Source organism: Scaptodrosophila lebanonensis, unplaced genomic scaffold (assembly GCF_003285725.1).
Source record: "Scaptodrosophila lebanonensis strain 11010-0011.00,11010-0021.00 unplaced genomic scaffold, SlebRS2 tig00000001-arrow-pilon, whole genome shotgun sequence".
NCBI lineage: Eukaryota > Metazoa > Arthropoda > Insecta > Diptera > Drosophilidae > Scaptodrosophila > Scaptodrosophila lebanonensis.
Genome location: NW_022060529.1, coordinates 9,034,089 through 9,286,429, shown reverse-complemented (window position 1 = coordinate 9,286,429; position 252,341 = coordinate 9,034,089). Strand labels below are relative to the sequence as shown.

Here is a 252,341-nt window from a genome sequence, read left to right as displayed (position 1 = left end):
TGTAGAACCACGTCCAGAGCAACTGTATACAGTTGTTTCAACAAGGCACGTATAGTCGCCTAGCCGACGTGTTCTAGTTTGTTGAGCTATAGTACATCGAAGCGACGGGCAATTACGTGCACTGCATACTAACCAGCTCAGTTCTGAATGTTCTTGTTCCTACAAAGCCACACAAGACAGCAAAAAATGTGTGTTCCAACAAGCAATTGGGGCTATTAAATACACAGTAATGCTCTAAATTCAATATCCGCCACTGAGCAAAAAAGACTTGTCGACCGTCAAGCAATAAGAAATAAAATTCAGAAAATTAAACTTTATCGGATACATCTTCAATACATTTAAAAGAAAAATAATAATAGAACACAGAATATTAATAAATGCAAGTTCAGTAAGAATTGTTTAAATAAAAAGACTAAAAACAAATAATCTTTCTATAGAGATTAAAAGGTATTATTATTATACATATACGTACTATATTTGCTTTATACCGTTAAGTGTAAATTGTTTGCTCACTCACAATAAGAAGGTTGATGAAATTAATGCTGTGTTCAAAGGTGGAAATAATTATGGTTATATATTCAAAACTATTTCTTGTAAAAAAAATACAGAAAAAGCAAAATACATTTGACATATGGTATAGTATAGGCATAAAGTAAAAGGCATTGATAATTTTTCGGGCAATGTCACAACCAATACTGAAGCCGTTTTGTTAATTAAGTTTATGACCATTTTGGAGTTTGGTCGGATCTGCCATACCGCAAAAATTGCTATCTGTTAAGTGAAATTAAAACTCTTAAACGACATTTTATTTTGTTCCTGGTAATGCGTGGCATGTTTATGTAGCGGATTTCTTGAAAAGAACGCTGACAACTCAAAAATTATATGACTGACCATTAACGTCCCACATCACAAAAGTAAAGTTCTTTGGGATTCGCACAAACCGCAACAGAAATAACAAAACAAAAAATTACGGATGCTGGCTAAAATTTTGCATTCCAGTGATGCAAATGGCCGATAAATGTGCCGCTTCGCGCTCTCAAGTTCCCTTGGCAACGGCGGCAAGTGGTGCTCAAATATCCTGCACACTCATAGCATACAAGTATGCGTTGGTTACTGTATATTTCTGGCATATTTCAGGCAGGCCGGCAGACGTATTGCAGCTCTTTGTTGGCTCACTGGCCCGTGTGTGTTTGCTTCTGTAAACAGCGCGGTCGTCACTACCAGGCCGAGCTGAATTCGAGTGCACTTGGGGCCGCAAAATGAAGCCATCAACTGTGGCCTGTTTGTTGTTTTTGCTGATTTGTCTTGTTTAATTTTGCATAATTTTTGCTCTTTTACAGTTATATTTCACTGCATGACCAATACTCGTACCACACATAAATCGCCCGAGGGAAATACACAACTACACACACATACTATAGTAGGTACAATATACCTACACTTGTGACTACGACGCTCGCAGTTGTGGGGCATTCACTTTCAAATTTTGAAATTTGAAAATTGAAATTTTTGAGCAAGTTCAGGCAACTGGTACACGCACAAATCTTTGGCGACTTTCACAAAGCGTAATGAGCAATTTTCATATCGTTTGATTGCCTTCGAAAGTGATCAAGTGCAGTGCGGAAATTGTCCATGACAGTTTACGAATTACAGTCATTGAAGTAATCCCAAAAAAATGCGTATTTAAATTAGCCTTTGCACGATTACAAAATTTGCACACATCGAGCAGGCGAATTAAAAAACAAACATAATAGTTATGATATCAAAAATATTTAATTCAAATGCAAATTGCTGGCACGGAACTTTCACAATTTCCTCTTATAAACTGTTAAAAACAGAAACAAAATACAAAAATTATAAACATAGAAATAGGCAAGTGAAATTATACTAAAAAAATTCATTTCAAATTCGATGAGCTTGCCACATTTTCCGCAACGCTATTGTTATTGGGGTTCAATAACTTGCTGCTTCGTATTGACATTTTGTCAACAGTTTTATACACGAAACCAAAAACAAAAAAACAACAACAAAATAACGAAAACCACTAAGAGCTGCTTTATTACTACAACAAGCGAGGATGCTTTGCCAAATGGCGTTTCCCATTCGAATGTTGAACAGAAATTGATGAGTTGCGACAGCGATTGTGATTGCGATTGCAAGTGGCACTGCAACCAGACGAAATAGAAAGTAAACTACTTCGTGTTTTTCTTGTTGTTTTTACTGAAATGTGAAAAATCTTTATCGCCGCGAATTAGTGGATGCTTAAATTGATGAGAATTTGTGTGCAGATTTGTGAAAGAAATCGTGTTTAACGAGGCTACTTATATAATTTAGTTATATTACTACGCTGAAGCCCCCCATAATAAGGTATGGCTTTTCTTTTGAATTCTTATTGAGCAAAATCGTTTTCTAGCTTCTGGCATTTACCTGCCCGCCTAAGTATGTGTTGAAGACATAATACAAACTTTTATTGTTTTTAAGGACAATATTGTACATTTGACAATATGATTGAGAACCGTTTAGGATTTAGGTTCAATTCAACATCTAGATTAAGCCGCTCGGCGGAATAAAAAGATCTGTATTATCTATAAAGTTTGAATGATGTTGAAGTTGGAAACCAGATCTTTGACCTTTAAATTGCATTTTTAATTATATACAAAAACCTTCAAATAATCATGCTAAAGTGTGTGTAAATTCCAAGCATATGTCTTAATCATGCAAATCTACGATTTGGTTGTATTTCTAATTTCCATTTAGTATATACTATTAATTCTCATTTTTTATTGTTGGGCAGAAGTATGGAAAGAAATATTTAGTTCGTAATTGTGAAAGAGAGGTTTTCACTTACTGCAGTCTTTCCTTTGTGCATGCCCGGAAACTTCGCTGCCCACTTTCTAAAGAACTTTCTTTGCTGCCTATGCACATCCAGAATACATTTACGAATACCTACATACAACATATGTATGTATAGAATACCTATACAAATGATTACGATAGCTGCATATTAATCATAAAAAAGAGCACACATTTTATGAATGAAAGTCAACGCCATTAAGTATTTGTTATGATGCCTCAAAAGGCCGCAAATGCCGCTACGACAATTACAACCTCAAAACAGATAGACCGGTAACCAGATAGGCAGGTAGGCAGGCAGTCAGGCAGGCAGTCCGTCAGGCAGATCGGTGATAGATGGGGAAGGGGCCGCTTGAAATCAATAAAGAATTTTGATGATGACAAACAAGCAGATACAATCACATTCAGCACAGCTGTTGCATATTAATTACCCCACCAAGCCAATGCAAATGGGTGTGAAGTGAACACCACCCCTCCCACCCCTTCGGGCTGCGTGGAAATTCTAGTACGTTGTACTGCAGCCACCACGGGTATAGCGCAGTTCATGGCGGTCATTGGCTGCCGACATTGTTGTGCACAGTTTTTCACTTGAAAATTGCTGTCTGGCAGATTGCTGTTGTTGTTATTATTATTGCTGCTGTTGCTGTTGCTGGCGCGGCTCGCACAAATAATTTCCAGTTCAATCACCCGTTGCATTGTTTGAAGAGTTCAAATGCGATGCGTCACGAGATTTGCTGTTTTAGTTGTAAGCGAGACTGTCGGCTCGACAAACACGGCAGACAGCACGTGCTTTAGGCTTTAATGTATGCAGATGTGTGTAAATATTGCTAATATTTAGTTAGTGTAGATAAGTACTATGTATCTATAAGCGAACTAGCCGGCCAGCTACTTAATGATCCCGGCTAAGTGCAAATAAGCCGCTGACAGCTGCTTGTAAGTTGGTGTGAATATTTTGTAGCTGATTTGTTTACAGTCAGCAAATGTGGGTTGGTTGTGTGGGTACACGCTTCTACAGATGAATAAACACACAAACTACACACATACACACCTACATTCAAACACAACTTATACAGTCAGACCTCGAAATATTTATAACGAAAGATTTGAGAAAAAAGTAACATTAAATATTGAAACTATATATATAATTAAATTATTAAGGATGGTATAAAATAAACGTTAAAGAATCACAACTATTAATTAACAAATGTTTCATTTATTTAAATTACACAAAGCATAAAATCATCGTCTTGTTAAAACAAAATCATACGGTAGAACTTAGCAAAAATTATTATTTACGTACTTTTTAAAAATTTGTTAAATGTTTTGGAATATTATCATGTGTGTGGGTATATTGCCCATGGATCTATAAGCAATTTGAATTGTATTTTTGGTTTTGAAAATCCGAAAGTATCATGTCTCCTGATTGCTCCACTCCAGAATTATACCATATTGAGAAAAAATCTGTACATATCGGTAGAACTTAACATAGGTCCGCAATAATGCAACAATAAACCGCAACATTGAAAATATACAAATTGAAATTAAAATATTTCCTATTTATTTTTGTAATTATTTCTAAAACTTCTGAAAAAGTATTGACCACACTATTCGAGGATTGACTGTAGGTCGTGTGTGAGTGTGGATGTGCGTGTAGGCGCGCGTTGCATTGAACGCGTCAAACCTGATGACTGACAACTACCACGCAAGTAAACAATGCAACAACAACACTGTGAAGGTATGTACATATGTACATATGTAGGTATGTACATGCCCAAAGACAAAATCAAACATTAGATGAAGCAGCTTTACTCAAACGGCAATTAAGTCACTTTGTTTTGTCGGCCAAGTCTTTCGTTTTGCTTGGCAGCCTTTTGGGCCAAACTTTGTCTGTGGCAAAAACAATACCCAACGAAAAAAATGCCAAATCATTTGCCAAAACATACACGCAACACGTATCGTAAATGTTAAGGTCAACAGCAAAGTTATTGTCATAATCATAAACGGCACCCTGGCATTTTGGCAGCTCTCGAAAAAACAAATCAAAAATGAGCCAAAACGAAAAAGATAGAAAGTCTTTTTTCTGGGCTCATGTCATTATGTAACCAGAACCGGCATGAAAGTTGCGTTAATGAAAGAGCTTTTGCTATAATCTGATATTTTTTCAGTTGAGACTTAGGCACAATATGGACCGAGACGGCTTGTGCGACAAGTTGAAAAACAAAGCGTCAAATATTTGGGAACATTGCTAAGCTCTAACACTGGGGACGTGATTGATTGGCTCGCTAAAAAGAACCCAAAACATATAATAAACGTTTGGGAAGATACAAAGAAAATACATAAACGAAAATGTTTTCACATCAAAGCGTATCAGCGCAGACTTGGTCAAAAAAATTTCTAAAAAAAAGCGCGCTACGCCAAATGGCGTGGCCGAGGTCAAGCAAGAGGTTGTGCCTGTTTGCTTTAACCAACCATTCGATCCTAGCGAGCAGTCAACAGACTGTTCACTGTTGGCTGTGTGGTCGCTTGCTTGATTTGTTGCCAAATTGAATTAAGCAGTCATTGACTTGTGGCATCTTGGCAAGCTCTCGGGCTCACGGTGTAGTTGTAATGAGAGACCTGTGGAATTGCTGGCATGCTTAAGAAATGAACGCAAATTATGTACGAGTATAATGGAAATTCATAATATTTAGCTCTTGTGTATTGTTTCGTGCATTACTACTACTACTTATTAATGTTGTTGTTGGTGGTGGGATAAATCAAATGCTTTAATTTGCATAACAACAGCGTGAAAGTGCGCAAACGTCAACGCCGAAGCAACGGCAATCGCAGCTGTGACGACGACGAAGCGACGCGTGCGCCGAGCCTGAGGTATGCACGGTTCAGTTCCTCGTTGGGGGTTAAGGTTTCTATTATGCCTCGAATACACAATGAATTATGCAAATTGTTTCTTTTAGTTTTATATACAATTTATATACAAACAATACTACTACTACAACAACAACTGCTGTATCTATCGCTCATGATGTGCAAATAGGAAGCTAATAATAATGCTAAAAAGCAGACTGCAAAATCAAAACGGTCAAAAATGTTCGCCTTTTGTATGCGCCTCAAAACTTTTGGAGCAGTTTATTAAATTGCGGAAATTGGTCGTTGTTCGTGTGTATAAGTGTTGTCTGTATATTTTGCACTTGGCTAGTTTCGTGCCGTTTAACAGTTCAGCGCACAGGCAAAGAAAGCAATGCCCCTCAGTTGGTTGACCGCAACCGCTGACTTAATTTGTGCAATTTTTTTCGTACTCATATTGTTTTAATAATTATTAATAATAGCATCGCATAAAATCAATCATGAAGAAACTAGCTTGAACATTTCACAAGTATTGCCCAAAACAACAAAAAACAAAAAACTAAAAGAAACAACAAACACAAAACTCACGCGCACAGCTCATTCATTTACATCAAATGCCGCAATTATTAACATAAATATGTTTGATCATATGGGCTTACGATATTTTGTAGTCATGTAACTGTCAGAGTTTTGCGTAATCGCCACACATACACTCACTCATACATACAGACGCCAACATTGATGAGTCTATGAAAACAAACAAAACGACCTAAACTGAGAGTTAACATTTCAATTTGAAGACAAATGTTGATGCTGGCCGAGGCTGTGATTGATTTTTGTTTGGACATACATGCATATATGTATGTGTATTTAGCTGCGAAGTCTGCGTTTAGTTCACTTTGAAGTGCTCATTAAGCACTCTAAAATGTAGGCCTACGAATTGTTTGACACCTCTTAAATGCCTTTAATGCATGAACAACGTTAAATACATTTTCAGCTGGGGCTAAAATCGGCTCTGCAAGTGTGTATAATTATGAAAAGCTGCACTTGTCATGTGAAAATATTTGACATGAGATGTTGATGAACTATTGAATTCAAATGACTTAAGCGACGAACTGGCTGCAAGCAGTGCGGGCGGTCGTTCAGCGCTCAGCACTATGCTGTGCTTGCCTGGTTGCGTCAGCATTATGACGAATTGTAATGCTCACAGTCTTATTGGCTATTTCATGAGAAATCAAACAACAACAACAACAACAACGAAAACCAAACAGGTTGACACTTCAAAAACTACTATCCTCTTGAAATGTTCCGCATTATTTGGCTAGCTGCGCGTATTTCTAGTTTCGTTACGTTTATCGTGGCAAGATAGAAAGAAAGAAATATAAAAAAAACAACAAGCTCGAACATGACCAAATACAAAAAACCACTGCAACTTTTTGCTGTCCAACACAACAACAACAAAAACGAACTTTGGTGGTGAAAACTGCAAACAAAAGCACAAAACACTGAAATTACTTGCAAAACGGCGCAACCAAAGTAAAATGTGTGCGCCACTCTTGCTTTCGTTTTCATTTCCATTTTCATTTCAAGCAGGCCTTTCCAGCTACACACAGAAAAATGAAGACATCAAATTCATATATTCAGGTAAATTATACATTTTTAAAAAAGCTAAGTTTTTTTTACAGTTACTTTCGTTTAAAGAATTTTTGTCTATTCAGCAATACAGGCAGACTTTAAAATTAAAGATGTAATTCCTAAAAATGAAGAATTTAACAGCTTTAATGATAATACAAGTGTAACAAAATTTTTAGTGCCAATGACATAGTAAATTGTTTTAATGTTCATCTTAAAATACCCAAATACAATTTTTTTCCAAGCAAAATACAACATTTTTGGAATTCAAATATTTAACAAGTTGTATGTTAGAGTTCTTAACATTAAATCAGAAATAAATAATAAATCAGAATCAAACAAGTGAAAGGACAACTTACAATTATCAATGAAATCTTCAGATGTAATAGGCAGGACACAGATTAGATTGGGCGGTATATACAATTTTCCGGCTAAATCTTTCTTTCCGTGTAGCTGAACGCTTCGACTGCTGCGTCTGCGTGGCATCTGTGGCTGCCACAAGACTGGCTGTGGCTGGCGTGCCGTAAACGGAGCAATTTGAACGGACCTACGACAGCGTGCTGCACTAAATTTTCCACGAGCGAGTGAGTTTGAAAACGAAACTGATTTCTTTTCAGCGCGTCACTCAAGGGGGGGAAGCAGAGCGAGTGGGGGCAACATTTTGTTTCATTGTTGGAAGAAAAAGTACACAGCATTAAGAGTGGAAGAGGAGAAAGAGGGAGAAAGAAATAAGCAGTGGTAAGAAAGAAGTACTTAAAGTTACGTTTTGCCACTGACCATCATTAGTTGGTTTTGTTGTTGTCGTCGCTGTCGTTTAATATGTGAATGAGGCATAAACTGAATGGACGACAGCAGCAGAGGCTGTCGCGTACAAATATGTTTGAACGAGTCAACGTTTTTGGCCATTTCAGCCACTACTGCTTATCAGTCGAGTGCAATCAGCAGTGGCAGTTTTCACTTTTGACAAAAGTTGATTTCATTTATTACCAACAATTTGAGCAACTGACGGATGATGGAGCTGATGAGGCTGCTGCTACCAGAGTTCAGCTGCTTAGCTGTCAGCGGAAATGTAAAAGTAAGTACGTAGCGTCGATCATAATATTTTGTTTTCATTTACAAAACAAATTCGTTGGCCGAGTCTTTTGTGAAGAGTCAAGCCAAAATTAGGCAACACTTTCATTGCCCACGCACACATCAGCATATGTTGCTTGTAGGTGTGTGTGTGTGTGTGTGTGTGTATGCGTGCGTGTGTACTTAAAGTGCAATTTGTTATTAGACAACAATGGCTAATGAAATAATGTTTTAATAAAGACGCTGCTGTGTTCGTGTGTTTCATTGTAGCCAACGATAAGCCCTTAAAGCCCATCATCTGCTGACTTTATCTGGCTAATAATAAACAGGCACTCGTGCCGTCTTTGTGGCGCCATAAACTATTTAATTAGTTGCCGAGACAATTGGCTGTCTTAGTCGCGTGCGGGCGTTAAGAAAATAAAAAAGAAACACCTTCAAATAAATTTTTTTTACGCTTGTGCTGCTTAGGTTTTCCAACTAAATACAGATTTAGCTTTAGCTATAGCCTAGGCATAAATACGACGCTGGTCAATAGCATTTCACAGCTATGTGTCGACGCACATACGTGTTCTAACTGATTTAAATGGCTTGGCATGTGATTAACCCATTTCTGCTAATGAAAAATGCCATAAATTAGACTTTGGCAACAGAACGTATATAGCTGAAGAATAAATAGTTGTGCCCTGCTCATGAAATATGCACGGCACATTGTCGTTGTCAGCGAATAGAAATCATAGACCTAGACCGCAAAGAATCTATAAAAGAAAGAGTGGGCCAATGGCTATCAGCTTGTGCTTTGTCAAAGCCAAATAATGTAGATCTGCCAATATATTTATCTATGTATAATGGAGTGAATGGAATTTGTTGAAGTTCTGTTGTGGCTGTCATATAAGTGAGCCTGTCTACAAAATATTTTTAAGAAAATAAACACAACAAATGTCGGTGGCAGCTTTCATGATTTCCACGTTGCGCATACGCCATGTTGTGCACTTTTTCATGCTGCGTTTGTAACTTTGCCACGACCTTTTTTTGTGTCTGCGCATGAAAATCATTTGTTCGTGTACAAGTTGCTTTTGTTAATGTTGTTGCTATTGTTATTGTTAGAGCAGTGAGCGGTTGCTGTAGATTTTGCTTCTTTTTTTCCTGCCGTTGTTGAGAAAATGAAGTCAACTGTTTGCTGACTGACATTTCCCATTAAATTGCCACGTTATTGCCTAAAATTTTTGCTCATTTTCTGCCAGCAGCTACCGCTCCATGTCGATTTTGTTGTGCATGTGCGCCCAGGCAGAGGTTCTTGCAAAACAACACAGCAACGCAGAGCGAGAGCATATACATACTTGTAAGTATATGCGAGTACAGTTAAAGATAGACAGCGAGAGGTGGTGAGAGGTGCAGTTGGAGGGTGGAGCGAACTTTGCATATTTGGTTACTGCATTTTCAACACTTCTTCTTCATCTTCTTCTTCAACTGTTACAGTCATCATTGTTGGTTGTAGCTTCTTGAACACTTTTAAGGTCTTTTACGCGATTGTTTACATTTATGGCTGCATAATTGGGTGCCTGCAATATATAGTATACGTGTATGTATGTGTGTGTGTATGTGTATGCGTACACCCCCATACTGTTGCCAGTTGTATTTAAATTTTGCACACTAATTGACTCCCACCATGAGCTTGAAGCTAGGCAGCCAGTCAGTAAGCTGGAGGTATGGATGGACAGACAAACAGACAGAGAGATGAAGAGGCGAAGAAGATGCTCAACTGGCACTGGTACTGGTACTGGCAAAGTCAGAGATCTCGTCATCGGTTTTTGTGACGCTAAACTGCAACTCATGTCGACTTCCTTCCTTGGGCAAAGTTTTGAACGTTGCTGGCGGCAATTGTGGCAACACCTACTGCATTTTTTGGCTCGTCGCTGCTTATTAACTGCATTTGTTTTACTCATCATGGTGTTGGCTTTTTAAGTAACGACTTGACTTCATGGCAAACCAGTGTAATACTTTGTACTATCTTTGTTGCAGTGTTGATTTTTTTTGTGAAATCTTTAGATGTTTAAAACTAAAGCAAAATGTTCCGCAAATTAGTTTGACATTGTCTTACTAATTTTACGCTAATACTTTTAATTAGGCTGAAGGCACGTTTCCACAATGCTGTAGAGCTGTTGCTTTGGCGCTAAACAAAACTCATGTTTGTCTCTAAGCTCTAAGCTCGTAAGGAGGTTTCTGTCTGTGTGTGTGTGTGTGTATGTGTGCTTCATAATATTTAAATGATTGTCTTCTGCATATCATACGAAAGACTTAGGCAACGAACTTGCCAGAGACTACAAAAACGATGTCAACCTTGAGACAACCTGAAATTGCCTGCTACTGCCTGCTTATGTATCACTTCGTATTTAAATGAAAAATGAAACTTGGCCGCTGCCAAAGATACGCGCCGAGTGCGCCGCTAAATGTAGCAGTAGCGGAAAAAATTCAAAAAGCAGAAAAAAGCGTAGCAGGAAGTAAATAGCTGTTTCAGAGCAACAACAAAACAGCATTGAGGCGTGTGAAGGCGCATTCTCAGCGCTCGCATGTGCAATTGCTAAATGTTACGCATACGCCATGTAAGCTGGAGGGCTCTGAGTAGATTGAAGTTTTGCATTTAATGTCTGTAGTTGCAGTTGCAGCTGAAAATGCATGCGTGTCTGCATGTGCCACTTTTATCTTTGTGTACGGTACTCACCTTTTGCTCAATTACTTTTTAGCTGCCGCTTTAGCTGTTGTTGTTAATGTTGTAGCTGCTTGTATGTCGAAATTGTTGCAAAATTGCTGATATTTTCCCAATGATTACGTAGCAGACGCCTGACGTTTCTCTTGCCAAATGATTTAAAGAAAAGTTTCTTATTGTAGTTGCTGTTTTTTGTTATTCTCTCTATATAGTTTAATGTCGTAACATGTACTGCAATATTTTTATTATCAGTTATTGTCAAAATTTCTATTTGAATTTGTCAATATAAGTTTGTTTATATATGTTTATTGTATTTTTATGCAGCAACGCACAACGCTTTTCACTTTGTCATTTGCTTTGCCTTGGCAATTTATTGCCAATTTTTTTTTGCTTTAATTTCACTTCTTGTTTTTAATGCAGATTGCTGGGTTTTTTTGTTGTTGTTTTTTGGCAAGCCAAACAGGTTCGCTTTATTTCTTTAGTACATAATAATTTTAATAATTTATTTCGCACTTTTTTATGAAGTAATTCAAATTTTCAACAAATTTGCTTTCAACTAATATACTTTTTATGGTAATTACAAATTTCTACAGCACGATAGAAATTTGTTTAATTATAGCGACGACTTTCGATAGCTGAACATCGTTTTATTGACGCACTTTCGTTGCATAACTGGCGCTGACGCTCTGCTTAAATTCAAATTTTGTTGTCTGCACGCACACGAATTTGTTGTTGTTTTTTTTTAATTTCAATTTTTTATATTTGTTTTGCTCGTGGCCACCGTTTTCACTGCGCTGCCTGCGCTCCGTGTCAGCGTTATTGCCTGGTTCACAGACCGTTAGCAACAGATAGACGCTGGCTTTGACGGCAAGCGTTAGCAACGTTGTTGGCAAGCGCACTCAACGACTTTCGCGACACGACTGAGGCGACGGCGCTGCTGAAAAAGCGGCCTTACCGTAAGTTCGGTTACGTTGACTGCCTTCTGTCGATTTTTGTGCTCGTGTTTCTTGTTTGTTGTTGCTTTCGGGTGTGCGCTGCTTTGGCCAATACCAGTACCAGACGAGCCATGGCTGACTTGGCTTAATGCCATTTCGAGACATTGTAAGCTTGCAGAGCGCGCTGCAGAGCTTTTTCGTGTAAGAGAACAATTTGTACTCTTAAGCAAGCCAGCTGACGCGATCCGCTGGCGCAGAGTTTATTTTTCGGTAAATATTTCACCTATTCGGCTGCAGTCAGCGCGCCAAAGCTATGACAGGCCAAAAAGACGTTAATTAAAGCCAATAATTCTCACCGAAAAATGTTACTAATTTACATTTTTCGATTATAAATCTCTGGACCAAGGCTAGAGCGCCTCAGCTTTCTACACGCTAATTACATCATCAGTGGCTGCGCGGCTCGTCTTCGCCGACAGCTGCGTTTACGGCGACGCAACAAGTCAGGCCAATGAGCGCGGCATTTCTTTCGTTTTTTCTTTTCTTTACAAATTAAGTTGATTTTTAAGTATGGACAGGCCATGTACGTTTATTGATCATTTTTAGTATTTTCATATACACTCTTCTGCCGAGCGGCGAAAAAGGCATAATGAAATCATACAGGTGTATGTAACATCCAAAAGAGGGATGGACCAGACCACACATAGTCTGAATAGACGCGTCTATTTGTTTGTCTAAACTATGTTAAACGGTATTTGGAAGTGAAGTCATAATTTTAATGGGGCCGTTTAGTATATGTGAATATTGTATATTAATGTTGTGGGTTTGTTTATTTTTATTATCATCCATCTACAAAAAAATTTCTGTTCGGATTACACATGTCTAGGAACTGATCGGAAATATTGAGTTTACGATTCACAAAAAAAAATTTATTGAAACTTCATTATTAAATGAAATTGTCAGGAAGATTACCTAGAAGTAGATTAAGTAGAAGTCAATAATTTAGAAACAAATATTATTTGGCTACTGAACTTGGATGAACCATAAGAAATTAAACATAAGGCGATTGGTCAAAATGAATTGAACAATTTTAAAATCAATAGCATCTGTGTAAAAATGCAGATTTCTTACAATATTTGTATATATATAAATTAAATTTAAATGTTTTTATAATTTCATTTTTAGGACGAAAATTTTGTGTAAAGGGAATTTCATAGTCGAGCTCAGGTGTCTGTTATTTTTATGGTTTTTACAATTCCAGTGGATATATATATATATTTTTTTTTACCATGCCTTGTACATTTATTGAATGTTTTTAGTATTTTTTTTACCTAAAACTCTGTCGTAGACGGCAAACAACAAGAGGAACAGCAAAATAAGAAAAAAAGGAATTTTTTGATACAAATGGCGAATAACGGTTGTTCGCTTTTTATTAGCTTCTCGTTATTTATTCTAATTGGCATTTCGAAGGTCAACGTGCTGGCCTGTTGCTGAAAAGAAATTGTTTGAAGCTGGAATGCAACTGCACTTGTTGCGTTAAGCTGAAGCACACCCACAAAACAAAAGACTAAGGCGACAAACTTAACACTTACCGTTGCACGCAATATCTACCCATACACATGGTGTTAATCAGAGCACTTAGGGTAGTTAAATTTATGTGACAGCAATTACATCTTATGAAAAATTGCACGTTTGTTGCAAATGCCATAAAATAAATGAATTAATAAATAAATAAGAGCAAGAGACTGCATAGCATTTGCATACGAATGTCTGTGCAATTCCAGCCAAGAACTGTAACGTGTAGCTCAATTAAAAGCTGCAACCTGTTCGACTCACACACATAATTACAAAATCAAAACAAACACAAGCTGGCGGCGCGTCAATTAAAAATGCCAAGAAAATGCAGTGCAAGGTGCTGCAAATGGCAACAAAGTCACAGCTAGTTGCCCTACTCGCGTTGTTGCTATAGCTGTGGCATGGTGGCTGTGCACCATTTCATGAGATTAATGAATTTTTTAACATTTAATTGCTTGGCGTTGGCATGACTGTTTTGTTTGCGGTGCACACAGCGGGGCATTCGATGAAGCGCTTCAACTATGGCTGGACAAACACCCCCCGGGCTGGGCTGCACCTTCAAACGAGTCTATACACGTACCAAAGGTGCGAGCTCTTGATAAATGGAGCTTAGGTCTTAGAGCCAGGGCATTGTAGTTGTTGCCAACATCTAGTCGCTGTGTTAGTAAGCCAATGCGATGAAAATGAAATTGGCTGCTGCACTCACTCACTCACCAACCAACTAGTGACTGTCTGTCTGACTAGTCTTAGAGCAAGTTCTAGACAGGCACGAATAATATGGTCTTGGAGGGAGCTTAGATAAACCTATATACTTGTATGTATGTATATAAGCAACAATGCTGGGAATGTCTAGAAATCACATCGCGTAAAATTAATAATTTGTCCGAGCAGGCAAGTTCGTTGCCTAAGTCTTTTGTTTGTGGCACAGTTGTCTTTGTTTATGGCAAGCGTAAAATGTAGCTGTGAACAATACACTCGTACCATACCATATCATATCATACCATATACCTAACTATGTATGCATATGCATGCCCAAATTTTTCACACACATTTAATTTGTTTAAATAAATATAAAACTTAAACGTAAATGACTTCATTTTGCTGGCATTGCATAATAACGGCCGCAGTAGCTAATGACACTATTTGTACAGCGGCCAAATAAAAATTTCAACTGTATTTCGAAGTCTTGACTACCTATAATGTACACTACGTATGCTACTTAGCTAGACAACACGCTGCTTATACGAGTACTTGTCTAGCGCTTCATAATCTTTTAGTCGGGTGCTAATTATGCCGTCACAGCAAACACAATGACAATAACATCAAAAGGCCAAGATGACACTATACGGTACTGTGGTTACTCTGGTTAAAAGTTGCAATTAACACGAAAAACTTAACCAAAAATTTGGCAATAAAATCCTCTTCAATCGTAAGATGGCAAGCAACATAAAGAAAATGCAAATTTTAAAAAATAAATGAATGTAGGGCTTACATACTCGTAAACTTTACATTATTTCAGTTTGCATGAGAAACCTATGAAAATAAAAGATTTTATCTTTTAATAAAAATATTAGTAGTAGGCAGTATTTCTTTGGGTCACTAACACCACTTAAAATTATTTAAATCACAACAAATATAAGATAAACTTAATGAAGCATTTAGGTAAGCATTTTGTAAAGCATCCAAATGTACAGCAGTATTATTAACTTTTATTTATTAATACAGGTAAAAATTATAAAAGCAGAAAACTAAAGGCAATACTGAACATAGTTTTTAGTTTTGAATGCAATTTGTATTTTAAAGAAAGACATGTTTTAAAATTGTGCTTAATAAATAAAAACTGCATATATTGAATAGATAATACTATTGTTTCATAGCACTGTGCGGCAGCATGTTAGTGCGCACTTGTCTGCGGTTTGTGTTTGCTTGTGAAGTTTAATTGGTGCTATTATCAAGTTATGATGGCATCGTAAAAGCCTCAACTCAAACATTGTTGCTTCGCATGTCGAGTGGGTGTAACTTTTGCAAAAAATTTACAGTTGACCATCATGGGCGAGCGTCGCATACAAATTTTTTGGAAGCCTGACAACTTTATTTGGAACTGTCAGTTGGTGAAATGTAATAATTTAAATTGAAATACATACATTATGTCGCTTAAATCATGGGCAATCTAAAACAACAACAGCAGATATGTTTATGAAGATTTTCAGCATGCGAGGCGTGTTGTCGGCGTCCGCACTTGTTATAGTTTTGAAATGTTTTCGACTCGCCAAAGGTGCGTCCGCATGCTTGGCATTTAAAATATTTGGATATGGCGAGTCATTACATAAGCATACATAGGTTCCCAAATCGATTCAAGATGTTAAACAAAACCAAAAGTGAAAGATTGACAACGAAGTGAAAGACAACGCGCCATAAACTAGACCTTAATTAAAGATAAATGTTAAACAAAGAGAAACAACAGCGGGCCACACATAATTGTTTTATTGAAAGCCAATTAAAGTCAAGTTCAAATGCCCCGCCAAATGCCTCGCCCCGTCGAACTTTGTTGATTAAGTTCGGTTGGGGCCCAGCAAGCGGCCAATTGCACGCATGGTGCGGTCAACGAGCGTTGAAAATTTGCAAAATGTTGTAAAGGTGTCAGATATGTAGGCACCAAGAAGCAGGGTAGAGCAGAGAAAAGGAGTGACAACGCCCTCAGTCGGACGGGGCTTAAAGTTGCGCTCAGTGGCATTATTTTAGTGTGCGTGTGTGTACGCGTCTGTGTGTTTGCTTATTATGTAAACAATAGCGTATTTTGCTTAATTCGACTTAAGCCGCAAGCGTTTATTTAAGCGTATAATAAAAAGCAATCTTGAAAAGCGCCTTAAACGCTCTTGGCCCGAAACAAAAGAAATCCATTGGCGACAAACTTGAAGTTACAGTTTAAATCTTGTTATATTACAAGAGACGACAATTGTAATTAACATTGGGCTTTAGGTTGATTAGTAACCATTAGAGCGCGCTAAGAGCCTTGGCTTAACACATTTTACAAGACTTCCCCGAACTATACAAATCTTTGGTACTCGTACTTTATGTTTACACCATGCCTGCAGGCTGTTGAAAACCAAAACAAAAACATAAACAGCAAGCTAAACATTAAAATACAAGCCACAAAAATAAAGTTCAAGTCCACAGGCAATGAAGATGGTTGGTAACATTGACCCGGTACGCTTATCGCCTAACCAGTTGTTCACTGCAGTCGGCGGTACCGTGTTGGCTCATTCATAAAGAAACTAATTTTATGCAGCAACATGCACAGACCGACTCGTACATCAATGTCAAAAATAAAAATAAACGAAAAATATTGTGCTGCTCTCATTTAAAAATAGCTAAATATTTGCTTCGATAATTTCAGCAAATTAGTTTTGAGTAAACAAACAAAAGACTTAAGACACAAATACGCGCACTTCCCCCTAACCAATCATTCTGTCAATCGAAACGAAGGCACTTTACCTGCCCCCCTCTCTCTGTCAATCTGGCTATCAATACAATTGCCACAATTACAAAACGGAACCACTCGAAGAGAAACGAACCACAGTTCAACGTCTTGACAAGTTCTATGAAATATACAGAGTATACTACATCGTATATATCGCATAGAAAATCAAATTATGATGCCGACAATAAAATCAAATCAAATGATATATGAGCAGAAAAATTAATACCTTAAGCCCCTAATACTCAGCCCCATGCCGTTCTATTTGGCCAACGTAATCAATGTCGCGCGATCAGCGCCACTTTGTCGCCTTTGTCTGCAGGCCCGTGTTGAACTTGACGCCGATGTGTCACACACTCGAAAAGTACTCGAAGCTATTAGCAGTGGTAAAGGCAACAATTTTTATATTTTTATTTTTGGTAACAATCGGACTAGCTGGAGGGCCCTGATACAGGTGTGTATGTGACTCTGTTTAGTTTAATTAAATCATTTAATGAAATGATTGTGCGCTATTTGAAATTCCAAGCAACATTTTCTACGAATACGAGTACGAATACTCGTACGAGTGTATTTTGGCATTTCATGTCATTTATTTTTTAATACGAAGGTTAACAGTTTCGGCCAAAAACCAAAGAGCTTTAATGAAAGCAAGGCGGCGGCTACCTTGCTGTGCATGCTCAATAAATTAAATTATGTTCATGTGGCTGTGGACAATGCGCTGTTAACCACAGCCAAGTATGACTGTGAATATGTTTGTACGAGTATGTATTTGCGTTCCCCATGCTTGCAGGCGATTGCGCAATAGACACTCCGTAAAACCCTTTGCGCTGTGCTGACCACGGTTCGCATATGTAAGTGGGTCAGCGTGGACGCGCAGCCGGCTAATACGGCTGAGTAGTGCACGCCCCTTACCAGTGCCACTGATTTATGCATGTTTTTGCGGCATGCCACAGGCCCATAAAAACAAATGCGCACACACTAGGAGAGCAGGAAACAAGAAACGGGTTTAGTCTCTGACAGATGCCGATGAAGACAAAAACAACAAGACAAATAAAGTCGGCAACAAACCTCAAAAGTGGCAACAAAAGCCTGACGCACTTTCGCTAGGGACGGTACAAATTTAGTATACCATGACCTCTGACAAGGGGCGCCTGTTTTACAAAAAGGAAAACAACAAATGGAACTGAAACTTTCCGAGTAAATGGAAAAAAAAACTGTTCCTTTTAAAACTTTTTTTAGTCAGCATGGTCATTTCATAAAATACAAGTATTTACAAATCGATGAAACTCTTAATGCAATCTGTTGCGAAATATTCACATGTGCGAATATTCGATGAACAATATCCCTTTAATACATAGTAAGTGCATAGAATTTAGTAGCTATGTAAAAATTTATATATCATGGTCCATCGATCAACTAGCTTATTCCTATTTTCTCAAAAAACTCCCACAAATCAGTCCATATTAGATTTTTGTTTGTATTTTTATTTGCTTTGGCAATATCAATTAATTCGATCAATTTTTTTTGTTATCTATGTCTTTTGAAATGTGTTTTTGGTTGGCCTTCTCGTAAACCAGCTTGTGAGCTTGGAATTTTGTTGCGTACAGACAAATATTTCGCAATCTTCTACATCCATTTTTGTACAATACACAATTGTTTGTTCAAACTGTGCAGAAATAAATAATAATTACACCATAAAACATTACATTTTTAAGGTAAATTTTACGTACCGCCGAACACAAAGAAACTCCAACAAGTTAATCGAACTGGCCAGTCTTACCAAATTTTAATTTGTTTTTGCTAAGCACGCAACGTCACACTTTCTAATGTACTCGTTGATATGTGGTAAACAACAATTGAAATTGCACTCTAAATAAAACGAATTTTCATTTTAACTATTGTTGTATTCTCCTCTCTTCTCATCTGTCTCCAAAGAATGATGATATACAGAAACGGATTTTTCTTTTCATTTTACTTTTCTAGCACTTAAAATTATGTAATGTGTTAATTAAAAGATTCTACACGAATTTATTATCAGTTAGAATTACGCAAATAAATAAAACTACAAATTAAAAAAAAGAATAAATACAACATGTAACATGCATTGATAAGTGTTTAGGTTGTTCCTTATTGTACACTTTTTTTAATATTTGTAATTTTCCTGGCTCCTAAGGACCAAACAATGCGGGAACTGGAACTTAAAACAAAAATTGTTAGCATACGTTCTATCAAATTTTATGTTCGGTTGAAATACTTATACTTGTAAGTAATTTGCTTCTGAAGCTGCACAGAGCATTTGGCTTTAATGAGACTTATTGGTCAGTGCTATTTAGCCATTTTTTTTTTTTGATTTGACGCAACGCGGCTTCTGTCGCAGAAATTTAATGTCTAATGTATTGCTACAGCAGCATAAGAAACATTTTTTGCCAGTCTTAAGTAGCATTCCATGTATGACTGTAACCACAAAATTCTTTACATGACGACGCCATGGCATGTTACCCATTTTTTCAATTTGTTGTTGTTTTTTGTGTTTTTTTGCAAAGTTTGTCGCCTAAGTCTTTTGTAGAAGTGGCCGCACCATTATAGTGAGCAGTAAGCGCGCAGTTCCTGTTTGTGTTGCTCGCACCAGCTACTGTTTTGGACTATTTGAGTCCAAAAATGTCGCTATCTGGCTAACTCGATCACGCTTTGTCACGTGCATGTTGTTAGTTTTTGGGAGCCATACTTTTATGTACGTATGTACCTATGTGTGTTTGTATGTCTGGCTAAGGCAAACGCATAGCGATCGTTGGTAATCATTCGTCGAAATGATATCATGTAATTCGAAACAATGCGCTCGAACAATTCATTATAAACCGCCAACTGGTTGCTGACAGCTGCGCTTGTTAAGTGATATTCGATAGATGTAGGTATGTACACACGCGTATGCATACATATATGTATGTACTCGTATAGAGTATACAATTGTTATTAATGTGTTGTTGCTGCTGTGTCATATTGGCCGCGCGTGCGACGCTTTAGCAGGCGCTTAATTATATATATCTAACGCATTGTCTGTCGGCTTATTATAGACAGGATTTAGAGTTTATTGATTTGTATGTGTCGGATACACAAATTCGGCGGCTGCCAAGTGCCTTGAAATGGATTTGAAGTGGTCGAGTTGCCTTTCACCTGCAGTGCCAAACAAAAGGCGAACATGTGGACCATTGCTGCACATTTGAGCTGTGCCCGACTTTGCCTGGACCGCCACTAATTGCACAACTTGAGCTCTTGTCAAGTGCTGGCAAATGCTGCTTGCCACTAAAAGCAATGCACAGCCAGACGGATATGCAGACAGACAGGCATCAGACAGAGAGACACATTTGTGGGCGTTTATTACTCTGTTTTTCTGAACTAATTTCAACGCCAAACACAATAAATTACACATAAATGAGTTGGGCTTTTTGTTTGCCATATAAAAATGTGCAGTCGAGTCAAAAGGCAAACAAGTGAAAGGCTCGCCATTACACAATCCACAAATGCAGGCTGTTAAAGGCAAAAAACGAAACTAAAGTAACAAAAAGCCGACCACATTTACTGACCCCACAAGTGCCCCAAAAGCAATTAAAAGTGGCGGCGCCAACTACAAATTGTTCCAATATGCGTGTATCGTAGTGAGTACAGACTGTAGACTGCGCAAAGAAATTATAACAATGTACGCCATTTTGTGGTGGCTACAGCAGCAGCAGCAACAGCAGCCAACAAACAATGAAAACAAGGCGCGGGCGGCTGGCTAGTCTGCATATTGGACGGATTGGTTGGAAGGCAAATGAATTGTGGCAAGTTGATAAAACCACAAAAATAGCTCGATGGCAGACCAAACGAGCGAATGAATTACCGCGCACAGCTGGGAATTGGTGCAGAGCAACGTGCAGCCATTTGGCAAACAAAGCGCAAATCTGCCGCAGACAGACAACAACTGTAACAGCATTGGCCGACGCACAGTGGCGTGTTAAAACCCATTTCTGTGCCAAATATAATAAAAGCGATTGGTACATTGGGAAAATTTACCAAATTCTGCAATAAAGTCCATTAACACAATGACTCTAAGCTTAGCACAATCGCGGCAGACAGCGAAAATGTAAATTGTTGTTTCTTTAAGTTGGAAACACTTAACAATTATTGATTATAATTAGTATGTGTTGAATATTTTTATTTTGTTTAACAAAAGAAATGTCTTTAATATTTTTCTTTTTTGAGAAAAAAAATGAATGCATTCTGTGAATTAATTACTAAATTACTAAGAAATTTAAATTCAACTTTTTGGAATTACAATGTTTCTGAAGTGTAAAATTCGAGTAACCTTAGGGTTGCTGAAGAAAGCGATAGCATTGTTAAAAATCAAATCAAAAGCACATTTAAAACCTAATAAATTATAGTGGATATTTTATTATAAAATACCCATACATCTATACATGTATGTATGTATATGTTTTGCAATGCAATAAGACAGGCTAAGTTAAAAATTAGCTAAACAAAAACACAATTATCCAACATTCATATATCTATGACAGATACTCGACTTAAATACCGTTTTCTGAACATCTATCTTTTTAGTGTAGTGCATCGATCTTCAAAATTATTAGTTTGAACACACTGTATAACGGTGGCAACAACAAACGCCCGTCAAATACAATGCGCCAACAGACATCGTTTGCTCAATCGATGTTGTAGCCGGAGCAACAAATGCAAGCCAATTAATTTGTTTTTGCCAATTTGGCAGCCATAATTGACCAAATATGGTTTTTAATTATTAGGCGAGTGTGCGGCATAATTGAGCAGCAATCGATGGCTATTGCGTCCATATTCGAGCCGTTTGCCCCGCTCCTTATACAACTGCAATTGTTGAGTGGGGCCGTGCAAGTCATTAGAAGATGACAGACAGCGGCAGTACAGGTGAACAAGCAATTTGTTGCCTTCTGAGCCACCCTTCACCAAAACGGCGGTAACGGCCCTGTTGACGTACCGTAGCTGCCACCGTTTCTGCTGCCATATGACGCGTTCACTTTCGACTACCAACTAATTACAAAGGCACAGAAAAAAGCAATTATTGAGATTTGTTGCATATGCAGCGCATTTTCAACGCCTTTCAAGGCGCCACATGCTCACACTACACATCGCACACCCAAACTAAATGCAACAACAAGAAACAAAAAACAAGAAAGGTTTGAGCGACAGGGCAGGCTTGGGCGATTTAAGTGCGTCGCCGTTTGAAATTCAAATCAATTTCGATTGTGCTGCATTTTGTGGCGCATTTATTTGAAATTTTGCCCAAGGTTACGTGTGGAAAATTATAAGCATCAATTGTGCGACTGTCTGACAGCTTCAATTGTGTTGTTGTTACCCATGTGCTTGTGTTGGCTAACAAGAATATGGGTAGGGCTAGGGTGGTCCTATCTACCAACTTGTTACTAGATAACAAGCAAAGACACACTCACTACTCCCCACTCACTCAATGTAACAGTTGGCTGGCTATCCTTCTTGCTTTCTTTCTAAAAATTAATTATAAAATATTTTAATGTTAATAATTTGCCAACGTAATGGCGAATTTGAAAATCGTCAACAGATCTACACAGAAACCAAACAACATTTTACTATGTACTTCCACTACTAATATTTCCAAACCATGTCATGTAGGCATACGAAGGAAAATGTTTCCTAGAACTTAATGAATCTAACTGAGAAATAACTAGATCGGCGCTACAACTAAGTAGCTGATGGAGGTCGGGCCGCTAATACCAATTCATTTCATATCATTTAATTCGATTTAATTTTTCTTTTTAGTTACTTTTTTATGTTTATATTTTTATAATTTTTTGTGAATTGTTGTCTTATTAAACTAATTCAAATTTGTAATTTCCAAGATATGCTTTTGAAGTGCTAAGATAGTGTTTCAACGTTCTACATTTCGAGCTCAATTATACGATACAAGTAGAAGTTTTCATCAAGATTTCTTGTGTTTGTCGTAAAGCAGGCATCTGATGGGGGTCCATGATATTCTTTTTATACGATTTCAAACTGAAGAATTATTAAAATTGGTTTCACAATTACGTGTAAAATGTGTTCCGTTGTTAAGCCGATTTGCTGTCTGGGCCACACTTATAGGTGCGCAAGAACGCCTGATTATTGCAAGGCGAGACCGCAGCAAAAGCAGCAGCAATAAAAACAATAAAACAGACGTACGACTTACAGTTTGGCGGCTGCTGTTGCTGCTGGCACACCGATTGTCCATTGGATGGACGCTAGACGGTGCCGCAGCCGTTGTTGTTGGCGACTACCTGAAATGTTGCCTGCAGGCCGCTAATATGGTGCAAGCGCACCGCTGGAAGCAGTTGCGGTTAATTTGCTTGTCATTGCCCAGTTGAGTGGATTTGAGCGACGCTTTGCTGGCTGCTGCCGCTGTCTACTGCCGCTGTTTACTGCAGCGGTCTACGCTAGCACTATTTGAATAAAAATGTAATTTGAAATTGAAACTACTGCTGCACATTTGCACAAGCCTAAACCTAAGCAGGCAGTAGGGCAGCTGCCACTTCGCTGCTTAGCTTGACGTGCTTCAAATTAGCTCGAGTGAAGAACGATGTCTGTCTCAGCTAGTAACAAACCAATTGAGGTGTTAAATACTAGGTTAGTCCAAGCAGAAACAAAAAAAAAGCAATTGAAAATTGAAAGTACATATGACCTTAGGCGCCATATTTTTTCTGTTTAGGCCCACATTACTTAACATTTTTGCTTGCCTTCATATTTTCCGGCTTAGGCATTTGCGAGCACACACAAGTCGGTTGGGCCTTTTTGGCTTTTGTTTGGACGCTTTTTGCAAATGTGCCTCAATCAATTTATATCAAATTTAACCTGCGTCGCCTTTGAACTGCGGTTCAGTGCGGCCCCAAAGTCAAACAATTTTGTTTAATCAACTTTAATTTTTGCCTTGTTTTCGCTGTAGTGGCTTTGTTTTCTGTTTTTGTTGTTTTACTTTTTTTGTGTGTGTGTTATGCCTGCCCATTCCTATTGCTGGTTTCATTCGAGGAAATGTTGGCAATGGCGTCGATTTTTGGCCATTGTTGTGCATGAGCATGGCACGATCGTAGTTGGCCATAAGTGAGCGGCAGTGGCATGAATATACAGTTCGACTATTTTGCGCTTATCGCGCTCATAACACATTGCACGGACTGGCACACTGCCGTGCTGCCGGCCTGATATGACGCAAAAATTAAGGCATTGCCAATTGTACTAACTTGTATATAGGTATACAAAGATTTTATATATAATAAAATATATAATATGTATAACACTCGCTCTCGCCATTAAACAAGTATTGTAACTACAAGTATTTGCGCAATGGTCGTTGTCCAGTTGCATGGTATCGGTATTGGTATTATTGCCAGCCGGTCTGCCAAGTCTTGCTTTCGCTTCTAGTGCAAATGTTTGAATTGTTGAGTTTTCGTAGCACTTTTGCTTTTTTTTTTCTGCTCAACCCGTTGGTTAGCGCACTTGTTTCTGCTCCAATTTGCTACGCTTGATTTAAACTGTGATTAGGTCTGCGTGTGCAGACTGGTATGGGAGACGACTGGGTTGGTTGTGGGTTCGAGGGAGGGGTGTGGAACGATCGTGGTGGCAACTAGGCAAGCGTCTAATTTATGTAAGCTTGCGTAATCATTTGCTGATTTTTTGTTGTTGTTGCTGATGTTGTTTTTTTCACCATCATGTGAAAATGCTCTGGGTATAAAAAGCATTTTAATGCTATGCGTGAACATTAACGGCGGCTGCTGTGGCTAATTTATGCGCCAAGGTTTAATTTAGGCGTGTAGCTTTCAAATATATACTCTCAGGCCAAGTGGGCTCAAATGGCCATTGATGTGTTCATTCAAGGCACCCAGTGAACTTGATGGATGTGGTTTTGTATGTATGTAACTGTTGAACTGGTCTGTGCAGATAGATTGACTAGATTTTGCATACAAATGGCGGACTTAAGTCACTTTTTTGTTATTGTGTATTTTGCATGCTTAAGTTCAAAGCGCAAGTTCGTTGCCTAAGTCTTTTGTTTATGCAAAGCGCAAGCATTGCGTGCCGAACTCACAAATTAACTAATTAAAGCGACTCGCCGCACACTTTTCCATCCATCTGGCATCTGTCATTCGTCAGCTGCGAGAAACATCCATCCACCTCCACCCGCACTAGCCATGGATGCTATTAATGAAGACAAATCGTTAGTCTGGGAAGCGTATTTGTTTAAACTACTTGTCCACTTTTGATTTTTGATACATTTTTGCTTGTATATTCGTTTGCCTCATGTAAAATTAATCAAGTTCAAATATTGATAATTAATTCAGATAAGCGTTTAGTAGGTCCATAAAACACAAAAAAGTAGCTAACCAACAAACTAGACATTATATGCGCTGAGTGCTGTTTTAATACAACTTTAATGAAGAACTTCCCGCCAACGTTGTGACTGAAGCTGAAACCAGTTTTATGGCGAAGTGAACGCGGGTGTCACTTAAGTCATAAATCTTTGTGGTTTCGACAGAACGACCTTGAAGGCAAACAAGCTCATACATGTAGTATAGTATGTATGTGCTTGCAACCAGCCTGCCAACGGCTTTTGAAATAAATGAGCTACTATATCCTGACAAAAGCCCAGCCCAGCGCTTCCCTGGAATTCCACAACAGTTCGCTTCACTCCAGATGTGGCCACGTATTGTGGCCGGCCTTTGATTGATTGCTGGGAAATGTCAAATTTTTGTGAATTACTCCGAACATATGCAGTTGCGGTCAATCTCCAAAAATAATCCATCAGAGCTGCGGCAGAACAGAGACATACATTTGACTGATGCAGGACTGCAGCAGGAAGCGTGAAGCGCAGTAGCTTACGCAACTGACTGCAGCAATCAGTGCGCCGATTTGCTCTCAACTTATGGCACAATCAGTGACTGTTCGCCATGTTATCATCGTCTGTCAATTAAAATCGCCACCATGTCACACACATGTCACAACAGCTATCAACAGTATGCGAGTACGCGCTCGCAGCCCCCACTAGAGCTGACCAATTCATGTCGCACTGTCAGCCCGTACCGACGTAACTGTCAATTGCTGGTCAACCAACAAGTTGAAAGTTTCAGCTCTCGCTTATCAGTGTGCTATTTAAATAATTATAACAAGTAATACCAGCCAGTTGGAAGTTCAAGGCATACAATATGCATACATATGCATGTCTATAGAGTCTCAAATACATACATAAATGCACAGGCATATAATTAATAAACGAGTACAATTAAAAGATCACTGTTATGGTATGGAGAGTGAAGCCGAAGCAGAACAAATAAAAAAGAAAATCATTTGTCTTTTGGCATTTTAATTAGTATGCGCAGCTCTACAAATTATATAGCAAGTATTCTAATTTAGCGCTCGATATTGCGCATGCGCCAAAAGCATGACAACACATAGCGTGGCAGGCATTGCAAAATTGCGAGAAAAATTAATACAAAATCGATATAATCTTTTAATGTTCATGAGCTCGGAAACAGGTAAAACAAGCTGCTAAAGCCGCTGCAGTATGGAGTGAACGTGCATGCTGCCTTAGGCCAACGGGAATTTAAGCTTTACCACACACGCACACCCAAATCAATCGAGCTTTACCAGCCTCGAGGGCATTTGCATGCCCGTCGTCGTCGTCGTCAGCTGTAATGTTGCAGCTTAAGAGCGCATGTTTTACGAAAGTGAGAGTGAGCTTGAGCTTTTAAAACTTGTTATGCTCTTATGCTGTGCTCTTAGACTAGCTCGAAGACACGCGTCTGTATGCTATTTGTACAATTTTTAAATGTTTGCTTTAAAAATTAACAGTTGCTGCGCCTGCGCACTAAATCGAAACCAGCACACATTGCATAATTTTAGGCGGGGGCTTATTTGATGCATCATACTATAACTCATTGGCTTTTAACAAGCAAAATACAAAAGGCAACGAACTTTGTAATTCGTTAATGTGTGGGCAGTGGATGGGCAACATTTATTTTTTATAGTATAAACTACATTTAAATAGTAAATTTACGGATAACAAAAGAACCACAAAATAGAAAAAGAAATAGAAAACGTTTTTGTGTTTTGTTGCTTCTGCGAATGGATTTATACATTTTGAAGGCCCTGATGAGTCAAAACGATATAACTATGTCTTCAAAGAAGGAACAATCATCAAAAACTTTTTTTTTATATCAAACTGATATTTTTCGATGTTTTTCATTTACACAACAACTTTAGTGGGTTCTACGAGCCCGTAGATATGAAGAAAATGCTATCCATTTGCACCTCAACCAGCATTATCGCATTCATAAAATGTTTCCGTTCAATTAAAAAAAAATGCAGCTTTGCTGATAAATCTTTTGATGATTTCTTTCAGTGCAATGCAATTACTAATCTATGTTTTACATGAGATATACATACCTGTATATTTGTTTTTGGCTCCTAACAAAATGGACTAATGGTTATTTCTGGGAGAGGCCGACTAACTGATTGAAATTGTTTAAGTGTGTGGTTTTAAGAAAAGCCATTATTAAACAAATTACTCGTACACTGTTCCTCAATATATTCTAATTTAAGTGTTTGGCTAAAAGCTTTGAAATTTGCATCTCATCATTCACCATTCGAAATTATCTTTTAAAAAATATATTATTATAGGTACCTGCTTTCAGATGCACAGAGCCAGAATCTTTGGCAAATGAAAACCGGATCTTCAAAAGCCAATTCGAAGTTCATATTTGCATTATCAACCAATCATTTCGCTTTCCTTAAGTCGTTGCCAACGGCACATGTTTCGTTGAGTGTTGGTCCTGTCGCTTTCTAATACCCGTTAAGAATGCGTTCCAGCAGCAAACCTGCAAACCCAAAACTGTGTCAGAGTATTTTTAAAACCACAACATCAACAATTCAATTAACACATGACCGCCATTGCAGGCCAAGAATGGTTTTTCGCATCCAAGTGGAACTCGGCTACACTGACTTCAGTGACTGTGTAAACACATGTTCTTGCAACTGATTACAAATTTACGACTACTGTCGATTTTTGTTTCGTTTTGCCCACTTTTAATGTGAGTTTTTATTGCGACACGCAGGAGCGCGGAGCGTAAAAAGCGAACAAAAATCCAACATCAAGCCCTCAAAATGAAAAAAAAAATAACAAAAACAAAAAACCGAAAAAGAATCTGAAATTACATTTGGTTAGTCATGCGCAAATAAAAGCGCACAACTAGAGTGTGCTGCGATACTTTATAATAAACATACTTCTATAATAATTATTTCAAAGTGCTAACGACTGGCCGCCAAAGGCACCAACTACAGCAACAATAAACAATTGCGTTGCCTTTGTTACACTTGCCATGGAACTGAGTGGCAAGTCGTTGCAACAAAGCTGCTGTTGCTGTCGTTGCTGCAATGCTAAATACATTTTCGGCATCACCATCGGCATCGGCATCTCCTTTGTTATTATTATTAATAATGATTCAATTTTCCATTGTTTGTGCGGGTTCTGAATGGCAAGCTGGCAAGCCTCAAGGACGCTCTTCGCATGCGTCACGTTGTCTGGCCACAGATTTGTGCAGAATTGCCATTTATTGTTGTTTCTGTTGCTGTTGCATAGCAAAGTGCTGACGACGCTATTGACCTCCATTCAAAATATGAGAATCTGCGGTACAGATTGTGGAAATTGTGGGAGCACTTGTGCGTCGATTACAGCCTGCTAAGGTATTTAGGTCAGGGGCCAGGCTTATCAAACTTCTCGCCGCCTGTTTGTGGCAGTTATTATCACTAAATATATAAACTGTACACTCATAAAAATATATACACTAACATTTCGAAAAGCACACTTTGGAAAGCCATTTTTGTTTTACTGTTCCTAAAAACATATATGTCTATTTCTTGTAAGTTTTTCTGAAATTTGATAAAATGACTTGCTAGTTACTATCTTTAATATACTTGTTTTCTTTAAAAAATGCACCTATAGCTAAATCATAGTGTCAATTTGTTCCGATATTTTTTCTGAGTGAGGGTAAACAGAGTTCAATGTATTTTAGAACTTTCTCCAATCGATGAGGGTGATGAGTCAGTTGTTACTGCAAAACGCCAAAATTGTTTACATATTCAAGAAAAACATTAAAAATATTTTTTCTTTTCGAATGAATAACAAAGTTGGACAGCGCTTGTGGTTAGAACGCCATGGGTTTCCCAGCGAGTAGCCATCTAGACAGAGAGACAGACAGGAAGGCTGCCAGAGTACAAAAAAACAAAAGGAGGTCATGCTAAATAACCGTTCAATGTCTTACAAAAAAAATGTACACTACATTAAATATATGCCGGCCGTAGCCAGAAATAACAAACCTCAAATAAACAATTTGTTCTAATTCCGTGCTCGACTTTTGCATGGCCTGGCCAATATAATGATGATGCTGTCCAAGACACCCCGCTATGTGGCTGAGAGCAGCAGTAGTGGAAAGAGTGGAAGAGGGAATTGGCAAATAGATTTCATAATTTGCGCGCATGATGCAGCGCATTCCATGGCTTTTCCCTTAAAGGAAAAATTATGCCAGCATTTTCCGCAGCAACATGTTGCCTGTCTGACCTTGTTGCCATAACTTGCGAGCCATTTTGCATAACGGCAAATGTGACTTAATTGCTACGGCACATGACACAATTGTAAAAGCTTCGGCTGATTGCTGGATTAACGAACATAAGCAAACGATGATGTAGACTTTGTTGCTGTTGTTGTTGCTGTTGCCATGCGGGTGCATGTCTTTGGGACAAGTTCAAGGATGTCATGGGCGGCATGTTTTCATTTTAGGCAACACCTCAACAACAACAGCAGAATCGACAACACACCAATAATTGAGCCTGAGCCTGAGCTTCGGCATTGGCATGGGCATGCGGCCCATAAATAACGGTCCAGCAGCATCATTGTCAAGTAGGACGACAACAACAACAACAACGATGAATATAGTTATTAACAATGCAGCAACATGCACATGAACTCTGAAAATGGACGAACGTGACAAATACCAAAGTTGCCAACAGGCAGCAGGCAACTGGCAGCTCTCCTGACTGCCAATGTTTGTCCAGGCACATGGCAGCCACATGGCTTATAGACCAAGCCAAGTTGTTGCTGCTGCTGCTGCTGTGGCAACATTGTCCATCAGCTAGCTTTGAGCATCGTTCAAGTTGAAAAAGGGCAAGCCATGCCGCCAACGTAGTCGAAGAGACACACCGTTAACATTTTTATTTGACTAAATTTGCCTATAATTTATTACTGACGTGCTAACGTGCTGGCGAACTCGCTCCTCTCGTACTATATTTGCATATGGATCAAGGCAATGTTTTCATTGTTGATTTTACACTGCATTTTTAGCGGCACCTCTAGTGCCACTTACTCTAAATTTTTCTATTTCAGAACCAATCAGTGCATGGTGCACTTATTCCTGCCAATTCAGCTTCAGTCAAGTGGCAAAGGGAAATCGCTACACTCCAAAAAATACTTGTAATGCCCAAATTTGATTCAAAATTTATAAAATTGTGTTCTTCTGACTTCGACTTAAAATCGAATGTTATTTAGTGCAAATGTATATTGATATCATGCCCCAAGATATTCGATTTTTATTTAAAGTCTTTTAACCTCATGCCATTTTATTTCAAACAAGTTTAATACGAATAATTTCTTCTTCTTGATCACGCCATATGACAATTTCTTCAATTATAAGATGAATTAAATTTAAAATAAATGCAAATACTCACAGTTACTATTATGATTTGATTCAATGGAAGATTTAGGAAACGGATAAACCCATATTAAGCAAACCTAGTATGTAGACTCTTCTAGCCCCACGTACTTACATTAATGCTGAAATCCCTTAAATTGTAGAAAGTTCATTTGTCCAAGTGTAGTTACATAGCTAGATACAAATAGTTATATGTATATAAAGCATGGGCTCAGTTTCACACCATAAATAATGCCAACGACTGGATTTTAATAAATCAATTAAGCAGCGCATATTGACTGGCTGGCTGGCTACTCAAGTTGCCAATCGATTCTCGCGAATCTACATTTCTCTGTCTCTATGGCAGCTTGTGCAGCTGCAGCTTGCAGGAAGTACGAGTATCTTCAAAGGCCTCAGGCACAGGTACAATGTTCTTAACTAAGCCAAAGGACGGCCTGGCAGCGACAAGTGTACTTAACGTGTCGCCGATGTCTGTGGCCCGCAGTACAAGCTCAACACGTGTAAGCCAGCCAGACAGCCAGCCTTCCAGCCAACGAGCCTGCAAGTCTTTGGCACGTACAAGAAAATATTACAAGAGATAAGCGCTGCCGCTTTGCACTCATGTATGTGTGTGTGTGTGTGTATGTTTGTATCTATGTGTGTGGGGGTTAGGCCTGTATGATATCCGCATTTTAATGCCCCATGCAATGCCAATTAGAATGCCCAGTAAATGCTTCATAATTAATGCTGAGCCACTGACTGGCAGGCCAGTAGAGTAAGCGGCAAGTTGTCACTGTTGTTCAAAATCAAAGTGACAACTGGTGGACCGACATCCACGCCCACACCCATTCCGAGTCATAGTCTGAATCTGAGTCTGAGGCAATGCATAGTCAAGCAATTAACATATTATGTGTATAGTATGTATGTAGAAGTCAAAGGCGGGTCGACCAATTGCGCCGTTCTGCTCTGTTTTGTTCAGTTCAGTTCAATATCAAAGCCGCTGTCCGGTTGACTGCTCTAAATCCTTTTTAAGAAACTTGGTCAAAATACTTAAGCTCAAGTTGCGTTGCATTGTTGTCGATCGAGCGATCGAACGTCCAGCAGACCAACCGACCAAGCGACCAACCGACTAGCCAGAAACTGGGTCAGCATTGTCAAAAACGTCAAATCGTAAAAAATGCAAAGTGCGCGCCATCGCCATAGGATAGGAAGCTGAGCAGGAGAGGAGTGGCGGGGTGCTTCTTGAGTGTTTGACATGCTTTGACAGCTTGCAGGCGGCAATTTGATGGCACCAATGCCCCAGGAACTTAAGGCCGCGCATATTTATTGCCAGCTCAAAAGCTTAAAGCGTTAATACGCACATATAGAACTTCTTAGCTGTGTGGGCATTTGGGATACAAGTGATGATTTCACCGCTTTTTTAGTGAATTGAAATAGGGAATTATTGGAATTATATATTAATAATGTCAAAAGAGTTTGTCGCAGGTGTCGACAAGGGGAATATTAATTTACACATTCAGTTATATTCTAAACATTAACTGTTAGTTATGTGGCTTTAATATGAATGTTCAAGTTTAATTCTATTGAATAATTAAATTATATATGTATAATTGCTATGGCTGAAAAGGTTGCATTTTATTTATTTATTTTATTTACTTTAATAATTATAAATATATATATTTAAGCAATTTATTTGAGGCATTTCGAAGACGAAATAAAAGATTTCATATAAATAGATAAAATATCAAATATTTAATTAAAAATTTTCCAACATGCATACATACATACAAGTATATGGTCAATTGTCGTCACTGGAGAAATATATTAAAGCTTAACAGGCTCTAACTACTATGGCTTGGCCGTTGGTCGGCATATATCCTTTACATTGCGATAATTTCCCCTCTTAGTAGCTTTTATTAACGTAAACCCATTTAGCCACGTTAGTCCACATTCAAATTAATGCAACCACCACTGGCGGAAACCAAAACGTAAGCCTGACCCATACACTGCGTGCACCGAGGCTTTAAATTACCGCATTATCAAGTACAAGCAGCCAATGCCAAAGCACGACTGGCATGTACATGGCTGCCGCCATGACCTCACAACAAGCCAAGCCGACAACCAGGCAGTCTCAGTCCCAAGTCTCGGCCAGATCGCCAACTAGCCATGCAACTGGCAGACAGAACGCCTCTTTGAGTCCTTTTGACGCCCGCGGATTTCTCTACATTTTCGACACTTTCAAGATTTTACTATAAAAATTTGCCATAAATTTGTTTTTCCTCCTTACATGCATATGCATATGTGTGTGTCTATATATGTGTGTGTGTGTGTGTGTGTCGTCCATTTGTGAGTCTATGCATTTCTCTAAATGTATTTGATTTTTATTGGCTGTCTATGTAAGTCTTGTAGCCAACTAGCTAGCCAGCAACTTGGTCATGTTGGTCAAATTTTAGCGGCCCTTGCCAGCAATCGGGCTGCCAACTACAAGACGCACAAAGCACATACATACGAGTACATATGTGGAAACCTACACGCATGTCCAGCTTGATGATATGTATTTTCGCAAACATAACTGACATGTTTGCCTAAGAGGCAATGAAATAAATTCCAACCTGAGCACAAAGTCAACTGGACATGGCCCAGGCCAGCCGCAGTTCGAGCGGAAAAGAGTGGAGCTGGCGGGGCTGAGTTTCGCGTCTGGAGCAAGACGCTGACGCAGTCACAGCAGCACGTGTCGCTCGAGCAAATGAAGTTAACTCAATCATGGCGTGGCAACAGCCTGCAATAGTAAAACTGTTAGAATAACTTGTATGAAATTTATCAAGGGACAGCCTAAGGGCCTTAGGGCAGGGCAGGGCAGGGCAGGAGCCACAGGCTGCCCAGCGCCTGCCACACACTCGCAAAGGAAGCAAAGTGATATTTATGCCAATTGCTGGCTTATAAGCGCGGCCAAGAACATGTAGGGACACTGAGTGTGCATGTGCGAGTGTTTGTGTGTGTGTGGGTCTAAGCCATGTTGAGGCTTAGAAGTGCTAGTAGATGCTGTCATGGATAGCACTGGACCAGTTGTTGTTATGGCCGCGTGCACTTTAGCGCAAAACACAAACAGACAAAAGGTGAATTCAATTTATTACAAGTCCATTTCAAACTCCGAGGTTGAAGTTGAAGACGCCGAGCTGCTTGAGCTGCCTGAGCTGCTGTTTCTGCTTATCAGGCGAACTAATCCTTGGCTACTACAACGCCAACTGGCAGGGCTTTTTACTAGCGCAACAAATGCAATTATGTGTATTTTATGCACTCGTTGCCTTCATACTTTTGTCTGATTGACAAATAAATTCTCGATGCATGCGTGACGATAGCCTGGCCAAGGAGCTGCTCAGACTGCATGGCAGATCGGTAAGTCGGAAGCGCCCAGAAGACGCAATTGAGTTTACCTTTTGAGTCTAACGAGCTGCTGCACTGAAAGTGTTCTGCTTTGCGGAGTCTTAGCTCCATCAACCCATTGATAGCCGGTTTCTATTTCATTTGTTGTTGGCGTTCAAATTCATTGTCATCCCAGTGAGGTTAATTAAGCGGCCTGCGATTATGTGCGGCAATGCCTTGACAGCTGTTTTCACTTAAGTGCAAGTAAATTTCTTAGCAGGCCACTATGGAGCGCACTATCGAATTTTATGGACAAAATAATAATACTTGTAGTCCTATCCTGCGAGTGATTTAGATTGGTTATAGATTGTCATGCAAACAGCTTTACCCAGAAATTCAATATAAATTTTGGACACAGCATTTGCAAGATCTGGTCAGACAATTTGAATATTCTACTTGGGAATTGTTTTATTTTTCAATTTTTTATATAGATAAGACAGATCTTGAATAAAGATTAACTAGAGAAAAACAACTGTTTATTTAGATTTGATGCATTAAACACAAACAAAATAACAAAATAATTCAATTACGAGTATATTAAAAATGAGTTGAACGTTAATGTCGTGAGATATGCTATGGGATCTCAAGCTGTTTTGGTTCAAAAGTTCGCGATGTTCATACAAACGAAAAGAAAGATTGATGGTCGGACATGCGTATATCGATTCCTCTCGTCAGGCTATATACAAGCATTGTAATAAAACAATTCCCCCTATTCAGTTTTTTGTATCCCTTGATATTATAAGTCATAGGAATTATACATTTTTTAGCAAAGCAGCAGATCAAGTCAATCTGAGCAGTAATTATTTGTTAAAGAACGAAGATACGAATATTGAGAAAATAATACTCGACATGATAGAGAGATAAAATAAAAACTGTAGTATGTACATTTTAATGGATCGTTCAGCCACACCTGGCTAAAAAGAAAATCAAAACGGTCTCGTCGAATATTTTTGGATATTGTGCTTTATCTTGTATCTTAAATATTTCGAAATGTCCTCATTGGAAATTTATTTGGAAAAATAGTCTCTAATAATAAAATTTTCTCTTACACTAATTTCAATCTTATAATAATACCAATACATAGTTTTGGGTATTGTAGATGTTACTTATTAGTTTGCCTTCTTAAGCAAATAGTTTAAATTTCATCATTTTGGAATGTTTTTATGATTTTCCTTAAAATGTTGCTATTAGACCCATCTCAGGAATTGCTGAGCAGCAAGCACAGTCACCTGCCCATCATGAAATGTCTATCAAAGCGAATTGGCTAAAACAAGTAAGGGAGGAAGAAAGAATAAAGTTGCCCAGCTGTGCAGGAAACTTTGTTACATTTTCCTTTGGCTTAGAATGACAGCACACTGTTTGAAGCGAGCGATGCCATTAGTTTGCGAACAGTTGTCACCAACTGCCGTGATTTGTGCGGCTTTTCCTGTGGTCGTGGTCTGAGGCAATGTCCAAATGCCAAATGCGGTCAAGTGACAGCAAAAGTTTTCTCCTGTACTCTTTAATTAATTTACATATTTTTGTCGAATGATGTGTAATGTTATAAGGAGTTGCAGGCGTACGCCAAAGCCGTCAAAGCGTTTGCCGCCTGCAGCTAAGCAACCCACGTACATTGCCAAGAATTTATAGACAATCCAACTTCTTCAATTACGAAGATAAGGCGAGCCTATGTACAAACATACATACATACATATGCTACATATGTGTGTATGCATGTATGTTTAGGCGTAAAGACTGGGCCCGCTGCCATAGCTCGAGCCCCCAATATCGAGGTCTTTGCATAAAAATGTCGTGCGGCGTTTGTTACTTATTACATGCAGTTGACTGCGACTGCGACGGCGACGGCGACCGATATCGACATTGTTGATGCTGCTGTCAGTGCGATTACTTACGTACTCGTACACACACATACATGCATACATACATACATACATACTATATGTATGTAGATATGTACATATATACACACGTGCTGTGTCGCTGGGGGCGACCTTCAACTTTGTTTGTAACCTTGTTAGTTACTCGCAGTGTTTTGTGTTTTTCTTGCACGCTGTTTTTCTTTTGAGTTCTGCGCAATCGCGATTACTTTTGGTGATTGTATGGCGGCAACGCCTCCAGCGCTCGACGCCGTCGCCGTCACCGTCACCGACGACGTCATCGTCAACAAAGCAACACGCAACTGACGGCAACAAGCAATGGCGACAAAACAGAACGAGGAGCCACTAAAACACCCCCAATAAGACAGCCGTACCGCAGCCGGACACGACAACCAACCTCGCATGTCACCGAGTGACGAGCGAAGCCGGGGCTGAGAACGGGAATGGGAATGGGAATGGGAACGGGAATGGGCCATGGGCCATGGCTCTAGGTCTGGGTCTGTTTTCATTTTCGTTTGTAACAAATTTGTGAGCGACCATCCATAGCCCGTCCATTGGGACTCGCAAATTAAGCCAATCAGGGAGCTCAGCCGTGTACTTGTGGCCATCATTAAATTCTAAATAAAATAATACGCCCGATTCTAGACCAGGCACCGGAGGCCGTAGCGCTCCTCGATCTGTCCATCTGTCTGACTGTCCCACTGTCTGTCTCTCTGTCCGTCACGTTTCGTCTCCATGCCTGTTTAATAACTTTGTTTTGTGCTGCCTGAAGTCAGTTGCTCTCTTCTTGTTGTTGTTGTAGTTGTTCTTGTTGTGTGTTATCGTTGTCACCATATTGTTGGCAACACACTGGCTTGTCGCCTGTCCGCTTACTGACGCCCTTTGTTGTTGTTGCTGTTGTTGGTTCCTGAAGCCTTGTCTCTGATGCCTTAGCAACTTATTGCTCTATTTTCCGCAACAGTTTCGATTTCAGTTTCACTTTCTGTGGGCATTGTCTTCAAGTCCTTGCCAGCCATTTGCTTCAATCATGTTAACAACAACAATAACAGCAACAACAAATACAAGAACTTGGTCCGTCTGGCAATCAGTGAAGGCGCGCGCACTCATCCCATGTGCAATGTAAACGACCTGGACAGGCGTTTCAATTTTGCGTGGTCTTCCTATAAACAACTTACACGACAACGACAACCTTGTGGCCAGCAATTGGTGTGTGTGTGTGTCTGTGTGTGTGAGTCTATGTGCGTGGGTATCTAGGAGGAAATCAAATGGGATTTGTACTTACTGCTTTCAGCATAACAAAAGCTTAATTTTACAAAATTTAACATTTCTAGCGGACTTTATAGGCGAAAAAGTCTTGTACAACAACAGACTTATAAACATTCGGAACAAACCTAATGTTTGCCCAAAATACTCCCAGGAAGCTATATACTTGTACTATAGAAGATTTGAATACAATACACGTATAGCTGCTGAGTATTATGCCAGTAAATATATATAACATCTGTGTATGGAAATCTGCATTCTGTTTTTAAAAGGAAGAAAGTACTACAATGTGAAGGCAAAACAGCAGTGTTACGACTCCAAATTTTGCAATGCATTTGCCTTGCTATAATGTGACTCGCAACCATAATAAAATCCTTCAGAAAATACACGGAAATTCTAAAATTTGCGTCACTGTGATTTACTTTCGAAAATGTCGAAATTGATGCTGTGAATGATTCATCAGAGCTGCCCGCATTATGAAAAACTGGTAATACCTAAATACCTACATACTTGTATATGCATGCTGTTCTGCCCACATACATACATACATGTAAGTATATATGCACACACATACATACATATAATGTTCGAATGTATTTATGAAAGACAATATCAATATCATAGCTACATACATGCTACAGTTCATCGGCAAGATTGCTGGATCGCTGGCATTTTGACTGTGGCGTCAGAAGCTGAGCAAGGTCGTTGGATGACATTGAGGCTGCTCCTCTATCTCAACAACGCATCACTGGAAATTCCTGTGCGAAATGAAGAAGAAGAACGGCAAAACTCTGTTATAAAATAATAAAAATATATATGTACATAAACTTTGTGTATGTATCGTAAAGTCTGTTAAACAATTTATTACATTTGCGGTATCTCGGCTGGTAGCCTGTGCCAACACTTAACAAGTTCGGGCACATTTTGGACTAGGTAGAACATCTTTCTTTGTTAATTATCTCGATCTGGTTTAACGTGTTTTATTTTGGAGTCGACAGTAAATAAAAATGTCGAACGCCTAAATGTGTATTTGTTTAAAAATGTATAACGGTATATCTTAAATACTTTTTGCATATTAATTGAACCAGTTTACGATCAAATTTAAAATTCATTTGCGGTCATAAAATAATTTTGTGTACTGCCTTTGACTTTATGGCTGCTGCCAATGTCAAAGTGTTCAAATTTGCTCGCTACTGTCTATACTTAAGTTAAAGGCAGCTACATACAAGTACAACAACTACAACCATTCATATTCATATTTGATTTGTCGTTGATCGGTAACAGCCGCCAGTACCCTATCAGTGGCACTAAAGCCAAGCAAAACACTTCACAGCATGCTCGAAATACATCGAGATGAGCTTTAATCGAGCGTACGTTGAACTCTCGACGTGTTAATATTTGAGGGACTTTTGTAGTGAAGGGGTTTTAAAGTTTCCACACGAATATACTCATATTGCCATTTGATCAGGATTCTGTGCTACTAAGTTATTCTCCCTTAAAGTCAGCTTCGGCACCGCTTCACAATATTTATAATACTTGTATATATTTAGATAAATGCCTAAGATTTGTCTTTTGTCTCAGATATTAATATCATCATAAGTATTTGTGAACAAGTTTAGCCACCATCTAAAAAGATGATACATTAGCATGTAGCATAATATTTTTAATTGTTTGTCTTTGTATCTCTGTGTGAATGATTATAATTTATGTTCCAAATGTTTATTTATGAACAAAAAAACACCAAACCAAACCAAAAGCTGGTTGGCACGAACCGGATATAAGGCTAGGGGTTCGTTCATAAGCGCACACCAGCTGGATAAATGTACATATTTTATTGTGCTCCTATGTGAATGTGTTATGTCATAGTTCTCTCAAAACAAAACGTGTTCTTAAAAAGTGAAACCACTTCATTTTCATGTTCATGTACGTAAGGCGGCTTCTTATGAAAAGTGAAATTTGCCAGGCCACTTAATGGTAATAATGATTAATTTAATATTTATGTAAATTTCCTAAATGCAGCATAATTTGTAAATTAAATTAATAAGGAAAACACTCGACGGCGCCCAGCCTCAGGTTACGAAACAATCAAACAATTTCCAGTCTAACTTGCAAATGACAAGCAGTTTGTCTACTCTGGCCAGCACTCTTGGCATGCGACAACGCTAAATGAATATGCAGTAGTTTCATTTGAAAAAAAAAACTATCTATAGTAAGATCGGCTACGCCGGTACTAAAAACCCTTCTCACACACAAATTGACAACTGGCTGACGTTAGAACTTTATACATCAGATGATAACTTCTCTACTTTTATAGGACAATTTAAATTGTTTTTAAAAAACGAACTACCCTTTATTTAATGTATACAAATAAAATAAAATATTTTTGTTCTAAATTCCAGTATGAACATCAATAGTTGCGTTAGCTCGAAAATTATAAATACAGTTTTATAAATATGGAAATCTCTTTCCCAAAAACACGATTTACAGGTATTCTTTATCGCGATTTTATTGTAGTTTTATTAATTTTTAAATTTTAATAAGAAATCAACTCAAGCTCGAAAACTATTTTAAAATTATGTATAAAATTGCATTAATGCAAGCCTAATCGGTAGAGAATTGCTCGTTATATTTTTCCTTGAGCATTAAAAATCTCATCGAAAGAATTTGCAGAATCAGTTGTGACTGACATACGTAAAGTGATGTTGTATTGACACGTTAAGTGGATCAATATACTCTTTTGCTTTAGGTGAAGGGTATCACAGAATGCCAAAATATTTTGCTTAAATGTTACTCAGAGCCAACACTAGAAAATTCAAGCGCAACTCGAATGTGACACTCGATAAAGATCAGTGTGATGCAAAGGAGGGAGAGGGGTAGCTCCAAAAATAGCACAATCGAATGACTTAGACAAAGCACATTCAGACAAGAGCCTACCAGACATAACAATGTTGCAAAAAACGCAGTGACAACTAATACTACTTGAGCAGGCCCAGGAGCAATTAATGTCACCCCAAGAGACCAACAAAATGTGTACGAGAAGTATTTGGCAACTGTTTGGCGCAGAGCTTAAAGAGCAAAATCAATTAAACAATTCAAATTTGAAAAATATAAATAATTTTTTGCGGAAGTAAAAGCGGCACGCAGACAAACCATTTACGACGCCCGGGTGGGTTAAAGCCATTAACATTGGTTCAAGTCAGATGCACAGCTACAGATATGTACTCGAGTTTCATTAATCTTCCGTTTTGTTTCTTGCTCCGTCTGCTATTATTGTTTTGCTAAATTTGGTGCGAGCTCACACACAGGCAAATAACTTTTGTTGTTTATTAGTAAGCCAAAATGCCGAAGCACACCCGTTTTAATTTTCTTCAAATTAACCAAATAGGAACTTGTGCTAATTGCTTTGCGACTGTGGTTTTTTTTATATTCTTTTCAATTCAATAATGAATTGCAGCTCGGGCGCAGCGTTTTAAAATTTTTATAAACATATAGTATAGTATGTATTCAATATTCATCCATTCAATGGTATTCAATATACGCCCGCTCCTCTTGAAGCTGTTGCTCAAACGTGTCTAGCCATAGATTGATATCTCGAATGATACTTGAGCGACTGTGAATGTGTTAATAGATGATGATGGTTAGCAAATATTACGCATACGCATCGGTCACTTTGTCCTCTGACAGTGACGTATTCGTTTTGTCTGCAATTTCAAATTGTAAGCCATTTTGAAACGTTATGTGGGCATTCTGTCAAATGAAAATGAATTACGATTTTTCACAACAGAACTAATTAATAGCAATTAAAGAGACACGGCGTGGCATCTATTAAAAACGGAAAACTGGTTGGACGCTACACGAGTATTAGCGATAGAAACTGAGAACAAATCACTCTTATTTTCAGTTGTCCAAGCATACGCATTTGTTTTATTTTTTTTTTTTTTCATTTTTATCTGAAAGAATTAATAATACCCTCAGTTCTATCTTCTATTTTTAAGTGCTGTGCTCATGTGAAACCAAAAGTGAAGACACCCGCCGCCTGCGTGGCCTTTCGGTTTCGTTGACTCTAACAGCAAACTTAATAGATGATATAACTACATGGTTCCAAAGATTGATATCATGCGCCGATCTGAGATAAGTAGCTAACTATATACTCTGAAAAAGAAGCCCATTAGAAGACTGTCGCAGTATCCGCGCCTTAACGTCAACAAACTTAGTTAGACAAAGCCAAAAATTATAAAAACTGGTTACAAAAAGGCCGACCCTGTTTAGTTGAAACTTAGTGTTTTGGCCGGTTGTAGAATATGTCGTAAAATTAACATTTTTGTCGCTGATTTTCATAAAATTAGTGTTGTTCAGCCAACAATAAGTAGAAATAAGATTTCTGTTTGAAGTAAAAACAAATTTTATTCAAGGACAGCCTGTTTTGGGGCGCTGACCATTTGCATACTCGACACAGTCAGTCGAGGCGATGGCAACGACGCGACTTTTGATTGGGCAGCCAGCCACACATGCCTGCATACATAAGAGTGTATTAATACGTTTATGCAAAGAAACACACGCAAATTCGATATCAAGACATTACAAATTTCCCTAATTATGCAGTCCAGCTCAATAGTTTCAAATTAAATACGAAATTTGTGAAAGGATGGCAGTGCATATGGACAATGACAGCTGATTCAATGGTTTGTAAACATAAACAATGAAAGTTCTAAGCTCCGATTTCATTTATTTATTTTTTTCGTTTTTATTTTTACACTTAATTCTGTTTTTACACGTTACGTTTACTCCATTTTATTCCATTTAGCACGATTAAAAATAACACAACACAAATAAATGAAAACACACACAGCTCACAAACATCTAGAAACCATTCTTGTATGGGTAGATGCCGAACGAGTAAGAGAGAGTTCAATTCAACATTAAATTTATGCTTTGTATTTATGATTATCATTTTATTTTTATTTTTTCACCTTATTAATTGAATGACCTATTCTTTTTGCTAACAACTTTAATAATTGTTTTTAGTTCCTGAACTTATCATACACTTAATTTACATTACATACTTTTAAGCTTAGAGTGAATTTTTATTTCTTTAATAACTTTAGGTAAATTAAATTAAATAAAAATATTCTGACCACCCTTTCTGATAAATTAAATTAAATAAGTAAAAATAAAATGTGAAATTTCTGATAAATTAAATTAAATAAAAAAATATTGTGGCCGCCCTCCTCTGCGATTCTCATACTAAGTACCTAAGTGACGGCAAATCAAGATTTAAGTTGTGAAATTTCTGGTAAATTAAATTAAAAAATTCTGATAAATTAAATAAGTAAAAATAAAATGTGAAATTTCTGATAAATTAAACTAAATACAAAAATATTGTGGCCGCCCTCTTCAGCGATACTCATACTAAGTACCTAAGTGACGGCAAATCAAGATTTAAGTTGTGAAATTTCTGGTAAATTAAATTAAATAAAAAGAAATTGTGAAATTTCAAATTAAATACAAATATTTTGGAATTAAGTTGTGAAATTTCTGATAAATTATATATTTGATATTTTAGTCATCTTGATAATTTGAAATGTTCATTAAATGGAGGCAAATTAAACTAAATGCCTGGCAGCGCGTGGAGATCAGGGTTTCACTAAAGACAAAATGCTTAATACAAAATATATCTTGAAATGATTTCCTGCTTTTGTGTTAGCATAAACTAAGTATATGTTAAACGTGTAGCTTACATATAAGTATATTAAATATATATTTAATATCTGTTTAATACAAGTATGCAGATCAAGTTAGCTTAGCTTAGAACGTGTTCCCAGCTCTCGCGGTACGAAAGAAATTTCGCGCTCGAGCTCTGTCATGCGCTCGAAGCGTGCTACGAACTGTGAAGAGAGGGAGACCTATTGACCGGCCCAACTGACGCCCAAATGCATCTGTACTATAAATCAACTGTCTATAAATAAGTCAAACTTAATGGCCTAACCCACTGTAAAGCTTGTGTCGATATCGCGCCATAATCACTCATACTCGTACTCGAGTAGGGTGCTATTTATAGAGCTCCAGAGTCCGTGTCATTTGCCAGTAAAATATTGTGGCAAGTTCAAAAAGTCCTTGAATTGTCAATGGGGCACCAACTGCGGCCACTACCTAACGCCATGCAGAGTACTGTGCTTATTTATCGCCTGCTACACGTAATTGTCACAAATTGTATGACATTTTTATGCCTATTTGGTCGGCCATGCATGAATAATTGATTTCATGTGTATTTGCTTATGTTGCAATAAATTTTAATTTATTATATGTACTCGTATGTGCAGTAGCCAGCGCTTTATCGTTTTCTCTTTCATCCCAGCCACGTTGGCCCATTAATCAGCGGCCAAAGTGTTCGCCCACATGCTCGCAGGATGCGCCTGCACCTTAATGGGCGCAATGGCTAGTGTGGCACATAAATTGTTGCTTCCCATTGCCTTCCTCACTATGGCTGGATGTTTGTTTTCTTTTCTCAAATTGCTATCCTGAATAAATACAAAATATAACTAATCGCGAATTGCTCATCGTTATTTTTCGTTGATGGCAATCGGTTGGCGTTGAAACCGCAATTAGCGCAATCTGTCGTTTAATCTTTAAGCAGTAACAGAGTCAGTGCTTAGAACAATAATTAATTTATTAAAAGTGTCTCGAAGTAATCTACTTTTCAAATGGCGTACAAGTTAATTGCTTTAACCATGTAGGGGGTTACATAAAACGACGACATCAAGTCGTGGTCGTGCGTTGGAATGCTATGCATGTGTTGGCTAAGTGCCCACCTTTCTACATAACATACAGTTGGTGTTCGATAAGGAAAACCAACTGTTTCCTAAAACTGCTCTAATTTCGATATCAATAAATTTTTGAACATAATTGTAATCTTCATTTTATGCAATATTTAGAATTAATATTTTCATTAAATATTTTATTATTAGGACCACTTATTTTTTATGATCCTTTCGAAATCAAATGTCGTCAGTAGTCTTACGTTTCTCACTATATGTGTTACCTAAGATTATAAATAATAAATATATATTTTAATAATAATAATTTATACTTTTTAAAATTATCGTTAAAGCAGAGGCGGGACGCTAGTACTGTATAAAATACATACTTAATAGCTCACTTGGACCAAAGATTGTGGTGCCTTTTTATATCTATAAGCGATTCGTCAAGATCGAAAGCTTATTACAACAATAGGAAGATAAATTATGCTACTTATCAGGCGGAGAACAGTCACCTCATACTTTTCTATATCTCAAGTGAAAACAACCAAATCTTGACCACCAGACGAGCTCACGTTCTGGTGGTAATTGAAGCCTGATGATAAAGTTATTAATTGTCTTACTTGTAGTAATTTCTGAGAGTTTGATAATGTGAGCGTCCACTGTACTGCATAGTTGGCATATCCATGCATTTGTTTTTACATGCCTTAATTGCATATTTTAAGTTGACATTTATTATAATCAACAACAACAGCAACTGAAAGAACACTGCTGCTGCAAAAATTGGCAGCTTTGTGTTTCTTTAGCTGTGCTAATTTCCTGCCCTCTTGCTGATTAATAAACCGCCATAAGTTGCTATCATAAGTAACAACAGCAGCAACATCAACAACTCGAGACCATTCATCTTCTAGACAAAGAACCGCAGAACTTCAAGCACTTCTTTGCGCTTCCTTTTGCACAGCCTCCAACTGAAGGTCCCTGTCTGCGCGTCTAAGGTGTTGAAAACGAAATTCATTTGCTACAACTTGGCCTTGAGCATGAATTATGTGTGCAATTACTCTTCATGTTGTCGTGCTCGTTGTCTGCTGTATTATGGTTGTACACATCGGTTGTACATCGCATCCCATCCCCCTGTCTTCAGCCAAGACTAAGTAAACCAAAGCAGCTGCCATGCCAAGATTCGCGCGTGTCTGGCCCTGTTCTCTTTATGTTCTAATGTCTAGTAAAAGTGCAAGTTTGCCACCATAATTGTGCCACTATTTCGTGTCCTCTTTCTAATGATCTTGTTGCTGTCGTTAGTAACTGTTGCTGGTGTTGCTGGTATTGCCGGTGTTACTGGTGTTGCTGGTGTCGGTGTTGTGGCAACAACATCGGCATTTAATTACGACTTCTTGCTCGGGCCACGTTGCAAGTTGAGATCTTGGTGCATGCCCTGTTGCATGATGATGCATGTGTTGGAGTCGCGTACGAGCAGCGTGTGAAATTAATGTTACCTGTCAGTGCTTGGCGCATGTGATATCGTCGAACATGGCTATGGAGCGGCAACATTGGTAGGTAGCTAGCATCTGCTGATAGCCATCGCATTGTGTTTTGTGATAAAATGTCGCTGAGCGTATGGCGCAAACAAATTGCTAGCCATAAACGAATATATGTTTTGTTGGCCAAGTCATCGAGCCAATATGTATCCCCTCTCTCTTTAAAAAGTGGCCAGCACTTGTCTGCTAATTATTACTAATTATACTCGTACTCATGCCGTTCTACAATTAACATACAAAGGCGGCAATTGGCTCACATCCAAAAGTTCTAAGCACTAAGTAGACTTTATTAAAACGCCTTCAGCATTTGCTACGTCATTCCAATAATTCATACGAGTACCATTTGATTCGATAGTCTGACGAGACACAGTGGCCCAACTTATTAACTCTTTTAATTGATTAACAACAAATAAATTGCCTACTAAATTATAGAGAGATGTACTTAGCCGGCACTGCAAGTTCTATTTACAACATTGGCAACCAGACACACAACTAATTTCAAGTTTCCCAAACATCAAGGCCAACTTGCGCTCTTTTCCTGCCCAACCTAACCAGAAATTTGAGTTAATAACTCGATTTTGTTTCTCATGATAGTACACACGGAAATTGCAAGCCACTTGGATTGGTGTTCAATTAACACAAACGCCCAAAAATATTTTTCCCACTGTGGCCAAAAACCAAAAGCAAAACTGACGACTCATGTGTTTTGTGCGCCGAAACTCAGCAAGTAAAGCGCATGAAAATAAAACGTTTAATAAAAGCCAAATAAACAAAGTGCTACTTAATGGGGTGTTGAGACGAGCGCGCAATTCATTTCATTCTGGTGGGGACCTCTCAAAGAGCAAAGAGGTCATTCCACTGCCTAAATGGGACCCGAAAAACCACAGAGCAGCCAAGAAAATAATTTCGTAGAATGCAATGCATTTTGCATACCAAGACATACATACGAGTAAAACAAAAGTTGTTGTGAAATTGTTGTTGAAGGCCTCGGGATTTGCGACAAGCAGCGAATCGACGGAAGCAGCTGTTGTTGCTATTTTTGTTGGGCGACCTTTAGTTTTGGGTCTTGTCATGTCGTTGACATTTCTGCTGTTCGGCTTGTATCAACTTTATTATTAAATATGTAGCTATGTATAAATTCTGTTACGTCATTGCGCATGCGTCGCCTTATTGCCAATTGTGTGAATCAGATTTTATTGTAAGACTGTAAAATAGTGTATTTCAAATTTTAAGCAGCTACTTTTTCAATTAGAAACTTCCGTTTTGTGAAGGACTTGACTTGAGCGCGAGTTGTTGACGACGTTATTAAAATTTTTGATATTCTGGCATGATGTTCACGAAGTGATTGATTGAACAATGTCTTAATTGTCCAAAAAGGGCAAATATGCCACAATTTAAAAATAAATCAATTCTTATATGATGACGCAATATACACTTACAAATAGAGCATGTTAACTTTTTCAAAAAGTTATTCCAAGTTATTATTAGGAGCTAAGTCAATCCGAATTGTTATGTACCAACCCTCGCTTATTATTCTTAATTTTATATTTATTAGCCTCCATTTTTAACAGCAAATTCCCCTCAATAGAATTTTTTTATTAATTCAAGCTATCAAAAATCTACGAACAGGTATTCGATTCTCTTTTGCCGGCAGTTCGTTAAATTATGAAAAATCAAGAGTATCTATGTGTATGGTAGCAATACATAATTGTTCACCTTAATTGTTCATTGTATACTGTTATGGAACTGAGGCAACACGCCTCAAACGCCCATACAGCGTAGATATAATTTGCGCTTGATTGCTTATCAATCATACGCACTGTTGGACCGCTCGCATAATTATTATTACTTGGAGCCAGCCCACATGCAAATTGACGTGGTTATGGCCACAACGCCACTTCAGACGCGCCAGTTGCAAACAAAGCGTAAAGTATTTTGTTTAAATATCGCACAGTGCTTACATCAGTTTTAAATTTCTATCACGTCTTTTGGCAAGCCGGATAGAGATTCAAAAGTGTATGCGTATTTTAATTTCTTTGCAGAATTCAAATATTGCTTACGGAACCAGCAATGAGAATATAAGAAAATATTATATATATGAAGAGAGATGCAGTTTAGTTTATTTTTATTTTATTTATAATATACTAACTACTTTTAAAGGTCGAACTTGTTTTGCAACTCTGTCTCTGATTAACTATTTAAACATTGAATTCAATAAATGTTTAAAATTATTATAATATATTTAGAGGCACTGTGCAATGTTCGGTGTTTCTTTTGTGTGTCAGCGCGTTGAAACAAAAACAGCAAACGCACGAATTAACGATTTAAATCAATTGTAGCGCAAGCAGGCAAACAAACAACAAACAACAACGACAACAAAAAACTACATATATGAGCAACTATAAGAACTTCAAAGAGTTGTACTATGCGGAAATAGTTGATACATACCTTTGAGATGCGAAAACAAAGCGTTTAACGCGCTCGACTGTTTATATAAAATTAGCTCCAAAATAAAGAAAAAATACACCAACCACCAGGCAAGAAATATAAACGTATAAATGTATATTCACATGATCGGACATATGAGCAAACAATTAAACATAAATCGTCTGTTAAATGCAGCCAGCGGGCAATATACAAATTTATTGATAGTCTATGCTCAGCAAAAGCCACTGAAGCGACAAAAGTATCTGCGAATACAGATGCACAAACATAAAAACAAACACGAAACAAAACAACAGCCAGATTTACAAATGTTTCTGAGTGGTATCTGCAAAATGCTTTGTTAACAATTTGCATAGCCCAGGAGCTGAGTAAACTACATGGGTTGGTTATGGACAAAATGTTTGTCACGCCGCCGCCGTCAGGCGTTTTTCATTTTAGTTGGGGGGCCCAGCCAGCAGCTGTCACACTCCGCGCGACTCGCACGCGTCTTTAGTCGCCTTGCTGTCGTTGTGTCTGTCGTTGTCATTGTTGTTGTTGCTGTTGGTGCTGTTTCGGTTTTTATTTTGTTTTGATCCAACGCTCTGCCTATATCACAAACATTGTGCCATTACAGATATTGCAGACGTGCCCTGCTGCACAAACCCCCCAGCGAACTTTTGTAATTTAATGAAACTTTGGTTTTTTCAAGTGTTTATCATGACACATGCGTTGTCACTGCTTCTTGGTTTTTTATTTTATTTTCTTCGTTTTTTTTTGGCACCTATTCGGTATTTGTTTTGACAGTCGCAAATTATTTCTGCTGTTGTTTTTTTTGTCTTTCTTTATTTAATTTTTATGTAGCAAGGTCGTTCATTTTGCTTATGTACTACGTACATGCCTAGCTGTTCATTTGTTTAGGGCGACGCGAAAGTAATTTGTAATGATTAATAAAACAAAGGCCTGAGCGGACCATAAACAATAACTACAACAACAATAATCATAATAACTTTAGTCGTAACAGCAACGTTTTGGTCTGCAGATTGCCGCGGTTGTCGCATAATTCAGTGTTAACCATTCACCCATTTTTAATTGAAAAAATAACAATAGCCATGGGCCACAACAACCCAAAACGATTGCAGCATTGGTTGCTATGTTTTCTTGATCAACCTTTTTTTTAAATTGCTGGGGTTTTAGCGTGTTTCGATAGCCTCTGATTGACTACTGAGTAATTCTGCGCCAGCAACACTTGTGAATAATTGTAAAAACTTTCAATTTCCCATGCCTGCGAACAGTTTTGAAGTGTAGCTATCCGCGAGGGCGCTCGCAAGAGTTCGCTAGTTTGGGTTCAAAAAACACATAAATAATTTGTTATAACCGGCGCTTCTTTTGCATATTTTTCTTCATATTTTGAATTCATTTAAACTTTGGAAGCGAAAAATATACTTTTACAAAATTTTTTCTTTAACAATAAAAGAACATAAATGTTTCCATTTTGTAAGACTAAATTTAATTACCCAGACCGGGCTGTATAAACTGATCTTCCTACAAGAGATGGAGTCTAAAACAAATTTAGTGATAAAACTTGTCAAAAGCCAAAAGAATTTTCCATATTTCGTTTATATGCGAAAAGTCTTATTTACTAATTTTTAAAATTGTATTTTATTACAATATTTTATTTTTAAGTTGGTACTTGCTTTTATTTTAAAAGTGAGCATAACTCACAATCAACAAATGTTTAATTTATAAAAAATTATATATAAATAAATTTAACTTTTACTTTTGTGTACCTTAACGGCCACAACACCATAGGGGTGTGACGCTCCTTCCCAACATGAATCATGCCGTCAGCACAACTAACATATTACTAAAGCTGTTGTAAGATATGTTGTGCTGATATAACATTTAGAAAAAAAAATTGCATTTATTTGCCGCCATATAAGCCAAATGCCATAAATGTACAAAACTGCTGAATTATGTCGCTCAGTTAGTTAATCAAAACAACTGCCGCCAAATAAAGTAGCTTGAAATTTGTGGCTTGTGTCTTGTAGCGTGTTGAGAACGTCTAGCGACATACATACGAGTATGTATAGTGAACCATTTGAGCAATAAGTCTAGCCGGGAAATACCCGCACATCCGCAAACGGTGCCAAAAAGTCAAGAGCAGGGGAGCATAAAATCAAAACTAATTCACACGCCTAAAAATAAACGATATCGTTTAAATTGCGCACCAATTGGCAGAACCGCTACAAAGTGCTACAAATTATTGAAACAAAGTCGAGGAGAAGAGAAGCGTGTGATGTAAGTGCCAATACCAAGGCAGGTTACAATTTTAACGAGTCATTTTTATTTTTATTTGTATTTTTTTAGATTTTGAGCAGCATTAATGAAACAAGTGCGTCATCGAGCAACAAGCCTCGGCTACGCACATTTCTTTATGCGAATATATCTTTAGCTGAATCTTTTTTTATTCTTGGCGAAAAGATGTAAATCAGTCTAGAAGTAAATTAAAAACGGGTCTACGAGCGTGCCCACATCCACATCGGAGCGTTGTGCCCAAGCATCTGAAAGCTCTGCCGAAACCACGTACGAAAGCTAAACCAAATACCAAGCTACACGAGCAACGTCTTCGTTAACTTGACTTCGGCACTTCTGGCCGGTTGCCAGTCTTTTGGCCAAAACGCTGCTGCTGCAGCTACTGCTGTCTTGTGGCTTGCCTCACCGTTACTTGGTCAGTTGAACTACGCAGCTTGAGGCGAGCGGTACTTGCGCGCGCTATATCTTAGCAGACAAAGCAGCATTCGTCGTCTATATCTTCGTCGTCATTGTCGTCGTTGTTGTTGTCGTCGTCGTTGTTGCCATCCATGTCGCGTCAAAAGTTCTAGCGCCCCAGCGTGTTGTGAAAACCATAGAGATAGACCATCAACCATTGTGCTAAGCAGCGAATCAAAACTCACACAAAACCCACAATAAATTTAAATCTTAATATTAAAGCAATATTTTCATTGAGACACAACTTTGTTGATTGATTGTGGGCGTCTTTGCCATTTTACATTTAAAAAAAAAAAATACAAGAAAGAAACAAAAGAAACAGTCAGCCGTAATCAAAAAACACAAATTCTTCAGTGCGTCAGCCACGTTAAGTGAATTTTTTGTCCAGCATCAGCAACAAAAGCCCCTTGGATAATTTGAGATATAGCTTGGGTAAGTAAATAAATAATTGACCACATTGAAGCGTCACTAGTTTGTTATTCGAAATGAGAAATTATTGTATTGTCTTGTTGCCAATAACGACGACCTTGACATTTAGAAAAAATTCTAATTTGTCAGTCTTTGCTAATTACACGACATGCTCGCCGTTACGTTATAAGTTGAGTTTCTAAAGACGGCAAAAAATATACAAGCTGTCAGCATTAACTTTTAATTAGCATTGATCTAAAGCATATAAATTTTATGGGCTACCTGCAGGCAAGCTTGCGAGTGTGTCTGTAAATGAATATGTGATGTGCTAAAGGCCACTCGCCCAGCGGCAGTTGCTGTCCATGAGTGTGAAATAAAAGCTTAAGAATACTGAAACAAACGCTAAGCAGCTAGTGGGCATTTACATGTAAATTATAGAAAAAACTAATATAAAAAAATCAAGTTCGTTGCTAAAGTCTTTTGTTTGCACATGCAAGGCACAAAAGGTTCTTAGGCTTGAAATATAAACTAATGCATTGCATGCACACAATAGTTGTTATAGTAGTTACAAATAATAATGCCTGCCACACATAAAGCATAATGTAAAGAAAACTGTGGAGTTGGCCGTTACTGTTGTTCTGCAACCTTCAGTCGCATATGCGTGTACGTAGATGTGTGTGTGTGTGTGTGTGTTTCTGTGAATTTAAACCCGTTCAGCAGATTAACATTAATTTATAAATTCATAGTTTTTTGTTAATACAATGTCAAAAGCTGTAAAAATTTTTTTTTAGCCTTGATACATACAATATATAGTATTGTGGAATACAAAGAAACACAGAAGGACTCACAGATTCGACGATGCGATCTGCGCCATGTACTGCAGCACGTTAGACTCATATAAATTACCCAACCCAAGAAAGAAACCCACAATAAACGCCCCGTCAAGAATGGAAGCATCAAAGCATCGACCCTTACGTCATGTGATTTCCGAGTGCCCAAACGACAGATGGCTATCACCACTTTTTCTGGAGGTCTTTGGCCTACGAGTGTGTGCCGTTGTTTTGTTATGAAATCGCAAAGCTCTCACAAAAGTCGAATGGGCCAGAGAGATGTAGGGTCATGCAAATAGCCACCGTATTGACACACAAATTTTAAAATCAAAACAAATATTTTCTTCTCTTGTCTTCCCTTTGCTGCACAGTCGCTCATTTGCATGTTCTGCTTAAAAAGCAGTGCGAAATTTTTAGCTAGAACAGAACGGAGCGCAGAGCCGAGAGCCCATGAACTGTGGTGTGGCTATTGGCCTAGTTTCCACTGATTTGATGGCTTAAACGTTGCTTGGATGACGGCTGTAAGGCGTCGCATGTGCGGGTCAGCTTCAGATTCAACTTCAGTTCAGTTTTAAATTCAAATTGTGCTTTAAATTTTATTCGTTTTATATCGGCTTATGTCCACAAATAATGATTACGTGCAGAAACCAGTTCGTTCCTTAAATCTTTTGTAATTGTCACACACACACATACATATGTACATATATAGACCCCCAAAATATGCGCACTCATTTCTATATATACATATAATTGTTTACTTATTGTTATTTGATAGAATTTTACACTTCATTATGATTACAATTGTAGGTGACTTAAGTGCTGATTTATGTGAACGAATAGCCAACAATTTCATATTTAATTAACAATTTATTGTGGTCGCTCGCACATATTTATGGCGATCAGGTTCCGGGCCACAATCAAACAGCTCAATTTCAAATAAAATTAAATTAATGAACTCCAATTAAGCGTAGACAAGAAATACATACATATCTTGTAAAAAAAAAAACACATACATACATATTTTGTCCGAAGTTGATGATAAAACTTGGCTACTGTTGCAGTGTGTTAAGAGTGTGGCCTTTGTTGTTGTTGTTGTTATGCGTCTCTTCCTGCTCTGTTACTGCTGTTGTTATTGCTGTTTATTTTATAATAATTTTTTGTATAATTGTGTTTTGTGTACTTTTTGGGCATTGCTTCCTCTTCTCAATATTTTGCGCCTAACAATATAAATAATTCAGTTTCCACACTTGGAAGTACCGCCTTTTCTTCACTCATCATTAAATCGGTTACATTAATATTTGTATTTAATTGTCAAATACTGACATTGATTGACGCATCCACAGATACTATACATACACTTTCTCATTGATTTTGGTGTGCAATTCAATGACGTAATTGCATTTTGAACTCTTTGAGAATGCAATTGTGATTCATAGAAACCGAATCCAAATTTGCATACAAATTCAAATGACATTATGTTCTTAGATATTCATGAGAGTTGTGCTCGTTTATGAAATCGAATTTTTAGCCAATTAATTAAAACCAATTCTGTTGTAACTAGACCAGCTAACAATTCATATAGAAGAAGCTAATTTACAAGAAGTTGTATACAATTAATTCAAATAAATCTTCAAATCTGATTATCTTCAATTATTCGTTCATATTTTGTAGGATTTCCCATAAATTCTATGAATCGTCGCACTTTCTCATCTCAACCTCCTCCACACTTCCACATATTTTTAATTTTTTTTTGTTGTTTCGCGAGATCACGCACATCTCTATTGTCTACTCAACTGATGAGTAATTGCAGTTTCCATCGACGCCATACTTCTATTTTGAGCATAACGAGCAACATTTAATTAGCAAGCGGCCAACTATCCACTTAACTATGCGCAAGCCCAAGACAAACACAATTCCGAATTGTAGAAATACAACAAAATAAACATGGCAAAAATCGTCAGCGATTATAATCACGCGCTAGGCGACAAGTCGCAGCAGCCATCGCAGCATGTTGTTCTTAAACATAATAATACTGTTTTTATAGAATATTTTTCGGCACTTGTCAAAGTCTAAGAATAGACAACAACAACAAATATGAACAAAAAACAGCTAAACAAAACAATGCCAATACGTGCGCAAAACATTGGACAAAGGCCCACAACAAGCAATCGCAAGAGTTGTAAAAGACATGGCAAAATTTTGCAAGTAATATTTATGTATGTCTATATACACGTAAAAACAATGGCTGACTATATAGTATATTGTACAATATAAAAATAATAACTCAATTCGAAAAAAACAAAAACAATAACAATCACAGAAAATGCCAACAACAAAAGCGGAAGTTTAAGCAACACGAAAGCGCTGTGTAATTGTCTTTTCTCTTTCACGCCTTCCTGGCACGAATATTTTTGTGAGAATTCTCAAACAGTTGCAACAGCAGCGGCATCAAAGGCCACCAAAAGCAAAAGCAATGAGCAAAATATATATATATATACCATATATACTCACACACATACATACGTACTGGCAGATTATGAAAGCCATGCTGTAGAAAATGCAAGTGAAAATTGGAATTTATAATTTTTTTGTGTTGTGCTGAGCCCGACCGATTTTCAACCGCAGAAAGGCGCACCGTCGTCATAGATTTGGTGCGATGTCTGTCACTGCAGAGCTGCTGTGGCATTTGTTGTTGTTTTTGCTGTCGTTGATGATGTAATTGATGGGTGGGTGACATGCACGTGAAGTGACAGCATGGACATTGCGCATACGACACGTGGTCCAAGAAGTACAATCTGTACGGGAGAAATGAAATGGATTTTCAGAACTAGTTCAAAAATTGAGCTCATTTTTTGTAATCCTCTTCGAATCGTTTTTGTTCGTAATATAGGATTAATATACATACATTAGATTTCATTTAAATATATTCAGTATCTCTCCCTTGCAAAAACGACAATATCTCTGCGTAACAAAATTTCCAGAGTGGGCTATTAAAGTATTATTAGTATGTTGATCAAATAATATGTTATTTTATTTTACTCATGACAAATATGTTTCTAATTATGTTAAATTTCTAGCCCATTTTTGTTGGCAATTCAGCTTTAAAATCAACTTCTCTTAAAGTTTTCCAACATTTCTAAAAAAAAGAAAGACATTGTCACCAAATATTGTAGTTATAAATTTCTTAAAGTGCCTCACTTTGTTATGGGTTCATTAAAAACAATAGTTTTATCATATACGATATTTGCCATAGAATTGGTTGGTGCGAAAACACTCTGAGTTGAAAAACTTTGTTGCTTTTCTACCTTATTTCTCAAAACACTATATTTTAGTAAGCAATTTGGATTGTTTTTAATTGTAATTGAATTGTATCATGACATCATGTTAAGTTCGCAGTTTGCAGATTTTTTACTTGTCTGATCATACACTTAGTTGTTTTATATGAATTGTCTTAGAAAGTTTCAGTTTCCGTTCACGAACTTTATTTCCTTTATCTGGCTGGTAGCGCTCCCTATAACCAACCAACCAAGTCAATCTAACAAGCTACAAAATAATCAATTTGAATTTAATTTAAGCCGCACAATATTTGTTAGACTATTCGTAGGTATTATGACATCTGTTCGTGTTCATGTGTGTTGCCGCCCAAGGCGACACCCAAAAAAAAAAATGTAATAACAATGCAAACTCACACATTACAGCGAATATTGTTTATGTGTGCTTCTGTGTGTGTGTATGTCACACACTTGGCTTCTTTTTTTATGCTGCGTACCCCTTTTTTTCACCGTGTGCTTGTAATTTTCATTTTCATTTATATGTATTACGCTTTGCTCACATGAAAGAAAAAATAATAAAGTGCCGAGTCACAACAATATATGGATATATGTATGCATCTATATCTATGTATGCATGTACATACTTGTATGTAGGTCTGTAAACATGCCACACATCTATGCTGTTTGCTGTTGTTGTTGTTGTTGTCATTGTTGTTTGCAAATGAGTGCCAAAGATATTTTCATCAGCGCGCTACAGACACCAAGACGTCATTGTGCAAACAATTCACTTTTTGTTTTGTTTTCTTGTTTTTGTTTTTTATTTACACCATTAAAATACAATCTGTTTATCATCATTCACATGCCGCTTGCCCTAAGTGGGTTAGCCGTAACTGTTACTGATATAAAATTAATCGGTTTGTCATTTACAAAAGCCTTTCGGGTCCAACGCTTTGCAAAAAGGAACGTTTAAATTGTTGAATTGTTTCAATTGTTGGCGCGTAAATTTAATTGAAAGGCGTCAGAAACAAGTTTTATTTTTATTAAACTGACATTTACAAGTGAACGGCAGCTTTTTGAATAGGTATAGTATATACAAGTATGTACATATTTTAGCCTAATTTATGTGAGCACATTTTGCAAGTCAATAAGCACAGAATGCAAAAGTGTTGCATAGAATTTTTGTTTTGAATAAGCTGTTCTTAAATTCAAAAATTCAAACCCGTATACAAATGTTCTCATTAAGGTAATAAATCCGAAACGTTATAGCCGAGTGCGCTTAAACTCAAAAACTACAAATGTTTGCGGAAATATTTTAAACTGACCAAAATTATATGTAATTGCAAATGCTGTATATAGTTATATACACATACTGATTATACGTCTGTAGAAATAGTCATAATAACCTTTAGTCGACAACTGTATATATTTCAGAAAATATTTATCTTAGTATGTTTAAATCTGATGGCTCTTAAATTAAATCCATGACAGGATTATTGGTAGCTCCACCTGAACTATTTCATTATAACCTTTCACCCTTCGCAAGTAAAAGGTAAAATAGTGTAAGCTTTTTAGCCAATCCAAACTACATACTCTGCCATAGATAAAAAAATACTTACATATGTAAGAGATCCAATGCATATTACACACACACACACGCACGCACACAGCTCACTCAGTTTCGGTTTTCAGAGTACTTTCAAGGTTGCCGCTCGCCAAGAACTTGCGCAAAAATGAACAACAAACAGAAAGGCGGCAGCAAGTCGGGCGGGCACTTGGCCAGCTACATTTATTTTCATTAATTTCATATACAAGTACATGTATTAATACGTATGTGTGTATAGTAAGTACATACATATGTGTGTGAACTACATTTATCCGCAGCATGGCATGGGTGTGGGTCTTTTCGTGTGCCACTTGAGGTTGACAAGTCACTTCGAAGGCAAGCAAACAATGTACAAGTATGATATATGTGTGTATGTATATGTATCTTAAACGGCACGGATCTAGTTGGGCGCACTTTTTGAAAGGCGGTCAGAACGCAAAATTGAAACTAGTTTGTGGCACATGCCAAAGAGCTTAGCAGTTGCGCAATTGACGCCATGATTCATAAACCAATTTACAATTGCACAAATATAATAGGCAGCCGCAGGCTCGGGAAGGGGCCAGAAGCAACTACAACGAGTTTTCATTTAAGCAGCTTACCCAGTTCGAACAAAGAACAGAACAGACACCAGCACTTCCTTTTTCAAAATGACCGCGACCATGCAAGAACCAAAACCCAACGACCTTGCCAACGCAGGCACGCACAGAACAGTTGCTTGCGTATTTTTTTTTTTGTTTTTTTTATTATTTTCTCGTTTCTTTTGCAGCTTGCAGTTAAATGTATTTTATTGACTTCACAGAATTTACAATGGCATGTCCGCTACGCTAAAAATAAACTGCCGTTTTAGCTGCGTTTGCCGACTGCGTAAGAGGCCTTGAAATCGCAAGTTACATAATTAATTGCAATGAAATTGAGTTTTATATACCATGCTCGTATGTGTACGAGCCCATGTTAGTTTTATAGACAATATATGTAGTAAGACATGCCTCATTGCAGGCATGGTATGCGGAAAATCTGCCCATGAAAACGACAGACTTAAGACACGAACTTGCTTAATTGTTGTGACGCATTTCAATCAACAGCGCGCCATTCTTTGTCTCTCAATTAACACTTAATGCACTTTTAACAGCTTAAAAACGTAACGCGAAAACCCTTTAAGTGGTTGCCGCATTTGCACAGCTTATTATTAAACAATAGTTAACTGAATAGTGATGTTTAAATATTTATTTTGTTCGCTCGTAGTAGTAGCAGTTCTTGGTGTTGTTGTCGGCCACAGCCAGCATTGAGGTAAATAATGTTCATGCAATAAATGTTAAATTTTAATGCAGTTAGTTTTAATAATTTTATAATAAACATGCTGAGCAGCCAACGCCAAGATGCCGAAATAAAAAAACGAAAATAATAACAACAACAAGCAACAAAAACTCAATAACAGTCAATTTGCAGCGCTCTACTCGACTACGGCGGCTGTGTCGGCTGCTGTGGCTGAAAGGCCAGCCAGCTAATTAAATTTCATGAGAGCCTGTGTGTATGTGTGTGTGTGTGAGTGTGCGTGTGCATGCGATCATCGCCAAAAAATCAACAGCACGTTCGCCACACAAAATCTTTTTATATTAGCAACAAATATCAACAGAAGAAGTAAAAAGCACAAAAAAAAAAACGGAGAAAAGAATGAAATGTTATGCGCATATTATACAATACAAATCCAGAATAAAAAACGAAAAGTCTGACGTACTCGTAGCAGCCAAAGGCGAACTTAATCATATCGCTTTAAAATAGAAGATGAAACATTCAGTCAAAGGCATAGCTCATGTTGCCTTTTGGCATTCGTATACGAAAAGGTCACATTGTCTTTCAATGGCAATAATTAAGTATGTGGCTTCATTTTCCATTGAGTCACGACTGAAATCTGCACTCTACATATTCAAGAATACTAGCCGGGGAAGAACAAATAAAAGTGTGCAAGCATAGATCCAATAACTCATAGACATACAGGTCAAACAAACAAATATCAATTAAACCCAGAGTTTGTAGGCGTGCCTATATTAGGTAAGACCATGGAAAGCGTTAATTTAAATAAATTAGCAGATTTTTTAGATATTTGTTTTGCTTTTTGCAAGTCCAACACTTCTTACTTGAACCCAGCCGCCGCTTTTGGCAAGAGAACTAATCAAATCTTTGGACATATTGACTTTATGGCCAGCAAACTTAAGCACACAGTTCTGCTCAGCCCATGCTCAACATACGTGACATATATATATTAGTTTTATGTTAATTTGATTTTTTGTCGGGGGGATTGCTAATTAAACCACTCGTTCATTAGACATTTTGCTCGCATAACGCCAACGCTAAGAGCAAATAGAAAGCATGAAAGCGGTACATTAGATGTGGAAGACCCCCAACTGATTTTGAGAAATAATTCTAAGCCATTGAAGTGCATTTAAAATGGAACATTCACGACATAATTAAATGCAGTGCGTGTCTTAATTAGACTGCAGAGCATGTTTTGCCCTTATTTGTCAACTTTATGTGTGCCATTAGCAAACGGTCTAAGGTGTTAAGAAACACATAAAATAGATCAAATGTAAACGCTTAGCTATGCAATAGTTGGGTGAGCACGAAAATTGTGACAACTGTAGGAAGCAGCAGCTATATAGCATATAAATTGTTCTGGGCTTATCGATTAGGCCAATAGTTTCAGCTCTCATGTCAGACTCACTTTCGTTCCAATAACAAATATACATGTTTGGATGGCTCACTATTGATAAACCGCATTTGGTTTGGCGACATTAAGTCAAGTCACGTGTGTGACCGCGAATACACCTGATAACTGGCGAATCGTCTTTGCATGCATGCCAAGTGCCATGTAGCTGGATTTTGTCACCATACATTGGTCAGCAAATAGTTTGACTTTGAACATTTTTCAATACAACGAAATGGAATAAAATAAATTCAAGAAAACCCAACCGAGTAATTGAAATGCGGTGCAAGTGGAGCTGACGAAAAAAAATGCAAAGTAAAAAACTAAATAAAATAAATGTGGTCGCAGCTCACAATTAGAGGCAGTGACATTGATAATTTGTGCTACTATTTGATATTTCAATATGTAAACAGCGTATTTTTTGTATTTAAAAAAGTTATTTGTTAACAGGAATACCTACAAACACACAAATTTCGAAACTTAAGCCACGAACTTGTCAAATCAGTCGATACGATTATTTTTGGCCAAACACACAGACATACAAAGGAGCATAGTTATCGTACAATAAGTATATACATACTAAAAACGAATGCTGTTTTTTTTTTTTTGAATTATTTTTCTCTTACTTGTTTGTCGGCTGCAAAACCAAGTTCATTGGCTTACAGATCTCAGTCGATTGCTTATTAATCTCTAGTGGATAAAAGTCAATTTTTTTTATGCAATTAATTCATTTTTCGCTTTCCACACACGCAAGTAATTTTGTTGTAGACGAAATGCTAGATCTAATCATTTTAAGGCGCTCTCAAAAGTCATTCGCACCGGCGAGAACTTCATTATATTATAAAACGTGCCGCTACTTAGAGACAGGGCCGTGCCCAGTGGCGCTGACTAGAAGTTGTAGGTGCCATAATTATTTATTTGGCCAAGTCGAAAATGAAATAACAGTTTGGAAAACGCTCATTTCAGAGACCGAATCAACTCAGACACGCACACAAACAAAAATGATTTCACGCCGGAAGATCATATCTCGTTCCCTGGATAATTTGGATGCCGTCGGGCAAGACGAGCAAGAGGAGGATGTGTGGCTTGATCGCGAAAAGTTATTTAGAGTAAGTTTGCTAGTCTATCAAATGATTCATTTTCCTATACTCAATCTTTTTTGCTATGTCAGGATCATATCAACGAAGTGCTAGCCAAATGGACGCAAATCGATGACGAAATATGGGCAAAGATAATTGTCTTTGAGAAAAATCGCCGCGTTGCCAAGGCCTATGCGCGCTCCTCTGTGATAACTATAAATGGTTCCAAGAACGGTTTCGATGGTGTACGGTAAGTGACGCGGAAAAATGGGAAAAGTCCTAACAGTTTCTCACTCTTTGACTGATCTCTTACAGCATTGGCTTGAATGGCTTTGAGAATCCTATGCGAGATGCCGAAACAAAAGTGATCAAAAAATCCATTGGAGAAGGTTTCAAAATAAAAATGGACGATATTGGAAATATTTTTATTAAACGCTATGGTAAGAGCAACGTCTATGTCCATAACACATCGTTGGCAAACGAGGAGACCGTCATCGGCGGTGACATCATGCAAATGCCACAAATGGCCTTAACCCCTGGCACATCGGCTAAGCTCTTCGACATGCGCAAATATACGACCAACATAAATCGCGAGTTCTCGCGCAGTTATCCAGAAAGCAGCCGCCTGGAGCGACAATGTCTTTCGGCCGTCTCGCTGGTCAAGTCAAATAATAATCTAATCAATACGCCACTCTGGATACTGGTCATTAATGTTGTAGCCATCGATATGCTGAAGAATCGCTTGCAGACGCTACCCAAGTCACTGGATGCCCTGGGCATGCGCATGCCTCTGACCAACAGCAGTGAGGATCCGTATTCCACCATTGAGAGTCAAGTTGGTCTCATATATCCGACACCTGCCGCTTCCGATGATTCAAATAACTCCAACAACTCGAGTAAAGGGCGTCGCAGCATTTTCAGTGCCGGGTTTCTCGATGAGAGTCCATACGTGCCAAAGGTATCTGTTAATGCAACTTCCTATTTCTACCGCCCAATGCTAAATACACATCCTTATCCATAGCCGGACTACGAGATATATAATAGCAACCAGGTGGCCACACCAACGCCCATTTGCACAGACAAGAAGCGGCAAAAGAGCACGCAACAGCGCAAGAAACAGGATGATCCCTACTACTGCGGTCTTCTGGCACGCATTCCAAATTTCATCAAGTCTTCGAAGCAGCAGTGCCCAAATAAATCAAAGAAGGAGCCCAAGATCTCGCGTAAAATTTCAGTCCAACAACAGCAGCAAATTCTTTTGGCGGCTGGAGAGCCCCAACCCACGCCTCCCATACCGATAGCAACTTTTCATCATTCCTACTTCCCCTATAAGCTGTACACCCCACAACACCGACTTTCGCAATCGCAGCTCTCTCTGTGGGATGCGCGCAGCCTTATCAGCGCACATGGTATGATTTAAATAAGTGATTTTATAAATAAATTCTCCGGACTCTATAGGTATATGTATATCTTTTTAATTGCAGAATGAACAGCGCAATTGGAATTAATTTATTCTTCGCATAGAAATATTTTAAAATTATTTAGTCAAAGCAAACACTATAATTATGGATTTACTGATGGATTTGTTAGTGGAGTACATTTCGACCGGTTAATGCGAAATGCAGCCGTTACCACGCAACAAATGCTCGTCATTTATTATAATAATGCGGTTTTTTATATTTTATTGCACCATACTTTTAGGCATGAAAGATTTAAAGATTATGCAATTTATAATAATACATAATATAAAATTTTGCCATAGTTTTTTAAATCGTTTAAGACTGAAGATGTCCTGGAGAAAAGGTGTGCAAATTAAAGTTCGGTGGAAAAGCAGCGCACAGTGAACGCATAAATGTCATAAGCAAATTAATTGCTACTTTAATTGCTACTTTGCTGTAAATATACATTTCATATGTAAATAAGTTCGAATTTTAAATGTGAAAACATATCAACATGATTACATTAAAAGAAAGTTATTGGAAACAGAAAGTTTTCCGTTTGTTTCAATTGATAGGCATAGGTCTATAGTGTGTGGCCCCTTTCTCAGCAGTATTGAATTGCCAAAATTATTAACATAAAGAGCTTCATCTTCTGTGAGAACTTCTATAGAAATTTGCGAGGTACTACTATATTAGTATATAATTGTTATTTAAAATATAGCAAAATTATATTTAAATCTCATGAATAAAAGAATGACAAACCGATGACATACGTAAAAATATACATACATATATACATTTTGTATGTATGTAAGTACATACATTCATACATACATATGCTTACACGAGTGTTTTTATTCACCTGTTATAGAAACCGTCCATCAAATGAGCAGTTTTCATGTTATTAAAAAAACTGTAATAGACGAAGCTAGCCAATAGCCATATTTATAAATAAACGTTTTATTAATGTAATGAACATAAAATTTGTGTTTTCCCCCAACGTGTCGGAGGCATTAATAGACGTTATTGTACAGCTTTGTGTTAGGCTTTCTTATCTTTTAAGTTTAGTTTAAATTGTTATATTAAGTTATATTATATAATCGACAGAATTATTGTTGATATTCTAAATAAAATAAAATAAAAATAAATATCACATCTGTTATCAATTTTACAGTAAAATTTTTACTGTTAGACTAACAGTGTTAGCCAACAACAACTTTTACGATTGCAAACAATACCTTTGACGATAGTTCGCAATATTTTAAAATACACGAAAAAGCTTCGTTACTTTTTCGACACGTTTGATTTCTTCAGCATTCTCTACCACTTCTGACTCAGAAGTTCTGAGAGCAATATTTTGTTATGTTAGCAGCATTTTGGTATTTTAATGTGGAGGTATCGATACTTTACCAACGAGTTCCATACCAAATTGACATCGACAATCGCCTTTTTTTAATATATCGATATATTCGATAGGATGGTGGATAAACACTCCACCGCGCTTTTGTAATATTCTTTGGCTAAGTTCGCAGCAATAACTACTGTGCAATTGAGGTTTATTAGGTGCTGCAATATATGCAAGCGATGGAAAGATTCAATCACTGCGTGCCCTCGTGGAAAACAAAGCATTACGGAGCAGTGGTTGGAAACGCTGCACAAAAACAAAAACGCGGTGGCAAACGCGACGCCACCTTTAAACGCCAGCCGTTGAAGGAGAATTCCGACTCAAATACAGACAATAGCGAAGCGCAGAGTACTCCACACAAACGGCAAGAAAAGCACTTGGAACTGCTAAATAAGTTTCGTCAACAGGCCAATTCAACAACAGGTAAGCATTGTATTAATTGTTGTTATAATTTTAGAATCGAAAGGATTTTAATTTTAGGTAGAGAGTTCAAAATTAGTAGCAAATAACATTAAAAAAAAAATACCACAATAATAATTGCAGGCGTAGCGCAATGAACAAAGCCAATGATAATGATTGGTTGAACAGTGGGTCATACGAATTTCGCTATCGATAAATATTTAATATAGTTTATTACTTGTTTTCTTAGTGCACTCGGATACAAATGACGAGTTCAAGGACTTCGATGTCTCACATATTCCGATGGAGCCAAGAACTACCAAAGGCGCGATTACTGTACAGCTCGTTGCCCCAGTGGCAAAGATTCAACAAGAGACAACTATGGAAAATGAGGCACCTGGACGCAACTTGGAAAATTCCCGCGCAGAGCTGGACATGCGTGCTATTAAGTAAGTCCAATGTAACTCTTGACAGTAAGGTCGACTTATAATAACTACCTCCTTTTATTAAACAGAAGCACTACCACATGTTCAATCCCAGCCATTACAACACAGTCCAAGCAAGATCCGTGTTTCGAGCGCATGCAACGTGATCTCAACAGCCCGTCTGCATTTTTGCGCGCTCGTGCCATACGTGCCTTAAAGTCAGTTAAAACCACTTAGATAATTGTGATGTATTAATAATCTAAATCGCATTTACAGAAGTCCCAGCAAGGCTGCTTATACACAATTCGATGTGCCCCACGAGGAACAAAGCATTATTACAACTGAGGAACGGAATCCGCCGGCGGAACCGACATTAGCAGACATACTAAAGGATGTAATTGTCTACGTTGAGGTTCGCTCTGGAGTTGACAATCGGTCGGAAGGTGTGAAAACTGTAATTGCCAAAATGGGTGCTCAAGTCAATGATCGACTGCTGCGGTATGTTATTTTTAATAATGCAGTTATTGACTAAGATTTGACGCCCGATGAATTTTTCCATTTAGCACCACTACACATGTCGTTTTCAAAGACGGCCTGCTATCAACGTACAAGAAAGCTTGTAGCTGGAACGTTCCTGTAGTTTCAATATTGTGGATTGAGGCTTGTAAAATGCATCGGAAGCTGTGCCCTCCTGAAATGTTTCCCATTAGCAACAAACATCTCTATGAATATCCAGAATTATTTCCTAAATTGTCGGTAAGTCGAAAATAAATTTATATACATACATAGAGTTAGACTTACTTATGGCTGCAGTAATAAATCAGACGACATCATAAATAAAAATCGCTGCATTAGCTTTAGGCCACTTGAAACTACAAGGTAATAAAACATTTAAAACAATCAAAAATTGATTAAGTACTTCGTATGTAGGTGCCAACATTTTGATAAAATTTAAGAGAATAACATTATCAGCAATTTCCGATGACTCAGATAAGAATTTCCCACAATATGGTCTACAGTGATAAAATAATTCACCAAGTTCACATATAATTTGTAGCCATGCGCTTTTGAATTTTTTTGTGGTGCCGTTTGAATTTGCACGTAGCAATATAAAAGAACATAGGCAAATATTTCAAAGCTACACATAACTACTATCTATAAGTATGGCTTTCTCGACAGAAGTACATCATACGTGAAGATTCTTATCACTTCCAGCAAATATTAAGTGACATGTTATTGTTGTGCGTTGTTCCTGCTCTTATCTAACTTAATTTACCTGTAACTTTCTGGCCTTGTTGTCCGCTTATCAACGTGGGCGAGGATGGTAGGAGCAAAAAATATAAAATAATTCTCGCCCATGACCAGAGATGCAAATGTGAACGTTGCAGCTTATATACGTAATGTTTTATTGCTTAAATATTACACAGTTTGAAATACACTAGGCGATGACAACTTAAAGCCTAGTTCACATGCACGTATGTTTGCGCAGTTCGTAAGAATATTATATATCAATTGCCGGTGAAGTCATTTACATAATTCGCCAGAAACCCACAAATGCAGATACAGACTCGTCGTTTTCGTTGTCATCTTTGTCGACGTTGTTGTTTTTATAAAATAAGTTAAGGTTACACATAAGTTAACACACAGAGCAATTTTCCTAGCAATCGCACTGTTGAGATTGTTCAACTCATACAAGAAAACATACATGCATATGTATAACAAGAAAGTAATGTAAAAAATATGTGTAAATACATAATGCCAACTATTTACATTTAGAAGTGCTCATTAAGTACTTAGAGTACAATATATACGCTACAAATTTAAAAATTACGCTAATTTGTTGGGAGTGCAGGGACTGGAGGAAAAGAGGTATCATCACTCGAACAGGAACACCTATATACAAATTTGTTGTTTTCCCATCACGAAAGCGCCACTTCTAGACACATCATAATCAGAAATCCAGCCACTGTGCCCCACGTTGCGATCGTTCCATTTCCACTAGCATGCGCCTCCGGTAATATGTCATCGGCTACAATGTAGATCATTGCGCCTGCAGCAAATGACAGCGCGTAGGGCAGTATGAGGTTGGCAAAGGTTACAGCCACAGCACCAAGTACGCCAAATATCGGCTCCACCATGCCCGACAGCTGTCCATACCACAAAGAACGCATCACACTGAAGCCAGCAGCATGCAGGGGTAAGCTCACAGCCAAACCCTCAGGGAAATTCTGTATTCCAATGCCAATTGCCAAGTTTCTGGCGCTCTCAAATGTCGAAGAATTGGTGGAGCCCACAGCCCCGAAGCTTACTCCAACTGCCAAACCCTCGGGTATGTTGTGCACCGTTATAGCGACCACTAACAGCATGACTCGTTTCCATTGCGACAGCGCCTCTTGAGCCCGTTGCTCCTCCTGGGTAGCTATATATGTGCACTGTTCCACCTCATGAATGCCACCCTTCTTCCGGCGTCGTGGCTCACCACTGTGTTGTACGCTCAGGCAGTCAGAGAAACTGTCAAGACTCTTGGACACGTGGCGATCGGTGGCACCATTTCGCTTCTGATCATCAATGGCAATATCTGCTTTATCTTTATTCGATTGTGTCATTTGTATCATCATATTGGTGCTGTTCAGACCCAGGTAGGACATTAACTTGTCGCAACCGTAGACGAAAATGGCGCCCAGCAGAAAACCGCCGGCCACTGGCATAAATGCATAAACTCCATAAAGATTTGATGTCTCAGCCATTTCAATGGCCGGATTGAGCAGTGACCAGAATGATGCAGCAATCATGACGCCTGCTGCAAAGCCTAGGGCAGCATCGAGTGATCGGCGCTGTGTTCCTCGCACAAAGATAACAAGCGCTGCACCTGCGGCAGTTAGGCCCCAGGTGAGCAGAGTGCCAAGCAGCGCTTGCGTGACGGGTCCGTAGCCGGGAATCATCTTTTCGCTCTTTCCTTTGTAGCTGCGCAGATGTTTTGTCGTCTTTCTACTCGTCTCAGAAAAAAAACAGTTCCTTAATTGTACACCTAGCTTTCCTCAATGGCAAAGGGCTTTACAATGAGTTCACACAGCATAAGTTTTACAACAGATGCGCAGCCCGAAGAGCTGACAGAAAAGTGCCACGTTCTTTGCTTCCACAGAGCGCAGTGATTTGTAGAAGTGTATTTGCGTAGACATTAATTTTTTTAAGAATACAATCAGAAGATTGTTCTTTTATTATTATTTATTTAGTTGGGTGTAGATGTGTGACTGCTGTTCAGAATGTGTTTCGCGTTTTATTTTGATTCTTTTAACTTGAACTTTATCAGCATTGCCACTTGTTGCTTATCGCTTCCTTTCTCATATGGTTTTTAAAATGTGATGGAATGTTAACGAAATGTTGAATGTTACTAAAAATTAACAATTGGAACGCGTAATACTGTTTGTTACAATTAACAACTAATTTAGCACGGCGGCAAGCGATGAATGAGTCGCAAACCCACTTGTCAGCCGTACATACAGCATTTTTTTTATAAGGCAGAGCCGCTATGTTCTCATCTGAACTGCGCATGTGCTGAGAGCGACGCAGGGCTACTAGTGAGTTGTGTCGCTCACGTTAAGGCAACCAGGGCTACAAAGAAAGTGCTATGCGCGCTGCGTTCAAAATAAATATTACGCATTAACGAATTTTATTAATCTTTTTTTAAATTGTCTAATGTTATGTATGATTATGCAATACCACTATTACCCGCTTTTAACTAGAGTGCAGAAGACGCAAGCGCCCGACTCGTATATACCCTGTAATCGAATCAGTAAAATTAATTTAATATTAATTTTTTAAATGTTACTTTTTAAGTTAGTCATATAATAATATATAATTCTGGGTAAATAATCTTTAAAAGTAATGTATATAAATACAAAACATGACACCCAAATGCCAAGAATTGGAGGAATTGTAATAAATCGCCTTTTTGGGTACATCACCAAATAACACAAGCTACGGACTTGGGGAACCTGCATTCCTTCCGTAAAGTGATTACAAAAATTTAACAATATCATAATACTCTTTTACCCTTAAGTACAGGGTATAATAAACAAAAGTGCAGATGTACAGGTGTTTGGCGTGCTGCCATACAGCAGTACGCCAGTAACGGCACTGATAGCACGTAGTTAAAAAACAAATAAAACAGTGTTTTTAGACAAAGCCATCGTGGGTTGGTTGACTGACAGATTTAGTTACGACAACAATAAGATCAAAACTTATCAGTACAGAAGAAGGTTAAATTTGGCTTAACTCCTTCAGGAGCATAAGTTATCCATTAAACTGTTTACATGACTAGGAATGCAATTAAACCAAACCAAATGTTGATAATCGTGTATGTTTTTGTGAAAACCTAAATTTTCCGTTTGCTTAATCCTATTTTTCCCTGTATAAAAGTATATAATGTTTTTCTCATTACGGCCTTCATATATTTTTTTTTGAACAATATTTAATGCTTATAATTTTGTATTTATGCTTGCTTTAATGAAGGTTTTTAAAATTTTTTGGTTAAGAAAACACGCTCACGTAAATTAATATAAATATTTACTATTTTCGAAACCGTTTTAGCGCGTTCGTTGCATACAACCCGGTGCAGAGCTTAATAGACGTCCACGCAAGCGAGTAGGTGGCACGCCTACAGGCTCCAAGGATGTTGAAAGAGAAAAGACTGCTATTAAGAAAGCCAATACTACTTCAGAAACCACAACACCTACATCAACTCCAACGTCGCGGCAGAAGGTATGTAGCTATGAAAAACGTGGCCACATCCGAGCTAGTTATGATTATATATATATTTACAGAAGGACATTACTCATTTCTTTAAACCGCTCAGTCTCACCAAACAAATTCACGCAATCTGCGACGAAGCGTCAGCTGAATCACCAGCTACTAAATTACTTAACAGGTTTGTCGCCCTACGAATAACTCAGAACTTCCACTAGCTATAAGCTGTGATCGTTTCAGAATTAGCAGCGGTCAGTTCACGCCGGTACAGACAGCTTCAAAGCAAAAGCAAGAGCATGTTGATGACAATGGCAGTGGAGATTCGCCAAACGTACAACCACCCAATAAGCCGAGAACCAAGAGAAGTTTGAGCTTTGCAGAAACAAGGTCTGAAGGACCCATGACACGTCGTCGCAGCTCCGTGGGGCTGGCGCCTGTGACCACACCAGCGCCAATGACAAGACGCAGCAGTTCCTTGCACGTTTTTAACAACACACTGGATAATAAAACTGTTGATGGTGAAACGATTCCTGAGCCTCGTTTGACCCGGCGTCGTAGCTTAATGAGTCTCGGAACAAATTCTGTCGTAGAGCCGAGCACGCCGAAGGTTTGCAAGAAACCATCTGTGCAGTCCATTGCCGAGGAAACACTTGCTGAACCGGTGGTCAAAAATGTAACCAATTGCATGGAAATGTCCTTAGAAGTAAGCGTCGAGCAATCCGCAGCAATCGTGCCAAAACAACGTGCCACTGTATACACTTTAGAATCTATGGAAATATCAAACGTTCACTGTCGTAGTGTCTTCACATCCAGCACTGATTTGGCCAATTTAGATACCCCAGCAAAAGGTTCTGATAGAAATCTACTGACGAATGTGATGACTCAAACGTCCATTCATAGCACCGATGGTGAGCACACACCAGTGCCAGTTTTTAGTTCCACGCGGTTACCCGGCAGCGCTCCAAGCAGACGCTCGATCTATAGCGTGGATATAGAACTCATAAATGAACGTATCAATAGCATCAACAAATCGTCTCAACGTCGTTCCTTAGCGATGATGCAGCAAGACAACCTGCCTCCCACATTGAATAAGAGTAGTAGGGATACACCGCTGGCGGTGGCTCAGCCGTCAACAGTCGACGCAAACCATACGAATAATAATACGGCTGAGGTAACCCCTTCGCAGCCAAAGATGCGGAAACTATTTACACCAAATGAGGAAATAATATTTTCACCACCGAAATCATGCAAAAAATCACGTCCTAGCTTGTGCGCCACCATGCCCAACAGCTCCACCAATAAACGCAGACGTACCCTGGCGGCTGCTCCAGCCACCCCATCAACTGATTATAAAAAAAAGGAAGTTGCTAACACCATGAATGGCTCCGGTGACGAGGCAATGCTCAAAGCCATCCAACTTAAGACTTTAGGTCGTCGTAGTACGTTAGATTTTGAGCAAGCTAATAGTGGTAAGGCCCCTCCCCCGACTGAGAATATTGTGCAATCTAACAATGAGGACGCAAAGGCTACCGATGAAGATAATGATACCACGGAGCGCTTCATGACGCCAGTCGGCTCAGAGGAAAAAATAACAGCAAATACGGAAGAGAAGCCTCCGCCGAAAAAACGACGTCGCATTTCTCGCACCCTGGTACACACCAATATGCACCAGGAGCAGATACAAGTGATTCATCAGGTTGGTAATGTGCCACAAAACTTTACAACCAATTTATAGCCGGCCTACAACTGCAAACTATATTCTCTTGACTATAGCCTTTAGTTTATTCAATTTGGATTTCAATTGTTACTTTTTTATATATATATATGTTTCAATTTTATATTCTTGTATTGATAAAACATAAACGTAGTTGTAAAACTTTGATCGTAATTAATATCATCATACTTGTGAATTATTGCTATTAGAACTTATAAACAATTCATTGTGACGTATCCTTTTTTGAATAAACTTTCGAGTTAAAAAAAGATGTTGGAATAAATTAATGCGTTCCGGCGTGCCAAGCTACGTATTCCCCCATTAGTGAAGACATCTTTTAAAAATAGCATCATAATATTAATTTATTCATATTCTACACGCAAACTAAAACTGTTCGTGCTCGATGACAGGCAATAAGAAAAATTCGTGGTGTACGTCTCGACCCAACTGTGGGACCACGGACGACTCACCTGATTAGTTTGGAGCCACGGCGCACACTCAATCTCCTGCGGGGACTAATGCGCGGCGTCTGGATTGTTACATACAACTGGATATTGGATTCGGTAAGAGCTGGAAAATGGGTGAATGAAGAAGCCTACGAATTAACTTCATTTTCACGCGCCGTTGAGGTAAGTCCCCACGGTATTTAAAACAAAATATAATTTTTAATATTTTTGAACAATCTAAACAGATATGTCGTACTGAGCGCCAAGCGTTTGGGGTTCATTATCGTTGTGAGCTCTTCAGGTATATGGAAAGTTTTTATGTGTCCTCGCTCTGTCGTCCCGTACATTTCAATAACATGAAGGAACTTTTACTTCTGGGCGGCGCCACGCTCACAGAGAATCGCTACAAGGCGAAATATGTAATTGGCGATAAGCGTCGAGCTGAAGATGATCGGATATATCTGTCACCTTATTGGGTTCTAGACAGTATTTCAGCTATGCAAATACAAAAGTTTGGTAAATACATAATGAAGAGTGCTATTGTAACGCCAGTGGGTATCATTTATGAGAATCCCCAGGAGATGCGAATCACATATCAAGACCCAGAATTCATTATTGATAAATAGAAAGACTAAGTATATAAACATTTCGACCAATTTCATCAAATCTTTTTTTCTGCTGAAAATAAAGTAAAAACGTTGAATTGCTGATTCTGAACTTTAGAGTTACAATAAAAAATCGTTAAGTAAAAGTAGTTCTACAGATCTTTATATACTCATAGTATGTACATATGTTTTGCAATTCTTAATTTCTTTCTTATTAACAGATACTGTGAATGTATGTATGTATGTATATTTACAGTCAATCTATTAAATTTCGAATAATTTTAAAAAACTGTTATTAGTAAGTTTATTAAAAATCTACCGACATTATTCAAATATATTCAATAAAGAATTTCAAATAACTGCGCTTTTTTTTGCTATGTACATATGTATGTAGGTATTTTATCTACATATACAATTACCAAATAAACTCGCATTTAAGTTATTTAAAAAAGACTGCTTCACATCCAAAAATACTAAATAATTTGTTTTGGCACCAGTTTAAACACTACTTTGAATACCCTAAGGTAAGCATAGCCATGTGCAAAATCATTTTATCTTTTGTGGACAGATGGTTCCTTTTGCATTCTAATAATTCCTTAATATTTTAGTCCAATTTTAAGATTAGATAGGAAAATCTCATTAATTTTTGATGCACCACTTAATGAGAATCCATAGCTAACTCTCAAGTGAGTAAATTAATTCCATTAAGAAAATACTCATGCTGATTCAAACTGACGGAACCGATACTTCAATTTCCCCCATGTTGTCTCTGCAGTTAGACGATACTTTTTTCATCCCACTTCCACAGCGTGGCACAAAATTAAAACCAGCTTTTTATTTGCAATGTAATAAAAACACATTAAATTCCATGTTGCAATATACCTTTATTCGCACTATTTATTTACTTTTGTGGTAAATTCGTCAGCGTGTAGTTTGTGGTTTAAGTATTTGTACTTATACAGTTAGTTTTGTACTTTTCAGTTAACAAGTTGTGGGTTGGTCGTCGAAAACGATGATGAGTGCGGAAAATGGCAACTAAAGTTGGCGGTGGAAACCAAAGTTGAAGCTGAAAACCAAGAAGAGAAACCCATAAATGCAATTTGAGAAAAAAAAATTTTTTTTTTTTTTTTTTTTTGAAATAAGGTTATCGTTTTCTATTTTGTTGCGTGTACAAAGTAGTAGGCAAAATAAATTTCAATTGAGAATTCCAACATAAGAATACAAATCAAATAAAAATTTTATCAAATTGGGTTAAATGCTACAAGCTGTGTTGGCGATACTCATATATAATATCTAATTATAATACTATAATAAAGTCCATTTATTATAATATTATAGAAACTGTTATAAAGGACAAAACTAAAGATCAAGGGGTGTGTACGTGTTGTTCTAATAATTTCTCACTCCATCGTTTAGGCGGCTGCGACAGCGTTGGGCATTCGTATCCGACGAAATTCTTTTCGATGAAAAAAATTAAATTTTTGTTTAACCAGGAAACTTATTTTTTGCTGGAACTTTATCTTTTCATTCATCTTGCTAGTTACGGGTGGTTCTGTTTTACTACTGTTGTGCTTAATGTTATTGTTGCTGGTATTGTTGGAAGTGCAGCTGGAGTTATAATAGGATGTTGTTGGCTCTTGCTGTTTCAACTTATTGGTTTGTGTAAAAGAACAAAGCAGCTACTTCTTGCCCTTGGTGGCCTTCTCAGCGGCCTTGGTGACCTTGCCACCGGAAGCATCCTTGAAGTTAACAGCCTTGATTACACCGACAGCGACAGTCTGTCTCATGTCACGCACGGCAAAACGACCCAATGGAGGGAACTCCTGGAAGGACTCCACGCACAAGGGCTTGGATGGCACCAAGTTGACGATGGCAGCATCACCAGACTTGATGAACTTGGGGTTCTCCTCGGTGGTCTTGCCGGAACGACGATCAACCTTCTCCTTGATTTCAGCGAATTTGCAAGCGATGTGAGCGGTGTGGCAATCCAACACTGGAGTGTAGCCGTTGGCGATCTGACCAGGGTGGTTCAATACAATGACCTGAGCGGTGAAATCGGCAGCACCCTTGGGTGGGTTGGCCTTGGAGTCACCAGCGACGTAGCCACGACGCAATTCCTTAACGGATACGTTCTTAACGTTGAAACCAACGTTGTCACCGGGAACAGCCTCAGTCAGAGCTTCGTGGTGCATTTCAACAGACTTGACCTCAGTGGTGATGTTAGCTGGGGCGAAGACAACAACGCAGCCAGGCTTCAAAACACCAGTCTCCACACGACCGACGGGTACTGTTCCGATACCACCAATTTTGTAGACATCCTGCAGGGGCAGACGCAGGGGCTTCTCAGTTGGACGGGATGGGGGCAGGATTGCGTCCAAAGCATCGATGAGGGTCTTGCCTTCAGCGTTACCCTCCTTGCGTTCGACCTTCCAGCCCTTGAACCAGTTCATGTTGGTAGATGGTTCCAACATGTTATCGCCATGCCAGCCAGAGATGGGTACGAAGGCAACGGCAGCTGGGTTGTAGCCGATCTTCTTGATGTATGAGGACACTTCTTTCTTGATTTCCTCATAACGGGCCTCGCTGTATGGTGGCTCAGACGAATCCATCTTGTTGACGCCAACAATCAGCTGCTTCACACCCAAGGTGAAGGCGAGCAGAGCATGCTCACGGGTTTGACCGTTCTTCGAGATACCGGCCTCGAACTCACCAGTACCTGCAGCAACAATTAAGACAGCGCAATCAGCCTGGGATGTACCAGTAATCATGTTCTTGATGAAATCTCTGTGGCCGGGGGCGTCGATGATGGTGACGTAGTACTTGGAGGTTTCAAACTTCCACAAAGCGATATCGATGGTGATACCGCGCTCACGTTCGGCCTTCAATTTATCCAAAACCCATGCGTACTTGAAGGAACCCTTGCCCATTTCCTGGGCTTCCTTTTCGAACTTCTCGATGGTACGCTTGTCAATACCACCGCACTTGTAGATCAAGTGACCAGTGGTGGTGGACTTGCCAGAGTCGACGTGTCCAATGACGACAATGTTAATGTGAATCTTTTCCTTGCCCATGTTGATTTACAAGAGCTGCACATGGCGATTATTTTGTTGTGGGATGCGTGTGGTGAGTGATTGTGGTACGTGCAGGCAGGTATCAGGTATACGACAGGCACGGCATAGGGGAAGAAACAGATGGATAAACAAATTTTGTTAGCAAACATAAGTATCTAAGGGCAGGCAGTGGTAAAGTTATCAGGTGTATCAGTTGAAGGACTACATAAAGTGTTCTCAAAAGGCACAGCTACTAAAATGACTTTTGTTTGCGTGACATCAGTTCATCTTAACCTCACTTCGAAACATGCCCACACACTACACGTTTCAAAGGCCCCACCAGCTGGTTTGAGGTTAGGTGCACTGACACCGCATGTCATGACGATGGTGGCAGGGCATTCGCGAACAAAAGACAAATTGCAAACGGTGCACTTTTGCAAACAATAAAAGTCAGAAAAAACAAAAAAAAAAAAAAAAAAAAAATGCAGCAAATAAAACTGTTTTAAAAAAGTAGAAGCTCGACTTTTCAGTGGTTTTGGTATTTTTGTTATCGTCAAAATTCTTCAGTAGCAGAACTGAATTAATTGTCATCATGGAGAATCGAGCATATATGTAAAGTAGAAATAACATTTATCTGATAGAATATGCGCAAGGAAAATTCCAGCAAAATTATATCTCTATGTATTTGTCTGTTTGAATGTATGGGTGCTATGACGTTGAATTGCCGGCTGCTTAAAGACCCAAAGAGAGCGAGCGAGAAAGCAAAGTAAAATGGCGACAATTGTTTGCATGTGTATATGCCGAACACACACAATTTCCATTACCACAAGCGATCGTTGTAGCAAAGGCAAAGCTATATGATCAAGAATTTAAGTGCACCCGGTGGCCATTTTGGACCACTCATCAACTTTACGTATATGTACATTAATCTATGGCAAAAAAAAAAAAGTGGCCAGTCACATCACCTTAAGTTGATTGTGAAATTCGCACTTGGCAACTAAATCAGCGCTTTCATTGCACGTCTTTATTCGCTTTAACTTCTGAAGCTATGAAATAATTCGCATGCCACAATTAGTCACATCACAGCCACGTAAGCCGCCATTTTGAAATTCTATGCCACAGAAAAGCACAAAGAATTTGCGTATGGAGAAAACCCACGTTTTTCACACATGCTGCATTTCGCAATATTTAGCAAACTATTTAGAATAAGACTCTGTTTGAAGCAGAAATAACTTAATATGCATGTTAATTAGCGAAATCATAAGGGAACCAATTGAAGTATGAGTGTGACTCTTAAGAGTGGGTGCGGCAGTCATTAAACTATTTTGAAAAAACATGAAATAAACGTTTAAAATATAAATTATTTTATATGAAATTGCGAATGGCTATGAAGATTATTTGCCACGTGTTTGCCTTTTCTCAGGTCATCGCCACCACCTTTCACTTTGAGAAGTATAGGTTAACTCATTAGATACACACACACACACGTTCATAAAATGCACAAATTTAAGAAAAGTCCAATTGCATATTTGTTTATTTACATAGAGAATTTATTCTATTTCATTGCACATATTTTATCATTCATACATATATTTACATATGTATGAAAATTTTTCACTTGGTAACAACTTACTTTCGAATAAAATGAACGAGAAATCACAGAGTCTATGCGAATCCGGCGACAGACTTGAACAAAGTGAACGAGTGTTCGGCGAGACAGGAAGCTTGAACCCTCGGCGAGTGAAGCGTGGCGTTTCAGGGCTGCTTTAAAGAAACAAATCGATGTGTCGATAATATTTTTCTTCGAAAATTCATTTTCTGTGCCCGCAAACTGCCTTAATACGCATCTCAAATAACCATAGCCAAAAAAAAATTGTGTTTTCTGTAAAAGAATATCTACTTTTAAATAACATAAAGTAGTTTTCAGTAAGCCATCGATAATTCTGTCATTCAACTCAAAGCGTACTGTCAAATGTCAAATTCTTCGAAATTTCCGTTCAATGCGAATGACAATTATCGAAAAGCAGAAGAAGCACGGCAGACGTGGCTGTCTGCTCGAGACGAACAAGCAAAATCAATTATATCTCGTATTTCGACCGGCATAGATGTGCAAACAGCAGGCGCTTGGTCGATAGAAAGCAATCTTTGTTGGGGAAATACATAATCGAAATAAAATACAGAAGTCCAATATGTTGCGCCTAGTGGCAGCTGTGGTGCTGTTTGGCTTAATCGCAAATGCGGCCGGTGCAGAGAGTGATGTTCTTGAGCTTGGCGATGATAACTTTGTGTCAACTTTAAAGCAACACGAGACAACATTGGTTATGTTCTATGCTCCCTGGTAAGTCTAAGAGTGGGGCGTGGGCGTATCATTGTCCAAGCGTAATAATCAGTTTAAACTAGCAATCGGCTTACAATAGCGTTTTAAACAAACTACCTTAATGTACACGTCAGCGGAAAAGGTCGGTCACGATTGTTTCATTGTCAGCCATTTCAAAGGGTAGGGTTTGTTTAATGGGTATGTACATACCAATGCATGCATGAATGTATTTGCGTATGCTTGTGTTTGTGTGGGCGAGCAATGAACTTAAGCAAATATATACAGATGCAATATGAGAACGGAATAATAAAGAATATGTATATATTTTTGTACGGAGAATATCGCCGGCCGGCGAACAGAAGCCAAAATCAACCCACTCAATCCAACATTTTATAAATTTCACAGTAGTCTCAGTTTCGTTGTTGTTTGTTATCAGCAGAAACTTAAGAACATAACGAGGAACTTAATTAAAAATGTGTTTTATGCTTGCGATAAGCAGCTAGAAAAACACGCAGATAGGGGCCCGCACCCAAAATGATGTTAAATGTTCGTTCATGTTCCAGATTATTGGTACAGCATGCTCTTTATATACACTGCTACATATTTTACTTACGTGTCCAATAAATACATTTTTATGCCCGTTTCTTAGGTGCGGACATTGTAAACGTCTTAAGCCTGAATACGCCAAGGCTGCCGAAATTGTAAAAGATGACGATCCACCAATTACATTGGCCAAGGTAAATTGTGCTGATCAAATCCTATTAGCTTTAGGGCCTTTTTAGTCATGTTCTGTTTAAAAACAGGTTGATTGTACCGAGGCTGGAAAAGATATTTGTAGCAAATACTCGGTGAGTGGCTACCCAACTTTGAAGATCTTCAAGCAGGACGAGGTTTCACAAGATTACAACGGTCCTCGTGAGGCCAATGGCATTGCCAAGTATATGCGTGCTCAGGTGGGACCCGCTTCCAAGGAGATACGCTCTGTTGAGGAACTAGCAAAATTCCTGGACACCAAGGATACCACTCTATTCGGTTACTTCAACGATATCGACTCGAAATTGGCAAAGGTATTCCTTAAGTTTGCCGATAAAAACCGCGAGAAATATCGTTTCGGACACACCAGCAATGAAGCCGTGTTGAAGAAACAGGGAGAAACGTAAGTCCAGGGGCAAGATAAGAAGATTCAAGACTGAAAAAAGCAACAAGTCATATGCTAAATTTTTATCTTTTTTTTACAGTAAACCTTTTTATTATATATTTTATAAGCATAATAAAGTCTTTTTTAGTAAATACTATCTTTATACTATTTTCGCTTTCTTTACACAGCGAGAAAATCGTACTTATCCGCGCCCCACATTTGAGCAATAAATTCGAAGAGTCCACCATTGACTTCAACGGTAGCAGTGAATCAGATTTGATAACTTTCATCAAAGAGAATTTGTAAGTATTTTAATTAAGACATTAAGTGTTGGTACTAGTAGTTCAAGTAGCCTTAAGATAGTAATTTTCTTTTAATTTTAAACTGTTAGCCAAAATTCTCTGTTTTATTGTGTCCTCTAAGCTGATGTGATGGTATTTCTTGTACTTGTAGCCATGGCTTGGTTGGTCACCGCACACAGGATACATCCCGCGATTTTCAGAATCCGTTGGTCACGGCCTACTTTGCTGTAGACTATCAGAAAAATCCAAAGGGCACAAACTATTGGCGCAACCGCGTACTAAAAGTTGCCAAGGAATTTGTTGGTCAGTTGAACTTCGCCATTAGCTCCAAGGATGACTTCCAGCACGAATTGAATGAGTATGGCTATGATTTCGTGGGAGACAAACCCGTCATTCTCGCTCGCGATGCCAAGAATCTAAAATTTGCTCTCAAAGAAGAATTTTCCGTCGACAATTTGCGTAACTTTGTTGAGAAATTGCTGGCCAATGAACTGGAACCGTTTATCAAGAGTGAGCCGGTGCCTGAGTCAAATGATGCACCCGTCAAGGTTGCAGTTGCCAAGAACTTTGACGAAGTTGTCATTAACAATGGAAAGGATACATTAGTTGAATTCTATGCTCCATGGTGCGGTCATTGCAAGAAGCTGGCACCGGTCTACGACGAGCTGGCAGAAAAGCTGCAAAATGAGGAGGTGGCAATTGTGAAAATGGACGCCACAGCCAATGATGTGCCGCCCGAGTTCAATGTGCGTGGTTTCCCTACGCTCTTCTGGCTGCCCAAAGATTCCAAGAACAAGCCAGTTAGCTACAACGGCGGTCGGGAGGTCGATGACTTCATCAAGTACATTGCCAAGGAAGCAACTACGGAACTGAATGGTTATGACCGCAATGGCAAGTCGAAGAAGACCGAGTTGTAAGCGGGGTGATAGGACTGCATACAATTAGCATGTAACTAGCATTTCCATACTTTTGTAAAATCGAATGCATTCTCTTCAATTTATTTGATGTAAACAAGAAAACTTGTATTAAATTATTTAATAGTGATTATGATGAACACTAAGAACATGATGTTATATATAAAATTATGGCCAACTTTTTTTATGCCGCGTCGAACTTAAATACAAAATTCTGAAATAGTGATAACTTTTTTTCTAATCTAATGAATGAATGTGTAATAAACTATATACTTTATAAGTAAGGATTACGCATCTAATCAATGCATGGAATTTTCAAGATTATCCAGCATCATTCGGTACCAGTCCGGAATAAAGGTATATCTATTACGACCCTCGTAAACTTTATAAGTGATTTGTGCATTCATTGCATTAAAATCATATATATATACCGTACTTGCACTGTTCAAGTGGATCATTGTGCATTTTATGGTAGATAATAAACGCGCCATGAAATTCGCACAGACGGCGGTGGACCAATACTTTTCCTGGGAAATGAAATATATATATTTTAAAATCACTGAATGGAGGCAACGTATAAAACAAAAACTTACGCTTTCTTTATATATTTCGCGTGATTTCGTCCTTTTTATATGCACAATCCGTCCATTTTTGTCGCATGTGGCTATAAATAAGTCGTCTATTCCTACCAAATAACAATCTGCCCACCACTTAGTGGCCACGTTTAAATAATATTCGGACCATTCCAATTGACTCATGGTGGTTGGGCGAACTTTCAATTCAACGAAGTTGCTCTCAGCGTCACTACAATTTAAAGAAAATAGTACAGCGAATAAAACGTTAAAGTCAAACTCTGGAATATCCGTAGTTTTACAATAAAGCTGATCGATTTTGATAAAAAAAATCTTATAAACTTGTTCTGTGTATACATAAAACAAATCTATATATCCAGTTTAGTATACCTATCTGTTATGATTCGACAGTTCTCGAAGTACATGCGAACGGACAGGCATGTCCACATCGGCTTGTCTCACCATGCAGATTGTTTATTAACCTATAACATGGCGTCTGACGTATTTATGCTTGTTACATACATTTAGCGTTTAGACTTCCTAGAATACCCTTCCACCCTTTAGGTACAGGGTAAGAACATTAATAATAAAGTTTACAAGACTCACCATCGGTTTTGAGAATTTTCGACAATCATAGGCGCTTCAAAGATCATCTTGATTCCACTTATTGTTGTGCTAAAAACACAATTAAATGTTCCGTGCTTTTCTAAAGGCTGACTTGGATCAGGCATTCTGTTATTGGATTCTATTTTTGAATATATAGGTATACTATTTGTGGTTTTTTTTTAAATAAAGCTCCTACCGGACAAACAGTACTGCTTTAATTTCTCCAACCATGAATTGTTAATAGCAATATCTAAATGTGCCTGGTCTAAATGCAAACCATTAGTACGATCTTCGCTGTCAATTTCGCAAATATACATCGTGTTCTTATAGTATGACGCTGCCAATGTCCAGTTCCTTATTTTTTGATAGGGAGCGCACATCATTAATGAGATCACCTCTCGAGTGCAGACGAAATCCGCGTTCAACTGAATGGCTCCAACTTCGTTTCGAAAAAAAAATGCTTGCTGCTGCGTTTTTATAAAGTATAATAGATTGTCGAGAAAGAGTTCGTTTGGGTCAGCTTTGAGGCGAAAGACATCATGGGGTGGTCCATTAAGAGTCAGCGGTAGAGGAACTGTGCTTGGGTCGACCAAATAGCGCTTTCGTTCTTCTCCACGCTCAAAATCACCGTCAGGAGAAACACTAAAGTAGCCTTTTACAACAGGCTTAGAAATATGGGGAAATGCGAACTTATCTGCCTCCATTATGGGACGAACTTTTATATTTAGTATTTGATACATTTTCCTTTTATCTTCGAAGTCGCTAGGATCGAAACGAAAGCACCGTTATGTCGAAGACCATTAGTGATCGACATTAGCATTAGTTTCAAAATATCGATGCCTTATCTACTAATATCGATGTCTCTCTACTCGAATGCGCCCATTCGAATTTCGAATATTTATTAATGTATATTTTTGCATGAATATGTAATAAGCATATGAAATTGTAGGTGGTAAGTTTACCAGCTTATACATACTATAAAACACAAATAATACAAAGCGCGTAATCAAAAAAATATTACTCGATACTTCGATTAAGAGACGGTAGCCCTATCGGAATTTATGTTTGAAACGTGCTTGTTGTCTGGACACGCGCAGATGTAGATGTAAACTATGTTGTTTTTTTGCCCATCGTGCGGTAATATTCTAATCATCGAGGAGGACACCTCTAGTCACCGCCTTTCATGCAACACGTGCCCCTACGTCTCGAAGATCAAACGTAAAATATCGACGAAAACCTTTCCAAGACTTAAGGTATTGTTTACCATTTGAGGTGACGCAATTTTCTTACACAAAATGTTATTGCATTTTAGGAAGTAGATCAGGTATTAGGCGGCGTAGCTGCGTGGGAAAACGTTGATTCCACTGACGCCGAGTGCCCAGTATGTTCACATAAACGCGCTTATTTTATGCAAATGCAAACACGCTCAGCGGACGAGCCTATGACCACATTCTACAAGTGCTGCAATCATTTGTGCGGCCACAACTGGAGAGACTAGATGCGCCTTTTTCAACCGCTACTACGTAGTAGTCTACATGTGCTAAGCAGTAAATGTAGCTGTAGCACTATGCAACCACAACTGGATGAATTTCAAGATCCTAGTCGGACCACAGTTTGCGCAGTCGGTTCGACTCACGCACTAAAGCTTGCCCGGAAATGTTTACTTACCGGCAAGATTATAGCGCTGCCCACCGATACGGTTTATGGGCTCGCATGCGATGCTAATAATGAAAATGCCATTCAGCGGCTTTACGAGGTCAAGGGAAGGGATGAGCACAAACCGGTAGCCATTTGTGTAAAGGACATTGCAGCTTTGCGTCGCTATGGTGAGGCCTCGCATCTCAGGAATGAGCTTCTGACAAGTCTGCTTCCTGGACCCTTAACAATTGTGATCGAGCGCACGGCACATCTAAGCAATCGATTTCTTAATCCTAGCACATCTAAAATAGGCATACGGATACCTGATTTTACGTTTATACGTGATTTGTGCGCGACTTGGCACGAGCAGCCATTAGCGTTGACTAGTGCAAATCAGTCTGGTGCACCCAGTAGTCTTCGTGTTTCGGAGTTTCAGGAGCTGTGGCCTCGCTTGGGTGCTGTTTTCGACGCTGGGGAAATCGGCAAGACAGAAGAGCGACGGCTGGCCTCGACTGTGGTTGACTTAGCAACTCCCGGACAGTACAAGATTGTACGCGCGGGCGTAGCACTCAAACAGACATTGCAAGTGCTTCATGACTATGGATATAAAGCCAGCAATAGCTGAAATAAATAGTTGACAGCCAATTTGTTATATGCAGTTTTAATTTACTGCTTGCTATCATTTTAAATTTTGAACATTTTTCGCTTATAAATTAGCGTGCGTGTTATGAACATAAACATTACAAAATATACATAGGGTGTATCTTCTAAACAACTGCATTAAACTATCATAGGCGATAGAGCATCCAGTGATGCTTCCTTTCCAAGGGCCCCAGGCCGGCTCAGTCTTCTGGCTAGTTGTAGTAGCTTGTCTTAGCAACTTGTATGGGTCGGCGTCGTCCGGGCAACTCATTTTTAAGTATTCTCCATCGTTCTGGTGGCCAAACAATTGCTACTGCCCTCGCCGACATCAGTCCTATGGCCACCGGACCGAATGTGTTGCTATCAAGCGAGTGTCCAGTGTGATCCCCTTCCACCCAGCAGTGACCATCTGGCACGCGCACTATCTCATGTTTGTATCCCAATGTTGAAACGACATCGCCCTGCATTCCCACAACGCGTTTTATGATTTTTTGTGCGGGATCTTTTGGCGAGATTAGAGAAATTATGTCACCGCGTTCCACAGCACTGTTGTGTATGCCCCAACGTAACAGAAAAACGTAGTCACGCTCCTCCGCATCCGGATTCAGCACGGGCTGCATTGAAATTCCTAGAATCAATAATCTATTACTATATATATTGGAATGGATGCGAACCTTAAATTACCATCAACACGAGCCACATAGCCGACGCAATCTAGGAAAGTTATTCCTAGTGGCAAGGCGTAAAGTAAGGATTTGGCAAAGCGACGAAATGCCATGTGTTTCCAAACCTGCTTTTGTTATTTGGAGCCGCTTGCTTTTCACCCAGTCTGTACTACCAGCCTGACACTTTCGGATACAAATTCATTAAAATTAATACATAACCAGCATTTGACTGTTTCCCCAGCCTATTCTTTTTTGACATTCACAATGAAGCTATTGTTTATATTTTAGGACAGGGTGTTTTATTTGTCGTAGAGCTTAGATTTCTTTTTATATTGCGTTACAAAACATAGAAAAAGTGTTAAAATCAAATTGTAGCTATTGTACTATTATTGCAGGTGTGTTAGATTAAATTTTGAATTGGAATGAAAAGGTTCCTTCTCTAGCACCCTTCCAGCTCGCTTGGTATTGGTATATCATTTTGAATAGCAAATTGTAGCAGCGCCTTGTATTTGTTCTTCCAGTTGCCCACTTCTCGACGTATTTGCTCGTTGTCCTCATGCATGGTTTCTAATTCAGTCCATTCATACGATTTCTTGGTCTCTAACTCATCCTTCTGCTCAATTCGCTTGATGCGACATGAAGCTGCATAGCCACGATTTTTAAGCGTACGACGTCTTTGTTTCATACGAACAATTTCATCACGGTTAAGTCCACGCATTTTCAACGTGCGATTTAGATCCCGCACAGAGATGGTCACCAGCTCATCGTCTGTTATATCAGGAATGGGACATGGCGAGAGTGGTGCCTACGAAAAAAAGCAAACTTAAATTATTACGCTTAAACCAAAGGTGTATTTCAACAATTACGTACCAAAGAGGACTTTCTTTCTCGTTTGCCTTCCATGCCAATAAAAGCAGTACAGCAACAGGCAAAAAATTGTCTTTTGTTTATCGCACAAAAGATTTACGTATTTTACAATTCTCTTCTTCTTTATATTTGCCATTCATTGGGAGCACTTATTAGTACGTTGTGCAGCACTAAAAACTGCGAAGTGCCAGATCCGGCATTTATTATTTTGGTGTAGATGCGGACAAGGACGGAATTTGATCCAAATTTGTTAAATTTGTTTAGTGGGAAATAAATTACTTTCTAAAACGCATTTTCTTGCGGCATAGGCAAAATGAGCTCAAAGGTATTGTACAATAACGTGCCGAGCGTGCCATGCCAATCTGCGTTGTCCGTTGTCACCCCCGACGGCGGCTTTTTATATGCCGGCTTGCGGTGCATTAATTACATTGCAGCGCCTCCACCGAATGGTAAGGAGACGCCGGAAATGAAAAACATGTCTGTTCGCGTTGGTATCATTGCCTTGGATGTCAATCCTTTGTGGGGTAAGCCAATTGCTAATGACTCTAAAAAACATGGAAAATATTTTGCGATTGTCGGCGAAGATTTGAGTGTTCAAGTTTGGGATTGCACAGCTGGAGAAGCTGTAAGTGGCCATAAAGCGCACCAACATCAGCAAGAGGCGCGCGAGCTTGGCCCCCGTTATTCATCAAGGGCGGTGGTCATGAGTTACATGTCCAATGGCAACATACTGTCGATGGATGTGAATGATTTAGTCATCTACTGCGTCGTCTCCAATTCCTATTGCCGACGTCCGACGTTCATTCCCTCAAGGAATCATGACGTAACCCTATTGCGCTGTTCTCCATACAACGATGGCTTGTTTGCCGTGGGTACGGCTTCCGGCATTGTGATGGTTTGTGATTTGCGCCAGATGAGCATCAAATACAAATTGCATAGCCACAAGGATCATATAAGTGGCTTGGCATGGAGAGAAATCGGTTTTAAGGATGAGAATCTGAGCCATTCCAATGAAAACTTAAAGCAACTAGCCACCAGAGCCGAACACTGGCGCAGCCAAATCTTAGCCACTAAGAATGAATCCACAGTTGAGAAAGTGGCCTCAGCCGTGACTAAGCCTTCTAATGTTGATTGTTTGGAAACAATAAAGTGCAATGACGGAGATATGTTTGATATATACAACTTTGATCACTTGGATGGCGAATTTGGGGCGCCTTCACGCCAGAATATATGTAGCAAATCATTTGATAATTGTAATGATTTCGTGGGCGTTGAAAAACTGTCTACCAATACTGCTGGACATTCACTCGATTATGTGGAGGCATGTGAGAACTTCAAAGCTGAGCTTCAAGCGCGCTCTGATGGTGCAGACGTTGAAATAACTGGCAAAAAATTATTAGATACCCCGCCAATAGAGGTCACTTTAGCAGACTGCAAACAGGTAAAAATGTTAGAACAACTGAGCAATAGCAGCAACAACAGTGAAACCCCGAAGCAGGATCAATTTGACACCCTGGGCAGCGAATCCACGGAGGGCAGTCTGGAGGTCATTAACTATATCTACTCCAGTGATGATGCTGAAATCGTTGATGGGGATGCACCAAAGCCAAAACGCGAAGTGCTTCATCACATTTATCATCAAGCGGAGGTACATGTGACCCAATTTCCGCCCGAAACAACACAGCATCAGACAAACAAACCGCAAGATTTTCAAGAAATAAGCGTAGAAACCAATAGCGATGGCACTTCAACTCCGCGTCCAGAGAAAGACATACTGTTGGTGTCCATTGATGTGAGCGATACAATAACGATTTATAACACAGTCACTGGCGGTATTTGTGGCAAAAAATTCAACAGAACCAATGCTAGGGGTGAGTTCCACACAACTAAGTTAAAATATCTGATTGGTCGTAACGTAATATCTTGAATATGAAACTAGCATTAAAAATCTAAAGATTGAAAATTCCTAAAACCCGTTAGTGATTATATAAACAGACTATAAGAAATTATATAATGATAAAATTAAATAAATAAATAAATCGAGAAACTAAACTCAATTTCAGGTAAATTCAGCAACGTTCAGTGGTTGCACGACAATGCCATTGTTTCCCTTTCGAAAAACCAGTTGCTCTTTTGGTCTCTTGAAATCGATGGACAATCGAAGCGTTACAAAATAATTAAATCAAATCTACCTAAGTGTTACCTTAGCGATATAATATCATTTGGAGTCTGCCCAATTACACAGCAGATTTGGTTGTGCGTCAGAGAATGTGTGAATCTTTACAACGTAGTCACATCTGAATTGAGTCTTAACTATAATTGTGTCTCGTTTGCTGTGCGCGCCATTGCCGAGTGTCCTGATGATGTCAATAAGTATATAAAAACATTCTACACTTGATAATATTGATCATATTAAATTTATGCTCGATCTTTGACAGAATCGCCTTAGGTTGCGGCAACAGACGTGTCTCCATATTCGATCTATCCAAGCTATCACCACGTTGCATTCCAATTAAAAGTATTCATGTCAACCAATCTGTCTACTCGCTTTCTTGGAGTCCGGACTCAACCCAATTGGCCTACGGCACTTTTGACGGTTCTGTAAGCATGAAGCACCGATGAATATATTTTTATTAAGCACAACAAAATATATATCAATATTAAATTTCTGTCTGCAGGTGGGCATCATTGATGTGGAGCGCATGAAAACGGTTACAACCTTTTATACCACTTGCAAGAAGGAAGTTTATTCCTTGGTGTGGCACGACAAGTTCATATTCTTTGTTACCAGTCGACTGATTGGTGTGTTCGACATCCGAGCCGCAAAGTCAGGCAAGTATTTTAATAATGTTGACGCGTATTATAGGTTTGGTTTTGAGCATTTCGGCGTCCAAAACTTATTTTGGTTTGGGAATCATGCGTCTGCCGTTTCCGTATCTCCGCCTTATGTATAGTATCTCGATGATAATCCCAAACATTCCAGGTTACATTTATCCAATTTGGCACCGATAAATCATTCGTAACAACCATTTCGGTTTGACCATTGAAATCTTTGCTCTTCGCCGGCTTCGGTTTCTTCCTATATAAATCATGTGCAATCATGGCATCAGCCAAATTGAACAACAACGCAACATTGGCGTTTGTAAATACAACCTTTCGAAAGGAATTAATAAACTTTTCAAAATAAATCTCTGCCACACGTAAATACGATTTGTCGCGGAAACCGAATTTGATGTCCACATTCGTACAAATGTTGTGCTCTATGGTCGCTGGTAACAACAAACCATTGGTCATTGCTAGGGTCAAAGCACAGCATTCCTTTACATCAGTTTGCTGTAATACCACAAGAAAAAAATCATATTAGGCAGGGCATAAAAAACCAACTAAATTGAGTGCAATTACGAATTTTTGAATGTTTTTCTATTTTTAGGACGTTAAAAAAAGTATAGTCCAAAACTTTGTTGCTGAAGCTTTGTCTGCTCTAAATTGCATGTTAGATATTGGCCCATTATTTCTGTACTCGAAGGGTAGTAAGTAAGTATTAGAAGAGTAAGTAGTATCAGAAAGAGGCGTGGCAGATCCAAAATTATAGGTACATAACCATAACAGATGCTGATTGAGTACAAACATAATTTCTATATTTGACAAAATACTAACACTTTTCTATTAAATCTTTTTTTTCCTATTTTTGATTTTTTTTGTTATGCACTTCTTACTTACTGCTATGCTACAAAAGTCAGCTTCGGTTTTGTAATCCTTGACGGCGTCCATGAGCTCTAAAATTGTGCGCTTTTGGGGATACTTTTGACGCTGGCCCAAAGCATGAATTTCTTTTGCGATCGATTTAGCCGCTTCTTCTATTTCATTTGTCACCAGGGGCTCTAATTGCTCTCGCAACTTGTTAAGCTCTACTATGTGATTTAGGTAATTGTTTAAATTATTCCAAACTTCTCCTAGGTATACAAAATGGGGCTGCCGTAAGCATGTAATTAAAATTTGATTTATTTCGGATGAGAAATGGATACAACTTACGAATACTAGCTCGGACTCTATAGCGGTGCGCATAACAAGCGTTTCGTTTATTTTTGCTACCACACAGTCGTATCGTTCCCTTTCTCGATTTAGAAGATAAGCAGTGCTTTCAAAATTTTCTTGCAATAGTCGCAGGCAACGTTCCTGAATCGAAAATGTGATCGAATATTGATTCAGCCACTGCAGCTTCTCCAATGGAACTCTATAGACGATAATGTTCTCCCTTGTATCGACGTCCAACTGCTCTGAGATTACAGAGTGACAGATAGAACGCAAATGGTGCAGACGCTTCAATGTTGTTTCAATCGCTTCGCTGGTATTCTTTTGCGCCATCATCAGATCACCAATCACTGCGAAGAACAAGTAATTTGTATCATCAATGAAATGCTCTAGTCTTTGCGTCAACATACCGTATCTCACATTTTCCCGATCACCATCAGGTCCATCGTTGTGATAAATAACAATGCCGCTAACCGTCGCAGCGAGACGCTTAAGATATTCCAAGCGATGGTATTTCTTCTTCAGCACATAGTTCTGCAGATCAGTTCGACCAATTACACTGTTCAGCGCTTGTGCCGTCAGCTTAAGAAGCTGTCAGAACAAGTCACATGATACATAGAATTATGAAATAAAATCAATTTCAAATCATAACTTATACTCACAACATGGTTTTTGGGACACCCAAGATTGTAGCACACGACAATGAGTACCTGCATCTTGGCAAAAAGCTGATCTAACTGCACTTTGCTGCAATTTTCCGGATATTGAAGTATGTCTTGAATGAGTAGTTGGAGCTGCTGTTGAAATATCTGCTCGTATTTCTCTTGCACATAGGACAGTTTTATTTCCCTGGTGGTTTTCATAAGCCAGATCATTTTTAAGTTAGCCATGGTTGTGTTCTTGGGATCTGTATAGCCGGAAATTATGTCGTCGATAAATCTGTTTATTGTACAGGCAGTCAGATTGTTGAGATCGCATTTTGTAATTCCAAGACGCATATCGCGTGCCAACAATTGAACTGCAAAGACGACCAGGTTCACGTCCACTTCAATATCGCGCTCCTTGAAACGTGTCAATATATTTTGCAAAATGTTCCGAATTGTTTTTTGGTACGACATGTTATTGGGGTTTTCCATCATTACAAAAAAAACATGTAATTTTCTTTACTTATAAAATGTGAAGTTGAATAGAAATGAGTTTAACCCGCATGCTTTGTTATAATAACCCCCCTGTGTTGCCCTAGTAACGCTTTCTTGACTCCCTTATAGATGGGCCTAGACTAATAAAGAACATAGTAAGCCCCAGTTATGTGAGTGTGCGCGGCGATTTTCTGTTTGTCGGGTCGGACAGCGGACAATTGCAGCTTTTCAAACTCAAAGAGGATTGCGAACTCATCTACATCAATCTGCGTCAATTATCGCTGATGTCGGGATATATCACAGACATAGTTTGGAATCCCTTCATATCCAATCAATTTGCAGTTGTCGGCCGAGACAAGTTCGTGTTTATTTTGAACTTCATAGAGGAGGAATCGAAATTCACAATACTGCATTCTTTTGAAGCTAGCGATAAGAAAGCGTCCATTACATCAGCCAGGTGGAGCAGCACGGACTCCCATTTATTGCTCACATGTCACATCGAGGGAAAGATCTGTTTATGGAATACCAAGGAACCGACTCAGGAACCATTAACCATCATATTTCCGTGCCCCATGTGGTGTGGAATATTTTTACCCAGCGACGAGAATGTTATCATGTGTGGTGGAAAGGCAATCGCATTGGAGTTTGTCCATATAAAGGAAGCACTGCAGAGGAAGGAGAAGACCATTTGTTCCAAGGTGGATGCTCTATTGAATGTTAAGTGGGCCACCAAGTCACTCACCCAGCCCTACATGCTGGCCATGACTGCAGCGGAGAAAAAGCGTCAACGCAAATTGGAACGTCGTCACGAGAAGAAAAAAAATTCACAACTACGTCAAGATGAACCAATAAAAGCAAACGAACAGGAAGAAGGTGATAAATCACAAGATATGGAAACTCAGCAAGTAACATATGGAAACAATGCTGGAGAATCGTTCGCCACTCTAATCAATCCCACAAATTGTGAAATGCCCGTTGAGAAAATGTTGCAGGCACTAAACCTGGATACTTCCGAGGGCAAAGAGCAATCTGCTAACTTTTTAGCTGTAAGTTATAAAACTAAATGCAAGTTGAATTCGTGAAAAATTCGTTCTCTGTTTATTGCAGCATAGTCGGACCTCGCTATACCTTACACAAAAGGAGCTTAACAGAAGCCCTCTGGAAAAGTTGGCCGTTGTGCTGACGGAAAATTCTGCCAATATCGAACAATCTGTGCTTGTGGCCAAACTATTTAGCACCAAGGTGGTGGCCAAGGAGCTTCTTGCCACAGAGCGTAAGTTAACATTAAGCAAATAAAGCTGTAAAATTTTTGACATTATTGCAAATGATTGTTTACATCATGTCCTACAATACAAACGATCGACTAATTTTGCAATTAAGATTTTTTTTTCTCACAACTTTTGTAAAAAAATTTTCCAGTCCAAAACTTAAAGAGCTCCGATAACAAAGGCATTGCACCTCTTTGGTTGATTACGGCCAATTTTAAATTGCGCGATGAGCTGGAACAGCACATTAATAACAAAACACTTACCGAATGGCATTTAAGTTTGGCACCTTCGGTCTCCTATAAGTAAGTATATTATTTAACTGTATGTACATATACAGATAAAGAAACCAACTAAATTTTTGGCATTACAGTTTTTGGATTCAATGCTGTCAGGCTTTTGCCGAGCAACTGCTGGACCAAGGATACATTTTGCATTCTGCTATGTATCTAATGGCCATACACTTGCCCACCGATGCCATCAAGCTGCTAATAAGCAATGAATTCTATAAGGAGGCATTGTTATTGGCTCGTGTCTATTTGCCCGCCACTGATCCCATAATTAGGCAAATTATTAACCAATGGCTAGAGCAGCTTGAAAAAATTGGCAATTTGGGAGCCGCTGCACTTATGTAAGTTTCATAATTTACTGATGCCATTGCATGTGTTTCTAATTACTGCTATACCTTTCCAGTTGCGTGCTGGATAACGAAATGATGCGCGGTTACTCGTATTTGCGCAAATTTCGCAACTGCACAGAAGAAGTTGCTAAATTAATGGAGGAGATAAAGCGAATTGGTCAGCTCGACCCACTTCTAAATGAAACTGATCCTGGCCCTGAAGAACAGTTGGCAAAGCAAGCCAGCGAAACTGTTCTTGCAGTTTCCGAACAGAATTAAATTAAATTAAGCTGAGGCCAAAGCAACTTAGGCTGTTTTTTGTGTATTTAGGAATAGTTGAACAGAAAAATGTAGTTTATCGCGCAACGAAAAGTTAACTTTAACTTTAAAAAACAACTGTGTGGGGATTTGGAAAACCTTCCCAGTGAACTGCTTACATTTCAGCCTTAGAGTTTACTGTTAAACTAAGGCTGTATATTTGTTAAAACGAAATCTCATGTAATTCGTACTTAGAGGTCATAGACATATCTTAATAGAGCAACAAAACGCATAGAAAGCAGAAATAATTTGTAAAAAATATAGAAACAAAAAACGAAAAATGATAAAAAACTGAAGAGAAATATTATTTCATACAAATAAAAGAAAATTAATACGCGTCTGAAGTCTTTTGTAAAATTAATTAGAACAAAGTCAATGCGGTCCGAAGTGTAAAGCTGTGGTCTTTTGTACGCATGCGTAAAAGCTGGACAATGAACGTCTTACCGTTAGCTAGCACAACAGAAAAGCTTTTCTGTTTTTGTTAGTTTTTTTTTTTATATGTTTAAATTATGCAAATGCAGCGCGACGGCGACGTCATCAACACCATCGTCGTCGACTTCAACTACGAATTAAGTTTAATTGTTTAAACTTACTACAATAAAAGATAGAAAGAAGAAGAAGGGCTAGTGAACTTGCTGTAAAGTAAAACTACAACCAAAAGATCATAAAAATTTGAATAAACAACGACAGAGCGATGTTGTGGCTGAGAAGTGCTGCCAGAAAAAAGCCAGATCAGCAAATGAAGAAAGCTAAAAAACAACTAATTCTTATACTAGTAAAAGGCAAGAAAGTAATTTTTCTAGATTTAAAAACTCTACCGTTTAATTATTTGTGATTACATAATACAATATTCGCGTAACACTCAAGTGGTATTGAAATTGGTATACTATTATTATAAATTTTAATTTTTAGTTTCTTATATTCAAAAACAAAAATTAGCATTCTTTATGTTTATTCTTAAAAATATCGTTCCAATTTCTTCTACTTGATAAATTGTTGGTGTTCAGATTGAGTTTCATATATGCAAATACAGAAAATACAATTACCCTATATAGTTAGGTCAGATGTAAGTACAAGTATATCTTAATACACCAATGTGCTTTGACCAGTAATAACCAACAGAACTTTTCAAAACGATATAAATCCAGGCAGCAGTAATTTCGGCACTTGAGAAACTTCAGAACTAGCTAAAAATGGTGACAGCTATAGTGTTGCCAACACTGCTGCTGAAAAGCGTCGACAGCAGGCAAATCCAACTGCGAGCTGGGAATTGACAATTCAGTTGCTAAACAGCCAACGTAGCGTGTGGTTGTGGCTATAAAGCCGGTCCGGTTGTTGAATGCGAGTGCGTAAACAGACGCTTGTTGCTTGAGTCTTTCGATTTTCACTTTTTACTGTTGCTTTAGGTAAGAGAGCGAGAGAGTGCGCGCGCGTTGACGTACCGTTGTACGTTACGGTTTCTGCAGTACGAAACGCACAAACTCACGCACACAGTCACACTTCTCATAATCAACGTATGTTGTTCAGTGCTGCATATTCTTTAGTGTCAGAAAAAGCTAGATCAGTAATTGTAACAAGTTAGATATATATATACATAATAGGTTAATAACTGTTAATGCTTGTTTAAAGCTCTTATCGTTTTTATCGTCTTAAAACTTCACTATAATTTTTTGCTTAATCGGTATAAGATTAGTCTGTTTGAATATGTTGCAGCTTTTTTGACGAGTTTATATTTGTTGGCAGAAATTTATTCTACGACTTCAAGTAGAACATTTTCGTTGCCTTACGATATACAATTTTTAACAATGATTTGCAGGCAAGACATATTATTCTTATGATTGCTACACTTTATTATGATAACAAAATACTAATAAAAAGAAAATGACACAATAAGAAATAAAATCATCAAACAAAAACCGTAGATCACAGTTTTTTTAACTAGACACTATAAAAAGTGGACTATAGAACGGTATTTGATTTGAAAAAAAAAAGCCCATCCAAATTTACAAAAACGTAATAAATCCAGTCATTTGCGATTTCTTCCGGAATCGGCATTTAAAAAACGGCAAAACTGGCGGGTAAATAGCGTAATTGGCAACACTGTTTGTCATAGCGCCAACGTATTAAATCTCTTTAAAAGCTGACGAAGAAGAAGAGCACACTTACCGGATTGCTTGGCATCACGTCTCAATGGATGGCTTTGTGATGTTATTCTCACGCAAACTTTGACTTTGTGCGAGCTAAAAACAATAACAAACTGACGGAGTTGTACAATCAAATGACAATTAAACTATAATTAGGTATGTTCAAATGAATTTCGCTTTTGGTTGGCAAACATAAGTATGTTTAATTGCTGTGCGAGTAAAAGTGTTAGAACAAGTGCCCAAGTGTGAGTTTATTAAAATGTAAAATTTACGCGCGCCCACATTATATGGTGTATACAAGTATGTATGTGTTATTGTTTGTAGTATTCAAAAGTGTGTGTATTTTTTACCTGCATGTGCTCATCTCCTTCTTTAGAAGACTGACAATCAAATCACACACACCCGTTTCGCGCATGACTCAACGCTTAACAATTTTTTGTGTGTGTCGCCGCTTGAGTCTGTTTTTTGTATTACTATACACTACTATAGCGATACTACCTATGTATGAATGTACAATCATACATACATACATATGTATATATGTAGAGGGTAGAGCACTTTGTGCATGTGAAGTCATTTCTTGCATGAGTGATATGTAATTTCTATAATCCATGTTTAGTTTTTGTTGCCTGCTGTTCACTTTCAGTTGTTGTAACTGTTGGCGGATGCCTGTGCTAAGTGAAAGGTAAATGTAAAATAAATGCATATCTACATATGTATTACATTAATGAAACGCATATTTTAGCTTACACGCACCTACATACTTGTATATAAATAAAAGCCTATAGTATACAAATTCCTTGAAATGCTTCCATACTAAAAGCTAATTTCTTTGCTTTGCTGTTAGTTTTCGTATTATTTTTTAAATTTATGTCAATTTGCATAACACTTCGCTGCATTGTTGTTTATTCATGCATTCAATCATATTGTGATTTTGTTTTGCGCCGTGCTATTGAACTCGACGGTTACGTCGTTGTGCGACGCACGCAACTGCAACAGCAGCAACATTTGCCAGCAGCGGCAAAAATATAATAATAAAATTAATTTAATTTTACAGCCAAAGCGCAGACAACACAGAAGACAATCATATTTATACATACACACAGGCACAGACACGAATACTCACAGAATACAATGCTCATGTATTTTTGAATTATTGCACGCATTTCTGTAGCGTTCCTTTTTTTGTTGTTGTTTTTCTTCATTATTATGTTTCGTTTGTAGCTTGGCAGCAGCTTTTATTTGGCGCAAAGACCACAGAAATTAGGTTGAGCTCGTCTTTATTTGCCTTAAAAATCTGCATAATTTTGTAATCCATGCATACTAGTTTAAGTTAAAGCACATGTAAATTGTTGTTGTTGTTGTTGGAAACGGCTGCAAAGTAAAAGTTGAACCATAATTCCGAGCGTGTCAATTGAAATTCAATGGCGTGGCCGACACCTACAAATTATAGAGATTATGTTGTTACCCAATGGCTGAGGTACTCGCTCATCTTTCACAGAAAAGCTCCGCACATTGCATGCTTAACTCATCTTTACTGAAAATGGCTGAAAATAGTAAATTAGATTTAAAAAAAAAATTGACAACATTTTATTGTAGCCTGGCATACGTTAACGAGCTAGCAGGAATCACACAATGTGAGTTTGTTCCTGAGCATTTTTAAAGTAGAAAAGTTGTACTCGATTTGTATTTATTAATATTTAAATATAACTTACAATAAACATTTACGTGTATACTGTGTCGGGGAGTATAAAATTCTTGATGTAGCTTCTTTACAGAATTAAGCAAAGAAAATGTGTGTTCTGTTTTTAGAGTTTTCTGCTCCATGACTTACGAATAATTCCGAATCTTCTAAATATTATAAATTTAATATCCATTTTCTCAGCTATGAAGAAGTGTAGCTTAATTTTTCCGAGTCTGTTGAGCCAATTCGAAATTCTTTAATTTACGTATGAGACTCAATTAATTTAAAAGTTCCAAAATAATTTCAAGAAGTCATTTTTGATTTTATTTTCCATTATCACCTTCGTTTTTTTCAAATTTATACGTGTAAAATCATTTTTCAAAGTAAAATTTTGATTGGATGCCTTTAATATATACGAGTACTATACATCACCTTGAGCAACCACATTATTCGACAACAAATTTTATGCAATTTTCTGACGATTATACAGTTTCTTTAAACGAGATAAAGCTTTACTTGCAAACGAAGCAAACAAAAAATGTTAAGCAGTTTGTTGCCAATAATAGAAGGCTTTCATAAACTCGTTCTAGCAACCCAAGTTATAGTCTCGCATACCAATCGGGTATCAGAAGACAAAAACAAAATTAAAATAAACAAAACCGACCAGTTTAGGAATTGCGCTCAATGTTTGGCCAACGAACTTGTGTGGGGACTGAAGCACAAGTACTTGCAATTCTTTGTTGCTCCATCCGTCCGGAAAGAAGAAAGCAGAAGACAGGGAGAGGCAACAATAACCATGGCGGAATATTAATGGATGACCGCACGACCGACTGACAATTTAAGGCGCGCATATCCGGCGCATCAAGTGACAATACCTTCCATATGCTGGCTTTATAGTCATAGAGACGTACCCTACCCCGACACCCACGCGTCGCACGCACCTGAAAATGGCAATCGTCGGAGACGGCGCACCTGCTGCGACGACGGCCTTAATGGCAAGCAGCTTGTGAATATACTCCGAAATCTACAGTGATGGGCTTAGTTTGATGGCAATGCGCCCGCCAGTTGTTGGCGTCAAGTGTACGCGCTGGCGTGTCGCTTATGTCTGGCCTATAATTGATTACTATATTTACTCATGGCATTAGCACACAGTTTAAGGTGCGCGCACATAAATTTGTTTGTCATGACATAATATTTGTGGCGACTGAGCAAATGGGCTACTACATACATACTATGCATAAAGTTCAATATTTGCAAAACTATCTGTATTCAAATTAGGCCTAGGATAAAAAAGTTGGTAAAACATATATATGTAGAAGGCAGTAGTAGATGTGACGGACCGAATGTTATAAATAAATACACTATGAACGCGATTAGACGAATCGATATAGATAAAAACCAAACATACGGTAGAGGGTATTCAAGAGTTGTGCTGGCGCGTTTTAGTTATTAATGAAGATATCTAAAGAATTTACTTTATAATATAGCTGATATAGGAATGATTGGTACAACAAATCTTGTTTAATTGAGCGACTGTGGCGGGACGATAGACCGTGACTTTAACATTTCAGTTTGTCGACACTTGACTGAGGAACAAAAGACTTAGGCAACGAACTTCTGAATCTAACCTATCAAAAAATTTCCATGTGTGCATGTGTTTGTTTGTATCTGTGTGTTTGTGAAAAAGTGAAAAGCTTTTGTTGCTAGCTAGTCGATAGTCAATATTAACCGTTAGCATGCTTTACGGCAAAACAAGTTCGTTGCCTAAGTCTTTTGTAGTATAGAACGCACACAGCAGCCGCCTGCACACAAACAAAATTACATTAAAACACACGCACGCACACACACGTATAGAGACACCTGCACATCGATACAAGTGAATTCATTCTCATTTCAGCCAGCACCAACATACCATGACAGCGCTCAATTAAGCTTCTTAACGCTTTCATCAACCATCCCGCCGCAGGCATCATCACCCAGTCAGTCGAAGTATATAGTAAACTGAAAAATCATTCAAACATAAAGCGCACAAGCCAACAACAAGCCGACCAAAGCATCAGCATCCAAGAACTAGCGCAAAACTAGAAATTATCGCACTACTGACCTCCTCACCAACAACAAAAACAAGCATAACATAACTGGCAAAGAGTTAGGCCCACGAAATACATACAAAAAAATAAAGCGCTTTAAAAATTATTTTCTTTTTTGCCAACAACACCGCAAAAATGAATTATCAGAAGGCCAGTGAAACGCATTCGCCGTCCTCGTTCAAGAAACGGCCAACGGGCAGCGGCAATAGCATACAAAACTTTTGGAACGATCGCATAATGGAGCGATTTATAAAAGCGAATCTATTCATTATTTGCTGTGTGGCGGCAGGACTACTGCTGGTAAGTTATTCTATATTTAACTATTATTATTTATATTTAACTATTAATGTTTGGGTATGAGTATTCATGTGTGTATTCCGCATTATTCTGAATACTCTTTTAGGGGGAAAAATTATTCGAATATTAATTCATTATTTTAGGCGTTGTGTCATAATAGAATAATTTTTATAATTTTTTTTTATTATTAAAAGTCCGCATAATTAAACATATTGCATTTTTTAAAGGGACTGGCTTACGGGTTGACTCAAATATAAATCAAATACAGTCAAGTAGCGTATTGTTTCTAGACATTTTATAAATCTGGAGCTAACTTAAAGCATTTCAGGGGTTTCAATTTTACTTTCACAATATTTAAGAATCATTTGAAATAGATTACTATTCGCCATCCAAATCTACCCAGCAGATTTAAAAAAACTTAATGTAAAGCTTACGAAAAATTCAACTTACAGGCCATTTGACATCGACATATACGTACATACATACTATACATAGGTATAGTTATTTCTAAATAAACTAAGTATACTCAGCAAACGATAAGGTGCCCGAGAATGTTATAAATGCAACATTTTCTATTCCTTTATATTATTTAGACCAATTAGGTGCTTGACAGATCTCAACTAACTAAGCAAATAATTTCCACAAAAATATTTCTGTTTTCAAAATGGTTCGCTTAAACAAACTTTCGTTTCTGTAAAAACGAAAACGTCAAAGAAAAGCGTTCAGTCTTCCAACTAGATACTGTACTTTATCGAAATACAATGGCATGACCTAATTAAATCTATTAATTGGATTTAAATATTTGGTCTTCAAGAGATGCCTACATTCGACACACACACACATCGCTGATCCGGCGGCGTACGCAACTGTAGATTGAATTTAAAACCAAAACAAAAATTTCTGGTTAGTATTTTGTGGTCAGCAACGGTGTCCGAGATGTTACCGTTATCAGTATGTACGTTACACTTCGTTGCGGCTATCTATAGATGTATATATACACGAGTATGTATGTATGTTTGTAAGTCTGCAAGAAAAGTGTCTTCTACTGATTTGTGTGATTTTCTGTCGACCGGTGCTGCTGCTACTGCTGGACTCGATCTCGATACAATTTCGCGCTATTAAGTGAAAATGAAATCGTTTTACGAATTCGCAAATGTTAAGTTTCTGCTTTTTTTTTAAATTTTTTTGTACCGGCCGTTTGTTGTTCGTGACGACGACTTGACTGGCAGCTGGGGACTGAACGGGACGGAGCGGGCGTATGTGACAGTTGCTATACGCTCATTAATTGATTGATGGATGGTTGCGGACCAAACTGTCTCGATCGCCGTTGTCGGGCAGCAGTAACGGGGGCAGCAACAGCATTTGCGTTTTGTTGTCTTCGCTTTAGTTTATTTTTTTGTTCGTTTGGAATGCATTCATTTGTTTGTTAATTTATGTTTTCGCTTTTCTTTTACCGGTTCACATCTTTTCCCTAATCGATGACTTTTCTCTTGCAGATCGTCTACTTGGGCGCCTTCTCATGTGAGGTCTCTTGGATACTGGAGGCGCATGGTGAGCTGCCATTTGCCGCCTACACACTGTGCACGCTCTACTTTGTGGTGTTTGTGGCGACGACGATCTTAATTCATGGACTGGTGACTGGGCTGCCGTGGGGGCTGTTCGCTTGGTCAGCGGTCATTGGTCTACTGTCCATACCTGAGCTGATCTTTGTGATGATTATGACGACACAGCATTGGGTAAGCAGTGGATGGCTCCGTGCTGGAATTTCCAGTAATGAATGCAACGCGAATTTTTTTGTTTCAGGGCCTGCAATCGGTGCATGGCCTCACGGAGCTGACGTCCTATCTAATACGACTGATCATCAACTGCTTTGCTCTGATTTGTGTGATACCCACAGGCATTAGGTAAGCATATCCACCTGGTTGTTGCTGTTTAATGTTTATGAAACGTTGCCTCCGCATGTTTTCAGGTGGCGCCGTGAGGCTCAGGTGCTCAGTCAACTCCAAGGCCTTGCCACACGCCTCTCCTTACAAACACCCGCGCCCAGCGTACCCATGACCAAGGCAGACTCTCGCCGCTCAAGCCAACGCATGAGCGGCTTTGAGAATGCCGGTTACCAGTTGTGCGACGAGACCAAAATCCCGTTGGGAGGCTCCCAAGCACAGGGCCTCAATTTACTGAACAATCACAGTGCAGCAAACCAAATATTTGGCTCACAGAACGAGTTCAATGCCAGCATGTTTGCGCCTGCCTTCCTGCAGCAATTCAATAATGCTGCGCTGCAGCATGGTGGACGTGGAGCCGCCAATGGTGGACATCGGGCGCAGTCGCTCATGGATTTGCGCTGCACGCTACCCGGCATGTACAATCCAAGACACGTGCTGGACACGGAGGACAAGAATGCCAAGTACTTTAATATTACAATTGACGATTTAAAAAACAACTTGCAGGACTCGCACAAGTCGCCTCCTTCGCTGATCGGCTCGACAAATAATGATCCGATATACTGCTCCATTGAGCCCAAGCAATTGACGCCGCCACCACCAAACAGTGGGGCGCGACATCATCATCATCATCACCACCAGCAACCCCATCCGTTGCCACAACAGGCAGTGGCACGGGCTCAGAAACAGCCCACAAAACTTGCCCGCAATTGCATCTCGCTGGAGAATCTGGATGGGATTAGCAAGGTGCAAAATGATCTGGCCTATGGCAACAATCTGTTGCAAAACTACACCCAACAACAGCAGTACTATCTGGCCATGCTGGGATACCTGAACCCTCTGCATCAGCACAACGTTAATCTCTATAGACGACCCTCGAGCAGTTCGACATGTGGTTTTCCCGGCCCGATTGCCGTCCAGAGACGTAACTCCCAGCAACAACAGCAGTTACAGTACTACGGCGGCTTTGGCTATGCCAATTATGCGAACCCATACATTACAGCGAACAGCAAACTTTCCCTTGGAAATGAATCGGACGATTATCGCAAATATCGCGATGTGGCGCTCTAGTGTTGCGCTTTTAGGCTAAGGTGCTAATTCAGTGTATAGATATGCTATATACTTATATATATGTATACTCATAGTTCGTAGTAAGTAACTACTAGACAGACTACCATAATGACATTCCTGGGAGTAATGACCAAAGAGCCACAAACTAACTCAATTCGTAAATAATTGCAGAGTTGCGATTTCTACGCAGCCAACTGTGGACTCCAAGTGGGGTGCAGTTTACTTAGATTTAGGTTTAAGGAGATGGGCAGAAATATTGGTCCTGAAACCCACCACCCACCTCAAAAAAATCAAATTAACATTATTGGAGGCCTGTTCCCATTTTCGAAGATGGCTCACTCGTAATTACTTTTTAAAATTATTATTTAGAGACCTTTTTATACTGCGACAATAGGAGGTCGAGGTGAGATGGAATCGTTTAGGCTTTGCACAAACCTCAGCACTTTGTTCGATTTAGGTCTTCAAACTATTATTGCAACTTTTCTTGGGAACACAATATAATGTTGCCAGAAATGCCGAGCGGTTTGAAATGTTAATATCCCGAATACGGGAGGAACTTGCCCATCTCTCATCCTTAGTTATATTTTAAAAAAAGTTGATTTATTGTATATAATAATGTAGAAATAAAAATACACGTTTTTAAATGTTTAAGGGCCAAGCAAATCAGCCAATGGGTTATCCGGTGAAGTTGCTACAGAAGTTTTACTTTGAGCAACCTTATTAACACTTTCCACTTTCTTTTTCTGAAGGGAACTAGCAGACTTCCTTTGTCTTGTGGTTCCGCCTGTTGCTACACTCCCGAAAAGATCATCATCATCATCTTCATCACTGAAAAGGCTGTTACTAGCCTTTTGGGCAGCGGTTTGAGTTGCCCGTGAGGGGACAGCTGGTACGCTCGCGAAAAAGTCATCATCTTCATCGCTGTCGGAAAAAAGTCGTGCCGGTGGTGGTGGTTTAGTGGGCCCCGGTGGTAATTTAGTGGGTGCTGGTGGTGGCTCTGTATTTATCAGCCTAGCCGGCAGTGCTTTTGCCGAACCGAATAGCGGATTGTCATCATCGCTGTCATCAGTATCTAAGAATGAGGTCTTAGGAATTGGTGCTTTTACCGTTTGGCTTGGAATGTTTACAGTACTTCGTATTTCTTTAGTCCCTGGCGGCAGTGACCCTGTTATAGCGTCCACTACTTTTGGCTCAGCTTCTGCCAGCAATGATTTTCTATAATTGTCTTGCCGCCCACGTCTAGTCGAGGGACGCCTATGAGCCGGTCCTCGGACGCGAGTTTTGGTCACATTTTGCAGAATATTTTCATTACTGGGGCTAGGCTCAGTGCGTTCAGATTTATCACTAGCAATAATAATGTCCTCTGGTTCTTTTGTCGCCGCTGGCGATTTCTTGGGTTTTGGCAGGCCACCAGCTCCAGGTAGCAGAGCCTGAACATTGATGTTGATGTTGGGCATCTTCAGTTTGCTTATCATTGGCAACCCAGAAACAGCAATCTGCTCTTCAACATTAGCTTTGCTTTGATCTACAACGTTTGCCACTTTTGATGAAGTATTTAAAAAGTCTGGTGGTGGTTCATTGTCGTATAGGGATGAGGGCTGCGTACTGGTTTCTGGCTCGCTTGCTCTGGCTGTTTCACTGAAGTCATCATAAAAAATGGTATGTATACGAGTTCCTGTTGGTGCCATGACAGTTTTCATTCCGGAATAATTCTCCTCCTTTTGCTTTGAACCGTCATCGTGGTCATCATCGGGAGGTACATCGCTAAATAAACGCATGCCACTATATTCACTGCCAGATTGTGGCTCTACCGAAGTGGCTGACGCAGCTTTAGAAGTGCTTGGTACGTCTGGTAACGTGGGCTCGAAGAAATCGTGCTCCGTATCAAATATCTTAGATGCGTTTAGGCTGTTGAGGCTATTACTTCCCAACGATAAAAAGAATTCGTTATCATCGGGTGGCTCGTCTGAAAACAGACTAGTATAGTTTTGCATAATTTGTTGTGCTGCTGCTACATCCGAAGCCTTCGGAGGACTATGCGTTATATTTTCTTTTTTATTGCTTACATCGGCAACCATACTTATAATCGGGTCTTCAGGTAAACCCTCCTCAAATTTGTGTGCTGTTTCAGCAGTTTGCTGGTCTGTATTTAGTACTTTTTGTTCATCTTTGCTACTTTGTTCGATTAGGGATGCACTCTCTAAAGCCATTTGGTTTCCTACGTCCTTGGATGCAAACGGCGGATTAATCTCCAAATTTTTAATCTCATCTACATGTTTCGTAATATTTCCCGTTTGAGTTTGTTTTTTAATTTCTGCCCTTTTTTGATCCTCAGAAGCTATATTTTTTAAAGATTCATTACTAAACCCTTCTCTTAACTTATCACCGTCAAAAGGTGAATTAACAGCTTGCGTTTTCTGGTTCGGTTCTGCGAACATTTCATGCACATCTTCACTGACATCTAAAAGAACAGGTTTACCTTCAGTTTGGGCGGACTCTGGATCGTTGGTTTTCATACGTTCTTTATCTTTAAAGGCTCGATGTTCTTGATCATCTTGCATATTTTCAGTAGAAGTTGGTTTAAAGTCGCCACCGCCAGCGAACAAAGCATCTGTTTTTGAACTGGGGTGTCCGGAAAAATCGTTAAAAGAGTCGTTAATGATATCCTCAAAAAGCGTACTCTTTTGAGGTGATAGGTCTTTCTTCAATTCCGGTACAATTTTTTCCTCAGAATGACCCTTAATCGTTTTTTTCGGCGGTGCCCCCCTGAAAATATCCAGATCATCATCATTTTCATCATCGAAAAGTGTCAATTTCTTTGGTTGCTTTCTTTCCATGAAACTCTTTTGCTGAGGGTCAGCTTCTATTAAGGACATTTTGGCATTACCACGTATTACTGTTTGCTTCTTGCTTCCAAACAAATCGACATTATCTTCGTCATCATCAAAAAGCGATGTGTTAACGTTAGGTTTCCCTTTTAGCTCAGTTTTGGAACTTCCCTGAGTTTTTGTTGTTTTGTCATCGGTTTCACTAGAAATCTTGATATTTTGCTCTATTGGTACAACGGCTTTCTGTTCCCCAAAAATATCCATATTATCATCCATGTCGTCATCGAAAAGCGATGTTTTGATAGTTGGATTAGGTTTACTGGTGATCTTTGACTTACTCTCAGCTTTCTTGGGGAAAATGTCATCAATATCTAGGTCATCATCTTCATCGTCGAAGAGAAAAGTTTTTGGTTGCTTTTCAATTGGCTTTTTGAACTTTGTTAATCTGTCTAAAAAGTCCTCGTCCTCAAGATCATCCTCAAATAGCGATGTTGAGATCAATTTAGAAGGACCCGTAAGAGGGGGTTTCACTGTTGGACCCGCAGGAGGAGGTTGCACCGTTGGAGCAGTAGAAGCCTTCACTATTGGGCTCGGGCTAGGTGGTGGACTATCATCGAAAAGGTTCACAGTCTTGCGCAGAGGTGCTGTAGCAGTGGGTTTTTTCTCTTGAAGCTTTTGCTCATTGTTTTCTTTTATTATTGTTCTCCTTTCTTCTTTCTGCGTAGGTCCCACTTTAGGTACTGGAACACTGATCTCTGCCTTTGATTGTGCCTTGTCAGCGATTTCCGACATTAATGAATTGAAATCGTCGTCGTTAAATAGATTAACCGGCTTTCGTTTGATTTTACTTGCACTGACTGGTTTCTCATTAACCGCTTCAGTTTCGGCGTATGCAGGTGTCCACGGCACAGACGTAGAGGTGACATCCTTGTTTGCCGGCGACTCCCTCTGGACTATATTTGGTTTGCTTGCACTACTGCTGCTCGAACTAAGGGACGAATCAGTTTGTAGAATGCGCTGTGCAGGTCTTTTTGAAATAGCTGGCGAGGATGTTGGTGTAGATGATGTGGATGGGGGATCATCGCTCGGCGGGGACTGCCGCAGAGCAGCAAATAGGTCGTGCTCGGGATGATTCCGAGTGCTGCTAATTATTTGACGCGGTTGGGTCTTGGGCCGTGCACCCGTTTTACCTCCCAGCTGTCCAGCAGGCATTGGCGGCACAGAAGGGATAATTGGAGCTTTTGGCAATACAATTACTGGATCTTTTGCTATCGATGAGAGTGGTGGCTCATCAGGATCCTTATAAACTGTTGCAGGTACCTTCGGTTTAGTAGGCAGCTGCGCTTCATCTGATGAACTGGATGAGAACTCCTCCGTCTTCTCATCGTCGCTGCTTTCCGCACTGTCATAAATACCCGCATATTTGTGATCATGCCATTCTTTGGTTCCAATAATATAAGGAAGGGGTGTGTCGTCGTATGGGTTTTTTATTCGAAAAATTGTGCTGAAAAATAAATGTTTAATTAAAATTAAGCGTGCTCCTACATGCATCTACATACGTGGTGGAAGCATCGCCATCATCTTCATCATCGGAGTCAGGTACTTTAAGAGTAATTGGTTCGAAATGCTTTCGAAACATTTCAACGTTGTTTTGAAGAAACTCTTTTTGCATCTGTTCACAGCTCATATCTGGGTGTTTGGATTTCTTTTTTGTCTCAGGCATTTTGAAATCTGCATCATCTAGTGTTTCAATACGGTATTCCACAAATTGCTGGCCGAACTGTAGGGAACGAAGACTGTTAGTTGCATTGTCCAATGCAATTTCCGTGCGTTTTACTTCTGCATCAAATTCTCGTAAATCACTGTTTGTGCGTTCGACGCAGTTGTATAAATTCTATAAAACAAAAAACCATTATAATACGTTTTGATTAATCAAATTTATTTTACGTACTTCAGAGATACGTTTCATTAAATCCAATATAGCACAATCGCCAGCAAAGCTCCAATCCGGCGATTGTGCTAAAATAGCATCAACGTCCTCCGTTATGTCCATTGTGATTTTGGTACTCAATGACGATTTATTTGTTAATCAAATTACCGGTGCATTAAAAAACACCATTCAGGAGGATAGCACAATAAGTCTCATACATATGTATGTACATGTATGTACATACATACATATGAAAGTATGTTTATATATAACCACTCGACAAAGGCGGTACAAAGGCAATACCTTATTTCATAACAAAATCCATAAAACTCTCATATCAAATTCTGCCGTTTTTACTGGATCTTTTAATGTATCCTGGATCCTTAAAAGCCAATTTCAGGCACTCAAAATCTACATAAGTATGTAGGTGTGTTCGAATATTTACAGGTTTGTAGTCCATCGATAGTCAGCCAGGGCTACCATAACAAAAAAAAAACAGTAAGTACTTAAATAGGTATGTGTGTATTTTTGAAAATACCATATTTTTCATATACCAATATTATACCAATTTATTTATTTCATTTTAAAATTTATTCGTGCTGCGTAAATAAAACTACATCAAATAAAATTGGACAACTCGTAATTTTCGAATCAAAAGATCTGTTCTTCAGGTCAGAGCGGAGTACATTGATATGTTTATGAACGCATTTTTCAAAATAAAAAGGTCTCAACAGCTGGCGGCTGCTAGAGATTAGACACAGCAAATACCAGCTGATAGGCTATAGGGTGACCATATCTCAAATTGAAATATACGAAAGTGGGAATTGTTTAGCACGTGTGGTTGAGTTTCCATTCTTTTGGATGAATTTGTAGATTTATTTTGTAAATTAGCTAAAGTAATTTTATTTTCACTATAAAAATGGCTATGCTTGCGGGACCGCGGCGTCGAAAACAATACAACGTGACTCCGCGGGGCAAGCCTCTCTATGACGGTTAATAGAAACAAATTAAAGGTTTGCAAATAATTCTAAAAGTCTCACTTTTACAGACAAAAATCGTTTTGGTACTAAAATGCTGGAAAAAATGGGCTGGTCTAAGGGAAAAGGTCTCGGCGCCAATGAGGACGGCTCGACAGATTTTGTGCGCGTAAATTATAAGGATTCCGTTGACGGTTTGGGTTACAAGGCGCGCGATGATCAATGGACCGCGCACGAGCAGGTATTTGACGGATTGCTGCAGTCCTTGAATGGCGATGAGGGTGCAATTGATCCAGCTGGCGAGACGTCCGATATGGAAACACGTCCGATCGGATTTGGCTTTAAACAAATAGAAAAAACGGTTAAACCCAACAAGTTAAAAGAGAAGATCAGTGGTATTTCTTTGGAGGAGAAGTCCAAGCAAAGTAGGGCTCGGGTACACTACAAGAAATTCACTCGTGGCAAGGACTTGTCTCAGTACAGCGAAAAGGATTTGGCAAACATATTTGGAAAGAAGGAGGCAGAGAATGGGCTTCCTAATGACCCATGGAAAGCCCAAGTAATACAAAACGAAATAGGGCCTAATTTTTCAGGGGTACAGACTATAACTACTGGGCTATCATTGACTGATTACTTCAAGGAAAAAATGAACGCTAAGAAAAATACAATAAATACTGGCAACGAAGCCGTTGATAAGTCATTTTTAAATAATGATGAAGAAGATAGTCTTTCTGCTAAAGTCAATGGCTGTATAGAACCTGTTCAAGATCAAAAGAAAAGAAAAAGGAAAGATAAAGAACAGAAGTGTTCCGATGAAGCAGCAGTAGAGCCATCAACCAGAAAACGTAAGAAGACGGAGAAAGGGGTTGAGGACTTAAAGGAAAGCGAAGTTGTGGAAACTTCCATGTTGAAATCGGAAAAGAAAAGAAAAAACAAACCAGACACACAGAAAATAACAAATGAAATTGTACCTGAGAAAGTTACCACTGGAAATACAGAAAATAAAGATATCAATGAAAATGAAATATCTTTAGATGCAACGACGCGCAAGCACAAAAAGAAAAAGAAACACAATGTAGATTTTGTTCAAACTGAAACACAGCAGGCAACAATTACAGGAGCTTTTGAGAATTCTGCCCCTAAAATTACAGAAAATAGAGATAGCAATGAAACTGAAACGGTTTTAGATGAAACGACGTCGAAGCACAAAAAGAAAAAGAAGTCTAAACGCGATGATAGAGCGAATTTAGTTAGATCAGATATGCGGGATACAACAGTTGCGGAAATATGTGAGGAAGCTGAAGCCGAAAAAAAGAAATCAAAGAAAAAACTCGGCTGTGTAATTGAGAACCAAACGGAAGAGATAGATACTGGAATTAATTTTGGTAATAAAAAAAAGAAACATAAGCGTGAACAGATAGAACAAGTGGAACCTGATAGTGATCTGGAGAAAAAAAAACTTGCAGCTAACAAAAAATTGGAAATACATCAAGAAGAACAAAGCGCATCTTTATCAGGTATAACACCGTGCCCAAATAACGAACATCTTGAGTCTGTTTCCAGCAAAAAGAAAAAGAAACGTAAGAAGGGGGATGCCGAGCTGATTGCGGACAATTATAATAAATCAGTGGAAACAAATGAGCATTCCCAGACGGACGATACCACTGAAATGAATAAGAAAACCAAAGTAAGTGAAGACACATCTGAGCATTCCCAGACGGACGATACCACTGAAATGAATAAGAAAACCAAAGTAAGTGAAGACACATCTGAAACCGCATTCGCGAATATTAGCTGCAACAGCGATTCAAACGATGCGCCACCAAATCAGTTCTTATCTCTTGAGCAATTAATTCAAAGTCAAGAATCATTTAATGTTTATACAATTTCATCATTTTGCGCAGAAAAATTTCATTTGGTGAACATGAACGCCTTTAAAGAATCGACGTTTGCACAAATTATTGGCTATGCATTTGATGAAAATATGAAGCTCGATGTGGTGCCTCAAAAAGGCGATGAACGACGCATTTTAAATTTCTGGAATGGTACTTCTAGTAAATATGGTCCACACAAGACAAAACCATTTAGATATAATTATATAACACCCTCTGTAATAACAGCTATAAAGAGGCGAAAAGCGTTTTCAGGTATTTAGTAAGTCAATAAAAATAATATAGCATTTCAATTTTAAGGCAAACACAATTTAATTCAATAAAGATCTTAAAACACTTTGTACATAATACGGCTTAGTTGTTTTCCTTTACATTTTAATATGTAACAGTAATAAAACTGGTTCTATCCGCAAAACATGATGGGCTAAGTGGGATCTACAACTATGGGCCTTCACGGTTTTGTTTATAGAACCAAACAGCATCAAAACTTCATGCTGGTGTATAGCGTACCACTTAAAACACTTACATGAAAACATCTAAGGGTATACTTAAAATACTAGACTTGTATGAATATGGGCATTATATTATAGCGATTTTAGCGTAAATTGCTATGAACTTTTTTACATGAGTGTAATATCAATGAAGATTATGGTGGTAGAGAGGTTGTGCGTCAGTGCGCCCACTTTCAATTTTAAGCATTATGTTAAGTCAAATGCAATAAGCTCTGGTTGCCTAAAATTTAATCGGGCGTCATATTCCGGTTTGCCAGCCGACGGGAACGCCGCAAGACCCTAGACTCAGACGTTAGTCTATCGCTATTATGCAGACTTTTCTTTGCCATATTACGGTTGTAGGTATTTAAATTAATATGTGTGTCCCACTGTAAAGCATAAAGATTTTCACGATGATATTTAAATAATCGACGCAAAAATATTGTGCTCTACTAACCGAACCGGAGATTATTTCCGATCGCTCTGGATGCCAGTCCAAGTCGCGTATCACATTTCTATGTCCTTCTATAGCCTCTTTGATTCTTCCAGTCAGCACGTCATAAACTGTAACAGGTTTTCGAGCATGTTTTAAATATGAAGCGAAATATGAACTATTGAAAAACTCACTTATAATGCGCCCGGTCGCGCATCCTGTATAAATGTAACGCTGGCCTGTTTGTAGTAGTGGAGAAAACTTGGCACGTAATAAAGTTTTGCTAACTCGGTGGCCACGGTAAGTCATTACGCTGCTATCGCCTTCAAGAGCTTTGTGTGGATTGCATATTTCGCGCGGAACGCGTTCCCAACGATAGTCCCATGTAGGCAGAAGCCTTTGCTGTCTGCGTGCACTGCCACGATTACGTAAATTACTGGGCTGTCGCATATCCCAAATCTTTATACTTTGGTCTTTTGAATTGGAGAGAAGGTAATAGCCATCGTTACGGGAATCTATGTAGGTAATGCCATCGTAATGTCCAATAAATGACACCACTGCTTTGGATAGATTCCGACTACGCTGTGAAACGCGCAGATCGAAGACCTTGAGCAACCCATCATCACAACCTGCTATTATCACATTCGGGTCTTTATCGTTAACATATGAAACAGCGTTCACATCTGTAACGGGCATACGATGTGTTCGCAATATTTGTGTGCTACGTGTTTGCACATCCCCAACAATGACAGAGCCATTATTGCTGCCGCCAATTATTTTATCGCCTGTTGGAGAATACTGAAGCGAAAATATAGCAACGCGGCTGTTCTGGCTCTCTACGTCGATCCATTGGCAGTCATCCGCAGTGCCATTTACTGGCATTATGAAAACTGTTAAATGAGAGGTTGGTTAGTTAAATTAAGACAAAAGACATATTTTTTATTAAGCCTACAAGATCGTGACCATGTAGAATAGGCAAAATGCTGGCCATTTGGACTGAAGTCAGCATCAATAATGCTCCATTGGACATCGCGAGCATTGATGCGAGTAAGGAGGTGGTAGGTGCCCTTAGATCCGTCATAAATACGCACAAATCCATCTAAAATATATTAATAATAGTTTTAGGGGAATGTTATATTAAAAACCACTCTGATTCTAACCTTGGCAAGCAGTCAAAAGCTTGGTCCCGCTCTTATTAAATTTCGTTACATAGACTTTCGAGTCCAGTGACATTAATCGCGCAGTTTTCTGATTTGGTATGTACATGTTAGCAATGTTGCGCTGCTGATTGGAAGAAAACGATGCGATACCAGGTGAGGCCAAACCATTTTCACGCTGTTGCAGAGAACGCAGTAAGTTGAAATGTTCGTTCGATTGCTGGATTAAGCCACAACGAGCTCTAATCTCTTTGTACATGTCTGTGCTCTGAAACAACATAGTCTTTATCAGATGTAATATACATATCAAATGTATGGGATCAATATCTCTGCTTACTTGAAATTTTTCAACAGATGGCTTACTACGTATTATGGGCAAAGGGTCTTGTTGGTAGCAACTCGAATCTCGGGAATCAAGCTCCATATCGATTGCGCGTACGGTTATATTAATAACGTCAATGGCTCTCGTATCATCGTCATCACTGATTGATCCTATTTGGTTTCCCATTGTTGAAAATCAATCAGTTAGTTTCGACATCTAGTTTTCTTATGACCAATTTTTTTTTAGTGTGACCCTGAACAACAATACCTTACAAAAGTACCAGGGCTGGAAACATTTTATTCTGTTTGTTTTATACTGTCCCAACCAGAACTTCTTAGCGTTTTTGTAAAATACTAACTAAACGTGATTCGGAGTAGAACGCGTTGTTTATATTGCAGCCAAGCACAAGTATATTTAAAATTGAATACAGCAAATGAACTACTGACAAAGCAGTATTTTTGATATAATTTATACCAAATACTCCTAAATATGTCGGTAATTTAAATATGTATACAATAGACCTGAATAGGAAGCAAAAAAAATGGGAATTGTGTTATATTTATGCTTACCTACTTTTAATGAAAAATTAAATAACACAATGACTCTATGCTTATTTGGTGCTTGGCGCATTGCATTAAAATTTGACCAGTTGGACTATGTTGTTTCATTCCATTAAAGTACAAAAATAGCTTAATTTTTTACTTATTTTTTTATTCCTTAGTTTCTATTTTTCCATTTGACATATATTTGCCATTTATTTAATAGTTTAGCTTCTTGGCTTATCGGAAAAATGTATTCTTGAATTGTAAATGTCCAATTTGAATATGCGCCAATTGGATGTCGCAATTTGATGATGTACAATGAAAAAGTATCGAGTATAAGTATTCGAATATCGTCCCCTTCAAGCAACCTGTTTTGTTAGCTTGGCTCAGTGGCGATTTAAAAAAACAGTCTCAAAGCGATCTTCATCGGTGTCAAAACAGCGCGGAAATTGTCGGTTCATTTTTCTCTTGCAGTAATGTATGTGTGTTTATCTGTGTGTGTTTGGTAATGAATTTGGTCAAATTCCTATTTCAATTTTGCATTTGTATACGTTAAAGAGTTGAGCGCGCATGGAACTCACAATAAAAACACAACAAATATTCTAAAAATTCAGAGTTCGAAGTATTTAAAAAGAATTTGTGTCGTCTATAGGTAACTTTGTCAGTATTGTACTGGACTTAGAGCAAGTGTGTGTGTGTATGTGTTTGTGCCAAGTTTTGTTGCTATACCAGCTAGCTTATGTTTGTATGTGCTTGTGTGTGTAAAATTTATCATAAATACTTTTGCACAGCGCCTCGTAACGCACGAGACGCAATTTAGATACAAACGAAATGTGAAAAAAAAACGCAAAGAAGAAAGTTGTTTAGCATACGTTTGTATGTATATACATTCATACATAAAGAGGCATGAATGCATATGTATGTACATATGTATAAAAAATGTGTAAAATTCCAATGTTGTGGCATACGCACACCTATGCGAAAACGCCCAAAATTTCGACAGCATAATTGAGTAATTAAAAAAAAGAAGATTGCATTGCCAAAAGTTATAGAGTCATTAACATTTTCCTAATAGTGCTTAGTTATAGTTAGAGCTCTAAGCTCTGCATAACTATCTGTATGTACAAGTATGTAAGTATGTACACATGTGTGTATGTAAATGGCTCATACATAAGCACTAATGTTGAAACAACAACTAAAGCCCGCATTCATACATACGACGCTATATCGCGTGTGTATAATCAACTCAAAATAATAATAATAATAATAAAAAAGAGAAAAACTTGTGAAAAACTAGACCGCGCGAGCGCAGTTGCTGCTGCAGCGATGAAATAGGCACACAAAAAAGTGAAAGATTGCAAGTATGAGAGTCTCTGCCGCTGCTGACTTCGCTGCCACAAACACACGCACATCCACTGGGTGGAGAGAATGAGGCTTAGATCAATCGCTGCATTTGCTGGGGTGTTGCTGTTTTTTAAATTTTAATCTATAGTGCATAAGTAGCTAAAACATCTTTCAAAATATTTTCTACTTTTATACAATTTTTGATCTTTAATCTAGGTTGATTGACTTAAAATCATTGTAAAAATGAAATCTAACATTGTTGACTAAATGGAAATTGAGTTGAAACACTAAATATGCATGAAAAATTAAAAAATTATAGTTAATCTAAAAATTTTCATTTACTATATATATTCTTTAGAAAAATGACGGTCTGATATCTAGAAAAACTTTAGATTCGTAGAGCACACAAAAACAACCCATTCTATTTAATCTCCTTCGCAAATAACTTTCATGACTCAAATAATGGTATAAAGCCATACAGCTTTAAGAAACAGAAGAATGTGCTTTATTGTATTATAGGATTTGACAGGTGCTTGGCAACAATTTAAAGGGCACTCGTCTCAATGGCGCACATTGTCTGTTATTGTATGTAGTATACGTATATATATATACGTACTTGATCCTCATTCTACATATACAAATACATGCATACAAGTATGTACTCGTACTTTGTATATATTAAAATTAGCAAACTGACAGTAGAACAGAGCTAGGCAGTAAGTACGTTTGCAAATAAGTTTGCTTAAACAATTCTCAATGCGCAATTGATTTCTTCCCCTTTCTATTTACACTTTTCTTTTGACTGATCATATATATTTAACATATATTCAAATGATTTTTTTTGTTGTATGCTTTAAGCGAAATTTGTTCATTTAGATCTTTTATCGTACACCTTTCATAAGCTATGTCGACCATTCAAATTTTCTTTAAATGTACATATATGCATGTGCTTGTGTGTATGTGTGTGCGAATGTGTGTGTGTGTATGCAGTCCCGCAATGACGCAATCATTTGCATTTTGTTTAATTTCTATGATTGTTTCATTACTAATGGCTGTCGGGTTATGGCTGCGAAACCAGTTATAGACATGCTGTATTTTATATTGTTTTTGTTGTTGTTTTGTTTATTATTATTATTTTTGTATATTTTGTGTTGTTTGTGGCTTGCTATTAGCAGCGGTAGCGTTGTCAATTATGCCAATTCAAGTTCATTAAGCTGTTAATGCATTGGCCACATCGGTTGCGGAAACTTGCATATGTATGTATATATGTACTCGTATTTGTGTGTATATGTTTGCTTGTTTGTTTGTCTTTCTTTTATTAGCTTACACATAACTGTGATTGTGGCTATTTTTTAATTGTCATTGTTAGCGTTCGTTGGGAAACAAGTTTCAAAAATCAATCGGACTTAACACAAGATCTGCTGTGCCTGTCTCGGTGCGTGAACAAAAGACTTAGGCAACAAACTTGCAGTGGAAAGGTGTGCAGTAAATTGATAATATGATAATATGGCACAGCTGGAATTTACAGACAAACAAACAAACAAAACACATGGAAATGTAAATTTGTGGCATTTATTGAAATATATCAATTATTGTTGTTGCGATTGCTGTTTCGGTTGAGCTCAACTTTCATTTTCGTTCAAATCACAAAAAGATCAACAATCAGCAGACATGCAACAAATTTAAAACGAAATGCTTTGTTGCATCTTTTAATTTGTTGCTTTCATATGCAGTCGCTTGGAAAACGGAGCGTTTTAAATGACAAGATCGGGTCCGAGCCCGCGCTCGGTTCGGGCTTAGTGAGCGTTTTGTGCAACACCTCATGTGCGAAATTCTACGCCAGCTAAACAAACAGTATGCAGTATGGCCACAGTTCTAACTGATATGTAGGAAAGCGATAGCGATAATCAGTCATTAGAAAAAGCATGCGCACACCTACCTTTGTGGCTTTCGCAGCGCTTCTTAGTCACAGTCAGTGGACACATTGAGGCGGTGATGTAAGCAACCTGTTTTACTTTTATTTTGCTATTCGAGGCGTTTTGTCAGGTCCGCCCAACAATATGACATGCCTGGAAGAATTATTTATACGCGTAAGTCGTCGTTATCATTACATGCCTATTATGTCAGCAATCGAGCTTAATTAGGCTTTTCAATGCCTCTGATTGTGATCATGTCATATGGACAGCTAACCAAGTCCAGTGTGGGTGTTTCTCATGACGCTGTTGCCAATAGTCAAATGTGCAAGAAATCGACAAAATTGTTGATTGATATTGTGTGGGTGGCTTAATAGGCGCCAAATATTATTGTTTCGCTTGGCTAATGAGGCGTTTCAAGACTGTCAGTTGACACTTCGAAAATTTAATTGTACATAACGTGTTTATGCAAATACCTTACGAGCGTTACACTAGTAGTGTTCCTACATATGTATATATTATGTATTCTTCGTTATATACATTTTAGTAAAATTCCTAATAGAGACATGTTTTATAGTCAATTGATCTGTTTCAAAATTAAGTACTAGTTGAATAAACGAAAGACATATTATTTGACTAAAAGGGTGGCTGAATAATAAATTAGGGAACAATTTCTTCGCTTCTCCTAACGTATATATACATATACGTATATAAATACTTTACGTCCAATTAAAAGCAGAATTATAATAAATATATAAAAGCCGTTTTGTTTCTTCTATTTTTACAAATTTCTAGTAAGATTGGCTAATTTATTTCATTTATTTATGCTGATGTAATGTCTTATTAAATGATTAAACGTTAAATGTAATAATCAATCTTTAATAAGCAAAGCCAGCCTGAGGATTATAAGGCAGTTTATTTATTGTATACTAGGGAGTGTATAGAGTTTTCATGTCTAAACGGTGGAACAGCGTCTCCCCATCATTTGTCAATTCATATATTAACATTTAGTTTATTTGAAACGAACCTTTGAATTAAAGTTGTATACAAGAATTTAGAAAACTCCAGAACTAGACAAAGAATTTTTTTTCTAGAGTTATCTCTATCTGATATCTTAATGCTAATAAATTATTTGAATCTCTGATTTCGTAATCTGCACTAATCGCAAAACATTCCACAACTATTTTGTTCAACCAGCTCAGACCTCAACTGAATCACAATACAAAATAATTGAAATAATTTGGTGTTACAAATATTACATTTGCATTTACTACGCTTATGATAAACCTTCAATGAACTGCCACAGCACCTTACAGCAGCAGCAGCAGCAACAACAATATTATCAACAACAACATCAGCTGTTGCAGCCACCGCCCTCTGCTCTGTTGCTCGCTCGGCCATGATGTTGCAACGATTACTCGCAATTGCTTAACGTTCATTAAACTTGCGGCAAGAAAAAGAAAGTAAACGGCTTTTGGCCACATTTGTTTTAATTTTGTTCAAACCAGAGCCACAAAAGCAGCAGTTGCCGCAGTTGCAGGCAACAATCAATTAATATTACATGCACATAACTATATATAGATGCATGTATATATGTATTTCCTTGCCAAGTTGAAGACGAAGCATACCCGTATAAATAATTTTCCCCTTCAATTTAATTGTTGAAAAACACAGCACAATCGAGGCAATTAATCAAATGGAAAATGCAAGCAGCCAAGTTGTCGGTTTTTTTTTTTTTTTGCACCGGCAAGTGTTTCCATTTTTGCTGCAATTTCTTGTTGCTGAGCTGTCGGTGCCAGGCGATTTCATTGGCGTTGGAGTTCGTGCCGTTAGCGACCGACAACAACAACGACAGCGACCGCAACAAGTTCAATTGTTGCACGTCAGCAGCGGCTGTGGCAGCGACAGCAGCAAGTGCTGTGGCAGCTTTAGGCGACGAGTCGCAGCGGTGCGACTATGCGAGGTCAATGGCAACGTTGGTGTCATCAGCAGCAGCGGCAGCAGCAGCAGCAAACACCACCAGCACTGACGTCAAATATATAACTTTTTTCGTTGCTGCTGATGTTGGCCATGGCTTCTTTTGGCTTTAACCCTTTGCCCTGCCTTTTTTGACCAGCATCGTAGCAACACATTACTCATTTTTCCCAGATACGTTCCGAATACAACATTGTTGATCTCTCTCGGGCTTTATAAGCTCGTCTCCGTGTCCGTTTAATTAAAATTCATTAATAAAATACGCGCAACTAAAATAAAACGAAAATTGTTTTTGGCTTCTAACAATGAACGAACTGCCTGTGGTGGGCAGTCTAGCTGGCATATTTGGCCAATTGTTAGAGCTGTTCGAATCTGATATGTATTTTGTTTGATATGACCATTTGTGGTAGTTGCTTAAAATGTGCGCTAATACTAATGTTAAAAGGAAATTTAAATGCCCACACAATGATAGACAAGTTTTTTGTTTTTGTTAAGATGTGCCCGTCATTCGATTTAGTTTTTGTTAACTTTTACCGATTTAAATTTTGCAGCGCCTGCAAGCAACGACAGCGACAGCTGATGATGGACATGGCACGCAATTTGTCTGGCAAATAAATAGTTTTTAAAACGAACACAAAAAAAAACAAAACGTAATTACCTTACAACAACAACTGCAACAACTACCAATCACGCATCGTGCAATTCGCCGCAAAACAAAAGCAATTCCATACAAAAGCCAAAAGACAACAAAAACGTGCGCAGGCGCACAAAAGAGTCACAAAAAACAGCAAGAAACAAACGCTTGAAATACTCAGTACTGCTTGCAGTTCCAGAATATAAATTCAAGTGAAAATTGGGGGCCACACTTACTAAAAACAAAAGCAACACAAATTGGCAAGCGGAAACTGCCTGGCGGCCACTGACAACATTCGTAAAGCGGTCAAGTGGCAGCAACGGCAACGTGAACGGCAGCGGCGACACTTTCGATAGACACTGGTGTTAATTGCAAATTGCAGGAACAACAACAACAACAACTACAGCACTAACAGCCGCAGCTTTAACAGCAAGCATGTATCGGCCAAATTTCTACGAGTCCACCTGCCTGCGCTGCAGCGAGACCGTCTATCAGGTGGATCGTGTGGGGCCGCTCAAGGATTTCACATTCTTCCATTCCGGTTGCTTCAAGTGTGTGCACTGTGGCACCAAGTTAACGCTGAAGACATATTTTAATAATCAACACAAACAGGACGATAAAGAGGTGAGTGTGCGGGTCCACAAACAAAAGACTTCAGCGACAAACTCAACAGTGAACGACATTGTCGATTGTTTTGCCATGCAAATAATTGCACAGCTGCAAATGCTAGACACACACATATATCTAAACACAAATGCACACATACATATGCAAATTATTGTATCTACGAGTAAGTATCTAACACAATCAATTTGCAATTGGCAAATGTGTGTCATTATGGTTCAATAAACACAAGTGCTTTGCACAGTACACGGCAGAAGTATTGCGTCAGACTTCAATATGAAACTCAATAAAGTACAATTTTCTGTTTTTAACGTAGTATAAATTAAAATTGTCAATTACTTAAATTAATCATAATAACTTAATTTCTTGATACTTATAAATACTACAGATATTATCGGTTCGTCAATTTACTCAATCAGTCAGTTTTACATATCTGTTTCGACGTTTTTAGCAGGTGCTTAGGCCTTAAACACTGCTCGCTCATCACAATTAAATCAATTTGCAGGTAAAAACTAAGTTCGTTACTAGGTTTTACACTGAAACTGCTGTTTCCACATTCCTCAAAAATTTTAAAGTGCCATACATAAAATATTCGAATTATTCTTTTAAGATTCGTTTTAAAATATTTGTTGAATACTTATGCCGCCTTATGTATACAAAAATGCGTGAGTGTGTGTGTGTGTGTGTGTGTGTGGGAGAAGTGGTTGCAAAATTTGTCACTGCATATGGCGAAGGCAACTAACTGTGTGTGGACCACGGACGTGGACCAGCACTTTGGCCAACTGCAGCTTTTAGGCCAATGAATGAATTTTTAAAATTTTTAAAAGGCAGTCAGTCCAGTCATAAACACCTCGCTCCACAGGTCTATTGCAGTTCACATGTACCAAAGAGCGGACCTGGTCATCTTGATCAAACATCTGTGGGTATTAGGCAAGCTTTAAATGCGCCGCGCACAAATAAATTTGTGAACGAGCAGATACGTGGCACACGTAGCGAGATCGATGGTGAGTGCCACAATTTTGAACTCTTGTTTAATCAAAACAATTGCCCAACAATTGTTGTTATTGTTTGCCTTTCAGGTGGTCTGGGCTCACGTCAATCAACGCCGAATGGTTATGGCAACCGTGATGTTAGTTCCCCGTCTCAAAACGACTCGGACTACAAATATGGACGGTTCGATGCCAGTGCTTTGCATATAGCGCATGCACTGAAACAAACTGAGATACAAAAGGCCTACAATAAGGCGCGTGAGAAGCCAATTGATTTCTATTTGGTAAGTACAAAGCACACATTCTCTCTCTATCTTTCTCTCTCTTGGCACAATTTAAGTCGTGAGACAAACACGCTGGGATTCGAGCTGTGCGCGTGACACAAATTTGTGTTTACCTTCTCGATTATTCATATTCACGCACAGCTCTAGCTGGCGTAAATGTGGACAGTGACTGGCTAACTGACTGATTGACGGACTGAGTTGCTTACTATGTTGCCTGCTTACAAGTATGCGGCACTTTAAATGGCTGCTTAACGTCACGTTGCCATGAATTAAGAAATTATTTAGTGCAGAACATCTAATGAAATTTAACTGCCTTTGCCTGTTCGCTGACTGGCAACTGTTGTTGTTCTGTCTGTGGCTATGGCTTTGGTCATTTATAGCGGCACTCGCGCCGCTGCAGCCATCCAGCCATCCAGCCAGCGAGCCACTGGCTATATAAACAAACGGTTGTGGTTGTGCAATAATGACTGCATGAGCTTCTGAGCTATTTTAAAACCAAGTTTCTCACTCTGACTCTGACTCGGAATCAGCCTCTGACTCTTTCTGATTTTCATCGACTTTAATTAATGCAATGATCAACAGAGTCATGCGCACTCAGCGTGTGTGTAATGCAACGGCCTATAATAATAGTAACAATAATAATTATGTAGGCTAGCGCTATTTACACCTGCACATCAACATCAAAATCAAACTCAACTCTGCTTCACGTTGGTTTGCAAGTTTGTTGCTCAAGTCTTTTGTTTGATTGAATGCCTCTGCCTGCCACATAAATAAAACCCACAAATGCACTGCAAGCCGAACGTTATGTTACCAATGCCTCAAAAGCTTTCGAAAAGTGTGCTAAAAAGGCGAACGTGTCTATGACAGCACTTTTGCAGTTTGCAGTTTGTTTTGCGTGGTAAATACTCGTATGCGTTGAGTCATGTCGCACATTTTTTGAGGATATCAAAGAATTTTGTTGAAATAGATGCAATGCGTAACAAGCAGGAAACATGTTACCGACCTAATATAGCAGCAATATTTTTCAAATGTTGGTTATACACCACATATTTACTTATCTTCAGTAAAAGTAAGAGTCAGGAAGAATGCCTTTTTTCAGAAGCTTTAAAGCATTTCTTTACTAAATTAAACTAATTTATTATGGGAATATAGTATGTTCTTTTTCACAAGGTTTCTAGCCCATCAAAACTTTATGATCTTAATTAATTCCCATGCGGATGTTTTCAATGTTATCTGATTAATGTTGATTTTAAAAATCATTCAAAGAGATATTCGTTTGTATCATCATTTTATATTTTTCGGTTACTTAAGTTTTTCATTCTAAATTGTGCCTAATCATGGGCCATTGGAAAAATACTCTCTCAACGTACTTGTACGCTGCAATTAAATACAAATTATTTTCACTTCCCACCGATTGCAGCTGCGGCTTTTCTGTCCTTGCCTTGCACCTTTTTTGAAGGAATTTCAGGCTTTGGGATAAGCACCAGCAATGGAATTCTATTAATTGTTTTAGGAAGTTGCCAACAACATGGGTAAAACTATTTGGCTTAATATTGTAATTTGTTAATTTATTTATTATATTTTTATGTCAAGAAACAATAACTGTCGACATAAAGAAACAATATGAGAGTTTTAAAAAAGCCTTATCTAATCAAATTGCAATTAGATATTATCTAATAAACGCCTCTGACTCGGTGGGGGTACATTATTTGCCTTTCAGCTAGCCGAAGCCCCGACTCCAGCCAAGCGAGGTCAGAGGCTTCAATAGATCTACCAAATAATACTTTGTAATACTTTTGAGGGATCACGTTTTGCACTTTAAAGCTTTCAAAGCTATGCTCCGAATTAATGAAGCGTTTTAGCTTTTCAATTGGTTCGTTCCATTCGCAAAATACGCGTACGTTTATTTTCGTTATAAAGAAAATTGCATAAATTGTAAAAACGCAAGGAAATACATTGTAGTTGTTATTTTGTGTTTGGTCACTAAGTGGCTTAGTGTCGTACATGGTTGTGGCTAAAATCGAGTAGCGGCCAATGGAAAGAAAAAGCAATTTGCCGTTGTGCCATTTAATTATAATTTATCGAATTTTGTGTGCATATGCCGATGATAATGCGACGACATTATATTTAAAGTAGAAACACCATCTCCTCCCATCACTACATGAGTTGGCGTTAATCGCGCATATACTATATGCTATCTATATATACATCGCAATGAGCGCGCAAATCGTAAATCGCAAAAGCCGCTCTGGTGAAAGCAATGTCAGGCAGGCGGCAAGAAAACGCAGTCGGAGTTTTTTTGCTTTTGGTGTTTTTTTTTTTCAACAAAAAACAAATTCAAAAAAACAATAATAAATATTTCAAAATTTGTGTTCGTTTTCGTACAAGTTTCATGAGTGAGCGATGTCGGGTGAGTGATGCCGCAAGTTTTCCACCGCTTGGCTGCCAGAATGCGAAGCAGCCCCAAGACGTTTGTGCCACACACGAGTGACCACAGAGTAACAAAAATAAACGTCCAATGTGGCATGTTATTGCAACGCTCAATTTAACAAATTTTGAACAGGTGTTTGATGGTTTTCTTGCCACACAACAACAGTCCAAAAATAAACACAAAAATGTGTACGTATGTAAAAAATTGCATGCATGCAAAAGTTATATTTTTCGGTATGCCACGCACACCCACCACCAGCAGCCACAAACTGGCGTTGCATGGCTCCTGCTGCCGTTGCCGAGCTGGTCACTTCATTTTGCCTTTACTGTGCTGCTGCTGCTGCTGCTGCTGCTACTTCATAGATTTCCATATACGGATATATGCGGCATAGACATACAAGACAATGCCAGTTGCCAGTTTTCAGCTCGCCACCTTGCCGCTTGCCGCTTACAGCTTTCAGCTGCTGTCGCTGCTGCGGTAGTCACTTGTTTTTCCGGCTGCAGTGCAGCAAAGTCGTCAGACGCGACGCCGACGACAGCAACAATACTTAGTTGCGTTTGCTAAATCTAAATTATGCGCACCAGAGTGAAAGTAAAGCTATGGCGTCGGCGTCGGCGTCGGCGTCAGTGTTGGTTTCAGTGTCGACAACGGCGTCGGATACCACCGTTCGTGCTCAAAATATTATGCCTGCCTCAACCAGCTTCATCATCAGACCAGACTCTATGCCCCTATACTTGAGGTCATTTTTATACTCTCTACATAAAATGTACAAGAGTATATTAGGTTTGCGGGAGCTGAAAATGTAACAGGCAGAAGCAGGCGTGGCAGACCCCACAAAGTATATATATTCTTGATCTGCTGATCGTCATGCTTGACGAGACGAGTCGATCTATCCCTGTCTGTCTGTCTGTCCGTCTGTCAGTCTGTCCGTAGGAACACCTGGATCTCGCTGTGCAAGTTTATTTTATTTTTTTTGATTCCCCCCCCCCCCACTTCCCCGCCTATGGGGGTTTTCCCGATTTTCCATTCGTATAATCGCCTATATCTCAGACTCTATAAGACCTAGGAATTTTAGTCCAAGATGCGTACGCAGAAAATGTATGTTTTGGAATTTCCCTACCCTTCCCTACTCTCCCATGCAAATCGCGATTTTCTCTAACTTCCGTAATTCTTATAATTTCGAGCTCAAATTTTGCAAATACCCCCAGTTAGTAATTATGTGTCCCTATGCCGATTTAACAAGAAGTTATAGCCATAAATATATTTGCTGCCTGCGGCTGCTGTTGATGATGGTGCTTTGGTTGACTGCGAACATGCTTACACAGACACGAATATACGAGCATAAACATACATACACTCACATAGACACAATTGCTTTGTATATGTGCAATTATACACTCTTTACGTGAATACGAATACCAAAAGAGGTAAAATCGATCCAAAATTTTTGTTTTAATTCTCTTACTTTTTTTAATTTCTATAATTATTCTAAACATACAAGTATGTACAGAGTATTTCAAAGTCGGGACACCCGACTTTAGTTTTTTTACTTGTTATTTGATGGAAGAATGGGACCAAGTCAATAATGAGGTCATATTTATATATGAGGTATACTATATATTTATAAATGAGTATTATTGTCATTGGGTTTTGTATTTAAAAGCAAACAAAGAATAGTTCATGTTATAAAGGTTTCTGAATATTTCTTAAACAAACCCCTCATTGTTAAAATGTGTGTTAATGTTGTACTAAAATCGGCTGCCCACTAAACTTCCTTTTGATTTTATATCCGTATTGTCAAAGAAACAATAAGCTACAGCCAGAAAACCTTTTTAATTAAGTGACTTTTTGGATTATTAAGTCGCAATTTATTGATCAAAATAGTTTATACTAATATTATAAATGTTTTTGTACGTTATACTTGTAAACAAGGATCTCTTAATATTCCACAAATAAAATCATTTCACTTAGGTATTTTCTGAAATTGTCTGAATAATAATAAATTACTCCAATGATTTCACTATAATAAATATAACGTAATCTAATCTAATAATTTTTACCATTTAAAAAAATTAATTAAAATACCAATTTGTATTATTTATTTGTTATAATGTTAAACTAAACTGTTTAAATTATTCTTCTTTTAAACTAAAAAAAATTATAATTTTTTGACGGCATCTAAATGTTATGCCTTTTACGGATAGCCTTCATAAAATAAGATATTGATATTATAGTTCTTCATCGATTAATGTCTATTCGAGCCAATTCGTACTATGACCAAGTTATTAAAGTTTAATATCATTTGTTTTGGTACATATGTGGAATTTTTTTTATTTATAATTTTGACACATAAAACCGTGATATTAAGCTAACAATATATTAGACATTGTCGCATGCCTGAAATTAAGATGATTTGCGTTTTTCGTCTAGGAAAAGAAAGATGAATTATGAATAAATTTCTTATATTTTCCTCCGCTCACAAGCAACACAAATTGCCAATTCCCGGTTTCAACTGAATGCACAACGTTTAGTCGCAGTTTGAGGTTTAAGTCGAGCCCTTATGCAACGCTTACGCACCTCGGTGGCATTTTCTAATTGCTGGCGCGTTTAAACGCCATGTAACCGTTTGTATATAATTTGGCGCGACAACGCACAACACTTCCTCATACTTTGCTTTTCTTTTGCGCGGTTTTTTGTCAAGAAATAATAGACAAGTCAAGTTGGAGAGCGGGAGTTGAGGATGGGAATGGGAAGGCAGGGAATAGACAGGCAGAAAGTTAGCCCGCCAATTTATGTTCATCTCTTTCGTAATAATTAATTTGACGTTTGCGAACTTTCGTTTTCATTTTGTCCGGTTTGGTTACGCTTTAGTTTTGGTTTTGGTATTGGTATTGGTTTGGCTTAAAGCATTTTGCTTGTGTCACTCTTCTGTGGGCGTCATAACTGTTTGTGTTTTTATTTTTTGCTCGATTATGCCCATATTTAAAATCGCTCATGCATACATACATGCATACATACATATATATATATACATATATGTGTATATGTTTATGCAAATACATATGTACATTTGCTAGCGACGTCAACAGCGCCATTGTCAACAGAAAGTTGTGGGCCTTTGAACCATTTGGCTAAAAATGCGATTGTTTTATATTTCATGCAGTGTTTGAACTTGACATTGAAAATTGCTTAATTAGACGTTGTTCATTTGGTTCGCATTATTATGGCCAAAAGTTTGCATGCGGAAGCGTTAATTAGATCGTTCGAAAGCCACAATCACACACGAACACACACATTGGTATAAATATATAATTTCTTGCAGCTGTTAGTTGTTTTAATTGTTAAGGCATTAGCTAGACGTTTAGTGAAGGAAATGGAGTGCAACCAGCAGCTAGCCAGCCATACACACTGACAGCATAGTACAGTAAAACCTTTGCAGTCATATTTCTACCTTTTTTACCTCATAAATTATAAACCTACATGAAAACGGGTAAACTAAAATAAATTGAAAGTAAACCGAAAGGGATTCTCTAACAACATGTAGTTATCTACATTTAAGCCCCCATGATCACAGAGATATTCAAATGGATAAGAAATATGGGTAAGGAACTTCCAACGGTCCATATACTACTTCTATATATAAATCAAATTTGTATTTTAACAAATTAAATCTAGTATCTAATACTAAACTTAATATTAGTACGAGTACTAGCTACTCGGGCCTTCGACTTATATAAATAAAATGAAAAACTACAAAAATGATATAATTTTTAGATTTGTCACCCAGTTCGTCCCGCTCTTGACATTGAAAAAACTACAAGTATAGGTATTGTCGTTACCTTACAAAATTCACGATTTCGATTTAAGGTTCCAGAAATCCGCTGTAATATTCGAACTGATTTGCAGTAACATTACCAAACAAAATATCCTTCAATTATTTGATTGGAATGAAAATAATTCGTCCTGATTTATATTTCCACATTATTTTTTAAAAAACAATGTTTTCAATTTTGTTTTTTTTTTTGAACTGGTACATTTTTGTTTTTTTGGCTTAATAGTAAATATTTTAGGAGAGTCTGCATATAAAGTTTGCGGACAAACAGAACGGGATTTTACTGTACTGTAAAGTCCAAGTAACTTGCGCAGTTAAACACCGTAATTAGAATTAATGTTCGGAATCGAATTGCAGATGTAAGTACATATATATCAAGCTAACCGTAAATCGTGTCGTACACACGCACACAGTACTACAAGTATATGTGTTTGTGAGGAGCAGTGAAAATACACGCAATGCGTAAAAGGTAGTGGTTAGCAAGTGGGTGGCAGAGGCGTGGTCGGGTAAAGAGTAAGGGAGTGGGATGTGCAATGTTTGGCAGCTTCGCAATACGCAGCGCAATGAAAATGCAGTCAAGCTATCTCTAATGCCAGATATTTTTGCGAAGCGGAGCAGCTCAAGCGTGTCATTATAATTAGCCAAGTTAACAAGCCAAGCATTGCAAAAACAACAGCAGCAAATTGCAGATACAGCTGCAACTGTTTATAAAATGAGATAAAGTTAATGCATCAGTCTTGACCATCCTTCCCCTCCTCTCTCTCTCTCTCTCTCTCTCTCTCATTGTTTGACAGGCACGCGAGGAGCAGGCACGCCTCGAAATGAAGCATCGCAAGGAGGAGGATGACTTGTATCGGAAATTTGCGCGCAAGCGCGAGGAGGAGGACCGCAAGATACAAAGCGAGTTTCAGGACGAGTGGGAGCGTGAGCTGCAACGCCTGACGCATAAATTCGAAAAGGAACTGGCGACCTCACGTCGCAATCGCGACGAACAGAACATCCTGACACTGCGGCACGAGCAGCAAAAGGAGGATCTGGAAAAGAATATGACGTTGCGACGCAGCAAGAAGAAGGAGAGCATTACGCGCAAGATGCTCGAGCATGAGCGCTTCGAAACGGCCGCTCTGGTCGATCGACAGTCAAGCGAAATGTTAGAACTGATCAGTGCCCGTCGCTCCGAGTACATGCAGAGCGAAAGCATCTTCCTTGACGATGAGTTCACAGAGGGTGCCGTGCCCATTGAGTATCCGCTGAATGCGCCTGTACCTGCTCCGCCAGCGGTTAGCAAGTTCCAAATCTATACGGATCCTATTGAGTTCGAGGATGTGGATCGCATTGCCATTTCGGTGGCGCAGGAAGATCAGAAGACGTTCACAGATCTTGTCCGACAACTCGTGGGTCGTTGCACCACAGACATTGAGAAGGCGCGTACCATTTTCCGCTGGATAACCGTCAAAAATCTGAATGCCATGCACTTCGATGACGATTTACGCGGCGACACACCCATGGGTCTTTTACGCGGCATTAAGTACGGCACCGAAAGCTACCATGTGCTGTTCAAGCGTCTGTGCAGCTATGCCGGCTTGCACTGCGTTGTCATCAAGGGCTACTCCAAGAGTGCCGGGTACCAGCCGGGCGTAAAGTTTCAGGATTCGCGTTTCCGTAATTCCTGGAATGCCGTCTATGTGGCCGGCGCTTGGCGTTTTGTGCAATGCAATTGGGGCGCACGCCATCTGGTCAATGCCAAGGAGGCGCCTAAACAAGGGCGGGGCAAGAACGACAGCTTGCGGTGAGTAAAAATACCTGATCAATATTATTTAATACTATACAAGTATATAACTTTCTATCAATCCGACAAGAATATTAGCAAGCAATGAACATTCAAGATATTTAAATTTTCGATTCCAAAAATGGCCAGAAGAGTAAAGTATTGAAATGAAATTATGGAACATTTTAGGCCAAGTCCAATATTTACTATGAATCTCATTCTTAATTTATACCCATGACAATGGTTATATTCAGATTATGCTACTTGTATTTTCATTCTAATTTGTTGAATAATTATATTTCATTTCTTTGCAGCTATGAGTACGATGACCATTATTTCCTTACAGACCCGCGAGAGTTCATCTACGAGTTCTATCCACTTCAGGAGGAATGGCAGTTATTGAAGCGACCGATTACATTACGGGAATTTGAGAATTTGCCCTTCGTCCGTTCGTTGTTCTTCCGGTATGGTCTGCACTTTGCGGACGAGGGTTACGGAGCCGTGGTATTCACTGATGATACAGGTACTGGGTCTGCATCAATCTTCTAAGCAGTCTGATTAAATTATGTTTTACTTTTAGGCGCGGCCACGGTACGCATTGCCATGCCGACGGATATGCAGAGCTGCCTAATTTTCCACTACAATCTAAAATTCTATGACAGCGATGAGGAGCTTTCCTACGATGGCGTCTCGCTGAAACGCTTCGTCATGCAGTCGGTCATTGGCAACATTGTGGCCTTCCGCGTACACGCGCCCTGCTCAGGTGCCTTTCTGCTGGACATATTTGCCAATGCCGTGACGCCCCAGGAATATCTTACCGGGGAGCCCATGAAGTTCAAATCCGTCTGCAAGTTCAAGGTAAGTTCACATGCGCTGTATTTTGTAGGCAGCGACTTCAGAATTGGGATTCTATTGCAGATTTGTTGCGAGGAGTTGCAAACGGTCATGGTGCCGCTGCCGGATTGTGCCAGTGGCGAATGGGGACCTACAAAGGCGACACGGCTGTTTGGTCTCATACCCATAACACACCAGGTAAGGTTACTTCTTGTCAGTAATTTATTTATGGTGCTAAGCCATTTTTTTGTTGCCATCCAGGATCCGCTCATTTTTGCTGGACGCAGCCTGGATCTGCAGTTCCGCATGTCCCGTCCGCTGACCGACTTCATGGCGACGCTGCACAAGAACGGAATCGAGGAGAAGAAACTTGCCAAATATGTCACTCACAATACACTCGACGACATTGTCACGTTTATTATCAAGTAAGAGTTGGACCTACATATAATTCTACGATGTGGCAGACAAATAGTTTGCAAACAAATTCTTTTCGTTTGCAAATTATTTGCCTCTTTGACCATAGCCCTAATTGTGTTGAATATCACTCAACACTCTCTGTCAACTATATTTTAGTTTTCCGGAAGAGGGACAGTATGGTCTGGATATCTATACGAGGGAACTGGGCGCCTCACAGCATCATCACAACAACAACTCCTCCACATCGACGGGTGAGAAGCATCTGCTGACACATTGTTGTAAATATTTAATAAACTCGTCCAAGCGGAATTAATTTAACAATAAATGATTATATTTACTGGATAGATAAATATTGATATATTCTATATGTACGAACTTTTTTGTTGACTTTTAGTTCATAATTATGCAACAAAATCTGACAAAATGCAATATTATTTATAATGTAGACATAAGCACGATCATTTCAAATTCTGTTGTAAACATTAAACATACCAAGCAGGTGCTAAATTGCTCTAAAACATGTTCTATAACTTGGTTAATTTCACCCCTGTAATAGTTTCATAAGTACTTTATATCCAATATTATTTATATAAAAAAATATTGGCAAAACATGCAATCGAACCATGTAAATACTCTAGAGTCTAATCATTAGCCGTAAAATGACTTTAATATAATTTAAACAACTCTTACATCTAATTATTATTGCTTAAATTATTTATTGCAAATGTCAGCACATTGTCATATGCAGAGTTTGCCTTTCAAATAATAATATGTAATTCAATTTGCAAATTCAATGCAATGCACTAACGATGTTCTTGTTTTGGCATTAAACGGTTTTGCATATTTTGATTAAATTTGAAGTGCACACAAAATGAAAAAAATACGCATATTATTATTATTATACATTGTTTAAGTAATTAAACACTATGATAATGTGAATAAATACTTATTATGTATCTACAAGTATGCTATTACAAAACGTGTCAAAAAGCTTATTTAAATCGTGTCCAAAGTATGCAATATAAAGTTCGCAAATGTAAATATAATTGAAAAAGTGTAGCGCACTTTTGGCGGTACGTGGAATTCTTTCAATTCCTCAAGTGGTATCCCCTAGCAATTTAAAATCATATTTAACGTATGATTAGCCCGACAGAAGTACCTAATATATACTGCACTTCAAATTAATAAAGTATTGAAAGTAAACCCTTGGAATGCAGGAATCGACCCTATTATAGATTTACACCTCGAGTAATCTTTTGAATTTTCACAAAAAGAGAACTCAATGCTGGTACAAGAGTAAATGCGGGCATTCAAAGAAAAGCCTACATTTATTGGTATTCAGAAGCCAAAGAGTTTGGAAAATAAATCTATTCGTATGTTGTAAGTATGCGTGCTAAATCAATCTTTTCATAGCTCTAGTGAACTCTGAAGATATTAGTAATCCCAAAAAGAATTTTCTTTTTTCAATGGGTTTTGCTCGTGATTCTGTCAAGTTCTGGACAACATAAAAACAAGCAGACCACAGTAGTTAATTATATCATATATTCATACTTTATTTGTTCATTTTCTTTTTTTTATTGTACAATTTGTAAATTTGACTTTTTTTCAAAGACAAAAAACGTGTATTGCCGCATGTTGTATTTGTCGTACAGTGGTGGGGATGAGGGAACATAAAATATTTTGTATAATGTAAATTGCCAAAGTATTACTTAAACTTATAGAAATATATGTATGTTACTTTAATAATGGATTTGTGTTTTTTTCGTTTTTGCTTCCGCTATTTTAAGTTTAAACTTTAAAGTTAAATGTAAACTTAGCCGCTGCAACGTATTTATGCAAGCAGAATGGTTGGGTGTGTATGTGTGTGTGTGTGTATGTTGTTAATGTTGCAGTCGACGTCATTTGTTACTCCTTGGCATGCCGCCGGGCTTCCCACTTAAAAGTTTCGTCTGCCGTTCTCGTGCACGCTGCAAATAAATAGGAAGACATCGATGCATAATTAAAACGGTTGAACTTTTTAATGAGCGGCAGATTCATTACAACAATTTCATAGGGTTGTAGTTGGGTATTTCTGGAAAGGATGGATGACTGGGGGGACGGGGGAAGGATGTAATTAGTAAGTGGTATGTATGTGTTAGTTAGATGTTAGACGAGACTTATAAGCTAACACGAACAGATTACACGCGCGAGTTTTGTATGTAGCCATGAACTGAAAGAGATACCGATTGAATGCAATAGCCATTAATATTATTATAGATGTTGCAGTTGTTGTTTCTGTTGTTGTTGTGGTAGTAGTAGTAGTTGTTGTTGTTATTATTAAGGCGCACCAAAATGAAGAGCACAATGCACGCCATAAGAAGACAAGGGATTTATTGTTATTTCCAAAACCAAAACAACAAAATCACTAGTCTTCCATACGGAATGCATTCCCAGGACAAAAGTTAGTGTTGGTATTGATGTGGATATATACATATATATATTATAGTATAGATATTAGCACATTAGATTGGAGCATTGATGAGCACTGTAACCGTTATTATAATGCATACAGATGGTTTATTAGAACTTAATTCGAATTAAATCTCCATTGCATGAATTTGGGTAATGTTTGGTAGACTTTTATAAGTAGTTAGTTAGGATCGATAGAGGTGGGTGGTATGGACATGGCAGCAGATGTAATTGGAAGTTATAATGAACGAGTGTGCATACTTGTTGTTGACTGTGAGTTTGCATTGTTTGCTTAGTCATTTTTCGACACCAACCTCTGTTGCAGCAGATACTGGGCCATTTGGATTTGTTTGGGTGTGCCCGATATGGTGATAATGCGATCGTTGGAGCCGGGCAGGGGCTCATCAATGGTTATATATGCATTCGATTCATTGCGTATGCGACGAATCCGGCCGCCACCTTTGCCGATGATAGCACCAGCAAGCTGTAAAACAACATTCGTTTAATTATTTGATCCATTAATTAGCAATTTTCTTGAAACGGAAAATCGCGAATTTGATATTTATACTATTTTCGGATACTTACATCCTTTGGAATGGTCACTTGTGTACTGTTGTTGGGATCATGACCCTGTGGTATGTTTGTAGGCGTATTGCCACCATTGGGGCCACTGCTGTTACCACCGCCAACACCACCGATGTTGGCATTGAAGCCGCCCGCACTGTTGTTAGCACCGACAGCATTTCCCAAGCCACCGCTGTTACTTAAATTGCCACCGCCCAGACCATTACCGAGACCATTGTTGCCAGCACCGAAGCCACCGCCACCACTATTGTTGCCCTGGTTCTGTCCAAAGTTGGCCAAAGCCGGCAGATTGCTGCCAACACCAAGTTGATTGCCGCCTCCAAAGTTGGCACCACCGAAATTGCCCATACTGTTGCCGCCAGATCCGCCACCAATGCCTTGACCACCGAAACTGCCGCCGTTATTGCCAAAATCATTTGGCCCATTGGGGCCACCGTTGAAGCTATTATTGCCAAAGTTACCGCCGCCGCCACCGCCGAACGGACCGCCAGCGCCAAAGTTATTGCCACCGAAACCACCACCATTGTTTCCACCAAAACCGCCGTCAGCATCGCCGCCACCGCCATTGGCCCAAGGATTTATGAAGGGATTGTCCCGAGGTCCGACGTTACCGCCTCCAATACCAGCTCCGCCAATGCCACCGTTTCCACGTCCACTATCAAAGCGATTATTACCTCGACCACCAGCGCCACCGGCACCACCGAAGCCGCCGCCGCCGCCACCACCACCACCGCCGCCAGCACCACCTCCCATGCCACCGCCACCGCCTCCACCCCCACCATTGCGATTTCCACGCTGGCTCGGCCGTGTGCTTCCGGTACCGGTACCGTAGCCGCCATATTCATCGGCATAGACGCGATCAAAGTTCATGGGATCATAGTTGTGTATAGGCCCCTTAATGGGAGTGTCACGCGTGAGCGTGATGACTTCGCGCACCGCATCGATGACCTGACTCTGTTTGCCAACCGTTTGCACCACACGGTCTGTGCTCTGGGGAGCTACATTGGAGAAAACCTTCAGGAAGCGGCAACCAATGCGCTGTAAAGATAAAAGAAAGAGAGTTAGCTATAATGTATGAAAAAGGAGAGAGAGATTGTGATCATATAGCCAAATAACTTGCACATCAATTTGTGGAATAATGTATACTACTTTGCTAAAACATATATTTCTCTTGGGTCTATTCTTTTTACACTGTAGTTTAGTTAGTTATTCTATATTCAAAACGGATACAAATTTTACGTGAGCCACGATTCCTTTCGTAAAGCTTAATCCGGTACGAGTATTTGGTTAAAATTTAAATCATTAGAATATGTTTTTATTGCATTTATTTTCTCGTCCCAAGTTTAATTTTAAAGAATTCAAACTGTACCTGCCCCTGTGGAATCTCTAGTCTTGACCAAATGGCTTAGCAGGCAACACACTAAATGCCAAACGAATCAACAAAGGACACACACAGGCACACCTCAGAATTTGATGGAAACGAGCATGAAAGCAAGAAGCAGGTCTGAAACAACAGGCGGCAGATCAGCAACACACAAAATGGCTTCACTCTGTAAGCGTTTCGGCCGCAATGGGCAACAAGGACTATTGCAGCTGCTGCTGGCATTGGAAACGCCTTTCGCATTGCAACGTTCGCAGGATGCTCAGTCAACGCTTAAATCAATTTAGCCATGACCATGCGACCTGCGATACGACACATTGTGAGGTCCTAGACGACAAATCGGATCAGCAGGCGACTGTCTGGAGTGGTGCAGGATTTAGGCTATGGCTTAAAGTTCCTGTGGTCTTCAACGACAAGTTTACAGCAGATTCCGAATAAATTCACTTGTATGGAACACATTGAAACAAGAAAAGAGATGTATTCACTTTTCAAAATATTTAATCACTAAAAACTAATATTTTAAACTAATTTAAACTTATATTCCACTACTTTTATAAAAACGCAGAAGCAAGATCGAAATTGAACAAACTGATAAAAAAATATTTAAGGGAAAAAAGTAGATGTGACGCAAAGTTGACGGAAGTTGAAAAAGAAAAACCAAATTTATTCGTTCAATTGAATACTCTGTTCCACATAAGGAAGTGCTGCTATCTAGCCTGAGGCATGTCCTCGGCTACCTGATGGTGGCATTAAATGTGTAATTTGTTTTTGGACAGCTGCAACAGCAGCAGCTCCCACATTTTTGTGTGCTGCGGTGGCGGCTCATCGACCGGAAGCTGCCACAGACACACAATGCCACATGCTGCATGCGTCCCTCCTCTCTCTCCCTCTCTTTCTTCTATCTGTCGACTTTGGCGATTGCCGGAAGTGTAAATGTGAAATTCGATACCCACTTTAAAACCGTGCAAGGGGCACAGATTTGCTCCTCACACATACACACTCGCACACACACTATCCATGCATGTGCATTGGAGCCTGCTTCCTTTGTTGTTATTGCGTGTTTTTTCAATGCTGTTTGCCCTGCCCGGACACAGCCTGATGATTGCATCATTTCTAAACCATAAATGCTACACATATTCCCTTTTCAAGTGTGCGTGGCGTGTCGAGTCCCTGTGTATGTATGTATGCTTGCCAATGACCAAAGCTGCGTCATCCCCATTCCCACCCGACCTTACACAGACGCAACTCGTTCTTGGCCCCCCACTCTCAGACAACAATAAAATAAAAAAACTGTGTGAAGTGGGCCTTCCGTCTTGCCTCATGAATGGAAATGATGCCATAGAGCGCCCAGGGAGGACTAACGGGCGGGCAGGCGTCAAAAATGTTGAGTCACACAGTGCACATTGACAAGCACACACACACACCCACATACATATACATACAGTGACACACACAAATACAAAAACACGCACATTGAGTTTTATATCATTTGGCTCCAGCTGGGCCGGACAGGACAGGACAGCGTTTATAAAACATCAAAAATGTGCCAGTAACAGGCACATTTGGTCTTCGGGCTGTCCCGGCAATGATTCGACGTTGAATTTATTAAATTTTGAACATGAGTGCGCGCACATTAAACAAGAACAACAACGACGGCTACTACTCGTACAATGCTTGAGGCTAGTAATGTGGCGCGCGCAAATATTTGGGTGCGCGTGTGTGTGCGTCTGTAGTTGTAGCATACTTTTTGGGATCCACAATGCAAAGCAATTTAAACGAAAAAGCAACGCGTAAATGTGTAAGTATGCGTGCCTCTAATGCGTGTGTATTGTATATACTCGTACATACTATACATATACATTTATATATAAATATATATATATAAGTGTGTGCGTGTGAGTTGGCTTGTAAAAACTCTATCACGCACACGAAATATGCTCACAACTTAATTTATTTAATTGCAGTTAAATTGAATTTTTCATCCGCATTTTTAAAATGATTAATTCAACATTCAATCAATCAAATAAAGTATAATATAAATATATCATATTATATATGAATATACATACTATATTTCACTATTATATCTTCTGGCATTATTAATGAACTTCAAACAACGCACGATGATATCTGACACAAATGTGTGTACACATATAGGGTGTCCTATAAACAGCCAAACAGGAAGTTATGTTTTTGGACCGAAAAGTAAGGAATGCTTCATTGTTGGTTGATATACTCGAAACCCACATCCCATAATTAAACCAAATTTGATTCGATAAGGATTGAGTGGCCTCTATTAATTAATTTAGTTTTCAATTCAATTTGAACACCTATTTGGTAAGCAAAATGTTGTTGACGAAAACACGTTTTTCATTATTGTAGTGCTTCTACATTTTTAATAACCCTGCCTCTTTAGTTGCTATATTTTTTTTACCACACAACTGGCGTGTATTTTGTGACACCCTTGAGTTGTAGGAATATGTTTGTGTATATTTTTTGTATATAATTTTTTTTCACCACACACTTGAAATGTTTTTGGCCTTTGCCGATTTTATTCTGGCTTCGTTGCAGGACACCGATTGCAGGAAAAATACGAACCGTGCGCGACCAGCGCCAATGTCGAACTAATTGGGTTCAACGAATGCGAGTAACCACGTAAGGCACAAAGACACGGACAGCAGAGCAGAGAAGACCAGCGCAGCGAAGCAGAGCAGCGCAGAGAAAAAGTCAAGCCGAGCGCGCTCGGCAAGCGAGTAAGGACAACATAAATGCTCACAAACATACACACACAATTGCGACGGCAGTGTCAGCCAGCATGTGCGTGCTGTGGTTGCTGTAAATTGTTGTTCTGTGTAGCAACAGCAGGCAGTCAGGCAAGACAGGAAAACGTGGAGCGGCCAAAAGGATAGGCAGGCTGCTGCTGCCGCTACTGCCAACTGCTCTGCTTTGGCACAGGCAGCTGTCACGAGTGTCGGTATGTTTGTGTGTGTGTGTGTGTGTGACTGAGCAGCGGAACCGGTGTATTTTCAAGCTCCTTTTGCTCCCATTGTTTTCCTTATTTTTTTCTTATTTTTTTGGCCCATAATAAGCCAAGGAGCAACGCATGCGTCTGCGCAGGAGAACACAAATAGAGCGCGCACAGTGGTTTACTAATATTTTTTTTGGTAAGATATATGTTCGTGTTGATATACAAGTATGATGTTTCGCAGCAGTTATTCACATTTTTATTTAAAAAATAAAGTAAAAAGCAATACAAATATCAAGGATACCTTGTAGCAAATTTGAATTTGGTTCAAGTTGTATCACAGTGTAGGTGCGTGTCGGGTCTTAGTAGATAAAACAGGACTAGCCAATGGAAATTATTCAATCTAAAAACTAACGACTGATTAAAACTTAACGACAGCAAAACATGCGACAGTAAAATATAAATATAACAGCATAAGGTGGATAAGATGAAGTGGTCATAAATAAAAAATCAATTCATTCTATTTTAAAAAGAATATTATGAATTCTTCACAATAATAGCAAAAACGAATCAGGAAAAATATCAATTGAATCAATGTTTAAGAAATGAATATAAATATTCCAGAAAGATCATAATTTTTAGTTGTTGTTAATTGTTATTTGATTTTTGAAAATTGTTTAATCGTCATCACATCATACAACATAATTAAATAGATTTTAAAAGAGTGCGAAATATATAGTAAAGTAGTATATGCTTGATTTTTCCGATCATGTTCATTTCTGCACTCAGTGTGCACGGCTTGACAAATTGTCAGCATAAGCGTTCGTCCACGCACACACACACACACACACACACGCACACACAGGAAATCACACGGAGCTTGATATATGGGTGTACACACATTTGGACACTGGCAGTCATATAACCATGTCAAATAAAAAGCAATCATTGTCCTTACTTAAGATATTTTATGCATTTGTCTGAACTTTAAGCAGCTTTTCAAGCAACGACGATGCAACAACCTCAGAATCAGTAGCAGAACAGTGGAGGCAGCTATTTGAAATCGGCTTCAACGTTGGTGCTCAAGTGGCGTCTGATGCTGGCAACTGAGCGTTGATTGATATGTAAAACTATCGGAGCAGTTCGTCGGTAGTTCGAACTACTATCAAGTGCTTTGTTGGCCATCATCGATGCCATTAATGCGCTTAACAAACGAAGGAAGAACGGCCTCCACATGCGTCCGTCCCATGCAGCTTCAATTATGAGCAATGGCTGGGCTGTGTTCTCAGGCGCCATAGATGCCTCTGTCGACGCTTAGACCTGGTCGTTCTCAGTCTTACCAGCAGCAGCAGCAGAAAAAGCCGCTCTGGGCAAAGTATGGAAGGCGTATTTTCCAGGCATACTGCTGCTGTAATTGAGCCTATGTCATCACCCAATCAATTTGCAGTTGCGCCTCTTAACATGCAGACTACATGCTTAAATGCTAGCAATTTGCCAGCATTAGTAATGCGTCTAAGCTGCCATTTGCAGCTAAGCCCCCGTAAGGCTCTGAGAACACGACATCTGATGCAATTACAAAGTTTTAGCACTAAACACGTTGCAAACTTTTTGTCATCATGCTAATGTTCAATTAAATAGTGTGCCTAACTGCTGCATCACCCCAAATGCAAATCAGCATGTTTTAAAGCCTCCCGCACACTACTTTCGAACACGACGCCTAGTCTAACCACCTAACCACCAAAATTACGATTTTGAACATCAAAATTCGCCTTCTAGATAGCTCTTGACATATATACAAACTTTTGCGATAGTTGTTACAGATAATAAGCCACAAACTAATTTTAGAACAGGAATCTAATTTAATAATTAAAAGTTGGCCAATGAAAGAAATGTATATGTTTCTGTTGTCTTTTTGGGATGAACTTGTACTTTACTTATTTGAATAGCTAGATATCTTGCAATACCTTATAGTTATTATAACTATTAAGGTATTGCATGTACAGTGTGGTTTTGTTGTTGGAGGTGCAGCAGCACAGTGTCTGCAATTGACATGAAATTGGCATTGGAGACATTACGCGACTACCGCCAAATATACAAATGCATACACAATCACAACCATACCTAGGTAGAAGCAGAGGCACCGTCGAGTACGCTGCTAATGCAACATTAATGCCACAGTCGGTGGCATCAGCCATAAAAAGGAGCTGTCAGGCGGCTTAAAGTGAAGCGGATGTGAAGCAAGCAGCAAGGCAAAGGAGCAGAGCATTCAACTAATTTAATATATTGTATGATGAAGAACCGGATATTGAGCCGGCTGTTGTGCAACCGCCGCTGTCGCTTCCAAAGCCACAGAGCCAAGGAGCCGATGAGCGATTGAAAAATCAAAGACATACTGCTCAAGTGGAGCTCAAAAGAGCTCTGCAGACGGCAAGCGCATTAAACAGAACCTGCTGACTGACTGCTAGCGGAAGTCGGGACAAATTATTTGCTTATCTAATCGGTTAAAAGTCTGTACAAGTTAATATCCAAGAGATTTTATTGTAAATCCAAAGATTAATCAAATAATGATTGCCAACGTACTATATCTTTTAACACTCTACTTAGAAATAGAGAGTAGGTGTGGCAGACCCCATGCATGACAAAATGACTTCATAAAGAGATGTCTGTCTGTATGAACCTCGATGTCTTTTAAAGCCTAACAGCTTGGGATTAAGTTTATTGCCAGCCATATACAGTACATAGCTTAGGGACTATAGGAAGAACTTGTTTGTTAAAATGGTCTTCGACAGCATTTTTTGGTCGAAAACTCGAATGGATTTCTGGGGAAACCGACAGCAATTAGTTGTTAGTGACCCTTTTAAAACAACTCTGCGCTGCCAGCAACCGCACATTGAATGCGGCCGAACAGATGTTTCTTGATCCTTGAGCTACAACATACAGTGTGTATATGCACATAAGGGCAAATACATATATACATGTACATATGTACGTAAACATACATAGGCGTGTGTGTGTGTGTGTGTATGTATCGACAGATGAATTTCTACAGCAGCAACGGTGGTTATTGTATGCGTAGCACCTGTTATGCATTCATTAAGTACCTCAGCAACAACAGACAGAGCATGGGCAACAGCTTAGGACTTGAGGCGCTGCAATTGGAAGCCGATGCAGAAGACGTGCAACTGTCTGAGGCACGCACGCACGCACTTAGATGGATAGAGACACATACAGGCATTGGCACGCTGCTGTTCAATGGCATTCGGGCATTTGGATTTACACGACGCTGGTTATTGGGTATTGTAACAACAGCAGACGACGGCTGCAGGATTCTGGCAGCTGCTCATTATTACGACGACGACGACGCCGCCACCGCTTGCGTCGACTTTGCAGATGTCTTGGCACAGGACAAAATTGATGGCAGATACTTAGATGGTTGCTAAATGTAATTGACTGGCGCTCTCCCTCTCTATGATAAATAGACATTTAAGAGATGAAGAAAGAGCGACAAGTATTCTAAAAGCGCCTCTGAACAAATATGTAAGCCCAATTTCAGGCTAAACTGGCCAAAAGTTAGCAGTTGGCTATCATGCAAAACCGGCTTTGAGAGCAAAAAAAAAGTCAATGTGGGAATGCAGGCAAACAGGCTGCTGTCGACGCTAGACAGACAAGCACACACACACACATACATATCAGTACTCCCGAAAGAATACAAGAAAGATATATATGAAGGAAGGAAAAAAGGCAGCACAAATACCTTTTTAAAAGGAAACAGCTGCTTGCCGGGCCAGTTGTAGATGAAGAAGACGCTGACGACAAGACTTCCTTTCAAAAGGATACCTGGCAACATGGCTACAGCAACAACAACAACAGCAATAACGACAAACACATGCTGTTCATTATGCGACGCTGTTATTTTCTAAGACATACAAACATTTATCCATTCGTTTTTCCACTGATCTGAGCAGTTATCAAAGCAAATGGCAGACCGACAACAACATAGAAATGGCAGCTGCAAGGATGCTGATGCTGCCACAGAGTAACATAAAGGCGGGCGGGCTGGCAGTCTGGCTGGCGTTCAAATAGGCTCTCGCAAGCTGCACAACAAAATTTTCATATGCCAAAACGGCAGGCCAGAGAAAAGTAAAGCACAATTCGTATTAATAAAATAAGCATAGCTTTTTAGTTGCTAAATGCAGAGGACAGCAACCATACGGAGGCAGGCACTAAGTGCCAACCTTGTCGTCGTGGATGGGTGCTTTTTCCTTTTGTTTGCTGCCGCCACTGCTGCTCCGCACCACGGACTTGTTGACCTCCATAGTGAGATGAAAACATGAATATGCATCAGGCAGGCAGCAAGGCGCAGGCAGGCGGGTTTCAAGCCAGCCAGGCAACAGTCGGTAGTAAAAACTTATAAATGCACAGACAATAGTCCAAGTAACCCCGCCAGGCAGTTCTACGGATGCCTTTTACCCGCTCTCCCTTCAAAGTATGCAATATTAAATTCACGCGCACGTTTCCTTCTTTCCTCTTATTACGGCCTCAACAGTGGAACTTGCTTTTAATAGCAAATATACGTAAATTCGATGCCCTCCCCTCACTCAATTCGAAGTGTTGTCGATCGAAATGTATCACGGAAGTTTGTAGATTCGCCAATTCCTGTATACTACGTACCTACTTTTTTGTGCTAACTACAGCTTCCGCACTTTTTAGTGTATAAATATTTCAGTAAATTTCCTTTTTCCTTGTTAATATTATAAATATAATATTTTGTTCATTGATTTTCTAAAACAAATGTGACTTTTTACAGATTACTTTAAACTTGGTTTGTTAAAGCTCATTAAGAAATACAAAAGTTATAATTCTAGCAAAGTATCTATCTTTCTAATGGTAAATAAATTTTGGCCCGCCGTTTAGGCCATATACTTGTATGTTAGTCTTAATTTAATTAGCGAATCAGAATCACAAATTATTCACAAGTGAATGCAAATACATGTTTTAAGTGCTTACACTAGCTCGTGTTCACATACAAATTTATCTTTCACACGGCTTTTAACACCTGCCTGTCGAGTATTTTATTTGCCTATTAAAACCTAAAATCCGTTGATATAACACTTTTCGGAATTAACGTAAAAATTCGAATTTCAAAGCCTAAGGTAAACATTTCATTTAAACAAATTACAGTTATATTTGCCGATTTTAAGTATAAATAGTACTACATAACTGATAACTACTGCAGCACGCTTACACAAGTGGCGAAAAGACAAGGAAGAAAAAGATAGAAATATGGAACAGGGCCGCATTTAAGAAATTTCAATTATAAAATGCTTTTATTTTTGTACATTTGTTTCATTGCTAATTAATGATCAAAACAAATAAATAGGTAAGTAAAGCAAGGAGCGAGAGTTGAAAATTGAACAATTAGTACCTTCAGCTGGTGCTATGTACTTGTATATATATTTTTGAAAATTGTGTTCTGCTCCTGCTCTTGTGCAATTGAAAGTACTTCAAACATCAAACAAACACACACTTAGACACACGTGGCAACACATGACGATGTATCCACGTTGCTATGATGCAAGTTTCCAATCCAATCCAATTGAATACGAAAGGGATGTTGGGTTGTAAACGGGGTTGGGGGACGGAAAGTTAGGTGACAAGTGCGTTATGACACAATCCACAAGCGGCAAGTAGAGCTTATGAAAGAGTCAAGCTGATGCAGAAACTCCCTGTCCCATGCTATATGTGCTCATATATATGTGTATGGATGTCAGCCGCAGACACAGAGCGGACTTTTTGCCCACTACAAGGTATTATTATCAACAACAAGCAGCGGCGACAGCAGCACCAGCATCGATGAAAACGTTTTCTGCTGCTGACAGCACACAATACTGGCCCACACACATTTCAAAACTATGGGACAGGAAAGTTGTACTCAGCTTCCACCTTCAGTTACAGCCTGGAGTTCCAGGCACATAGCCAGCACTGGCTGTCTATCTGGCTGCTCCTAGTTTGTTGTTATTATTGTTGCTGTTGTTGAACCCTTTTGCGCCATGTAAATGTTGACGGGCTTCAACTTCACGTGGCAGAAAGGGCAGCTAAAAATATTTTTCAACTAAATGCTTACACCATGCCTCGTACTCAAACACACACGCATGCCACACAAAAGCAACCAAGCATAGTTTAAGGTTCTTTTCGTCTGCCGTTGATATACTACGCCCACTTATACTTATATGTAGAGTATCTCACTTATGTAGCGCAAACCGAGCGCAATAATGTTCATTTTGTACGTACGTACTTCTATCCTACGCTATAGATATGATTTCGATTAGAAATTTTTCCCCAATATTATGGAACCGATTTTATTCTTTGAAATTAAATTCCAACCAATGTGAAACAAATCTGGCATATCAAGGCAGTATTTGAAAACGCTCTTCTAATTTCAAATCACTGAAGTCTGCTATAAAATACATGTACACCTTCAATGACTCTAATTAAGAAAAATGTATGGAGTTTACTTTAATTAAATCTCATAAAGGTAATTAAATTGAATTTGGAGAATTGATTGCTCGTGATATTAGCTAAAATTTGCCATCACATAATGCACTTTTAGTTACCTGCGATCACATTACAAGGTGAGGAACGAAGTTTCTTAAAATTGGTGCTGACTATCCACAAGTATTACACCTATGGTGGGTTTAAGTTTTCCCAGGTATGGCAATCACAATTAAAATTCTATTTCCAATTAATTTTTAGCTCCAAAACAAAGTATTTGTACAAAAACGTAATTATTGCCTGGGCTATCGGTTGTGCAAGGATGCGTGCCCAATGGACAAATCGAATGAACGCGGCTGATGATAATGGCAGTGGCATTACAAGAACGTCATTATATGTATGTTGGTGTGGTGCCATGGCTCATTGACCACAACCACATTGGCTGACAGCGTTTAAACACAATATGGCTAAGGGTTTCATAGAGAGTTGGTACTTACATCGCGTATTTCCTTAATCTTCTGGCCTCCCTTCCCAATAACGCAGCCGGCCAAACTCTGGTGAATTAATAAACGCACATCAAATTCATCGTCGCGCTGTGAAAAAGAAATCACAAATGCATGATTGATTAAAAGCGAACTTAATAAAATGCCTTAACATTTCCCATTAGAGGAAATTATACAGTTTTGATAACAAATTAAAATTCGTTAATTACGGCAACAAGAGTGGCTTGTTTTTAAAGTTTGACGTATTTTGGGAAGTTTTAAAATTGGTTGCAAGCTCGGCCAAAAATACACTTTAGCTTAAACTTTCTAACGTTTTTATATATTTTTTTATGTTTTTAATTGAATTATAATAAATAAATTAATATTATTAATACGCACCTCTTCGAAATATTTCAGCATTTCCGTTATAATCTCCAATGTGGACTCGATATCTGCTGAGATTTGGATAGTCCTGTCAACGGGTAAAACAACGTGCACATAAAATTTGATAGCGAGGATTAAAAAAGAGAGAAAAAGAGAAGAGTGGGAGAACACATATTAAAAATACATACATACATTTGAAGTGCACGGCCTAGACTCTTGCCGATGAAATTTATTTAAAACTTATTAATTATTTGAGAAAATTGAGAAACTCATATGTAAAAATTGCAAATAGACGATAGAAATACAATTGATATGTTTCGCCGCTGCATTTTTCTTCTTTTTTCTTTGATTGAAATATGTATGTAGGTATAGCCCTAGAATTTGCCAATTTTTAATTTATATATTATATAAATATGTATGTATGTTTATGGTGGGCATTGCAAGGCTATACCACATACAGACACACACACACACACACACACAAAAGGATTGTTTGGGTAGAAGTACGCAAAGACAAGCAAGCGACGGGCGGGAGAGCAACGGGCGCGAATTTTATGCATGTATTGACTAAATACATAACAAATTTAGGTCCTGGGCACAAAACAATAGCACACACATCCATACACACAAACATAAATACATTGCAAACAGTTGCTGTTAGTGCTAAGCAATTTGATTGTTATTTATGTTTTAGCTGCGTGTGTGTCGGTTTTCCAAAAATTATAAAAATTCCATAATTATATATTTAATATTGCGATTCAATAGAGTTAGGACTTTTGCTTGAAGAATGTGGTGGTGGTGGGTGGTACATATGTGTAACCAGAGATTACGTTTAATACCGTGCACTGACCTGAGGTTTGATTGTTATTACCATTACGTTTAGTTAGGTTAGGTGCAACAATTAGTATGAGTATAGAAGTTTTTAATTCGCGTTCAGTTAAACATTAAGGCGAGGGAGAGCCAGAGAGCCTGGGTAACTACGGAGCGTTTGTGCGTTATGGACGTGGATGCGACATTTGGTCTATGAGCGATCGAACTTTTTAGATACAAACTTTTCGTTGATATACACATTCTATGGTTTTAGGTAATAGGAATTGGGTAATAGGTTCTAGGACGTCCAAATACAAAAGTTACGCATGAGGAACACACACAACTCAACTCTAAGAATTATCTCTATTGTATGTTTCACGAAAAAAAGCAAAGAAAAGGAAAATATTTATTTAGTCATACGTTTAAGATATACTCAACAAGAGCAGCTGAATTTGGTCTCAGATTTTCAGCTGATTAGTTTAAATTTTATTTTTAATTTTTAAATTAACTACTCTGTTCTATAGTTGGGGATTATACTTGTATATGACTGTAATAGATTGTAAGCTTATAGAGAGAAAGGTTTAGATTTGTATGTGGTTTACCGTTCAGGGCCTTGGGAATCGTCGACAGACACTGTGGCTTTATACTGCACATTGTTGCATGGATGGACACAGGCGGGCGGGCGGTTGGTTGAGCGGTCAGGCAGATTGTGGGCGGTTGTGCATTCAGATTCAGATTCGGTCGTTTCATTTGTTGTTGTTGGGCCGCAGCAGAGTTAAGTTTTAGGGTGCGATAGTGCAACAATGCGCCGAGGCGGGGCATTGGTCAGTCGGAGGGGGACGACCAGAAACCCCAAATGCCATATGCCACATAACGCACGCACGCACACACACACACACACAACAATGGTCAACGGGTTGGTCGGGTGCATACGCATACGCACATGCACAAACACACACAAACACAAGAACACAACATACAAGGATGTGGTGTGTTTGGAAGGGTGCCGCCGCCATAATTTTTATGTAAAGTTGTATATGCATTGGTAGCCAGACACATGCATATATATATATATTTTTTTGTATAAATATATACAAATATATATAAGTATATGTATTTATATTGGCATATTTGATATTTTTGGACAGCAACGGGTCAATCGGGCCGGGCAGTTGTTCGGTCAGATAGGCGGGCGGGCGGGCGTGTGGTCGGTCGATAGGTCAATCGTGCGGTGGCAGCAGCATTTGATTTGATATTTGGTTTATAATTTAATTTGATGGGTGCCAGCATTACGATACGTTTCATTTCGTTTCGTTTTTATTTTTCATATATACACATATAGATATATGTTCATCGGGCCAGTTGGAATCAGTGCAGGCAGGGCCGGGCCGGGACCGTGGTACGACGGTCAGTTTATTGGTCGTTCGATCGATTGATTTCAGTTACAGACGAAGATCAGTTGAGACCCGGGCCAGGCCAGGGGGGCCGGTGATGGTGCAGTTTTGTGCAGTTGTAGTTGTTGGGCGTGCGAAACGCGCGGGCAGAGGCGATCAGGCGATTCGGTACAGACGTTTGCGACAATTCGTTTGATATACATATATATATACGAGTATATATATTTTGAGTTTTAATTTTTTTTTTTACAATAGGTTTGATTCGATTTGGTTTACATTTTCAATGCATATGACACACATGGGGCGTAAGAAGAGAGAGAGAAAGAAAATTGTTCATTTAGTTAAAAGGTTAATAGCGTGGCAGTTGTTTTTTAATTTAAATTAATATATTTAATTTCATTTTTGGTTTTTTGTTTTAACTAAAGCGCCTACATATTACATATTTTTGTTATTTTTGATTCGGTTTCAAACGAGTTCCAAAACAAGCTTTCAAATTATAGAAAAATAATGAGTATAGATCGCAAATAGGCAGAGTGTAGCATACATAAATTCCTTATAAATATTTTTCATTAGCCGAGACCAAGGAATAGCCAGAGTTAAACAGAGAAAGAGAGAGAAAGGCAGAGAGAAAAAGGGATATGTTGAGAGAGAAAGTTGGAGACCGGGCGGTACGAGTTGGAAAAAGTACTCGTTACTAGGCAAAGGTTAATTAAATGAGACGCCTAAGTTAGTGAGAAGCGTGTTTTTGTTGCTGCTGCTTTATGTGAGAAAAGCAATATATATTTTAAAAGCTGGTTAGATCCAACACACTAACAAGGTCTCACAGACAGTATTTTACAAAATATGTGTAGGGGAAAATGATGGGTCAGACTGGAGAAAGACTTGAGCGGTAATACGCACTAGGGCGCCACAATAAGGAAACAAGAAGAGACAGTTGGCAAACGTATTGGACGTTGGGGTTGCTTTTGTAATTGAGTTGAATTTGATTTGGTGCAAGTGAGCATTAAAATTAACATAAATAATACTAGACGCTTCTCTAAAATGTTTTATGCTGTCTTTTTTTAGGTTTTTTTTTTTTTCATCAGCGAATGATTTGTCTTAATTAAATATAAACATCTACTGTACCTGAGTGCGCATCTTCTGTATGTGTTGGCCACCTTTGCCAATAACAGCGCCGGCAATCTGCAAGTGAAAAGAAGTCACAGTCAAGTGCTGTTAGTACTGATGGCATTATGAATTATTTGGGATCACTTACGCTGCTGGGAATTAGAATACGAACGGTCTCCTCATTGCGGCGATTGCGCTTGCTATCCTGAGGTCCATCGCCACCATCATTGTTCTCTCGCTTCATTTTCATTCTCTCTGCAATGAATAAAGACACAATAAGGTTAGTATATAAAAAAAATATAATAAAAGTATTATTTAGGTTTGTGTACTCGTTTGTGTGTGCGTTGCTTACGAGTGTCTTGAGCCGACTGAAAGCTACAACAATGTGTTGACTATAAACAATTCGCCGACGACAACGATGGCTTAGCACCAGACCCAAGGCCCAAGAGCCAAGAGACAGCCCACAGCTGTGGACTTGCTTTGGTTTTGCTTCTGTGCCGCCATTAAATAACAATTCCATTTAGTTGATTCAATTGCGGCCGAGGCGTTTCGGTTTCTAATTGTAACTCTCTTGATTGTTTTTGGGCTGCTGAATAGATTGTGTTGGAGGCAGGCGCAGATGCTGCGGCTTTGTTGCATGCATGTATGTAAGTACATATATATATCTATAAATACATACTATACATATCGACTGCAACTCCCCACACTTATCAACGAAATCGAGGAAATACCAAACAGCCCACACACACCAAGCTCAGGTGGCAATGCAGCTCAGAATTATAATTATAATCTAGTACCAATCAGATTCAAACATATCTCCGCCTTTCGCCCACCTTTAACATACATACTTGTATATCGCTATATTTAAATCTACTTACGTATTTGCATTTTTTTGTTGCCTTTATGGGGATGCTCGGATTAGATTCAATAATATACTTTGTTTTTTGCGACAAGTGATAGGTATAAATTTGAAAAAATAATAGGGCGACGCCTACGTGATGGCATTAAGGATTACTTGATATTGAAAATTCTATACTAGTGGGCGCTACTATCATATTAAAATAGACCATCAAGTGGGTTTCAGATTTGCTTTCCGTTATTCCTTCGTTTTATATTCGACAATAAATGTATTAATATCATGAAAGTAGATCTTTAAAAGTACTTTATTTAATAAAGTAAATCAAGAACCAACGTACTTCTATACAAACGTTTAACAATCGCGAAAGCCCTTTCCGTAGACATTTGAACGTTTGTACGAAGATACATTACTGCTTGATATACTGTAGCCTTAGCTTTAATGCTATATCGGAATCGAAAGTCGAAGTGAACATGCCTGAGTATGAAGTCCACCTTCTCGAGGTATATCAATACATTATTGATTTGTTTGATTCACACACACAAAATAAGCTTTGAGTGTGGGATTGGACATCGATTTTATAATTTAATACTTGGATTGATAACTAAGTAGCATATATTTAAAAGTAGATCTTTGCTTTATTACTACTTATATTTAGTAAGTTTAAAAAGTGCATTTCATGTACTACATTTGCATTTAAAAGATACCTAAGTAGATACTAGTCATCAAACAGAGCTCATGAGCAGCAGCAATACTATTTAAGGCATCTGAATAGCTTCCCCTCCCTTTCATTGATTGTATAGTACAGTCGAATCAAGTCGTTTTGTAACTTAGCTTGGGCTCTCGCTCTCTATATATTGACTTCGACACATTGCACAACAATTGCGGTCTTTGTGTTGCGCCCACAGTGTAAGCTGGAGCCTATTTTTTATGGTACTTTGACAGCAAGTGCGCGGCTGGTTTAATGTGTCAAAATATGAATTGTCTTGACTGTTAAGTTGTCAAAATAATGCTATAGTGATGTGCTTTGTATCACAGCAGAAATGACTCAGCTTTTTGTTGTCCAAATGCTAAGCATCAGGCGAGCATTGACCAATGCGTGTGAAATATGTGGGCTGAGCTGAGCTTAGAGCCTTGAATAAATTCAAACTTAGCACTTGTAGAATCGTATGAAATTAAGAACCAATGTAAATAAACGAAAAATGTCTTGGTGCTTGGTTATTATACCTTTTGACAGTAGAATGGGATTCGGCTTGGGTGTATTATCTGTACAAATAAGATGAAAACTCTTGGCATTTACCTTTTAAGAACAGCAGACACTTTATATCACAATTTAATTTACACTACTTTTTTCAAAATATTACCAACTTTTTGCTTTTATTTTATATCACTCGGTAGTTACATAACATCAAGTTTATTGGAATTTTGGTTAGACCAATATAAATCACTAGCAGCAGTTTGCACGGAACATTGGAGCACCGAGTGCTGTTTACTGCAAACTCACAACTAAAACTAATGAATACATTTTGAAAATCGGCGCTATTTATAGCAAATCCTGGACTATGGTATTGAATTTTCTTTCATCGAGCTGCCAACTGACCAATCAGAACGACAACTCCACCCAATAGCTATGGGTCAGAGGACCTTAGAAACGAGCCACACGTTATAGACATATAGCGGAAACGGAAGTTGACCAATAGAAATTGTACAAATGCGTGCTAGTGACACTACAAAATAGGGGAAATTTTTTCAGTTTTGGAATCAGCTGCTAAGCAACCATAATAATTGTCCTATCTGGTTAATTTGAGCCACAACAAACCGCTCCATAAAAATAGATAAACAGGCAACTTTTACATACATTTCGAGTATATGATCGAGTCCTGCGGCTATATACACAGATAGTTAGTATAGTGGGCGGGGGTACTCGGTGTAGTCCAATACAAAGTAAAATGCATTTTATATTGACAGGCACATTTTGTGGATGTATGATATTTTTTTTTATACATGTGTATGATTATATAACTGTGGCCCATATATGTACATACGTATTTATATATAGAGCGCCCGCCCCTACGACTCATATACTGCGGACCAAAGCAACTATACATTGAAATTATATAATTGACTATGCCTTCAATTGAATCTGAAGCTTTGAATAGGGGCTAGTCATGGTTCCAATATGGTATTTATAGCATCCATGCAAGGTACTGCAACTTTATGAATTTTAGATGCACCGTTACTGCTCTGTACAATACACTTCAGCTGGATGTTTTCACATTATGCATTTTTAAATACTCACCCTTACAGGTCATGTGGCGGCGTCCAAGACAGTCCGCACCAGTTTGGTGTTTAAATATTGATAATAGGGGCTAAACGTTTGTGAAAAGCAACAAATTGCACTGGCTGGGTAATTTGAAAAACAAATATCATCGCCAGAGTCGTCGATGCAGAGATGACGTGGCATATGGCGGTGTAGTAAGCCATCATTATTTTAACTGACGTGTGATTAGGGTCGGGACCCATCATAAAAGTCTATTTGACCAGCCGTTCATTTCCCCCTATATAATATTAATGTAATTGGAGTAATTTGCACCAAAGCTGCATTCATTTTGCGGTTATGTAGGATCGATTCACAAAGTTGGAACGATGAATGTAGTTCGCTAATGTATTGCCGATAAGCCATCTCTGGAACTATACTTGATGATTAAATCAAGGGTTTCACTTCAAATCGAAAGTAGGAAGACACAATTAACTGTCATTATTTGGAAAATGGTCAAATCGTGGGTCCTAATGAATGCATTTTAATTACGTTCTGAAACCTTTAACAGCCGTGGAAGGTGTTCAACCGCAACAATGTAATTTAATTAATGAACATAGCTATAAGTTAATGTAAATTTATGACGAATTGATGCCCACATATCCAACACACCCCTTACATATACTTTATACTACATAATGACGTACACAACAAACTTCTTGGAATAGCTGCCATATGCGATTTTTCGCAGTTTTGTGCAGTTCTTTAAACTTTAGTGAGGGTGGCAAAGAATATAAGCAAAAATAAATAAATAAAAAAAATTGAAAACAAGTAATTGGACCTATTTTGTAACGATTTAGAATAAACATATTAATATTGTAGGAACATATACTACATATGAAATTTTTTGGAATCCTCGTTCCAATTTTAGACTGTAATTTGACCACAGAAATCACACGACCGGCTCAAGATAGCCTGCCTAGGCAGTGAATTAATTGTGGTCAGTGAAATTGACAAGGGATTGTTTCGAGATGTGTGCGTCTGTGCATGTGTGTTTGTATTCTAATTGCACTTTGATTGAAAATTGTGGTTATTTAACTAAGCTGGCCCTTGGCCTAATGAAATTACTTCACGCCATAAGCCGTTCTTCAGGAATAGCCACACAAATTAATTGGTAATGGAAAACAACGGCTCATCTATCAAATAATTACAGCTTCCCACGTCTTCCAAAGCTGTGTCAATTTCGAGATCCAAAATAAATTTATTGTATGTGAAAATGCACTAACGGTGGCATAAATGACGGGAAGCAATTATGTGAAAATCATTTAATTGCTGCACATTCTGTTCAAATAACTATGACAGAAAAACACACATACACATCCCCCACACCAACAAACAAGCAACAGCAACAGCTAACGGGCCCCGCATCGGTCCACTCAACGACATGACAATAATAAAGAAAATAATTTTACTTACTGGAGCGGGGCAAAGGAAAAGGACCCCCCATCCACCCGTGACCAGGCAGTGCAGCGCACAGGTGGCCTGCCCTGACCCACAGACTGACCACAAAAATGTGGGCAGACGGGCTGCGAAACGTGCTAAGGCGCGCCCACAACATAGCTAGGAGGAAACATTTGTGTGCGCGCCCCGTGAGCACACGGCTCTTATTTTATTCACGCCAAAGGAGTCAAGTCATATATACTGTACTATATAGTATTAGTATATATATGCATGTATATTTCCCATTGCCCCCTCCCTCCCCTATCAACCTAATTGTCGCTGCACTAACCACCGGCATATGCATTGAGTTTCAGTTCCACGCCATGGGCCAGGTACGAAGTTAGTTGCGTTCTGTGACCGCAAGCTGCATTGGTATAGTAAGAGTTATGGTGGCACAGGACGAATGGCAGGCAGGCAAGGTTAGCAACAGCAGCGGCACTCTATAATTTAGCGGAAAAACAGCTAATGGACGCTATATCCTCTACCACGCAACACCAACAACACGCGGCCAACGGAAATGAACACAATTGACAGTTCTCATCGCCCAACGTTGCTGGTTCTGTGGCAGCGTTAGAAAAATAGATAGCCCGGCGACTGGCTGACCGCACGCCCACCAAACTGTCCACTTCAAGGCTTTTATGGTTATATGCGCCTGCGTTTTTCAGACAGACACCATGTCGACGACTTGGCCAGTGGGCCCCCAAAACGCAACCCACAATAGTTTCCCGTTTAAGCGCAACACATACACGCACAGGTAATGTGCAGTAGCACACACAGCCTGTGTTTCAGTTATGACCATCGCGTGTCTCCCTGGTCCCTCTTGGCAGGGCGCTACAACTATATAAATATACATACATACACTGAAAAAATAGTTGCCAACAAATATGTCCTTTATTGAAGCAAGTGTATTGCTTACTTGGTTGAATAACGCACAAAAAACGGATTAATATGTATTTTACTAAATGCCTCAAACATGATTTGTATTATATCCATCCTCATATGGTAGTTAAAGTTAAATATTGTTGAAAAGTTGAATATTGTTACTGAAATCGAAACAACATCGATAGATCCGAGTTGTGTTAAAAATGAATCTTTGCGTATCTTTTTTGTAATACTTATTTTTCCTTTCAAAAAACTCTCCTAAATACATGTGTATCTTTAATAGAATAAATTCTTAGTGACGGTGTACGCTTAACGCTTTAAAAATATATTATTTTATCTAATTCAATAAAGTTATTTTTCGATTAATTCGATAACAATCATCAATTATTTACATATTTTAACCCAAACCTTACTTGGCGAGGCAATTGCTAAAACGAAGATTTACTTCATGTTGGGATTTTTTTCTATGTGCACACACTATATGTATGTATATATGCCCTGTCAGCATAGTAGAGTTAATAACTAATGTGCTTATAGCGTGTGGCAGTATGCATTGAACGCGCGATTGCTGCCACAAAGTGACCAGCGACCAGCGTCCAGCGAGCGACTAAAACGCTTGGTGACAACAACCAGTTGGGGAAGGGGTGATAGAGGTGGTCGGGAAAGCGAATTGGGGGCGGTGTCTACCTTCGGGCAGGGCAGAATAGGAAAAAACATTGTTCAATGCTTTTTTGGCTGGGCGTATAAGTATTGTTATTAGTACTTGTATTTTGTTTGACAAAGGACAACTGGTATGGGAGCTGTGGTTTTGACGGTTGACTGACTGACTGTCTGCCTAGCTGACAGACACGACTAACAACCGTTCGATTGGTTAAGTTGGGAGACAGCAACCACAAAATTCAAGTCCTTCAATTATTAAAAGCATTCGATTCGAAAAGTTCCAACTTGTGTGGTACAAGTATGTACATATATTACATAATTTATATTTTTGTTCTTCCACATGTAATGTACTTCAATTCTTAAAGTCAACCACCATACCATACCATAAAGTTCCACTATAATGAGCAAGTGACTCTATCAGAAGTGTCTCAATCAGTATATACTTGTACAACAATTGCATTTCCATCTAATCCAAATATAAATTATTATTGCTACTAATTAGGCGCTTTGAATTTTAGAGTGGTGAGGGTAGAGGGTGAATCAAGTAGGCACATAAAAAAGAACTTCATTGGAGACCCACCCAAAGTCGAAACACATTTGGAAAAGTACTGTACAAGCGTAGATAAAAATTAAAATGCAAACTTGTTGTCAGCATTGACGTGAAGCAGAAGAAATCATCAGTGCGAGATTTCGATAAAATGTCAACTTTTTATGTTTGATTTAACACCAAGAAATGATTGCCAACAACACAACTGATCATATGAATAATAAATATTTAAATAATTCAGTTTGCTTTTGCGTCAAACCCCGTTAAAATCTGTTTTGAGTCAACTGAAACAATAACCTCGGGCATTTTGCGTATCTTTTGTGTGATTCGAAACTTGTTATGATTTATTGAAAAGCGTTTTGCATTAATAATAGGATTGGCTAAAACATAGAAATGAGGTGCAATTTTTATAGCTTGTAGCTAAACAATACGGGATGTATATATGAAGCTGGCAAACGGCAATAAGTATGATAAGATGAATCGTCTCTCCATTAATCCATAACAGCTAAGGACACTTAAATTAGAATGTAGACTGATCTTTTTAATTTTTACTTTTCCAATCAAAATTGGTTTTTATTAGTTTTCATTATTGAATGACTTTTAAAATAATACCGTAAAACTGATACAGGAACGATCTTTAAACAGAACTGGTTATTTATATTTTGTTATGCTAATATTTGCAGTATTTTATTTCAGTTTTATAATACTCGGTATTCATGAATCGAGGGATGCGTGATTTCAGGTTTGTAAAATAATACATATTTATTTACGAATTTTGAGGAAATCAATTATGGAATATTTACCAAATACTTAAGGAATGGCGTCTAAATATTCGCGGGGTAGATTTGGTTCAGGCTTAACATTTTGAATACAAATCAGTATATATATATACAAGGTAAAGTAATCAGGATAACAAAAGGAGGACTTGTAGAAACTTTTTAACTCAGCAAAATATTACTAATAAATTCTGTTGTTCCAATAAAAATGTCTTTTACGACGTTCTTGCATATTTCAAATCAATACATTAAATCAATATGCGGGTAGATTAGATTACCATCATATCTGGCGCCTACCAAAATATTATTATTATTATTTATCATAATAAACTACAGCCCATGCCAAATACCTGGGTATCAACACGGAGTGCAAATGCACAAAATGCGCAGATGCATGACTTCCATAAAGTACGAGACAAAATGCACTTCCGGCGGTATTGGCTTTTTACAAAACCTAACGGTTCGTCGGCATAACATAAGACCAAAACTAAGATCAAAAACGGGTTATTGCTTTTCTAAATATGCTCCATGAAGATCAATACACTTTCGCATTCGTTCGAGCCAATTAACGAAGAAATTTCTCCATTAAGAAGTGCCTCTAAAACAAGCTTTGAGATTCGCCCTGTACTCATTGTACTACAGCTTCAAAACGGCCAAGTACATTGCTTCTTCGCCATAATTCGACAAAATACTGTTTTAATAATCTTTATCGAGATGAATTGTTTAAGACATTGAAAACATTATAAAGTTGCTCGAGCATCAAAGTTTTCTTCGATGCTAACGTATGTTAAATAATGCCCAACTTTTCAATGAATGTGCGCTTTAATTGGCAAAAGATAAAACACAGCACATGTTTATTCACATTTACGTTCAGATTCTTCGTTGTATTCAAAAGCCCTTTATTTTGGAATATCATTGCTGCGCTCTTTTTGTGCCAGCTATATAACAAACGATTTTGATAAAAAAACAGAATTAGAAATGGGTGCTCACATGACAAAGGACGTTTTGCAAATATTTAATAATTTTTGCACTCTTACACACATTTTAAATTGATACTCTAAAAAATGTATTGGATGGGAAATATAGGCCATAAAGTTTTATATAAAATGTGCTCGAAGCTGTTCAAGAGGCCTTAAGAAAATATATGTTATGAAAACTATATCAGTGTTCGTTTTGGTTAACCTGGTAAGATGTCACATAATAGCAATAAAATTAGCATGCCCTGAAAGTGTAGTGTACACATACGTTTGAAGCATCCCATTTAACACAAATATTTGACATACAAAGTATGGAAATACAAATACATAAAAAGATATAACATGCTCACAATGAAACCGGTGTAAAAAATAAAGTGAAAAAAGGCGCGCATTTGGAGAGCAGGCCTGTCACATACTTATGGAGATACATACATATATATGTACGTAGGTAGGTTGGTGGCGGTGGAGGTGTGTCATTCTGTGTATAATCAAATATTTATATACAAGCAAAGTATATGTATAGGCCGATACCCTGGCCCACCCAATAGAAATTTGTGTAAATATGTATGTACCGGCAACGAAAATTCGCCAATTTGGAAACAAATTTGTAAACAAGCTTAGTGTTTGCAAATAAACAACTACAACAACAACAATACTTACTCGTCATTTTTATTTTGCACTTAAATAACAACGACGACAATAACAAATCTCACTTAAACACTGCAAAAATAATAGAAGACAAGAAGTAATACGTCAACATACTTTTCCATATTGCTCAAAATGTATGAATAGTATATGTACATATGTATGTATAATAAGTATGAAAGATCAACCAAATGATAAATGTGATGTGAAAAAAAAATTTCAATAAATATATACGCATATACGAGTATGTATGTATGTTTGTGCATATTCAAAGAATTCAGTTCAATGTCAATGAACGCGTTTTATAAGCGCAAGACTAATATGCACATTCACACACATACATACACACTTATCAAGCCAACAAAGAGCAGATAGAAAATGAAATACTGTATACATATCGTTAGAAAAATCAGTATCTGGCGCGCTTCGATTGCCTCTGGCATTGGGAGAACATTGGCGGCTGACGATGCTCACAATTCGATTGCCTCACTGTAGAAAAATGCAAAAACAAAACGAAACCAAAATAACAACAAAGACGCCCCATACAAATTGGCCACGTTATGCGCTTGTTGGCCAAACAGACGCGTAGCCAGACACTGCGGGACTTGAAAAATAAAAAGCTAAAAACGAGTAAGACAAGCAAACAGTAAGGCAAACAAAAGCGAATTTTATTCCAGCACAAAACTGGAATTTAGCAAGAACAAAAGCAAAAGTTATTCTTCTCTGGTTCTGGCTGATTAAAATTGTTGGCATGCATAATTGAAAAGGCGCATCGAAGCTGTGGGACTCGTTTCAAAGTACATAAACGTATCTACATACGCGGATGAGACAAATGGGTCCAGATTAGGTTACCCATTTCAACCATGTATCACTTGATCACGTACATAGTACATACATATGTGCATAAGCATTTATCAAAGGTGCGTATTATGCCCAAACTTAGAATCGAATACAAATATGTACTTCACTAGATCTGGTGATGCTAATTGATACTGTAAATACACCAAGTTTAAAATATTGTTGTAGGTGCACAATTGAAATCGATTGATACGGTTCCACGCTGTATAAAATATAGGTTAGTTGTCTAGTCTAGCGAATAAAAAGCAATGGGCAAAAATTTGGTTGTATATTCCAAATTCGGCGAGAGCGTTGAACCCTCTCGTTCAGTCTAGCGTGGGAGTTATTTGGAGTGGCGGGTAGACGAAAACAAAAAATTGTTTTGATTTTATCTGCGAACATTAACAAAAACAACACAAATTCCAAAATATACATATCTCTATGTTTGTATGTATGCTGAAATTATATGCGCCGGCACATGAAGTCGCTGGCACTGCTAGAGTTGATAATAACGCTTGGAAAACAAAACATGATGAGAAGAGACACGACTTTTAACTCTATACCAGCAGAAAAAGCTAAAAGAAATACAAACAACAACGAACTACGGAGATATCATCGTATGCGACGAAGCTATATACCCTTCAGTTGAAAAACATTTATCCCTCTGTGGCTACACGACTCAAAATATAAGCCCTTCTATATGCGTTCTCAGACAGCATTTGTAAAGAGTCAAAATATAAATAAAATAGTCATCCGGTATCACAACATTCTTACATACAAATAGGTTTTAATATTTTTTTTTACTAAAACTCTTTCTAAATAATGTTGTTTCTATAACAGCCATCGGTTAGACATTGTGATATGTATAGTATACCCGAGGTATTCTGGATGTTGCAAACGTACACACCAAAAAAATATACCCTTACACTTAAAGGGCATACAAGCTTGTAATGCGGTAAACAAGCAAGAGCGAGAGAGTAGCGGGAAACGGAACGCACAAAAAAAAAACAAAGTGAAGCCTCCGTGAAATTTGTAAGCCATGTATTGTGGTGGTTGCAAACGTTGACGGAGGAAGAGGTTAAGTAACAGCGAGAAGCTTGTGAACGCACACCTAATTGAATAGCCCAGTGCCGGTCAAATAACTTGGTGATGCTAGAGCTCGAGAGAAAGACGGCGTGCCAGGGCGCCTCTGACTGAAAAACCAATATAAAACTTTTATAGGATTTTCGGCGACATTTTTTTGCACAATAACACACGAACACAAACACACGTACAGTATGGCAGAAAATTGTTTTCCTTATGCAAATCGTATGTGCGACGCATACTAGTCTATTTATTTGTCACAAATTCTTTTCAAATGTTCTTTCTTAATTCTCGGTGCGTCCCATAAACTTACCTAGCTCAACCTCTGTATTGAAATTCTCTTTTGTTATGCAAAGAGTTCAAAAATAGGTGTTTATTTTGACAATACACAAAATTTTTTAATAATCAACAATTCAGTATAATTTTTTTTAAATGATCACACAAACAAAGTGTACTTTCAGAGCACAAACACACGATGCGAAAATATAAATGAATTGCAAATGGCGGATTATTTTTATCGATTACCACACAGCCTGAGACACCTTGTTTCAACAGCTGCGGGACATCACGACCAAAGCTGATTGCTGCTAAACTTTTGTATAGTTTTCCAACACCTAAATCAGCTGTCTGTGGCGTCTACTTTTTGCCGCAATTTCAATCAAACTGATTTGGATACAAATAGTTAGAAGCTATGTCTGAGTCTAAAAAAATGGAACGCATTCAAGATCTCGAAGACGTATTCAAGCAACACACTGAAATTGTACCCAAGGTGAAGGATGCTTATCATAAATCCATTGCCCAGGTCTTTGAAGATTTAAGGTGAGTGCTTGTTTTATTTGTTTATATGAGCGCGAAATATAGTTTTTTATTAAGTTCTTTAGATTTAGAGCCTATTGCTGCCGTTTTATTGAAGCACGAAGACATATTACTGGATACAACGAACTTAGCTGAATGTATGCGATCACGCATGACAAATTTATTGTACAAGCTAAATGATCATTTCTTTGAGGAAAACGATGTGCCCAACAAATTGATAACGTTAGAGGTCCTCAAGGATAAATTCGCCCCATACAGAGGCACAAATTGGTACTATAATATCAATTGACAATTATGCCAGTAAACACACTCATTCATCATATCTTAGGAATGTACACGAGCTCACGCCAGACGAGCGTACGCGCCCATTACGAATACGTCTCATCGATTCGAGCATAAAATTTCTTCAGAAGCAGTTGGAATCGCAACAAAAAGCTCTGGAGGTTACTTTTGTCCTCACAAAAAGAAAAGCATGGTGTCTAATGTATTTTTTTTTTAAATGTCTTAGATTGCCTTGGCGAAAAGTCGAGAGAACCGCGAGCGCATTCAGAACATTCAAAATGAACGCATCAAGCTACAGGCACTAATTCAGCAGAAGTCGGAGCATTATAAAGACGTTAAGCCAAAGCTAATAGAACTGCAAAACAGGCTCAACGAATTATAAATATTGTGTTATTTGTATTTGTTTGATGAAACATTGAGAGAAACCAACAAATTACTAACCTAAAAGGGTTAAAAATGTAAAAAGGTGTTTTATCTCATCAGTTATAATTCAGAAATATATTTTTGCAAAGGAACATTGAAACTATAAAACAACTTATTTGAAGATCTCTCAAAATAGTGTATCTTGGATTACTACTTGATTTCATTATTGATTTGAAACCAAATAAATGTGAACTTTTAAATCATCCGAGCCATACTCTTGAACACTTTTATCCACCGCTACAGCCGTTTCAACTAACTCATCGACAAAATTCAAATTACAGATTGATAAATAATAAATTTTGTCATGATACTGAAATAAACAGACAAGTAATTAGCACTGATTTTTGATTTTTTTGATTCGTATATTAGTATACGTTATAGTGATTTTATGTAACAAAATGGTATCCTAATAATAGTAATTTTTGTACCGGTCGGTCCGACGGTAGCTACAAAACTATTATAATAAACTGGCTCTACGTATGGATTATTCAATTCTATTACTTATTTTACTTATGGGCAAGTCTATATTAATTCGACAAATCCTGCGATTAGACTTTCTAGTATACCCTCTAAGGGTATTTTTTCAAATGTCTAAATTTTCGAACTAGTTCTTATTTATAATATACTTTTAATTTAAAATATCATTAAGTACACCACAGAAAAATATTTCAAATTTATATTTTGAAATAACTATTTATTTTTTGCATGGTATTTATTTAAATAGTAATATCACAAATATAGGGAATAAATTAAAATACCGAATAATTTGCAGGTATGCATAAGTGCTATTTATTTGCTATTCTCTGGTAATGACATCTTATAGTCTAGATCGAAGCATCGATAGATCGCTCAGTCGCATTTCATTTTCGACAGCTTAACTTGTCGGTTGTAATTAGTTTTGCTCAACTTGTGAATTAGGAAAAAAATCTAACTTTGTGAGTGCGGCATTTTTAAAATTGAAGAAACAGGACTACAGTTATCATGTATGTGCATACATACATTTATACGTGAATTAGCAAGATAATAGTTTGGATATATTTTCCGTTTGTTTGTATTTGTTTGCAATTGTTTTTATAACAACTAAGAAAAAACGTTAACATTTAAATTTCTTGGAATTTGGCGTCTTCCAAGAAATTTGTCGCTATTTTTCTCCCTTTTGTGCTTTTGGCGGTGCTGCCAGAGTTGTAAAGTGGAGATCTCGCATTTGACATCCCGTTTTGGTATCAGAATTTCTTTGTTGCCTAGCTACCTTCCTAAATACATACATACATATGTGTAAGAAAGGCGCCATCAGCGGGTCAGTGGACTCTTAGTTTATATTTTTGTGTTGGAGTGTGTGGATCGGAGTGCTTAGAAAATGGCGTTTATTAGTTACAGACCGTGAATTTTGCAAATACATAGTTTTTCTAAAGTGTATTGCACTTTTCCCGGCCTGAAACTTTTCCACGCAACTCAAGTTGTCCATAGAGCTAATTGATCAGTTTCGGGTTAGTGCTCGTCTTTGTGATCGACAACGAAATAGTCGAGAGTTCAAGTTTTGAAGTCATGGAAAGTGCAATTGCCTTTCGTTAAAATAAATATTGCACTCTCCATGGCCTCAAAAATTGATTGCTCATAACGACAAAGGTTGTGTTTTTCAAAATTTATTTATTTATTGACGATTTGCTAAAGCGTATTTGCAGGCCGCAGTTGGTGTAAGCGAATATGGCTTTTGTACATATTGCACTCTCTACGGCCTGTAAATATGGTTGCCCACAACGGAAAAGATAACATTTTTATACTAGCTGTAATTTTTAGGCCGCAGTTTGTGTCACAATGCAAGATTTCTTTTATATGTATTGCACTCTCCGCGGCCTAGAAAAATCCAGCAACATACAACATTGTGCCTAATTAATCTAGTGCCGGCATAAACATTTTCAGGTCGTGAACTGTGTCAAAATGATATTTTTCTAAAAACATATTGCACATTTCCCGGCCTTCAAATGTGTGTGCCTACATCGAAAGAATTTCAAGGGCATTATTTAGCTCCGTAATTTCTCAGAAATTGAAGTTCCGTTATTAAAGAGCGTCTATGATCTCGCGCCACAACCATTCGAATTTTAAGGGAGAGTAGATGAGATAGCTATATGCTGCTTTAAGTCTCAAACTGTTGGTATATTTCTTGCAGGTTTGCTTTCTCGTCTCTTCGGTACTTCGTCATAGCTTGCTGCTCGTGCAGTTTGCATTGCCTTATAACAATCGAAATGACCAGTGTTGCTTACATTTTTTTTTTTAAATTGCGCAGATTCAACGGCTTACCAACTGCCTTTGCACAAATGTTTGTTGTATTATTTTGGGAAGAGTTTTTTGTTTAGATGTTTTCTTAAATACATAATATTTTTGTGATTGAAATGAAAACTTTACACTTAGCTTAGCAGCTATTATTGCAACAACTGTTTAATCAGTAAGGCCTCTTTAAGGATTCCTAACTTAATAAATTAGTATTTTATTTAGTCTTCTAAATTTGTCACAAGAGTATATGACATTTAAAAAATGCACTAAATTTATTGATTTGTACATTTTTAGATTAATCGTAACAAAGAAACGTTTTGGAAACATTGTTGCACATTAAAATAAAAAAGGCAAATTTAATTAACGCGCATCGTTGACTGCATTTATTTGCACGCCATTTACCGTTGCTGAAACCCCGAGGCTGGCCCACCGCCTTCAGCAGGCTGCTTAGCAAATGAGAGACCCAGAAGCGCACAGGCGGACCTACCGGTCATTGGTTTGGAAAATTAACAAGAAGTGTACTTGGTCAGCACATAATGTACACACTGAGCTTACCGACGTCCAAGCACGCGCAACCAACAAGTGTGAAATTGAGCGCATATAACATGGCCTAATGGACTGCTTGTTGGTCTGTTGGTTTGTAGGCACGGGCTGCGAGTCCAAATGGCCACAAGAGGAACGGTTCTGCCTCTTTGGTAGTGCCTTTTGGGCACATTAAATGCGGTGTTGTAATTGTGGCCTAATGTGCCGAGACCACCAAACTGCAATTAATGCTTGCGGTGGTCAAAAAGCGGAAGTGTTTACCGTAATATGAGTTCACAAAATTCTATTCGAACTGCAGCAATTTGCGCATTGCCTCCGAAAATTTTTTATTTATAATCAACAACGCCCTGCATGTCATTATATCCACATTTAGATTTTCAGAAAACACTGATAGGGGAGACAATAATTAAATGTTTGTTTTGACAACTCCAAACAGTTCATGCCACCACAAAGATAGAAGAAGGTAGGTTATATAATGATTTACAAATATGTGCAGCTCATGCTTATGCTCCCACAATTTTCTCTCATTTTAATAGCTATAAGATTTTTATCACTCAAGCATCGTGATGACTGAAATTAATTATAATAGAAGTGATGCGGCTCAAGCTTCTGTCAAGTCATTAACGCTTCTCAAAATTGCAAAGCGACTCAAGCTTTTTGCTCTCATAACTTTAACCGCGCTCCGACTGCACCTGTGTTTCTGCTCAAAGTGCTCCTTACAAGCATACACACATAAACGCAGACAACAGCAGTGTTGTCCGTTCTTGAGTGCTAAAGAATATAGATTAGCAATTGAAATAAACTAAACAGAGAGATTATATCATCCTATTCATGCCCTTAAAGCAACTCAACTCGAATTATTCTTCTGTTCATTTATTGCAAGAGCAGTTGTTCCCAATAAGTTTTCGTTTCTTTTTGGGGCTGCACATATCTACTCCTAATCTGTTATTCTTAGACCAATAATTTGATGTAGTATAAAAAAAATTGGAATCAACATCTTTATAGACAAAAAGAGTCTTCAGACAACAATCTTTTAAAGACTTTTTCAAATGGATGGTACATAATATTGTGATTTTATCTTCTTGAGGAAATATCTGCGTGGGCCCAACAACATTTCTTGGCTTACAAATTATTTTCAAAGTATTTCAGTAAAACCTCAGTTGATCATAGATTGAAATGAAATAGTATCTAATTTTACAGATTAAATTTAATTATTTAATATTATTGTAAATTTGATTTTTAATAAAAAATGAAAGAAATCTTTAATAGAAGAGGGCTGCAGATTCTACAACAATGAAATCGATGTCTGAATTAGCAGTTTCTCTAGCCATTAAGTATCTGACTTATCTTTTTCTTGCTCTGTAATAATGTTAACCGGGCTTCCAACAACGTCATAGATTCCGCTAGACCCAATTTAATAATCTTACTTTTGAGCTGGCGGGAAAATGGCTAAATTGACAACACTGAAGCGCAGGCAGCAGCTGCTCGCACTCTGCTAACGACGATCACCTTGAGTTAGTTGCCTTTCGACGAGCGTGCGGCTTGGACGTGTTTCGCGGCTCGTTCAACAAAAATAAGTAAGGCTCAATTCGAAATCGTGTGGCTTTGTTCTTGTGCTTTCAATTCGGTGTGTGCGGGCAAGCAGTCGTTTCGGTGTTGATTTGCCTCCTTAGTATATGTTAATTTCATAATAATATTTCATAGTGTGTGAAAACCATAAACGTTTTGCGGTGGTGGTGGTGGGCAAATAAAAAATAAAGGAATGGAAATAATTAAAAATGTGCTGCGCATGTGCCGTTAAATTTTTATGAAATGCCAAACGCAGCCAGCTAATAATGCCGTTTGTTTTTGTTTTTATTAACTAATTAGGAATACAACAGCAGTAGATAAAATGTTTCGAGCGAAACTATGGCGAGCCATTTGCCTGGCGTATTTATATTTTGGATTAGCATCAGCTGCCAAAGGTAAGCTCTATCAAATATATTTGTTGAATGCAAAAAAGCTCGGTACACACACAACTGCAACGAAGCTTTGGGTCTCTAAAGATACAGGTACAGAGATACAAATGTTTCATGATGTCATTTGTGCGCAATGAAATGCGAAAAGGTTTAAAAAATACGAGTACGTATAAAAAACAATTCGCCGCAAAAACTGACCTCGTTTTCGGTTGAGGTACGTTTTGTCGCTTTTTAACATTATGACCAACTCGAATGGGTCTTTTAGATGTGCGGGCAGGCGTGTGCTGTTTATGTGAGAGTAGTAAACGGTGTGCAATTGTCCGTAGCATGCCAATTTGTTTCTTTGTTTTAGAATATATAGAAACAGAAGACTTGGGCAACGAACTTTTTTAAGGGCTATCTCAAAATGAATTGGAAGTGTGTGTAGTGTGAGTGTAGCATGATTCAGAAAGACCTTAATGTCGTATCATTTAAGAGAGTTGCTGCCCATATTAGCAGCATAACCATAAATGCAGCTGAAATAAAGTTCAGTTGAAAACCCGTATATTAGTCATTAACGTGAACACAAGTTGCCTTCTAGAGCCAAAACAACAAAAGCGGCAAAAAACAAAAGACAATATACAAAAGACACGCCACGACAACCAAGACAAGACACCTACACAGGCAACAGGAAGGGGCCACATGACACGTCAGAGGAACAAACAAAAACACCAACAAATACATGATGGGCTAAGATAACATCAGGGCAGAAAAATGAAAAATTTCTACCCATATGTATTGGCGCTTATTAAAAGGCAATCAAGTGGTCAGGCAACAGGCACTAAGTAACATATAAAGCAATAAGAATAATGATTTAAGTAACAAAAAAAGAAAGAAGTACAACATAGTATTAACTGCTTGACATTGGCTTTTATACACACAAACACACTCGCAAGCACGTAACAAAAAATAAAGAGAGAGGAGCTGTTTTATAATAAACAAGATTTTCAAGTGCAAAATTGCCTGAAAATAAAGCCATAAGCTGACGATGTAGGCGAACTGGTTGAACGCGCCAAGAAGTTGAAATCCAATATATAATATATATGCCTATATACTATATACCTCTATGAAGAAAAAATTGAAGTGGCAGTTGGCAGCGAGTGCCGTCAATTGATTATAAGCTGCGAATGCAGAATGAAATTCATTTGTACGGGTATATGTGTGTAGTTTGAAATCGAAATGCGCGTCACAAATACATATGTATTATATATATGTTTGCTTGTACGTATATTTGCTGACCAGGGAGTAGCGACAGCTATAATTTATATCAGAGTGCGGTTCTGTTGACTAAGCAGCGCTGTCAGCCGCGCTTAGTCGCAACAGACTGTCTCAAGTATCGGGCCGACTATACAAACACTTTTGCTTAAGAACAGACACAAACAGCTGAAAGCAACAACAAGCAACAGTCAAGTTGAAAGCCAAATTACAAGCTGCCAACAGGGCGTTTTAAAGCTTTAGTGGCAAGAAAATTATACAGAGTGCAAATGAAATTTTCGAGCTGTGGCAGTCGGAGTTGGCCCGCATTAAGAAAAGTAAAAGTTTTGACTAGAAAGTTTGTGTTGTGTTGTGTTGACGTACTACAAGTATATAGAAGACTTCCAAAGAGCTCAACACAAATTGAATATGATGTCATTTTAGCTGCTGGAAGATGCGCTCAAGCTCACAAAAACTGCACAGTTGAGCGAACATAATGCCGTGAGTGCTCAGTCCAAGGCAAAAGGAAACTGACAAATCATCGAACTATGATTAATTTGTTTAATTGCTGCATGAGAAATGCACGCGACGCCGACCTTGTTGTTGCCACAGACACGAGGCGGACAGGCACCCAGATTGCAGCTTTCATACAGTCACAGAGCGCATAATTTTATTAATGGCCAGAACGAAAGACTTAGGCAACGAACTTGCCATATAAAGAATAGAACCTCTTCCATAAATTTATGCAGCTTTAAATAGTTATAAATCTTCGAGTCAACTACGTCATTTAAATAAAATACGACATAGAGCAGCGACAACAAAAACGCCAATGCTCTGGCAGACACATTGAGACAAAATACATTGACAAATCATTGCACCTTGGGCGCAGAGATGAGCAGACATTGTATAAATATTATGCTATAATGCAATAATATAAATAATAACAATATGTTACTAATTTATAAGATGAAGTTTCCATCAAAATTAATAAATGATCCTCGGACTATATGACTAAATATATTAAACTGAGGTAGCCATAAATTAGAATTAAAAGAATGGTTCAAAAACTTAACTTCAACATTTAATTATATTTTTATTAAATTTGGATCAGATAAAACTTGATATTTCTTTCTTCACTGATTATTGGACAAAATGCTCTAACAAAATAATGTTGAATTTTTTGGAAAGCCCAAATGTGCCGTTTGAGAAAGAGGCAACTGCATTTATTTTCTTCTCTCTGTGGTTTTCGGTACCTTTTTTATGAGGCCTGGCAGCAGTGTGCATTGTGAGGGGGCGGTGCACTGTGGAGGGAGGTTGTGCAACGTGTGCGCCTCTAATGCAGTGCAGCACAACATAAACTTGGAACAATAATGATCAGCGGTTTGACAAGCGACAGCAACAAAAGCAACAACAATAACAGAAACAACTTATGTACCACTCGCTTAGCGCTCTTAACTCTCTGCTGCCTAAAAGGACAAACGAAATAATAAAGAAATTGCGCGCAAAACGTTGTGGCGAGTCTGGCCGCCACATTATGCCATCGGGCATACCAGTCGGGCCAAACAGTATTGAGGAATAAGCAGTGCATGGGGATGATGATGACCACGACAAAGAACGAGCACAATGTGGACGACGAACGACGGCTACAATGATGATGAAGTTGATGCCACACAAGGCAAATAAACCGCTTGCCAGCTTCGAGGCTGGATCTGAGCTGTGCGCTTCGCTTTAGATTTTTGCCTTATGTGTGCGAAAAATGCCAATTTTAGAGCAAGACTCAGCAGATGCGTATGTATGTTTGTCTGTATGTCTTCGTTTCCCCTCTCTCTTTCAAACTCACGTGCTCAACTCTGTGTGTTTGTGTGTGTGTGAAAAATTGCCCGTCTAGACAACCGACTGACTGTAAGAGCCTTTTGCTAAGCTAATAAAATCGAATCGCCGCCGCTGCCGCCAAAGTCCAGTGAAGCGCACGCTCCCCATTGCTGTTCCACTGCGTTGCGCATGCGCATCCTTAACATGCGCCTCTGAACTCTTAAGGTCGCCTCAAAGTTTTTGCAAACAATGCCTATGCCTTTTTGCGGGGCCCCAGCCTCGAATCGAACAGCTTTACATGCCCGCTGTGAGTTAGCTGGAACTTTAGCTTGCATGTACACTCGGCGAAAAATAGGAAGATTAAATTTGATTAAATTTCATTTTAGGTTTTGGGAGCTTACATAAATAAAGGGTGAATAAATCTTTAATAAAAGCATAATTAAATGTATGTAGAAGATAAAAATTAATTTAATTGTGTAATTTTGTACTCTTTATAAGATATATTGCTGAGCGGATAGAAAAGTTGCTTAAGTCAAACGCGAATTAAAGAATTGAAAATTTGAATTTTGTGTGTATGTGGGGAAAAAATGATGCGGTTGAAAAATCTGATCTGTGTTTTACTGGAGTACTTATATTAAAAAAAATTGTTGTGAAAAGCTTTTGCAAGCATATGGATTTAATAAAATATAAACATAAAATAAATACTAAAATTCGGAATAAACCTTGTTGAAGATACCAAAAAATTTAATGCTACTTTTTACAATGAAAATTATCAATTTAAAATGCAGTATTTTGTACTCATGTATTTAAAACTTATTGACACCGATTGTGCTTGATTTTATTTCCGAGTGCATATTCATACATACATATGTATGTAGTTGTTGCCAGCGCGGCATTTGCAGATTAAAAGCCAAAGATAACAGAGCAAAAAAACAAAACATAAAAAGACGAAAAATATAAGACAACATCAGAGGAAAATCGAAATACTCGCAGCGTGGCAGGGCGGCTTGTTTTAAGGGCGGACTGCCTCAGTCTTCTTTTGTTCCATTTGGCTGGTCTGCATACTATATAGCATTCGCTTCGATTCCAGTTTGAGTTCGAGCTGGAGCTCCAACTCCGACACGAGTCCGAGGAGCATTTGTCATCAAGTGCACGCCATCTTTGTGCCGCTTTTATTGAATAATAATCTGATTGGATTTTTATCATGCAAGTTGAGTATATTACAAGCAGCACCTATTGTGCTGCGGCAATGCAGCGAGCGAGCGCATAACTGGCATAGTTCGGTCTTGGATCTTGGCCAAAACTTGTGCCCAAAACACAGACAACAGACAACTTAATACGCGCCGACGCTCTCCGGCTCGCTGGCTCACTTTAATTAGGTAACAAAAATAAAACGGTTTTCAAATTGCACTCTCCCAGCGGCTTGATGTTCGAGAAGGTGCCTTTGGGCACGTTGCGTCTGGCCACTTGCCATTTACCGTTACACATGCAGCGCGTCGCGTCGCGTCGTTTGTTTGGCACTGTGACCATTTTCAGCCATGCCACATTATTTGGCAGCACAAAATCTGACATACTGCGTGGCAAGCCAGTTCGTTGCAGTTCAGCTTGTAGAGTTGGTCAGCCAAAAACAAAATAAATAAATAAATTTCATCTCGCATCAATGCCGACAAGATCATGCCCTTTATAAATTTTATTTGAAAAACTTGTGTGATAACGAGGTTCTAACGGCTTGTTAAAAAACATAAACAACCAAAAGTCCCATTTGAACGCCTATCTAGATAACAGTAACAAGTCATAGTTTCGGCTAAAGAATATGTTCCTAGGTGACAATTTTTTTGTCACACCTAACTCTTTCAAATGAGGCAATACTTCTGCAGTGATCATAGCTCAGACTGCGTCCTTAAACATTTCTGTATAAACATGCCAATGTATGTATGCCAATGTATGTATCCAGTTATTTGCCAAAACGCGATGTTTTTCACGAATGCCAAATTTTTGTTTGCTTGTCCATCGCATAAAAAAAGCTGAACTCTCAGTATACAAAACCGCTTCCTTAACACTTTTTAAATATCCCAGTTGAAAAAAAATATCACTCCCGATAGAGTCCAATATGAAGATAATTATTTCAGATATTTTCAATAAAAGCGGTTGAGGTCAACATTAGATTCCCCTTTTGAGGTTTATCATATTTATTTGGATGTAGATGTAAGTGGAAAAACTTAATAATATTCAATTTTCGTTGAAACGTTATTAAAACCATATTTATTATGGATTAGATGGGGACATTATATAATTTATTTTACATATATTGTGTGTTTGAAAATAATCAAGTTCTTTAGTTTATTTTAACTGGTATGAATCATTCCATTTATAATTAACATATTACGTATATGTATACAGTGCATCACAATGTTTTCATATATTCAGTGATCGGCCTGTTTATGTAATTTTATGTTTTAATGGGCTGCAAACATAATGAGAGAATCATAGTATTTTTCTTGCAAGGGTATAAAAAGCCTTTTAGGCTTGAAATTTTGCACACTGAGAGCGTCGTGTCGGTAGTCTGTCGCGTCGGTCAGTCGTCGGTACTTGCTGGACAATCAATTCACGCTCCCAAGGCATTTCAATCAGAAGACATGTGCGGCGTGTGGCGCGAATTGCGTAGCAGGCAAGCTGCTGAGAGTGGCCTAACTGTATATATTAACGGTTTGCCTCTCTACCATGGTTCCGCGATCAGGCTGCATTGGGCTCAGGCTGAGTTAAGTTGTTGAGACGGACACGAGCTGGGGCTGGGACTAGGCTAGGCTAGGCCAGAGCAAAAGGCATGCGTATTACATAAGACTAATTGTATTAAGCGTATGACATGGGCCGGGTAACAATTTTTGCAGCGACTATGCTGGCGTTTTGTAGACCGCATTTTACACTCATTTGCATAGCTCTCGGCCAATCCGCCTAGAGGCGGTCTACGAATCTACTTGTACTACCTACCGCAAGTTGCAATTTATGGCCCAATGACTTTGGCTTCAACTTGCAACTTGTTGCTGGTTTCACAGTCTAAGTTTCCAGCTACCAATAATCGCACATCTACGCACCACCACGCAGCAAAATTGTCAACGGTCTTGCGGCTCGCAGGCAAATTGTAGACGGCAGTCTGTAGCAGCACAGACAAAAACATATTTATGAGTGTGATAAGCAAGAATTGTGCCAATTAAGCCAGCATACACACACTGACATGCACAAACACTCATAAATTCAATCCATGGTTTATGTGAGAAAGTTGGTCGGCGCCCGAGGGAGTGGGTAATCTAGACCGAATATTGTGTAGATCTAGCTGAGAGTTACAGTTTAATTCTTGCGCATTACATGACCAACGTGAAGACACGCACATACATACAGATCACGAAATACACTGGAAAATTGGTATAAAGAGTTCCCAACAGGATATTGATACTAACACAAAAAAGGTTATCCTCAGAATTCACTCATTCTATACCTTAACATCCATGTAAATTAATTTCGCCTTCCAATTTGAACCTCGTTTCCTTCACCAGTTCTTCGTTTGTATTTGAGATAAAATCTAACAGTACTACAACTTAAGAATTTAGGTTGTGAAAAGTGCATACATATGGAAATATTGATATTATTTTTAAAGATAATAAATCATTTGTCTCTTATGCTGATAGCCAACAAAGGTTGAACGTTTCCTCCAAGCAACGAAAGAGAGATTCCTGAATTTAGAAATAACAAATGTAAAGTCAAAAGACTTTCTTTGTATTTTTTGATTATTGTAAGATGTGCTTAACTGAAATTATCTTTATTGTTAACAATTACTTAACAAAAAAAAACATTCAGTTGTTTTATGCAATTTTATTTTTTTTTTTATCTAAAAAGTGCGAGTTGGCACTTAATGTGTGATCTGGCTTGATATTCTTTTCTATCAGTGTATTGTTGGTACAGGACGCAACCTACACGCATTGGGGCGTTCGGGCAGACCAAACGGTTAAGACAGCAAGAACCGTTAGGCAGCGACGTCGTCTCACTCGTTAAGTTTTAATTACAAAGCAAACTGTGCGTAGCGCTTTCAAGAACCGCCGATTGGAGCATAGACCCAACCGCAGTGTCCAGCGCGGCCGCCTAGCTAGGCAGTGTAGTAAACCTGTGCCTGAATTCAAATCCGCCACGGTCGACCTGCGCGGCAGCAGCGTCACTAAATAACGGAGCAGCGGCCAAACAGGATCAACACCGCATGGAAATTAATAAAGAATAAACAAGCGCAGCAAGCGCACATGCCTGGAAATTGGAATAGGAAAGTTTCGATAGAAGCAGATGTGCGTAAGTCTTGCTGACGTCGCCGCGGGCTGTTCCCGGACGCATTGAAATATTGCACGCCACAATTGCATAATTTATGCGAAATTTATTTAATCTATTAGACGCGCTGACCCGCGACGGGGAAGCCGCATAGTTGCCGCCTGCCTGCAGTTTCTGCCGCCTGATGATGAATTGCGATTCATGCTGCATGTGGCAAATTTTTCATATTTATTTGTTGTTCTCTTCTTGGCTTTGCCTTTATTCTTTGACTCTCCGAGTGCTTGGATTGATTGGCTTTTTAGTGCATTCATTATAGAGAGGCACTCACAATGGTGTGCCGTTGATTAAGCGCCGAAAAAAGTTAGCTTGTATTGATGGATGTTCCAAAAAAAAGTAGCACGCAACTCGGCCATAGGCCATATCCATCTCACATCAAGCCCATGCTGTTTGAACTCTGAACTGTAAGTCAGCAAGAGAATATATCAAATAGTCTTTGCTATTATAATAAAAAAAACAAGTCCATAAATGGGTATGCCTAAGTTTATATAAAATGCCAAAACATATTTATTCATTTGCTTATTATGTCAACAAATAAGTTACTAGCAAACCAAGAAATAAATTTAGATTTTAAATAAAAAATAGGACCAACATAAATATATCTAGACTTTAAATAAAAAATAGGACCAACATAAATATATTTAGACTTTAAATAAAAAATAGGAGCAACAAACAAAATTTTGATAAATAGGAATCAACTCTCTCAAATGAAAGATCATCAACTCAATGACGAAAAAATGCACAGATTATAATTAACCAAAATATTTATTGAATTTTAAAAGTAGAATGTGCAGAATGAGAGCAATTAGAGCACTAAGTAAAGCCAGGCAGTATATTTTTTACTAAAATTTAAGAAAATGGCCAAAGGAACAATATCAAGATGTTTAGGTGGTTTGCGGCCAACAAATAACATGTATAAATAAGAACCATTTTCATTGATATGCACGGAATAAAAACCAACCGCATAATTTCTTTGTGTTAAAAAAGAGGCTTTCAGCTCAGTGTTTTTTTTTTTTTTTTTTTTTGGCTTAAGCTAACAAAAGACTAAGGCAACAAACTCGCTAGAAAGACACATTTGTGTTTATAGCTTCAACTTTTGAGAAAGGGCTCAGCAAAACGTTACCGCTTCAAGCCAAATGCAAACAGGGAACGTATTGTTTGCAAAATTGTTATGTAAGCGCAACAGAAAGCCACAATCGGTCGATTCATCCAGAGAAATGTTTTCAAATTCGTTTCAATTAAGTTGTCTGCGAAATTTTGCGCATTCACAGCGTTGATTTATTTTCAATTGTTTGAAGCCACCAAATATTATTGTGGCTGGCGTGTCAGTGACCGCCACTTCTATTTTTGATTACATTTATTCGTTTGTTTCTAAACAAAGGAAGGCAGTTGCCACCCAACGTGGCCTTTTGGTTTGGCTTTAGAATTGAATTGAGTGCTAATAGTGGTAAAATGAAAAAGTTTATTTCAATGGGCGGTCATACGAAGAGACAAATGGTAGACAGGTAGTCAGCTAGTCAGTCAGCACTTGTTGCACTGATTTGTTTGCAAGCTTGGTATTGCTTTGGTTGTCGTCATCGCTGTCTTCTTCTTCTTCTCTCCGCCTTCAGTAGCCACATCGAGTGTGTGTTTAGCATGAAGATGTGTTTTTTTTACTCTATGCGTGCGCCAGCGAGCTCAACGATTTGCACACGCACGGCCTGCTTAAAGTCAATGACATTGCAAAAACAGCTTTGAAATTGTCGGCATGAGCTAAACAAACAAACATAGCTACACTTACATATGTATGTATGTATGTAGTGGGTACGTATGTTTGAGTGTTTTCTACTTGTTGACGCATTTTTTGTATAATTTTTTAATGACAACAATAATAGCATTAACTTGTGTAGCGGCCATATTAACACTTGATGTCAGCTCTAATGACTATTTTGACTTTTAGTATTTTTTTATTTGTTTCTTCTTCTTTGTTTTATTACATTTGACTTTTATGCTTCTTTTTAGTTCGTCGGTAAATTTAATTAAAAGATAAACAAGCTTAAAAAATATACTTGTATGTATGTGTCATGTATGTTTATTCTTCACGCTTTCAACAAACTATATTTTTAGCGGGCGTTGGAGAATTCTTTTTCAAATACTCGTCATTTGCAGGGTTAATTATGATGTGTTGGGCTTAAAATGTTATGTGGCCTCTTTTGAAAATATTTGTTTGCCAAATCTGCTTAAAAGATTAAATTAATAAAAAATGATATTTTAAAAAAAAATCAAAAAAATCAGAGATGCATACAATAGCTTTTTGACAAGCAGATATTCGATTCCAACTTTTATGCCCGAACAGATTTTCGTACCTTTCGACTTATTTTGAGTCATTTCTATACAATGATTCGGTGAGCTTAAAACGTTGGTAGGTTTATGATTCTCGGGTTGCCTAGCAGCCTGTTTGCTCCCTTGTGGACGTTGCTTCAGTTGGCGTTTGTTAATTAGCAGAAGGAAAAACCTTGTACTGATGCAGCAATGGGATGGCCTCGTGTCTGTTCTGCTCGCTGGTTTATTTATTATGATGGCGTGAAATTGTGCAAAGCGAAGCGATAAAATCAGAGACAAATTTTCTAATTAATTTATTGAATTCTTGCGCAGAGTTAACAGCTCGGCCACTTGTTTGAATTCCTGCTCAGAGCTGGATGCCAACTGTAAAGCTCTTAACTGGAGCAATAAGCAACATAAGATCTATGAAATGTTAGCGAGTTCGTGTCTTAAGTCTTTTGATATGCTTGTTGCATTTGCTGCCTTGTGCTTGCTGTCTAGGCCTGCAGCTGCTTATCAAACATGCATGCGTTTGAAGTTAAAATTACATGGCATCCGAAAACGCGCGCTTGCCGGTAATTGAAAAAGAAAATACGGGTAAAAAAAATGGGCAGCTGCCGCAAGATGCATATCCAGGAGAATGCTAAACTAAATTAAACATAAGGAGCAGTCAGCAGGCAGCAGCATTTGCTGGCACTTGGCTGCTGGCCAAATCAAGAAAGCCACAATTTGCCAGCTCTTGCATTGCATCCAGGAAGTAAAGAATTCTGTAGCCGCCGAAAAGGTTTCGCTTTTTTTCAAGGGCGCAACTCACTCAGCAAGCCACTCAGCCAGCTCGAGCTGATGCTGCAAATCACACAAAACTATAGCAAATCAAATGCACGCTTCTGGGTTGGGTCTATGGACCCGCTCGATGCGCCACTGTCGACTTGTTGTAAGGTAGATGGTGCATGGTGTATAGGCAAATGAGCTTGCATGTCTTTCGCACTGACGTTGGCTCCCAGCCTGTACGAGTAATTGTGTCTGCATCTGAAAGAGTCGCATCGCTTTTGAAGTGTGGGAATTGGGAGTTGAGTTGGCTCGATTGCATAATACGGTCGCGCAGTTTTTAACCCGAACTCCATCGAGTTCGTATTATCAGTGGGCTGTCAGAGCTAAGTCATGGCTAACTATTAGTGTGGATCGGAGTCGCTCTTTTCCATAGAATTTCAATTAAAATGTCGCAGCTGTTGCGCGCCTAACTTGGTCAATGGCAATTAAAAGCGCGCCCAACACCAACATTGTCCAGCTTTGGACATGGAAAGGTGCGCCAATTGTTGTTGTTGTTGTTAATGTTGCTGCAAATGTCGCGACAAGTGCGACAGTTGGCCGAACGCAAAAAAAAGAGAGAAATGCTGTAAATTATGCAGTTTGGCATGTCAAAAACGGTTATTAACGTTGCCCCAGCCAGCTAGCCAGCTAGCCGGCCAGATGCCATGGGGCAGATAGAGCGACAAAACATGAGACAAATGTGGTTTCAACAAGTTTGTACAACCGATGACCGAACGGCGATGGCAGTTAACCTGCCTGGGCGCACGGCCATAAAGTACGCACAATCAAGATGATGTGTTGCCCCATCTCCCTCTCCTCACCCTCTTCAATGCTGGTTGCGTAAATGGCGGAAAAATGCATGCGGATCCACAAAGGAATTTCTTATGAGAGAGTTACCCAAAAACCCAATTGCCTGGCGATTTTAGCCGCAGCACAAGGCATTATAAATCATGCGCCATTTCAGATATAAAGAGAGAGAGAGAAAGGGAGCGAGAGAGAGCGAGCGGGTGTCCAAAAATGTGCGGCACACGCAAACTGCACCGGGAACACGAAAATAATAATGTCAATTCCAGGTGTTGTGGGCAAACACGACACTCGAGCGGACCAGACGGCCTGCGTCGCCACCGCATTTGGTCACAGCTGTGGTCGCTGGGGGATGCGTCGGGAGTTGCAAAGCACGCCCACAAGCCCGATTTGGACATTGGACAAGTTTAGCGCTGCCGCCGCTGTTGCTTCTTGCAACGCTAATTCAACGCAAATCGCAAATGACCAAAATAAAATATTGCAGCTCTTATGGGTAGTCTGAGGTGCGTTTGTGTTGGCCGATCGGGCGCTTTGCCGGCTTGGCTGGCTGCAACCTCCACGTACACATCCATTTTAATCTTTTGGCACATGAAACAAAAACTGCAAATGTAATAAATTTAAAGCTGCTGTTACTCTCCCCCCCATTCACCACTGACTTGCTCCATTGAGCCAACGGCGTAGTCCCAGTCCCGGTCTGAGTCGCAGTCTTAGACGCGCATTAGACAACGCTACGACTTGCCCGACGGTCACTTGGTCAGTTGGTTGGCTGTCTGCAAGTCAGCTTCGTTTTTTTCTTTTCTTTATTGTATTTATACTATACACAATTTTCTTTATTTCTTTACTGCACACTGGGTCAGCTTCTGCGAGTTAATCCTAGAACTTTTGAGTATAAAGTATAGTATAAAGAAATAAACTTATAAAGAAATACTAAAATTTAGACATAAAGCTTTGCTTTGCTTTGCGTTTGTAATAACTTAGAAATTACATTTTATTTATTTATTTAAATTAAATAATTATATTTAAATGAGACTGGGAAATAGCTTTAAAAATTGGGATTCATTTAATTTATAATTCTATAACAATCAAAGCAAATCTGTAGTTAGCTTTGTGTAAGTCAAAGCGTTTCGAATATGCCTTTAAAAATATTTATTTAGTTAGTTTTCCGGCCCAGTGTGCTTGAAGCGACGAACGGACTGGAAGAAGTCGGCCAATATGTGGCGTGTTTTTTTTGGGTTGGCTGGTCAGTTTTGTAATTTGTATAGCAACTCTTTCACTCTCCGAAATACAATATTGACTTGTGGCTTTTGTTTTCCCATCCATTCGGCTGCATGTGTACGTATTTAAGCACCTTAGCAAAGATTTCAAGTTGGAGAGGAAGAGGTGCAGGCTGACCTTTCAATAAAAGTGCACGCCTAGCAGCTTCATTAACAATTGCCGCTATGTGTAAGAAACTGCAGCTAGCTTTTAGTTCTCTCTATCTGTATGGTTATGTGTAATTAGCAGGCGATCTAAGGTCAGTTTTTCGGAGGCTCAGACGCAAAGGCGTGTGATAGTTATTCGACACGGTTAATAGGCTTACCAAACCGCACAGCACTCCTTGGGTGACAAGGCAGTTTAATACACGTACATCATTTAATCGCCGGTTGATTAATGATACACGGCTGGAGTAGTCCATATGGTTTCATATAACAAACAGCTTTGACAGCTAAGACAAAGTGGCGGCAGCTAGAAAGCTGATAAACAGTTGGTGCGCTGGTGAAATTTTTGGGTCAGCGATGGGCCCACGGTCTCTGACGCGACGAAATTGTTCGTTAGATTTGATAAATGATTGGCGACAGCTTCTTAAAGAGAGAGTGAAAGAGAGATAGAAGGAGGAGATCTCATAAAATCATTTGAGTATCATTTTTATGCAGAGTGTGTAAAATTTTTCAGAATTCTTTTTCACAGATTTCTCAAGCCACTCAAACTTTATTGCCAATTAGGCGTAAAAAGGCAGCATCAACAGCAGCCATTACATTAAGAGAAATGCAATTATATGCCATGTGCTTAAACCGAGTGGCAAGCAACTTCATAATGACTGTGAAAAGTGCAGCAAGCGGGCTGTTCGCTGCTCCAGCCGTTTTATGTAATTGCAAATATGGCAACAGATCTCGCAGTAGTGGTGCCGGCTAGCTATGGTAAAATCCAAGCTGGCAAACCAACCACAACACTTTCACACCAAAATGGTAATGTCTGTAATGTCGGGCTAACTTGCTGCCGCCGCTGCTGCTTCTACTATAGACAATAAACAGAGTAGACGAATGCTGGCTGTTGCTGACTGCTGGCTTCTGGCTGCTGTGCAATTAGAATGCTGCACGAGCTCGTCAGTGCGCCGATTGATGGACAGACAGACTGGCTGACTAACTGATGCACTAACCGACCATGTCTAATAAGCCAGCAATGAGTGTCTTTAATTGACGGCATAGTGCGGGTCTCAAAAACATGACAGCCATTTAGTTGTGATTGAATTAATTTTTGTTATTATACCTAAAGTCGATACTGTTTCATCTTCTATTGCTTACAGTTAGGCACTTAATTTCAGTTATAAAGATTTCAATATAATTAACAATTATGCCGCTTGTTGGTGCATGCTAACATATCAAGTTCGTTGTCTAAGTTTTTTGTATCGTGCCCTCACCTTTGTTTCTGTATCTGCCTGTGTGTATGTGTGCGCGAGCCACCCAAACTGTAAACGCATTTTCTTGAAATGACTTTATAAGCACACACTCATACACACACACACACACATACACACACACATAGAACTCACACAATGCAACTCGCTTTCGATCAACTTTTAGCGGTAAATTCTGTGCCTTGTGCTGGGCACGTCTCACAGCTGGCGGCGTTGCATGTGCCTGGCATGTTTAAACGGCAGTGCGCATATTTTCCCTAAGCAATTTACTATACCAACAACAATTTTAGTTTTTTTTTCCTATTTTTTTATATTATTATTATAGCTGGAGAAATGCAGTCAGCAACGGAAACTGACAATTTAGCAAATGCCGCATAGCGCCAAGTGAAAAATGTTTAGAAGAAAGCCTCAGAAACAATAACATGAATGAATAAATGACGAACTGAATGAAAGAATGTGCATACATATGTATTTTTGCATAACACTATGTTGCACGTGACGCACAAATTGCAACAAGCTGTAAAAAACGTGTCGCTGTTGTTTGTTAATGCCAGACACACAGCAAGCAACAACATATGCAGTCATATTAACTAGAAGCTTTGGGAGGCAGAAAAAAAAATGCATATTCTCGTATGTACATACATATGTATGTACCTCGGTCGATGTGGGTGCATGGAAGCGGTTTTACTGTTACGTCACGCTGGCTTGCAACTAAACTACGTTACACGGCTTGTTGTACATACTTTTTCTTCAACTACCATAATGTTGTAATACTTAGCGTTTTCATAATTCTTTTTTGTTTATTTAAGTAAGCTAACACATTTGAGTGGCCAGCAAAAAGATTAAATTATTTTCGAGCTAGTTAAATAATGCAATGGAAACAACTACATAAATTGTACCGTTTAATATCTTATCTACATAAAAAAGATCTAAAAGAATATAATAAATACAAATTATTAATTAAAATTTTTATACGCAGTAATATAAATCATGCGATAAGCCGATAAGTGTGAAATATAACAATAATAATTCGAAATATTAGATACAAATATTAAAGAATAGATATAGAAACATATATTATATAAAAAATTCAAAAATTCGAAATTAAAACAAGAGAGAACGCTACAGTCGAGCAAGCCCGACAGTGTAATACCCTGTACCCAGGTAAACTTGCGTCACTGAGTTATATGCGCCCATAGCAGCAGCAAAAAGAGGAAGAAGAAGAGCGAACTTGTTGCTGCAGTTTGTGGGGGTTGTACTGGCGAGACTAATAACTTTTCTTAAAATTGACCGAATTGAATACAATTTGGAACAACAATAGACAATTATATATAAATTATGTGTGCAAAGTTTGGTTTAGGTAGCATTTGAAATGTGGACGCTATTGACGAAATTCTGTAGCGGGGGAAGGGGGGGGGGGGGAAATTAAAAAAAATAAAATAAACTCGTCCTTACTCGGACCTAGGAGAATCTGAATGCCAACTTTGGTTATTCCAGCTCTTATAGTTTCTGAGATCCTTGCGTTCATCCAGACGGACGGACAGACGGACAGACGGACGGACATGTCTAGATCGATTTCTCTCGTCATGCTGATCAAGAATATATATACTTTATGGGGTCGGAGATGCTTCCTTCTGTATGTTACATACTTTGCACAAACCTAATATACCCTTTTTACCCTACGGGTACAGGGTATAAAAAAACACTGTAGTGTTTTTACAAACCAAAAGTGATTGGTTATTAAGTGTTCTTTATTTTTTATTTCCTTAAACCTAGATGCAGTTATTGTTTACATCGCATACTTGTATGTACTATATAATTCAAAAAGATACCAATTTTTAATAGCCTCATGATTATTGGTTATTTAAAAAAAATTAAACTAAATTACTATGATAATACAAAAATAGTCATATATTTGCTAATCTATTCACGAAGTTGCTTTTCCTGTGTAGATAGTTTTCTAAAAACTTTGACTTAGTTATTATTTTTATTGGACAAATTATATTCTTAAATAAAACTGCAATTACTTGTATAGTAATAATGGAGATTGACAAACTTTCTGATTAATATGCTTAGAAGGAAATGCAAATAACTTAAAATTAAAAGCCAAATTAGTCGACAACATGGTGGTAATTTGCTTTCGCATTCGGCCAACTTGATTAGCAGTAGCTGGTTCTGTCAACACCCCCTTCCCCAAAATATGTTGCCCCACCTGGTAATTAATAAATTTACAAACTGTTTGCAGCTCACCTGTACCATTCACCCAATCAACGTTGTTCGCTGTTGGCGTCAGTGGCTGTACCTCGCGCTGGCTGCACGGGAGTCATGCTTCATTTCAGTTGCATGTTGCATGCAACATTATGCAGGCAGCATATGTCAAAAAACCAACAGACAAAAACTAAAAGTTGTTGACGCCACTTGAGCATTAAATTTCCTGTGAATGACCACCACCACCACTCAGTTAGTGGCCAGAGTTAGAATAGTTTCCACAATTGCCGCAGTTGCCGCTCGCTGCCAAAGTCAAAGTCATTGCAAGACATCCACTTGCTCCTCTGCCAGTTTACTGTTCTTTATTTTTATTTATTTATGTTTTTCTTTCTGCGTATTGCGCTTGTGTCTCTCGGCTGTTGTGTAATTTAATTAGCCAGCTGCGCATAATGTTCACGCTCCGCAGCAACATGCGCTTCATTTGGCCGATTGGCGGGTTGGACATAGCCTGGTGTAGCGGCTTGCAGGCGTCCAGTTGGCCGAAACTGTCGGTTTACCGTTTTAGAGTTGTAGCTCATCTTGAGCATACAAAATTTTTGCATCTCATGTTTTAAATGTGGCCAAACATCAGCGGACACGGACCGACCACATTTGCCGTTCGTTTGTCGGTCAGACTGCCGGCTGGCAATTAATCACGTGTTTAATTTAAGCACTCCAGCGTAAGTCGAGCTAAGTTGTCTGGCAAATGCTACAATTCATCTGGCATAGCTTGTCGGCGGCGCATTTGGATTAATGTTATGTTATTATTGATTGGCTGACAAGCGGGTTTTGGCGGGTTAACAGGCGCTGTACTTGGAGTCCAAGTCGAACGCGATCGTTTCCTGTTCGAAGAGTGTTGATGAGCGGGCGATGGCTCTTCAAAAATGCCTGACTGGAAACGCAATCAGTTGGCTAAATCTATAAATGGCAGGCCGCAATTACGTCATTTTAAACAATTAGCAAATAAAAAATGAGACAAGTGGAAAGACTTGAGATTGTATGAATATGGAATACCCTCCACCATGTTTGACCTAACATCGAAATATAAACAATATTGTGAAGTCTTGGGTATGTGATGAAAAGGAAATATAAAAGTATCATTATCTGTAGCCATAAATGTACGAAACAAAATGTACATAAAAATGAAAAGGATCTAAATAATATGGCTTTTGAATTCCGACACCCAATTAAAGGAGGCAGCTTCTTTGTATTGATAGTTTTTGATATTTTGTGCTTCTAGCTATATACTTTATATTTTGTCTCTCTTTCTTATTCTGTAATAATGTATTATCTTTTTTATGTGAAGATAAATTGGTAAATACGTGATCCTAAAAGGCGAGTTTATGCTCTTTCGAACCACGTAGGGTATAAATCCAGTTCCTTTCTATAGAAATACCTTCATACGTCTGCGACATCGTCCAGGTCTTAAAAGGAAGTCAGAAAGTGCCGGAGATTGCTTGTGAAAACAGCTTCTTTTGGCAAAGGGTACAACAAAATCCAATAGACAAGTTTGGATTTTTTTATTTTAAAACTCTACCTGGTAAAGAGGGGGCAGCTGAATAGAAGAAGAAGAAGAAGCAGCTCTTGAAGAGCCAGTTTTTCGAAATTGACAGTCACAGCAATTTGCACTCAATAAGCGTTGAAAACCAATAGATACCGCATGTCTGCGCGTCCAGCTCATTCAGCTGAAGACACACAGAAGTTATCTGTTGATAATGCAAAGAGTTAGTAGGCTGTCTTACTTTAATATGTTGTTGTTTCAGATGTTGTTGTAGCTGTTGTGTAACGGTTTTTTAAAGCATCTTGCAGCAATCGACAGCAAAAGCGAGACAATGCATTTTCACAGCGAACTGGCGATTAAGCGCTAAACAATTATCACATTGTAGCTGTTAAGACATGAAGTTGCGATCTCGTAGTGCCAGGTATGAAGGTACACAGAGAAAAAAAATGATTGGAAATCCAGTGGCAATGCCGATCTAATCTGACCTATTTACGAAAGAAATGTTCGATTAGTGACGCCGGAAAATACTTTTGCTATTCATTCGCACATATGTACATGCATAAATATGTTAGAAATCTGCTCTACTTTTCAGATGGCTTAGTACCATGTGAATAAAACGATTCTAAAGTCTGTAAGGAATGCTGGAATTTGATTGATAGGTGTTAATTGAACTTCAATCATTATTTTAAATTAATTTATGGAAATTGTATAGCTTTAGTTATTATTTTTAGATAAAATTTCATTTTTGATCGAATATTTCCCTTTATCTACATATGTGAGTTTTTTTTTTCTATAATAGATACTAAATATTATAGAATAATATTTTTAAAGCTACGGTAGAACTTAACAGAAGCTTGTAGTTTTTTACAAGTCGATCCAAAGAAAATGTTTGTTGCAGACAACTTTAAATTAGTGTTGAATTATTGTTGCAACTTCGATATAAGCAATGTTTTTTAAGTGGTCCATGAGTATGTTTTATATGATCCATTGATATACCAACAGCTTTTATTTGACCACATTTAGGTAAAACCATTTATCAAAATAAACATATTTTTAATTTTACTTTTTGGAAAACTATGAGGCGACATTTTTTTGATGAACGTCTTATCCATAGTCCAAATAACCTTGGTTTTTATCGTATTTACCACTAGTTTTTCTGTGTGTCGCAGCTTAGCAAGTAATTACAGTTGCCTTCGTCAATGACTGAATTTTTATTTTATCGGCGGGATTGCTTTTGCCTTTGCATTAGCTGCGAAAAACCCGTTTTTTATTTATTTTTCTTATTGACTTGGCCACTCGCCCACCTGCTTTGACACTTTGACACTGTTTAACATGAACGCACACACATTCATACTTGTAGAAATATAGCCGTGCCAGGGCCATTACTTTGCGACAAGTGTGGACAACACCCACCCAAAGAGTTGTATGGACAGTCAGTCAGTCGGCCAGTCAGATAGTGAGTTAGTCATTCAATCAGTTGGCTTCGCGGCCAAGGCATTACGTCTTGTAATTTATTTCGTATGCGTGTCCGTTAAAAGTAATTGGCCATTTGTACGTCAATGAGTGTGGCCACGGAAGAGTAAATCTATTTAGAGAGCGGGCCGTGCACTAAGTAGCCAAAGCTGAAACGCCAAACGATGGCGCTGCGTTCGGTAATTACCAGTATTTCCTGTTGGCCAGGTGATGCATGACAAGGATGCCTAGATTGATGATAATCGTGCGTCGTTTCACGTTCCTCGTTCGTCTTCCATCGTTCATCGTGTGTGTCAAGCCCAAGCCAAGTATTTGACTGAATGACTGAGTGAGTGACTTGACTTTGTCTTAAATTTCTTGTTGTTAATAATATTCTTGTTTTTGTTGGCAATTTGTTGCAAAATCGTTTTTGTTATCGCTGCATTTGAAATTTGATTGGCGGAGAATTTGTTTGTTGGAAATCGGTTAGTTAATTTATGAGAAGCAGGCGGACAAATCGCTTTGACTGCTCAATTTGAAAATGCGCGAAAATGGGTTTTTGGTAATTCCCATAAATATGCATACCGTTGGCATTGCGGGGTGGGGAGAAATATTGCATGAGCATGCAAGCACATTCAATTTAATATTGCCTCGAGCCATAACACTTTGGCCAAAACCAAATATTATTAGCGCAGTGGCAGGCAGCAAGCAATGAACGTGACTGCAGTCCCACACAGGCAGCGGACAGAGCAACAAGATGATGGGGGCTGATGGGGGCATGTACGAGTATTGTAGTCAGTAGTGAGTCAGACAATTGCATAATCTAAACCGCAATTGCACTTGCAAGCAGACGCCAACGACATATTCGCAAGGCAGGCAGCCAGGCAGTCAGGCAGTCAGGCGGGCAGGGAGCCACACAGAGTGCTGGCAATGGAAGCCCGCCTGAAACCCTGGCATTGAAACCATTCGCCAAATTGTCGAAGAAGCCAACAGTTGGCCTCTAGGTGGGAGATGTCTTTCCCACCTTTCACGACTACCCGAATGCCAAGTGCTTGGAGAGAGACGATGGCGTTGACTGGAAAACGATGCGATTTGCATGGCAATGATTGCGACGAGCCTGGCGTGGCTTGTAAAGTTTTTGCACGTTGTTGTTTTTGTCGCTATGTTGTTGTTTTATTGATTTGTGCATTCATTTGATTGTAAGAGCGCAAGCGCGCCTGCGCAGGCGCATTTGTTGCCAAATTGTAGAAAATCTGCAGCAAAAACTGTTCAAAAATGCTTTCATCGTCGCTGTCATCGTCGTTGTCCTCGTCGTGCCCACTGATGTTGATATGGCATCCCCACCTTTCGCCCCTCAACCACCACTCGATTGACGATGGTGCTGGCGATGCTGTTCTGCATGTTTGCTGTTCCTTTGTAATATCTTTCTCTCTTTCTCCAGCGCTGCCTGCCTCTTGTTTTTTTTTTTCCTAAGAATTTCGCCCCGGGTCATTTTCATTTTAATGTAATTTCTTTTAAATTTATTGTTAATGGAAATTTATGCTTTACTGTACTTTTTGCTGTACACACCACATCCACAGTGAGAATTTCATGCAACATCAGCAGCACACACATACAACTGCCTGAGATTGCTGTTGTGGCAGCAATTGTGGTTACGGTTGCGGTTGCGGTTGGGCAGTTCGTTGGATGTTTCATATGCGCGCACCGATTTGCTGCACGTTTTCTTGATTTGTCATGTTGGAGGTTAAATGCTAATGCTAATGCACCTTTGATTCTAAGAAGCATTTCTGCTTATTTCACTCCATGTCCATTTTGTCAGTCTGTCTGTCCGTCTGTCTATCTGTATTATAGCTTGTTCTTTTCATTCAGTTGCTCACATTTTTTTTTGGGCATGTGTTTGATGATCTTACGTTATGTGTTGCACAAATTACGCTCATTGTATAACATGCAACGAATTCTTTCTTGGGTTAAGCCGTGTTAAGTAGCTTACGAAAGCGTGTGGGTTCAACTTTGTATGATTTGATATGTTTTTGCGGCAATGACCTCACTTCTCTACAGAGTGTAGAAAAAACTTTGTTAATCTATTGCAAATCGTATTCCCACGAGCGCAATATTATGGCATCTGCGGACCAAGTAGATGTTGCCCACAGGTTCGTAATACATAAAAGCTCAAACGACTCATAAAAAGTGTGTCAAATAAATTCTAATCAACTGTGCACACACACACACAGATACTCGTACATACATAGGTTAACCTCTGCACACTTGCACAGCATAGAGTTGTAAAATCCCAATAAAAATGTTTCGGCTGCAATTAAAGGCCGCCTTTGCCGTCGTATATACTCGTATACGTATGTATGTGTGTGCGTGTGTATAACGAAACAATGCGAGTAATTGAAAAGCGCCTGGTATGGCAAAATCAAAAGACGTAAGCGACAAACTTGCGTGCTGGCCACTCATTGGCAATGGGCCTGTGTCTGTGGCTTTGCAATTGCAACCAAAACTGGAAGTGGCCACGTGAGAGCGAACGACCGACCAATCGACTAAACGACCAAAAGGGCTGGATGTTTAAAATTCAATTATTGTTATTTGCCCGAACGCTGGGCCCCCGGTATGTTGTGTAATGACAGCGACAACAACAACAACAACGACCCAACAGGGTGCGGTGTTATCGTTCCCGCTCATGTGGCACAGTGGTTCTATTTATTCTACTTTCAAGATCATAAATTGATATTTTCGCATTGAAACCACAATTGGAACGGCAGTTTCAGCATCTAAATATTAAAGTATCTTGGAATGTAACAAATTCCATATTTTGACGTAAAATTATTCAAGTTATATTAAAAATAGATTATTTCTGATTTACTATATTAATTTATTCTGTTTTAAGAAAAACTATTTTGGTGTTTGTGGCGTCAAGAAACAAGTGTCCTTGAATTCATATTTATCTTTGAGCACGCCTTTAATGAGTTTCCTAAATATTCAACTTTGTTACCAAATTATGTTGAAATATGAATCAGTGTGCGGCATCTTTATCGTAGTTGTTGTTGTTGCTGCACTGCCTGCTGCAACTTTATTAAAGCCAAGAGCAAGACTCTAAATGCCAAGTGTGGTCTCCAGCTATAAATAGATGCGGCAATGGACGACTGTTAGCGCCCACAGATGGCGATGCGGGCGGCGATGCGAGACGAAGGTTTTGTGTTTTTTTTTTTACGATCATGGCTCAATTGAAAGCGCGTTCTCCTTTTTTCATTTATTTTTTGTTCGGCGCAGATGTTTTGTAATGTTGTGGGCGTTCTGGGTTTTTGGCACATTACCATGACGATGTTGTATTTAAATCAAGCGCTTTGCACTCAATTAATGCTTTGGCTTTGCATGTCTGTCGACATGTCCGTCTTTACTTTGCTCTGCACTTGAGAAGGTGCACGGCCCCGATATACATATGGATGTATGTGTGTGTGTAGTATATATCCGCTATCGCTGAATGACCAGCTACCGTGTCTTGTTGCAATTTACGAACAGCTGGCCATGATCCTCAACAAGCTGCGGTTGTATTTAAAGACATCCTTAGTGCGCTGTCAATTGCTGCGGAAGTGGAACGTTCGTGGTCTGGCGTGCGTGTCACGCTAAGAGGTTCTTAATTTCTTTGGGCGCCGCACTCCAAACGCCCACCATATCTTTCGTTCGCTTGCTCGTTTGCTCATTTAGCAATGGCATTGGTTCTTGGGTTACATGGAGAAGCTTGAATGCTAGAAAACATTAATTGCCGCCTTCGTGCAAATTTGCCTTCCGTATTTATTTGTTGTTTGTTCACTCTCTCTGTCGGCATCTTTCACTGTCTTTGTCTAGCTAACGCCGTCTAGCTAATTAATTCTAAATTTAAGTGCCTTTTTTCATTATCGCATGCTTCGTTGCCCGCCGAGATAAAATTACCTATACAATGCATCTGCTTTTGTCTTTTAATGTCGAATTACAATGAATTTCGTGGCATTTTATGTGCGCGGAGACCGCACAGTTCCAACTTGTTTGCCTTTATGTGCGGGTTCTTTTTGTTTTGATTTCCTTTTTCATTTTTTCTCTTCTGCGAGTCGCTGCTTACATTTAATTGACGGCTATTCTCGCGAAGAGCGCGCCATATAAATTAAATATATATTTCTATGAAGCCGACACAGAGGCACCACAACAAAAATACTTTTTAAGATTTTTGCACGGCACAAAGCTGTGGATTAAGCTGTGGCTATAGCTTTGTTATTAGGCCTAGATTAAGCACTTATTTAAATTACTCGTACTTGGAAACTCAATGGTGTCCAGCCACTACTGCCGTTCTGCCTAATAGCTGCAACATTTAAGCCGATAATTTTGCACACATCAGGCTACCTACACATGGCTGGCCATAATAAGATTTTGATTGCTATGTAGGCATGCCCGGCCCGCTAACGTATATTTATACATATGACCATCCATGTCCAAGTTCATTGCAGTCAATCGCTGCGCTCAGCGCAGAGCTGAAAAATTATGCCAAACGAATGTTTAACGCCCGAGTTTTGAGCGCAAGGAATTGTGGTACGTAGCCAGCCGACTTGGCCAGCAAACTAAACCAAAGCAGTGTGTCGACTAATACCAGGTTTTTCCTTTTATTTTTTACGACTATACATACATATATGTACATATAGATATATTGAAAAAAGCAGCCCTGCAGCTTTATTAAGCGTTGCCGCGCAGCTGCAATAAAAACGAAAGACTTAGGCAACGAACGCGTTCTACTTCCATAGTAATTATGCGGCAATTGTTTAGTGCTTAGTTGTTCACTCGGTGGGTTGGTTGATCAGTCGTCTGCTTGCCCACCCTTCCCACCTCCCTTCTCGCGTTATACCATGATTGGCATCTGCAAGCAGACCGTCAACGTCCAGGCAGCCAGCCAGGCGGGCAAGCAGGCAGGCAGGCAGGCAGGCAGGCGCGCATGTCTGCGCATTTGTAGGCGTGGTTCGCTGCGCATTTGGCAGCTTGTTTGGCTGACCAACGACGTGGACACGACGACGACGACATGCTAGCCCACTTTTAACATTGTTAAAATATTCCAATACATTGCTGGACAAGAAAAAATAAAATAAAAAGCAACCGAAAAACGTTTTAGAATTAAATTTCCATTTTCTTGCCTCTTTCCACTCATTGCAGGCACACACAAGGTGCATTGCTCGGAGGACCAGATGCGTGTCGAGATCGGCATACCCACGGATAGTAAGCAGGAGCAGCAACAGATCTACTTGGAGGGTCTCAAGGGCTATCCGGATGTACGTTGTCAGCCTGAAATAAATGGTGCATTGGCCATTTTTCGTCTCTCCCTCAGCGATTTCTACGAGTGCGGCGTGACGCGTATGGTCAACCAACTAACGGTAATTTAATTTGATAATTGACTCTAAGCTGACATTGACTTTGGCTCTCTGTTGTCGCTGTAGGGCAAAAAAGTCTATTACCATAAAATCATCATTGAATCCGTCAGCAGCAAAGAGTTCGTCAGTGTCAAATGCATAACGACCAGTGGCCCGGTTTATAATGTCATGATGAATGAGACTAGCCGCGAGCAGCCACGCGTCGTACTCCAAGAGCAGCAACAGCATCATGGGCTCGTTCGCCGCGACGTTCTACCAGCGGGTTTTCAAGAACCAGAGTAAGTTTTCTATCGACGCTTTCTACTTAAGACGGGGAATAAGAGGTAGCTTCGACTGAGAAGCACATTGTCCCCGAGAAATTTCACAATTTTAATTGCAAGCCAATTTTCTGCCAGACCGTAAAAATGTATTGGCAATGGATGGCATGTCAGCTGCAAAATGCAAACGGCCCAGCCAGTGCCGACCAGGCGTCAAAATGTAAACTTTTTTCAACATCATTGCCATGCCTGGTTGTGTCCAGTATGTAGTTAAGGTTTATGGCATATTAAATACCCTACAAAACGATGCTTAAAATGCACATGCATATGCAAGGCATAGACTTGGGCATGGGCAAGGCGGTGGCCGTAAATCAAGCTGTCCGGCTGCGATTACCGGGTAATTAACTGCAAAATCGAATATGTTGATACCTAAGACTGTCAGGGATCGCGAACGCATGCACTAAGGCCCCACATTCGATTTAATTATAGGGCGTGTTACAACACTCATACAATGTTTGTTTTTGGTTGCCTTCGGGCTGGTACATAAGTACTATACATCGAGTTTTGTATCCGACAACCAGGCGGTGAGGCAATTTATAACAAGTTCTCGAAGTATATTTAATAACGTAATTTCGTTTACTTCCGTATTTCATCGGCGGTATCATAAATATCCTGCTGCTAATGACACATTCGTGCATTTCTGACTTTCCAGGGACTTGGAGATTACCACTTCATTAACGAAACGCGCACCGGAGCCTCGTCTATCCATTGGCGTGAGTCAGGATGGGAAAAAGTTCACCAGCGATTTGACTGTAAAGAGTGGCACACCTTTGACCATGGAAATCAATTTGGATGCGGACTCAGCACCTGTCTATGGACTGGGTGTTAATTACTTAGATGTTACCGACACACACACCTCCTCAGAGACGCTCATCTTCAAAGGGTATGTGGGTACAATGAACTCATGATTTGATGTACTGATATTATTAACTTTATTATTATTTCTGTTTATTACTTTATATTGCACTTTTTTTGTTAAAGTTAACGCTGTGAAATAACAAAGCATAGTCGTTGACCCAAAAATAGCAACTAGCCAAATCGTTGTTATTTACTATTTATACTATATTACTATATAAATTTAATATTGTCAACACAACGAAATACTAATGCCTGATCTGCTCCATTTTTAGATGCACTGTGGATCCGTATCTGTTTGAGAACTTTAACACTATTGATGGTGACATATTGAGTGCCAAGTTCAAGGCCTTTAAGTTTCCCGACTCCTCATATGTACAGTTCCGTGCCACAGTTAATGTGTGTCTGGACAAGTGCCTTGGTACGCAGTGTTCCAACAATCAGGTGGGCTATGGACGGCGCAAGCGTGAAATAAGCTCGGCGCTTATGGATACCAATAAGGTCTATGAAATTTCACTGGCTATGTTCATAAAAGTCAATGACATCGAGGGCGTTAATAAGAGTGAGTAGTATGGCTAAAACTATTTCGGAACGACTATTTAAATATTATTACATTATCATTGCCAGATGAGGTTCTGCAATTGGAGGAGAAACTGCGGGAGCTAAAACTGGCCAATCAGCGTCTGGCACGCAACAGTCGCGGAAACTTTGCCGAAGTGCACAGAAGTGGCGAACAGGCGCCCACGCCCAGCAGTGCGGAGCCTGCATTTGTGGTCGATGAGCGGGAGCTCGGACAGCTGTCCTCGGGCGGGGGCAGTGCTTCCAGATACGGTGGCGCCATGGGGGCGCTGCTATGTGCATTAAGTTGGAGTTTCTTTTTGTAAATAGTCGTTGGCAATTGTAAATGTCGAGAGTGGAGCAGATAATAATAATCAGGTTAAAATACCAGCTGCTGCTGATAATTTTTTGACCAGTGCATGGCAATTGAATAATAATTTACACTACCTACTGAATACTAATATAACTGCCATTTATGAAACATAAATAATTTTAATTTTAATGAAATTAATTTAAGTGGAGGTTGAGCTCTTAAATATGGCAGTCTTTCAGCAACAACAGTAAACCGTGATTCTTAAAAACATTTCTAGATACAAATGAAAAATAATTGAAACCTTGGCCTAACTCATAAGCACTACTAGTCTTCTAAGTTTAACTGTTAAGCTAATATAATAAAACTGCTTAAGTAAAATACTAAAACTAAATAAATTAATAAATTAAACCACAAACAACTTGTTTGATCAAGCTGCCTTTCCAAAAATATTTTAATTCATACACTTCGAACGTGAAGACATGAAATCATTACTTTTGCTCGTATATATTTTAACGTTCAATAATGTAACTTCCGACAATGTCACAGAATCAAGGGACGATTCGCCCAGCTATGGAGTCCTAACACAGTCTCTAAATACAAGTGATCCGGGAGAATATGAAAACTACGATGAGTCACTAGAGCCGAAACTAGAGCTCAAATTAAGACGGGCAGCAAAGACCACAAGAAAGCAAAAACATAAACCCAAAATCCATACTGCATACATTCGATTTGAGGTTCCAAAGGTGGTGGAACCGTGGAATGAGGACGGTGAAAGTGCGACTGACATTGTCAAGCCGCGAGGTCCTACATCAAATATAAAATGGGGTAAATTTGTTAAATACATAAAAGTGTATATTGTAAACAATTTATTGTTCATTCATACAAAGGTTATTCGGTGGATCCAAAGAGACCACTAAATAAGGAATGCCAACAATCCACGCGGTATTTTCCCGATCACCCGTGGGTTTTGATAAAGCAGAGAAATGAGTTAATTAAAAAACCACGTCCATACCTGAAAGACCTGCGCACTTCGATGTATAAGAAACAGGATCCGGATGAGTGCCATACGCCCCAAATGACAAATGTGCGAGAATTTCTCGAGTGTCAAATCATACGCCATATGCGCATAGCTATGATTATACCGAAATATCCCGCAGTTCCTGCAAAATAACGAATCTATATAATATAAAATACAATATTTTCGATTTGGCGGGCCTTTATTCTAAATGCAAGTCTGGACAGTGATTTTGTGATAATTAATCGCTGTGACAGAAAATGCAGTCACCCTTACATTTGAATTTATATACTTATTTGTAATTTACAGAGATTACATTCCAATCCTTCTTACTGTAACGGATTGTAGTTTACCATTAACGCTTTTTGTTTTGAAAGTAATGCTTTCAGCCACCAAACACGTTACTGCGGTAAGTAGGTTGAATAGTGATGAACCAAAATATCGATACGCGTTGGACCGTAATATAATCGATAGCGTACTCGATACATCGATAACAAACATCAATTCAGTTTCTCATCTTTATTAAAACGAAATTTGTTGGCCACATTTTGTACTAACTACAACTACAACTTATTGCAGGCATTTACTTAGCATAACCATAACTTTTTGTGTATGTGCCTAACAAATTAGCAGCAGAAGCATATATTAGGCGCCGCAAGCAGCCATCAGAGAATATCGTTCAGAAGCGTTTACGTGTATTTAAATTGAACATACAATATGTACATTGTTGATAAACAATAGCAAACTGAACACAGAAAAGGCTCGCAACAGACATAAAGCAACGCAACAGAAATAAAACAACACCACACATACTTATAACGTGCTCGACGCAATCAAATCGCAGCCGGCCGAGGGCAACGTGTGCATTTACGGTTGGCTTTGCAAAATTACTATTCGCAGTACAGCTAAGCCAATTAGGTTGAGCGGCGATCTGTAACGGGAGATCAATTGATAAATGTAGCGGAGCCACCAACGCAGCAGCGGTCGGTAGCCAGAAGCGAAGCTAATGTGCGGCAGAAAAAAAGACTGTGGACAAGTTGCGGTCAGATGTAAGGCAGGGTGTCTACTGACCCAACGAGGCGGGTATCCAGCTAAATACCAGGTAATCTGCATTAAATGCCCGATGATGCGCTATATGTGAAAGTTGATGACATTATAAATACGAGAGAGAGTCATTTATATTTCACAATCGAAATTGGGTAAACTCGCACTAGTCGGTCAAATTTTGTTATTAAATGGGAAAGTCGCATTTATAAAATTTAAAAACATGACGTGCCTAAGAAATGTGAATACGTACTTATTAATTACGTTTTTTGTTCGTTCAAAAATGTGTGTTAATTCATATTTATTAAGGTATTCTCATTTTGGGAGATATATTGAGGGATTTCGTGTTGTTTGAATGGATCAACATTTTTTTTCAATATACTGATAAACGTCTTCCAATTTCCAGTAGACACCCTGTAAGAGCAACTCCCGCTCTACGCAACAAAAAATAACGCTTCCACGCCCACCGATTAAAACAGCCGCGTGCTGAGTGTCGCTATCGACGATTTCGAGTTATCTTTTAGGCCTGAACTCAGTTCAATTTAAATGTCGAACTAAGCGCTGGCTGTTTAGCTGGAGAGAACGTCCCCCCACCGCACTGCAAAGATGCGTTCGCGTAAGGTGCTTCTAGTAATTGCTTTCCTGATAACGTGGACATATATCACATACTATATACTGCTGCGCAGCAGCAACCCTGAGCTCAGTAAATCACAGTTTAAGAGTCTAGCCCGATTCTTGCCCCATGCGCAAAATGAGAACATTAAAAGTGAGAAATTAGCACGGAATCTCATAGAATTCTTAAAAGTAAGATATTTGGAGGATCAGGATGTGCCAACGACAGGAACAACGCCCAAAATCAGCATAATAGCGGCTGAGATCTCCGACGAAGTGGCTGACGTTGCGGAGAAAGTGACGCCGGCACGAATACCAACGCAAACACATCTAGCGAATGGTGAGCCCGTTATACCCATTTTGGTATTTGCATGCAATCGCGTTTCTGTCAAAGACTGTCTCGAAAACCTGGTGCGGTATCGTCCAAGTCTAAAACAATTTCCTATTATTGTGTCACAGGTAATAAGACTTAATAAATAATCGTATTCGAGCTTAAGTAATTTTGCATTTCCTTACAGGATTGTGGCGACGAAGCCACAAAAAGTGTCATCCAGCAATTCGGCAAACAAGTTACACTCATTGAGCAGCCCGACCAGAGTGATATTAAAGTACCTCCCAACGAAAAGAAATTCAAGGGCTATTATAAGATATCTCGTCACTACGGCTGGGCGTTAAACACCACATTCCGGGTTGGTTTTGATTTTGTGGTTATTGTAGAGGATGATTTGAATGTGGCGCCAGATTTCTTTGAATACTTTCTGGGCACACATAAGCTGCTCAAAAAAGATCCAAGTCTATGGTTAGTTCAATCAAATTAAAGCTGAAAAGTGAACTTTAAAAAATCACAATACATATATAATAGGTGTATATCCGCTTGGAATGATAATGGTAAGGCAAATGTTGTAGATACTTCGCAGCCGGAGCTGTTATATCGCACCGATTTCTTTCCGGGCTTGGGATGGATGCTTACCAAGGATCTGTGGGCTGAACTTTCGGTGAAGTGGCCAAAATCGTAAGTCTCTGGTTTATATGCTAGGTTACCGCTATTTACTTATGTTATTATTTTGTAGCTTCTGGGACGATTGGATACGTCACCCGGCTCAACGCAAAGAACGTGCTTGTATTAGGCCTGAAATCTCACGCACGCGTACATTTGGCAAAATTGGCGTGTCCAAGTAAGTTCAACGTATTCAATTTATATCCTTAAATACTAACAAAAATTTCCATTTATCAGTGGTATGTTCTTTGATAAATATCTCAAATATATTAAGCTTAGTACGGATTTTGTGGAGTTTACAAAAATCAACATGAGCTATTTGTTGAAGGTAAAATAATGTCGTGAGTTCTTTGCGTGTGCTACTTCTATACTTCTTTTTTGTTTTTTAAGGAAAATTATGATAGTACGTTTTTGAGACGCGTTTACATTTATCCACTGGTTACGTATGACGAGCTGCGGCGCAACCTCATAGCCATTAAGGGACCAGTACGCATTCAGTACAATACGCGTGATCAGTACAAGCGCTTGACCAGGATGCTTGGGCTTATGGACGACTTAAAGGTGTGTGTGGAGATTCCAGCAAATGATTTTAATATATTAAATTACATTTATATTGTAGAGTGGCGTTCCCAGAACTGGCTACCATGGTATTGTGTCTTTCTTCTATAATGGACGGCGTGTACACTTAGCACCTAATGCCAACTGGAAAGGTTACGAGCTTTCATGGAGCTAACAGCAGCCAGTTTTAGTTAATTTGCACTAAACTAAAAGTTATCGTCTAATTAACTTAGAGCAGCATTAATGGAATCAAAAGATTTGGTTTTAAACTGGATGCGATACCAAAAATAGTCGAATCTCATGACGATAATTCAATTAATTTTATTTTTATAACAACTTTAGTTATAGTTATGCTATTTTTTTATGTGTCCATTTTAACACTTGCTCCGCTCCAAAGTAACAAATGAATCAAAAAGAGTCTCCAATATGTATGTATAGCTTCTAATAGTTACGGGTAGATGGGTAGTGGTCGCTAACCACAAACTTTGAACATACTAATGTAAAACTGATGCAATAACAACGAAGTACACAGAGCCGTGTTAAGCGATGGAGGAAATAAGGATGTTTAGTTGTAAATAGTCACCACGATTGGCTCTGCATGCACTTGCAATGTTTCTGTTAACATTTATTTAATTAATCGATTGCTTTAATTTATTATATAAGCTTGTTTAGTAGTTTAATTAATTAGAGGTTAAGTTGATAGAGCTCGAATTGGAAGTAGCGTAGACGTGATTTGTGATTCTATGATTTTATTTTATAATTATTTTCTTTTTCTAAAGCCAATTACTGACCCACGATGTAACATAAGATCATAGCAATAGGTTAACTAATCCCAGTGTTAGACTAACATGAATCTGTGCCAGTCGCTGTATATCGCTTCAGAGTCGATATGTACATACACCTTACATAACATGCACACTTTGAAGAAACAAGAATGAAGACGAAACATACACGTACATAAACATAAGTATAAACTAACGTGTTTATATGAGCATTGTATTGTGGCATATAAACAAAAATATTTCCTAAACAGAACTTGTATATTGCGCACTAGTCGCTGCAATATTGTTTAAAAATATAACAAAACTTTTTCCATGTGTACACCAATCTGTAAATTACTGCAAGTTTATTATTCCACAGTATCGCAGTCATCATCTTCATCCTCATCGATGTGCTCGCAATCGATTTCGCTGCACTCAGAGTCAGTGTGTGTGGGTCGGCGGCTGCGTTGGGCATGCGCCAAGCCATCATGTCCGTAGCCACAGGCAGCTTTGCACGCGGTGCCTGTTGTGCCCGTCGTTGCATTTTTGTGTTCCAGGAAATTTGCATTAGAATCGCCGAAGACCCGCTCCAGCTCGGCCAGTCCATTGCTGCTCGCAGTTTCTGTTTCCGGCGGCAGAGCTGCGTACTTCAGTTGCAAATATGCTTCGTCGCGTTGGTAGTCGCTATTGCCAAGTGAAGGCACCGCATAATCTGCATAGCCACTATAGGACTTACAACGTGGAATATAACTGGCTGTGGTTGCCGTACCTGGATGCTTTGCCACGCTGAAGGGAAGTGTGAAGTTCAGTGGCTGTCCACGTGACAGAATAGCATTACGGGCGCTCTCCATAACACTAGGACCTGGAAGTGTCGGCATTGTGGTGCTGGCAGCATATGGACGCATAGTGGCCGAGGCCATCGGTGGCGCCGTACCGCCGCCATTCAGCATGATCGACTGTATGGGCGTTGGACCGGCGGGCGTTTGACTGAACAGCCACAAACGATCTCCCACAACCATGGGACGCGCCAGACCTCCAATACCAAGCTGAGCATAGTAATGGGAGGCAAGGGTTTCCACATCAGCGGTGTACTTGCGCTTCCATTTGGTACGACGGTTCTGGAACCAAATCTTGATTTGCGTCTCCGTTAAATGCAGCTGCTTGGCCAGTGCCGTGCGTTTCGCCACTGATAAATATTTTCCTCGCTCGAACTCCGTCTCAAGCGCCTTAATTTGTGCCGCCGAGAAGGCAGTACGTGGTCTCTTCTTGCGATCATCGTTGGGGGCTGCAAATAAAAGATTTTATTGTAAACATTCATTCGTAACTAGTTGCCAATTAATTGCTACCGACAGCGGCCTTTGTTGCCAACTATGTGCGGCTAATTGTTCTAATTAGCATTTGAATTTTGTTGCCAACATACAAGAAAAGAAATAATTGTTGTAGATTTTCGAAAAAGACTTTTAATATTTAAAGAAATTTTCTATTAATTAGAAAGCAAGTATCTCAGAAAGTATTAGAGCTTGAATAGTTTCGAGATCCTACAAAGCTTCTGTTTTTTTTTTCTTTCTGATGCGCCCTCCACTCGCTCGCCTTCATGTTTTGTTAAGGACACACATGAACAATAGCAACAACAAAAAAACAAAAATGGGTGATATACAAATGCATTGTATACTTGTATTGTTTTGTTGTACATAATTTCATGTATACTATATAGTAGAGCTATAGCTGAAATGAAATTTTGGTCAGGATCCTAATTGACTCTGCGATCACACAGAGTTCACTTAATATTACCAAAAAGAACATTTGTTTTTTGACAAAAGTAGTTCTACCAATTTTCAAAATTTTATGGCTGCAATTGAGCTGTAACTTTGTGCGCCTTAATGGAAATATGCACGTACATCTATTTCATCATTTGACGAAATATTCCTATATATAGTCAACAGTCTTGGAACGAATACAAATTGTCGTATAAATTTTAAATGCCTGTGCTGGGAAATGTAGACGTGCTTTAGATTTTTGTGTTCGACCTTAGTCCGTCATCTCGCCTCATCTTGACACTTGCATCATTAGCTGTGGCTGCCCCATAGTCTCCTGTGACACTGACACCCATAAAGCTAATTTCTATTTATTTGTTTCTGAATTGTGTGCCTGACAGATGAGATCATTCAACTATAAACATAAAACAAAATTATTTTAAAATATTAGTTCTTCGTTGCTTCACTTAATGAGTTTGGTGAGGCATACACGAATGAGTACATTAATATTTGAATACAAACTATGAAATTAATCTAACAGGCCCAATTCCTGAAAAAAATTATCAATAAATTATTACAGTAATAAATTTAATGATGCTGATGCCAAGAGCACCAAAAATCTACAAATCTCTGACATACGTATCTGGGTTCTCAGAACGCTTCACCCAGTCAGACTGCTATCAAAAAGAGGATATACAAATTGCGCACAGACCGGAGAATACACTTAGGAACATTTTTAATAGGACTAAGGCAAAAATTGCAGAAATGGACCTGAATAACGTAGTCTATAAAATTCCATGTGACAGAGACAGCGACAACCCATGTAGGAGATTTTACATTGGAACCACTAAGTCGAAACTAAAAACACGGATATCACAACACAAGTCAGACTACAAACTAAGGCATCAAACATTGACACAAAAAACTGCTCTAACAACCCACTGCATAGAGACTGGACACACCCCCAACTTTGAAGAAACGAAAGTACTTCAACAAGAACGACACTACAGTAAGCGATTCACTCTCGAAACGCTACACATTATCAACACACCTAACAAATACAGAATTAACTACAAAGCAGACACCGAAAATTGCGCGCATATTTACAGACACCTGTTAGTTAGTAACTCCAAGTCAAACAGAGCAGACTTGCTTAAATAAGTAATTATATAAAAATTTTTGTGTTATAGTTTTAATATGTTAATTATGTTATATGTTTTGTAGTTGCCCTGAAGACGGTTACCGTGGCGTAACCGAAATATATCGGAAAAAGAAAAGAAAATTAAATAAATTGGTTTTTCTTACTCTGACCTCGAGCCGGCCAAACAATAAAAATATATTAATTTTAATTAAAATATATATTGTATTGTATTGTAACCAACGAGATTTTAAGTACCAAAATCTGATTCAATAATTCAAAACGCTTAAAGTTTTTATAATATGTATTATGAAATCATACGAAAAGAAAACGCAAAATATTCCATTGCTGATCAATTATCCGATTCACATTTCTTTCTTGCCTACTGAATAACATGTTATTTCGTCCGTCCCCCACTCACAAAATCAAAGCTTTAAAACTTTAAAATATACGAGTACATATGTATGTAGGTACTCTCGATCAGGTGAACAAATCTGGCTCTAAGAGTCTTGGAAAAAATATGCTGAGATGAAAAGAAAATGAACACAAACATAAATTTGCAGTTGTTTTTATCCTGTTTTGTAAAAGTGTTTTATAGATCAGTACATAAGATAAGGCATACCAGAAAGCATGTGTATAGTATAAGTAATTTAAGATGGAAAAGAATAACAAGACTTTGTGGGAGTGACTCTGATGTCCTGAATATAAAAATATATAATTTTTTGAAGGACGCAGCTGTGCAAAAAGTTATATTCTATAAAGTTATGAAGTATAACTTTTAAATAAAACCGGATACCTTGGGGTACTTAGAATGCACACAATGGAAATAATGTGAATTTTACATGAATCACAAGTTTTTAATTTCGATTGGTTTATATTTTGAAAGTTATAATTTTGTGCTTCGGCGGTCCTTGGCTTGACAGTTATTTGTTTGAATCATTTTCCGTTAAACTTTTAAAGATTACATTACCCCATTATTTGATAATCTAGGCTTACTTGAATTATATGGTCTTCTTACGCTAGGGACTTCAGATGAGTTGAAAAGATGAAATAACAATACGCACCAAAGCCATCATCTGAAGCTATATCGCTTTTGCCATCATCCAGGCCATCTTCAACGCAACTCGATGTAGCTGGACTGGATACACGAGATGATACATCGGAACTCCGGTTACTATTTTCACTATTTATCGCCTGTGCTTCATTAAAAGCGTTTGTCACTTCAAAGCCGGTTGCTTTATCGGCGGTTTCTATCACAACATTGTCGATATTGTTGGTGCTTCGCGTGTCGGGTTTGGCTAAAATCTGTTCGATCGAGAAACTGTGCGGATATCGGCGTACTACAGATTGCGTATTCATTGCGACTATATGTATGTATATCTTTTCCACTTTCCGGTGCCAGCGGAAAAACAACAGTTCGCGACGACTCGTTTCGAAAAACTAATTTGAATATTCGACGCATCCTGTGCATTCGCATATGGAATCGAAAATGAACGATCGTCGGTAGGCGTGGTCTGCTCTATAGCGCACTCGTTTCCTTTTTCTATCTTTGGTCTAAGTAACGAAAAGAAATGGCCTGTGTGTTGAAAATTCTCTTTCGAAAATCCCACATATGTTTATTTTTAAAACATACTTGTACATATGTGAACTCTACGGCGGCCCTCTCTCCAACTTTCTGCGTGTGAGGGGCGGTCTTAAAGTGTGTGGCAGCGGCAATTTTTTTGTGTTTCATTTATTTAATGTGCTCGTGATTAAAAGCCATAATTTTTTGCTAATAGTCTACAAGTTGCGCTATTTAATTTTTAGATGGCTTGCTAAATATATTTTATAATTTCGCCAGCATATTTCATTTTTAAGATACATGACATAATGTGTAGGCGTTTTGGCAATGTGTTTGAGGAACAATTTTGTAAATATTTTATATAAGAATTTATAAATATTAAGTAATCAGATTTGCGATTATTGTGCATGAAACTAAATACAAAACCTAAGAAATTTATTTTTTGTGATATTATTGCCAACACAGAATAATGCAAGATATAGTTGTCCATTTAAGAAGCAATCCATCTGTAAATCTAAACCATATGATTAAAAAAATTTGCGATGGGCCTTGTTGATTGTGATGACAATAATTCAATATGGAATTACAATATTTTGAATTGAAAAAGCATGTCGGTCAGGTTCTTTTCTCTTTGTTCTACGCGGCAAAGATAAGAAGTATCATCAATAGGTTTCTCTGACCGATTTATTTATTTATTATGACCGTTCGATGGCATAATATCAATGGATTGTGCACCAAAATACTGTTTTTAATAACTAAAAAAATATCTAACAAAGAAGTTTCAATTAAGAAAGCGTTCACTTTATTTCTAATGGATATTTGAAATAAAAATATTGTTAAAGGTATATATTTTCAGATTTAAATCAAAGATGATTTTATTAATAATCAAATGTCTTTAGGAGGAACAAATTATCAAGTGAAGTTCATATAATCCAGACCTACAGTTTTGCAAGCTGGAGGGAAATCTAGGAATGTTTTATCAGAAAAATAATGCTCAAAAAGTTGGCTGATTTCTAATTTAAATCGATTTTTCAGATGATGGCAAAAATGTTTAATATTTAAAATTTGAATACTTATTTTATTTCGGAAGCCCATAACTGAAAATGGCGTAGCTTCATGTCTTTAATAATATCCTGCCACATCTTTCATAAAACATAGTAGACGTATGCAGAATTTAAAAATATTGCGCCATTTTCCTGCTCATTCGAGACAGAATCATTCAGATGGGCTGAAATTTTTTCGCTTGATAAATATTTGGTAGGTCCCCAAGACTAACAAGTAAAACGTTCATTAATTTGAAATTATTAACACATAATTCAGACCGAAAGAGATGGCAACAATTGCCAACAAAATACAAGTACTAGTGGTGATGATGACGATGATGGGGCAAGCGGCGTCTGCCGGAACGGCTCGTGCAGGGAGCTAGTTTTCGATTGGCTGGCGGCCAACTCAACGTCGACGATAGGGTGCCGGAGTGAGATAATGTCTTAATTATTCATGCACAATTTGAACAAAATATGTGAAAACACGTTAATTAGTTGGCAGGGCGACTGCAGCTGGGGTTACAGAATTATGGGGATACCATCGCCAGCTCCTGCTGCCCGCTCCGACTCATCCGTTTAGGCAGCCCAACTGTCACTTTGATTTAATTTAATGAGGAAAATTTTATGAGCGGCAAACCCATACCGCGCACGGCTTTCAAATCAAAATGACAACTTAATTTTCATAATTGCGCTCAATGAATATTCGACTATTGCTTGCCATATTTTAAATTCCTCGCATCAGTCTGAGCGGTCGGCTATGGCGGCAGCTGTAAAAATATTTGGCATGGCATGCTCGGACTAATTAGAACGTAATCTTTTGTGCATTTTAAATCAATTACCAATTTGTTGCTTGATCTTTGGTGGATTTGTTGCCAAAATTTGTGTCTACTCTGGGAGTTGCTCCAATTGAAAATCTACGACTATATTCTTAATTTTCAAGCGACAATGTTGCGTAACTTTGGTCAGGCCTTTCTCAAAAACTACACTCCCATTTAACGTTAAATGGAGCGCAACCGTGTCAGAATTTAATTAATACGAATGTATGCATCTTCATTATAAATCATCACTTCTCAAGTGTTTGTCAGCCGCATGCAACATAAATCACGACCACAGTCAGTGAAGCGGTCGCGTGTTGCAACCAAAGACCGCGCAGTGTGTTTTGGTTCTTATTTTTTTATTTTCTCATTGCTGATCTTGTGTACGTCCCTTTTTTGTCGCAGTCCTACTAATGATGCATTCAAGTCCGCAAGTGTTAGCGCTTAAGTAGGTACATCGCCCATCGATCTCCAGACGAACATCTGCATCTGTATCTGAATTTGTATTTGGATTTGCGCTTGTGGCCGATACTGTGTGTCTTTCTTCAGAGTTCATTTGACACTCCCACGCCATTGCTCATGGTTTTGGTTTCCGATTACGTCAAAGGTGAAGCATTCCCCCATTCTTCGCCTTCACGGCATGTTTGTGGTGGTGTTGGGCCATTGAACTCGTCCAGAAATTTTAGCATGATTAATTGGTTGGTCTGTTTGTTTTTCCTGAACCTAATTTGTGTGACACACTAATAGAGATGCAATACGAATCTCAGAAACTGCCGGAGGCGTGACTGAAAGTGTACCTCGTCTATAGATCTTTAGCCTTTAGCTTTGTATTCGGAACTATCGGTAATGTACAAATAAGGCGGTTGGGATCTTGGGATACTATTTGCCCAATTATGGTTCAGGTTCAATTATGGTTCAGGTCTCTTGGATTATCGAATTGACTAAGTCCTTAAATAATATGTAGAAATGCATAATCTCATTCCCAAACATTATGATCGCGTAAAATACCGATGAGTTTTCCTATAGTTATTGATGAGTTAAACACCGACTAGAAGCAGATACTTTTCCTAATACTTATATTCCTAATCGATGGTCTGCTGTACTGTGCCGTCTGCGTATCAAAGCGATGTTCCAGTCATTCTTTAGTTCAATCTAAACTAAATTTCTTTGTTATTTAAAAAATATAAAATTCAGTTAAATGTTTTAAATGGATAAAATATCTTAAATCGAATTTATCCAATCTATACTAATATTATAAAGAGGAAAGTTTTGATTGTTTGTTTGTTTGTTTGAATTGAAAAGGCTCCGATTCTACTGGACCGATTTAATTGATTCTTTCGCTGTTGGGAAGCTACACTATTGATGGTGAGCATGGGCTATATTATATTTGAAAACACTTAAATTCACTAAACCCTTCTGGACTGCTGCCACATGAATTGACAGTAAAATTCGGAATTGCAATCATGGTTTTGAGAAATTAAAGCCTTCCAAGCATGTGCAATGGGACAACGCTACAATGTAAGTGTAGCAACTATTATCAACGGCCCAGCAACTGGTCCACTAGCTCATATAACGAGGATACTGAGGATACCGATGATTCCATTTGATCATTTAAATGGCTTCAATTTCCGGTAGTCCCAAGGCCAATTCTTTGAATTAGTAGGGATCGACATATGAAAGCAATGTTTTACTGTATCACGGGTCGGAGCTCCGGAAAATCAATTTATTTTGCTACCACAAAATAAAACATCAAATATCTTTTACAGATAAGCTCTGACCTAATAAAGAATAACAAAAAAAATCATTATAATAATAATATCCAAAATAAATTTTACTCCTTCTTAAAAATTCATAGCAAAAAGGAGGGTGTATGTGTGTGTTATAAAATGAATCATTTTTAAAATTTTTGTAAAAATACCCGTGCGAAGCAGGGGCAGGACACTTGTTCATATATATTTTAAGGCTATGACTACTGAAATTATTAGTAATGCCTGCTTAATATAAACAACTATTTATTAGTCTCTACTCTCAACAAAATTTAAACCGTCCACCAGACACTTTAACCAAAGTGTATGGCAATTATTTTTCTTTTGTAGCTTCAATAAACTGCATCGGGTAATAAATTTGGGTTTCGTTATATTTTTACTCAGTGGCTGCATTTAATTTCATTCATGAAGAACTCCCTGTGCAACGCTCCGCACACATACGACTATTGACAAACGTATATACTCGTATGCACGAATGCCATCTGTATCCCAAAGGAGGCTGACAGATATAAATAATAATTAAGCAGAGAAAGAACTGCATATTAATTTAATGTGTGCTCGTTCAGTTCTGAGAACAGAACTACAGAAAAATACGAGCAAAAGGCGTCATTTATGGTCTTTAAACGGTCGAGTATGTTTTGTGCAAGCAGACATAGCCCATAAATTACAACCAATTATCAAATTAGATTTTTACAAAACATGCAGCTTAAATCATAATGCATTTATTTTTTATAGCAACCGGTAGTAGGCGGCACAGCACGGCAGTTCCATTTCTCACAGATTTTCGTCTCGTGTTTTATGGAATCATTTGGGGGCTGTTTTAAATTTCATGGAAATTCTTTAGACAGCCGTCGAAGGCGATGCACAGCACCTCACACCTCAATCAGCTTAAATCACGTGTTGATAGCAACAATTAAATGCCAGTTGCCTGCGGCCCAATTGGAAAAATTAGCAGACAATGCACGTCCTGACAGCGACGGCAATTAATTTGCCGTAATTACTCAGTGCCCGTCACTTGACATGACTGGAGAATGAATGCCTCCGAGTAGACGTCTGTCGCTGTCTAGCAGAGGCGTAATATTTACGCTTTCCCTCCCAAACACCCAAAGAAAATGGGGCAGGAAAAACTCGGGCTTGTCGCTCGTGTCGTGTCCTCCACTAGTTGCCACCTCAACGCATCGCTGCTACAACTGATGTTGATACCCATTTATATATACTTATACATACATACATACAAACATGCTCGTATATACATATTGAAATTAAGCAGCACTTTGCATAATTTCTTTGACTTCTTTTACAATTACTGCGGCATTTTAATGAGCTGCAACGTACAGCCCGGTTGCAAGAACTTCCAACAAATTCCCCTTCAAGTGGCGGCAAATTGGTTTGTAGGGTGCCACCCCACAAACAAAACAAATGTAGAGTAGATCAAGAGCTCGGAGTGTCTTCTAATTGACATCAACTTCATGGCGTGCAATGTCGCCGACACTGATGGCGTTGTTGTCGACAATTTGATATCAAACACTTCTACAGCTTAGCCGAAACTGATAATTGTGGATGGCAGATTTATGGGACAGCGTGATGAGCATATGTTTTAATTAATTTCCAAGAAAGTGTTTTGGCAAATAGCATTTAACATGGCATGTGCACATCTCAAACGACAGCTAGTCTGTAATCGAAATTAATTGTGGGGAATGATACTGTATCCTTCACCCGTCTGGGGGTATCTATTACAATCGCTTATCAACAGATGCTTATAATAAAAGTAGAGCTCTAGAAGTCGGAAAACATTCAAGTTGGCAATATCTTAAAATGCATTTAAAATTTAAAAAATATAATTATAAGTTTTGTCTTATTAAATGAATTTTAAACGATATAACATAATTCGGATTCTATTTCAATTGAGAATAGTAATACTTGTAAAAGCAATGCAGCAGGTATTCCATTTTGATTTAAGTCCCCCACCTACTCTATAATAAAATAGAGCTCAACATCTTTATGAAACAAATATTGGCTACCTTTGTCAACTAATCCTACTAATGCCTAATTCTGACGTGGAACGTGAGTCGAGTTCTTAGGGTCTTTGGAAATTATGATAAATGTCACCGTTTCTCGTTGAGTCTACATAATTCTAGACTCCATAATCGTCTCTCTGTGGTTCTGGCGGCACATCTGCATGTTATTTTTTCGTTGGTCGGTGGGATGGGGGTCGACGTGCGCCGCAGACGACGCCAAGACATAGCGCCTAACATCCTCCGCGCCATTTGAGTGAGATAAATGCGGTGAGGAAAATCATAAATTAATTAGTTCGGTGCACTAGATAGAGGGGGAATCTCACCCTGAGTACACGTGTGTCAGTTTGAAATGCTTATTAGTGACATTTAGTGGCAATTTATTGTTGAAAGTGTTGCTTGTCTTGCCAGTCTAGGGGGCGTATGCACAATGCTGCCTGTTATTATAAAGTATAAATTTCAGGTGTTGTCACAATAATGCTTAATTAGCTTTTATTATTAGCTATGATGTGGCAACTAAATGGCCAACCAAGGGAACCCTGTGGGTTACCCATATGTTTTCCCCAAACAACTTCCTGTTTTATTTGTTTAATATTCCTATGTTGCTGGCTAATGTTGTCGTTTAGCGCAATTAGTGGACGCCTCTTGGCGCCACCAATGTCTGGTGGAGCATTTCGGTGACGGGCTGGAACATTCCGAACTGTCGTCAGTGTGTCGCGACCGAAATCCTGGTATTTCCTGGTGCATTCTAATCAGACAATTCCTTAAGTATGGAGCCATGTATTCAAAATTAGAAGCTATTAAGAATTCATTAAATGGATTCTGTACACTAAGGCATGTGCAGTAGGGTACAGGCTTAATTCTGAGGTTAAAAAATAGAGAGACAAGACAATATGAGAATTTTAGAAAAGAATCTATACATCCAACTAAGCATCCACCATTATCATTAATTCGAAACACCGTGAATGTATATGGGACTCATTTGAATCTAAGCCAAACTCAATCAGAAATACTGTTTACAAATACATTACTTTCGAATAAGCTTAGATAACTATTTTTATTATGATGGTTATAGAAATACAAATGAAAATTAATGAACATGCTTTTGACTTTAATTATTGAAAAATATTGGAGCTTGACTTGAATATGAGTACATTATCCTGGGATATATAATTCGTTGATATACTTGAATTCAGCTTTGATATTTTATAATGTTTATAGTTATTATTCCTGCAATATTGGTAAAGATTTAAATATGCTTAAAAACATTAATATTTTTTGTTAAAATATTTTATTTATATAAATATGATAATTAAGTAACTAATTTGTTAAATAATTAATTTGGGTAATAAGTTTATAAAATTTACTTATTTACATAGTATTTTTATATAAAGTCGACCTGGAAATTGTAATAATAACTTTTAGTAAAATTCAACTTCTTTGCATTAATTAACATTAATTTTTGTAACCTTAAATAGTTTGCAACATTAGGAAGTTAAGCTATTTAATTATTTTGCTTCAATTATATTAAGAATTTTTAATTTTTTTCATTGCTTCTACTCTGTCAAAAGTTATGCTAGAATTTCGTATTTTAACCTCACGCCAGAAAGTATGCTACGCATTTCATTTTCAAGCCAAGTAATGGCCGTCTGCTGGCCGGCTGCTCTCCAGACACAGGAAGAGAAGACTGAATAAGTGCCATCCAAAGGATCTCCCCACGAGATCCCTTTAAATCTAATGTACATAGATATAAGTTCGTCCTATAGCTGCATACTATAGACAACTGTTGTATTCCCCATTAATTTTCAACTAGCTTAAGCTGCCATATTGGTAGCAGAATACTGGTTTAATAAATTGTATATATGTAAATAATGAAAAAAACTTTTTAAAAATGAAAAGCACCTTTAGATAATCATAAGAATTCCATAAATACAAACAACTTTAAAGTTTTTATTCATATGCATAATATTAGACATTATAGCAGACATTAGCATCGAAAGCAAACAAATCAAATCGTTAATAATTACATTTAGAAACAGAATTAAACATTTCGCTTAAGCAAATTATTTTATTTATTTATTTTATTGCCAGCAGCATAGAATTAACGTGCTAAGGTCATGAGTTGTTTGTGCAATCGAAATAAAAATATACGCACAGCTGGCCGAGTGCGTTTTGTGCAATAAAACATTTCAATCTCATCAATAAAAATGACGACCTACGACTGGTGATTGGCGAGTGACGAACATGACTGGCAATGCTAATTTTTGTACGGAAATTTCTACAACAGCCGGAGTCAAGTATATGTGAGTGCTTATGATCTATCTACACGCAATCGAACTAAGGTTACGCACCTTTTTGTGTATCGATATTTCGACTTTTGCATGCCACTCGAACTTGAAGATGACTCGGCGTAAATATAGAGGAATCGAGGCATAAAACAAAAGACGCAACCTTAGACGACTGCCGGAAGTGTGGCAAGCATTCGCCAATTTCTCATTGCCTCTCGGTGCTAATTTGCCTCAGGCATACGTTTATTTAATGACGGTCAAGGTCGTTGTTGCACTTGCCACACTGCACGTTCTACTCGTCGCTAAACATGTATTTTTGTTTGTTTAATTGTAATTTCATTTCATTTAGGCGCTCTTGAGGTGATGCTCGCGTCATCGCCACTTACATATCTACAATATACTTGTATGTGGGCTCTTTCAAGTCTATGCACATTGCTTTGAGACATTTTTAGCAACGTCAAGGATAACGTTTCGCGATAGGATGCCAAAAGTGTTGTGCATGCTAAGGTCAGCGGCATACATAAGTTGATTTGCTGACGACTCGCTACTGGCAACTGGCTACTGAATAACTTTCGCACCTCGTACAGCAAACGTGACATTTGGAGTTTGGATCACCATGTTTGTACATTCATATGTATGTATATACATACATATGTAAGTGCCGAGCTACCGATGCGTCGCGACGCATGCGCAGTTCAATGCACACCCAGTGTTGGGGGTTATGTCATCTGGGAGCAACAGGCAGTAGACAGCAGGCAAAAGGCAACTGAAGAAGCGTGTGTTCGCTTCGACTTCAGTTGTTAATAAATTTATGCGGTTGCCAACAGACATTGTTATAATTTTCAATGCCTATAAATATCGCCCAGGGCCCGCTCAATACATTTGTAATGAACTTTACTTGTGGTACGTTTAATGAGTTGTTCGTTAAATGTGAAACCGGTTGCTTGGTTTTTGTTTTTTGTATTGCTTTCATTTTTGTTCCTGTTCATTTCTCTTTCGCTTCATCGTTTACTGCCAATTAAGAACAAGTTGTCAAATTGAAATTTATCAACTTAACATAAATTTAGTATCAAATGTTATTGTTGTGTTTTTCCACGCCACACTTATGGGTAAATCAAAAGGCCGCGTGTGACAGGAAGTGCCAGTCAAAGGGGTGCAAATATATATAAATATGTACATATGTACGTATTTTGCGTCGATCCACGACAAGTCCAGCTTTCTGCAGAAATTGGCCCACACGCATATTATATACATACACCGTAAAAGTCTAAGCTTATAATTTAATAAAAATGAAATAAAGTCTTTAAGGACCAATTAACAACAAAGAATAATTTCAAATAACCCTGTAGGCTGTTATGTTGTGTTTGCGTTTGCGGCTGTTTATTAATTTAATGTGGTATTGCTTTAATAGTCTGATTTACTCTTTACATGGACTGTTGGGTTTTAATCATTTCGATAAAAAAAAAGATTCGCATCATTAGGTCAATATATGTATATATTTGTGTTCATATTTTTTTATGTTTAAATTTAATTAATTATTTAAATTTAATTTAAATTTGACTTGTTTCTAAACGACGCTAGATTTTCTACGAGGTGCCTGCAAAAAACGATTCCATCTCTAATTAATTACTAGCTAATAATTTAATAGAGAAAAATAACAATTTTATCTTAAAGTAGTATGCAGTTTCCCATTTTGAGTACGGAGAATACAAATCGCACTTCTAATCACCCTATTCCTTTTTTAAAAACTTTTATTAGTATAATTTCATTATCAAAAAAATTAATTTCGAAACTTTCGAAATATAACTACTAGATTAATACGCTTTGCATTTTATATTTTGATTTGAGTATTAAAAGTTTTTAGTGTAAATATTTCCTACAGCGAGTATGAAAGAAATTGCTTACGCAAAAGCTGAAATCTTTGTAGTGTACTTAGTGGCACCCACAGGCACAGGCATAGGCACTTTCATAGAGTCTGTGGCAAATTGCATATTGCTCCTTGATCATTAAACCAACTTCAAGTTATGCAAGCAGCACGCACAGTTTCCCGTTAACTATCAAATATACGAAATTGCGTCTGGCTGGCTAAGTTTGCGGTTATTCCTGAGCCAGAGCCCGAGCTCAGGGGCCCCCACGATGAAATATGAGCGACTATTAGTTGGGCGAGTGCACGTTTCGAGGCAATGTGGCCACGGGCGTGCTGTTGGTAGTGCTGGTGTTGGTGTTGGTGTTGGCCATGCGTCGATAAGTCTGCTACGAAACAAGTTTTAGGCAAGTCTCTGTCTGGCGTGGAGTGGGCGGCGTTGTGCGTGCGCAAAAAGCTTAAAAAAATATATTAACAAATAATAATAAAAAAGACAGTAAAAATGTTTTATTAAAACGAAATACCTTGGAACCGCAAAAAAATAAAAACAACTCGCGCACATGACAACGATTAAGATACTTGAAAATCGACTAAGACCCAATAACAATGCTAACAGCCGCTTTATGAACAATTATGTGTCTTGCTGCCCGAATGCGTCACGCTTCAGTTGGTACTTGGAAACGGTGACAATTTGGCCAAGAGCGGAGCACCGCAAAAAATTATAAATGTACGTTTTGCGTTTGCAAATCAATAAAATTCAAATTTTGCTTTCACATACGACTGCCCGCAATGGTGATGGCGAGGGGAAGAGGCTAGCGGGGGTGTAGCCATAGTTTTTTCTTGTTGCTATTGTTGGCCTAGTTACGATAGCCAAGTGCGGCTGAATGGCAGCGACGTCGGGCGGTTCTCGAGTGCGACTTTGAGTGGCTACCGCAACCAAACGCAATGAAGTTTTTGTTAAATTTCGTTTCAATATTTTTTTCTTTTTATACAAGTATCTTGCTTTCAACTTTTAGCGCAAATTACGCAATTTCTGCGTGTAGATTGCTGAGTGAGTGAGTGAGCGAAAATATGGGCCAAATGGGTTAAGTTGCGCGTGCGTCCGCTCCATAATTGCAAAGCTTTTCCTAACACTCTTCAAGTTCAACAAATAAAACAACTTTTGTGTGTGTGTGTCCGTTTTTTTGTTGTTTACAAAATGTATATTAATAATAATAATTAAATATGGGTAATCATTTTTGATTAAAGTAAAACAACTCTGTAACTGTAGGTATTTTATATCAGAAGTACATAAATATGCGCGCATTTATAAAGAAAAACAGGGAAAACTTAGCTTAGTTAAGAAAGACAACATTCTTTGTTGCTCATCTATTGGCACCTTATAATTTAAAAATAATAATAATTTCTTACTCTAATATTATTTAACATACTCAAAGTATATTGATATCAACACGTGTTAATATTGCAAAATTAAAAGCTAAAAATGAAAAATATTTTTATTCTCTCCTGTTTAAATCCGTTTCTGTTTCCTCTGAGCACAAAATCTTTACACATGCACAGAGGACAACCAAGTTGCCTAATTATGAAGGCTTACGTATACATATGATTAAATATTCACTTACTTACTAATATTTATAGTATGCATAATAACTGGGTACAATTGAAATCTAAAAAACAAAATAACCAAAATATAAATGAAAAGTAAAAAAATGAAAAGTAAAATAAATTGCATTATAAAAATGTGAAAAATGTATAATTTTTTCCTGTTACATAAATAAAAGACCTGAGATGCTAAATAATTAAATCACTGTAAGGCTGGCTATCTATTAACAAATTATAAATGTTTAGAATATTTATGCATTGCGTTTTTTAAGCATTCATGGCAGCTACAATATTTTTGATTTCAAAAATTCTTAAAACACAGCAACAGAAGTAGAATATTTTACTTCTTTTTAATAAGATAATATTTTAACAAGTTAATTTTTCTTATTTTTGATTAACTAAAAAACGAAGAGTTCTGAATACGATAAATGATAATTAATGGATATTAACTTTGAAGTTCAATTTTCTATTCAGAACAATTGGCAGTGTTGGTTGTAAGATGTATCATCTGAATAAATCTATACATAGATAAACATATCTTATTAAAATTAAATGAAGCACACGTTTGTATGAAACATTTTACACATAAACTCGTAAACTCACACGGTTACAAGGGCATCCAAAACTATTAACTACAAGTACAAATTCATTTTCTTTTTAAGAGGCCTGAATGCATGGATCAACGATATAGCTGTGGGTAGATATATTGAACATATAACAAGGTGGAAGAAATCACAGCGTACAGCCATTATTTTTAACAATCGATTTAAGAAACAAAACAATTAATAGATCCTGAGATCTATTCCTAGATAAAATTAGGTAACAATTATGTTCCGACCATCACTTAATTTTAATTGACTGGCGATACTGTCTGGCCAAACTTACGGGCACGCGTGCCAAAGCCTTTGCTGCCATCAGGACCAATGGGTGTGCGCACCAAACTCTCAGCGGCACGTTGGGCAAAGGAACCGGAACGGGAGCGTGGTGAGCCATCCAAGAAGCTGCCAGTTCGGGAACGAGGCTGACCTTCAAAGTCACCACCGCCATGCTTGTAGTTGTTTAGGAAGCTTCCTGTGCGAGAGCGTGGAGAGCCCTCGTACTCCGAGCCAAAGGAGCAGCGTCTATCGTAGCCCGAGTCCGTGGAGATACGCCGACCATTGATATACTGGGCATTGTCGTAGGCAGCCAGCTTGTTGCTTACCTGCTGGAAATTGTTGGAATAGCGACGTGGCCACACATGGTAGCCACCACCGCCACCGCCCACCAACTGATCCTGCTCATAGCTGCCAACGTTAGTCTGCGAGGGGTCCACCGATGGCTTGCGTTCCATAACAAAGTCGTTGGAGGGTCGGCGATAGAAGCCATTGCCGTCGCTGGCATTGGAGAAGGTGCGCTCAAACTGCATGGAGCCGTTGGAGAAGCGACGTTCGCCGTTGCTGCCGCCGTTGCAACTGCCATTGGAGCAGACGGAGGTCTTGCGATAACTTTCCGATTGACCAAAATCGGACACCCGCCTGGAGCACGGACAGCTCTCGGAACAGTTGGAGTCGCGACGCTGTGGCGCCGCAATTTCCGAGCAATTGGACGGGCGACGAGACATGGATAGCTCGCCGCTATAATTCTGCTCGGAGCAGTTCGACAGGCGACGTTGAAGACTGCTAATGCTGTTGTTGTTGGGACTCCCGACATTATTGTTGTTCGCGCCTACCGACGAGGACTCGGCCAAGGCAGCAGCCGTGTTCGCCGATATAGTCGACGTATTGCTGTATCGCCTTGGCGAATATGCGAAAAAATTCATACTGCTAGAAGGCGACGAGGCCGCTGCCTCATGACTGACGCTACCTCGTGGCTGGTACGAGTGCTGGTAGGCGTGGTCGGAGAAGCCGCCACGATGAGAGGGACTGTGTGCAGATTGGTGATGATAGTGCGAGGTTGGATGCTGATAGTGCATTGAGTCTGCACCAATTGATTTTCCATGGAAGTCCGAATTGTTGCGCTTCAGTTTGAAACGCAAATCGGACGCATCGTGGGTCATCATGCCGCTGAAGCTTCCGCCACGTGTACGCTCGTAGCTGGAGTCGTTGTAGTAGCGATAGTTCTCAACCATGCGAGCGACAGGTGCCGCTACCTGAATTACCGCTTTCTTGCCGGTCTTCTTCTTGGGGGCCACCATTTCGAATACTTGGAATGGACCTTGCAGATTCTTTGCATCTCGAGCCGACGATGATTCCAAATACTCGACGAGGGCGCACTCCTTCTGCTGCATCTCTGGATATTTGTTCATGAACTGCCGCACATCCACCGGAATGGCCATTCCAGGCTTAAGAATGCGAATAAGTGCAATTTCACCGCATTTCGAAAACAAATCTGAAACCTTTTCAATTGTGAGCTTATCCAATGGCAGATCACAGGCCACTATTGTGCGGGAGGGCATGGTCTCATCGAAGTTTGGCAATGGCTCCAGACGACGCACCTTCGTGCCTACATCATTAAGCTCGATTTTGCGCGACTTACGTCGCACAGCATCGCCAACGACCTTCCACTCCTTTGTCAATTGGCGCACGCGCTTAAAGCTGGATACTAGTTTTAGGCTTACGAAGCCTTCCTTGTTGCGACGCACGTGCTTCAGCAGGAATGCGTCCTTCAAAATGCTCTCGTTGGAGAAATAAAACTCGACAGCTTCTGTAATTTCAGAAGCCAGCTCCTCACTCGGCACCAACGACGGATCTAGCGTGTCAATCTCATTGATGAGGCTCTCGGATTCTCTACGCGTTATCGACTCTTCACTGGCCGCTGGTTCCGGTTCGGTGGGCTTCTTCAACGTTAGAAAGGAGCGGTGTACCCGCTTAGGTTCGGCAACTGGCGAGTTATTTGGCGCCACAGCCGGCGGAGGCGAGGCATCCAGATAATCATGTGCGCCCTCCTGCAGCTCATACTTGAAGTTGGGATGCAAATAGATGTTATCCATGGGCGGATGCAGTGCCTGCTGTTGTTGGCCATGATGTTTGCGAAATTTCTCCAAATTGGCTTCACTCAGCACGGTCGCGGGCTGCTGCTGTGGAGGCGTCAGCTGCCGTTCGCCCAAGTCGATCTCATGCATAATGTGATTATCCACAGCCAAAGGCTTGAGTTCGTCATCCTCTTCGGACTCCTCGGAGTCACCAATGGAAGAGCCCATACCCACATCGACGAGCTTGTCATCACTGCTGGATGCAAGTGGAGAAGCACTTGATGATGGCGACATGGGTGGCGCACTAGGCGAAGCATCTTCGTACTCATCAGCCGAACCAGTGCCGGAACCCGAACCTGTCCCCATGCCCGTAGGCAAGCCCTCATCGCTGCCAAACTGAGAGTCCATCGAATCGATTTGACGCAACAGCGCCTGAGCCGAACGCTTGGCATGCAAACGCAAAAGTTTTGAGGGAAGTGATGATGAGAGCGGCACCACTGCCTGAGAGCTGGCGGAGCTGCAGCATGGTTGCTCATCATCCAGCACTATGGGCGGTTTTGTGGGCGCGGCTTTCATAACAGGCACAGCCGTTAAAATAGACGACGATTCAAATTTTCGCACCAAGAAGGTGTGACCCTCCTCACCAGCATTGGGAGCTTTTACCTCATAGGTAGTTGTAGCAACCTCTGGCTTTAAATCGCCACTCATCTTGTGGTTGTCTACTTGATCGCTCATTGTGTCTTCTTGTTGTTCTTCTTGTATTTGTTGCTTAATATTTTGTGTGAATTTGACTAATTGAGTGGACGGCTTATTAATTGTATTTCTTAGAACTTCATCTGCACGCTTCTTGGTGGCTGACCTTTATAAATGTTTGTCTGCGTTTCAGCACTCCACCAAAAGCAATTCCCTTTCCTTTTTGATCTCTTCTGGCCTCCTCCAATCTCGTCTGTTTTGTGGATCGGCACGCTCTGTTGCTCAACTGATAACTGAATGTGTGTCTCTAGTTGGCGGCCTACCTTTTTTACAATTTTACTTTCACTTTCAAGTTCAGCTGCTGCTGTCGTCCACTTACATTTGGCAGTCAGTGTAGGACGCTGTGCTTCTCCTCTTATGCATTTGGTTGGCTGTTTGTGAGCGTAAATGTTTTCAATGTGGCGGCTTCAACGTTCATTGAACGTTGTCGTCAGCTGTTTTTGTTGTTGTTTCTGCTTTTGCGTAATTTACTCTCTTGCCGTGGTTGTTGTTTTTGCAGCTGCTGCTGTCTGCTACGTGTCTGGAATTTTGGCCGTTTATGGCTATCTTTTTTTTATACATATATTTGTATGGCTTGGGGTACACCTCCGTATTGAGTTTCTAGGCCGCACTTGAGCGCCTCTTTGACACTATTAGATAATCGCAAAGGTAACAACTTGTTGTTGTTGCTGTTGTTATAAATTTTATTTAACAATTAATTATGTATGCTAGTGTTCACTTCTACTTGTTGGGGTATTTTTTGATTTAGTTAGTTTTTTGCACTTTCCGTTGAGTTTGTTCAGTTGTCGCCCGTATGCTTCACTTTATTTATTTCCGTTTAGCAAAAACTGTAAGGTTTTTTATTATAACTGATGGTAAATTTATATTTATATACGTGTATATGTGTTTAGCGAACGCGAGTTCATGCAACGCTGCAACGCGGAGATAGACTGAAATTGCAAATTGATTTGAGGTCGGTTAAATACCCTCTGCTTTCGTTTAATTTCGTATTTACAACGCGGCCGGCGACTGCGCGGCTGACGGCGCTGCCAACGTTCACGTTATTGAGCGGTTTCGTGTTATTGTTGTTGCTGTTGCTGTTGTTGTTGTGTGCGCGCAACAAGCCGCTGTTGCTGTCCAAGTACGCACGATACGGCGACAATGGCAACAACAACTTATTGGCAGCACACGAAAACTTGTTGCGTCGTCAACATCGCAGCAGCAACAACAACAGCCATTATTCAATGCATTTTTCAGTCTGTTTTGTTTATTTTTTTTTAATTTTATTTTTTATAAATTGTTCTGGCAAAATACAAAATACACATACACTCACTTATACTCACATGCATTTTGCGAGGCGCTTCCGATTCGAGTGTGTACTATATAGTATGTGCATTAAATTATTTGTTTACTCGTTGCTGCTCGTTCGCATTGAGAGTCGTGCTTGCTGCCGATCGTATTGCTTTGACTATTGCCATATCGCTCATACGCACCGTACGCCGAGGCTTTTGCCTCAGCATTTGCTCTCGTGCGAAATTCGGGAAAGTGTTTTATGTATTTTTCAAATTGCTTTTATTTTGCAACGCGACCTCGCCGAGTCCAATTTGCTGTCAAACAAATTAAAATGCAGCATGCAAGTCCAGCGTGTTAAATTTATCTATGGGGAAGTAGGAAATGCAACAAATGACAATTTGTTGAGGGTTAGAATGCAACAAATACAAAATATGTCTGGTTCCGTCTATGGAACTGGCACCAAATCACATGTTTAACTCTGTAACGCATGTAATATAACAATTATTTCCCATATTACATATAAATTAAATTATCTATATACCCTCTCTACTGAAGGATCAGCTAAGGATAGCCAAACATTTTCCCTCTTTATTCTCTTTGCTGATCTATTAATTAGACGGATATTCACTAAACTAAAATAGTAAGAACGGAAAATATTTATTCTACTAAACTTTAACTGAATTTGTGAAAAAGTTAATGAACAAATGAATTATATATTTTTAATGCTAAACAATTGATCTTTTTAATAATAAATAAATAAAGAGATTTACCTTGGATACAGCAGACCGGCTTGTCTTCTCATGCTGATCAAACAAATATAGACAGGAAAATATACATAACTATATATTTTTAGCGTTGGGGAAACAGTTTCATTACTAGTGGCATTGAGAATTTTAAATTTGTATTAAAGTATAATTAAAAGAGAAATCAATTTATTTTTCTTTATTATTGAAGTTATTATGACAAATTTAATGAAAAGATTCTAAGAAAATAACGAGAGTTTTTTAACTCTGTTGAAAAAATCCTGGTAACTTTGCAATTTTTAATATACATATATAATATATATAACATATATAACAATATATATAGCATAACATACCTTATTTATTTTTTTAAAGCTATAATAAAACATTTTAAACTATTCTTGTTCAATTTTAATCATCTTTTGTTATTATTAAAATAATACAAAACTCGAAATGCAGTAAATTTGAAAGAGAGAGCTACATTTAGGCAATTAAAAATCAAATTAATTGATAATAATGTAAGTTCAAAGAAATCTCATTTCATGATTATTTGAAGTTTCAATTTGGAAAATGCCCAATTTTTGTAAAACTATGCTTCATTTTCCATTGGCAAGGCAGCTGCCTATATAGTATGTATATGTATACAGGGCACACAATATAGTAGCACAAATTGATATAAAAAAATTCCTGTTTTAATCCGGTCTGTTCAAAACCTATATCTTCATTCTATATAATCCTTAATCCTATTGTTTATAATTTATGTGACCATATATTATAATATGTATGCATTGCATTTTTTTAATTACCCTTTTTTAATGTTAATTTATGTTTTATGACTGAGGGTTACTAATGGATTATTAATGGGTTACTCGAAAAATTGAACCATTAAATGTTTTTTATTTGACTGCTTGAAACGCAAAATTAAAATTTTGTTTCTGATTTTGTTGGTGCTCTTTATTTGATCAAAGCTGTATATATTTTGTGCTTATATTCAGTGGCTCATCATTGTCTGAGTCCGGCAATTTGCAAGCCAAATGCAACTGCAAGTTCAAGTGCAGTGCAATGTGAGGCATTGAGACGTCATTTATTTTGTCTTGCTCGTAGTTTGCGAACTGTTTGTTTTTTCACAAATAATTATGCCATGCTAAAAATGTGAAATATGTAAATGTTATAATCCTTTTAGTGGCTCGGGCGCGTGTCAGAATATGATATGCGCTTTCCACTCGGACCACTTTATGAAATTTTGTGTTGCATTGTCGTCTTTGTATTGCGTCAGTTCATAGCCACCCTTTGTTGTTGCCGGGTGTGGTTGCTGATAAAATTATACAAGCTGTGCCACCCTCTCGAGCAATATAACAAACATTTGCAATCCAATTACAAACTTGATGTAATGGCCCGATATTATGGTCAATTTTTTCCGAAGATATAGTCTTTGCTCCAGCAAGAGGAGTTCTTACAGACTACATTTAGAACACAGCTTTGAAGCACTATCCGAAACTGTTGTTAACAAGGGCTTGCAATTTGTGGTCACAAAGCGATCCATAAGGTCAAGTTAAGTAAAGTCTTAATGGCCAATTGACGGCATGCGTTAGATTGGAATAGTGGAACAAGTACTAAATTATTTATTAAAGCTCGTCACCGAGCAATAACGATAATGGAAACTTCAAATCGCAATGCCGCAATGGCCATGGGATAAAAGACACAGTAACACACAATCTGGCCATAATAACAAACAATGATTTATTTGATAGAAAATTATAAATTTTTTGTGTAGATTTCTATTTATTTTTTTTTTTGCCAAAACACAGCCTCCAAAAGGCGTGTCAATCAAAAGTACATATTTGTAGATTAATCTTTTTCATGCCCAAGCTTTCAAATAAATGGGTTTTTAGGTATGTTTGCGAAGTGCCTCGCACAATGCGCAAATTAAAGTAGGAAGTGGTGAGATTATTGAGGTAGGTCAGGTAGCGTGCAAAAAACGTATATACATATACAAGTATATATGTATGTATATATCAAATAAATCTTAAACAATTCATGCGCAACAATTGGATTTGCCGAAAGCGGCAAACAGACGCGCGCGCTCAAACACATACTCGTACATATGTATGTATGTGTGTATGTATGTATGTGCACACACCTGCCCCCTGGCACTTAGAAACCAAATTGTAACTCAAACTTCAATTGAGTCTAAAAGCCACTTACGCTGCATTGTTGCCTGTTTGTATTGTTCACGCATCTATTTGCTTTTATATAGCGTTTATTTGCTTTGAACTGTCTGTGCATTGGGCAAGGTCAAGCAGGCGCTACGATCTGCTTATGATCGGCGCGTTATTACGAATTAATTTTTGCCGATTTTCGACCCATTGTCTGCTGATGATGCTGGTGCCAGATCGAGACAGGTAGCACAAATTTGTCCTTCTGTTGACATTTTGCACGCGTAGCGACCTAAAATTGGGGTCTTGAGGCACCCACACTTTAGCCTACACCTACGCAAGTGCGCAGCCACGCGCAAGTTTGAATTTGATTTGGCACTGGTAACAAGAGCTGTGCGCACACACTCACGAAACCAATTTTTTCCAGCTTCATACAATTCACAATTCCCATAATCTTTCTAGTATATAATAATACTTACAACACTCATATAGTACGATTATGTACCAACAATACAGAATTAAAAACTTATTTACCACTATTAAGTTTTATTACTACTATTTGTGCTCTGTTTTTGTGAGTGTTTTTTGACATCCGTATTTACCTTTATATTATTCTTATTAACCTGAAAATTTGTTGTTGAGTTTAAAAAATATAGAGTTTGACGTGCAGTGAAATTTCGATGTTTGTCAAATTCTTCAATAAATTTTTCGAGAAATTTTGAATTGTCACGAACGAATTCAGCCTTCCACAAACCATAGCTCCAACCCGATTGTTGCCAAACTATGCGATGATGATGACGATGCTGATTCTGTTGTTGTTAGCCAGTAACTTGTTTTTTCAAACGTCCTTTAAACACACATCATCGCAATCTGCTCATTAGATCACTTGTGAAGCGGCGTGCCTATAACTAACCTCGCATATCAAAGCATATGTACATACATATAGTACGATGCTCATGCATATAAGTACATTGTACATATATACATGCATACTCGTATATAGCAAATACAATAGCACTGCTCACCTCAAGTTCAATGGAAATTCACCATTAAAGCACAGTTATGCATCATCTAATATTTCGATGACTCCTCACTGGCGGCTTTCATTGAAGCTTTACTGCTCTTGTTGCCGAATAACCCCTACAAATATTCACAAAAGTTATTTGCCAATCTTAACTTGAAACAGTTATTACTTTTGATAACACTTCAAAAGTGACTGCAAAAACCTGTAAAAAAATAATTAAGAAATCAACTCCTTAAAAATAATACAAGAAAATCTTTAATTTATATATTTATCCTTATGTACGCTATAGATTAAATTTAATTTAATTTTGTCTCAAAAATAATAAAATATATAATTTTTAAGGCAATTCTGAACTGTCTCTGTTTTTAAAACATAACTTCTTCCATGTTAAACGACAATTTTTCAGTGACAGGTTGGTTGAAATCTAGCTGTGCCCGCTAACAACGGAGTAAGTGAAGAGTAGGCCTTGCAGTTAATATTAATATAAGTATGAAATAATATTGCAGGAGTTGCTAAAAGAGGCGGTTACTAAAAACACGCGGCTTAGCGTTTAAAAACTCACCAGCAAACATCTTTAGAGGACATTGCCCATATACATTTTTTTTTCAGCTCTGGTAACTAGCATTCCTACATAATTATATTTCAGTTATATGGGGGCACCTTTTAAATAATTTACTTTTATTATTAAAAACAAACGGTGATAGGGCGGAAAAGAATTACCACAAACTCTACATTTAAAACATTTATTTTCTTTTGTACCATTTTGACCTTAGGATCAAAGAAGAAAATATGATATACACGTATGAAATATCAACTACTGACCATTTACCTACTCACAAACCTTCAAGTATCTACATCGGTTATCTCAAGTATATTTAAGGTTATTTAACTTATATAGCCCATAAGTAGTACTTATTAAATTTGTGATGAGTAATAGTTAAAAAATGAAATATAAATGTAATAGGCAGGTTGACCCTTAGTTACGGTACACGTGAAGCTTTAAGCACCTAAAAGTGAAGGAAACAACGCATAAAATAGTCAATTGTGGCACGCAGATTAATGGGTTAAAATTACGCAACAGCGACTGAATTGGGTCAGGAGAACAACACAATTGTTGCATAACTCAGAACCTTTTATTGGTGTGTGTGAAATGGAGAAACAGGTTAAGTTCCAACTTGGCTTTCTGATCGGCCAAGGGCGGTGGCGGCGGCAGCTTTGGGATATGGTGGCCTTCAATATGAGCCTTTTGACCGGCCATAAGTTGTAGTTACCACCACCTGCAAAATCTTCCACAGCACTGGTAGTGGCATAATCAGCCGTCAACCGGTTGGTTGAAGTTGCAAGTGCTGCATCCCTGGCCCAAGTTTCGGCACTTCATTAATGAAGCGACGCCGCTGTCACAACCTTGGCAACAGCCAAAAGGAAAGAAAAGACATTACTACACAGCTAAGTATGCAGACAGTGTTTTATTTTTTCGTAAGATAATAAAATGCACGCTACCTACAAGTGCGCAGGAAGCGCTGCCGAAAGTTTGTTATACCTGTCTGACGTCTGCTGGTTGGAACAGGTTGCGGGTTGGCTGACTGCAGTTGACCTCCACAGTTGGCGTTACATTTTTCATACGTACATACATATGTATTATATTATTATTTTTATTTATTTTAGCTGCAGCGTTGCACGCATGTATGTTCGTATATACATACATATGTATATGTATAGTATGTACATGGTTTTAATTGAGTTGAGTTTGAAAAATTGAAAAAATTGCTTGTCGCGTTTATCTCAATATTTGCCCTCTACGTACATACTATATATCTGCAAATGTGCTTCGGATGCTTTGGGCCATAAACGGCTGCATACAAACATACATACATATATATGTACATTCGTACGTGTGTAATTAAGCGGGCAGCATGCAGGCGGCATAGGCTGGAGCTTGTGCGACAGAATGGGGTTACAAATGTCCAACAGCTCGAGAATAAACGCATAAAACATGCTCACACCATCAAGAGCTTAGGCCTAGGCTCGGCAAAACAAAAACAAACAACAGGCAACAGGCAACGTGCCACATGCCGTGCGACGCTGGGCTGGGCTAGAGCTGCGCTTTTAAGCTGGAAATTGTTGTGCAATTAAAATCGCATTTTAGGCCCCCAAACGTTTTGTGAATGGCTGACTGGCTTGCTGGCTGGCCGCTAGGCTTTTTGGTGCGTGCGCTCGGAAACTGAAATGAACGCAGTTGGCAACGCACAGAGCTGCAATCTAAAGACACCCAATGGCAGTCAGCAGCAGGGCGTGTGGGTTGGCTCTGGTATGTGTAAAATGTTATGGCTATAAAGAAATACACAGACATTCAATTTACCATAGCACATTTCTAGCCCGAATTCAAATTTATTAACGTATAATCGCTTCACTAACATTTACAGTTTAAAGTCCGAAAAAGAGTTACCAGCTGCGAAAAATATGCACGCCACCCTGTACATCGTCTATTACTGTCATGCACATTTTTGCTTTCTATTGCAAAGTTTCGCGCTACATATGTATGTACGTACATACATACATCCATTTGTATGTAGAACTTCATACTAAGTACAAGAAAATATAATTATAAAGAGTACTTAAAAACTACGATTAATATGGCCAGCAAGAATCGTAAGTAAGCCATTAAATCGTTTATATATCCTTTTTACAATCTCCGCATCTCCATCTCCGGACAGAAGATGACGGACACACAAGTGTAAACAAAATAAAACCCATGCCGATCGATTTTGGAAATGACTGTTACCTTCTAATGTGTAAATGGCGGAATCAGCACAAAGTTAAGAAACTGATTGTGGACAAGATCGTCGAAGGAATGCTTAAATTACAGGAGTTGGAGCATCTGCCCCATGTGCAACAAATTATAAAAGAATTTGGCAACTTCCCAAATGAAGAAGAACCAAACTAAGTGATGTTCTGATACCACATACATACATATGTATGTATGTACATATGTATATAGATTCATACATATCCCACATGTACATACATAGAGAGTGATGCGAAAACAAAGCCATTAAATTTATGTACATATGTACATACATGCATACATATGTATGCATTTGCAAACATATGTGTACTTGTACATATGTAAGTGGCAATGGGCTATTTGTAGGTTAGGTTGGGCGTCTGAAATCTTTGGGAGTTTTCTGCATTGCGCGACAATAGACACACAGGCCTGCAAACAATCATACATACATACATATACAAAAATACATAAGCATGTTGCTGCAGTTATCCGGCGTGATTAATCTGCATAAAACAAGCACGGCCTTCAAGATCGCGTCGTAGTCTGTGTGACATTAAATTATGCACCTAGGCCTATTATTTTATGCAATTGATAAATTGCAACGCAACAAATATACATACATACATATGTATGTACATACATGCATACATATGTATACATACATGTATATGTACATACGTATGTACGTATGTAAATGTGTGTATGCATGACACATTCGGCGCCGCTCACTTTTCTCATGCATCGTGCAAAGTTTAGAATGATTGTTATTGTTGCTGTTATGTACCCTTCACTTTAGGTGAAAGAAGGGAATATCTATTTGGTTTGTCATTTAACGTACACACATATGTACATATATTCATACATATGCACATTGATGTGTGCACCCATTGCGCCAGATTTTGTGTGACGTCCCTGATAACGGAGGTAGTCAGAACTATTTTAGTGTGGCCAGACGGCTTCAAAAAATGCGTAACGTACAAAAAAAATACATTTAAAATTAACCTTCTCGTGTGCTGCCATTTGCGGACAAAACATTGGACTGAAGCTGTTTTTTTAATGTTATGATATTTACGCTTCTTAGTTCCTGTTTAGTTAATTAGTTTGTAAACAGTACAAAATGTGATCAACCTTGGGCTATAATAAAACCCAAGGAGTGCAGCTAATTTATGATTTTTAGTTGTCGGCTTCATTGCTTACGAAGCTTATCGAAATCCTGATTATAAAATGCAAGAAAACAGTGCAGGGTGTATAACTTCAATATAGCCGAAGATAGGTATTTATATGTACATGCGTTTTGAAAGTTAATTCAGTGAAAATCCGCTCATATGCGTACCAAGATTGTCGTTATAGCCACTTTAGCCGCACTGTTTATAGAAGCTTTCATATGACAACTTTTGTTGTTGTTCGTTGGCTTATGTGGCATTCAATTTCAATGTCAAGGTTGATTGAGTGTAAACCAAATTAATTTATTGACTTTCAATTTGCTTTTTACGACAATACTTTGTCGTTGTTGCATCCTTGTAGGCAGAAAACCAACAAGCTAGAAAACAGCACATAATCAAGTGCATGGGCAGTTGCTTTTAAGTAAATGAGCTGATAATTTTCCCACACGCAAACGCGAAAAGCGGTCAGCCAGCCAAGTGAAATGTTCCACATTTGACGCCCACATTTGTTAGCAAATGTAGTTCATTAGCAAAAACAAAATACATTTAAAAATAAAATAAATTTGAAGGCAATGCGATGTACTGTTTGCTGATAAATTCTATTAAACATGCAAAAATTATATAAGCTACGAAAAAGTCATTGGATCCATGACACAATTCAACTAATTGCATGCGATATGTACATATATACTTTTTTATTTAATACAGTATAAGCTTTAATTCGTTTTGAAACTAATGAAGAAAGCTATTACATTTTCAAATCCAAATGAAGGTGAACAATAAATATTCTTTAGTTAACGTATTAAATATTTCCTAAATTGCAAACTTTTAGTGTTGCTTATTTTACATCTTCGGGCGGTTATATTTTGTTATTAGTTTTATGTGCCTCTTCGAAAAAAAGTAAGCCACAATTGCTTTCGCTTAATTAAATTGTACCAATAATTCCGAGGACAATCAACATACATACCTATTTATATGATAGAATTGAAGAGTAATTTTTCCATGTGTGGAAAATAATAAGGCTGCATATAGTTTGTAAAAAACTTGCTCTGCGTATGGATAGGAAACAGCACACAATTTTGATTTTTTCCTTTTACTCATAAACCTTAAATGTTAACAAACTCTTAAGAATTTCCTAAATTTTAGAATTTTCGTTACCCTTCGAGGCTACTCACGTTTCAAGCATATAGAAATGTTTGCTGTTCAACAGCTGTTAGCATTATTAAGTAAATACAAGCAATTTACAGTTGAGAGACGACCTTATAAACTAAAAATAAAACAATTCAAGCAGCTATAGCAAAACCGATGACAACAACAACCGTTAGCCCCGTCTGTTAGATTAATTGCATTTTGATTACAGACAATTTTGATTACAAACAACTGCAATGTAAGGCCAGTTGCTTTTTCTCGATTGTAAACAGAAAACGGAAATATAAAACGCAAGCCGCGCTGGAAACGCGTCGCAGCTTGGGGTAGGTGGCGCCGACGCGGAAGTTGATTGTATACGAACATATGTATATACATAAGTATGTATATTCAAGTTCAAATACATACATATGCGTAGCGATAGAAAATAACGTGTAGTATTGTTTAAAATTCGAATGGTATTGATAGCAATCCCTTCCCTCTCCAACATTTAGATTGATAGACTAATGGCAGACTTACCTATTGTCGTACTGCGAATACATAAGAATAAGAATACATGTGAACTTTGATGCTGTTTATAGGATTATTATAGGATTGCTTCGGTAAAGTGTTGTGGTTTGTTTCAATAAATACTTATCAATTATAAACATGTGTAACACATTTTTAGTTAGCAACTAATACATCTCGACATTTGGATAGCCAAATAGAGAAAAAGACCAACCGTGCAGCAACCACGACCACTTAGGCTGAACTCAACCGCGAATTTGCACAAATAGAATAAGGCTGTTGAAGAGACCTTGGTAGCCATGGGGGTTCGGGACTTGGGTGCGGAAAGTCAATATCTTCTACGGGGCATCATCATTGAATTGCACGCACGCTAGGCACACAGACAGTTCAAGGTAGCGGGCACGCAATAGGAACAAATACTACAATTTCAGTTGCTTCTTCGCCTGCTGTTTCTCTTGTTTGCGCTCGCGCTGTTGTAGGAACTCTCGACGTATGTCGCTGGAGCGCATCTTCAATATGCAGTTTAGTTTATTGTTTATCTGCTCCGCGGTATGCAAGTCCGTATCAAAATCGTAGTGCTTGAAACGTATATGCGAATGATGGTGATGCAGTCCACTGAGGAAACCAAATGGTGAGGCATGCTGGGGATAGTGACCGGGGCTGTTGGGCGAGTGGGCAGTGCCTGCACTGCCGCTGCCCCCACTCCCGCTGCCAGCGTGAGGAACGGGAATACCGGCGGTGAGAGGGGCGGAAGTGCAGGTTGAAGACGTGCTGGAAGAGCTTGATTTTAGCCAAATTCGTAGCAGTGCCTTTAACTGCCGCCGCTCGACGATCTCGCAGTGCGCTACCGACTCAATTGGTGTGCTCACTGATTTTTTCTGGGGCCAGAATTTGGTATTTTTGTGTTGGTCTATTTCGATGCGCTCGCCAGATACTCCAAGCGTGACATCATACTTAAAGAACCGCTTGTCAATAATAGATAGTCGGTACGTTCGATATATAGGCGCTTCTAGCATTTCGTTGTGGCTAAGCATACGCTCTTCGTATTCCCTTACTTTGTCGTGTGCATTTCCGTTCCCGCTCCCGCCTGTATCTGCAACGCCACCATTTAGATCGATATTCTGTAACGCACGCACTGCCGCCTCGGCCATATTAACTTTGTCCTCTTCCGAAGTCATTGACTTGGTAACCAAGTTGCTATGGTAATCCACTCTCGTCACTGGTGGAAGTGGACGGCGCTCCGCCAGCGTCAGATGCGAGAATCCGAACTTAGAGCAGGGCTCGCGGTTATCCAATGGCGGGAAATCTTCCATGTCGTCATTGTCCTCTGTCATGTAGAGCGCATAGTGTCGTACTGATTTAAGCGGCACTTCTGGATACTGATTGGTTGCTTTAAAGCATACAAAGCCAATGACTTCAATGATCTTGGCGGTTGAAAGAACGCAGATTTTTAGAGGATAGTTGCGATCCGGTTCGGGAAGCATGTTTAAATATACGTTAATACGTTTAGTTTGCATGCCCACCTGGGAGGTGCCATCGAAGCGCGCATACTCAATAAATTTATTCTGCACCTGCTTTGGACTCTTAGCTAGCTGCTCAGACAGCTTACTCCTTACACCCTCGTCAGAAAGTTCGTCGTCGCTGCTTTTTTTCTTTGTCGAAGTACTTGCGGTTTGTTCCCCACGATACTGCTTTGGGGCAACTGTCTTGCGCTTGAAAAAGTCTTTGCGTTCCGGCAGCAGCACCTCTTCGTTGTAGTTGACACTTTTTATTCGCGCCGCCTTTCGCTTCGCAATGTCTAATTTCTCCAGTTTCTGCGCCGTGTTTGAGCGGAAGCGGTGCGCACCCACTTCCGAGTACATTTGTATATCGAAAGAATGTGTGGATGTGTCCAGGTCCTCATCGTCACTTAAATCCAGGCCAGGATAGCAGACGAAGTCTGCTTCTTGCAGCGGTGGATCAGAGTGCCCTGTTCCCATTGACTGTAACAGTGCTAGGGGCGTGGGCGTGGCAGTGTCTGTGTTTTTGCTGGTTGTAGGTCTGTTGGGCAGGGATTTGCGCTGAGGCGCCAAGGCCTTGCGTCTATAGGAATCAGTTGTAGTTGTGGCAGTTTGAAATTTCCTCAAGAAGTGTTTGGGCTGTAAATTTACAGAGAAACCGACGCTGCGTGTTTAAATGAACTTCAAGAGAAAGGGGAAAAAACATACCATGTCGTCACTGAGCATTACAGTCTCACACATGCCGGTGTCGTCGGTGGAGACAAAAGAATTTCTTATGTGCGACAGCAGCCAGTGCTGGTTCGAGTAAGTGGCCATTTATTTTGTTGGCTTTAAACTTATCTCTCTATTTGCCTTCAATTTATTTGTTTTGGTTATTTGGTTTCGATGTTTACGATAAGTTTCTGCGATGAATTCATTTAGTTACGATGAGTAGTTCCAACATTACAATAATTACTGTTTAATGCAATCAGTCAAATAGACGAAAACTTCGGAATATTAATATGTAATAGAATAAATTTTGTTTAAAAATTAAAAAAGTATAGCAATCGCTATTGCAATCGGAAACTGGAGGTGGGAAATATTTTCGCTTGTAGCTGTGACTGCGATAGTCAGCGTTGCATATACTAAAATATACAGGATAATAAAAATAACAGCTAAGAAATATCGGTGACTGAAGAAAAATTAAAAATAGTAATTTTTGTATATATAATTACAATTAAAGAATTTATTTATGAAAAACCTAGCTAGTGCTGTTTGTGGAAACATATAAATCAAATTAATGTCATATTTTATTCCATAAGAAGTATTGCATAAAAGTCCTGTTTCAAAAAACAACTTAGACACAGGCTGTCACTAGACGCAGGTATCAGAAATTGCTCGTCTCTAAGACAAGCCACCATGTTATCGATAAGCCGGTAAGGTAACATTTCTTGATGCAGTGCTGTAAAATGGCTTATTACCTTTCAAAAACTGATTAGTTGTCAAAACCAAATTTTTGAATTAAATATTAATATATATTTAATTAGAGCGAATTAAATAATTATTTATTTGAACATATATGGTTAAAATATTAATGAATAGGGCTAAGAGGGTAATAGAAATGAACCGAATAAAGTTTTAGTACTGCAAACAGCCTTCGAGCAACATTTGCCATTCGCATTGCGCAACAATCGCCATGCAGACTCACCCTGTGCAAACACCATATGACTTTTTCCCAAGACGCGAAAATTAGCCTATTACAGAAATAAGACTTTTAAGTAAGTTTCCGCCCATTTCCACGATCAGCACAACTGCTAATTGTTGGCCACGTTATTTAGCCCGCATTACCACATCGTATCGATGCTGTAGTTGCGCCCAAAATGGCGGGAATCGACGTATTCGACGACACCGTAGTCAACCAGTTCAGCTGCAAGCGATGCGACCGAGTAAGTGGTATATTTTACATCGGTGACATTACATTAAATTATACATTATACCATATGTGTAGACATTCAAAAGCAAGCGCGACCAAACGCTGCATCGTCAGGAGGTGCACAATCACAACAAAACTACCTATGAGTGCAAGCTGTGCTCCAAGAGTTTCTGCAACAGCGGAAATTTGGATCGCCACATGAAAGTGCACAACGATGTGCGCCCATTCGTCTGCAACATATGCTCCAAGGCATTCGCTCAGGCTGTGAATTTGCAGCGTCACTTTGCCGTGCACAGCGGTGAGCGCCCGTTTCAGTGTAGCTTCTGCAACAAATCCTTTACGCAACAAAGCAACATGAAGCGCCACAAAATGACACACACCGGCGAGAAGCCATTCCGTTGCCAGCGCTGTGGCCGCTACTTCTCGCAACTTGTTAATCTGAAGAAACACAAACTGGGGCATCTGAATGCCAAGCCCTATCAATGTAACTACTGCGAAAAAGGATTTACCCAGCTGTCAAATTTTAAGCGCCATTTACAGTCGCACATTAAGGAGGGCGTCGATGTGGATATAGCTGAGGCCATACAAGCGGCCTCGGCCCTAGCGCGAGCACGCTTGGAAGCTGAGCAGAAACCGTAAGCATTGATTGCGACTATGAACGTTTCAGGATTTTGTTTTATCCGAAAAACGATTTATCTTTCAGAAGTTTCTTTGAGTGCATGGTTTGTCGTGCCATCTTTGAGTCGTTCAGCGACTATGAGAAACATGAGGGCAAGTGCCATGAAGAGCATGAACGTGCCCAATTAGACGTTAGCCAAATGCATATGAATGCGGACGACTATGCGGACTTGCCCATGAAGTTCTCGGTGCCCGATCTAGATACACATGAGATAATTATTGAGACTACACATTAGGATTGTCGACTTTGGGAAATTGCTATACACCTCGATATACGGCAGTAAAGAAAATACAGGTGTTTGAAATGTATATTGTAAAAGAGATATGCAGGCAAACATATATACATACATACATACGCAACAGTTCATTGGAAACACAATAAATGCAGCACTTACTATAATTTCGAGTGAAATTATTTCAAATATTTGTTTATATCTTTTTTATAGTGTATAAAATATATAAATGATCAAATTTGGCGATATTTATATTAAGCTTCGCCTGACCTTGCATTTTTCGGCCCAGAGTCAATTTTAAGCTTTTTTACAGTGTGAAAGGCATTCGAAATGTGTACCATAAAAATGTGATGTCTCAGCAAAGGAGCAAAATTTACTTTTGAAATGTAATCGTTTTTATGGCTCGTAAATATGTTTGACCCCTTCTCTCATCCACTGTGCGTTTAAGATCTTAACTACAATTTAGTATGTGTGATTTTATGGCTTTGTGATTTTCGGTGTTTCCCTTTTTTGCGCCTTGAATGTATAAGAGTATAAAAAACCTACTGCTTGGCAATGCAAGGCATGAGAATGTTCATATGTTTTCACATTTCAGTGTGCAATGTGCGTAAAAATATCCTTGCAATGTACTACACCGAAGGCAGAAGTCGCCTCAAACCACAGGGGACCCGCACACATTGTAGCCTTAATTTATGCGTAGCTCCTTTACATTGCGAAACAGTTATTCATATCTAGCAGTTAATTGTTTACCATTAAGCAGCACTTTTACTGCTGTTTCTGACTTGTTTACGTAGCTTTCGTAGCTCCTGTATCCAGATAGTCGAAATAAATTTACGTTTATAGCCTTGCGTAGCCATAATTAAGGCCACACTGTTTGCTTACATTGCAGCTTTATAATTGATCATGTTGAATGCTCTTTGTATAGCATTCGATGTCCTTATGTGCTTAATCAAACTAAGTTTTTAAAAAATTATTTAAGTTGCTGGTGTTTTCCGGCTTTAACGGATGTGCAAGTGTGTATGTGCGTTTGTATGTATTTGTGCTTAAGCTTTTAATTGTCAGTTGCCTGAAAAGCTACGTAAACACTCCCAAGACAAATAGCGCACATTTATTTGCAATCACGTCTACTGCTTTGACAAGTCATTTGTTAAAAATTTATTATCGGATGGTCGTGTGTTTTCCGTCCTCCAAGATGTAAAGACACTATTTGGAATAGTTCCAATTAGATGAGCTTTGGTATGAGTAAGTAAAGCCGCTCACCAAAAACTAACATCGTAGGTAGTGGAGTTTCGAATCTCTCTGTAACATACGATTACTAAGCTAAGAGATTAATCTCTTTATTATGTGCAGCTAAAGATATTGACTTTCTTAGTTTATCTTTTTATAGGGCAAATATTGGCAGTATATAAATATTATTATATAAGATTGATTTGCAAAGCCATTCCTTCAATAATATATAAATATATAATAGCATCAGAAACCTTTTTAAAATTGTATGGTGTTTAAAAATTTCTATTAAAAAAAGACTGGCTAATTTTTAACATCATCCGAAATAACAAAATGCACTCGGAGGCAGTTTTAAATGCTATTAAATTTTACCTAATTGAATTTCGAAGTGAAACAAATGTAAGTTGACTAATACTATATTAAATTTGCTTTGTGGAGCGAACTTTCGTTTTTGTACAAAATGTGCCCATCTTACGCTAAAAGAAAATTACGTATACGCATCAGTGATTTGAATTTTTTTAAGCGTCCATTCGGCGTCACTTGGCAGCTTGAAAAAAAGTGGGTCTACTGAAGCGTGTATATCTTTGCTATTTTGTGTGTTTTAATTCAATGTCCTGAAATCAATACAACAAGCTCTACGCATACATACTTGTACATACCAATTTTTATCGTGCGCATGTAGGTAGTGTTGAATGTCTGCGTTTATTTGTTGCAACATAAATATTTGCACAGTAAAATTGTATAGTAAATATCATAGCTCTGTGTGTGTTAGTAGTCGATGACATGGTTGGTGATGTTGCAGTTTTTACAGCACATCGTAAAAATTAATCAAGCCTATATAGTTAGAACTTAGACTTACATACATACGTAACTTTATATGTAGGATACAAATGACAAGTGTTAATGAGACATTTACCTACGCACAAGTTTCGGTTTAATTAACCAATAAAAATCTGACAAAAAGTTGTCTCATTAGTGGCATGCTCATACACTTCTAAGTTCTTATTTTTGCTTAATTTAAAGGCAACGCACATACATGCCACAGACATTTAACGACACGTGCCAGAAAGCCGTTTGGCAAATGTTGGCTAAATGTGTCAGGATCTGAATTGATTTGCCAAATATACGGTCATCATCATTAACAGCATGCTTGAAAATGGAAAATTGTGCAATCTGTGAAAAAACACACACAAACACTTAGACTTTAAAAGACCATTTTAGGAAAGTACGACGATGTGGAACAGTAACGGGCTAAGAAGACAACGTCTGCAGTTGTTGCGTCCACATATTATGGCCATCTAGTAGCTGCCAAAATGTGGCGCAGCCAAAAGACCACAAGAACACCAGCACTCTTCAAATACCAAGACGTTAGCTTTGAAATCAAATTCGAGCTGTTGCTTCCGTTGTCTTGTTTGCTTCGAAATTTTGCGACTGTGATTCGAATAATGCCCCATTTCCTTTAATGGTTTCAATGTTAAGATAGAGATTTAATTTTGCAACATTTAGTGCATTTATACTTAGATCGATATAAAGTGAAACCATACACATACTCAGATTGATTCGTTTTAATTCAATTTTCGTATACACGAACTGCCACACAGTGTCAGAGTGCCACAGCAATATACCAAAATAGAGTGGTAGACAGACGGGGATGGCATGGTGTTGTGTTGCATGAGACTCAATTATATGTATATACCTGCCCCTCTACTGCATTTTCGATATGATAGCATTACGCATCCGCAGCGTATGCCCAGCACCACGCAGTTGCAATTCAATTGGCTGTGTTTGGTCTACTCGTATTATGAGAGCAACAACAATTTCATTTCATGGCTTATTCATCCTGAAAAGGCCAACGAGAGCTTTAAACCAGAACAGTAATCAAATGTAAATATCAAATGATTTGTATTTGATTGTTTAAAATCGTGCGATAGCCGCAGCTTAAGCGCAAAATAAACAGTCTCTGCAGGTGGTATACATTGGCAGTCAACTGAATAGAATAACCGGCATTGTGCAGACATCGAAAAGTATATATAAATATTATTTAACAGATGGGTCCTCAGTTTCAAACATATAGAGACTTCGGAAACTCCACTTGTTTGACCTTATATTGACATAAAAGTATATTGATTGTAAGAATAAATATACTGTATTTTTGCAATCCTGTTATCATTCCCGAATAATCTGCTTATACGACTACATATATAGCTGTCTCATTTATAAAATTAGTATGACTAGCCTAGGAAACAAAGCACTGATTACTGCGCTGTTTAGTCGTTGAATATTATAAATATAATCTTATTAAATATTGAATATAACATTCGTTACTATGCGGTTGCTCGCGAATCTATTTTTTCTTTCCATTTTGCGTGCAACAAATTAAGCCATTTCTATGCATGTTGTATCTGCCACACAAGCATACATATGTAGTCGTAACTTACAACAACAAAGTGTAAGTGTTCCTTTTTTTTGTCACGTCAGACGCAAAACTTGTTTTGTCTGCGATGGCCCATGAGAGGCAGACAAAAAACGTGACACTAGCCCATGTGTGTATGTGGACATGGATATGCTGGCAGAAACATGTAGACGAGAGCCTAGAGGGCACACACCCACAATCCTCTCATATACAGAGAGCAGCAGCTATATCTGCATATGGCTGACAAACACGCCAGCCACTTTAACTAACGCTGCCCGGCAATTCCCAGTGCGTCGGCCAAGTTAATTTCGAAAATATGGCCAACAGGCCCCATCGGCTTTGCTCGGTGACGGCTGGGAAGTTTGGCCTACATGGTCCCAAGCACTATAATTGTTATCTAGCGGCGTGACATTGCATTTTGTTCGCCTCCCCCTGCAACCCTTAATGACATTAGAGATAGTTGAACGCTTTGTTGCTGTTAAAAGTGGCATGTCTACTATAGTACATATTGTATTTGTACGCACATATAGCATGTATGTAGTACATACATTGGTCTGTATACTTGTATATTGCAGTCAATTATGAGCAGCTAATGAGCTTTGGCGACTAGTTTTATGTTTGTCTATCTTGCCAACTAGAGAGTTAATTATTATAAAAGTGAATCTCGTACGTGCATACTGCCCCAGATAGTGGCTGCAGCTTTTGCAATGATAATACCAGAACAGATAATAATTCATTTATAAAACAGTCGGAATGCACACACAAATTTCTTATAGTACCTTCCATGGGCAGCTGTATGGCGGTTATTGACAAAGATTTAACATTTCTGTCTGAAATGCAAATTTATGCTATTTTCTCCAACTACATGCACTTGATTATGGCTTCAAGTAAGCTCTGCTGGTCATGCAAATTTCTACGTATGCATAAGTTACAGGAGGAGATTTATATTTCTTTAGTGGCCTACGGTTACATTATTTTTGCTGACCTTTTTGGCTATCTATCTAAGAAAACTGCTCTATTTGCATTTACATAAAAACATTTTTACTTTTTGTTTCGATTAAATTTCGAGAATGTTGCACAAGTACTCTTGTACGTAACTCTGAGCAATGGAGAGTTTTGAGTTATGTGCTGCTGCCCCTATTTCAATTGGAAATACATATTGTATGAGTCTTTAAATTGAAGGCAACAACTCAAAGAGTATGGCAATATCAAAGGCATATGAAATACGCTTTTTGCTTTTAAGCTCGCTCTGCTTATTTGTTATTTAGATAAGTTGTTTCACATGAGTTTTATCGCGTCAAAGCTTCCCTTGAGTTTCGACTATTTTATCACTCACTCATAGAATTGTAAATGTGAGTGCTTGCACCATTGCAGGATGCTTTTGATCGATTTGTTGTAACATATGAGTAGCTAATGGAATTATTTTGAATTAGACTTAGAAGTCATTTTTAAAATAACTCTTGGTGCTGGCATTAGCGAATAAATGTTTTGCCAAGGATGAATAAAGAACATGTGGCTTTTTAAACAAAAACTTTCAAATATCTTCACTGTCTTAAATATTTTAACCAATTACCAGTGTCATACATATTTAATAAATATAATAAGTGTTTATGAGCAAGCAAGTTAGAATTAAATAACTTAATACGAGTCATGTGCAGAATTCAATATTAAATAAGCGGCGAATTCTGGCAAGTCACATTCAAGTGTCCCCAAAAAAAATTACACAATCACGCAGGTGAGATAATCTCTAATCTATGTACTTCATTCAATAAATAATGCTGACATGCTATATTTACAACCGGAGGAAGTTGTACCTCAACTTTGGTCATGTGGGCTCTCTTTTCATTTCCTTTTACTCGTATATGTATCTACAATTTGTAAAGAGGAAACAATGCATACAGTCGGCTGCCTAGCAACTTTTCCTCATATTGGGGCCATTACAAAACTGCAATACATGCTGCAACATTATAAATTATGTTTAACAATGAGCAGGGCTCCGGAAATTTGATTAAAACTGTTGGGAAAGCTCTAAGCATTTCGCATACGCCATGTCGTGCCGAATGCTTTGATTTTTATGCCTGGCTTCCGGCAGGCATATAATTTAATAAATGTTATGAACACACATTAATTTTGCATATGTTAAACAAACAAATTCTCAAAACAAATACCCTACAGTGTAAGAAAACATCAAAAAGCAGAAAAACATAATCGGGCCAAGACGTCAGTTATGCTAATCAGGTGCTTAACAAGACCATAACGTGTTCATTGAATTTCCCAGTTAGAAGCCACCTTCTATCGATTGCTGTATGCACTAGTACTAAACATATTTTGCTTTTATTTTCTTTATTTTATGCGCTCTGTGTGTTTGTCTCAAAAGCCTTACCGATTTGCATTTAAAATGAGCGACCCCATAAAATTTAATATGTATTCAAATATGAGCGGGCTGTGTATGCTTGTCTAACGCTCGTCATGCTGGCAAACTTTCGGCTTAAAGCTTTAAGATTTTGCCCAGTTTAATTGCATGTCACATCAAGTGGGCCAAGTAGCACCATTCCTGGCCGGACTGTGCCAACAGGCAGTTTCAATTTCAGCTTCTCGCAACGTCTGTTCTTGGTAACTAATTAGAATTGTCCTTACTGCGTATTAATGTCTCATTAAATATTTCATTTGTTTTGTGTTACTTCGTCGCCGCTGTGGTCTCTATAAGCAGCAGGCTGTATGCTGCTTTTGTATGATATTAAAATTCAATTTCAAGTGTTTACATTCTATTTTTGGTTATTTGCATAAATTGCGGTGTGGCGGGCTGTTAGTCAAAGACAACGTTTAAATGACAGATTTGGCTTTGTCAGATCATTTTAAATGAATTTGTAACACATAAGTATGTACTCGTATGTATGGGGATGTGTGTTCCTTTTTTCTTACCTATAAGCGACGGTAGCTTGGAGCGAGATTTGTGTATGCATGTGTCTAGAATTTGATTTAAACAAAAAGCAATTTTATTGCAGCTTAAGCAGAAGCACACAAAATGGAGAAACACAAAATACATAAAGTGAAAAGTACGCCTACATAGACTTTGTTGTGTGTCGCCTACTAATAGGTAAGCTGTTGTCAGGCATTTCAATTCAGTCCTAAATGGAAGTCAATGTCGGGCCACGTGCCAAAAAAAAAGCCTGTAAAGCCAGTCTGTCAGCCTGCTTGCCAAGGCAGACGCATTTTTAATATTCAACCGGAAATTGCAGGCAATATATTCACGCTTCTCTTTTTTCATTCATTCACTTTTGAAGCAGGCACAGAACACTTGATTGTGCGTGCAACCGCCTCGTGATTACTTTAGATATTTTATAGCAGCTCAACAAAAAATCTAAACGCTTTGCTCTCTGCGACTGGCACTGTCAGCTGCCAGCTGCTGTTGACGGCCAAGTAATGGGCATCGTTAGAAAGACGCGCCGATTTCGCATTTTAGACGCCTAACTCAAAAGAATAAAAATAAAAATTGAAAAAGATAAAAAGCGATTCACATTTATTCATCAAGTCAGACAAAAACATCAATTGCGTGAAATTTTGCACACAATTTGTAAATAAAGACGCTCAAGTTAAAGGAGACTGTTAAATCGCATCTCCACACGCAAACATTTGCAAATAAATATGTTTATACTCGTTGGCATTGGGAAATCTCAGCGGATCTTGTCATCAAACACTTTTGGCTTATTCCGCTGCCAGTTAGTTATCCTTTTCACCGTATCGCCTCAATGGCTTGCTGATGTCGTTACATCTGGTGGGCCTACCATTGGTACACAGGGAAAAATGACTAAGCTATTAATCTGATTACATTTTATATAAATTTTTGGAAATTAAAATAAAGTAAAAATAAGGAAAAATGCCATAATTCGCCGAAACTGGGCCACAAGTAAATATAAACATTTTGAACCCCATAAAGTGTATATATTCTCAATCAGCATGACAAAAGGAATAGATAGAGCCATTTCTGTCTGTCCGTCTGTCTTTGATGAATACCTGAATTTCGGAGACGGTTGAGCCCACATTCACCAAACTTGGCAGTAGACTCTCCTAATTTTCAGGCAACAGTTTATTTTATTTTTGAATCTGATATGAAACGCCAAAAATATCAACTTTAACTAGGTATTCCCAAGGAATTCCCAATGAATATAAAATTCAAAGCAGCGACTACATACTTATTTTGTTCATCGATCCATGTAGGCTACATATACTCGTAGTAATGCGATTTGGAAGAATACAAATAAATTCATAAAGTCTTGATTACATATATCTTTTGCAAATTCATGCTCATAACAGGATTTAAAGAATGATGTACTTTTGTTACATACTTCAATAGTGATTTGTTTTCGAAAAAATATATACATGTATTATCTTATGTTCAAATTATTTTTCAGTGTGGTTTTATATTTAGGTTCATTGCCTTGGGGGAGGACAGATGGGCGTCACAATGGGAATATTTTACCATTTATTATGTATGGTTTGCTAATTTAAAAACTGCCAACTATGTATTAAATGACATATGGGAACCTTCTTTTTATTTCAAAATACATTTGGGAGCCTCCCGGCAGTGGTGATACATCAAAGGCCAGCAGGAACTTTTTGGCAATTTTTTTTCGTTAGATGCCAAATTTAATTTGCTAAATTGTATGTAATGCGGGCGGGTGCTTTGGTAGACCAGCAAAGGCCATGACAGACATACTAAATAGTCCGGAATGTCATCCAAATAGTTTGCAACTGGCAATTGCAATTGCAATTGCCAAAAGCAATTCACAATAATATGCGCGCCAACACCCTCCAGCATCTCAGGCCAGCACTTTTACACGGATCTCCACTCCTACACCCACACCCTCACCCACACTTACACACACAACCAAAGAGACTTCATAAATAATGTGCAGGCAATGGAAAGCATTGTGGCATCAGCAGCGGGAAAAACAACAGGAAAGTGCAAGTAAACAAAAAAGTTTGTAACAAATTTTCCAAATTAAAAGTTGCAGCGCTTGTCCTGGGACCTGGGGAGTAACTCCGTGAGCTGCAACCGAGCCGGGGGCAAGCAGAACCAAACTGTGTGTATGTGCGACATCCCTTCGCCATCCTTTTATGTTTCTGTCATATTTCGCACCATCGTGCATCAAATTGGCCCAAAGGCCGCAAAGCTGCATGGATTTGTATGGCAAGTTAAATATTTTGAACGCAATTTTTTCACAACTCCCAAGTTTCCGTGCATTTTTATGCATCATGAATTATTTTTTATTCAAATGCAATAATTTAGGCGCAAACAAATTAAAATTGCATTTGGAATAAATGCGGATTTTGCACGCATTATAAATTTAATTAACATTTGATACTAATAATGCTTAAGTTTAGTGGATAATAAATGACAATTTTCGTGTATATATAGTACATTGGCAATTATTCCAATCCAATGAGCACCCACCAACAACTACTCTATATGTAAATCGAAATAACCAGTAGGCTTTGAACAGTATTGGAATTCGATTGTTTGTTGTTCTTGATTAAATTATGATTTTCTCAATGAAATATATTTAGTGGAAGAATATAGATAAAAGAGCCGTACACTCCCACAATTAAATATATTCACAGTGTTTTAATTAAATATTGAAAATATAATATGTGATACAAAAATAAAAAAGAATATAAAAGAGTCGTAAACTCCCGAAATTGAATATGCTCAATAATTTTGACTTAAATATTGAAAATATAATATGTTATGCAAAAATGCATAGCGGTGAATACATTGAAAAAAGTAAAGTTAATAATAAAATGAAAATGGAAAGCTATTGAAAGACAACTAAAGAATGCTTGTTGCTATTTTGTTTATGCAAATGATTATGCAAATTTGTATACCAATCCAATTAAATGCACAACAGCACATTCAATTGTGATGTTAAAAATACCATAACAATGGCAACTTAAAGTGGCTGGAGGCAAACAAAAAATACTTCCTCTATTATGCGCTCAGGCAGCCAAACAAAGAATAACAGGTAGCAAGTGGCTAGGAGAAAAAGGGCAAGAGCTAAAAGGCAACATAATTCTATGTAAACAGGCAAGCGAAAAACTCTACTCGTAAGCAACTGGGAAGAAAAAGCCACAGGGAAAATGACGAGTGCAGTTCGAGTGCGAGTGTAGGAGTACCTTTTATGAATTACACAAAGAATTGGAATTGAAATGTGAACAAAACAAATAACAACAACAATGGGAAAACCGATGAGTGTTGGCCCGAAGTAAGTTGACTCTGTTTGTCTGGAATGTCACTCGCGTCTGTTGCAAGTTATGCAATGCACGGGCAATGATTTCATTGTCCATAGTGCCATGGCAAGCACTTTGTCAAAACTGCAAATCGTATAAATCAAACTGAAGTTGAAATAGCTCGCGTGGACCTGACAGTTGATTCGATCTTCGGAGCTATGGCCCTGAGGAATGCAATATCAATAAGCCAGGCAATCAATCTATCGGCTTGAGAAGCACTTTGGGTTTGTTAGAAAGTTTTCTCATTGAGCGGTCAGCAAAAAAGTGTAGGCTGAAGTTGGCATTTAGCATTTCGTGTTCAATGTGTTTGGTTTTTTGATTTGCAAAACCACAAGCACCCTCACAGCCACTCACGAAGCTAACGGAAATGAGTTTGCTCTTTTGCATGCAGCAATTTGGCCAAAGGACAGTTTGGAAACAATACGGTGTCGGATGCAATCTCGAGCGTGTACGTCTACACACGCTCGTATAAAAGCCCAAGTTTCTGGCAGAAAATTGGCTTTGAGGTTTCCAGCCCACAACCACAGTTAGAGCGCCTGTCAAGGTCCGCACCATGCATGCAAACTGTTTCCTTTGTGGTTAGCCAAGAACACGGTGAACATTTTGGACATAGGTAGTTGGCGACCTATACGAGCATGCTGGTAACGTAACTCGGCATTTGTTTGACCAACAGCAGCCCAATTTGTGGGGCTGCTTTTGGCAGCTTCCGGTAATAACTGCATTAGGCATAGAATAAGGCACTAAATCTAAATACAACACAACTGTCACTGTCAGCTAACAAACTTAAACTTCATTTCGTCAACTTGCCAACTGCATGCATGTCAGGGGCATCCATTAGGCATTATTCTTTGCCTAATTGCTTTCAAGTGCTCGCTGACTATACTCCAGCACATTTGCAGGCATGTATGGAAATTAAAACGCAACTGGCCAGCCTCCCCATCTGTGGACACTACATAGCAATAATATGTCCACAAGCAGGTCGTTCCTATAGATGTTCAAAGCATAATAAGTGCCACTAACTTTGTTGAAAATATAATTATCTAGACCGACGAGTAATATAATATAAACAGCAACTACATTGTTCGGGAATGATGAACAAGCACAAGGTTTTTCAAAGTTAATACTTTTGATTGAATTTGAGAAAATGTTCAATAAAAAGGCAATGAAAGTCTGATGTTGGGAATCTTGTTGAAAATTGATGTACATAAAAATAAACAGTGGAAAAAGATTTTTAGCACTTTTAATTTGTCCAAAAACTTATGCAGCCTGTTGTAGTTTTTCGCGGAAACGTAATGAATATGCAAATGAGTTAGCTGTTTGTATCTGAAAATGAAACTGCGTCGCAGTGAAAATTTCGATTTCCAGGCAGATGCGAGCTTCAGCGCGATGTGCCTGATTAAGTTTATTGTTGAGGAATTTTGAAAAGCTATGTTAAGCCGTATGTGTGTGAGATAGCTTGTGCGTTTTGAAATTTAAAAGCCACGTCTCGTGTCTTAATTAGTATGCATGTCACATAACCGAAAACAACAGCAGGCAGGTGCATATACACACCCAAACACAATACTCTTACACACCATGTCGTGCATGAGCTCATATCGAAGTGGAGGTCTTCAGTTTACTTGTAGCTGAAAAAGCACAGTCGAAAAAGCCCAATTTACAATGTTTGTTTAGGGGTTTTCATTAATTTAAGCATCTGGCAAGACACGTTGCGTATACGTATTACGCATAAAATTTGACTTTGTCAAGTGTGTGTGAGTAGGTGGGTACGTTTTTCCGTGTGTTAAGTGAGCATTAGTTGACTCTAATGAAACTATTGAGCTACTCAAGTGCTTAGGAACTTAAAAGAACTATGCCGAAAGTTTTCGACACACTGGCAAAACTTTCAGTTATTTTTATTGTTGTTGTTCCAGCTTTTCTGTCACCACATACCGTTTTACCAATACATAGCCTGTAAATATGCTTAACGCCCAATTTTTCGTTAAGAGTGTCACGTTTGCTGCTAAAGAACGAACGCTTAAGCTAAAACAATACTCTGTTTGTTTGTTTGTGCGGCGGCTCACAGGGCGTATGTGTAATCTGGATGAATGTGCATGTGTGTGTGTGTGGAAGTGTAAAAAATGACAAGGTTGGCAGTTAGCAAAGCTGTTGCCGGCGTGAGATTATTAGAAAATGACTAACAATGAGTGACATACACAGCGACCTTAACGCACCCACCAACATAAGAACGCTTCGGTGCCGCCGCGTGTCCTTGAAATTGAAACATTTTCTTGACATTGGATGCGGGCATTAAGACAAAAAATGTAACACAATATAAAGTGAAAGTGAACGTCAACGAGCTACGTGCAAAGGGCACGAATGCTATATATTTAGCTGAGATTAATGTTTGTCGCTACTTAAAGCAGACTGAAAGGATTTTTGATAAATGATGTTGCCATTATGTATATTTGGTGTTATTGAATCGTGTTTAACTTTAATATACCATATATTAAATGAAGCTGACGGATCTCGGTCGTTTCTGCTTCCAACTGCATTGCACTTAAGCTAATTGTGTCACAGAGACACATGCCTACAAATGCCTACACATGCCTCAGTTCGTCACAAAAACAAAGCTGTAGTCGGGCCAGGATTGTTATTGACCTGCCAGCGCAACAACAGAAAATTAATTTGCTTGCTAGAGCTAATTGACATTTTGTCCCAGACAGGTGTCCATGTTAGCGCAACAGAGAGCAGTGCATAAGCATACAGAGATGAGTAAATGTGTTTCTAAAAACTTGCAGTTGCCATTCTTATAGTCTAATTTACTGTATTCCAGATTTGACAGAAGCTTAATAATATATACATAAAAATACGAGTATATGTATCCATATTTTAAGCATCTATATATTTATAGATTTGAATTATATTCCTTAAACTGATTAAGTATTTCAGTTTTACATTAAAGAAAATAAAAAATTATTTATATTTAGTACATTCTAACATTCAGTCGGCCCATTGCTCTTTAATAGACTAATAGGTATATATACGATTATAGATACTAACATTCTACACATTACATACACCATTGGACAACCATTGGACATTGATCTTTGTTTCAAAATGAAATTAATTAGCAGTAAGCTCGGTAATAAGTGAAATTTGTATGTAATTTTGATATTTTTTGTGTATAGGTAGATAAATTCTTCAACTCCATTGGCAAGAAACTTTCACAAAAAGTCTGAATAAATTATAATTGGTTTTTGTTGTGTCTAATCAAGCTATTAGGAAATTCGTTAGACATTTAATAGTGATTATTAGCGATTTGTAAAAAACCCAAAATAGTATTTATTTCCTTACAATGTCAGACTTATTCGACACTAAATACTGATAATGGTCTGGAAATTTGTGAAAGTGTCCTATTACTATATATGTACGAGTAAATAAATAAATAAATAAATATAACAGAATCCCTCAATGAATTATATTTACATTGGTTACATTTTAAGCAAATATTTTGAAATATGAGAGACTTCTTGTAAGAAACTGCCAAATAAACAAGAAACAGGCTCATTTTCAGAGCTTGCCTTCTCTTATTAAACCAGCCTCGTCCACACATTCCAACAGAACGCAGAATGTTATGCAATAGCCTGCCAAGTTGGCCATCACAGTAAATGACATTGTTTTAGTTGAAGCAGTCACTTGTTTATATTTAGACAAAAGGAAACGCATATTAAAGTAATTAAGTGAGGGCACAGCAAATACATAAATACTATATATTTGTACGTATGACTACATTGCGACAAATAGAGGTAAAGCCTTTGTTAAAGGTCTGTGTCCTCTTTCCCTCTGAAGTTAAGTTAACTTTTGCAAACAGCCATCGTCATAGTTGTGGTCGTTCTTTCGTTTTGTGTTTTTCTTAATGGAGCTACTAAAATTCATGGTCCGGATATAGTCACGCCCTAGTTAATGCTCCTTGTGCGACGAAATTGCTTTATTGAATCATTAGCCCAGTTTAGAGTGCTATTAGCATGCCTTAACTTGGCTGGCCAATTGACAAAATACAAAACGATTACCGACCAAAAATTTAATAAATGCCCCTCTTACTGAATGCAAAACATTCTCATGGTAATTTTTAGCACTGATTTGGCCCCAAATGTTATTGCCCCCCGGCAAGGCCATAGACGTTGTGAAAAGGGACAAAGCACAAAATACAAAACACAAACTACAAACTGTATGCATAATCTTATCGAATGATTTAATTCTGCTGGTCGCCAGGCAAAGCCAGCAGCAAGTGGTCTCCTTGATGTCAGGCTGACACAGTCAGTGTCACAGACACACCCATACTCACAGCCTCACATATTTGTAGCAAACAGGAGCAGCCTTCCTTTGTAATGTTTATCGGACTGACAAACGGACTATGTTTGTGTGTATGAATGTGAGTGTGTCCTTTGCGTGTCACAGGCATTTTTATAGGCAAATAAACGCCAGTAGCCCGCTGCGCTGTGGTGCTTTCGATCTAAGCTTTTTGGGCGATTACTTCCTGGCAACTTGCTGTGCTGTCATGGTGATTATCTGTCAATCTGCTTAAAACGTTCCATTGCCATGCCAATTTTAAAGTTGTAAAGAACTAAATGTTTTGAGCGCACGGAACATTTGTAGGATTGAATGTCTACTAGAAAATGCATTGAATCGCACCCCACGTGCCTTAAAAGTAGCAGTCATCTTTTCATTTTAAATGGCTTTTAATAAAAACGAACAAATCGTGAAGAGCGCTCAGGTATGTATGCTTGTAATTTGTAGCAACAATTATGTACACTACAAGTATGTTGAAAATATAAAGAGATACTCAGATCCACATGCCCCAAACAGCTGTGCACAAAAACACGTTGACAGTTCACAGTCGAGGGTTTTATTTTTATTGGTGACTGGCACAAAATCCCCGAGCCATTTGGCATAAAAGTTCTAACTGCTCAATCCGTGCGAATTTTCCACACCCGAGGTGCTGCCATTCTCACAGGCTTAGAGCTCGAACCGATAAAGAGCTGAGCGCAATCCATATGTAAGCTGTAAACTTGAAGTATTGTAGTGCCAAGTGTTGTTGTTGAAGTCCCGCAAAAGTGCTGTCTTGTCAGTCAAAGGCTTAGTATTCAAATGCCTGAGCAGAGACAGTAAAACGGAACATCAAATAAAGTAGAGTACTCGCTGGCACTTTAAGACTAGCCTTCAATTTTATATATTGAATTTTTTGTGGTTCTTATTTCTTGAAATGGAATTACATAAAATTTAAAATTATTGCTTTAATAGTTAAGAAATTGTGCCGTTTTGTTTTGTTACATTTATTCAAATTTATCAGCTCTCTTCAGTTCAAAATGTGTTCCAACTGTTAAACAATAAAAGAGCTTCTGTATAAAAGAGAATATGAATTGATAAAACTTGTTGTATTTAAAAAAATTCAAATTGTTATTTGATATTCTTATAAAAACAAACTACAAACTGGATGAATACATTACTTGTATTGATAACTGTTATTGGTCAGCTTGCCATTTTGTACGGTGTATATACTTGTATGTATTTTTTGGAAAAGATATACTATATAGGATTCAGCCACTTATTTTATACTTCTTAAAGGCCCATAGGTGGCAAATTTAAGTACTAATTGGCGCAAAATAGGTCTAATCATTTTGTTCTAAGTACCTTTCTTCTGATCTTGACCAATTCTTGATTATTTTCCCGTTCACTGAATTTGAAGTCATTTCATTGAATAGTATTGACTTACAATGCTTGATCTGAGAAAGTTCGACACATACAAGTATAAGCATTATAAGTATATGTGTGCTGACTTTGTTATTAAGCCGCAATAATTTAAGAAATGTTCGAAAGAATTTTTTGACATGCTTTGTTGTAAAAACTTTCTCATAAAAATATTATGAAAAAGTTAACCGCCAATGCATATCATAAAAAATAAATATTTTAAAGGGACAAAAAAGCCGCAAAAGCAAAAAAGAAAACAAAACAAAAACGAACCGCAAACACTTAAGGGGAAAGAGGTTGTCAGTGTCGGATGAGAGCAACGTCGATTTCTTGGGTTTAATATGAAGGGCAAAGAAATTACAAAATATCAATAAAGGACATGTAAACCGACGGAAAAGGTCACTGCGAATTTAACAACAACAGAAAATAAAGAAGAGAAACTGCTCAGAACCTTATATAGAATGCACACCTACTCACAAAAACACTCGAATATATACTATGTATCTATGTGTATGTACGAGTATTAAAACAACTAAAGGCGAACGGACACAATTTCTACTTAACTTTAACTTTGGTGGTGGGCTCGTAAAATTCCCACTTCAAGACTGCCCAGATTTGAATTCAAAGGCTACGCCAGCGGCCGGTCGTAAACTTAAGCCGATTCCATTTATTATATTTCAGCTGCACAATTCTGCGCAATAAATCGCGCCAAAGAGCTACGACATAAGCAGAGTAGCAACTGCCCAGTTTTGAGAGCTTATGCAGAGCATTGTTTTTTCTCACTGAATCAATTACGGCATTATTTTCGTTGGTGACATGCTTACTCTTCACGGGTTCGTGGCTGCAAGCGTATTTTGATTAACTTCCGTTGAAGCAACTTTCGTTTCCTGCCTGGCCAGAGAGTAGCAATGGCAATGGCAATGACAATGGCACGAAGACCAAGGCACGACAATGTTTGATTCAAGTTTTACATAATACTTGAGTCATATCTGCAAGCGGCATAGAGGCAGGCGTGCAGGCAGACAGGTATAAATATAATAAAATATGAAATGCTGCTTTGATTTTTGGCTGCATGCGAACGCTTGTAATGAAAAATTCGGAGCACTCGGCATATGCCAAAAATAGATTTGGATTGCCAAAGGCACTTACTTGGTTTGCTTTCTTTATTTTCGCTTTCTTTGGTTTTTCGAGGGTGGCTCGTTTAAATTTATGACAGCCCGAAACTTCAGACGAATTTTTTGTTATGACAACCATTTAATGAGTGCCAAAATAAAACCCAAAACAACAAGAAACGAAAGCAAACATAAACGCTATATCTGCACCACATGGCGTATGAGTTATTTTTCCCCAGTGACTACACATCCCTCATTTGGTATCGGCGAAACCAATGCGATGATTGCCCATGTCGAACTCTGTATAGTATTTGCCGAGAAAAACATCGCCCAGTATCCAAAGTGGGCCACTGGGCGACGGTAGGTCCACGGCTATGAAAGCCGAGGCACAGACTGTTTTGTCTCGGAACATATCCGTGAATATGTAGTCCTTTCCCTCCAGCTGAAACACGCGTCCACCCAGTCGAAAGGACATGACCGGCAGCTTGGATACCGAATCGCATGGTATCAAGTATTGGCCGTATTCGGAGGGTGTACCGCCTATACTCTCATTGATCAGAATTGCCTGCTCGTAGGGCAGCGCCAGGAATGAGGTGCCTGTATCGATGATGACCTCACAGCCGTGCTGGCATAGATGGAGCGTATTAATATGGGCTGATTCCATCTTAACCTGCCAGTAGGAGCGATGGCTGACCATCACATAAGTAAAGTTGCCACGATAGTGGCGCGGATCCGAGCCGCCAAAGATGAGTGCTCCACCATCCCGTTCCCTGGAATTTCGATTCAGATAAACGGAGAAAACAGGTCGCGCCAGTAGATGCTGCTCCATCATAGCGTAGAAGGGTGGCTTTACGTTGCCCATAGATATGCTGTGATAGGCCAGACCGAAAATGCCATCGAATTTAGCCGCCAAGAATATGGGACCGGGCATTTTTGTTGCTTCTGCGAAAGTCTGTTCTTTTATCTCCAATCCAGCCACACGGACTGTATCTCGCGACAGGTAACCAGACAGGCTCCCAGAACCATAATGTATGGCGAAGGGCTCTCCATTTGGCCGATAGCTACTCGAGCGTTTCGCATTGTACCGACTGTGTATCATGCAGGCCAACATGGTCGAGGCACACGTGGCCGAGGGCACCCACAGATTGGCAGATCCCGTGTCGAAAATGACATTGAACTTTTGCGGTGGCGTTCCAATGGTAAGAGGTCCGAAGTACTGGGCATCTAGATAATTGCTGAGCGGCTCCTTATGAACGCCCACGACACTGTACTTCAGCCTTAGTTTGTCGATGCGAATGCCAAACTGCTCGAAACGCTGACGTGCAGATGGAAAGCGGCGAAGTGGCACTCGGAAAAGCCGTTGATGAAGACGGGGCTCTGCAGCATCCAACAACAACAATGTCAGCAACTGCAGCAGCAGCTTCAACAAACTGTACATCCTGCATTCGATGTAGGTGTGTGTGTGTGTGTTGAATTTTTCTTTGAACAGAAATTGCCTAGGCACCTGCTCATGTTTTGTTTTGTTTTTGGTTTTTTTTTTGTTTTTTGGAGAGTCTCGTTTCTGTCGGTAGCAAAACAAAGAGACAAGCAAGAAAATATGTATACAGTTTGCAGTTGATATGCCTGGGGGAGTTACTCTGGGAGGCGTCAACAGTGATTTGACAAAAACGAGCTTTAGTTGTGCTAAATACGTCTGGATGCTCTGTGACCTTTGCTGCTTCTTTTGCGAGCATAAAATAATTGGAAATCTGAAACGTGTTGTGCAGAGTCTTAGCAATGTTCACGGTTGAAAGTTTAAATTAAATTTTCGATTGATTTATTATCTTACAAAAAGCGTTTAAATCACAAATAATAGGGGGCAGGGATATCAGTTGCGTTTCGTATTAAGTACAAGTACTATTTGATTAAGGAAGTGTGTACTTTATTAAATTCATACGTAGTTCATGCTACGAAATAAAATATGGTAACAAAAGCTATTGAAGTATTTAATGAATGTGCCTTATATTTTAAGTATTACAAATGTAAACAGAGGATATAAAAACAAATGAAAAACTTTTTCTGGTTTCGTTAAACGCCATGTTTTCAATTTCTAAAGTTGCGTTCGGCAGCCAATCAAAACACAAGTAACACAAGCGTTCGAAAATCAAAATGTTCTATAATACATCGCTGTGGTAACATTTTTGTAATTTAGGGATGCCAGAGGCACCAAATTTGTTGCAATTAAATCGAGAACATGGCTAATGTAGCAATAATAACAAAGGTCCCTCACTAAACTCTCGCACTGCGACCATTTAGGCCACTTAAAGCAGCAAATTAATCGAGGAACCCAACGCCCAGTTTCGAGTAGCGTGCAGGCCGACAGCTGTCAATGGCAGCTCAGCGCCACACCTGCGCTAATGGCCCGGCAGGACAGCCGTCATTTTGTTTTGTCCATATCTCTTATCGCCTTTGCTTGCTGCAGACACTCGATGTGAAGGAGCTGTTTGAAGTGCCAACAGGGTTCGGTCCTAACTGACCAGACACAATTATTGCCGACAGCTGAAGTAGTCGAGGGTGCAGGTTTTGTTTGCTTACCTCGTTTTTGCAACTATGACATGCTCTGTTGCCTGTAATTAAATGAGTCGCCAAAAAGTTGGCGCATTGAACCGTCCTGACAGGTATTCTAAATATAATAATAAGTTGAATGTAATGTCGTCTTAGGCTTTGATGTTTAAAGTTTTCTGGCCATGTCTTGATGCTGATAGTCTTGCAATGATTTGCTACTCTCGCCTGTTATCGCTCATTTGGAAAATACCTAACAAATTGGAAATGAACTGCCTAAGTGTTGTGCCAAAAATAATAGTATTAGCAACAAATTGCATTAGTGCCATTTGTAGAGGCGCATTCATTGCCTCTCAGAAACGTAAAACTATGCAGAACCGAGCTGGCTGAGCACTAGGGATGCCCAAAACTCATTTACTTTTGGAGTCGAAGCACAAAGCAGAGCAACAAAGCAGACGACCTGCTACGTCAAGACAAGTTAGCAAAAAGTTTTCAACGAGTGTCCTGGTTAGAGTAGGGCGCGTGCTACAATTTTTGTTTGGCACGATCTGGCCAAAATATTTTGATATGATTTCATTAATAAAAATATTTATGTAAAAACTCACAAAAGTATAAGTTTATTTTATACTCTAAACCAATTAAGAGTTCCTCGTATAAGATTTTGAAGGATAAAAATCATTTCACAACTACAGCAAGGATTTTGATGCGCAGGCATCCAATTTTTTGACGGGATTAGGACTTCCGTGAGATACCACAGAATTAACACCAGAGTTCTATTAAAAGCATTGAAGCCACCAAAATAAATAATTTTATTAAATGAAAATCATGTACAACCTTCAGGTATATGACAGGTATTTCTGCTCGAGTTGTGTATTTAATAATCAGTAGGCAGTAGACCGATGCACAACTAAGCACGACTTCTACCCATCTTCAGTATCGACACTTGTTGAATTTTCGGGCATATTCTGCATCAAAGTTTTGGACAGACATCACGAGTTGAAGGAGCCCAAAAGGTGTTTGGTAAAGGCAGAATAAATAAAACAAAAGGTAAATGAGAATTTGAAACCGGAAATTACGGCGCGCAGCATAGCGGCTCAAAATTAACGCTTGCCTAGGTACACAACCCTACAAAATGGCAGCAACTGCCTGCACATCGTGTAACAAATGAAAAGTTGTTCAAGTTTGCGTCGCAAATGCGTTGCTGCTAATGTGAAGACACACATGCCACATAGCCACAACGGAAGGAAAAAAGTTTTAATAATTTGAAGGGGATCACTTGACCTTTTTTAATATTTTGCAAAACACGGCATGTAGAAATTTATGTTTCGGGTCCTCGCTTGTGAGCCACACTAGCGCCATGTGGTGTGGAACATTTTTGAGAAACTTTCGCCCATGTGTCTGACAGCTGGTAGTATTAGACGTCATTCTTGTTTAGTTGCGGTTCAGTCAGGGGCGGGCATTCCATCAGCACGCACTGGCCACTTCCTGAAAACCAATTAGTGGTCGGCACAACATAACGCTGACTTCACACATGCTCCTGTATCAAAATGCTTGAATTGGCCAGGCCATTGGTTGTTTCTCCAAGCAAGTTTTCTTTAGCCTTAGTCAGGATGTTTTTTCGTCTGCTGCAAAAAATATCCGTTTTAAGCGAACCGCAAAAAGGTTAGAAGAGATTGGTTGTTTGCTTTACCTCATTCCATTTTCAGCCTTAACCGAGCACGAGTTGTATGTTTTTCTCTCTGTTTCGCCCATGCATTTGGATGTACTCATAAAAATGTGCAAAAAACTTGAGAAAAGGCCAAACGTGCTGAAAGCATCAATGAATAACAAAGGTCAGCGACTGCTTGTGGTCTCTGAGTGTGGGTTATGCTTGAACAACTGGCCCAAATTGCTGGGGTTTAAAGCACGCATTTAGCTTTCTTGGGATTCGAAGCATGCAAACACAGAGAATAAGCACTTCAGCTATGTAAAAGATACTTTAAGTTATAGTTTATGTAGATTTAGGTTCCCAGCAAGATAAATAAGTACTTCACTTGACTTGTTGCCAAAAATAGACGCCATTCGTTCCTTTGCCGCCTGAATAATTTATGAATCAATTAGTATGATACAAAGAAAAAGCATTACCCAGTATCTGATTTCGTTGTCTCGTATTGATTTTTTTTCAAGCGCACTAAATATCTTTTGCTTTATTGTCGCAGGCTACGCGATAAACTAAAGCAGCGCGAAAAAGTATGCTACCTTTTTCATCAGTATTCCCTGGACAGTCATAATATATGTATGTTTGTGTGTACACTACAAGAAAATCTGGCGAGTATTTTGCAAAATGATTACTGTTTAATTACGACACAAGTTACAACAATTTCAATACAAGTCTGAGTAATATGTGTATTAATTTAAAATGGTAGCATACCAATATATACGTATAAAGCAAACGCAAATGTTTCTGTTGAAGCTCTAGCGGGTAAACGTGGGCTCATTCAATACAGT

The 252,341-nt window shown here is 38.6% G+C and overlaps 27 protein-coding genes and 1 non-coding gene across 45 annotated transcripts; 14 read left to right on the top strand and 14 right to left on the bottom strand.

The window, feature by feature from the left end:
* Positions 1 to 60,708: 60,708 nt before the first annotated feature.
* LOC115634753 lies at positions 60,709 to 62,280 on the top strand. Its single transcript, XM_030532644.1, has 5 exons — positions 60,709 to 60,821; positions 60,884 to 61,041; positions 61,107 to 61,749; positions 61,813 to 62,200; positions 62,276 to 62,280. The coding sequence occupies exons 1-5, from the start codon at positions 60,714 to 60,716 to the stop codon at positions 62,278 to 62,280; spliced, it is 1,302 nt and encodes a 433-aa protein (XP_030388504.1). The 5' UTR covers positions 60,709 to 60,713.
* A 1,479-nt stretch (positions 62,281 to 63,759) lies between these two features.
* On the top strand, positions 63,760 to 72,119 carry LOC115624604. Of its 2 annotated transcripts, none has more exons than XM_030519353.1 (10): positions 63,760 to 64,058; positions 64,285 to 64,483; positions 64,549 to 64,677; positions 64,736 to 64,957; positions 65,023 to 65,215; positions 69,050 to 69,220; positions 69,283 to 69,386; positions 69,446 to 70,901; positions 71,330 to 71,548; positions 71,611 to 72,119. In XM_030519353.1, exons 1-10 carry the CDS (start codon positions 63,806 to 63,808, stop codon positions 71,989 to 71,991), a joined length of 3,327 nt encoding a protein of 1,108 aa, XP_030375213.1. In that variant the 5' UTR covers positions 63,760 to 63,805; the 3' UTR covers positions 71,992 to 72,119. The 2 variants fall into 2 exon arrangements, with proteins under 2 accessions (XP_030375213.1, XP_030375220.1); XM_030519360.1 differs by lacking the exon at positions 63,760 to 64,058 and adding an exon at positions 64,127 to 64,222.
* LOC115624617 (zinc transporter ZIP11) lies at positions 65,842 to 67,918 on the bottom strand. Its single transcript, XM_030519372.1, has one exon. It carries the CDS (start codon positions 67,399 to 67,401, stop codon positions 66,379 to 66,381), a length of 1,023 nt encoding a protein of 340 aa, XP_030375232.1. The 5' UTR covers positions 67,402 to 67,918; the 3' UTR covers positions 65,842 to 66,378.
* A 1,143-nt stretch (positions 72,120 to 73,262) lies between the features above and the next one.
* LOC115622529 (elongation factor 1-alpha 1) lies at positions 73,263 to 76,803 on the bottom strand. Its single transcript, XM_030516890.1, has 2 exons — positions 76,654 to 76,803; positions 73,263 to 75,056 (listed from the first exon to the last, which is right to left on the bottom strand). The coding sequence occupies exon 2, from the start codon at positions 75,039 to 75,041 to the stop codon at positions 73,650 to 73,652; it is 1,392 nt and encodes a 463-aa protein (XP_030372750.1). The 5' UTR covers positions 75,042 to 75,056; positions 76,654 to 76,803; the 3' UTR covers positions 73,263 to 73,649.
* On the bottom strand, positions 75,544 to 75,619 carry LOC115620109. Its single transcript, XR_003995206.1, has one exon. It is a non-coding gene; the product is annotated as a small nucleolar RNA snR61/Z1/Z11 (small nucleolar RNA).
* A 262-nt stretch (positions 76,804 to 77,065) lies between the features above and the next one.
* Positions 77,066 to 79,840, top strand: LOC115629315 (protein disulfide-isomerase A3). The gene is made up of 5 exons (XM_030525766.1): positions 77,066 to 77,358; positions 77,987 to 78,074; positions 78,141 to 78,493; positions 78,664 to 78,777; positions 78,929 to 79,840. Exons 1-5 carry the CDS (start codon positions 77,210 to 77,212, stop codon positions 79,692 to 79,694), a joined length of 1,470 nt encoding a protein of 489 aa, XP_030381626.1. The 5' UTR covers positions 77,066 to 77,209; the 3' UTR covers positions 79,695 to 79,840.
* A 142-nt stretch (positions 79,841 to 79,982) lies between these two features.
* LOC115629323 (protein cutoff) lies at positions 79,983 to 81,572 on the bottom strand. The gene is made up of 4 exons (XM_030525775.1): positions 81,066 to 81,572; positions 80,870 to 81,008; positions 80,285 to 80,495; positions 79,983 to 80,218 (listed from the first exon to the last, which is right to left on the bottom strand). Exons 1-4 carry the CDS (start codon positions 81,250 to 81,252, stop codon positions 79,991 to 79,993), a joined length of 765 nt encoding a protein of 254 aa, XP_030381635.1. The 5' UTR covers positions 81,253 to 81,572; the 3' UTR covers positions 79,983 to 79,990.
* A 375-nt stretch (positions 81,573 to 81,947) lies between these two features.
* On the top strand, positions 81,948 to 82,390 carry LOC115623116 (DNA-directed RNA polymerase III subunit RPC10). Its single transcript, XM_030517326.1, has 2 exons — positions 81,948 to 82,122; positions 82,182 to 82,390. Exons 1-2 carry the CDS (start codon positions 81,982 to 81,984, stop codon positions 82,365 to 82,367), a joined length of 327 nt encoding a protein of 108 aa, XP_030373186.1. The 5' UTR covers positions 81,948 to 81,981; the 3' UTR covers positions 82,368 to 82,390.
* A 19-nt stretch (positions 82,391 to 82,409) lies between these two features.
* Positions 82,410 to 83,159, top strand: LOC115623086 (yrdC domain-containing protein, mitochondrial). Its single transcript, XM_030517296.1, has one exon. It carries the CDS (start codon positions 82,437 to 82,439, stop codon positions 83,130 to 83,132), a length of 696 nt encoding a protein of 231 aa, XP_030373156.1. The 5' UTR covers positions 82,410 to 82,436; the 3' UTR covers positions 83,133 to 83,159.
* Positions 83,153 to 84,058, bottom strand: LOC115623097 (mitochondrial inner membrane protease subunit 2). The gene is made up of 2 exons (XM_030517306.1): positions 83,834 to 84,058; positions 83,153 to 83,777 (listed from the first exon to the last, which is right to left on the bottom strand). The coding sequence occupies exons 1-2, from the start codon at positions 83,925 to 83,927 to the stop codon at positions 83,362 to 83,364; spliced, it is 510 nt and encodes a 169-aa protein (XP_030373166.1). The 5' UTR covers positions 83,928 to 84,058; the 3' UTR covers positions 83,153 to 83,361.
* Positions 84,059 to 84,090: 32 nt separating this feature from the next.
* On the bottom strand, positions 84,091 to 84,813 carry LOC115623108 (transcription factor MafG). The gene is made up of 2 exons (XM_030517317.1): positions 84,685 to 84,813; positions 84,091 to 84,619 (listed from the first exon to the last, which is right to left on the bottom strand). Exons 1-2 carry the CDS (start codon positions 84,715 to 84,717, stop codon positions 84,254 to 84,256), a joined length of 399 nt encoding a protein of 132 aa, XP_030373177.1. The 5' UTR covers positions 84,718 to 84,813; the 3' UTR covers positions 84,091 to 84,253.
* A 110-nt stretch (positions 84,814 to 84,923) lies between these two features.
* LOC115627867 (protein rigor mortis) lies at positions 84,924 to 92,355 on the top strand. Its single transcript, XM_030523753.1, has 9 exons — positions 84,924 to 86,552; positions 86,745 to 87,054; positions 87,120 to 87,282; positions 87,360 to 87,513; positions 89,982 to 90,898; positions 90,960 to 91,125; positions 91,272 to 91,422; positions 91,491 to 91,748; positions 91,811 to 92,355. The coding sequence occupies exons 1-9, from the start codon at positions 84,995 to 84,997 to the stop codon at positions 92,013 to 92,015; spliced, it is 3,882 nt and encodes a 1,293-aa protein (XP_030379613.1). The 5' UTR covers positions 84,924 to 84,994; the 3' UTR covers positions 92,016 to 92,355.
* Positions 87,284 to 89,898, bottom strand: LOC115627877 (cilia- and flagella-associated protein 206). Its single transcript, XM_030523765.1, has 5 exons — positions 89,376 to 89,898; positions 89,124 to 89,304; positions 88,714 to 89,063; positions 88,402 to 88,653; positions 87,284 to 88,014 (listed from the first exon to the last, which is right to left on the bottom strand). Exons 1-5 carry the CDS (start codon positions 89,850 to 89,852, stop codon positions 87,523 to 87,525), a joined length of 1,752 nt encoding a protein of 583 aa, XP_030379625.1. The 5' UTR covers positions 89,853 to 89,898; the 3' UTR covers positions 87,284 to 87,522.
* A 1,001-nt stretch (positions 92,356 to 93,356) lies between the features above and the next one.
* Positions 93,357 to 101,934, top strand: LOC115630796. 4 transcript variants are annotated; one of them, XM_030527466.1, is made up of 5 exons: positions 93,357 to 93,460; positions 98,120 to 98,272; positions 99,766 to 100,005; positions 100,073 to 100,173; positions 100,239 to 101,934. In XM_030527466.1, the coding sequence occupies exons 2-5, from the start codon at positions 98,210 to 98,212 to the stop codon at positions 101,281 to 101,283; spliced, it is 1,449 nt and encodes a 482-aa protein (XP_030383326.1). In that variant the 5' UTR covers positions 93,357 to 93,460; positions 98,120 to 98,209; the 3' UTR covers positions 101,284 to 101,934. The 4 variants fall into 4 exon arrangements, with proteins under 4 accessions (XP_030383326.1, XP_030383342.1, XP_030383333.1 ...); XM_030527482.1 differs by lacking the exon at positions 93,357 to 93,460 and adding an exon at positions 94,284 to 94,354; XM_030527473.1 differs by lacking the exon at positions 93,357 to 93,460 and adding an exon at positions 94,413 to 94,502.
* Positions 101,862 to 106,302, bottom strand: LOC115630787 (WASH complex subunit 2). Its single transcript, XM_030527446.1, has 3 exons — positions 106,063 to 106,302; positions 105,671 to 106,005; positions 101,862 to 105,615 (listed from the first exon to the last, which is right to left on the bottom strand). Exons 1-3 carry the CDS (start codon positions 106,162 to 106,164, stop codon positions 101,931 to 101,933), a joined length of 4,122 nt encoding a protein of 1,373 aa, XP_030383306.1. The 5' UTR covers positions 106,165 to 106,302; the 3' UTR covers positions 101,862 to 101,930.
* Positions 106,303 to 106,884: 582 nt separating this feature from the next.
* LOC115633697 (PIN2/TERF1-interacting telomerase inhibitor 1) lies at positions 106,885 to 109,258 on the top strand. Of its 2 annotated transcripts, XM_030531156.1 has the most exons (3): positions 106,885 to 107,033; positions 107,090 to 108,771; positions 108,923 to 109,086. In XM_030531156.1, exons 1-3 carry the CDS (start codon positions 106,961 to 106,963, stop codon positions 108,938 to 108,940), a joined length of 1,773 nt encoding a protein of 590 aa, XP_030387016.1. In that variant the 5' UTR covers positions 106,885 to 106,960; the 3' UTR covers positions 108,941 to 109,086. The 2 variants fall into 2 exon arrangements, with proteins under 2 accessions (XP_030387016.1, XP_030387015.1); XM_030531155.1 differs by having other exon boundaries at positions 107,090 to 109,258.
* Positions 109,198 to 111,520, bottom strand: LOC115633698 (DDB1- and CUL4-associated factor 11). Of its 2 annotated transcripts, none has more exons than XM_030531157.1 (6): positions 111,329 to 111,520; positions 110,995 to 111,274; positions 110,787 to 110,933; positions 110,029 to 110,724; positions 109,859 to 109,965; positions 109,198 to 109,790 (listed from the first exon to the last, which is right to left on the bottom strand). In XM_030531157.1, exons 1-6 carry the CDS (start codon positions 111,497 to 111,499, stop codon positions 109,650 to 109,652), a joined length of 1,542 nt encoding a protein of 513 aa, XP_030387017.1. In that variant the 5' UTR covers positions 111,500 to 111,520; the 3' UTR covers positions 109,198 to 109,649. The 2 variants fall into 2 exon arrangements, with proteins under 2 accessions (XP_030387017.1, XP_030387018.1); XM_030531158.1 differs by having other exon boundaries at positions 110,995 to 111,259.
* Positions 111,521 to 112,272: 752 nt separating this feature from the next.
* On the top strand, positions 112,273 to 129,702 carry LOC115628088 (hillarin). 3 transcript variants are annotated; one of them, XM_030524068.1, is made up of 10 exons: positions 112,273 to 112,333; positions 117,638 to 118,344; positions 119,207 to 119,348; positions 119,424 to 119,617; positions 126,675 to 127,669; positions 127,963 to 128,171; positions 128,229 to 128,506; positions 128,567 to 128,680; positions 128,744 to 128,907; positions 129,056 to 129,702. In XM_030524068.1, the coding sequence occupies exons 2-10, from the start codon at positions 118,156 to 118,158 to the stop codon at positions 129,210 to 129,212; spliced, it is 2,442 nt and encodes an 813-aa protein (XP_030379928.1). In that variant the 5' UTR covers positions 112,273 to 112,333; positions 117,638 to 118,155; the 3' UTR covers positions 129,213 to 129,702. The 3 variants fall into 3 exon arrangements, with proteins under 3 accessions (XP_030379928.1, XP_030379940.1, XP_030379934.1); XM_030524080.1 differs by having other exon boundaries at positions 112,302 to 112,360; XM_030524074.1 differs by lacking the exon at positions 112,273 to 112,333 and adding an exon at positions 112,506 to 112,600.
* Positions 129,703 to 130,427: 725 nt separating this feature from the next.
* On the bottom strand, positions 130,428 to 158,421 carry LOC115634397 (heterogeneous nuclear ribonucleoprotein K). Of its 5 annotated transcripts, none has more exons than XM_030532118.1 (9): positions 158,281 to 158,421; positions 147,096 to 147,202; positions 146,966 to 147,022; positions 145,049 to 145,092; positions 143,652 to 143,724; positions 143,268 to 143,363; positions 131,933 to 132,970; positions 131,662 to 131,831; positions 130,428 to 130,866 (listed from the first exon to the last, which is right to left on the bottom strand). In XM_030532118.1, the coding sequence occupies exons 2-9, from the start codon at positions 147,195 to 147,197 to the stop codon at positions 130,836 to 130,838; spliced, it is 1,611 nt and encodes a 536-aa protein (XP_030387978.1). In that variant the 5' UTR covers positions 147,198 to 147,202; positions 158,281 to 158,421; the 3' UTR covers positions 130,428 to 130,835. The 5 variants fall into 5 exon arrangements, with proteins under 5 accessions (XP_030387978.1, XP_030387960.1, XP_030387968.1 ...); XM_030532100.1 differs by lacking the exon at positions 158,281 to 158,421 and adding an exon at positions 156,063 to 156,080; XM_030532108.1 differs by lacking the exon at positions 158,281 to 158,421 and adding an exon at positions 147,826 to 147,879 and having other exon boundaries at positions 131,609 to 131,831.
* A 144-nt stretch (positions 158,422 to 158,565) lies between these two features.
* On the top strand, positions 158,566 to 159,530 carry LOC115634190. Of its 2 annotated transcripts, none has more exons than XM_030531777.1 (4): positions 158,566 to 158,786; positions 158,849 to 159,053; positions 159,112 to 159,226; positions 159,292 to 159,530. In XM_030531777.1, the coding sequence occupies exons 2-4, from the start codon at positions 158,923 to 158,925 to the stop codon at positions 159,445 to 159,447; spliced, it is 402 nt and encodes a 133-aa protein (XP_030387637.1). In that variant the 5' UTR covers positions 158,566 to 158,786; positions 158,849 to 158,922; the 3' UTR covers positions 159,448 to 159,530. The 2 variants fall into 2 exon arrangements, with proteins under 2 accessions (XP_030387637.1, XP_030387636.1); XM_030531776.1 differs by having other exon boundaries at positions 158,841 to 159,053.
* Positions 159,531 to 163,844: 4,314 nt separating this feature from the next.
* On the top strand, positions 163,845 to 190,969 carry LOC115633875. 2 transcript variants are annotated; one of them, XM_030531376.1, is made up of 7 exons: positions 163,845 to 163,879; positions 164,172 to 164,266; positions 188,635 to 188,852; positions 188,916 to 189,127; positions 189,819 to 190,049; positions 190,297 to 190,583; positions 190,649 to 190,969. In XM_030531376.1, the coding sequence occupies exons 2-7, from the start codon at positions 164,194 to 164,196 to the stop codon at positions 190,903 to 190,905; spliced, it is 1,278 nt and encodes a 425-aa protein (XP_030387236.1). In that variant the 5' UTR covers positions 163,845 to 163,879; positions 164,172 to 164,193; the 3' UTR covers positions 190,906 to 190,969. The 2 variants fall into 2 exon arrangements, with proteins under 2 accessions (XP_030387236.1, XP_030387237.1); XM_030531377.1 differs by lacking the exon at positions 163,845 to 163,879 and adding an exon at positions 163,881 to 163,929.
* A 402-nt stretch (positions 190,970 to 191,371) lies between these two features.
* On the top strand, positions 191,372 to 192,126 carry LOC115634750. Its single transcript, XM_030532640.1, has 2 exons — positions 191,372 to 191,717; positions 191,780 to 192,126. Exons 1-2 carry the CDS (start codon positions 191,372 to 191,374, stop codon positions 192,061 to 192,063), a joined length of 630 nt encoding a protein of 209 aa, XP_030388500.1. The 3' UTR covers positions 192,064 to 192,126.
* A 331-nt stretch (positions 192,127 to 192,457) lies between these two features.
* On the top strand, positions 192,458 to 196,219 carry LOC115624719 (alpha-1,3-mannosyl-glycoprotein 2-beta-N-acetylglucosaminyltransferase). 2 transcript variants are annotated; one of them, XM_030519545.1, is made up of 8 exons: positions 192,458 to 193,009; positions 193,358 to 194,022; positions 194,082 to 194,362; positions 194,426 to 194,575; positions 194,634 to 194,738; positions 194,798 to 194,888; positions 194,951 to 195,121; positions 195,180 to 196,219. In XM_030519545.1, the coding sequence occupies exons 2-8, from the start codon at positions 193,558 to 193,560 to the stop codon at positions 195,291 to 195,293; spliced, it is 1,377 nt and encodes a 458-aa protein (XP_030375405.1). In that variant the 5' UTR covers positions 192,458 to 193,009; positions 193,358 to 193,557; the 3' UTR covers positions 195,294 to 196,219. The 2 variants fall into 2 exon arrangements, with proteins under 2 accessions (XP_030375405.1, XP_030375413.1); XM_030519553.1 differs by lacking the exon at positions 192,458 to 193,009 and adding an exon at positions 193,243 to 193,260.
* Positions 196,220 to 196,247: 28 nt separating this feature from the next.
* On the bottom strand, positions 196,248 to 200,183 carry LOC115634747 (homeobox protein vex1). The gene is made up of 3 exons (XM_030532639.1): positions 200,032 to 200,183; positions 199,836 to 199,965; positions 196,248 to 197,164 (listed from the first exon to the last, which is right to left on the bottom strand). The coding sequence occupies exons 1-3, from the start codon at positions 200,128 to 200,130 to the stop codon at positions 196,248 to 196,250; spliced, it is 1,146 nt and encodes a 381-aa protein (XP_030388499.1). The 5' UTR covers positions 200,131 to 200,183.
* A 12,030-nt stretch (positions 200,184 to 212,213) lies between these two features.
* Positions 212,214 to 216,080, bottom strand: LOC115633651. Its single transcript, XM_030531093.1, has one exon. The coding sequence runs from the start codon at positions 215,408 to 215,410 to the stop codon at positions 212,576 to 212,578; it is 2,835 nt and encodes a 944-aa protein (XP_030386953.1). The 5' UTR covers positions 215,411 to 216,080; the 3' UTR covers positions 212,214 to 212,575.
* A 10,196-nt stretch (positions 216,081 to 226,276) lies between these two features.
* On the bottom strand, positions 226,277 to 228,662 carry LOC115631564 (stress-activated map kinase-interacting protein 1). The gene is made up of 2 exons (XM_030528360.1): positions 228,432 to 228,662; positions 226,277 to 228,362 (listed from the first exon to the last, which is right to left on the bottom strand). The coding sequence occupies exons 1-2, from the start codon at positions 228,537 to 228,539 to the stop codon at positions 226,644 to 226,646; spliced, it is 1,827 nt and encodes a 608-aa protein (XP_030384220.1). The 5' UTR covers positions 228,540 to 228,662; the 3' UTR covers positions 226,277 to 226,643.
* A 688-nt stretch (positions 228,663 to 229,350) lies between these two features.
* On the top strand, positions 229,351 to 230,713 carry LOC115633025 (zinc finger protein 239). 3 transcript variants are annotated; one of them, XM_030530364.1, is made up of 4 exons: positions 229,405 to 229,480; positions 229,541 to 229,648; positions 229,711 to 230,270; positions 230,339 to 230,713. In XM_030530364.1, the coding sequence occupies exons 2-4, from the start codon at positions 229,583 to 229,585 to the stop codon at positions 230,547 to 230,549; spliced, it is 837 nt and encodes a 278-aa protein (XP_030386224.1). In that variant the 5' UTR covers positions 229,405 to 229,480; positions 229,541 to 229,582; the 3' UTR covers positions 230,550 to 230,713. The 3 variants fall into 3 exon arrangements, with proteins under 3 accessions (XP_030386233.1, XP_030386213.1, XP_030386224.1); XM_030530373.1 differs by having other exon boundaries at positions 229,351 to 229,648; positions 230,342 to 230,713; XM_030530353.1 differs by having other exon boundaries at positions 229,357 to 229,648.
* Positions 230,714 to 247,346: 16,633 nt separating this feature from the next.
* On the bottom strand, positions 247,347 to 248,751 carry LOC115634746 (lysosomal aspartic protease). The gene has a single exon (XM_030532638.1). It carries the CDS (start codon positions 248,749 to 248,751, stop codon positions 247,567 to 247,569), a length of 1,185 nt encoding a protein of 394 aa, XP_030388498.1. The 3' UTR covers positions 247,347 to 247,566.
* Positions 248,752 to 252,341: the final 3,590 nt, after the last annotated feature.

Coding starts and splice junctions, on each gene's coding strand:
- LOC115634753 (XM_030532644.1), top strand. CDS start 60,714: ATGATTTCACGCCGGAAGATCATATCTCGTTCCCTGGATAATTTGGAT. Junction 61,042..61,106: donor AACGGTTTCGATGGTGTACG/GTAAGTGACGCG, acceptor GATCTCTTACAG/CATTGGCTTGAATGGCTTTG. Junction 61,750..61,812: donor AGAGTCCATACGTGCCAAAG/GTATCTGTTAAT, acceptor CCTTATCCATAG/CCGGACTACGAGATATATAA.
- LOC115624604 (XM_030519353.1), top strand. CDS start 63,806: ATGCAAGCGATGGAAAGATTCAATCACTGCGTGCCCTCGTGGAAAACA. Junction 64,958..65,022: donor GTCAATGATCGACTGCTGCG/GTATGTTATTTT, acceptor TTTTCCATTTAG/CACCACTACACATGTCGTTT. Junction 71,549..71,610: donor CATTTTCACGCGCCGTTGAG/GTAAGTCCCCAC, acceptor CAATCTAAACAG/ATATGTCGTACTGAGCGCCA.
- LOC115624617 (XM_030519372.1), bottom strand. CDS start 67,401: ATGATTCCCGGCTACGGACCCGTCACGCAAGCGCTGCTTGGCACTCTG.
- LOC115622529 (XM_030516890.1), bottom strand. CDS start 75,041: ATGGGCAAGGAAAAGATTCACATTAACATTGTCGTCATTGGACACGTC.
- LOC115629315 (XM_030525766.1), top strand. CDS start 77,210: ATGTTGCGCCTAGTGGCAGCTGTGGTGCTGTTTGGCTTAATCGCAAAT. Junction 78,075..78,140: donor CACCAATTACATTGGCCAAG/GTAAATTGTGCT, acceptor GTTTAAAAACAG/GTTGATTGTACCGAGGCTGG. Junction 78,778..78,928: donor ACTTTCATCAAAGAGAATTT/GTAAGTATTTTA, acceptor TTGTACTTGTAG/CCATGGCTTGGTTGGTCACC.
- LOC115629323 (XM_030525775.1), bottom strand. CDS start 81,252: ATGATGTGCGCTCCCTATCAAAAAATAAGGAACTGGACATTGGCAGCG. Junction 81,009..81,065: donor AAAGCAGTACTGTTTGTCCG/GTAGGAGCTTTA, acceptor ATTCAAAAATAG/AATCCAATAACAGAATGCCT. Junction 80,496..80,869: donor GAAAATTCTCAAAACCGATG/GTGAGTCTTGTA, acceptor TTTAAATTGTAG/TGACGCTGAGAGCAACTTCG.
- LOC115623116 (XM_030517326.1), top strand. CDS start 81,982: ATGTTGTTTTTTTGCCCATCGTGCGGTAATATTCTAATCATCGAGGAG. Junction 82,123..82,181: donor AAACCTTTCCAAGACTTAAG/GTATTGTTTACC, acceptor ATTGCATTTTAG/GAAGTAGATCAGGTATTAGG.
- LOC115623086 (XM_030517296.1), top strand. CDS start 82,437: ATGCAACCACAACTGGATGAATTTCAAGATCCTAGTCGGACCACAGTT.
- LOC115623097 (XM_030517306.1), bottom strand. CDS start 83,927: ATGGCATTTCGTCGCTTTGCCAAATCCTTACTTTACGCCTTGCCACTA. Junction 83,778..83,833: donor CTATGTGGCTCGTGTTGATG/GTAATTTAAGGT, acceptor TATTGATTCTAG/GAATTTCAATGCAGCCCGTG.
- LOC115623108 (XM_030517317.1), bottom strand. CDS start 84,717: ATGGAAGGCAAACGAGAAAGAAAGTCCTCTTTG. Junction 84,620..84,684: donor GAGAAAGAAAGTCCTCTTTG/GTACGTAATTGT, acceptor TTTTTTTCGTAG/GCACCACTCTCGCCATGTCC.
- LOC115627867 (XM_030523753.1), top strand. CDS start 84,995: ATGAGCTCAAAGGTATTGTACAATAACGTGCCGAGCGTGCCATGCCAA. Junction 86,553..86,744: donor CAACAGAACCAATGCTAGGG/GTGAGTTCCACA, acceptor ACTCAATTTCAG/GTAAATTCAGCAACGTTCAG. Junction 91,749..91,810: donor TTGGGAGCCGCTGCACTTAT/GTAAGTTTCATA, acceptor ATACCTTTCCAG/TTGCGTGCTGGATAACGAAA.
- LOC115627877 (XM_030523765.1), bottom strand. CDS start 89,852: ATGATGGAAAACCCCAATAACATGTCGTACCAAAAAACAATTCGGAAC. Junction 89,064..89,123: donor TCGGGAAAATGTGAGATACG/GTATGTTGACGC, acceptor TGTTCTTCGCAG/TGATTGGTGATCTGATGATG. Junction 88,015..88,401: donor CTGACTTTTGTAGCATAGCA/GTAAGTAAGAAG, acceptor GTGGTATTACAG/CAAACTGATGTAAAGGAATG.
- LOC115630796 (XM_030527458.1), top strand. CDS start 98,108: ATGAATTATCAGAAGGCCAGTGAAACGCATTCGCCGTCCTCGTTCAAG. Junction 98,273..99,765: donor TGGCGGCAGGACTACTGCTG/GTAAGTTATTCT, acceptor TTTCTCTTGCAG/ATCGTCTACTTGGGCGCCTT. Junction 100,174..100,238: donor GTGATACCCACAGGCATTAG/GTAAGCATATCC, acceptor GCATGTTTTCAG/GTGGCGCCGTGAGGCTCAGG.
- LOC115630787 (XM_030527446.1), bottom strand. CDS start 106,164: ATGGACATAACGGAGGACGTTGATGCTATTTTAGCACAATCGCCGGAT. Junction 106,006..106,062: donor TAATGAAACGTATCTCTGAA/GTACGTAAAATA, acceptor TTTGTTTTATAG/AATTTATACAACTGCGTCGA. Junction 105,616..105,670: donor GATGGCGATGCTTCCACCAC/GTATGTAGATGC, acceptor TTTATTTTTCAG/CACAATTTTTCGAATAAAAA.
- LOC115633697 (XM_030531155.1), top strand. CDS start 106,961: ATGGCTATGCTTGCGGGACCGCGGCGTCGAAAACAATACAACGTGACT. Junction 107,034..107,089: donor GGGCAAGCCTCTCTATGACG/GTTAATAGAAAC, acceptor TCACTTTTACAG/ACAAAAATCGTTTTGGTACT.
- LOC115633698 (XM_030531157.1), bottom strand. CDS start 111,499: ATGGGAAACCAAATAGGATCAATCAGTGATGACGATGATACGAGAGCC. Junction 110,725..110,786: donor TTCTACATGGTCACGATCTT/GTAGGCTTAATA, acceptor CTCATTTAACAG/TTTTCATAATGCCAGTAAAT. Junction 109,791..109,858: donor CGGAAATAATCTCCGGTTCG/GTTAGTAGAGCA, acceptor TATGCTTTACAG/TGGGACACACATATTAATTT.
- LOC115628088 (XM_030524068.1), top strand. CDS start 118,156: ATGTATCGGCCAAATTTCTACGAGTCCACCTGCCTGCGCTGCAGCGAG. Junction 128,172..128,228: donor GGTATTCACTGATGATACAG/GTACTGGGTCTG, acceptor TTTTACTTTTAG/GCGCGGCCACGGTACGCATT. Junction 128,681..128,743: donor TCATACCCATAACACACCAG/GTAAGGTTACTT, acceptor GTTGCCATCCAG/GATCCGCTCATTTTTGCTGG.
- LOC115634397 (XM_030532092.1), bottom strand. Junction 147,023..147,095: donor GTATTCTAATTCCCAGCAGC/GTAAGTGATCCC, acceptor TTTCACTTGCAG/ATTGCCGGCGCTGTTATTGG. Junction 145,093..146,965: donor TACAGAAGATGCGCACTCAG/GTACAGTAGATG, acceptor AACAATGTGCAG/TATAAAGCCACAGTGTCTGT.
- LOC115634190 (XM_030531776.1), top strand. CDS start 158,659: ATGTCTGAGTCTAAAAAAATGGAACGCATTCAAGATCTCGAAGACGTA. Junction 158,787..158,840: donor CAGGTCTTTGAAGATTTAAG/GTGAGTGCTTGT, acceptor TTTTTTATTAAG/TTCTTTAGATTTAGAGCCTA. Junction 159,054..159,111: donor CCATACAGAGGCACAAATTG/GTACTATAATAT, acceptor ATCATATCTTAG/GAATGTACACGAGCTCACGC.
- LOC115633875 (XM_030531376.1), top strand. CDS start 164,194: ATGTTTCGAGCGAAACTATGGCGAGCCATTTGCCTGGCGTATTTATAT. Junction 164,267..188,634: donor ATTAGCATCAGCTGCCAAAG/GTAAGCTCTATC, acceptor CACTCATTGCAG/GCACACACAAGGTGCATTGC. Junction 190,584..190,648: donor CATCGAGGGCGTTAATAAGA/GTGAGTAGTATG, acceptor TATCATTGCCAG/ATGAGGTTCTGCAATTGGAG.
- LOC115634750 (XM_030532640.1), top strand. CDS start 191,372: ATGAAATCATTACTTTTGCTCGTATATATTTTAACGTTCAATAATGTA. Junction 191,718..191,779: donor TACATCAAATATAAAATGGG/GTAAATTTGTTA, acceptor ATTCATACAAAG/GTTATTCGGTGGATCCAAAG.
- LOC115624719 (XM_030519545.1), top strand. CDS start 193,558: ATGCGTTCGCGTAAGGTGCTTCTAGTAATTGCTTTCCTGATAACGTGG. Junction 194,363..194,425: donor AAAAAAGATCCAAGTCTATG/GTTAGTTCAATC, acceptor CATATATAATAG/GTGTATATCCGCTTGGAATG. Junction 194,889..194,950: donor ACATGAGCTATTTGTTGAAG/GTAAAATAATGT, acceptor TTGTTTTTTAAG/GAAAATTATGATAGTACGTT.
- LOC115634747 (XM_030532639.1), bottom strand. CDS start 200,130: ATGAATACGCAATCTGTAGTACGCCGATATCCGCACAGTTTCTCGATC. Junction 199,966..200,031: donor GCACCAACAATATCGACAAT/GTTGTGATAGAA, acceptor AATGAAGCACAG/GCGATAAATAGTGAAAATAG. Junction 197,165..199,835: donor AGCTTCAGATGATGGCTTTG/GTGCGTATTGTT, acceptor TTTTATTTGCAG/CCCCCAACGATGATCGCAAG.
- LOC115633651 (XM_030531093.1), bottom strand. CDS start 215,410: ATGAGCGATCAAGTAGACAACCACAAGATGAGTGGCGATTTAAAGCCA.
- LOC115631564 (XM_030528360.1), bottom strand. CDS start 228,539: ATGGCCACTTACTCGAACCAGCACTGGCTGCTGTCGCACATAAGAAAT. Junction 228,363..228,431: donor TAATGCTCAGTGACGACATG/GTATGTTTTTTC, acceptor GTAAATTTACAG/CCCAAACACTTCTTGAGGAA.
- LOC115633025 (XM_030530353.1), top strand. CDS start 229,583: ATGGCGGGAATCGACGTATTCGACGACACCGTAGTCAACCAGTTCAGC. Junction 229,649..229,710: donor GCTGCAAGCGATGCGACCGA/GTAAGTGGTATA, acceptor CCATATGTGTAG/ACATTCAAAAGCAAGCGCGA. Junction 230,271..230,338: donor TTGGAAGCTGAGCAGAAACC/GTAAGCATTGAT, acceptor TTTATCTTTCAG/AAGTTTCTTTGAGTGCATGG.
- LOC115634746 (XM_030532638.1), bottom strand. CDS start 248,751: ATGTACAGTTTGTTGAAGCTGCTGCTGCAGTTGCTGACATTGTTGTTG.